Source organism: Schistocerca americana, chromosome 3 (genome assembly GCF_021461395.2).
Source record: "Schistocerca americana isolate TAMUIC-IGC-003095 chromosome 3, iqSchAmer2.1, whole genome shotgun sequence".
Classification (NCBI taxonomy): Eukaryota; Metazoa; Arthropoda; class Insecta; order Orthoptera; family Acrididae; genus Schistocerca; species Schistocerca americana.
The window spans coordinates 629,034,566-629,322,923 of NC_060121.1; the positions used below are offsets into that span (position 1 = coordinate 629,034,566).

General features: G+C 41.3%; 1 protein-coding gene across 3 annotated transcripts; it reads right to left on the bottom strand.

The window, feature by feature from the left end:
- Positions 1 to 3,417: 3,417 nt before the first annotated feature.
- On the bottom strand, positions 3,418 to 237,368 carry LOC124607030 (heparanase-like). Of its 3 annotated transcripts, none has more exons than XM_047139198.1 (8): positions 236,856 to 236,938; positions 150,517 to 150,737; positions 135,142 to 135,312; positions 109,115 to 109,346; positions 97,064 to 97,197; positions 53,243 to 53,424; positions 21,643 to 21,881; positions 3,418 to 4,714 (listed from the first exon to the last, which is right to left on the bottom strand). In XM_047139198.1, the coding sequence occupies exons 2-8, from the start codon at positions 150,683 to 150,685 to the stop codon at positions 4,519 to 4,521; spliced, it is 1,323 nt and encodes a 440-aa protein (XP_046995154.1). In that variant the 5' UTR covers positions 150,686 to 150,737; positions 236,856 to 236,938; the 3' UTR covers positions 3,418 to 4,518. The 3 variants fall into 3 exon arrangements, with proteins under 3 accessions (XP_046995154.1, XP_046995153.1, XP_046995155.1); XM_047139197.1 differs by having other exon boundaries at positions 3,419 to 4,714; positions 236,937 to 237,368; XM_047139199.1 differs by lacking the exon at positions 21,643 to 21,881 and having other exon boundaries at positions 4,565 to 4,714; positions 236,937 to 237,367.
- Positions 237,369 to 288,358: the final 50,990 nt, after the last annotated feature.

Below are 288,358 nucleotides of genomic sequence, written 5' to 3' on the forward strand. Positions count from 1 at the left end.
GAAGCTAATCTCGGTGATAAACCATACACAGCTGATACTATGTACAATACCATACTGATATGACAAGCCATACTTGAACAAATCTATATTTAATCCAATAGCATTCTATTGGATGTTATGAGTGATAAAGTCCAAGTAGTGGATATCAACTATCTTTTACAGAGGTATGATTACACAAAACATGGGTTACATCTCAATGCAAGAGGAAAACTTAATTTGTGCAGAAGCCTTGCTGTTTCAGTTAAATGCACATGGAATAGAACAGAGGTAATGAAAACAGTTCCCAGTTCAGAAAATGGGTTTAAATCGGACTTGAGGCAAAGTACTCAGTTGATGGAATGCAGTAGGACTACTACCCAGCCCCCTGGTACATTATAGAACTCCCAACAGAGGAGGATGTCTGCAAAAGCCAACACAGAACCTGCAAATGTTAACTGTGATACATCTTTATTCTCTGCTGAGGTGGTGCAAAAAGCAAGCAGCCAGACCATGTGTAGCATGAAACAAACTGCAGTACGGGTGTCCTCTAGGGCAAGAAAGCTACCAAAGAGAAGCAACGATTTTTTATGGTTAGCTCCAGTGAATCTGCATCACCAGCACCTGGATCCAGCACCAACAAGGAGTTAGCAGCATGTGTGAGTAAGCCAACTCCAAGTAACAGAAGACTTCACAAGGCAAGTTCACAAACTGATGTACAATTGCAGAACAATTTAGACCTACCATCATGTAACAATGAATCCATTTTATTCATGCATATAAATATCATGTCTTTAAGAAATAAAATTGATGACTTGAGTATTCTTTTAGGAAAGAACAAAACCACCATACTATGTGTTAATGAACATTGGCTAAGTGAAGGTCAGTTGGATTTGTATGTACCACCGGGCTTTGATTTAGTTACAGGATTCTGTAGAAAAACACAACAGTGTGGTGGAGTTTCAATTTATATTAGTAGTGATCTAGATTTGCAATATAGTGTCTTTAACATTGCTGAATACTGTATAGAGAATGTGCTTGAAGTTGCTGCAATACTACTTCCAACACTAAAACTCATAATAGTGCCAGTATACCATACTCCAGGTAGTGACAGTGAATTATTTACATAGGTCTTAGAAAAAATGATATTACCCTCTGAAAAGTTAAGCAAATATAGAATATTAATATTTGGAGACATAAACATTGATATAAGGCTAAAGACATCAAACCAGCTTTATGTACAGAATATGTTAAGATCACATGATCTATATTGCATTAATAACAATCCAACAAGGCAGTTATCCTGTCTTGATAATGTTATCACCAATGTTGAAAAAGATCTGTATGAGCTAGGGTTGTTCAGTACTTATTTTCTTTCAGACCATGAGGGGATATGGTTAAAATTAAAAATCAATAAACCTATATCTAACTGCCCCAAAGCAAAGCATATCAGGCTACTGTATGATGAAAATATTGACAACTACAGGACACAGTTGCAGATGGTTAGATGGAATGACATCCTACTTGATAGTGAAAGTGTCGAGGATGCGTTTACAGTTTTTATCAATATACTCGCAGACATTTTTAAGACCTGTTGTCCAAAAGTTCTGAAAAGAAATACGGCAACAACCAGAAAACGACTATACACCCAAGTGGTTCACACCCACTCTGCAGAGGCTTAGAGCATTGCTTATGATTTATTATGATAAATATAAAAATCATGATGCAGACAAAGCTAGTTATATTAAGTGAAAGAGTAAATACAGATCAGAAATCAGGTTAGCAAAGTGTGAGACAAATGACAATTGCGTTAATAATTCTGACAACAAATGTAAAGCTGCATGGAATGTTGTAAAGACTGAACTGGGGAGAAGTAAGAACTATAAAAGTGATGACTGTAATGTGAATATCACACCAGATGAATTCAATGCCTATTTTGTTAATGCTTGTGACATAAGTTCCTCTGCTGCAGCTGAGTCAAATAATAAACGTCAACAGGACCTAAAGGAAGCTGTATCTTTCCTACAACATTTGGAACACATTTTTCCTGCATGTGAATGGAAAGAGGTCCAGTTAAATGATGTCATGAGATCAATTGCAAAATTAAGAAGTTCAAGAGCAGAAGACATTTATGGTCTTTCTAATTTTGTAATTAAAAAAATAGGAGATATAATAGCATTTCCACTCTGTGTACTTGTAAATTGGATGTTTACTAGTGGTTGTTTCCCAACATGTTTAAAAATGACAGTGGTCACGCCACTACACAAAAAAGGAGACAAGCCATGTCCAAGTAATTATCAACCAATTTCTCTTATACCCATTCTATCGAAAGTAATAGAGCATTGCATGCAATTCCTAATCCATAAGCATCTATCTGCCAACGACCTCCTTAGTGATTCTCAATTTGGATTCAGACCTATGTTATTAACTGTGAAGGCAGTGGAAAATATTATTTCTTTCACTTTGTCTGCATTTGAATCCAAACTTTCTGTAAATCCCACACTTGTCGATCTAAATAAAGCTGTCGGTTCTGCCAACCACAGAATTCCTTAAAATAAGCTCTGCTCGTATGGTTTTGAAGGCAAAGTACTATCTCTGATTACGTATTATCTGAGTGAGGGAAAACAAATAGTACATTTTAACAGAAACATATCAAACACACTGGGTGTAACACGAGGTGTGCCACAAGGGTCCGTGCTTGGACCCTTGCTTTTCATAATTTATGTAAATGATTTGTCCAATATATGCAGACTATATGCATACTATATGCAGACGACACCACCTTTCTTACAGTAGATAGGGCCTTGGACATACTCAAGCACAAAAGAGCAGAACAGCTCAGAATATCCAGTGTATGGTTCGGAGCAAATGAATTACAAATTAACCACTCTAAAACTGTAAACATTATATTCAGCTTATGTAACAATGACAACTGTAGTTCCTCAGTTAAGCTTCTTGGCATTCATCTGGTCCAAAATTAACCTGGGAAACTCACACCAATTATGTATGCAAGAAGTTATCCCGACTCACCTATCTGCTAACTAACTCAGGACTTGTGTGACGGACGAGCTACTGCTAAATGTCTATTATGCCTTTTTTTTCATAGCCACCTCACGTATGCAGTACTTTTAAGGGGCAATGCCTCTGGGGCAAAAAGAATTTTTCCTTGGTAGAAAAAGGCCATTAGGTCTATTGCTGGAGTGAGAAACCATGTATCATGGAGAGACTATTTCAAAGAGTTAAAAATACTGACACTTACATCACTGTTTATTCTCAGTTGCTTAGTGCACATAAAGGAAAACCAAGAAAGCTATAAACTGCGCGAGTCTGTACATAGTCATTACACACACCAAAGGCAGATGATGGACATCCCACTTACTAGGCTTAAACAAACCCAAAACTGTTATACATACACAGGGATACAATTATTTAACAGCACACAGTGTATCACTGAATGTCTTCAAAAATATTACAAAAAGGTGGCTTGGACAAAAGGCATTCTATACAATAGAAGAATTTAAAGTATGTAATAAAAATGATCTAATCTATTAAAACTGCTGTATGACATGACCACCATATTACATGAGCACTTCTGAAAATGTTATTGTATCATGCGGTTGTGCTTTATTTACATAATGTATTTTTACTCAATAGTTAACTGCTGTATGACATGACCACCCTATTTCATAAGTTCTTCTGAAAATGTTATTGTACCATGCTGTTATGCTTTATTTACATAATGCATTTTCCCCAATGGTTAACATGTATTAAGCCTGTCTCATTTATATTCGTTAAAATGTTTTTTCTTAGTATGTATATTGTGTTACACATACAGTATCTCCTTTTGTCATTCTGCACAACAATTTATGTTTAATGACTACTAAACATGTGCATTATAAAACATATTTACTCATTCAGAATGTTAAAAATGTACGACTTATTTTGTAATTATATAATGTATGTAAAATGATGACATCAATTGCATGAAAAATGCTTAAACATGGATCAATAAATCAATTGATCAAATTCAGCAAGGCTACAAAGACACATAATTACTGTTTTATGGTAAATATATTGATAATACAGCAACTCACTAGGTGAATCAAATGTTTCTCAACATTTCAGAATATACATCGTATAATATCATTGTACAGCCATATGCTATACACTAATGTACATACGGTACACATCACTGATTAATTGCACTAATAAAGTTAACTGCTGGAACAGTTGTATTTTTTGGACTATAACTCCACTTGCAGTAAGTTAAGTATGAAAATAACATATGGTAGAATGATTTGCATTGAGATTACTGCTGTGAAACATCTGTTGGATACAGAAAGTGAAGAGCTTTGTCCAGGAAGGCAATTCAACAGTCTTCAAAGATGAAATATTTTTATACTGTACGTATGTTTAAAAAACTATTTTCCTAGAATCCTTTGCAGCATTTATATAACCATACTGCAAGTAATACATTTCATTGGAACTTTTATATGCAAGTAAATACAGTACTTAAGTATTTTCAGCACACATGCTGATATTCTAAAAAATGTAAGGTTCAGTATTTGAAAGGTACAGCATATAGCATTCTTGAACTTTGTAGACAGCAGTAACCCAGAAACCAAGAGAAAATCCTGGGATCAGTATTGCCTCGTCCAGACTTACGTTGAGTGGAATTACTGGTGGCAGGGTTCTGTCTTTATTGAGCTGAAGTGTCTTTCCATTAAGCAAAACTGACCTGGAAAAGAAAATTGTAAACTGTTTATCGTAATTGCAGGTCACAGAAGAAAAGTATTATATCACAGAATTACAAACAAATAACTCGGGAGCAGTGTTTAGAGATAAATTAAAAGGAAGAAAGCTGGGAAGAGATTTATAAAGCAGACAATGTCATTCTTTAAACTTATGCTCACAATACAATGATTCTTGTTTTCCTATGGAACAACAAGGGCAAAATAAAATAAATGCTGGGACCTGAGATGGATAGCTCCTGAGATTAAAGCATTCTATGTTAAGTAGATAGAGCCCTGTCTAGCTCAGAGGACAACCTGCAGTCAAGAGCATTGTAAAATGCTCAAGTCTGTTATTAAAAAAGCAAAACACTTGCATTATGGGCAATAAATAATCCATCCCAGAGCATAAAGCAAAAATAATTTGTCACAGTTTAAACAAGAACCTACTGCCGGCTGCAGTGGCCGAGCGGTTCTAGGCGCTTCAGTCCGGAACCGTGCGACTGCCTTGGGCATGGATGTGTGTGATGATGTCCTTAGGTTAGTTAGGTATAAGTAGTTCTAAGTTCTAGGGGACTGATGACCTCAGATGTTAAGTCCCATAGTGCTCAGAGCCATTTGAACCAAGACCCTATTAAAACAGGAATGTAAATAACATTGCATCTGCAAAAAAACAGCTGTGGTAGAAATGATGACACAATGAAATTCTTAGTCATCAAATTCAACGATCACATCACAGTAGCAGCAAATGATGCACCCATTAATAAACAACTAAATGCAGGTGGATTAGATTCACTCTTAAGATAGTACTGGATGAGGCATAAAAGATGGATGTTAAAATAAAAGAAAAAAAGAATGTAATAACTTGTGCTTAAAAAAAATTTATTTACCGGATAATACTCAAATGAGGTTGCTGTTTTACAAAATTAATTCTTGAAAACAACATCTTCTAGGTGACAGCTGTTTTCAGTGATGCACTTCTCAAGCCACTCTCGGAAGTTGGCTTCCACTCGCTTCAAAACTGTTCTGTCAATTTGAACGCCTTCAGTTCTTAAAGTGTACATGGTTTATGCTCATATACACATGAACTGAGGTAACTCCACAAATAGTAATTGCAAATGGACAGATCTGGGGAATGAGGAGGGCAACTAATGTCACCAAACCGGGAAATGACGCAACCACAAAAACAGTCCAAATAGCTTCCATTGAAATTCTTGTTGTGTGAGCAACCCTATTGAAACCAAACTGACCAGACAGGAATATGCTTTCTTCTTAGTTCAGGTAGGAAAAATTCAGTGATCATCTGTCTATGAGTTCTGAGGATACAGTTACAGTGTTCACATTAGTGTCTTGGAAAAAGTGTGGACCTATAACATCTGCACCGGTTACAGTACACCAGTCACCTTGGGACTACGTTATGGTCTCTCATGCATTAGTTTTGGATTTTCGATGGCCCAGTAACAACAGTTCTGTTGATTTACCATGCTGTTCAAATGAAAACAAGCTTCCTCACTCATAAACAAAATAATGTTGTCATTTTGCTCAAGTACGGCCTCCATTTCTCAAGCAAAATTTAGCCGCTTTACCTATGTACTAAGGTTAAATTGTTGCACAGTGGCCATTTTGCAAGGATGAAATACTATATCAATATGCAAAATACACCTTAAGGAATGATTACTGAGGTGCAGATCAGCAGAATGTCTCCGATTAGGACTACATAGTATGGCTAGCTGAACTCTTTCAACATTTTCTGCAGTGTGTACTGAGCAAGGAGCTCCTGGGGTTTTCTACTCATCACTGCTGCTCGTAAACAAAATGATTCAGCCCAACGTAAAATGGTGTTTCAAGTGGGAACATTATCATGTCTTGCAAGACTGAAATGCTGATGAAACTCATGCTACATTGCAGAGACTCATTATTACACAGAAAACTATCGTAAGCAAACACATGACCTCATCTAAACAAAATGGCAGGAGCTACCAAACATGTGACAACACCTGTTCCCCCACTCCTACTACCTGAGCCTGAATACTGTCTGTTCTAAAAACGTCCAACCTTTCTGCCTCGCTCTGCATTCATTTCCTCATCCAAGGATCAACCGATTACGACATAGGGTTTGTCATCATAATATAATGAAATCAAATAAATATATCAACATATATTCTACAGTACTGTTTTCACAAGGATAGGACATACAATGTATTTTCCAGTAATGTATTTGTTGCTAAACTTGTATGTGATAGTACATAGGTTAAATAAAAATAATGTGCAAGAAGCTTCTTTGAAGAAAGAGATGCAATATCAGTTAAATGTTGATTTTAATCTGTGAATTAGATTCAGTTTGTTATATTACAATAAACTCTTTTTGTACTTACATATAACTAAACTCAATGACTTCACCACAAGTGTAATGATAATTTCTGAAATATCTTTAATGCGTGTGTTAGTGGTAGGGTGATCTCAATAAGAATTCTGAAGCTGAATGTATATTAATTCCACAAGATTATTTATTAAATGATCTTGAGACAATACAATATAGCAGCAGTATGCCTGTTACACATACAATAATTGGGATAGTACCAGTCCAAATAAAAGACAAAAGTAGACTGAATAATAGCAATTCCTTTAATAATTTAAGCTAAAGTGAGAAAGTGGCGACAATATGCAGGGCTCCTGTAAAAGAATATGCATTTTATTAAAAAATATTCAAATGCTAAGTAGTTAGTCATTATCGGTGACTTCAGTGTCCTAACAGACAAAACTAGTAGAAAAACATTTGTTACAAAATGTTAACTTCTGTAAATGTAATAGCTGTGCAAGTCTTTTTGACAACATCTTTTTAGTTAAATGTAGGAGTATTAATAATGGTATGAAAAGGATAGTTACTACTCACCAAATAGTGGACATGCTGAACCCAACTCTCACATGCATACTGCAGTCTTTGGTTGCTGAGGCCATACTCAGTAAGTCAAATAACCACTGGACTTTCTGATCAGGATGGGCAACTGCTTACTCTTAATGGCACCAGTTTAATTGATAAACCTAAGCCTGTTTTTAGGTATTTTAGAACAACTGTGACATGTAAGTAAAAACTGGTCAAACCCCAAACAATGTACCACGAACAGTTGTGGCATGGTCACATGGTGAACTGTCATCTATAAAAATTCAATCGTCATTTTGGAACATGATGTCCATGAATGGGTGCAGATGATCTTCAGGTAACCAAACATCCAGAGGATCCAGTTCATTCCATGTAATTCTGGTGCCTTTTTGACAACTTGGGTCCATGGCTTTGTGGGGCCTGCACCACACTCGAACTTTACCGTCAGCTCTTATCAACTGAAGTTGGGAGTCAACTGACCAGGACATGGTTTTCCACATTCAACTGATATGGTCACGAGCCCAGGAGAGGTGCTGCAGGTGATGTGCTTTTAACAAAGTCACTCATGTTGGTTGTCAGCTGCCATAGTACTTATAAAAGAAAGCTTGACTATCATGCTTCAAAGGAAAAACTGACACACACAAACTGGTATCAGGCAGGCCTATATGCAACAGAAGACATTAATGAAAAGTGGGAAATATTTTATACAATATTAACCCAATGTCTAAATTAAGTATGCCCAAGGGGCAAAATACTAAAGAAAACTGACAGTTCCAGGAATCTTTAACTCCCCCCTAATGTGATGAAATTAAAGAATGACATGAATGACCTATATATTCTTTTTAAAGACACCAAACTGCAGTACTTTCAGTCTAAATACAAAGCCTGTAGAAAAACCTATAGGGAAGCACTTAAGACATTAAAGGCACAGAAGTATGCAGAACAGATGAGTCAATCCTGTAATGTTAGCAAAACGGCATGGAATATAGTAAAGAAGGAAAGTGGGGGGAATGACAAGGCACTGTGTAACAACATTATAATAAGGGGCAATGAAAAACTGGTTAGTGACCCAAAAGAAGTATGCGAGAGATTCATAGATCAATTTAGTAAGATGAGTAAGGAGAATGTGATCAACCCACTGCAGGTACTAAATCCCAGTAATGTCAATAATTTGTTCTTCCTGAGGTGTGTTACAGAACAGGAAATCCTGAGAACCATTTCCAACTTGAAATCAAGTACATCCAGTGGCTGGGATGACATCTCAGCCAAATTTCTGAAAGAATGCAGTAATGAGTTAATAAAGCCACTGCAACATTTAATAAACAGCTCTTTCAGACAGGGGTCTTTTCCTGACTTGTTAAAAGTCACTGAAATAAGACCAGTACATAAAAAGGGAAAAACTACTGATGTACAAAATTATAGGCCTATTTCATTGACATCAGAACTTAGTAAGTTGTTGGAAAACCTATTTCTTGCTCAAATGGAATCATTTTTCTCTAAGTACAATATATTAAAAAGTTCTCAACACGGTTTCAGCAAGGGCAAGTCTACAATAACAGCCATAGCCACATTTATTCAAGCAGTATTGAATAAACTTGATGATGGAAACAAAGTTATTGGCACCTTTCTAGACCTATCTAAGGCTTTTGATACTGTAAATCACTCCATTCTTCTACATAAGTTAGAAACTTATGGGGTCAGAGGAGTGGCATTACATTTGTTAAGATCGTACCTTGCTGACAAGAGACAATGTGTTAAGATGTATCATACAGCCGAGGGACTTATACAAACAGTAAAATCATCTTATAAAATTCTTAACTGTGCAGTCCCTCAGGGAAGTATTATTGGGCCTTTTCTGTTCATTGTGTACATCAATGATATAATAATTCCAAAAAATGCAGACCTTGTGAATTATGCCGACGACACCTCCTTCATAAGCTGGGGCCCTACAAAACAGCTAGCAGTGCAAAACAATATGAAGAACACTAGCCTCATCACAGAATATATGACTAAACATAAATTGGCATTAAATAAGGAAAAGACAATTCTAATGGAGTTTATGCTAAATTACAAATCAAGACAAGTGGATACTGAGCCAGAGTTATCAATTGAAACAATTGATAAACATAAATTCCTGGGTATTATAGTTGATGAACATCTTACATGGAAGGAGCACATCAGCTACATGTGTAAAAAAATCTCGTGTAATATCTACCTGCTAAAACGCCTTTCTAGCATAATAGCGTCACCAGTCTTAAGACAAATCTATTTTGGTATTATACACTCCCACCTACAATACGGTATTGAGATTTGGGGCGGGGCACCAACGGTATACATGGATAGGGCTTTTAGAGTCCAGAAGAGAGCAATTAGGATAATAGCGAATATTAGTAAATGTCAATCCTGTAGAGAATACTTCATTAAGTATAATATACTAACAGTGTATTCATTATATGTTCTAAGGACTATACTGTTTGTAAAAGAAAATATGGAGCACAGTGATATCCATAGTTATAATACAAGGAAGAAAGAGGATTACCACATAAAATTCAGAAATAAAAAAGCAACCGATCATAATCTATTTTCTGCTGGAAGATTTTTTTACAATAGACTGCCAAATACCATAAAAATGTTAAAAGGAAACATATTTAAAAGAAAATTAAAGCAGCTGTTAATTGCTAAATATTTGTACTCCATCAAGGATTTTTAATGTTGTATGTACTTTATTTCTACTACTAAACTATTATTATTGTTCATGTATGTACCGACTGACTATGTCCACGACTGTAAAAATTATTATGGACAAATAAACCATTATTATTATTATTATTATTATTAACACCAAATTTTGCCACACTGTCCTAATGGATACATTTGATGTACATCCCACATTGATATCTGCGGTTATTTCACATAGTACTGCTTGTCTGTTAGCAATGACAACTCTACATAAACGCTTCTGCTATCGGTGATTAAGTGAAGGACTTGAGCCACTGCGTTGTCCATGGTGAAAGGTAATGTCTGAAATATGGTATTCTCTACACACTCTTGACACATATTTTCTTATGTCTGCTTGTGTCTGTATATGTGTGGATGGATGTGTGTGTGTGTGTGTGTGTGTGTGTGTGTGTGTGTGCGAGTGTATACCCGTCCTTTTTTCCCCCCTAAGGTAAGTCTTTCTGCTCCCGGGATTGGAATGACTCCTTACCCTCTCCCTTAAAACCCACATCCTTTCGTCTTTCCCTCTCCTTCCCTCTTTCCTGATGAGGCAACAGTTTGTTGCGAAAGCTTGTATTTTGTGTGTATGTTTGTGTTTGTTTGTGTGTCTATCGACCAGCCAGCGCTTTCGTTTGGTAAGTCAACAACATTATATATATACACAAAAAACAAAGATGAGGTGACTTACCGAACGAAAGCGCTGGCAGGTCGATAGACACACAAACAAACACAAACATACACACAAAATTCCAGCTTTCGCAACAAACTGTTGCCTCATCAGGAAAGAGGGAAGGAGAGGGGAAGACGAAAGGAAGTGGGTTTTAAGGGAGAGGGTAAGGAGTCATTCCAATCCCGGGAGCGGAAAGACTTACCTTTGGGGGAAAAAAGGACAGGTATACACTCGCACACACGCACATATCCATCCACACATACAGACACAAGCAGACATATTTAAAGACAAAGAGTTTGGGCAGAGATGTCAGTCGAGGCAGAAGTGTAGAGGCAAAGAAGTTGTTGAAAGACAGGTGAGGTATGAGTGGCGGCAACTTGAAATTAGCGGAGATTGAGGCCTGGCGGATGACGAGAAGAGAGGATATACTGAAGGGCAAGTTCCCATCTCCGGAGTTCGGATAGGTTGGTGTTGGTGGGAAGTATCCAGATAACCCGGACAGTGTAACACTGTGCCAAGATGTGCTGGCTGTGCACCAAGGCATGTTTAGCCACAGGGTGATCCTCATTACCAACAAACACTGTCTGCCTGTGTCCATTCATGCGAATGGACAGTTTGTTGTTGGTCATTCCCACATAGAATGCATCACAGTGTAGGCAGGTCAGTCGGTAAATCACGTGGGTGCTTTCACACGTGGCTCTGCCTTTGATCGTGTACACCTTCTGGGTTACAGGACTGGAGTAGGTGGTGGTGGGAGGGTGCATGGGACAGGTTTTGCATCGGGGGCGGTTACAAGGATAGGAGCCAGAGGGTAGGGAAGGTGGTTTGGGGATTTCATAGGGATGAACTAACAGGTTACGAAGGTTAGGTGGACGGCGGAAAGACACTCTTGGCGGAGTGGGGAGGATTTCATGAAGGATGGATCTCATTTCAGGGCAGGATTTGAGGAAGTCGTATCCCTGCTGGAGAGCCACATTCAGAGTCTGGTCCAGTCCCGGAAAGTATCCTGTCACAAGTGGGGCACTTTTGTGGTTCTTCTGTGGGGGATTCTGGGTTCGAGGGGACGAGGAAGTGGCTCTGGTTATTTGCTTCTGTACCAGGTCGGGAGGGTAGTTGCGGGATGCGAAAGCTGTTTTCAGGTTGTTGGTGTAATGATTCAGGGATTCCGGACTGGAGCAAATTCGTTTGCCACGAAGACCTAGGCTGTAGGGAAGGGACCGTTTGATGTGGAATGGGTGGCAGCTGTCATAATGGAGGTACTGTTGCTTGTTGGTGGGTTTGATGTGGACGGACGTGTGAAGTTGGCCATTGGACAGGTGGAGGTCAACGTCAAGGAAAGTGGCATGGGATTTGGAGTAGGACCAGGTGAATCTGATGGAACCAAAGGAGTTGAGGTTGGAGAGGAAATTCTGGAGTTCTTCTTCACTGTGAGTCCAGATCATGAAGATGTCATCAATAAATCTGTACCAAACTTTGGGTTGGCAGACTTGGGTAACCAAGAAGGCTTCCTCTAAGCGACCCATGAATAGGTTGACGTACGAGGGGGCCATCCTGGTACCCATGGCTGTTCCCTTTAATTGTTGGTATGTCTGGCCTTCAAAAGTGAAGAAGTTGTGGGTCAGGATGAAGCTGGCTAAGGTAATGAGGAAAGAGGTTTTAGGTAGGGTGGCAGGTGATCGGCGTGAAAGGAAATGCTCCACCGCAGCGAGGCCCTGGACGTGCGGAATATTTGTGTATAAGGACGTGGCATCAATGGTTACAAGGATGGTTTCCGGGGGGTAACAGATTGGGTAAGGATTCCAGGCGTTCAAGGAAGTGGTTGGTGTCTTTGATGAAGGATGGGAGACAGAATGTAATGGGTTGAAGGTGTTGATCTACGTAGGCAGAGATATGTTCTGTGGGGGCTTGGTAACCAGCTACAATGGGGCGGCCGGGATGATTGGGTTTGTGGATTTTCGGAAGAAGGTAGAAGGTAGGGGTGCGGAGTGTCGGTGGGGTCAGGAGGTTGATGGAGTCAGGTGAAAGGTTTTGCAGGGGGCCTAAGGTTCTGAGGATTCCTTGAAGTTCCGCCTGGACATCGGGAATGGGGTTACCTTGGCAAACTTTGTATGTGGTGTTATCTGAAAGCTGACGCAGTCCCTCAGCCACATACTCCCGACGATCAAGTACCACGGTCGTGGAACCCTTGTCCGCCGGAAGAATGACGATGGATTGGTCAGCCTTCAGATCACGGATAGCCTGGGCTTCAGCAGGATTGAGATGCAAGGCTGGAAGTCAGAAATTCCTGGAAGGTTTGGAGAGGGTGATTTTGAGGAAGAGGAGGTGGGTCCCGCTGTGACGGAGGACGGAACTGTTCCAGGCAGGGTTCAATTTGGATGGTGTCTTGAGGAGTCGGATCATTAGGAGTAGGATTAGGATCATTTTTCTTTGTGGCAAAGTGATACTTCCAGCAGAGAGTACGAGTGTAGGACAGTAAATCTTTGACGAGGGCTGTTTGGTTGAATCTGGAAGTGGGGCTGAAGGTGAGGCCATTGGATAGGACAGAGGTTTCGGATTGGGAGAGAGGTTTGGAGGAAAGGTTAACTACTGAATTAGGGTGTTGTGGTTCCAGATTGTGTTGCTCAGAATTTTGAGGTTTTGGAGGGAGTGGAGCTGGAAGTGGGAGATTGAGTAGATGGGAGAGACTGGGTTTGTGTGCAATGAGAGGAGGTTGAGGTTTGCTGGAAAGGTTGTGAAGGGTGAGTGAGTTGCCTTTCCGGAGGTGGGAAACCAGGAGATTGGATAGTTTTTTGAGGTGGAGGGTGGCATACTGTTCTAATTTACGGTTGGTCTGTAGGAGGATGCTCTGAACAGCCGGTGTGGATGTGGGAGAGGAAAGATTAAGGACTTTTATTAAGGATAGGAGTTGACGGGTGTGTTCATTGGCTGAGTTGATGTGTAGGTGAAGGATTAGGTGGGTGAGGGCAATGGATTGTTCAGTTTGGAACTGGTATAGGGACTGGTGGAAGGAAGGGTTGCAGCCAGAGATGGGAACTTTATATATACAAAAGAATTCTTACGTACCGTCAAATGAGGTGATTTCGGATGGTTTTGTCGTTATCTTGATTGTAACTTTTGTGTATATTGTTAGATTAAATTGATTGTTATGGAAGTGGTAGGGTATATGAGTAACAAATAAAATATCACAGAACCAGAAAGTGTATGTGTAGGTATATTTATCTGAGGCAGTTAAATAAAGTGTCTGAAGTCACCCCATGGATTGGGGTGATTTCTGACGTGTTTTTTTAAATCTCTGTCTGAAGTTACAATATATCAGGGCTTAACAACTGGCCAGTTTTGAGCGCGAGTACTCGTGTCTGCTCAGGCACGTGCTCGCGAGCAGGTTCAAGGTCGCGGAGTAGGGAAGGAGGGGAGGGAGGGGAAATGCACGCGCACATTTGAATAGGGCCGCAGCATGCCTATTGAATTTGCACCGACTGTGTAACGTTTAAAGTACTACGATCAGCTCTAACAGTCACTTCGTTGGTTAAGAATCATGTCAAGTTGCCATTGTGTAACCCCAACCATGCTTTCGCAGTTCAACCCCCATTGGGAGTAATTGTATCTGTTTACAGAAAAAGATGGAGTTGCAAAATGTTTAGTATGTCACAAAATGCTGAATTCTTTTAGGAAATTTAATTTGCAGCGACATTATATGTCGTTCCACACGAAAGACTACGGAAGTGGAAAATGTGATGGACCAGATCGTGCACAGGAAGTTATTAAACTTAAAAGGAAGCTATCCGAAGAAGATCTGGATGACGAAGAAAAATCAACTGAGGCAGCTCTCAGAGTGAGTTACAAAATTGCTTTGCTTTTAGCAAAATCCCTGCACCCCTTCACTGATGGCGATTTAATAAAAGAATGTTTGGTAGCTGCAGCGGAACATTTGTGTCCATCTCAAGTTGAACAGTTTCTGATTGTGCCATTATCTAACATGACCATTATGCGTTGCATACAGGACATGGCAGACGACGTCCAGAGCCAGCTTGCAAATATCTGTAAAGGTTTTATGGCGTATTCTCTAGCTCTGGACAAAAGTGTTGAAAAAAGTGTTGGATTCATCGACCAGTAATCATTTATCCTTGCTTTTCTTACGGTTCCCCTAAGGATAGCAAGCCCAAATCATTTTCTAAGTTCAGGTCCCATAACGTCAACAAATTTGGCATTTTTTAAATCCAGTTTACTTCTATTGCAATTTTGACTGTAGTAATTTTTGGTTTTGTTGCTAATATATTCAAATAGATCGTTCCCAACATATAATTGTACAATATCTTTGATGCTCTGTGTATCTTTGGGAAATATGTTTGAACACGGGGATCCTTCAAATTTATTATTGGTCCTCAGTAAATCAAAGTCTGCCCACTGTGCACTGTCTTCTTCGCCTGATTCAGCCAAATCAGTTGACAACCGTAGCTTTCGCCGAATTCTTCTTGGACATATTTCACTATCTTCCTAAGATTCTGCTTCACTTTCATTTTTTTTTTTTTCATATCCAATGTCTTCTTCCCAATCGGCCAAGTCGTCTGGAACGTCAGACAAGATGTCTGCGCATTCTTCATAAATAATCCTATTGTCTCTCTCGTCCGCCATGATGAAAGGGCACAAGTACTTATAAAAACAAAACACTTGTTGATGTGTGTAACTTATTGTTACCTAAACAAAACACCAACAGAATGCAAAAGATACTAACGTGCTGTCGCCGGTCACTGACCGCTGTTTCGCGCACGACACCACTGTAGTGTCACCGGACGGCATAGTGTTAACCAACAGTACACAAGTAGCTAATGTATTTAACAACCATTTTTTAAGTTAGGTGAAAAAAATGATGAGAATAGTTCAAAAGAAAAGGCCAAGCAGTACATGGAAGTGTCAGTTTTGAGAAATCTTCATCAGATTAATTTTCACCTGACAACCTCTTGTGAAATAAGGAAAAAATCTTTGAAAAATAAATGTTTTGTTGGAGTAGATGACATCTCAAACAATATATTAAAACAGTGTGGAGATTTATTTATTTTTATTATTTATCATATGGCATACACTTTTTATGCTTAGGTTAATTAGAGATTGACATCAAGCCATTTAATATAATCAATTGCCTCCTCTGTTACAGCAAGGAAATTGTTTAAGGTTTCCTTGTAGGCTCGAACTGGGCATTCTTCCACTATTTGTCAGGACTGTTTGTTTTTCAGCGCCTCAGTCACAATTTGGTGTTGGTATCGTTCCCCATTTGTAGAGGGTGTCAGCCCATCTTCCGTGGAAAGAACGAATGCAATTTTGAGTTGTCCACACTTTGCATGACTGGTAGAAGCCAGGAAGTTTCTCAGCTATCATGAAACTTTGGCATTTTGGTGGGCACTCTTCTTGCCAGTGTTTTTTCCACAGATTGCCAACATCAAAGTTGGAGTTTGTCATCTCTTTAGCACAGAGTAATGGTGGTCTTCTTGATTTAAGTCTTCTGCACTCCAAGTCAGCTATGTCGCTGTGTATGGGCAGCTGTGGATTATTAGTTATCTTGTTGAACTCACTGAGAAGAGCATTTTTTCTCCGCATTTCTGCGGGTGGTAGTATGTGGCTCAGGGATGGCAGCCATACAGTGGGTGTAGATTTTATTGTACCACTGATAATGCGCATGGTGTCATTTAGTACCACATCAATCCTGCTTGTATGTAGGCTGTTAATCCACACAGGAGCACAGTATTCTTCCACTGAGTAGACAAGGCCAACTGCTAATGTGTGGAGTGTGCTTGCTGTGGAGCCCCAAGTGGTGGCGCACAGTTTATGGATGTTGTTGTTTCTTGTCCCCATTTTATCTGCAGTCTTTGTCAGGTGTTCCTTGTAAGAGAGCATCCTGTCCAATGTGACTCCTAGGTATTTGGGATAGTAGTTGTGGCTAAGGCGTTTCCCTTCAAAGATGACATTAAGCTCTGTTCTTGCTGAGTGGTTGCAAAGGTGGAAGCATGATACTTATGTCTTAGCCAGATTTGGCTGCAGTCTCCATTTGCAGAAATAGCCACTCAGCAGCTTCAAATTGGAGCACAAGGTGTCTTCGGTAGCCTCGAATGATTCATGTGGTGCAGCTATAGCCCAGTCATCTGCATAGCCAAACTTCTTAGACTGTGTGTTTGGGTTGTCGGAAGTATAAAGATTGAAGAACAATGGAGCAAGGACTGAGCCTTGTGGTAGCCCATAGTTGAGAATTTTGGTAGAGCTCATTTGTTCTCCAGTAATCACTTGTAAAGCTCTCCTGGCAAGCATGTTATCGACGAGTCTGATGATATTACTGCATGGGATTATGAGTTTTTTACTGCAAGCCTTGTCTCCAGACAGTGTCATAAGCTGCACTCAGGTCTACAAATGCAAATGATGTTTTTTGATTTTTCTGATAGCCTGCCTCTATATGTGTTGTCAGAGAAAGTACTTGATCAGTGCAGCTTCTATTAGTCCAAAATCCTGATTGTTTGTCTGGAACTGATTCCAGTATTTTTAGGCTCAGTCTGTTATACAGGAGTTTCCTGAGCAGCTTGTATATGACACTGAGCAATGCAATTGACCTATAACTCTTTGGCTCATTGTTTGGTTTCCTTGGTTTAAGCAGTGCAGTGATCTTGTGAGTTCTTCATTTTCTGTGGCGTGTTCCCTGTTGCCATTATATTTGAGTAAAACTCTGCAAACCATTTTTTGGCATATTCCCCACAATGAAGAAGGAATTTTGCATGTATTCTATCCAATCCAGGTGCCTTTTCCACCTTGACACTCTTCAGCACTTCTCTGACTTCATTAGGAGTAAATTTCGAAGAATACTGGTCCAAAAGTGTGCTGTTTTTCTTAAGTGCACTAAGCTCGCCGTGTATTATTCTTGTATGTTCCTTGTCCTTTGGCACTCTAGGTGTTGCCTGTATGTGAGCTGAAATCCTATTTGCAGAAATATCTGTTGACTTATGATGTAGTTTGTTAGCTCCACCTAGTTTTCAGAGGAGAGAACTGGCCTGTCTAGCCTGTCTACTAGACGCCTTGAAATCAAGAGACTCAATGGTTTCAATCCATTTCTCTTGCCATGCATTGTCTAGGCTATCTGCAATCTCAGGGTCTCCACTCTCCAGGAATCTCTGATACTTATTTTCACACTCTTTGCCCCATCCTGGTACATATTGTTTATGGAACCCTCTTGGGACAGCAGCTTTCGCTGCACTTTTAACTGCACCTATGAGTCTGTCCTGAGTCCATCCCAAGCACTTATCCAATTTTTCCTCGTAGATATCCCACTTTGCCTTTCTGAAATTCCACCTTGTGACCTTGTGCGTTGTACAGTTGTTATTAGTGGGATATTGATTCCAATTTCAATCAAGGTGGGCAGCATTGGCTATGAGGGAAGCCTGTTAATACACGTCTTGTAGTTCTTAGCGGTGTATGGTTATTGCCAGCCATCAAAAAGCATATATCTGGATTATATTCCTTTCTCCAAGCTGATGACCTAAATGTTCCTTGGGCCTTTGGGTTGAAAACTAAGAACAGGTTGCTACTGTCTGCCCAGTTAGTAAGAGCCTCACCATTTCCATCAGCTGTTCTACATTTTCGCAGAGAGTGGTTGCTATTAAAATCCCCCTCGTATATTGCTGTGTGTGGCAGGTATGGCAGGACATCTTGGGGCCAGGAAATGGTTGAAGGCTTGTACATATTGCTCGGATCTCCTGTCTTGACAACAACTCCATGTATGTCAACATGCACTGTTGCTGAGCACAAGTGGACATCTCCAATTGATGATCGCACATACGTAGCCACACAATAGGCACGATGATATATTGCGTCAACTAGGTTGCAGCCTGGAATCATACCTCTCTGTTTAAGTTAGTCTTCATCTTTAACATGAGTTTCCTGAACTGCAATGAGATAAATGTTGTCATCACATAAAATCTTGACAGTTTTCTTCCACGCTTAGTGATGAGGCAACATTCCATTTAATTTAAATAGAAAGGTGAACCATCATAATGTGAGAAAATGGGGTAAGGAACAACCACATGAAGTTGGGCAACATGAGTGGGACTCTCTAAAATGTTAATTAATTGAAACCCTCAGATGCCAAGAGGTGTTGTTGATATACGTCGATGAGGACAGCTGAAAATGTGTGCCCCAACTGGGACTCTAACCCGGGATCCCCTGCTTACATGGCAGACACTCTATCCATCTGAGCCACCAAGGACACAGATGAATAGCGAACTCTTGAAGCATGCAAGGGATAAGTCCCTGCAATCACGCTATTCATCTGTGTCCTTGGTGGCTCAGATGGATAGAGTGTCTACCATGTAAGCAGGAGATCCTGGGTTCGAGTCCCGGTTGGGGCACACATTTTCAGCTGTCCTCATCGACGTATATCAACAACACCTCTCAGCAGCTGAGGGTTTCAATTAATCATCATTTATCCTACATAACCTGCACGGTCATCAATGGTATCTGTTCTTTTGAGACCAGTTACTATCTTCATATATATCTCCAAAATGTAACTTGTTTTTTGCAGTTTCATGGGAAAACGTGTATGGTCCATTTTTCTTTGGCAAGAATACTGTTACACATATCTTGATATGCATGCAAACTTTCTTTTCCCACAACTGGAGATTGATTCGAATAGCTTAATTTACCAACAGGATGGGGCACTGCTGCACTGAAATCTGGACGTGCAGGAATTTTTAAATCAAAGGACTACTGAAGATGGATTGGTCGCACTGGACCAAATGATTCAGCCTTACATTACTGCCCTCCAAGGTCACCAGACCTGACTACATGTGATTATTTCTTGTGGAGGGTGCATGAAACACTCTTTTTATGTGACTCCATTACCAAGAACAATGAATGAATTGAGACAGCGCATAACACCAGCTGTGGAAGCTGTAACTCAAGACATGCTCACTGCAGTTTGGGAACAATTTGAATACCACGTTGACATATGCCGTGCATCTCATCTCAAGGGGTGCATACAGAAACACGTATGAAAAGGTGAGGAAAAACTTTCTTAGTTTCCCGCTCATCAAAAAACAAAATTCATTGTACATGTTTATTAGTTTCAGAAATATAGACATGTCAAATCGGTTGATTTTTTTTTTTTTTCCGATACTCCCAGTAGTCCAGAGACATAATTGTGACTGGGCAGAAATTACACATGGTGTTCCCCAAGGTTCAATCTTAGGTCTGTTACTGTTCCTCATATATGTAAACAATCTTCTGTATAGTATACAATAAGCAGAATTAGTTCTTTTTGCAGATAACACTAGTATTGTAGTCGATCCAAGAATATGTACAGAAACAGAAAAAATGGTAAACAAAGTTCTTAAAAGTATCACTGACTGGTTTCTGCAAATTGTCTCACTCCTCAATCTTAAAAAGAAACAACATACTTAGTTTGCACATATAACACATGGTGAGTAAATAATACACAGAGTGGAAACTTCAAAATTATTAAGGGTTCACATTGATGAGAATTTAAATTGGAAAAAAAACACATTTTGGAACTTCTAAAACAACGTAGTTCAGCACCATTTGCAGCTGGAATCATGGCAAGTCTTGGGAAGTGACAAATGAGTAAGGTGACCTATTTTGCAAATTTTCATTCAATAATATCACATGGAATAATTTTCTGGGGTAATCCATCTTTAAGAAAGGTAGTCTTCATTGCACAAAAATGTGCTGTAAGACTAATATGTGGTTCTCACCCACAATCATCTTTTAGACATCTGTTTAAAGAGTTGGGCATTCTGACTACTGCTTCACAATATACTTATTTCCTCATGAAGTTTGTTGTAAATAATCCACTTCAAAAGGAACAGTGAAGTACATAATTACAATACCAGAAGGAAAAACGGCATTCAGTACTCCACACTAAGGTTATCTTTAGTGCAAAAAGGGGTGCACAATGCTGCAACAAAAATTTTTGACCACTTCCCCAGTGATATAAAATGTCTGAAAGACAATGTAGTAAAATTTGATAACAACCTCAGAAAGTTTCTTCTTGACAACTCCTATTCTGCAGAATTTCTATTACTGTAATGTGTAAAAGGTGGTGGGTAGGAATTGTTAACTCACATCTGTATATCTTTTCCCTTTTTGGGATAAAAGGGGGGAGAGGGAGGGGATAGATAGATAGATAGATAGATAGATAGATAGAGAGAGAGAGAGAGAGAGAGAGAGAGAGAGAGAGAGATGTTCAGTATGTAACTGTATGTGCACATTAATTTGTGATGTGACTGCAAAATGGCTCATTCCACATCATTACAAACTCATCTAACATGTAGCCTGTAATAATTGTGAATTTGTCACACTAATACTCCATACTTTCCTTCAATTTTTGCTGCTGGCTACTCTGGTAGTTCCTGGATGCTTGTTTGACATAATCTACATTTATCCTCCCTAAACTATTGCTTTTGACATCACGCGTAACTGGACCTCCAGAAATGCCTTACTAGGTCCAGTAAAATAAGTATTACTTGATGAACTGCTACTAAAGCACAATAATGAAAGACAGTTCTCCAATTATTATTACTGTAATGTAGAACAATGAAGAATATATCTTTTTTCAGTGTACAAATGACAGTCATTGCAAAATAAATATTAACTCTAGAACATAAATAAAACCATACCTGGACCGAAGACCATTGTCACTGCTAAGTATATATGCATTTGCAGGTCCTTTTAAGCCTTTGATATTTAACCATACAGGTTCGTTCCCAGTATTAAGCCCATATAATGTTACTGATCCTTCACCAGCATCAGGATTTGCACAGTGAGCATACATTCTGACTGAGTCAGAAGCTGTTTGTTTTACAGAAAATACCTTCTGTCCAACAAGTTTCTTGAACAACACAGACAGCCACCAGTCCTAAAAATTGAAAGAATCTGATTCTAAATATATTTCTGCACATTTTTAAAAAAAAGGAATATTTATTTACACATTTATTTCAATTCATTCAGTCATACTGATACTCTTTTCTTCTTTTACACGTAAGCAATAATCATTATACCTAGTTTCCTTCTCACAGCATGCGTGCTTCATACAAATACATTCAAACTGTTGTGTCACAACAGTACAACTATGTTATGAATAGCAACTATTGGAATTAAAATAAGGACCTTTTCATTAGGCACATTTTGCTCAGCAGGTGCTGTGAGACAGAAAGGATTAAAAATTGGAAAATTATTTTTACCAACATTTTAAGAAGGTGAAGTAATATTGGTGAGTGTATGAAAGTTGAAGTTATGGCAAACATTTGAGAACAAAAGTGCTGAAAGTCAGGTTGATACATGAAAAATTAAAGTGATCTCACCTAATGTACCCGTTTCTATGATTGGGTCATATGGCAGTGTAGTCATTAGTGCCCATCACATAGTCCTATATAGAGTACAATTCCTGTGGCATATAGTGTGTGGGGCGGCTGGTGGAATAAATGGTTTTTATTTAAATGTAGAGTGTAATGTAGAAAAGATGCATTTCCCGGCTGATTAGCACCATATGTGGTACAGGGGGTGGAATTATTGTTATTTAAAATGTTTTGTTTTTCCCGGCCGATTAGCAACATATGTGGGGCGGTGGGTGGAATGATTGTTGTTAAATGTTCCTATTATCTATGCAGTCTTTTACCGTTCTCAACACTGGCTCTCTAACTACAATATTGGCAACCAGAAAGTGATTAGCAAAACGTGAAGCCTGTAATTAGAATTGCTAGTGCCCACTTCATCCGAGAAATACACTTATAGCTACAGCTTATAGCTCTGAGGAATTAGGAGATTGTCTGGGATTCATAATCAAAAACGATTCTCTAAAAATGTTCACTATATTCTGAAAGTCACAGACGAAAAAGAATCCACACAATCCAACTAACAGAGCAGTTCAGAGTCTAATGCGCTGATGCAACTATAACTGTTCAAATTAAATGTTTAAGTGAATGGTCGCCATAATTTGATGATAATGTTCATCAAACACCACGCTAAATAATGGTAGAATGTCTGTCCCACGTCGGCACGTGAAAATACGACATACGCAAACTGAAGATAGATCATTAAAGTCATCCCAGAATTAACACTTCACTCGAAAATGATTTCATGGTTACGCGTATCCATAGTAACTTATTACGGCATCCGAGGCTGTTTATAGCAATGATACCAACGCGACGCGACTCCCGACACAGGTGGTGCGCTAATCAGCGTCTGGAGAGAACTGGGGCCTTCATCTCTCATGCAGCGTTCTTATATATAAAGCCACGGTGCGGACGGCTAAGGGAACGCCTCATCAATTCTGCTCTCCCGACTAGCCGCTAGGCTAGTAATGCATCACTTTAAGTTATCGAATAAATCATTGCTTCCTTTGCTGATGGCCGATGAAGCTCTCAATTTATATGTGCATTCAGCACACAGGTAAATAATCATAATAAAAGTCTGATGTGGCTAAGTCAAATATTTTGGGCGAGAGAATTAATTTAATTACACTACACACAGTACACGAGCTCTGAACTTGCCCTTTGGAGATACGCTATCACTATAGTTTTATAGTTATTCAATTGAAACTTCTCACATCTTTATGATTATAGCGGATCTCCCTTCTACTTAAATTTAAACATCCTAGCCTTATTCATTCGCCTACTTAATCTATCTTGCTTCCTTAATTTTTAAGACAAAAACCAGAAAATCATGAATTTCAACTAAAATTTTAATTTGTGAGATCCAGAATACTCTTTCTACTACATTATTATGCAAAAGGAATCTAAATACAAATTTTTAAGTTTCTAGCTCTTTTCTGTTGCGCCAATGATTTTTACAGAAAAACGTCCAAATTTCGAAAATGGTTAAAGTTGTTGAACTGATATTCAACACATATTGATTTAGTATTACTCCTGACATGCTAGAAACATTTCAGTTTGTTTACTTGATTTTTAAAGTATTGCACAACATTTATGACATCAGAGCTAGTTACAGCGGACTGGCTGGCACACAATGGAAAGATTGATGTGAATTTTATACGGCGTGAGTAGGCTGCTTCCCTACAAGTGGCAGGATACAAAGTATGTTGTCCTCACTTTCTGTCAGGAGGAAAGTGAGCCAGCAGGCAATGAAATTATGTCAACTTTCACTAGTCAAATAAGTACTTTCATTAATATGCAGCATTCCATTCTATTGGACCTAAATACAATTGTATGAAGACAATTTTATTATTATGCTGACCAGGAAGAAATGTGTTCTCTTCAAATATCCCTCATGCAACTACGGTTTGTCATAAAGTGACGGCCATCAATTGCTCTTCTGAAAAAATTCTACAGTAGATAAAGACACACATCCAGTGAGAAAGTAATAGAAGCAGTTAATGATTAAAAAAATATCTGTAAGCAAGAATGAACACTGTGCTTTGCATTTGCTTTGTCTTTATTAATTTCGCCTTCCTTCTGTGACTAGAATTCTCATGCAAGTTTTGGTTGATGACAGCTCACTTATCTGAAACTGGTTTTCATGACTGGTGGATATGCGTGTAGGCGGGGCTGGTTTGAGAACATTTCTCCACACAAGTGACTTATCATTCAACATCCTCCCCATCCTTGCTTTTCCCTTGTACACTTTGAAAATCCACGTCAGTTTTTGCTGCTAATTGTTAAACACATTGTGCTAATTGTCAAACACATTGTATACAAATCTTGCACTTGGACACCTCTGGCACCCCCCCCCCCCCCACCTCCACCTCCTCCCCCCCCCCCCTCCTCCTCCTCCTCCCCCTCCGCCTCTTCGCATCTCAACTGTGATATGAAGCGTATTTAAATCTCAGAGTTATGGCACATCTGGTGTCCCTCTGCTGGCTTGTGTTACTTGTGCCCTAAACCGACCCTATGTATAGGTGTCAGTAGGCATTTAAATTCTTATAAGAATCATTGTGTATATGAATGTTTAATTTTGAAGCTGATCTTTTAAATTGTTGCTAGTGGCCAAACATATTGCTGGGTAAAATTTACATTTTGTGGAAGAGAAGAAGGATGTTAATTTATCCATTGCTGTAAAAGAGTTAACACAATGACAGAAAAGTATATCAAATATCAGCGTTTGGAATTGCCAGTTTCTTCATCGTTAAAAATCGTAGTTAAGAAAAAATGAAGATGTAAAGAGTAAAAAATGACTGTACAAGCAAAGCATATGAAGTTATTCCATATAGGATCTTGGAGACAAAAGATCTAAAACATGGAAAAGAAGTCAAAGTAATCCGAACTGAAATTTTTGCACTGCAGCAGAGTTCATATTCTAGTGAATGTTCATAAGACACTAATTTTGCTTTATTACAAGTAGACAGAATGGCTAGCCACTATTTACATCTGGGAGGAAAATTCCAAGTAAAGGTGGTAAATAGACTTTCAGCTAGGGGAAAAAAAATTCTGAACTTTTAGAGTTGACAATGTCTACCTCAGTGAAGAAAGAGAGATAGGTTTGGGCAAGGTTAGAAATGAGTGGCAGATTTGACTCTCGGATGAGAGGGACCTGTCTACTGACCTTTCTTCAGAACTGACTGACTGTGCTGGCCTCATCAAAACATTAAATATTTTTATGAAATCATTGCAACTCAACTTCATGCTATCTAAATGGGCTCCAGTCTGGGGTCTGAGCAACATGCTCCTCCTTTCCAGCCTTCTCTAACCTATCCCTCTTTCTTCCCATAGGAAACAGCTAACAGTTCCAAAGGCTAGGAATAGTTTCATTTACTTTTAAGTATTTCTACTGGTAGTGCTTGAAAGATCATCTAAAAATAAGTACTGGCCAGCTACTCTGTCACTTTGTAATTTAAGAGTGTTCTCAGTTGAATTATCCTTATGGTATAATTATGCTTTATAACATAAACCTTAAACAGTAAACAGCCTTCAGAAGCTAAAAAGCACAAATCATGTGGTTCCATAACAGCTTAAGAACTAGATCAATAGCACAAGCACCACACATTACTGACATGTACGGGGGATGGAGAAAAATATATAACACCAAAAACACAAAACACTATCATGACTGTGGTGTAAGAAAATGTTGCCATTTGATACAGCCTGCAGCCATCACAGAATGGACAAATACAGGTCTTGTATGGTTTCAAGAGAATCTTATATTATTCTCCCTGCAAATTAGTGGCAAAATCAAGTAATAATGATTGAGATGATTAGTGATCATACTCTTGTCTCTACAAAGAAGACCACAAAAGCTCAGTAATATTGAGATCTGGTGACTGTGGTGACCAGGAGAGATGTAACAATTCATCCCTGTGCTCACAAAACCAGTCCTGGATGATGAGAGCAGGATGAATAGGGGTCCTGTCATCTTGGAATACAGCATTTCCTTTGAAGATCAAACATTTTAACATGGGATGGACCTGATCAACCAAACTGATCACATGATCTTTGATAATAATGCAACCTGTCAGGATAACCACGGTGCCCTTGGAATACCACACTGTTGTTGTTGTTGTGGTCTTCAGTCCAAACTGGTTTGATGCAGCTCTCCATGCTACTCCATACTGTGCAAGCCTCTTCGAGTGACTCCTGCAACCTACATCCTTCTGAATCTGCACACTGTATTCATCTCTTGATTTCCCTCTATGATCCCCCCCCCCACACACACACATTTCCCTCCAGTACTAAATTGGTGATCCCTTGATGTCTCAGAATGTGTCCTACCAGCCAATCCCTTCTTCTAGTCAGGTTGTGCCATAAATTTCTTTTGCTCCCAGTTCTATTCAGTAACTCCACATTAGTTATGTCATCTACACATCTAATCTTCAGCATTCTTCTGTAGCACCACATTTGAAAACCATCTATTCTATTCTCTCATCTAAACTGTTTATTGTCCACATTTCACTTCCATACATGACTATAATCCATACAAATATTCTCTGAAAAGACTTCTTGACATTTAAATCCATACTTAACGTTAACAAAATTCTCCTCTTCAAAATACTTTTCTTACTATTATCAGTCTACATCTACTACTTTCAGTTTCTCATTTCATAATTTAATTCCCATAGCTTCAAGTGACGTAATTCAACTACATTCCATTACCCTTGTTTTGCTTTTGTTTATGCGCATCTTATTTCCTCCTTTCAAGATACTGTCCATTCCATTCAACTGCTCTTCCAATTTCTTTGCTGTCTCTGACAGAATTACAATGTCATTGGCAAACCTCAAGGTTTTTATTTCTTTTCACTGGACTTTAATTCCATCTCATTTTTTTTTTTTTTTTCCTTTACTGCTCGCACAACGTACAGATCGAATAACATCGGGGATAGGCTACAACCTTGTATCACTCCCTTCTCAACCACTGCTTCCCTTTCATGCCCCTTGACTCCTATAACTGCAATGTAGCTTCTGTACAAACTGTAAATAGACTTTCTCTCCCTGTATTTTACCCCCGTCACCTTTAGAACTTGAAAGAGAGTCTCTCAGTCAACCTTGTCAAAAGCTTTTTCTAAGTCTACAAATGCCATAGATGTAGGTTTGCATTTCCTTAACCTATCTTCTATGAGAAGTGGTAGCAACAGTGTTACCTTGTGTGTTCCTACATTTCTCCGGAATCCAAACTGATCTTCCCCAAGTTCGCCTTCTACCAGTTTTTCCATTCTTCTATAAAGAATCTGAGTTAGTGTTTTGCAACTGTGACTTATTAAACTGATAGTTTGGTAATTTTCACACCTGTCAGCACCTGCTTTCTTTGAAATTGGAATTATTATATTCTTCTTGAAGTCTATGGGTTTTCCACCTGTGTCACACATCTTGCTCACCAGATGGAAGAGTTTTGTCATGGTTGGTTCTCCCAAGGCTACGAGCAGTTCTAACACAATGTTGTCTATTCCAGAGGCCTTGTTTCGACTTTGGCCTTTCAGTGCTCTGTCAAATTCTTCACACTGTGTCGTATTTCCCCATCTCATTTTCATCTAGATTCTTTTCTAATTCCATAATATTGCCCTACAGGACATCTCCCTTGTGTAGACCCTCTATATACTTCTTTCAACTTTGTGCTTTCCCTTCTTCGCTTAGGACTGGTTTTCCATCTGAGCTCTTGATATTCATAAAGGTGGTTCTCTTTTTTCCACAGGTCTGTTTAATTTTCCCAGAGTCAGCATCTATATTATCATGATATATGTTTCTAAATCCTTACATTTGTTCTCTAGCCATTCCTGCTTCACCATTTTGCACTTCCTGCCAATCTCATTTTTAACATATTTGCTTTCCCTTTCATTTGCTTTATTTTTTGTTTTCTCCTTCCATCAATTAAATTCAATATCTTTTGTGTTACCCAACGATTTTTAATAGACATCATCTTTTTACATACTGGATCCTCTGCTGCCTTCATTATTTCATCTCTCAAAGCTATCCATCCTTCTTCTATTGTATTCCCTTCCCTTGTTCTTGTCAGTTGTTCCCCAATGCTTTTTCTGAAACTATCTACAACCTCTGGTTCTTTCAGTTTATCCAGGTCCTATCTCCTTAAATTCCTACCTTTTGTGCAGTTTTGTCTATTTTAATCTACAGTTCATAACCAATAAATTGTGGTCAGAGTCCACAGTTGCCTTCAGAAATATTTTCGCAATTTAAAATCTGGTTCCAAAATCTCTGTCTTACCATTATGTAATCAGTCTTGTCTTACCATTATGTAATCAATATGAAACCTTCTCGTGTCTCCAGCTATCGTCCACATATGCAGCATTCTTTCATGATTCTTCCATCAGGTGTTATCTATGATTAAATTATGCTTTGTGCAAAATTCTACCAAGTAGCTTCTTCTTTCATTCCTTTCCCTCAGTCCCTATTCACTACTATTTTTCCTTCTCTTCCTTTTCCCACTATCAAGTTCCAGTCCCTCATGACTATTAAATTTTCATCTCCCTTAACTATCTGAATAATTTCTTTTATCTCATCATACATTTCTTCAATATCATCATATGTGGAGCCAGTTGGCATATAAACTTGTTCTACTGTGGTGAGTGTGGGCTTCATGTCTATCTTGGCTACAACAATTTATTCACATTCCTGTTTTTTTATTCATTATTAAACCTATTCCTGCATTACCCCTATTTGATTCTGTACTTACAACCCTGTATTCACCCGACCAAAAGTGCTATTTCTCCTGCCACTGAACTTCACTAATTCCCACTATATTTAACTTTAGCATGTCAATTTCCCTTTTTAAATTTTCTAACCTACCTGCCTGATTAAGAGACCTGATATTCCATGCTCCGATCCATACCTCCGAAATATTTTACCCAAGAGGATGTTATTATCATTTAACCATACAAAAGAGCTGTAAGTCCTTGGGAAAAATTATGGCTGTACTTTCCCCTTGATTTCAGCTGTTGGCAGTACCAGCATAGCATAGCCATTTTGGGTGATGTTAACAAGGCCAGATCAGTCAATCATCCTGACTGTTGCCCCTGACTGAAAAGGCTGCTGCCTCTCTTCAGGAACCACAAGTTTGCCTGACCTCTCAACAGACAACACTCTGTTGTGGTGACAACTACAGTACAGTTACCTCTGTCACTGAGGCACACAAACCTCCCCACCAACAGCACGGTCCAAGGTTGGTAGGTTGGTTGGCTGGTTTAGAGGCGTGAGAAGGAACCAAACTATGAGGTCATCGGTTCCTTGTTCCTACTAAAACAATACCACAAGTATGAGAATAAAACAGACGAAACGTATAACACGAAACAGAAAGAAATGAACAGCCACAAGAATGAAGGGAAGGCAACAAACACTAAAAGAAACAAAAGAGGACAAGAAAACAACAGAGAGACACTAGAAACAGAAGAGAGTAAAACATGAAAGCAGATTACAGTGGCTGGCCAACCACGAGAATAAAACGGGAAAGCCAGCCACTCTGCAACACATTAAAACCTCCACCATTAAAGCACTAGGGTGGAGGACACAGAGGGAGAAAGGACATGCGCTGAAATCTACATAGAAGTATAAAATGCACTCTCATGGATAAAACGTAAAACTGAAGCTGCTGTGGAGGTATTGTTGCCCAACACTGAAGGCAGGGTGCTGGAAAAGTTAAAAGTCTGCTGCAGAGCGGCTAAAAGTGGGCAGTCCAGCAAGAGGTGGACGACTGTTATTTGGGAGCCACAGCAACACTGAGGTGGGTCCTTGCAACCAAGTAGGGTACCATGTGTTAGTCACATATGGCCAATGCAGAGCCGGCACAGGACAACTGATTCCCTGTGAGAGGTCTGCATGGAAGACTTCCACACATTCATAGTCTCCTTAATGACACACAGTTTGTTGTGCGTGCTGTTATGCCATTCCATCTCCCAAAGCCGGAAAACCCTGCAGTGTAAGACAGAACACAGGTCAGCTTCGAAGATGCCTATCTCCAGAAGCGGTTTCCGCATTGCCTGTTTGGTCAGCCTGTCGGCAAGTTCTTTGCGGGGGATTCCGATGTGTCCTGCGGTCCACACAAACACCACGGAACGACAGGACTATTCCAGGGCATAGATGGACCAATAAATGGGCACTACCAGAGGGTGGCAAGGGTAGCACTGGTCGATAGCTTGTAGGCTGCTCAATAAGTCAGTACACAGGAGAAATGACTCGCCGGGGCATGAGCGAATGTACTCAAGAGCACGATATATGGCTGCCAGCTCTGCATTGAAAACACTGCAGCCAGCTGGCAAGGAGTGCTGCTCAATATGTCCTCCATGAACATAATGCGAAGCCTATGTGACCATCAGCCATTGAGCCGTCGGAGTAAACCATTTCAGAGCCATGGAACACATCAAGAATCAAGAGGAAGTGACAGAGGAGAGCGGCGGGGTTAACGGAGTCCTTAGGGCCATGCAAAAGGTCCAGCCGAAGCCAGATTGGTGTTGCTCAGGCAATGGAGGGCATTGAGGTGGTGCCAGCACTTCTGCTTAAGCTGATGAAGATGAGGGAACCAAGTCAATCAAATGTCGAAAACCAGTCCTAGGAATTGATATGTCTCCACTACAGTGAGTGGATCGTCATTAAGGTAAAGTGCACGACACGATTTTGCAGTTGAAAACTGGAAGCCGTGGGCTAGAGCCCATGACTGCACCTTGTGGATGGCTCCCTGGAGGTGCCGCTCAGCAACAACAGTACTAGAGCAACAGTATGAAATGCAGAAGTCGTCTGCATACAGAGAAGGGCCCGACAGCTGCTGCTAGACCGTTAATGGCCACTAAAAATAGAGAGATGGTCAACACAGAGCCCTGTGGGACTCCATTCTCCATATATGTATGGAACTATGGAAGTCACCAACTTGGACACGGAAAGTACGGAGTGACCGGAAGTTTTGGATAAAAATCGGGAGTGGTCCCCCGAGAACCCACTCATACAATGTGGCAAGGATATGATGCCGCCAAGTCATGTCGTATGCTTTACATAAGTCAAAAAAGATGGCAGTCAGGTGTTGCCATCTGGAAAATGCTGTTTGGATGGCAGACATGATGGACACAAGATTGTCAGTGGTAGAGTGACCCTGGCGGAAGCCACCCTGACATGGAGCCAGCAAGCCACGTGACTCCAGGACCCAACACAACCGCCAACATACCTTACGTTCCAGCAGCTTACAAAGAATATTGGTGAGGCTGATGGGCTGATAGCTATCCACATCAACCGGGTTTTTACCAGGTTTGAGCACCGGAATGATGGTGCTCCCCCGCCACCGTGATGGAAAGACACCATCGCACCAGATCCAGTTGAAGATGACAAGATGATGTCACTTGTAGTCAGATGAGAGATGTTTAATCATCTGGCTGTGGATGCGATCAAGCCCAGGAGCTGTGTCAGGGCAATGTGCAAGGGCACTGAGGAGCTCCCACTCTGTAAATGTGGCGTTATAGGACTCACTACAGCCTGTAGTGAATGAGAGGACGTTCCCTTCCAGCCACCGTTTGAGTGTGCGAAAGGCTTGGGGGTAATTCTACAATGCAGAGGCTTGAGCAAAGTGCTCGGCAATCATGTTGGCGTTGGTACATAACTCGCCATTTATGATAACACTGGGGACAGCTGTTGGGGCCTGGTACCCAAAATACGTTTGATCTTTGGCCAGACTTGGGTAGGCGACGTGTGGCACCCAATGGTGGAGACGTATCTCTCCCAACACTCCTTCTTCCGTTGTTTGATAACGTAGTGAACACGGGCACGGACCCGTTTAAAGCCTATGAGGTACTCCAGGGAAGGGTGCCGGTTATGCTGCTGTAGAGCTCGCCGACACTCCTTAATTGCTTCAGCGACTTCCGGCGACCATCAAGGGACTGCCTTCTGCCTCGGGCACCCAAAAGAGCGAGGGATCGCGTTTTCTGCCACAGAAACAATTGTGCTAGTCACCTGCTCAACCATAACATTGATGTTTGTAGGGGAGATTCAACGGTGACAGCAGAGGTGAAAGTTCCCCAGTCCACCTTGTTCAAAGCCCATCTGAGCAGGTATCTGTGTGCCTGATGCTGGGGCAGCGACAGGAAGATGGGGAAGTGGTCATTAGCACACAGGTCGTCATGTGCTCTCCAGTGGATAGATGGGAGAAGTCCTGGGCTGCAAATTGATTAATCAATGGCCAAGTAACTACCACGAGCCACACTGAAATGTGTCGCAGCCCCAGTACGAGGTGCATTCAAGTTCTAAGGCCTCCGATTTTTTTTCTAATTAACTACTCACCCGAAATCGATGAAACTGGTGTTACTTCTCGACGTAATCACCCTGCAGACGTACACATTTTTCACAACGCTGACGCCATGATTCCATGGCAGCGGTGAAGGCTTCTTTAGGAGTCTGTTTTGACCACTGGAAAATCGCTGAGGCAATAGCAGCACGGCTGGTGAATGTGCGGCCACGGAGAGTGTTTTTCATTGTTGGAAAAAGCCAAAAGTCACTAGGAGCCAGGTCAGGTGAGTAGGGAGCATGAGGAATCACTTCAAAGTTGTTATCATGAAGAAACTGTTGCGTAACGTTATCTCGATGTGCGGGTGCGTTGTCTTGGTGAAACAGCACACGCGCAGCCCTTCCCGGACGTTTTTGTTGCAGTGCAGGAAGGAATTTGTTCTTCAAAACATTTTTGTAGGATGCACCTGTTACCATAGTGCCCTTTGGAACGCAATGGGTAAGGATTACGCCCTCGCTGTCCCAGAACATGGACACCATCATTTTTTCAGCACTGGCGGTTACCCGAAATTTTTTTGGTGGCGGTGAATTTGTATGCTTCCATTGAGCTGACTGGCGCTTCGTTTCTGGATTGAAAAATGGCATCCACGTCTCATCCATTGTCACAACCGACGAAAAGAAAGTCCCATTCATGCTGTCGTTGCGCGTCAACATTGCTTGGCAACATGCCACACGGGCAGCCATGTGGTCGTCAGTCAGCATTCGTGGCACCCACCTGGATGACACTTTTCACATTTTCAGGTCATCGTGCAGGATTGTGTGCACAGAACCCACAGAAATGCCAACTCTGGAGGCGATCTGTTCAACAGTCATTCGGCGATCCCCCAAAACAATTCTCTCCACTTTCTCGATCATGTCGTCAGACCGGCTTGCGCGAGCCCGAGGTTGTTTCGGTTTGTTGTCACACGATGTTCTGCCTTCATTAAACTGTCGCACCCACGAACGCAATTTCGACACATCCATAACTCCATCACCACATGTCTCCTTCAACTGTCAATGAATTTCAATTGGTTTCACATCACGCAAATTCAGAAAACGAATGATTGCATGCTGTTCAAGTAAGAAAAACGTCGCCATTTTAAGTATTTAAAACAGTTCTCATTCTCGCCGCTGGCAGTAAAATTCCATCTGCCGTACGGTGCTGCCATCTCTGGGACGTATTGACAATGAACGCAGCCTCATTTTAAAACAATGCGCATGTTTCTATCTCTTCCCAGTCCGGATAAAAAAAACCGGAGGCCTTAGAACTTGAATGCACCTTGTATTTAAGAGGCAGAGGTCGAACTGCGACAGTAAAGTTTCGACATCTCTGCATTGGCCAGTAAGCAAGATACCACCCCACAAGTGGTTATGGGCATTAAAATCCCCCAGAAGTAGGAAAGGTTTAGGGAGTTCATCAATCAGTGCAGCTAATATATTCAGGGGTACTGCACCATCTGGAGGAAGATATACATTGCAGATAGTTATTTTCTGCATCATTCTTATTCTGACAGCCACAGCTTCAAAAGGTGTTTGAAGGGGCACATGTTCACTACAGACCAAGTTTAGGACATAAACGCAAACTCCACCTGACACTCAATTATAGTCGCTACGGTTCCTGTAATACCCCTTACAGCCACGGAGGGCAGGGATCTGCATTGCTGGGAACCAGGATTCCTGGAGGGCAATGCAGATAGTAGGTGTAAAGCTTAATAGTTGCCATTGCTCAGCCAGGTGGTGGAAAAAAACCACCGTAATTCCACTGGAGGATGACGTCGTGAGACTGGGAAGGCATGGAACATTCAATGAGGCAGTCTACACCTCAGAGTTACCTGCTGCCACGGACTTATTGCCTGAGCAGTCTACATCCATTGTGGCTGAGGGTGTGGCAAGATCTAGGTTCACAGCGGATGCCAAAATTTCCACCCCATCCGCAGCAGCCGAGCTTGTTGGTAGAGATGGTGTGGGTGCCACTGCAATTTACCTGGTCTTAGGTGTTTTCTTTTTCGATTTCTCTCGCTGCTATTTGGGTTTCCCTGGCTGGGAGGATTTCACTGGCTCAATCTCCAGGACTGAGGATGAGTGTGAAGCCCTACAAGCAGCAGCTTTTAGGCTCTTCAGCCACTGGCAGAGGTCATCTTTCCCACTAGAAGAAACCTGGGAAGGGAGAGACCCAAGGGATCCATTCCTAGTGAGGGAAGCCGAAGAAGACTTATGCTTCTCCAGCTTAGAAGTGGGGACGGACATCCTCAATGGTTAGGGGGGTGAGGGGGTTGGGGGGTGGGGGGGGGGGGGTGTTGCTCCCAAAGTAGGTGGTGCAGGAGCAACAGAGAGGGAAATGCCCCCCCACCATCAAGGGGGCAGGTGTAGTCTTCCAGCTCTGAGAGGTGACCTGGGTTGGTGGAGCTGATGGTGCCAGAACTGTTGTAGCGGCGGTGTAAGATGATGTCATACACACAGGATGCAGGCATTCAAATTTTCTCTTAGCCTCAGTGTAGGTCAGTCTGTCCAGGATCTTCTACTCCATGATTTTCCTTTCTTTCTGGAGAATCCTGCAGTCAGGCGAGCATGGCAGATGGTGCTCTCCTCAGATGACACAGATGGGAGGCGCAGCACATGGAGGTCAGTCTGTCCAGGGTCTTCTACTCCATGATTTTCCTTTCTTTCTGGAGAATCCTGCAGTCAGATGAGCAAGGCAGATGGTGCTCTCCTCAGTTGACACAGATGGGAGGCGGAGCACATTGAGTATTGGGATGTGATGGGCGTCTGAAATCTCGGCATGTGTTGCTGGAAGTACAGTGGGAAGACATATGGCCAAACTTCCAGCACTTAAAGCACCGCATTGGGGGAGGGATATAGGGCTTTACATCACACCGGTAGACCATCACCTTGACCTTCTCGGGCAATGTATCACCCTAAAAGGCCAAGAGGAAGGCACTGGTGGCAACCTAATTATCCTTCAGACCCCAGGGGACACAGCAGATGAAAGTACATCTCGCTGCTCTGAATTGGCGCGCAGCTCATCGTCGGACTGCAAAAGAAGGTCTGTGTGAAATATGATGCCCTGGACCATATTTAAGCTCTTATGGGACGTGACGGTTACAGAAACATCCCCCAACATGTCACAAGTGATTAACTCTCGTGACTGGGCAGAGGATGCTGTTTTGATCAAGACTGACCCAGATCTCATTTTGGACAAGCCCTCCACCTCCCTGAACTTGTCCTTGTCCCTTCCCAACTGACACACTCTTTGGGAAAATTTTGTAGAATGGAGGTCAAACCCTACAGGGGACCATCACATAAAGGCCGAAATGTGTGAGACTCCTTTTAGTCACCTTGTACGACAGGCAGGAATACCTCGGGCCTATTCTAACCCCCGGACCCGCAGGGGGCCAAGGTCCAAGGTTCATTATGACTGCTCAAATCTTCACTGAACCCCCACCACGTTTCCCTCCTGGGACATAAACTTGAAAAAGTGTGAAGCAAGACACATCCAACCAAATTACTTTCTTCTGTTGTTCCATAGTCCAGGTTTTATAGCTTCGGCACCACATTTTCCTGTTACTGGCATTTGCATCAGTGATGAGTGGTTTCAGAATTCCAGCTCACTCTGCAATTCTCAGCTCATGGAGCTTTTGGTGTTGACAGGGTTTGCGAGTGTGGCATTCAAGTTCTAAGTGGCTTTTGCGGCTGTCCTCATCTGATTTTTCACAATAATCATCTTCTCATCTGTTACTATCACCCATCACACACTTTTGTCCACATTATGACTTAACAGATAATGTTTTTCTGCTTACTTTACATGTGGTATAGATCTTCAATACAATGCCTCTTGAAACACCAAATGCTCCGGTATCTTGGTTACCGAACATCCACCATATGAGCACCAATGATTCAGGCACATTGCAATTCATTTAATTCTAACATAACAAACTCACAACTACACAGAACACTGTTCTGACCATGAGTGACACTTGTAAAATATTGATGACACTACACAAGTGCCAGTCATGATCTGCACAACCTGCAGACTTGACTGGTACCTGTACTTACATCTCATCTGCACCTATACCTACACCTCCATCTACATGGTCACTCTGCAATTCATAATTAAGTCCTTGGTATCAACTAACCACCCTGAAACTACTTCTCTACCATTCAATTCTTGAATGGCACATTGAAAAAAATGAATACTTAAATATTTCCGTGCAAGCTCTGATTTCTCTTACTTTATTATGATAACAATTTCTCCCTATGCAGGTGGGCAACAACAAATAGCTGATTGAAATTTTATGAGTACATCTTGCCACAGTGAAAAATGCCTTGTTTAAGTTACTGTCAACCCAATCTGAGAGTCATATCAATGGCACTCTCTCTCCTATTTAGTGAAAATGCAAAATATGCTGCGCTACTTTCGACTTTTTCAATGTCCTTTATCAGTCTTAAATGATGCAGATTTCACACTGCACAGCAATACTCCCAAAGAGGATGGATAAGCATTGTGTAAGCTGTCTCTTTAGCAGCCCTGTTATATTTTCTAAGTGTTCTGTCAATAAATCACAGTCTTTGGTTTGCTTTCCCCACAACATTATCTATATGATCATTCCAATTTAAGTTATTCATAACTGTAATCCCTAAGTATTTAATTGGAATGATAACCTTTAGATTTGTGTGATCTATCACGTAACTGAAATTTAGTAGATTCCTTTTAGTGCTCACATGGATGACTCCACACTGTTTAGAGTCAACTGCCTCTTTTCTCACATTACAAATATCTTGTTTAAATCTTTTGCAATTGGGTTTGATCATTTGGCGACTTTACAAGATGGTCAATGACAGCATTGTCTGCAAACAACATAAGAGCACTGCTCAAATTGTCTCCTAAATTGCTTATGTAGATAGCAGAGAACCTATAACACTTCCTTGGGGAATGCCAGATATTACTTCCTTTTAAACGATGATTTTCTGTCACTTAAAATGACCTTTCTGACAGGAAATCATGAATCCAGGTGCACAACTGAGACACTACTCTGTAGGCATGCAGTGCAAGTTATTTGTGAAGAATGGTGCAAAAGTCCTCTGGAAATCTAAATGTAGCGAATCAATTTGACATCACCTGTCAAAACCTTTCATTACTTTGTGAGAATAAATATGTAGTTGTGTTTCACAAGAACAATATTTCTGAATCAGTGTTAGCTGTTTGTCAAATCATTTTCTTTGAGGTATCTCAATGTCATGTATATGTTACTGCAAATTGACTTTAGCGATACGAGTCTGTAATTAAATGGGTTTCTCCTATTTCCTTCGTGGGTATTGATGTGACTTGTGTAACTTTCCAGTCTTTAGGCACATATCTTTCAATAGTTGAGCAGTTCTATATAATCGGCTTGATTGTTAAGTATGGAGCTATAGTATCAGCATACTCTGAAAGGAATCTGACTCGTAAACAATCTGGACCAATCTGAATTAACTTGAGAGTTTTGCGTACTTTTAAATTAGGCATGCTTTTTTTCATTGCTTCTGTTTTTCTGTGCTGTTTTGAACACCAAGGGGGATCAGGACCACTTCTTGTTAATTTATTTGGTGTAGCTCTCAGTTGCCATTGATACTATTTCTTTGAACTTAAATCATGTTTTGTAGATGCTTACATAGTCAGATAGGAAAGAGTGGAAACTGTTATGTATATGTTACTGCAAATTGACTTTAGCGATACGAGTCTGTAATTAAATGGATTTCTCCTATTTCCTTCGTGGGTATTGATGTGACTTGTGTAACTTTCCAGTCTTTAGGCACATATCTTTCAATAGTTGAGCAGTTCTATATAATCGGCTTGATTGTTAAATATGGAGCTATAGTATCAGCATACTCTGAAAGGAATCTGACTCGTAAACAATCTGGACCAATCTGAATTAACTTGAGAGTTTTGCGTACTTTTAAATTAGGCATGCTTTTTTTCATTGCTTCTGCTTTTCTGTGCTATTTTGAACACCATGGGGGATCAGGACCACTTCTTGTTAATTTATTTGGTGTAGCTCTCAGTTGCCATTGATACTATGTCTTTGAACTTAAATCATGTTTTGTAGATGCTTACATAGTCAGATAGGAAAGAGTGGACACTGTCTCTTAGGAAGGCATCAAGCAAAATTTTATCTGTTTTTTTCAAACAGATGTATTTTGCAGTTGTAATTGGTGAATTTGGATGTTTCAGTATTCACTCTTGCTGCAACAAATTTGTGGTCACTAAAGCCTGTATCTGTTATGATGTTCCCCGTTGGCTCAGGATTGTTTGTTGCTAAGAGGTCAAGTATGCTTTTGCAACAATTTACACTTTGGGTACACTCCTGGACTAATTGTTCAAAATAATTTTCAGAGAACACATTAGGTACAATTTCAGATGACGTCTTACTATTACCCCTGACTTTAAACATGTATTTTCATCAACATTTTGAGGATAGATTGAAGTCACCACCAAGTATCCATTTGAAAAGAGATTCAAGTCTTCTTTCAGCTGTTTAGTAACTGTATCATCTGAGTTGTGGGGTCATTAAAAGGAATCAGTTATTGATCTACTCTGGTTAACAATATACCTCTGCCCATTCTAGCTCATAGGCACTATCTGCTTTGATCTCACTAGGTAAACTACTTCTGATAACAATAAACACACCATCACCAACTCTAATCTACCCTTTCTTAACACAGTTGTTGTTGTTGTGGTCTTCAGTCCTAGAATGGTTTGATGCAGCTCTCCATGCTACCCTGTCCTGTGCAAGCTTCTTCATCTCCCAGTACCTAGTGCAGCCTACATCCTTCTGAATCTGCTTAGTGTATTCATCTCTTGGTCTCACTCTATGATTTTTACCCTCCACACTGCCCTCCAGTGCTAAATTTGTGATCCCTTGATCCCCCCCCCCCCCCCCCCCCCCCCCCATGAACCATGGACCTTGCCGTTGGTGGGGAGGCTTGAGTGCCTCAGCGATACAGATAGCCGTACCGTAGGTGCAACCACAATGGAGGGATATCTGTTGAGAGGCCAGGCAAACGTGTGGTTCCTGAAGAGGGGCAGCAGCCTTTTCAGTAGTTGCAAGGGCAACAGTCTGGATGATTGACTGATCTGGCCTTGTAACAATAACCAAAACGGTCTTGCTGTGCTGGTACTGCGAACGGCTGAAAGCAAGGGGAAACTACAGCCGTAATTTTTCCCGAGGGCATGCAGCTTTACTGTATGATTAAATGATGATGGCGTCCTCTTGGGTAAAATATTCCGGAGGTAAAATAGTCCCCCATTCGGATCTCCGGGCGGGGACTACTCAAGAGGATGTCGTTATCAGGAGAAAGAAAACTGGCGTTCTACGGATCAGAGCGTGGAATGTCAGATCCCATAATCGGGCAGGTAGGTTAGAAAATTTAAAAAGGGAAATGGATAGGTTAAAGTTAGATATAGTGGGAATTAGTGAAGTTCGGTGGCAGGAGGAACAAGACTTCTGGTCAGGTGACTACAGGGTTATAAACACAAAATCAAATAGGGGTAAAGCAGGAGTAGGTTTAATAATGAATAGGAAAATAGGTATGCGGGTAAGCTACTACAAACAGCATAGTGAACGCATTATTGTGGCCAAGATAAATACGAAGCCCACACCTACTACAGTAGTACAAGTTTATATGCCAACTAGCTCTGCAGATGACGAAGAAATTGAAGAAATGTATGATGAAATAAAAGAAATTATTCAGACAGTGAAGGGAGACAAAAATTTAATAGTCATGGGTGACTGGAATTCGAGTGTAGGAAAAGGGAGAGAAGGAAACGTAGTAGGTGAATATGGATTGGGGCTAAGAAATGAAAGAGGAAGCCGCCTGGTAGAATTTTGCACAGAGCACTACATAATCATAGCTAACACTTGGTTTAAGAATCATGAAAGAAGGTTGTATACATGGAAGAACCCTGGAGATACTAAAAGGTATCAGATAGATTATATAATGGTAAAACAGAGATTTAGGAACCAGGTTTTAAATTGTAAGACATTTCCAGAGGCAGACGTGGACTCTGACCACAATCTATTGGTTATGACCTGTAGATTAAAACTGAAGAAACTGCAAAAAGGTGGGAATTTAAGGAGATGGGACCTGGATAAACTGAAAGAGCCAGAGGTTGTACAGAGTTTCAGGGAGAGCATAAGGGAACAATTGACAGGAATGGGGGAAAGAAATACAGTAGAAGAAGAATGGGTAGCTTGGAGGGATGAAGTAGTGAAGGCAGCAGAGGATATAGTAGCAAAATGGGGATAATGGAATGTAGTCGAATTAAGTCGGGTGATGCTGAGGGAATTAGATTAGGAAATGAGACACTTAAAGTAGTAAAGGAGTTTTGCTATTTGGGGAGCAAAATAACTGATGATGGTCAAAGTAGAGAGGATATAAAATGTAGACCGGCAATGGCAAGGAAAGCTATTCAATAATTCCTCATTACTTATGTGATCTACCCATCTAATCTTCAGCATTCTTCTGTAGCACCACATTTCGAAAGCTTCTATTCTCTTCTTGTCCAAACTGGTTATCGTCCATGTTTCACTTCCATACATGGCTACACTCCATACAAATACTTTCAGAAACGACTTCCTGACACTTAAATCTATACTCGATGCTAACAAATTTCTCTTCTTCCGAAATGATTTCCTTGCCATTGCCAGTCTACATTTTACATCCTCTCTACTTCGACCATCATCAGTTATTTTGCTCCCCAAATAGCAAAACTCCTTTACTTCTTTAAGTGTCTCATTTCCTAATCTAATTCCCTCTGCATCTCCCGACTTAATTCGACTACATTCCATTATCATCGTTTTGCTTTTGTTGATGTTCATCTTATACCCTCCTTTCAAGACACTGTCCATTCCATTCAACTGCTCTTCCAAGTCCTTTGCTGTCTCTGACAGAATCACAATGTCATCGGCATATCTCAAAGTTTTTATTTCTTCTCCATGGATTTTAATACCTACTCCGAACTTCTCTTTTGTTTTCTTTACTGCTTGCTCAATATACAGATTGAATAGCATCGGGGAGAGGCTACAACTCTGTCTCACTACCTTCCCAACCACTGCTTCCCTTTCATGTCCCTTGACTCTTATAACTGCCATCTTGTTTCTGTAGAAATTGTAAATAGCCTTTCGCTCCCTGTATTTCACCCCTGCCAAATTTAGAATTTGAAAGAGAGTATTCCAGTCAACACTGTCAAAAGCTTTCTCTAAGTCTACAAATGCTTGAAATGTAGGTTTGCCTTTCCTTAATCTTTCTTCTAAGGTAAGTCGTAGGGTCAGTATTGCCTCACGTGTTCCAACATTTCAACAGAATCCAAACTGATCTTCCCCGAGGTCAGCTTCTGCCAGTTTTTCCATTCGTCTGTAAAGAATTCATGTTAGTATCTTGCAGCTGTGTATTCACACCTGTCAACACCTGCTTTCTTTGGGATTGGAATTACTATATTCTTCTTGAAGTCTGAGGGAATTTCGCCTGTCTCATACATCTTGCTCACCAGTTGGTAGAGTTTTGTTAGGCCTGGCTCTCCCAAGGCTGTCAGTAGTTCTAATGGAATGTTGTCTACTCCCGGGGCCTTGTTTCGACTTAGGTCTTTCAGTGCTCTGTCAAACTCTTCATGCAGTATCATTTCTCCCATTTCATCTTCATCTACATCCTCTTCCATTTCCATAATATTGTCCTCAAGAACATTGCCCCTGTATAGAACCTCTATATACTCCTTCCACCTTTTTGCTTAGAACTGGGTTTCCATCTGAGCTCTTGATATTCATGCAAGTGGTTCTCTTTTCTCCAAAGGTCTCTTTAATTTTCCTGTAGGCAGTATCTATCTTGCCCCTCATGGGATAAGCCTCTACATCCTTACATTTGTCCTCTAGCCATCACTGCTTAGCCATTTTGCACTTCCTGTTGATCTCATTTTTGAGATGTTTGCATTCCTTTTTGCCTGTTTCACTTACTGCAGTTTTGTATTTTCTCCTTTTATCAATTAAATTCAGTATCTCTTCTGTTACCCAAGGATTTCTACTAGCCCTCGTCTTTTTACCTACTTGATCCTCTGCTGCCTTCACTATTTCATTCCTCAAAGCTACCCATTCTTCTTCTACTGTTTTTCTTTCCCCCATTCCTGTCAATTGTTCCCTTATGCTCTCCCTGAAACTCTGTACAACCTCTGGTTCTTTCAGTTTATCCAGGTCCCATCTCCTTAAATTCGCACCTTTTTGCAGTTTCTTCAGTTTTGATCTACAGTTCATAACCAATAGTTTGTGGTCAGAGTCCACATCTGCCCCTGGAAATGTCTTACAATTTAAAATCTGGTTCCTAAATCTCTGTCTTACCATTATATAATCTATCTGAAACCTTTTAGTATCTCCAGGGTTCTTCCATGTATACAACCTTCTTTCATGATCCTTGAACCAAGTGTTAGCTATGATTAAGTTATGCTCTGTGCAAAATTCTACCAGGCGGCTTCCTCTTTCATTTCTTAGCCCCAATCCATATTCACCTACTACGTTTCCTTCTCTTCCTTTACCTACTGTCGAATTCCAGTCCCCCATGACTATTAAATTTTCATCTCTCTTCACTACCTGAATAACTTCTTTTATCTCATCATACATTTCATCAATTCCTTCATAATCTGCAGAGCTAGTCGGCATATAAACTTGTACTACTGTAGTAGGCGTGGGCTTCGTGTCTATCTTGGCCACAATAATGCATTCACTATGCTGTTTGTAGTAGCTTACCTCCACTCCTACTTTTTTATTCATTATTAAACCTACTCCTGCTTTACCCCTATTTGATTTTGTATTTATAACCCTGTATTCACCTGACCAAAAGTCTTGTTCCTTGTAAGGGGTCCGTAGGCCCTTACTATAAGTTTTGCGACAGCACAGGTCGGCAGGACAAACAATCGATAGTGTGCGTCGGGTGGCGAGAGCGAGAGCGAGTGTTGAGATAGTAGTAGAGTGGGACCCAGGCTGCGGGCCGGGCCGTGGGGCGGCCGGTGGCCGTAATGCAAGGCCGTACCCACAAAGGGGGTGGCCATCGCCGAGGTTTAACCCCTTTTGTGTTAGAAATATACGGGAAAGTGAACAAGTACAATTACTAGTGTGATTCAGTGATACACTCCTGGAAATTGAAATAAGAACACCGTGAATTCATTGTCCCAGGAAGGGGAAACTTTATTGACACATTCCTGGGGTCAGATACATCACATGATCACACTGACAGAACCACAGGCACATAGACACAGGCAACAGAGCATGCACAATGTCGGCACTAGTACAGTGTATATCCACCTTTCACAGCAATGCAGGCTGCTATTCTCCCATGGAGACGATCGTAGAGATGCTGGATGTAGTCCTGTGGAACGGCTTGCCATGCCATTTCCACCTGGCACCTCAGTTGGACCAGCGATCGTGCTGGACGTGCAGACCGCGTGAGACGACGCTTCATCCAGTCCCAAACATGCTCAATGGGGGACAGATCCGGAGATCTTGCTGGCCAGGGTAGTTGACTTACACCTTCTAGAGCACGTTGGGTGGCACGGGATACATGCGGACGTGCATTGTCCTGTTGGAACAGCAAGTTCCCTTGCCGGTCTAGGAATGGTAGAACGATGGGTTTGATGACGGTTTGGATGTACTGTGCACTATTCAGTGTCCCCTCGACGATCACCAGTGGTGTATGGCCAGTGTAGGAGATCGCTCCCCACACCATGATGCCGGGTGTTGGCCCTGTGTGCCTCGGTCGTATGCAGTCCTGATTGTGGCGCTCACCTGCACGGCGCCAAACACGCATACGACCATCATTGGCACCAAGGCAGAATCGACTCTCATCGCTGAAGACGACACGTCTTCATTCGTCCCTCCATTCACGCCTGTCGCGACACCACTGGAGGCGGGCTGCACGATGTTGGGGCGTGAGCGGAAGACGGCCTAACGGTGTGCGGGACCGTAGCCCAGCTTCATGGAGACGGTTGCGAATGGTCCTCGCCGATACCCCAGGAGCAACAGTGTCCTTAATTTGCTGGGAAGTGGCGGCCCGGTCCCCTACGGCACTGCGTAGGATCCTACGGTCTTGGCGGGCATCCGTGCGTCGCTGCGGTCCGGTCCCAGGTCGACGGGCACGTGCACCTTCCGCCGACCACTGGCGACAACATCGATGTACTGTGGAGACCTCACGCCCCACGTGTTGAGCAATTCGGCAGTACGTCCACCCGGCCTCCCGCATGCCCACTATACGCCCTCGCTCAAAGTCCGTCAACTGCACATACGGTTCACGTCCACGCTGTCGCGGCATGCTACCAGTGTTAAAGACTGCGATGGAGCTACGTATGCCACGGCAAACTGGCTGACACTGACGGCGGCGGTGCACAAATACTGCGCAGCTAGCGCCATTCGACGGCCAACACCGTGGTTCCTGGTGTGTCCGCTGTGCCGTGCGTGTGATCATTGCTTGTACAGCCCTCTCGCAGTGTCCGGAGCAAGTATGGTGGGTCTGACACACCGGTGTCAATGTGTTCTTTTTTTCCATTTCCAGGAGTGTATTTCAGTGCCGATATTTGTATTTTCGCGTCTACCGCGCCGGCATTATTTGGATTGCAGTGTTGGATTGCAGTGTTGGATACAGTGATTAAAACTTGCGTGTGACGATAATGAATAACAAAGAGGCCTGTGCTGAGATTAGCCGTTATTAATTTTGTACGACGAAGGCAGTGGCTGTCTCCTTACTTGTGAGTTTGTGAAGAATATAGGTGGTTGATTGATGAAGCTGTATTGTCGTTCTTCTTGGCACCAGACATTTCTTTATTACAGTATTTGAGAAGGACAAAGATGGAATGTAACAACTCCGTAGCAGTCCAATCCGATTGGACCGTTAGGTCCTTTGTAAAATTTCTGGCTGAACTTATCACCATACCTTTACCAATGCTTTCTATTAGCACTTGGAGCTCTGCTAATTTGCCAATACCGCTACAAAATTTACAACTACAAAACCGATTGTTGCTGGGTCTACATTCCTGGTTTTGCCATGCAGCCTTTTAGACTGATGCCACATAGTCCCCGCTATCCGTGTACCACTTCCTGTGCATAGTGAACCCCTGACCTATTAAGCAGAGCCCGGAAACCCACCACTCTATGGCACAAGCCAAGGAATCTGCAGTGTACAAGGTCATAGAACCATCTGAGCCTCTGATTCAGACCCTCCACCTGACTCTACTGTGAAGGATCAAAGTCAGCTCTGTGAGCTCCACCTTCATCTCACATGTTCAAGCATTTCCATATTTTTATCCAACCCCTGTATATAGTGTACAGCTGCAGACTACATTGTACATTTAAATGCAGTACAAAAATAGTGTACCCTGTCTCACTAAATACAACAAATTTTTTTCAGCAGTTGTTTCCTCACAAATCAGTTATGCGAAATTGAAATTTTACTTATTTACAGTTAGTGAACAAGAAGCATGAGTACAAATATAATCCACCAGTATGTGATATGGCTCAGGATAGTTAGATATGACTACTACTATTTGGTCAATGCCAAAGACTTCCCAGAAATAATAACTGAAATGTAAAACAAAATGTTACCACAAGAAAACTATTAAGTGGAAGACTGATAAAGTAAACACTTGTACAATTGGTAGTAGCCATTCACCTGTGTAAATAGGTACAAGAAAGCATACTTCACAATATACAAAACTTTCAGTGTTCAAAGATTAGGGCTTACAGGTATTCAGACTCTTATGTGTAATACACAACACAGTACTGTCACATGCTATTCCTTATATTGTTGTTTCTTTCTTGCCTCTTTTTTTTTTTTTTACAAGGTACTAGATGATGAGAGTTAAAACTGACAATAATATAAATAAGTGCCTTTGCTTCATATTGATCATATGTTAGGAGTATGTTCGGGATGGCACAATATAACCAGGGGCAGTTATAAGATCCATCACGAAATTTAAGTTTACCCGCCATCACAGGCATAAAATATAAAGAAAAGAATAGATAATTCATTCAGAGGTAATTCATTCATTCATTCATATACACCATAATTAAGGGGAGCACAGAAGTGGTATGTGTTAAGGCACACAGCAAAACGAGAATCAACTGTTAAAAACGAATTATGTAACAGTTGAATATCACTAAGCCCCAATATAGTATTTTTGATTACACAGGTTGCTATTTGGAAAGGAAAACAACTGCAGCATCAGTAAGAATATGAAGCTGTTGTTTATATACTACTGTTCACTTCATATTTATGTAACAGCCATCATGTATGTGAAAGAATTGGTTATCTGTATTTTTATTTATTTATTTATTTATTTCTTACACCATGGATCCAACTGTGACAATTTCACATGGATGTAGTGTGTGTCAATTTTTACATTGTCAATGACAAGTACTTGTACACTATGTTTACAGGTAAAGAATATAAAGTTACTTAACCACTACAATGATCCATAACACAATATAATGGAATGAGAATCCTTAGACCTACAGATTACAGGTATAAAACAAAGTAAATTAAACCTGAAAAGGTCATATAACCCAGACTGTTAAACATAAGCAGTTAACACTAAAAGAGTTACATATGTGACAAGAATGTTCAGCTTAATGTTCAATTTATATGATAATACATCTTATTTTAAGGCCGTTTCTCACTGTGTTTCATAAACTCTTCCAAACTGTAAGATGACATGGCTAAAAGAAATTGCCTCAGAAGCTCTTTAAATGTAGATTTGTTGGCAATTTCACATTTGATTTCTGGAGGAAGAGCATTAAATATCTTTATACCAGAGGACTGTACACCCTTCTGCACAATCTTCAAATTTTTACCTTCAGTGTGGAAATCATGTTTCCTCCTTGTGTTATACTGATGGTATTCACTGTTACATTTGTATAAATCAGTGTTTTTACTTATGAAACACATAAGTGAGTATATATATTGAGAAGTAGTTGTAAGAATTCCCAGATTCCGGAATAGGCTTCTGCAGCTGCATCTAGGATCTACACCAGACATCACTCTTACAACACGCTTCTGAGCAATGAATATTTTCTTTGCAAGAGGTTGATTTCCCCAGAAAATAATTCCATATGCCATCAAAGAATGGAAGTAACCATAGTATGCAGCTTTTTTAATGCTTAAGTTTGCACTGACAGAGATGATTCGCATTGCAAAAACTGAAGAGCTGAGTCTCTTGTAAAGATCTAAAATGTGATGGGACCAGTTTACTCTACAGTCAATCTTCACTCCTAGAAACTTTGTTACTTCCACTCTTTCTATGACCTGTGTGGCATATTTAACAGTCATTTCTTCCTCAGTTTTGGCAGTTGGGGTGAACTGAATATAATTAGTCTTACTCAGGTTAAGTGAAAGACCATTTGCAGTAAACCATTTCATTAAATCTATAAGAATAGTATTAACAGACTCTTGAACATTTTCACATTTAAGACCATTAACCATTATGTTAGTATCATCTGCAAAGATGGTAAAATTGCACTGAATCATTGAAGAATAAGGTAAATCATTTATAAATAACAGGAACAGTAAAGGACCAAGAATAGAGCCCTGTGGAACTCCACAATTTATGTCTCTCCATTCCGATGAAATCATTCCACCACACAAATTGTCTGACTTATCTAAGACTACTTTCTGTTTCCTCTCTGTCAGGCATGACTGAAGCCAGTTATTTGCTACACCACTTATTCCTAGATGGTCTGCCTTCAGAAACAGTATTTGGTGGTTCACAGTGTCAAAGGCTTTACATAAATCACAAAATAACCCTGTTGTCACCATTTTCTCATTTAGAGATTCCAAAACCTTATCTATAAAAGCATATATTGCTTGTTCAGTTGACAGACCTTTCCGGAAACCAAACTGATGTTTGCTGAGAATATTGAATTTATGTAGGTGTTCTAAAATTCTAGAATACATGAGCTTTTCTAGTACCTTTGAAAACACAGTCAGGAGAGATATTGGTCTGAAATTTTTAACATCAGTTTTCTCCCCTTTCTTAAAGAGAGGCTTCACGATAGCATGCTTTAGTCTATCAGGAACAATTCCTTGCTGCAAAGAGGCATTGAAAATATGACACAGTATATTGCTTACAGAAGTACAACACTGCTTTAACAATTTGCTAGAAATATTGTCTACTCCACAGGAGTTCTTGGTTTTCATGGAGGCAATTGTCCTTTCAATTTCTGATACTGTAACAGGTTTAATATGCATTTGGATGATTTTGATAGGGAAAGCATTTCGCAAAAAGGTCAGGGCATCATTCACAGAACCCTTGCAGCCTATTTGCTCAGACACTGACAGGAAGTGTTTATTAAAGATTTCAGCTATGATCTCAGGATTTTGCACAAGATTCCCTTCATGTTTGATTATGAAGTTTTCTACAGCTCTTTTTTTATTGTTCCCTGTCTCCTTGTTAACTATTTGCCAGACAGTCTTCATTTTATTATTGGAGTTATCAATTTCTTTTACATAATACAGTGCTTTTGATGTCTGAATAACTTTCTTTAGGATTTTACAATACATGTTATAATGGCTGATTAATTCTCTGTCCCTTGACCCTCTGGTTGCAACATAAAGTTCTCTCTTATATTTACATGACACTCGAATACCTTTTGTGATCCATGGCTTCTTTAAGGACGAGGAAATATTGTTCCTAACAAACTTTTTAGGAAAAGCTTCTTCAAAGTGGGATAGGAATTCATTTATGAATATGTTGAACTTTGTATCAACATCATCTACTCTGCGAACTGAATTCCAATCTTCATGCTGCAGCTTATGGTTAAAAAATTCCAGGGTCTCTTTGTTCATAAGTCTGATTGCCTTCCAGGATGGGACTGCTTTCTTGACAGGTCTGTAGTCATGTAGAGTGAGGAGCTGTCCATCATGGTCTGATATGCCATTTACTACTGCAGTGACAGTGAAGTTCTGGTATAAATTTACATCTAAAAATATATTGTCTATCAGAGATTGACAGTCAGGTGTGATCCTAGTAGGAAAGTCAACCACTGATGTAAGATTGTAGGAACTCAGCAAATTCTGGAGCTCTACTTTGTTGTTGCATTCCATTGCGAAGTTGACATTAAAGTCCCCAAGTAAGATAATGTCATTATTTTTAGAAAATAAGGTTGATAGTAATGTTGTATGTCATAAGCATGTAGGTATGTTAACAAGGAACATTTTTACTTGTCATAATATTAACAGAAGTCTCCAGTCCTTGAATTTAGCAAATCAGATACCGATAATAATTTGTAGTATGGCTTGCTGAGAGGGCACGCTTACATTTCCTATCGATTTTTATAATGTTTCCCTATTTCTGGCTTATTTCTTCAGCGAACTTGTTGAGAAGTTTGCACCATAATACAGAACCTAACTTTGAACCTAAAACGATGTCTACATCACTGATTCCCAAAGTGGTCAACTGATCTATATCAACTCCCATAGGTAGATTCCAGCCTGCAAGGGTGTCCATGCCAGCAGAAAAAAACAGCTGAAGCTTGCTCCTTTGTACATTACTATTTGTCTCATGAGCTAAGAGAGAGGGTGGAGACACTACTTACTTTTGCTCTCCTGCTTGCAACACTCATCGACATTATTAATTATTTTTCTGGCTCAAGCCATTAAGGTTCTACCACCTGCCAGTCTCCAAGGAGTGGGCAGAGTATTTGGTATTGCCCATGATCGTCCAGCAACCACTTGTTCTGTCATCAAGAGATTATTAGTTTGTGACACAACACAACACAACAAACAATTTGCAGTGACTACCTATAAAAGGTTCAGTGTTACATTGCTGAGGTTGGCAGTACCTGGACACAAAACCCCACACAATAATGCAGGTCTAGAAATTTTCAGCGAGGCCATCACAGAATCAATTAAGCCTTTGGTCGAGACCTTCCACTTGGCTCCAAAACAAAATACCCCGATCAACTTTTGGAACGATGCTGCAAATTGTGAGCTCTGCTTGCACCCCACATGTGAGACCAGCAGTCTTTACCACCTTCACCAGCTGCCCACACGAACTGAAAATCACCTCTGAACCCATGCGGCAAATGTCATCAGTGCTGATGTGAGCCACAACATGCACATGACTGCACCCTGCAGGTTCGATATCCCCAGGCAAGGCTGCCTCCATGCCTTGGAAGAGGCCCCCTGGCATACATACCAAGTGTACATTGGTTTTCTTTCCAGCCTTGAATTCTATCTGCCTAAGGGGCTCCATAACACGCCTAGAACTGGAACTCACAATAACTACTAAACCCCTTCCCCTGTGTGCAGTGAAGGAGCAGCGACTAGTCCGCCTCGAGTGACATGAACGCATTACCATCTGCCAGTCACCCGGCTGTGAGGGTGGATCCACTGTGTCGGGTGCACTAGGAGGTGCCACGGAAGCAGATCCCAAGGGAAAAACAAGCGACACCTGACGTGTTCCAAGTGATGCACCAGATTCTCTTCCACCGCTGCACCCTGAGGCAGTAATCTGAAGGTGACTGACCATAGCCAAAAGTACATTCAGCTGTTTGCAACCTGCGGCCAGCTCCTTCTGCATCCGCAAAAAGCATGCACACATCCTAGGAATCCTAGCAAGATTCACTGAAGAAGCGAACTATAAAAGCTGACAGTTCTAGATATTCAACTTGCTACCCTTCAGATGTGTCACCAATGGACACTAATGTGTTAATGAGCTACATAGCTGCATGTTCAGTGAGCAACTATTTTGCTACAGACTGAATCAATTTACACTTACAAAAATGCGAGAAACTGCAGAAAACAGAGTAAACAGCAGGAAATTTAATAAATATACTAAGAGGAAAAAACAGAAAAATATGAACACTTGTTGCTCTGAAGTTGTACTTGTACTCATATATCAGCTGAGAGCCGGAGCCTGACTGATGGGCTCACTAAACAAACGCACGGTTGCTTTCAAAACAAAACTAATGAGCAACTACTGCACTAAAGACTGAATGAATTTACACTTACAAAAAAAAAGTCGGATTAAACCTTTTAAACCTCTTATGAGATGGTATCATCCTGATAGAACACATAAAGGTTTGAAATAGTTTCAAATACTTAAAAATAAATTTGAGAAGGGACCTACAGTTGATAGTATGTTTGCTCTGATGTCGCAAATAGATGATGATGGTTTGTGTGCATCTTACAATATCTAAGCTATTTACAGCAAAATATGAAGAAATGCAAACTATTGCAGAACAGTTATCTTGCAAGCTACTGAAGAGATATTAAAACCCGTGCTACACAAACCAGCTATGGTATACTCAAAAGAGTTCCTCTGAACAGCGACACAGTTCAGAGATGTATTGATGAAATGAGTTATGATATTGAAAGCATCTTATGTAATTAACTGTAAATGACCCATTTCTCCATACAATTGGATGAGTCAACTTTACCTGTTAATGAAGCATTATTATTGTCATGCGTTCATTTCACTATAGACAAAGAAATCTATGAAGTATTGCTATTTACAAGAACTGTGACAATAGACACTGAAAGTGAATTGATACCTGTTGTTTTAAAGGATTATTTCATGAGAAAAGCTATCCCTTTATCAAATACACAGGTATTCAAAAAGATCAACCCAATTTAATTGATTGATGAAGTATAAATTCTACATGAATAGTCCACCTACTAATGAAAGAATTAAGTTTAAAATATTTCTTTAACACAGGTTACAAACATTCAATGTGTCCCTCCTTCACTGCATGGTAAACATCTAAGTGGTAGCCAAACTCATCCCACACACAAAGAAGCATGTCTTTTGTGTAGGGCTTGTACAGCAAATTCCATCTCAAAACTTGCCACACAGTTAGTGGAGGTATTCCTGTTCAATACCAGCTCTATTGGTTGACTTATCTGGACTACAAAGAAAGCTGTCTTGTATTTGCCTGGCGTCATCCTCTGACACACCTGGTCAGCATGGGTTTTTTTTCCTTTGCAGAAAGACCGACTTTGTTGAAATTGCTTAAACCAATGGCTTATGATTTTCCTAGTTGGTATTTCAGTTCTTGATTGTAGATGAAATATCTGCTGCACTGCAACTGCTGAATCACTTCTTGCAAACTCAATAATGCAGAAAACCTTGTGCTGCATCATAGCCATCTTACTCATAACTGTCTACTGGTGTGAGTACCCTAACAGCTGTTTATGCAACTAGCATTGCCCTAGCATCCTTCAACACAGCTCCCTGTTGATCCACCATGGTTCAGAAAATAAAATTTTAGACCTTCCTCTTTCCTTTGGTGTGTAGACTGTTCATAGCCCATTTATGTGTCACGAAATGCAAATAATTAAACTGAGTCCATCTTTTTGAGTAACCCTATATACCTTTAGTGGCAGCAGATAGAGCATCTGTCGTGTTTTGGTGCTATCATGGACTTATAAGCCTCTATAAGATGTACAATTATATATTGCTTCATTACATTCTTCTTGTTTTTCATGAATAAATGCATTATTAACGTAAGCTCTGTATCTCTGAAAATAATTTCATATGATAACAGAGCGAAAACAAAGATGCTTACAATAATGTACTTACTGGATGGGGTTCAAATTTATCACAATCAATTAGAGAATAATGGCCACCACATAAGGTCTGCCGTATGACCAAACTGATTCCAAGTTTAGCTGCAAGTCCTAGTTTATCTAGCCACATGAAGCCTGCAGCATACGTGTCAGAAAGGCCTTTGGCACCACCACCCCATGCTGAACTCGTCTCTGCTGCAAATAATAAACAAACAATTGGTGTGTACATTAGTTCTATTGGTATATGACAAACTATTTGCATGTACTGTGACTGCGACATTTTGTGTTCGCTGAAATAAGCAAAATTAAAAATTTAGATACTGAACTACAAAGTAATGTTTTCTTAAGTCATGACATGCTGTCTATGGGGCAGAGTGATTAATGCACTTTACATTTATTTTAATTTTAGATTCACCAGGAAAGTACTTGGGCACGAACAAGCACAAATACACCAAAATTGTGTGAGAAATAATGTAAAGGTCTCTTACTGCACTAGTGATACTCCTGCATCTGCAAAACTCTGCAGTCGTCCGTTAGAGGCCTCTGCGTATGCCATGCCGCATTGCACACTGACCTGCCGGCACACCAGTCGGGACCAGTAGGGATGGTGCAGTGTGCCTCTAAAGTTGCGTTTTGTGCCATTATTTGTGTATTGAAGCGTCAGATGGCTCAGCGATTGGTAATCAATCCTGATAAGGTATTGTGATTGGTTGAGATGAAGTTACGAAGAACCCTTCTTCGTGAAGATGGTATTGGTGCAGAAGACGAATCATTCGCATGTTTTCTGGTATCTATTATAGTGCAGAAATATGAGCATAAGTTAGAAACAGATACTGTTGTAACACTAACACACAATGATGATGATAGGGATGATAATGATGAACAACTCATTGCAAACGGTAGTGCTACGGCAAGTGCGGGAAGAGGCGATGGAAGCAGTGACAGTGAATACCAACCGTCTCCCAAGAAGGAGGTTAAAGTTGCAAGTATCATCACGGCGTTTGATGACAACACACTGGAGAACATGTACGATGATCATTAAGTAAGATGTTTCGACACATACGACAAGCTTCTGAAAAGCTACCCTAAACTGAAGTCTAAAAGCAATATTAAAAACATACAGGATTATGTGGCAAAGAAAAGAGAAGGAAATACAGTTTTCAAAGAAAATCCTACACTGCTGTTCAAGACCATCAAGGAGCATGTAATGGCGAAATTCAATGAAGCGCGAGAATGCGGTTCCGCCGTACATTATTGGCATTTACAACATTGGGCCTTGGACATAGCCAGAAATCTCGGGTGTACAAACTTTACAGCTTCTCTAGGATTTATTACTAATTTGAAAAAGGAGTTTAGGATAACATCACGCTGTATCACTATGCTCCAAGCATGAAAAGATAAGGACGACGAAGAAGAGCTGATTGAAAGAGCTCAAACGTTTGTTGCTGACGTCAATGAGCATATCACGAGAGAAAACATCGATATTAGTTCTGTATGGAACTGTGATCAGAGTCAGTTCAACTATGAACTGTCTTGTGACAGAACACTATCCATGAAAGGGGAGAGAAACACTGTCGCGATGTTGCAATCATTTAACTGTGCAACACATAGTTACACGATCGATGTTGCTATATCAATGGACTGACGATTGGCAGACAAACTCTATATTTGCTTCCAAGAATCCAGTGCAAAGTTTGGACCCCGCGTGTCAAGGGAAATAGAAACGCGGTGCCCTCCAAATGTCATTGTCGATGCAAGTGTGAGAGGGAAGATGACAAAACAACATCTGAAGACATTTTTTCTGTCAGTTTTGAATCCACATTTATCGAGAAAGTCATTAGTACTTTGTGACTCCTGGTCTGGACATAAGGATGAACGAGTACTACTGGAAGCATCTGGCGGAAAACATGTAGATTTAAAAATCATTCCGCCTAAACGTACAAAATATGCACAACCTCTGGATGTGTATTTCTTCAGGCAATATAAAATATATGCCAAGAGAATAACAGACCTCATTAAACTACATTCCAGTAATATGCAGCCGACATTGCACGACAGATTCTTTATCATGAATATGCATTCTGTCATTTACAGTCAGTTATCTGCAGGAGTATACAGACCAATGATTCATTACGCGTGGCAGAACGCTGGCTTCAATATTGGTGAACCAGTGAACAACTTCAAAAGTGTCATTGACGTGGCGTTCAACACTGATATTATAGAATGTGCAAATACGCCATGCGATCAACTTGCATTTCTTCACTGTGCATTTTGCAGTCATTCATATTGCTCGGAGCATTTTATTGACATTCCATATTTACATTTATAGTTCAGATTGCTGCATTGCGTATGGCATCTACAATGACATCTACAGTGATATCTAGAGCACGACTGCAGAGTTTTGTAGAAAAATGACACCCACCAGCACATTCAGAGGTACATAATGGTCCTGTAACCAAACATTCATACAGATCTGTTTGTTCGAGCCCAAGTACTTTCCTGGTCAGTCACATAATTTTGGCTTCATCCACGCATTGACGTATTTAGGTTCTATATGTCATAGGTAGCATTTACAGAACAAACAATTGTCAAAAGAAATGTAAGGATGTCTCAAGAGAAATGTTCAATATTCCAGGCTATAAAAGGAACTATCATTTGAAGCAAAAAAAAACTTCATCTGGAGATATGCCCAATTATGAATGGTTACCAAGGTAGAACACATTTAACATACTTTATCTTGGGGCTAGTGTTGTGCACATGTGTATCTTACCCATTCAACCTCTTCCATTCTTCAGAAAACTTATTTGTTGGACAACATGAGCATGCTCCTTCGACCACACAGACTGCAACATAGTTTTAGCATTATCAAAACTCCTCCACATTTTACCAGACATGTGGGAACTGACATGTTGTGGCGTTCCACCTGTACAGCCGGCAACCCATCTGGCACAACATTATGGGTTGCCTATATGCCACACAACTGCTCCGCACCAAAACACAGTTTTGCAGCAGTTCCACTAGGTGGCCTTAGCAGCGCCAGCAGGGGCCATGAAATGGGGGACCTATTTGCAGTTTGTGACCAACATAACATGGGCAATGGGTCCACTACAACAATGCTACCCGCTGCTGACCCATTGTCTCCTCGATGGACACTGCCTGGCAGCTCTACTGCCAGCCGATCCCTCAACGGACACTGCCTGGCCTCTGCAGCTCCACTGCTGGCCCAGTCTCCCTCGTTGCTCTCGTAATCTCGTTCACAAATTTTGGTAGAACAATGACTATATTCTGTTTTTGCAACAAGCTATATCACCGTGCATCTACTAAAAGTAAACTTTTGTGGAACTTGGTTTCCGTGTGCAGTGGCACGACTTTGCAAATATTAGTTTGTGGAAACTTGTCCAAGTATGAGACTTAGGGTTGTTGAACAAAGGCCTTCTGCCTGTCAGGCATTTTTAATGTTAATTGTGTTTCGTTCGTCAGAGCAGACGAGCATATTACACACATCAAAAAAAGTTTTGCATCACCTCGGTTCCGAGAGTTCCGTAAGGTGTACAGAAAATTGGAAGAGAGATCAACATAAACTTCACTTCCACCTTTTTTATTGGTCATGAAAACTACACATTGCATGTTGTACCACCATACAGAGAGACCTGGAGGTGGTGCTCCAGATTGCTGTACACACTGGTACCTCTAATGCCCAGTAGCACGTCCTCTTGCATTGATGCATGCCTGTATTCGTCATGACATAAGTACTGCTGGTCCAGATTGTCCCACTCCTCAATGGCGATTCGGCGTAGATTCCTCAGAGTGACCGATGAGTCACGTCGTCCATAAACAGCCCTTTTCAATCTATCCCAGGCGTGTTTGATATGGTTCATGTCTGGAGAACATGCTGGCCACTCTAGTCGAGCGATGTCGTTATCCTGAAAGAACTGATTCACAAGATGTGCATGATGGGGGTGCAAATTGTCATCCATGAAAATGAATGCCTCACCAATATGCTGCAGATATGGTTGTACTATCAGTCAGAAGATGGCATCCATTTACAGTGACTTCCATGACCAACTGTGGCATACGTTGGTCCCACATAATGCCACCCCAAAACAGCAGAGAACCTCCACCTTGCTGCACTTACTGGACGATGTGTCTAAGGCGTTCAGACTGACCGGGTTGCCTCTAAACATGTCTCCGGCATATGCAACACTCATTGGTGAAGAGAATGTGATGTCTATCCTGAGCGGTCCATTCGGCAGGTTGTTGGGTCCATCTGTACCACGCTGCATGGTGTTGTGGTTGCAAAGATGGACCTCGCCATGGGTGTCGGGAGTGAAGTTGCGCATCATGCAGCCTATTGCACACAGTTTGTGTCATAACATGATGTCCTGCGTTGCTTTCAGGGTTCCTCCAAGCCATAATCCGCAGGTAGTGGTCATCCACTTCAGTAGTAGCCTTTGAGCGGCCTGAGCAAGACATGTCATCGACAGTTCCTGTCTCTCTGTATCTCCTCCATGTCCGAACAACATCGCTTTGGTTCACTCCGAGATGCCTGGAGACTTCCCTTGTTGAGAGCCCTTCCTGGCACAAAATAACAATGCGGATGCGATCGAACCACATTATTGACCGTTGAGGCATGGTTGAACTCCAGACAACATGAGCCATGTACCTCCTTTTTAGTGGAATGACTGGAACTGATCGGCTGTCGGACCCCCTCCGTCTAATAGGCACTGCTCATGCATGGTTGTTTACTCTTTGGGAGGGTTTAGTGACATCTCTCAGCAGTCAAAGGGACTGTGTCTGTGATACAATATCCGCAGTCAATGTCTATCTTCAGAAGTTTTGGGAATCAGGGTGAAGCAATACTTTCTTTGATGTGTGTATTTCTCCTCTCAATAAAGTAAATTTGTGAAAAATCAGTAACTTTAGTTCCCCCTACAGCAGATTCTTTAGGAACATGTCAACCAAACTTACCCAAATCTATGGATTGGTCATGGCAATAAAATTAACTGGCCACCAATATCACCAGATCTTATGCCATTAGATTTTTTTTATGGTGTTGTGTTGGATGAAGTCTGAGGTGATCAAAAGAAAGGTGAATATGTGAGATGAACTGCTTATTTGCATGCTGCTGCCCTCATTAAGGAATGTGCAGAGGTACTCAGACAAGAAAGGGTGCACTGATGCATTGAAGCTGATGGTGGTAACATATCAACAGAAATAATGAATTTTTGGAAATATAACTCGATATATCTACTCACCAGCTGGTGGCAGGAGAAGAAACACACAAAAGTTAAGGAAAAATGATCATTCCTGTCATATCCTTGAATACTGACCATCCCTCCTGGGACACCCTTTGTACTAGTGACCCAAATCTTATTCACATGGGTCTCACTAAGTACAGCCGGATGACTTTTCTGGTGTATATACACAAGCCTCTGTTGTGAACCAGTCTGCAATTAGTGAAAACCATATCAAAATCTTTACAGTAGTTCCTAAGACTAGCCTTCACATATAGGCTGATTAATGCAGGGAGGAGGACTTTAATTTAAATATATGTATAGATCCTAGTGCTTTGTTCTGCAAATGCCTGATATGACACACAGAATCTGAAGATGACCAATGTACTGCCAAAACTGATTATGATTGTTATTGCATTACAGGTATGCGATTATGTTACAGACTGGCCCTCTTTGATTTTCTTGTTACTTATAGGGTTTTAAGGCCATTGCCCAGACATCAATTAACTAAAGCAATATGGCACAATTTTCACAGTAACTCAAAAAAATTTCTGTTCAAGATTTGAAAATTTTTGAGTGCTGTTAAGTACAAAATATTTAAGATCAATTGACAGAACCATTGGTAACAGAACGTGTAGTGCCAAGGCACAGTAATCGTGAAGTCGCTGGTTTGAATCTAATAAGTGGCAAGCTGTATTTTTTTATTTATTTATTTAAAAAAATAAAAGTATTATTTTCTGTTTGATGTCTTGCATTTTTGCACCAAATTTTAGTTTACTGTGAATACCAGCATTTTAATGCAGTTGGTAATTAAAAATTAAAAACACGTTACTTTTGTATTTGTATTTATTTATTTATCCTGTGGATCACATATTGTACAAAGTACACATGATATGGGACAAGTCATTTTTCTTAACAAATATGTAGTTTGGAGAAAAAAAAATAGGCAATGGACTGCCATTTAAAAAAATGCACACAAAATTGTTCATTGATGAATATAGTAACTTTACATACAGAGAATACAAACAATTTACATGGTGAACCAAGAAACATGTAGGCAATGTAGTGCTACTTTAAATTTACACAATTAATCACTGAGATTACAGAATAGTGAAAATGTCAACTGGAAACACAACAGAAGGACAATGTCATTTAAAAACTACATTAAACATGAAATTAACATTGAGATTTCACAGACAATTAAGTTTTAATACTAATAGAATGTGTACTTGTACATTCAAAAAGCGAGTTAAAAAATTTGGGGAAGTGAAACTGAAACATAGTTGTGTATAGTAGAAATTAGGTTATTATTTTGCTTACAGAATGTTTTACTCTAATCACAGTATTTTACAAAGGAACTTTATAATTTTTCATTTCCAGGAATTCTTGTACTGAATAGAAACAGTGCTTTGTCAGAAATGCCTTTAGTTTATTTTTAACTATTGGATCTGGAGCAGTTTTTATTTGTTCTGGAATTTTATTGTGTAATACGACACCCAGATGAGTTATATAGGTTTTATTGCATATATTGACATTTAGAAGCAATTAGTAATAAAAAATAAAAGTTATGTTATTTTTATTAAAACAAATGACTCAATATTTGTTATTTAACATTTCTGTTTTTTAATAAGGCATTTCATTTATTGGAAGCCAGATTTGATGTCTGAGAACACAATGTATACAATAAAGTGCAAAAACAATCTTGAAATTAGACTGCTATTCATTTTATTTGGTATATAGATTATAAATATGTACGTCCAGTTGTGCTACCCTATAACCTGCTCACCTACACAAAGAGCAGTTTCTCATAGTCTAAAATAAGTGACTCAAGGTCACAGGAATTTGAAAGAATACTGTAGTCATTAACAATTTCCTAGGTGAATATGTGATAAGGAGAGAATTAATTCTGGAGGCAGATAGCCACTTCCAATAATTTCAGACACAGAAACTTACAAAGTTTCAAGAACCAGTGTCAAGTGAAGAATCAAGCCCCTGTCTATTGCTCACATAGGAACTGCCAAGTCAAGATTAGACTAATTACAGCATGCATAAAGACATTTAAACAGATATTCTTCCCATGCTCTACAAGCAAATAGAACAGGGAGAAACCCTACTACCCAGTACAATGGGAAGTGCCCCCTCACATTAACTTCAGGGTGGTCTGCAGAGTGTGGATATAAATATACCAAGAAAGATGTTGGCCATCTCTTAAAATTCTATATACAAATGTGAAGAACTAATTTTATGGATGAAATCTCCAAATGTTTCTGAGGCACATGTTACATACTGCCATAGATACCATGAAGATGAAACGAGATTAATGGCAGTTGCATGTAAGCAGTCAGTCTCCCCAAACTCTACGTATGAACTAAACGGAAAGAACCCCTACTATACAATAAAAATTACAAAGTTGCTTGTACTGTATAGTGATTTTCATAGTGTAGCTTTAGATGTCCAACAAATTAAAACCACTACCTTGTTCATAGTGTTCAATTTTGAAATTTACTTTACCAAGTAGCAATCCATACGGGACCATCTAAGGGCACTGAGTGAATCTGAAAACATCCTCTTACTGCTTTTGCAGTAGATATACTGTAAAATAATTATGTCAAATGTGAATCTCCTTCATAAATGGATACAAGAAATGAAAATGGTTTAATCTCTAGATGTCTACTTCTCTTCATTTAGTTGATATTTTGAATGGGTCATATTATTTCCTGGATAGTGTCACTGTGGTGCACTCTTCAAAATCTGTGATGTCTGCTGACACATATCCAGACCAGACATAACCACGATAAGAATGGAGGAGGCATGCAATTGGTTCACGCACAATGGATTAACTCTGAATCTTACAAAGATTCAAATTATGAAATTTCAAAAAATAAGAATGGCTTACAAGTACCAGAAGCAGAGGCCAATAGGTATACATTGGGTGAGGCTCATGTCTAAAGTTCTTAGGCATACAGACAAATAATAAATTCAGTTTGCACCACACATGGATAAGTTAAGCAAAACACACAGTCCTGTCTGCTTTGCACTTTGGGAAATTTACAACCATGATACTAGAAGTAAAAATAATGATTTTGAAAAGGATAGGTTGCTACTCACCATAAAGACATCATGTTGTGTTGCAGACAGATACAACGAAAAGACTGTTAACTACCGAGCTTTCAGCCAAAGCCTTCTTTTCTTTTTTTTAAAAAAAAGCAGGCACACCACACACACACACACTATCTCTAGTCCCTATAGTCTGGCCAGAGTGGCTGGAGTTAGCGGTCAAATGTGTGTGAGGCATGCCTGCTTGTGTGAATGTGTGTGTATATTTTCCTTTCTTTTCAGAAAAGGCTTCGGCTGATAGCTCATAACCTGAAATTTTGCATGACATAAACACAAAAAATTCTATACAAGTTTTCTTGATAGTGCAAAATTCATTTAAAAAAGTTTCTTCAGTGTCTATTGTCAAAATGAAAGTGTAATTAAATGTTTCTAAATTGTATTTAACTAACACATTTCGTATTGTTTACTAATTAGATAGATGCGGTCTAGGCCTAAATTTTCCGAGTTATAAACGTTCAAAAACCTGACCAAACACGCCTGATAACGTACATTCTCTAAAAGCAAATTAATTACAAATTCATTCTTCTGTCATTGTACCTCTAAATCAGTACAAAAAAACAACCACCACACATAAGACCTTTGTGTCGTTTTTCGTTTACACACAGCCAATCTCGCATCCTTGACAAATTTAAAACATTCTTTAAACTTAATTATTCCTTCAAAACTGACCATGAGTAAGAAATGTGGGAGCTGTTAGAGGGCAGTGTGTAGAGGTTTTTTTTTCTGCCAATCTTGTAGGGGGGGGGGGGGGGTGCAGTGGGGAGAATGTAGGGAGAACAGAACAGAAGAGGCTCTCTCCTAGAACTGCAGGGTATGCAGTAGGAACATTTTGATTGGGGAACAGGAAAGGAAAATCTGTGCCCTTCAAGCACCGCTGGAGGAAGCAAGGAAGGAACTCATAAGGATCATGGGAGATAGGGGGGAGGAGGGTGGTTGGGAACTGGCAGCTGGTAGGAGGATAGGAAGAAAGAGAACACGATCTGTCAGTTTTATCATCAACACCAAAAACAGGTATCTACCACTGCCAGAGTTAAGTGGAGAAGAGCCTCCAGGTAGAACGAGGAGCAGGAAATGTGCAGCACATTTCAACCGAGGTCAAGAAGCCTAGGAATGTACAAAGTGTTAGGAAGAAGAAAGTGCTGCTGCTAGGTAGTAGCCATGGGTGAGGTGTAGGCCCTCAGCTACAGGAAAATTCAGGGGCAGAGTACCAGGCCACCAGTATCTTCAAGCCAAATGCAGGGCTAAGTCATGTGATATAGGACCTAGGGTCTTTATGTAAGGACTTTACAAAAGAGGACCATGTAGTGATAGTGGGTGGGGTGGGAAACAGTTTGGACAGGGATGGGGCATATGACATAGGTGATGACCTGGACAAGGTAGCTTCCCTGACTCATGGCACCAACGTACACTTTGTTGAGCTGCTGTGGTGTCATGATCGACCACACCTTGATGGAACTGTGAGGCAAATCAATGTGGGTTTAGGGATGGCCCTGAGGACAGCCAACTCTGCTCACGTTTCTCTGGTGCCCGTCAGAACTATCAACAGATGGGGTTTCACTAGGCATGGCCTACACCTAACAGGACTGGGAAGGGAAGATTGGAACAGCTGATTCATGAAAGTATAGGAGGTGGAGCTCAGGCCACACATGGTCGAATACCTGTTGTCATAGGTAGGAAAAGTAGATCTTTTTAAGGATAAATCCAGACAACAGGTTCCCCTGCCTAAAGAGTATCTCCAGCACTGAATCACCCACAAGATAGATTTTAACACCTCAAATATCCCATATACCAGGTGTCACAAAGAAAAACAAAATATTGGAAAGACTAACATGGGGCATTTCACAGACTTAACAATCCTCCATCAAAACATGCAATCAGTAAAAAATAAAATACAACTATTAGAAGTTGAGAGCTCCAATCTTTGAACTGCACAGTAGTTTGTATTACTGATCACTGGTGTAGATACACACAAATACAACATGTAGTATTATCATTGTATGAAAAGGCAAACTCTTACTGCAGAACTACTTCAAGGGGTGGAGGATCATGCATTTATATCAGAAAAGGAACACAGTTCAAATCAACACATGACCTCACTACTGTAAGTGAAGACAAACACTTTGAAATATATGCTATTTAATTAACAGGGCTTGATATCACCAAGAAATTAATCATATTGTATGTGAATTTAATTGATGAAAGGAGAAAATATAAACATGCAGTAGATGAAGCAGGTAAAAAGGAACACAAACGTCTCAAAAATGAGATCGACCAGGAAGTGCAAAATGGCTAAGCAGGGATGGCTAGAGGACAAATGTAAGGATGTAGAGGATTATCTCACTAGGGGTAAGATAGATACTGCCTACAGGAAAATTAAAGAGACCTTTGGAGAAAAGAGAGCCACTTGTATGAATATCAAGAGCTCAGATGGAAACCCAGTTCTAAGCAAAAAGGTGGAAGGAGTATATAGAGGGTCTGTACAAGGGTGATGTGCTTGAGGACAATATTATGGAAATGGAAGAGGATGTAGATGAAGATGAAATGGGAGTTACGATACTGCGTGAAGAGTTTGACAGAGCACTGAAAGACCTGAGTCGAAACAAGGCCCCGAGAGTAGACAACATTCCATTAGAACTACTGATGGCCTTGGGAGAGCCAGTCCTGACAAAACTCTACCATCTGGTGAGCAAGATGTATGAGACAGGCAAAATACCCTCAGACTTCAAGAAGAATATAATAATTCCAATCCCAAAAAAAGCAGGTGTTGACAGATGTGAAAATTACCGAACTATCAGTTTAATAAGTCACAGCTGCAAAATACTAACACGAATTCTTGACAGACGAATGGAAAAACTGGTAGAAGCCAACCTCAGGGAAGATCAGTTTGGATTCCGTCGAAATATTGGAACACGTGAGGCAATACTGACCTTACGGCTTATCTTAGAAGAAGATTAAGGAAAGGCAAACGTACGTTTCTAGCATTTGTAGACTTAGAGAAAGCTTTTGACAATGTTGACTGGAATACTCTTTTTCAAATTCTAAAGGTGGCAGGGGTAAAATACAGGGAGCGAAAAGCTATTTACAATTTATACAGAAACCAGATGGCAGTTATAAGAGTCGAGGGGCATGAAAGGAAAGCAGTGGTTGGGAAGGGAGTTTAGCCTCTCCCCGATGTTATTCAATCTGTTTATTGAGCAAGCAGTAAAGGAAACAAAAGAAAAGTTCGGAGTAGGTATTAAAATCCATGGAGAAGAAATAAAAACTTTGAGGTTTGCCGATGACACTGTAATTCTATCAGAGACAGCAATGGACTTGGAAGAGCAGTTGAATGGAATGGACAGTATCTTGAAAGGAGGATATAAGATGAACATCGACAAAAGCAAAACAATGATAATGGAATGTAGTCGAATAAGTCGGGCGATGCTGAGGGAATTAGATTAGGAAATGAGACACTTAAAGAAGTAAAGGAGTTTTGCTATTTGGGGAGCAAAATAACTGATGATGGCTGAAGTAGAGAAGATATAAAATGTAGACTGGCAATGGCAAGGAAAGCGTTTCTGAAGAAGAGAAATTTGTTAACATCGAGTATTGATTTAAGTGTCAGGAAGTCGTTTCTGAAAGTATTTGTATGGAGCGTAGCCATGTATGGAAGTGAAACATGGATGATAACTAGTTTGGACAAGAAGAGAATAGAAGCTTTTGATATGTGGTGCTACAGAAGAATGCTGAAGATTAGATGGGTAGATCATATAACTAATGAGGAGGTATTGAATAGGATTGGGGAGAAGAGAAGTTTGTGGCACAACTTGACTAGAAGAAGGGATCAGTTGGTAGGACATGTTCTGAGGCATCAAGGGATCACCAATTTAGTATTGGAGGGCAGCGTGGAGGGTAAAAATTGTAGAGGGAGACCAAGAGATGAATACACTAAGCAGATTCAGAAGGATGTAGGTTGCAGTAAGTACTGGGAGATGAAGAAGCTTACATGAGATAGGGTAGCATGGATAGCTGCATCAAACCAGTCTCAGGACTGAAGACCACAACAAGAACAACAACAACAACAATGTGTATAGATCTCCCAGTGGTAGTGTGGACACTTTTTTCAATAAGTTAACAGAAGTTCTAGACAAAGTCTCAAGTACAAAGGTCAACATAATTCTGTGTGGGGACATTAACATCAACACTAACATCATAAGTGAATCCAGCAGCACCTTCATAAACATCCTTCAAAGTTCGGTATGTCCCTATTGGTCAATAGTGCAACAATGGTTACCACAACGACTTCATCAGTAATTGACCATGTGGCCACAAATATGGACAGGGAAAAATGTGATGTAACTGCAAAAGATATCAGACTATCTCTGACATATAACAACAGTAAAGTCAGGCATGGAATCATTCCCTAAACTACAAGCCTACAAATGAAATCTATCAGAAATCAAAAGAAAAGATTTTTCAAAGGAATTAGAAAAACAAAGCTGGGATGGAGCGTATAAGGAAACCAATGTGAATATGAAATTCACTAAATTCCCCACATTGTTTAAACTGAACTTTGAAACGGAATTTCCAAAAGTATGCATGTCTGTATCAACATCCCACAAAAACTGATGGATAACAGCAGGTATTAAGAAGTCCATTTAAACACTTCAGCTCCATGAAAAAGATTCGTAATGATCCAGAATTCTTAAACTTCTATCATAGATACAAAAAGATCTATAGGAAGGTGCTGATTGCTGCAAAAAAGTCATTTAATGACAAAATAATATATAAAACAGAGAATAAAAGCAAAGCAGTCTGGGATGTTATAAAAAAGGAAATGGGGAGAGGCAAACAAATGCAGAATAACATACTGCTAAGGGAAGGGGATAAAGTAATTAATGATCCACAGCACTTAGCAAACTATGTAAACGAGCATTTTTCAAGTATTGCAGATAAGTTATATCACAAATTCCCCAAAACAAATATAACACCCGTAAATAATGTTGCACTAAATACAATGATGTTACTTCCAACCACAGAGATTGAAGGCAGTAAAACAACTCAAAAACTAAAAAATTAAAAGTCAGTAGGCTTAGATGAAATACCAATGTGTGTACTGAAACAATACATAGGGATTATTCAACGCCCCTTAACAAATATAATAAATGAATCCTTCACATTTCCAGAGCAGTTAAAACAGGCAAGAGTTGTACCTTAGTTTAAGAAAGGTAATGCACAAAACACAGAAAATTACCAGCCCATTTCCCTGCTGTCAGCATTCTCAAAAATAATAGAAGCAATTATGAAAGACAGATTAATGAATTACCTGAATAAATACAATCTCTTAAGTGGGTACAAAAAAGACCCTTTTTTAGGGTGGGGAGAATAGGAAGAAATCAAATTTTAAGAGAAGTTAGGACTGGGACAAACCTTCAGTTTGAGAAAGAAACCAAAAAACATTATTCTAGCTTATTACATCAGCATAAACAGCTATTGGTTAATAATTTTCAACAGTCAGCAGATATTTCAACTCTACCCAATTTTAACTCAGTCAATGTGAAATGTCGGCTATGTTTATTGCAACAAAATATTCAAGGACTGAGAAATAAAATTAATGAATTAATTATCTGCATAGATGAATTCGAGCCTTCAAACCCAGCTGACATAATCTGCCTCTCTAAACATCATGTGACCACTGGTACAGAACTTTTAAGTGTTACAGTGTTTAGGTTAGCATCTCACTTTTGTAGAGCAGAAATGGAGAAAGGAGGCGTTGCCACATTCATCAGGAACTGTTATAAATTTAAGAACATAAACATTCATAAATTTTGCCTAGAACAGCATATGGAAGCATCTGCAACAGAAGTAGAATTTCACAAAAAATCCCTCATAATATTAAGTTTATATCAAGCACCAGCAGGTAACTTTAATCTGTTCATAAACCACTTTGAAGCTGTACTGGCCCATTTAACAACCAAAAACAAAGAAATAGTGGTTGCTGGTGATTTCAATGTTGATTTCCTTAAAGACTCTCCCAATAAGAACTTACTTGAGTTAGTAACACAATCATTCAACTTAATTCCCACTGTAAAGTTCCCCACTAGGGTAGCCAATTGCTCACAAGCAGCCATTGATACCGTAATATCTTTAGCGAAAAGTCCACAGAACAAAATTATGTTACAAAACCAATAGTCAATGGCCTCTCAGACCATGACATGCAGTTCCTTCTGTTAAATGTTAATATTGAACAATATATAAAATATGTTAAATCTGAGCTCAAGAGGGCAATCAATATGCCAAAAATTGATTATTTTAGGACACTCCTCAGACACATTCACTGGACTGATGTTTACAGTGTTCATGGCATTAATGAGAATTATAATACTTTTGCTAATAAAGTGCTTACCTTATTTGAACACTTTTTCACTGTTTTCCCCCAAAACTAACCAAGGTTAGAGAAAAGTCTACAAAGAAGCCATGGATTACTCAAGAAATAGGGGTATCTTGTAAAACAAAAATAAAACTGTATCTGTCAATCCGAAACAGTTCTGATGTTGATGCTATAGCACATTACAAGAAATACTGCAAAATATTAAAGACTGTGATACGGACATCAAAGAAAATATAATACAAGGAAAAGATAGTCATATCAGATAACAAAATAAAGACAATATGGGATATAGTGAAGGAGGAGATTGGTAGAACCAGACATGAAGAGGGACAAACAGCATTAAGAGTAAATGATACAGTGGTGACAGAAGTGTATAGTGTTGCAGAACTTTTTAACAAACATTTTATAACCATTACTGAAAAGATGGGGTTGTCAGATTCGGTAGATGCTGCTATGGAATACCTCAGATCAGACATTTCAAGTAACTTCCATAATATGAATTTGACCCTCACTACCCCAGCAGAAATAACGTCCATCACAAAATCTTTAAAATCAAAAACATCTAGTGGGTATGATGAAATATCAGCAAAGTTAATTAAAGAATGTAATTCTGAGTTAAGTAACATATTAAGCTATCTGTGTAACCAGTGGAATATGTCCTGAATGGTTGAAATATGCTAAAGTTAAGCCACTGTTTAAGAAGGGAGATGAAGAAATAGCATCAAATTTCCATCCAATTTCACTTTTGCCTGCATTCTCAAAAATATTAGTAAGAGTAATGTACAAGCAACTTTATAACCATCTTATCTCAAATAACATACTGTCAAAGTCACAGTTCGGATTTCTAAAGGGTTCTGATATTGAGAAGGCTATCTACACTTACAGTGAAAATGTGCTTAATTCATTAGACAAAAAATTGCAGGCAACTGATATATTTTGTGATCTGTCAAAGGCATTTGACTGTGTAAATCACAATATCCTTTTAAGTAAATTAGAATATTATAGTGTAACAGGAAATGCTGCAAAATGGTTCAAATCTTATATCTCTGGCAGGAAACAATGGGTGTTATTAGGAAAGAGACATGTATTAAGCTATCAGGCATCATACAGCTGGGAACTAATTACATGTGGGGGTCCCACAAGGTTCCATTTTAGGGCCCTTACTTTTTCTGGTGTATGTCAATGACCTTTCATCAGTAACATTACCAGACACCAAGTTTGTTTTGTTTGCTGATCATACAAAAAATCCAATAAATAGCAAATCAAGTGTAGTCTTAGAAAGATCGTCTAATAAAATATTTGTGGACATTAATCACTGGTTCCTACCCAATTCTTTGTCATTAAACATGCAGTTCAGAACTTGTAAGGGGTGTCCCACGGGTATATGCCTAACATACAATGACAAGCAGATAGAAGAAGAGGACAGTGTTAAGTTATTGGGATTACAGCTTGATAATAAATTAAACTGGGAGGAGCACACCACAGAACTGCTGAAGTGTCTTAACAAATCTCTATTTGCAATGCGAATTGTGTCAGACATAGGGAATATAAAAACTGCCCTACTATGTTTACTTTCATTCCATAATGTCATATGGGATTATTTTTTGGGGTAATTCATCAAGCCAAGCTAAAGTTTTCCGGGCACAAAATGTGCAGTAAGAGTTATATGTGGTGCGAACTCAAGAACATCGTGCAGAAGCCTGTTTAGGGAACTAGGGATACTAACTACTGCTTCCCAATATATTCCTTAATGAAATTTGTCATTAAAAATATATCACTTTTTCAAACAATGGAATCAATACTAGAAATAAGAATAATCTTCACAAGTATTTAAAGTCACTTACTCCTGTACAAAAAGCTGTACATTATTCAGGAACAAACATTTTCAATAACTTGCCAGTAGCCATAAAAAGCTTAACAACCAATGAAATTCAGTTTAAGAGAAGCCTAAGGGATTTATTGGTGGCCAACTTCTACTCTATTGATGAATTTCTCAGTAGAACCAACTGATTTGTGTGTGTGTGTGTGTGTGTGTGTGTGTGTGTGTGTGTGTGTGTGTGTGTGTGTGTGTGTGTGTGTTCAATCTAGCTTCTGCACCATTTCAGTGCAGTAATGTGTGTATTGTAAATAAGTATTATAGTAGTTATATTACATGTTTACTACGTTATAAATAAATAAACTTTTTAATTTTAAATTCAGTGCATTTGTGTTTGTAGAATGATTGATTCATATAGTGTTCATTAAAAAAAAAAATAATGACGATCATTCCACTTGGGACCTGTGGAATGGTACATTAGCTTATTTGTCTGAGTTGTAAATATTTATCATGTATTATTGTTTTTCTGACATGTTCTACATCTTGGAGGACCTCCCCACTACGGATCAATTGGGATGAAAGTAAATCTAATCTAATCACAGTTTGGTTTCCGAAGTGGCAAAAATACGGAGTCAGCCATAATATAATTCACAAAAGTTGTACTTGATTGCTCTTGATAAAGATGAGTGTGTCACAGGCATATTTTTGGATCTTTCTAAGGCCTTTGATACAGTCGACCACAAGATTCTATACAATAAATTAGAAGCATTACGAATAAGAGGGGTAGCTAATGACTGGTTTCGATCATACCAAACAGATAGGGTACAAAGAATAGAGATAACACATACATCAAATAGATCCAAACATTTAGTAAAACACGTATCAGAACCAAAACACATTAACATAGGGGTTCCGAAAGGTAGCATATTAGGACCAATACAGTTCCTGGTATACATCAATGACTTTCCCAGTAGCATTACTCATGGTGAAAAAATCCTCTTCACTGATGAAAGCAATATTATGGTCACTCAGAAAACAAGAGAAATCCTTGCCGACAAAGCAAATGAAACTCTCGAGGAAGTTTATTATTGGTCAATAAGTAATAAAGTGACACTGGACATAAAGAAAATTAATGCCATGAATTTCAGTTTGAAGAGGAAAAATGACAATGTTAAATTAAATGTAGATGGCACCTCTATATACTGTGTAACAAATGCAAAATTTCTAGGAATGAATATTGATTCTCAGTTGAAGTGTTGTGAAGACACAAAGGTACTTGCAAACAGAATGTCAACAGCATATCATGCCCTTAGAATCCTATCATCAGTGTGTAACTTGCAGTGTCTTTTAGTTACATATTATTCATATGTACACTCAATTCTTAGCGATGGCATTCTTTTTTGGGGAATAAATGCACAAAATATGAACACGATTTCCAAACTACAGAAAAGAGTCATAAGAATATAACCAAAAATACTAGGTGAGCTCATTGTAAAGATCTGTTCAGAACACTGGTGATTTTAACTGCTCCATGTGAATACATTTACCAGTCAGTTGTATACATCAAAAATAACATTGATAATTACTGCACAAACAGCTCTGTCCATGACCATGCAACGAGAGATAGCAAGAGATAGACTCAACTTACATTTACAAAGGAAAAATAAACATAAAACTCAAAACAGCATTTTTTACCAAGGAATAAAACTGTACAATAAATTACCAAAAGAGATTAAAGAAATTGCAAAAATACACTTATTTAAAGAGGCAGCTAAAAAGTACCTGTTATGCAATACATTGAAGGATTACTTAGCTAAAACAGAGTAGGGGTTTGATAAAAAATGTTATACAAATAAATAATAATAATGATGATTATAATATATCCAACATTCCACATAACACCTTCTCTTTGTGTCTTTTTCCTTTCTAGAAATACTTACCCCCCAAGCTATGCATGGCACAATACTAACACCTCTTCCTCTTTCTGAGCTCAACATGTCACTCATTATGGAAGGATGCTGACTCAGTTTTTCAGGATAGCAAATGGGAAGTTGCAGTACAGAAAATGGCCCAGAGATCACCAGTGTGTGTTTGTGTGTGTGAGTAGTATTATGAAACAATGTGTGTATAGTGTGTGCAGTGACTGATACTGAGGTATGAGTGAACAATGTGGCATTACATTATTTAATAAATTATTTGTAAAAAAAGTATTGTATACCAGGAGTAAATGAGTAAATCTAATGATTGTCTCTAACTAGAAGTATGTAAATATATGTGTATATGAATTAGCTTATTTTAAATTGATCTAAATTTGTAAATATATTAAAAACAAAGATTCCATGACTTACCAAACGGGAAAGCACTGGTAGATAGGCACAATAAAAAACACACAAACACACACACAAAATTTCAAGCTTTCGCAGCCCACAGTTGCTTCATCAGGAAAGAGGGAAGGAGAAGGAAAGACGAAAGGATGTGGGTTTTAAGGGATAGGGTAAGGAGTCATTCCAATCCCGGGAGCGGAGAGACTTACCTTTGGGGGGGGGGGGGGGGGGGGGGGGGGGGGGGGGGGGGGGAAGGACAGGTATACACTTGCGCACACACAAACACACACATATCCATCCACACATATACAGACACAAGCAGACATATTTAAAGGCAAAGAATTTGGACAGAGATGTCAGTCGAGGCGGAAGTGCAGAGGCAAAGATGTTGTTGAATGACAGGTGAGGTATGAGTGGCAGCAACTTGAAATTAGAGACTGAGGCCTGGTGGATAACAGGAAGAGAGGATATATTGAAGGGCAAGTTCCCATCTCCGGAGTTCGGATAGGTTGGTGTTAGTGGGAAATATCCAGATAACCCGGACGGTGTAACACTGTGCCAAGATGTGCTGGCCGTGCACCAAGGCATGTTTAGCTACAGGGTGCACAGCTAGCACATCTTGGCACAGTGTTACACCGTCCAGGTTTTCTGGATACTTCCCACTAACACCAACCTATCCGGACTCCGGAGATGGGAACTTGCCCTTCAATATATCCTCTCTTCCCGTTATTCACCAGGCCTCAATCTCCGCTAATTTCAAATTGCTGCCACTCATACCTCACCTGTCATTCAACATCTTTGCCTCTGCACTTCCGCCTCGACTGACATCTCTGCCCAAATTCTTTGACTTTAAATATGTCTGCTTGTGTCTGTAGTCTGTATATGTGTGGATGGATATGTGTGTGTGTGTGTGTGTGTGTGTGTGTGTGTGTGTGTGTGTGAGTGTGTGTGTGCGCGCAAGTGTAGTATACCTGTCCTTCCCCCCCCCCTCTCCCCCCCCCTAAGGTAAGTCCCTCCGCTCCCGGGATTGGAATGACTCCTTACCCTATCCCTTAAAACCCACATTCTTTCATCTTTCCTTCTCCTTCCCTCTTTCCTGATGAAGCAACTGTGGGCTGCGAAAGCTTGAAATTTTGTGTGTGTCTTTGTGTGTTTTTTATTGTGCCTATCTACCAGCGCTTTCCCGTTTGGTAAGTCATGGAGTCTTTGTTTTTAATATATTTTTCCCATGTGGAATGTTTCTTTCTATTTTACTTATATCATACATTTGTAAATACTTTGACATGTCCTATATCCTTGTAAAAAAGAGATCTACGGATGAATAAAGCTGCTGCTGTTGCTGCTACTGCTGCAAACTCAATGTGTCATCTTTATGGTGAGCAGTAATCTACCCTTTTCGTAATTGTTGATATTCCCAACTGGAATTTCCATTGTCAAAAGTAAAAATAATTCCCATATAGACTATGTATTCCTTTTTAGTGATCAGAAATGAATATTTTGCTGTGGTGTTTTACCAATTACTTCTAGAATTAATTAGAATAGTTGGTCTCAGTGATGAAAACACCACTTGACTGTCATTTTTATATTAAGTAAATCCCGATTTTGTCAGTACGCAGACAGCTGATAGTGGTCCATGTAAAACTTTGTTTAAAGTATTAGATAATAACAGCAGCTTAGTAGTATAAGAGGAGGAGAATATATATAAAATGCATCTATAACTTGGGGAAGTTTAAAGCAATGAACATGAATAATGAATGCTGTGTATGTTATGATCATAGTAATGCTGTAGAGAACTATTATCTACAAATAAGAAGTTGTAGGAAAGTGAGAAAGACCTTGGGGATAGATAATTGGGTCTAATAGTGTTGTGACATAATTTATTGTATGAAATGTAATAGAAGTCCAATGGCAGATTGGAGGCAGGACAATGTCAGACAGTTCGATAGCTTAAATGTTCAGGCTTCTACCATTCATAGACTTTGGTGGAAATTTCTAAGCATAGATTCAGCATCCAAAAAGTTCAACCAATAATGTTCATAAGTCGTAATGTGTACTAATGACCAATACTTACCGTTATGCAATCAAAGGGTCATGACTGTGATTCCATTCCATCTCCGTCTTACTCTGACTAAGTACAGAGAGTAGTATGTAAGTGAAGTTACCTGCATCATACACACAACACTCCACTCATCACAAGAAGGAGTACTTCTGGTACAGACACCTACATGAATAACAGTTTCCACATTAACAGTGAAACTTTCTCTTAGCAGTTGAAGTCAAACTTCTCTCTCAGAGCCACAGCAGAATTGGAAAAAAAGATGCTTTCGCATGAGAAGTGTTATTGTTATGGACGTTATAACTTGAAGTGAATGCACATGCTTCCACGTCTTCCACACGAAACTGCAAGTCTGTAGGACTATATGGATGATGTATTGAATGAGAGATGCTTCAACTGTGTAATTTTTATTTTGATATTTATTGTAACATCTCAGCTGCAATCAGTCACATTTGATAAGTAATTTCAATCACATTTATTCATCAGCTTCAGATCTAACAATAAAATAAAACATCAATAAATAAATATTAAAGTAGATAAAATAGACTGAAAATACTCAAAATTTAAATTTGTACATGAATAAGTATGTAACAATGTTGACAATATTTTATTTAAAATTCTTGAAATTGTATCTGATTAATCAAGAGTTGTGAAAAGTCCAATTTATTTAAAAAGAACACAGTCATAAGCTGTAAAATAAAGGAAAGAGTGCTACAGTACACTTATGATAAAATTCAACCGGTATCGAGAATTTCACTAAAACCACTTTGGGGAAAGGAAAGGCACTCTTGCTGTATTGTATTAAAATTTAACAATGATGCAATGCAATTAATTTAAAACTAAGAGCTAATTGGGATAATTCACCTAATATTGATACATGACACATCTTATTAAAATTCATAATTAAATTAAAACATTGCTCTAAAACACATAGTACAGAAAGTTTACACCACAGGGCACCTGAGATGAGTTTTCCTGCTTATGTACATTTGGCTCAGTCTGCTAACAGCCACACTGCTGTCTGCATGCTGCCTACAAGTGCGACAGGCTGCTAGGTAATCTTCCACTGAGTGGTACTGTAGCAAACCTGGAGAGTTTCTGCTGACAGGACATCTGTGTACATCACCAAAATTTTTGAAGTCACACAGGAGACTGAGTATTTTGTCTGGTTCTTTACATGAGGGAGAACTGGAAGCAGTTCCCTGTCATCATCTTTAAGTCTCTTCAATTTTACTTCTAGAACTAGTTATAAATTGTGTATTCAGTTATCATATTTGTAACATGAACATAATCATTATTTCACTATTATCTCACTATTCTTATATTGTCTGATTTCATATGATTAGTTCACACCCAATTTATCACTTTATTTCATTAATAACATCATCATCTCTCTGCTGCTTCTTCTGTTTTCATGTAAGATTGTTATTTCTTTCCTGTTTAAGTATAATTTAATGCACCTTCTCCTTCGTCTCACATTACCGCTTCAGTATAATCACTCTTTTATTGCCACTTTCTCATACTATTACACTCTGCTTGTTTTTTGGCCATGCTGTGCCATCCTGAGGTTAACCCTGCACCTTTGTGCGTCACGCTTCGTGTAAGACAAGTCTGCCCAACCCTGAGCCTCCCACTCTATTTCCGCAGCCTATCCACCTGTGCCCATTTCTGCACACACCTTCCCCCTCCCCCCCACCCCCCTCCACCTCTCAGCATTCTGCAAGGTCCTGGTCCATGTCTTTCTCTGGGGCAGCCACCCCTTACACTTCTATGCTAATAGCGGAAGCGACTCGGGACACCTCTAAGCTACAGATTGCCCACATGGATGTGCAGTCCTTAAAAGCCCACTTGACTGAGTTCTGCTGCATATTTCAGGACCTCAGATTTCACATCACACTCCTGTCAGAGACATGGCTGAAGCCTATCATCCCTTCCAGTTGTCTAAGTCTAGATGGCTACAATCTTATGTGACATGATAGATGCAACAGATGAGGGGGTAGTGTGGCAGTATATATTCGGGCAAATTTGTATCCTAAGCTTGTGCTCACATCTAATAATGAGGACAAACAGTCCGAATGCATGTTCTTTGAAATTAAACCTTTCAATAGAAAGTGTCTCATCTGTGTAATATGCAATCCACCTAAAGTTGGAGAGCTCTCCAATTTTCAGCCTGCACTGTCAGATCTTGAATCTTCATATGAACATGTAATTCTAGCCAGAGATATCAAAATAAATTTTCTGAGCAACTGTCCGTCCTTCCATATCAAAATTCACTTGCATACTTTTCTCCTCAAACCTCACACTCATTCCACTTGGACCTACTCACCATAGAGCAACCACTCATATGTTCATCAATATATTCACAACCAAATCACCAAACACAGTAATTCACACTGATCACATTTCTGCACCAGGCCTATATACTCATGATGTAACATTCATGAATTACTCACTGCACTGCCCAAAGAATAAACCACAAACTACAACCTTTAGAGATTTCAGTGCATAAATTTGTCTGAGCTTACAGTGGGCACTCAAGATATTTCTTGGCAGACAACAGCAAGAAATAATGTTGACATAAATAAAAAAGTCTCTAATTTGATTGAGAGACTCAATAACTTATATGATAAATGTGCTCCCCTATAAAAACAGTAAGAGTAAGCAGAAAACCTGTGCTATGGCTCACAGGTCGTCTCAGACACCTCACAAATGTTAGACATGCAACACACAGGAAATGCAAGTGGCACCCAACACCTGATAATCACATCACATACAAACAGCTATGCAACCAAGTAACTCAATCCATCAGGAACGCAGAACTCAGGTATGCCCACTCGCTAACTGAAGACATTTACAGACATGCCATACTGTGGAAAAATCTCCGAGGCCTATGAATAGGCAAACCCAAATCTGCTGCTGAATCTCTACTTCCTATTGAAGACCCAAAAGAGTATTTTGCAATGCTGACATGTATACTTGACCAACACACACGGCACAAACTATTGATTGCATTAATGCATCAGCAGTTAGTGGATACAAGAAATTGTCTTCGCAGACTGTAAGCCCTAACATGGTCACGAAATCAATTGTGTAAATTAATTCTGCAGCTGCAGGACACAATAATATTACAGTGCAAATGATCATTTTTATTGTCAGTCCACTGCTGCCTGTAATAACAGAAATTTTTAACAATTCTTTAACCTCTTGCACCTTCCCATTAGACTGGAAGCAGGGACTCATAAAAGCATTACCAAAGAAGGAATCTGCCAAAGAACTCTCCAACTACAGACATTTGCATTCTACAACTACTAGCCAAGGCTTTAGAATATATAGTTCATGGACAACTTACTTATTATTTGACATCACATAATCTATCAAATGAATACCAGTCAGGAATCTGGCAAAATCGCAGCACGATGACTGCTCTTATAAAAGTGACTAATGACTTAAAACAAGGTTTGGACAAACAGCAGATGACTATTATGTGCTTTTTAGATTTCAGCAAAGCATTCAAGACTGTGGATTTTGATAGTTTACTTGCTAAACTCAAAAGCCTAAACTTTTTTTAAAGAGCTGTAGAATGGTTCCATACATACCTTACATCGCACCACCAATGTGTATGATTGGAACAAAAAGATCACAATGGAAGAATGTAGTATGAGGAGTCCTTCAAAGATCAATACTGGGCCTGCTACTATTCTCATTGTATGTTAATGACGTCTCAACTGTTCTCTCTCACTGTAAATATCACTTATATGTTGATGATCTCCAGCTATACCTAAGTGCAAGCCCAAAAAACTCGTGCACAACCATCCAGCATGTAAATGCTGATTTACTTGTCTTGTCAGACTGGGTACAGAAATTAGATTTGAAACTTAACTCATCTAAATTAAGTAATTTTAGTCACTCATAAAAGACTCATTACCGTCAATACACAGAATTTCTTCCACCATTCATCCTAAACAACACAGAAATAACCTCTCCTTCTTCTGCAAATAACTTGGGAATAATTCTGGACCATCATCTATGCCGGATGAACACACAATTGCAGTCTGTAAGAAAGTATCAGTGTCACTTCACTTGCTACATTAATGTAAAAAAGTTCTTTCCTTTTAAGCTTAAAAAGAAGCTTGTAGAGTCACTTATACTTCCTATAGTCAATATGGTGATGGAATTCTCCAAGAAGTTTCATATCAAAGTTCGTGCAAGTTGGAACTGGCGATGAATGCTTGTGCACAATGCATTTGTGACAGTCACTTTTTCGACAGTATCACTTCCACCTACAAACAGTTATCGTGGCCAAGTGCCAATAAGCGCTAGAGACTATTGTTCCCTATTTTTGCTCTTTGTCAACTTTTACACTGCTATCTGAACAGCACTGCAGAAGCAACCACTCTCCTCCCTACACCAGCACATCACACTGCCAAAACCACTCTCCTCTCTACACCAGCACATCACACTGCCATATTCTCTAAATTATTCTCAGTGTCAGGAACCCAACTCTGGAAAATCGTCTACAAAATATCAAAGAAACTAAATCCCTTCCAAGCTTCAAAAGACAGCTAATGGCCAGCCTTCTATTACGATAGCCATCTACCCCATACTGAGATCTGCAGCTTAGTCTCGCAAACCACCTCTGTCCCACAACTGCTCCCCAGCCTCCCCCTCTTCAGTAGAGTTCTCTATTTGTATTTTATTGTTTCCTATCTTCTAACATCACTGTCACTTCAATCTTCTCCTTCATCTATATTATCTCCTGATAACTCTAATCATAGACTCAAATGTACTACAATAATTTATATAATTAATTATGCCATTCACTATTATTATTATTATATTATTATTATTAGTGTCAACTATTACTATTATCATTGTTAATATTATTATGACTATTATTACTGTGACCTTTTTTGTGAAATCTGTGGAGTGTGTTGTTCCTGGTCAGATGTAAGAGAAGGCCCTTAGGCCCTAATCTAATCAGGCTAAATAAGCAATAAATAAATATATCCAAGTTCTTCCAAGATGTTCAGAAAAGCTCCAAGGTGCAGTGTGTAAAAAAACCAGGTACAATTTTAAACAATGTACATTGTAGGTACAATTATAAGAATTTTACATTATAAGTACTATCAGTCTCTGTTATCTACTTAAATAGTTATTTATTATTGTTTTGTTTTATTTTTAAATCTGAAGACAATCATTCAAATGTGATTGGAACAAGTTATCACATTTGACTAAATGCAACTGAGACTGTTACAATAAATATGCTTATGTATATCTTTATAATTGTATGATAATTGGTCACATTGTGGCAATTCCTTTTCCCCACGGCAAATTGTGACCACACAATTGTATGTGCAAATGAAGCATTCTATTAACATAAACACCATACAATAATAGAAGCAAACTCATACAATGGCTGGTGATACTTGGACTGTCGAAGATCATAAAATATATCCACAATAGTTCTTGTCAAAGTCGATAATCACATAGGGTTTCTCTTGTCGATGAATATATTCAGTAGTGTACAATTCAGTGTAGGAAGTGATAGCTCATGAATCCCATGTTATATGGCCCTTATAGCCTGGTGTGTGTGTGTGTGTGTGTGTGTGTGTGTGTGTGTGTGTGTGTGCGCGTGCGTCCAAGGGAGGGGGGGGGGGGGGGCAAACTGAAAATGTGTTACCTTCAACACACTGTTACATAAAAATTTGATGGAGTGGGGTCTAACAATGCATAGGGATTGCATGAAATAACAATTTGTCTGTACACAATATGCTGATTCAGACAGACAGCACAGTGCAGTGTTTTTGTGTGAGATCCTAAATCTGTTTTTACCCCAACTTGATCATCCATACTTTTTTTCTTTTCGGTGATATGATATGTTTCCAATGGGTCAACTGGTGCTTTGTTTCTAGACATATGATGGCATCTGGCAGCAAACCTGTTGCCTTTGTTAATCATTCCATGTTGTCAGAGCAGCTGTTCTTCTTCTTCTTCTTCTTTTTTCTGTTTTTATCCCACGTAAAGTTTTTCAGGAAGATTCTTACACCCATTTTATCATGTTCAATTCACCATTCAGTATTAGTCACAGTGTCTCTGTTGCTTTCCACCACATCTGAGACCCCTATAGGTACACGTATCAGTCTTTCACACAATTTCATAAATTCTCAAATTGCTTCTCATGTATTGCAGTCAAAGGAGGTCATCTCCAACCTCTTCTTCAGTGACAAACACATGCAAACCTCTTATTAAGTGAAAACATACAATCTAATATTTTTTTGTTTTATAAGGAATTTGAGATAAATGTCCACCAACATCCACACTTCATTACACAATGTATACTTAATAAACAAAGCTCTAGAAGTCTTCAGAACAAAACAGACTAACTTGAAATAAATCTAGATTAGATTAGTACTTGTTCCATAGATCATGAATATGACACTTTGTAATGATATGGAATGTGTCAGGTTAATAAAAGTTGTCTCTACGAGATATTACATTACACAAAATATTACATGACACTTAATATTTTTATTTTATTTATTTATTTATTTTTTTTTTTTGAGGGGGGGGGGGGGGGTTGGGAAAATTACCCACTTACTATATCCAAAAATTCATCTCATGAGTAAAAAGGAGTAACCATTAGGAAATTCTTTTAATTTCCTTTTAAATGCTATATGGCTATCTGTCAGACTTTTGATGCTATTAGGTAAGTGACCAAAGACGTTTGTGGCAGCATAATTTACCCCCTTCTGAGCCAAGGTTAGATATAACCTTGAGTAGTGAAGATCATCCTTTCTCCTAGTGTTGTAGCCATGTACATTGCTATTACTTTTGAATTCATTTGGATTGTTAATAACGAATTTCATAAGTGAATATATATATTGTGAGGCTACAGTGAAGATCTCTAGCTCTTTAAATAAGTGTCTGCAGGATGATCTTGGATGAGCTCCAGCAATTATTCTATTACACGCTTTTGTGCAATGAACACTCTTTTACTCAATGATGAGTTACCCCAGAATATGATACCATACGAAAGCAGAGAATGAAAATAGGTGTGGTAAGCTAATTTAATCAGATGTATATCGCCAAAATTTGCAATGACCCTAATAGCATTAGTAGCTGAACTCAAATGTTTCAGCAGATCCTCAGTGCGTTTTTTCCAGTTCAACCCCTCATCAATGCATACACCCAGAAATTTTGAATATTCTACCTTAGCTACCAATTTCTGGTAAAAGTCTATATTTATTAATAATGTCATTCCATTTACTGTGTGGAACTGTACTGTGTTTTGTCAGAGTATAATGAGAGCCCATTTGCAGAGAACCATGAAATGATTTTCTGAAAAACATCATTTACAATGTCACCAGTTAATTCTTGTCTGTTGGGTGTGATAGCTATACTTGTATCATCGACAAAAAGTAGCAGCTTTGCATCTTTGTGTATATAGAATGGCAAGTCACTAATATATATTAAGAACAGCAGAGGACCCAAGATCGAACCTTGCGGCACCCCATTCTTGAATGTTCCCCAGTTTGAGAAATCACCAGTTTTTTTTGCATATTATGCGAACTGCTTATTTCAACTTTCTACACTCTTCCAATTAGGTATGATTTAAACCATTTGAGCACTGTCCCATTTACACCACAGTACTTGAGCTTATCTAGAATTATTCCATGATTTACACAATACACCTTTGATAGATCACAAAAAATCCCAACGGGTGACTTAAGGTTACTCAGAGCATTTAATATTTCATTAGTGAAAGTATATATAGCATTTTCCATTGAAAAATCCTTCTGGAAACCAAACTGACATTTTGCTAAAACTTTATTTTTACAAAGGTGTGAAGCTACTCTACAATACATTACTTTTTCAAGAATTTTGGATAAGGCAGTCAGAAGAGAGATTGGGCGGTAGTTGTTGACATCAGACATATCCCCTTTTTTATGCAATGATTTAACAGTGGCATACTTCAGTCTATCTGGGAAGACACCCTGCTTCAGAGAGCTATTACATATGTGGCTAAGAATCCCACTTATCTCTTGGGAACAAGCTTTTATTATCCTGCTAGAAATGCCATCAACTCCATGTGAGCTTTTATTCTTGAGAGAGTTTATTATTATCTTTCTAATTTCAGAAGGAGAGGTGGATGGAATTTCAATCGTATCACAAGGTGTGGGTAAGGCCTCTTCCATTAACTGCCTTGCTTCTTCTAATGAACATTTAGAGTCTATTTTCTCTACAACATTTAAAAAATGATTATTCAAAATGTTTTTGACTTCCGGCTTGTTGTTTACCAAGTTTCCATTCACTTTGATGGTGATGCTGTCGTCCTGTACTCTTGGTTGCCCTGTCTCCCTTGTAATAATATTCGAAATTGTTTTGATTTTGTTATCAGAGGTATTAATCTCAGACATGATGCACTTGCTTCTGGACTTTTTAATAACCTTTCTTAATGTAGCACAGTAGTTTTTATAATATTTTGCTGTATCTGGGTCATTACTCATTCTTGTTGTTAGATACAGTTCCCTTTTGTGGTTACAAGATTTTTTATTCCTTTAGTAAGCCAAGGTTTTTTGCATGGTTTCTTGTAATTAGATTTAACTACTTTCTTGGGGAAACAGTTTTCAAATTCTCTTATAAGTATATCACAAAATAAGTTATATTTTAAATTAGCATCGGGTTCCTTGTACATCTCATCCCAGTCTCACTGCTGAAGATTTTCTCTGAAATTTCTAATTGTTGAGTCATTAATTGAACGCACAACTTTGGAATGTAGTTTTGAATTACTGAATGGAGCTATGTCACATACTGTAACTAGCTGAGCATCATGATCAGAAAGGCCATTCACAACAGGACAAGAATTTATGTTTTTAAACCTATCTTGGTCTATAAAAGTGTTATTTATCAATGTGCTGCTGTCCTTTACTACCTGAGTAGGAAAATTAATGACAGATGTCAAATTGAAAGAACCGAGCAAGACTTCCAGGTCATTCTTTCTATTACACTCTTTCAGTGAATCAACATTGAAGTCCTCACAAATAATAATTTGCCCTGCCCTATCTGACAGATAGCACAACAAGGCATCCAAGTTTTCCAGGAATAAATGAAAGTTTCCTGAATGGGACCTATATACTGTTACAATTATAAAAGAGCCCTCCTTCAGTTTAAGTTGACAGGCACATGCTTCTATATGTTGCTCTAGACAAAACTTTTTTGTATCTAATCTTTCTACACAGTGATAACTTTTGACACATATGGCAACTCCTCCTCTCACCTTATTCTCTCTACTCATATGTGCTGCTAGTTTATAACCACTGATATTTACCTTTTCCATATCAGACACAACGTGATGCTCAGACAGGCATAGTATATCTATTACATTATCAGATTCAATGTCATCTAAACAAACCAGGAGCTCATCTACTTTATTCTTCAATCCTGGAATATTTTGTTGAAAAATGGTAACATTACTTTTGTGAGAATCTACTTTTTTCTTTAATCCACCAATATTTTAGTTAAATATGGTAACATCATTATTTACTTTCCTGTTGTGAGAATTTTGAGAGTTTTGGACCTCTTTAGCATCTGCCTGTCTGAACTTCTCATTTGACACTGATATTAGTCTAAAAAAGAGGTACACCTATGAGTACTAGTGTCCCTCCTTACGGATTTCGCTAACAACCCTGCCAGTTTATCCTTCCCTTTCCTATTGAGGTGTAGGCCACGCCTTGTGAAATCCCCCCTATCAATAGCCTAGACAGGAACCAATCCAATGCCTGACAGAGTGGCCGCCCTACGCAACTGATCCAACTCTATATTTACCCTCTTGACAGAGCGGTTCAACTGGGGCTGATCATGCCGCACGAAAGCAAGCACCAGCCCAACATTGGTACAGGTCGTTGCTGAGGCTATTTTCACCAGGTCACACTAAATACTGTAGCTCTGATCCCTATCGATACTGTTTCCCATTTCACCCACTATCATCATATGATCTTGCTATGTGAAACCCTTGCACAAGGAACCTATATCCTCTACCACCTGGCTAAGACTTGCACTTGGCTTGAAAAAGATTGTGACCTGGTACCTGTCACCTAATTTTTCCTGCAAAATCTGGCCCAGACCTCTTCCATGGCTGCTACCTAGCAACGGAACTTTCCTCTTACCTTCTACTTTTTTTGAAACAGTTGGTTTCCTAGTGAGATTCTGTTGCATCTTAACTACATCTACTTCTACTGGAGACTCTTCCTTACTTAACTGTGGTAGCAAGGCAAATCTATTGGTTGTGCCAATTGGGAAACTGTCAAACACTGTCCTCTTTCTGTGGCCCCTGTTCCCAGCTACCACTCCCAGCGCTGTTTACCCTCCTCCACCCTTAACCTCTTCAGTTCCTCCCTCGCTCTGTCCAAATCAGCCTGAAGGGCTCTAATTTTCTCCTCCTGTTCAACTATAATCCTACCTCTTGAGCAAACCCTGCAAAAGAATGGAAGAGTCTCGTTTGCTTCCCCAATTCCCACACCGCTACAATTTCCCGAATGAAACTACCTGTCACAGCAGCTGCACAAAACCCATGAACTAATTTCTTACTGCAGTTCTCACACACTCTAAAATATGAAGAATATGTAAGTGAACCTGATAAACTGGTTTTCTGTGAACATCACATTACAAATGGAGTGCAGGTGTCACATATCGAAAACTTTTGTTTAGCTGCTCTTTATTGCAGCTCTAGTAAGCAGAAAAGTTGAAGTTGCAATTTTTGTTATAAATAATGTAGTGTATAAATCTCTATATTTAAGCAAATTCTGTGCTGAACAGCATTTCGAGGTTAATGATATCAAGATAACAGCAGACAGCACTAAAGTTGTGCTGTCAATTTAAAGGCCACCTGCTGAAAATCTGAGTTTTTTCTGAGACACACTGAATCACTTATGTCACATCTGTCTAGAAAAACCAATTCATTCATTGTAATCAATAACGTCAATGCTAACTTCTTAACACACAATGGAAACAGGACAGAACTTCAACACCTGATATGCTTTTTCAGCTTAGAACCAGTGGTACCCTCTCCAGCTAGAGTATCAGGTTCCAGTACTTCAGTAAATACATATTGATAGATAAGAATAGTTACAATAACTGAATTCCAAAAAGTGTTATAAATGGGCTCTCTGACTCTTCACTATTTGGTGAAGAAATGTCTGACTCTCTCTAAGGATGAGTTCAATATCAACGAAAGTGTCACGGGATTCGGCATATGACTGTGTGAAATTTAATTGGGATAATATATTTACAGATTCTGAAAATTTTAACACGTTGTCTTCACCAAGAGTCCATATTCTAAAGGTATCATCACTGTACAAGGTATATCCAGAAAGTAAGATCACAAGATTATTTTACACCAACATAAAAGCATATATTTCAGTTAAATATATAGGAACAGTAGCATAGGTATTAACTAGTTTTTAGGGTTCTAGGTTCTGTACCTCAAAATCAAAAATGGAACTCTTATAAGCTTGCTTTATTGGCCATCTATCCGTTTGTCCAGGTGTTAAGACCCTTTTCTCTCTGAAATGAGTAGACGTATCAAGTCAACATTGATGTTACATACTAAGGTCTATGGTTCCTTGGCCATGTAAAACATTTAAGCTTCTAAGTCAATGCAATCAAATGATATGGCCATTTATATCACATATTTTAATACTCACAGACTCACTCATCAAAACCTATAATGTACTTCCTCTTGACCTAGAATCATGAAATTTGACAAGAAGCAAAGTTGCATAGTGCCAGTAAAGGAAAAAATCTAAAATTGTTAAATTGTAATTATATTACATAAAAAAATTCTGTCTGTCATGAATCACAGGCAAAAATTCTCGAGATTTTTAATACTTGTGTCACAAATGCCTACCGCCGACTCCTTAAACCCCTTTTTCTCTTCGATTTTCACCCCCTCATTGTGAAAAATGCGTTTTCCACTCTCATACTCCTTCAATTTAGGAAATAAATTACAGTCGCGAGGTATGAGATCAGGACTGTGAGAAGGGTGGCTTATAATATAAATAACACCCACAAAATGAGGTCAACAACTCTTGTGTCTCAAGTGCAGTGCGGCCTAGTGTTGTCATGCAGGAAGCAGACTCCCTTCACCAGCATTCAATGTTGTTTTTTTCATATGATTCTGCGGAATTTCTTGAGGTTCTCACAGTATCGTGCAGGGTTGAGCATTTTACCACTTGGCAATAGCTTGACAAGTAGAGCCCCTTTTTTGTCCCAAAGAACAGTTGGTATGGATTTTTGCGCTGATTGCTGGGTTTTGAATTCTTTTGTTGGATGTGAACAAGTGTGGTGCCACTGCTCTTTTCAATGTTTTTTTTTCGGAGGTATGGTCGTAAACCAATGTTTCATTGCCCAAAAGTCCCTCCATCATTGCAAATTGATCAACAAAATTATCATGCGGCCTTGACTCTGCTGATTTTGTGTCCTGCTGTGAGCACCATCAGAACTCTGCATGCACACAACTTGCGATATTGTAGTTGACCACTCACAATTTCATGATTAATTGTTTGGCATACTTCAGGACACAGTTCGTGCAGGTCATCAGTAGTCACACAGTAATCAGAATAAAAATGCTCTTCAAGTTTTTGCATCAATTCATTTGTCACCACAGATAGATGTCAACTTCTTTCTTCATCATGAATTTCCGTTCTTCCGAAAGTGAAATACTGTACTCATATTGTCATGTTATAACCTCCTCTACATACACTGACACAATTTCATGACAAATTGTGATGTTGTTCATGCCATTTGCGTTCAGGTAACATACCATAGCATGCTCTTGACACTTGGTGGAAGACGGAATGGGAGCACCCTCTTTAACCAATATGATAATGAGAGTTGGACTGCTGCTGATAACTGTTACCACTCATTCAGTTCTGTGTGTGCTATCATACCCAATAGTGGTACCAACTATGAAAACCTCAATTCCCTGGTAGCATTATGGGCCTTGTAACCTTAGTTTCTGGATATCACTTGTTCTTCAAACAACCAAGGGCTCAAGGCTTATGGATCCCAGGAAAGCTCCCTCCAAGTGACCCATGAAAAGATCGGCATAGGAAGGAGACTTCTGGTTCCCATGGCCATACCACTGATCTGTTTACATATCTGCCCCTCACAGATAAAGAAGTTATTCATAAGTTTAAAATTGATTATGGTGAGCAGGAAGGACGTCATAGGTTTTTTGAATAAAGTGGGCACTGACTGAGGTAAGGTTTTGCAGCAGACAGACGATGTACATGTGGAATGTTGGTGTAGAGGGAGGCAGCTTCAATGGTGATAGGTAAAGAGTATGGTAGGAGTTTAATGGTCACAGCTTTGAGAGGATATAGGGAATGGTTGGGGTCTTTAATGTAGGAAGGGAGTGCAGGTGCTGATCAACTAGGGTATAGATATGTTCACTTGGTGCTTTGAGGCCAGCAACTATGGGATGGACAGGATGATTGGATTTGGGGATCTTAGGAAGAAGGTAAAAGGCGAGAGTGTGTGGTTTGGGTGGGGTAAGAATTTCTATGGCTTCAGGTGTTTCTCTTTGTGAGGGGCTTAAGATTTTAAGGAGGGACTGTAGGTCAGTTTGTAACAGAGGGATGGGACTTGATGGCACATGCTGTATGTAATAGTGTCAGAAAGGTCACACAGACCCTCACTTACATACTCCCATCAGTCAAGTACCACAGTGATAGATCCCTTTTCTGCCAGGAGGATAACGAAAGAGTCATCAGTTTTTAGGGAACAAAGAGCCCGGAATTAGGCAGAGGACAGGTTATGGTCATATTGTAGAGACCTGAGAAAGGATGGTTAAGCAATGCTGGATATTAGAAATTTTTGGAATGCTTCTAACGGGTGATTTTGAGGTAATAGTGGGGGTCAAGTTGGGATTGTGGTCAGAACTTTTGAGGTAGTAATGGTGGATCAAGTTGGGATCATGGTCAGAACTTTCAAGGCAGAGGAGTTCTTTGTCTGGTTTGCTGTAGGAAAGGTTTTGAGATTGAACTGCAAAGGGATACTTCCAGTTGACATTATGTGTGAAGGAAAGTATGTCCTTAACCAAAGCAGCATGATTAAATGAAGGCTTAGGGATAATACAGATAATTCAGTTGAAGAGAGGGCCTTAGATGAGAGATTGGGAACACTGTACTGATGTGGCTGGTTCTTGATCATGAGTTGATATCACTCTGGGAAGCAGTGGTGGAGGCTGTGGGACGTTAAGAAGGTTGGTCAAACTCAGTTTGTAGGAGGGTAGTTGTCATTGATGATGTGACTGTTTATGGAGCGGGAGTGGGACACTGATGGAAACACCAATGTTTTAGGAGAAGGTAGGATAGCTTTTTAAGGTGGGGTATGAACTGTTGTTGCAGTTTATAGTTTGCTTGATGGATGATAACCATCCAAGGAAACATGAGGAACAGATAACTGCAGAATTTTGTAGAAGGAAAGAAGTGCGGTGCTTTGGAGGTTGGCAGACAACGTACATAGGCCATCATTCCTCCTTATGTAGCCACTCTTTCAGTCTGAATTTTCATCTACCTCGCCCAAGATGCTGTCTGTTTTCAACATTTTGTGCTGGTTTGTTTGTTAATTTAGCTATATCACCTATTATTAATGAACATCTTGAACCTATATATTTTCTAGTACAACTTTTTGTGCACGTACATAGGTCCACAGTTATTTATGATTTTTTGTGTACCACTTTGTTTACAGTTCACTATACACCACAGGATCTTCTCCTGATCATCTTTCACTGATTTATCTGTGAATCTGATGCCACTTTTGTGCCCTTCTCAAAACTTACCTTGCTTCTACATGATTTGCTGACTTTTTGCACATTTGTTTTTTGGCAAAACACACTGATTGAAAGTTACTGCCATTTCTTGTAATATTTAATTTCCCAAATACAGAAGATTTCATTTTCTCCAGTGGTTTCCCCTTTCTGTTTTCATACCTTTTTCTCAAAACTTCCTTATTTTTTGTTGTAATTGTTTCCTATTGTATAGCCCAGTTTTCTAAAAACAAACTCCTCCCTCTTCTCCCCCATTCACAATATATTCTTAGCTCTTGTCTGTTCTTATACTTTTAATTCGAATTTTTCCATAATTTTCTGAGCTTTTCCTTGCTTGGCTTCCTTTTTCTACCTTGACCACTGGCCTAGTTCAATAGCAGGTTTCCCAGGCCATCACATCCAGTCCTGGTGCTGCTGATTCCTCCATAAAACAACACGGGAGTACACATCTTATCACTCAGTGCTATCCTGTTCCTGAATGTATTAATCAGCCACTCTGATGGGGCTTCATGCTCTGCAACAAGGCCCATTCTGTCTAATATTCTGCCCATCACTCCTAGAATAGCTTTCTATGACCTCCTCCTACCTAAATCTGCTCAATGACCTGGTCAGGCCCTATGTTCCTCTCACACTCATTTCTGTACCTTATGGCTCCTACCCCTGTGAATGTCTCTGCAGTAAGACTTGTCCGATGCACCCTCCTACCACCGCTTATACCAACACTAACTGGCAAAACACATATTTTCAAGGAGAGAGAGCAACATGTGAAATGATGCATGTCATGCGCCACCTCTTTGCAAACAATGCTCGACCTCCTGTATTGCTACCACAAAGTTATCAATTACGATGAATTGGCATAAGACAATATTCTGTTGCACAGCATGCTCTACATCATCATGACCTCGGTGCCTGTTCCCCCACACATGCCATCTGGATTCTCCCTCCTGGTGCCTGTTTGTCAGATCTCCTATGGTGGAAACTGTGTTACAACATATGACTGTTTTTTGCCTACCACCAGGCCTAAATTTATATTAATTTCTGTTGTCTCAGCAATTGTTTTCACTAACTATTCCTTTTCTTCACTCCCCTTTTATTTTTCTATATCTTTTGTTTTCCAATTGTGACGAAGCAAGCTGGGGTATTTTTACTTCCCCTCTTGTTTTGCCACCTGCCGTCTCAAAATTCACTTTTTCATTTCTGACTAATTACCATAAACATATGTGAGTATAATTTGCATTTTCATAAAAAAAGAAAGGTTGGCCCTCAGTTTTAATGAATATAACACCAGATCTAATTTTGTGCTTAGTTTATGTATGTAATTGATTTTATAATTTATTTTGACTATTCCTAGTTAATACTTCACTATAGGATGAAATCAGTAATTGTTTCGTAACTTAAATTCTGTTGTTGACTTATAAACAAATATAAATTCTGTACTAATTATAAACATTTGGAAGATGAAACACCAGTAATTTTAAAGGATCTGTTTGGCTCTATTCAAAAATGTGTTAGCAAAGCCCCTCAATTAATTCCAAGGTAATTTTCAGTTTCATCAAAAGCATTGTTTGTGCAATTATATTTGTTACCTTCATGATTCAAACAAATAATACGGCTTAACCCATGTAGTAGAAGAAACTGTTAGAAAGAAGGAAGTTTTCTATGTTCTCAGTTAACTGAACAAAGTAAGTTTTAATTGTAATTACTGTAAATTAAACATCAAACAATGTGCAGTTTCAGCACCTATTATTGTGAGGATATATAAGGGCCTGATTTTTGCTCCCAAGACTGTCAGTCCACAGCTGAGTTTCAGACAAGAAATATCTGTTGATTAGGACATCAACAATGCATCAAATTAACTGTGAAATAAGTGGAACACAATTAGGCTATCATATTAAAACAATGATAGGGTCTGTTCAATACATACTGTATCATTTTACAATAACTGAACTGTGTGGTTAGGCTTTTACTGTTCGTAGATGTTCAACAGTAACCTATTGTAGCAGTATGTGGATGTTTGCCTGTAAACTATTAATGAGGCTTATTGAAAGTTAACCAATAGTGCACTGGCCATATAACTGTGTAATATTGGGGGGTTGTGAACAGTGAAAGCAAAAAACTATGAAATGCAACTGTGCACCTGTTGACTACATCATTCACAGTAGTCAGGACTGCACTTGCACCCCCTATTTTTTCAGCCAGTATCACAGTGCAGTACCTCGACACCAAGGACCATCAACGGAGAAATAAAGCACACAAGCGTCACACGATGTGGCTATTCTTCACACCCCTGTCTACCTTGTAAAATTCACATTCTTTAATACTTTTATTAAATCATGCATGATGTTCTATCAGTAACCTCTGTCTTGTTTATTATCCCATCTTTCACCTTTAAAAAGTTCTCAGGTTTTCACACCTCATCCAGTGCAGGCACCAACAGTCTTTCCTTCTCATCTCATCTGGTAAATCTCCCATGATCTGGGGCTCTGGGTGATTTTTCCAGAACTCTCCCCATTTCCTAACCCATGCCAGTCTTTCTCCTTCAACCCTCTTCCTTTCCCTTCAAGCCTTCTGGCAGAAGATGGACCCACTGGCTATGAGAACTCACACATTTCCATGACCTTTATATGTATTTTCTCTGGCTGTCACTTGGCGAGTAGATTTTTTATTTATCCAATTACGTTAAACTTTCTAACAGTAACAAAACCAACAGTATTACAAGATACAATAACTCAAGCCATGAATTGTCTGAAACCCGGTGTACCTAACAGTACAACAGATCAAAGTAACAACAGTTACTAAACAGGAAATGGGAAGCATCATTAACTCTCTGAAAAGTAAAAGCTCTTCTAAAGTTGGCAAAATATATAGTACAATATTAAAATACTGCTGCAGCCCTATAAGTTAAATTTTTCTCCATATTTTCAGTGAATCTCTTAAGCAGGGAATAGTTCCCAAAAGGTTTAAGTATACAGTTGCAAAACCACAGTGCAAGAAGGAAAATAAGGCAGATACTGCTACCAGCCAATCTCACTACTCAAGTTTTTCCAAGATATTAGAGAAACAGCATCACGCCAGGATTGTTAAGCACCTTAGTGACCATAACAACAACAGCAAAAGTCAGTTTATGAAATATTTGTATCTGGAGTTTTTTCTGACCTAAAAATGTATTTGTTTGTGTCAGTCACCAAATACTATTACACATAACAGATGTAAGTGATGCAACAGGGAAGTGACTTGATTCATATCTTTCTAACAGAAAGCTGTATTGACAACATAAGGAAAAGATAGACTGCTTCTTACTGTAAAGATAACACTAAGTTGCAGACAGGCACAATAAAAAGACACTCGCACATGAGCTTTTGGCAAAAGTCTTCATCAGAAAAGGAAACACACAGACTTTCATTCACACAAGTGAGCACACTTCAGGCACATATGACCATCATCTCCAGCAGCTCAGACTGGAAGAAAACTGTATTGAATAGTCGCAAAGGTGTCTCAGCATCATTATAGTGGGATACCATCACATGCGTAGTCCCTCAGGGCTCAGTTCTGGGATCCCTACTTTTTTAAATGTTTTTATTAATGCTCCACCTCTTCATCTAAAATATTGTAAATTTACCATCTTTGCTGATGGCACTATGGTACTTATTGCTAATTCACAAGAAAAACTTGTGGTGGCAGCTAATGAGGATTCCAATGGTATAGTGAATTTCTTCTTCTTCTTGTTTCGAATAGGCCTACTTTGGACCCCCCTTGTTCAACTGTTGGGCTCTGATCTTTGCCCAGTACTGTTACATCCTCTGCAGATGTAACTCCTTCCTTTCTTCTGTCCAGGGGTACCTTTCCTTCAGGGCTTTTCCTGAAATCCTCAGACTTCCTTAAGGGTACATCTCACAGACTGTCTGCTCTGAAGATCAGTTATTCTCGGTTCTTTAATGTCCTTTTCAGTTTCTGTCAGCCAAGTGGTGTGAATCTTCTTGTTTTGCCATAAGGTGAACAGACAGTTGGTCAATCTGTTTGATGGCAATCTTGCAGCATGGCTATAGAAAGCTACCCTTCTTTACCTTGCACAGTCAAAGTGCCTCTCTATATGTTCGTAGAGCTCTGAGTAAAGTCGACTTCTGAATTCCCCATCTTCTTCTTCCAGGCCTAGGATCTTCCTGAGGATTCTCCTCTGTCTGACTTCCAATTTCTCCGTCAGACCTCTCCTGTTCATGGAAGACAATCCATGGTATACAGGGCTTCTGGCTGTATGATTGATGTGTAGTACTTAAGTTTCAGGTTGTGTGACAGGCATTTTTTGTTGTAGGGGTTCATAGTGAGTCAACAGGCTAGTTCCAACTCTGACTCTCATGGATAATGATGCTTCTTCTGATAAGTTGGGTTCAATCCACTTGGCAAGATACTTCAACTTCTCAGTCCTTTTGGTGTTTCCCTGGTCTAGTAACATCTCTCTGAGAGCTTCTTTGATGTTGGTGAAGAACTCTGTTTTCTCCAGTGGCACTTGAAGACTCACTTTGGCTGCCTGTTTTCTGAGGCATTTTACCTGCATTGTTGCCATTTCAAGAGAATCAGCAATCAGTGGCATGCCATCTGCAAAAGCCAGGCAATCTACAATCAGCCCTTTGTTCTTGCGGCCCAGGTAGACACCACTTTGAACACCTAAACTGGCCAGTTCCTTGTGCACCATTCTCTTACCACCTTTTCAAGGACACAGTTGAAGAGAAGTGGGGAGAGTCCATCCCCTTGTCTCACTCCAGTTTTTATCTCGAAGCTTTCTAAGATCTCACCTCTAAATTTGACCTTGGAATGGGTGTTGGTCCAGGTTTCTAGAATGAGTCTGTGGGTTTCGTTGTCTAGTCCTAGTTCTTGGAGTATTTTGTTAAGTATTTCTCTATCAGCAGAGTTGTAGGCCTTTCTGAAATCAACAAAGGTGATGACCACTTTGCAGTTTTTCATCTTGGAATATGCCAGTACAGTTTTAAGGTAGAGGTTCTGTTCAGCATAGGATCAGGTCTTCCTGAAACCTCCCTGATATTCTCCCAGTTGACTAACCAGTGATCTTCTGCCCTTGTTAGCAATGCCCTGGAGAGGATCTTTTATGTTACCGGAACAAGAGAACTTCCACGGTAGTTGTTCAGATCAGTAAAAACTCCCTGTTTGTGAAGCTGATGGATCAGAGCCATGTTCCAATCAGGTGGTAATTTCTCTGTTTCCCAGATGTTCTAGATCATCTCAGTGAGCTTGTCATGGCATCGTTTCCAGCACATTTCCAAAGTTCAGCAACGATAGAGTCCTCTCCAGCTGCCTTATTATTCTTTAGAAGTTGAATGATTTGTCCAGGAAGGAAGCAGAGAGTCCTGGTTTGGTGTGGTTTGTCTGTAGTCAAAGTGTTCGCTGGGTGGATCACAGTTGAGTAGGTTTTTAAAGTACTGAGCTAAGAGGTGCAATTATCCTTGTCATCAAAAACCAGTTTGCCCTGCGAGTCTCTGAAGTGGTGGCTTGGCAGACTGTATTTTCTGAGTGTCTGCTTGGAGGTTCTGTTGGAATCTCTGGAGTTATTCTTAGCAAAGCTCTCTTCAATTTGGGTTAGTTGGTTTTGTGTGAAGGTCCACTTGGTTCCTCGAATTATCTTAGCTGTAAGCCTTCTTTGTTCCAAAAAGTTCTTCCAATTTTTCTTGGTTTTCTTATAATTGCACTTCCCTCAGAGTGAGTGTCTTTGGGCGATTGCATTGTCACAGTCTTCACTCCACCATGGATGCTTCCATCCTGTCGTGAGGAGGGTGGGTTCATTGGCAGTCTTCACACGAGTCTCCTTCAGTTGGTCCTAGCTGTTGAAATCTGTTCTGTTCAGTCACTGGCTTACTTATTGTCTGTTATTAAGTCACTCTACGTCAAATCTTACCATCTTGGAGGTTCTATGTACTCTAGTGTTTCTAGGCTGGAGTATCATTTTGATCTTTGAGAGGTAGTTTTCTGAGTCCAGACTGGTACTTCTTAATACATTCAGATTTTGTATTTCTTTTTGCTGTTTTCTTGAAATGGCCACATGCTCTATCTGGAATTCATCCAAGTTGTTGTTAGGTGAAATGCAAGTCTTCTGCTTCCTTGGCAGGTGTTTAAAGGCTGTAGACTTCATGACCAACCCAAAAGTCCTACACAGATCTACCAAACATTCCCCATTGAATTTGGTATAGTGAAATGGTACAACATAAATAGTCTTTCTGCTAATGACTGTAAAACAAGCTTTATTCAGTTTCACACAACCTCGAAAGATGACCAACCTGGATTGCCACTGCTTCCGGGATTCAGGAGGTGCAGCTGACCCAAATCAAATCGGCCCAGTTGATTAACAATGAAGGCTGGTGTGCTGGCCAGACTGGTTGTGTTTTTTATACCATTTCCGACATCTGACAACGTAAATACTGGGCTGGCAGCCATGCACAAACATTTTGAAAATGTTCTCACACTTTTACATGGAATAATACTAGTTGCAGGCAGCAGGGATACACATATTTCATTCCATGGAGGGCGGTGGTGATAGGAAGGCCATTCAGCCATCTTCTGGCCTTAACACTACCACATACAGATTAAGATGCTGACCTCATGAAGTTATGAGATAAGGCCAGGAAGAAAAGATGAACAAGAAGAAAAGCAGACAACCTGTAAATATGAAGAAATAGTGAAGAACTAGGTGACAAGCAGATAGATATGGTGGATACTTCAAAATACCTGCGCTTAATACTGATACAGACTAGACTGGTCAAATGATATCCTGGATCTGTGCAAAAGATTGTGTTCTGCACCTTTGGTTTTATGCATTGTTAGCTCTTATAGAAACATGGTAATTATTAAATAAATTTAGGGTGATTATTCTCATGCCAGTATGGCACATGGAACCACATTTTGAGACAACCAACCACTGGCTAGAAAAGTATTATATGTACAGAAAAGAGCCATGAATTTTTTTAATGAACTTAAAATCCTCCTCATCCACTGTACAAGATATATTCTCCCCTGTGTGTTTCACAAAGGGAAAAGGCCCCTTTCAGACCTAATAGTCTGTATCATAGTCATGACACTAGAAGAAAAGATGACATCTACTGAGAGCATACAAACCTTAGTACGACACAGAAGAGGGTCCATTTGAGTGATAAAGATTTTTATCAACCTCCATTCACAAATTAATGTTTAGTGGATGGTGAGCTCTTCAAGTTAATGCAGTTCCTATTGCAAAGATCACTTTACACTATAGAAGAGTTCGAGGAACACAATATATAACATCCACGTACCTGTAACACTCAGATACATTCCCCAATTCATATGTGGGTGACTGTTTATTTACTGTTGTAAATATTTTAAATATTTTTCTTTTTCTACAACAGAAACTATGCTGTAGGTACCTTAATATGAAATTGATAACTACTGTTTACACAATACTGCAGAATGTAACCACAATAAACTCGTAAAATAGACACTTATTAGTGACGAAGTCACAACGTGGATCACCAAACAAAAAACTAAATAAAACAAAACCAGTAATAAAAGGTGAATTAAACCACATAATGACAATGTCATGGTAAAGTGTATAATTAATTCCAGTAACCCTTTCCAACCCTGAAAGTCTCAAGGCTATAGAGCATATGGTTTCATTTTTAATTGCCACACTTGTACATTTGATTGTATTAAAATCTCCTGTACTTCTCTGATGGTACTGGAGAGCTATAATACTATTCTCAAAAATAGGATATTTTAAAGCTCCCACTTTTTAAGTGGCTCGTCTGAGTTTATTATTTTAGTATCACATTTGTCTTCAGTACCTACCTAATTAATTGATTATTTTTGTGCTGTATCTCAGTTATCTGAAAGTTATTTGTCTTAGATGCTTAGAAAGAGAGATTAAGTTCCAGAAATCCCTGTAACAAAACACTGTTATAGTACACCTGTGATCTCTGGTGACAGACTGCATTTTCTCCTGCCAAGTGAAAAGTGTTTATTTCCCCTTTAGACTTACAGCAGCAGCAAACTTTTTTATCCAATGTATTAATATAACTAATTTGTAAAAGTATGCTGTCTGGTTTACTTACTTAACCATAGTGGTAAACTATTGTCCACAGTATGTACAGCCAATTTCATTACATTGATTTCATCCTCAAGTTGATCTAGCACACTTGTGTTAAGAAAGTCGCTCAGCTTTGCAGTTCTACCATTCACATAATACCTAAATGATGAAACATACAATTACAAATATGTATGCCTCATTAACATAACTAATTTATTTTGAAGATGATAAAAAAAAGACAATAAATGACTCTTCAAAAATAATCATTCACTGTTATACTTATTTAAGGGAGAGAGGGCTACATGACTATAATTACAACTTTTTAAAAGAAATTCAGTTAGATATGTGTGGTACTCTTCCATTTTCCTGTTTGCACTTGAGGAACATGATTACTGAAGTTTTGTGTACTGCCCAGCTCTTTTACTGCTCATTTCCCAAGAGCAGTATTTAAATTATTTCTGTTAACCTGTTATTTTAAGGTACTACTATCCTCTGAAGATCCTTTTATATGTAACATGCAGACAAGCCCACAAAAGTTTTATCTTTCCATATAAAAAGTCACATGAAACCCTCTGGCAGGCAGTTTGTGCAATGTTACTATAACTACAGTTGTTTTCTTAGAATGATCAACTGTCTGGATGTTGTCAGTTGTGTGTTTATATCCTTTTGCATTCCAAAAGGAAGAAAGGAAAGTAAGTCAGGGCTTAATGTCCAGATCACAAAGAGATTGATGCAGATGGAGCACAAGTTCGTATTGGAGGTCATTTTCTTCGAAATACCTCATTAAGTGAGCTCAGAATATGTTCTAAGATTCTACAACAAATCCATGTCAATGATATTGGACAGTAGTTTTGTGGATCACTTCTACTATCCCCTCTTGTAAATGGGAGTGACCTTTACTTTCTTCCAACTACAGGGAACGGTTTTCTGTTCCAAGGATCTATGATAGATTATAGTTACAAGGGGGCTAACTCAACCACAAACACAATATAGAATCTGACATATATTCCATTGGGCCCTAGAGCTTTTTTCAATTTCAGTCGTTTCTCAATGCCAATGACACAAATATCTATTACATTCATCTTTTCAGTGGTATGATGATTAAACTGGGGCAATTCTCCTGTTTTCCTTTGTAAAGGAACATTTGAGAATGAAGTTAAGCATTTCAGCTTTATCTTCGAACTCTTTCATTTGGTCCATGTTTGCATAGAAAAACAACAACATCAGAAATTGGGATCGCCTTGATGCAAAACACCTTGTTATTTGTTTGCTTATTTATTTTCCCAAACTAGTTTCGCAACTGCAACCCCAAGTATATATTGCTGACATACTAAGTTCACCTTTTAGTATCTGTTTACTATCAGGTGCTCACACAGTTGCAGATGACATGATGTACGCTGAGAAAAAATGGCAACAGAAAAAAGCACAGGAAATATGCCACAAACAGCGAGAATAATTGTTAGAAATGTGCCATAACATATAATAAATAAAGCAGTGTGAAAGTATCCATAGAAAACTATATTTCAAAAAATGAACTGTAAATATGTAATAATATGTTACTGTGTTTGTATAACTATGCTATTTTTCTGCATGTTTTGGATTAAAAAAAGAAAAAAGAAAAGAAAAACCACTGACAATGGTGATATTTGGTTACTGAAACTAGTTTGGGAAATATAATAAACAAACAAATAACAAGGTGTTTTGCATCAAGGTAGACTCAATTTCAGATATTGTTGTATTTCAGCTTTTGCTTTGCAACATTCAGCTTTAGTTCCTGTCTCATTCACAGATGATGGGACAGCAACTCTGGTGCCACCAACAGCCTTTACCAGAATTTATTTGCATTTTGTGAAAGATCATTTGACAATATTCTGCTAAAACAGTTATTCAGGGCTGTACACATTGCTCTGTTGATGGCCTAAAGTGTTTCATTTAACATCTCTCTATCTATATCGCTATGCTTTGTTTACTCCTGTTATGCAGTAGTCTCTGTTTCTCCTTTCCACTATGAGCTGTTCTACTGGATACATAATTATTTACTGGGCACATAATTATTCAGTGCATATTCAACTATTGCTTTAAACTCTATCCATAGTTCCTCTACATGCTCCTCTCTACGCTAAAAGTTTCAAGTTCCTCATTGAGATATGACACTACTGCATCTATATCTAGTTTACTGAATGTATATATCTTTCTAATTGTTTTAGTTTTCTGTTATACTTGGGTAATCATTGTTGCCATAACTGTGTCTGTAGGTCAACTCGTAGTTTGTAGTAGCGAATATCTCATGTACCACTGTCACTTCTCCCATTTTCTGTTCCAATCAGTAATAGTGTGTCAGAATAATACCTGTTGAAAGCCTCCATGTGAGTTCGAATCTGTCTAATTTAACCATTTTTTCCTCAGATATATGTAGCAGGACGCAATAAGTTGGTTGACACTTCCAGGGACACACAAATTTGTAATTTTAACAGCTTGCAGCATATGCCACAAGAGTTGTATGAGCCTCTCTTTCATGCTTTTGATCTTACTAACCAGACCTGTTCTGTGAAATGTTCTGATCTTCTCTACCAGTTCTGCTTCATAATGGTCCCAGACAGAGGGACATTACTCTATTATTGGACTAATGATGGTTCTGTATGGTCCAAGTGGACTACACTTCTTGAGGATACTTTCAACTAATCTCACTCTGACAGGTGCCTTTCCTATGGTTAGTTGTATATGGTTGTTTCACTTTAAATTGCTCTGTACACATACTTCCATATATTTAATACATGTGACTTTTTCCAGTTATAGTTTGGCAAATGTGAAATCTAACAGTAACAGGAATGTCTCCCTATTTTTGCACAATGCATTGCATTTGTTTATGTTTAGAGTCAGCTGCTAATTCCTGCACCAAGTAATGATCTTCTGATGTATTCCTGCTTCTCTATGCACAACTGATTATCTGTCAACAATCTCCAATCTCAAGGAGCTTTGACAATATCCACTAGGTCATGTATATCATTTCCTGCCGCTATGTGATGTTCAGTTGAGTGAGAATCAATCTTTATCCTCCTTTCAAATGTCAGTCCAGTGTCTTATCTACTGTACACAATCACCCAGCTTGTGTGTAGAGAATGATTAAAGAGCTCAGTTGTTGGACCTGACAGCTCAGTTTACTGATTGGATTCCTATCTTCAACAAGGAAAATACTACAGTTCCAACAGCTAAAAATCACATAACTAGGATGTTCACAAGTGATGCAAAGTGATGTACTATTTGGCAAAAGCCATAACTTTTGTTTGAAACAAAATATGTTAACACATACAATACTTAAAAGACACATGTGCCCCAATGTATAAGTTAATGCATTATGTGAGCACTTCCTTTATTTCTCCCTCTACACTACAAGCTATTCCATTATGCTGCGTTTAAATCTCTTAAACGACACTCAACATTTTCACTTCGATGTGAATAAGAGAAGAATGTATGAACAGACAACTACTATTTGGAAAATATGACTGTGTAATAGGTGAGTTAACATAGGCGATATGGTTTCAAGCACATGCTTAGCCAGATGACTCTTGTGAATCTGCTAGTCATAACTATCTGTTACACAGCATTGTTTCATCAGTGACTTGTACTTCTGTACATTAGTTAACCTTCAAACATTAATTGCATGCAAATGAAGTGTCTTAAGATAAATGACCTAGAGAGACAGTAGAACAGGCATCTTTGTACATTAAAATTATTTTTGTTCAGTTTTAGCCATCCTAGCTGGGCTACTTTACTTGTCAGAATTCACGTGACTTTCCCTGTATGGAAGAGGAGGAGGTGGTGGTTAAGACACCATGTAATTGTAAGATAAAACCAGAGGAACTATGCCAACACATGTTTGATGCGTGATTTGTATATAAAGTAATCAAGATGATAGCATAATGTTGCTATCCATGAATGTAATAGGTTTGTACTTGGCTGTAGTAACAAGTTAACATTCTAGAAACTTTCAATGCGACTATCAATCCACTTGCATAAAATGATGATATTTACTGCTAATAAATAACAAAAGGAATAAAGGTAACCATTCACTATATAGTCAAAGCATTAAATGGTCAGCAAGTGCATAAATGAGACTGAAAATACTGCTGAGCTTACGGAAATGTCCTCCTTCAGAATCTATTAACACAAAATAATCACAAGTACAGTGTCCCAACTGAAATTTTTATGAGCCATGTGTTTCTAGCACAAGCTGAAGTTAGTGATAACTATTCCAAACTATGAAGATTTGTTTCTAATTCAGGCATGCCATGGGAAAAAAAAGAGAGAAAGAAAGAAAGAATGTCATGAAACTCCAGCAAAATAAGCATAACAGTAAGAATGATCAGAAAACAGTTGATCTTGATTAACACCAATGTGGCATCGATAGGTCATGTAAAGCATGATCTTTGAACTCTAACTGCTCGGACGAGCTGCCATGTTAATGTTCCACTCAGCCTTTGTACCTTGTACAGTGTACACGTGTATCTTTCTTTCTGCTGAAATATATGTATGTATAGACATTATGGGAACAGTTTCTTGCATATACATTTATCCGTATTCCTGTTCCCCATATTGGTGACCCCGAAGTTTCTATGTTTTCTGCAACTTCCGCGCCAGTCATGTGGAATCAATAGGTTTTACGTTCGATGCCATGGCTGCCTCAGCCAACATTCTATAAGAGGATTTGGAGGCTCAGCTACTACTACCAGGTCACTCCAATCCCCTGCCAATGGTTGTTTCGCTGCAAACGGACAGTGATTCATGATCTCCAATGAAGTTAACTTCAAACTTTGCAGCTCTACAACGGCTGAGTAGTACACCATTACCTCAAACAATGGACTCAGTTTTCGTGTCGCCGGACTGTGCACGCCACCATGTGAAAGGTGAAGTGGACGATTTCCAGAATCTTGTAACGATTAATTGCTTGTGTAGTGTTCAAAAGGACCCAATATCGCACACGTGCTTTGATCTTCTACGCACCGCAATGTCGGTTACAGTAGTGCTCTGTGCAACGCCGCCCTTCGTGCAAAATGTACATGCGGTCGACTGCTATCGAGCTATGCCAGTTTTGCCTTCTTCACAATTTAATAACGGACATTTTTATACATCAAGTTCGATAGGCTCAACCACCAGGTCTGTCACCCAGTTTCTCGACCATGTGGGTTCGAGAACACCCGACGGTGCTTCGCGATCCAGGAACCTTGTACCACGACAATGTGACTGCCAGCAGGTTTCACCAGTGATTTATGGTCCTACGACATGGAGTGCATCTCTGATTTGTACAGAAAACTCTCACTGTTGCCACACCAAGTACCAAACACCCCTCCCCCCCCACTCGCTCCTTCCGCAGTACCGTCTGCACCTATTGTGCCGGCCTTCCGCATCATTTCTGAGGTGGAAAAGTTAAGTACTGTGCCTATAACCTCCGGTCCAATTTATGGGCCTACCTCAGGTGGCACTTACGCATTCGTTCCCACGGTACCGACCATGCCAGCTGCGTCTCGCTTCCGTGACTCATCAGGGACATTGCATACCAGCTGTTGTTTGGGATGTGTTTGCTAGTAACACGCCTACGCCAGTAGTGCCGGGTTACAGGACAGCCTATCCTACCACGGGACAGCAGCACTTCCACCAAGATACACCGAAGCCAGCCTTGTCCCCGGCCCCCCGATCGTCTGCCAAAGGAAGCTACCTCCTTTATACGAGGACAACCCCATTTCATGGTTCGCACTTGTGGAGCACCTTTTCAAGTTACATCAGGTGACTGACGACAACTCTAAATTTCTATGTCTCGTCATGCACCTCCATGATCACTCAGATTTAATTTGTGACCTCCTCTTTTCTCCACCGCCGCTGCCAAAATAAGAGTTTGCCAAGAACACCATATTGGACTGACTCGCCAGCTCGCCACAGGAATTAATAATCAAGATCCAGTACGAGGAACAAATGGGGGCCGCACTCCGTCACAACTCTGGTGCCGCCTTTGGCTACTTGTGAGTGAACACACAATGCCGGACATTACCCTGTGGGCGGTATGGTCTGCCAAGTTACCTACCGATCTGCAGACACACCTGCTACCACACTCCTTCGATTCTATCGGCTCTTGCCTTCGCATCGCAGATCAGCTGCATGCACTACTGCGATGAAAACGACTAGCACACCTCTCACCGCTGGTTGGCACTACGCTGCCTGTTTACCGGCCGTCTGCGGGCAGAGGCAGGGCTCGTTCTGCCTCCACACCATCTACACCACTGGGCAGTACTCATTCGCTCTCTCCTCTTTCCGAGCACTCCAGAATCACACACGCACCATATGTCCCAGTTTACATTCTGGAACAGATCAATGAGGACAAACCACCTACATTGTCACAATCACCACCACCGCCACATCCAGCTCATCCATACTGTTGGTACCACTAGATTTTCGGGGATGAGGCCAAGAAGTGCAGATTACCTTGCCAGCACCCAAGCGCCAACCACAGGATCTAAAAGACATTGAGTCCTGCTGGGAACTTCACAGGTGTCCCCAAACATTGCACTCCGGCCACTCGTCCTCTCAGCTGAGTGGTCATTTATATGTGACCGACATTTTGTTGCGGCTTGTTGTCCTAGTCAACACAGGCACTGACGTATCTATCATACCCACATCAGTGGCTCCTCATGTTTTTTTACTGACGAAATCGCTTCTACGCGTTCTCAATGAATCAACATTACAAACTGTCGCTCTGCTAAAGTTATGGTGCATCTATCTCCTTCTCTACGTTTCCTGTAGACTTTTTACATCACCGACATTGATGGACCAATCGCCGACGTTGATGAAGCAATTCTCGGTATGGGTTTCTTGTCCCATTACAAACTCTCCCTGAACATAGTCCAAGGTTCAGTGCTACACCACCCTTCTAACACTCAGATACTGTGCTCAGGCATTTATGCTCATCATTCTGTTTCTGTCGCGACATGTGATTTGATTCAAGAGTGCTCCACTCTCACAGACAAAATTATGACCAGCGTCACTAATCTACTGTCAGAGACTGACACAGCAGCGCAAATCCGTCGGCAAAACGACGAGTTGCAACAACACATTGCTGACACTTTCGACGAGCTCACCGCGGCTCGTACCTCGCTGCCGCAACTGCAATCCACAATTCCTTGACCTGATCAAACTTCATCAGCAGACACCAGCATGGACACTTATCAGGTTAGTTCAAAAACATTCACTACATGTGACAATTCGTGTTCAGTGATCTCTGCACCTGCCACACACCCGGTACGTGCAGTGCCATGTGATTTAAACAGTGCTTCTAATGACAGTAGCGCATGCGAAGTGAACACGCCCACCATGCAGACAGCCGCTCCAAGTGTTGGTTAACATTCCCCTCCCTCGTGCACCAACCACGTGATTCGGTGGCCATCACCATTTCCCGCGCGATGCCAATGCCTCTCTTGCCCGCGCTGGTTACTCAAGGCAAAGCTAACAACAGACATCACTGCACGCCCCAATCCGCTCCGTGCTGCGCGCGCAGCCGACCTCTCCAAGTAAGCGTACGCTGCCCTCACATAATAGGCATATGACTTTCATGCTGCCTTTTCCCACTCGCGCTAACAGCTACGCCTCATTGCGTCCCACTTGTCCCAAAACTTCAAGTCAGGACATTACTCAGCATTGTGTGCAGTTCTCAGTCTCTTTTGTCACTGACAGAACGACACACAAGATAATTACCACTGCCGATCCTCCTATTAGGCACAAGGCTAGATGCCTCACCCATTAAGTTGCATGCGGCATGGCTGCAAATTAATGAACTTCTGGAGGCAGGCATTCTACAGCCATCGGACAGCAATTGGTCTTCACCAATTCACCTTGTCACCAAACACGATGGTTCTTTTTTAATGTGTGGTAATTACAGATGCTTAAATGCTCTTACCGTCATGGACAACTACCCAGTGCCGAACAAAAATGATTTCATCCATATGTTATCGGGTGCCACAATCTTCAGTGTGATTCACTGTAAACATGTCTCTCACCAGATTCCCGTAGCGTCGGAAGACATTCCAAAGACTGCTATCATTACACCACTTGGTTTGTTCCAATACAGCTTCATGCCATTCAGTTTAAAGAATGTGGCACAAACGTGGCAATGTTTCATTGACTCAATCTTAAGACAGTTAGAGTTCTGCTTTGCGTACCTGGATGACATCTTCATTCTCAGCAAGTCAACTGAGGACCATGAAGATAATTTATCCCAGGTCTTCCAGACCTGGAACTCCGGTGGTGTCAAGATCAACAAAGATAAATTCCAATTATGCCAGTCTTCTGTGACATTTTTGGGTTACACCGTCTCCGCAGACATTGTGGCATTGATAGGTCACATTGACATGTAAAGCATGATCTTTGAACTGTAACTGCTCTGACAAGCCGCCATGTAATTGTTGCAGTCAGCCTTTGTACCTTGTATAGTGTACACGTGTATCTCTCTTTGTGCTGAAATATATGTATGTATAGACATTATGGGAACAGTTTGTTGCGTATACAGTTATCTGTATTCCCGTTTCCCATACCACCATTCATTTGATTTTTGTAATTGGATTTGAGACTAGGAAAGTTTACACAAATATGATGTCAAAACACCTTTCTCATAATTAATAGAAAAACATGAAAAAAGTGGGTTTTAGCCTTATGGGACAGATTGAAAAGAGCTCTCATTTTCTGGAATATTTCATTTCTGATGATAAATCATGAGTTGCCTAGTAAAACTCAAAAACTTACATCTTGGTCAGGAATAGTCATGACAGACATCAGCTTAGAAATTTAGCTATCACAAAAATCAAATGCTGGCTTGAGTGGTTTTATGGCCAGAGAATTAGCTACAAGGAATTCACATTTCAAGGTCATATGGTAAACTAGCATTTTTACCAGAATGTACTCTAGTTTTTGAAAAATGGCCATTCAAACAAACTGAAGCATTGAAACTTCCTGGCAGATTAGAACTGCATGCCAGACCGAGACTCGAACTCGGGACCTTTGCCTTACATGGGCAAGTGCTCTACTGGAAACTGAAGCATTGTGCATAAGTGGTTGCTTCAGCATAACACTGTACCTCATCACACTACGCTCTTTTGTGAGAAAAACATTGTCTTGGTACTGCAGCTCAGTTAGCTACAGACCTTAGGTTTTGCGACTTTCTTCTGTTCCCAAAACTGAAAACTCACCTGACAGAAAATGACTTATTTCATTTATTTACATTTCTTCCACTGGTTCTCTTTGTTAATGATGCAATGTTATATACACTCCTGGAAATTGAAATAAGAACACCGTGAATTCATTGTCCCAGGAAGGGGAAACTTTATTGACACATTCCTGGGGTCAGATACATCACATGATCACACTGACAGAACCACAGGCACATAGACACAGGCAACAGAGCATGCACAATGTCGGCACTAGTACAGTGTATATCCACCTTTCGCAGCAATGCAGGCTGCTATTCTCCCATGGAGACGATCGTAGAGATGCTGGATGTAGTCCTGTGGAACGGCTTGCCATGCCATTTCCACCTGGCGCCTCAGTTGGACCAGCGTTCGTGCTGGACGTGCAGACCGCATGAGACGACGCTTCATCCAGTCCCAAACATGCTCAATGGGGGACAGATCCGGAGATCTTGCTGGCCAGGGTAGTTGACTTACACCTTCTAGAGCACATTGGGTGGCACGGGATACATGCGGACGTGCATTGTCCTGTTGGAACAGCAAGTTCCCTTGCCGGTCTAGGAATGGTAGAACGATGGGTTCGATGACGGTTTGGATGTACCGTGCACTATTCAGTGTCCCCTCGACGATCACCAGTGGTGTACGGCCAGTGTAGGAGATCGCTCCCCACACCATGATGCCGGGTGTTGGCCCTGTGTGCCTCGGTCGTATGCAGTCCTGATTGTGGCGCTCACCTGCACGGCGCCAAACACGCATACGACCATCATTGGCACCAAGGCAGAAGCGACTCTCATCGCTGAAGACGACACGTCTCCATTCGTCCCTCCATTCACGCCTGTCGCGACACCACTGGAGGCGGGCTGCACGATGTTGGGGCGTGAGCGGAAGACGGCCTAACGGTGTGCGGGACCGTAGCCCAGCTTCATGGAGACGGTTGCGAATGGTCCTCGCCGATGCCCCAGGAGCAACAGTGTCCCTAATTTGCTGGGAAGTGGCGGTGCGCTCCCCTACGGCACTGCGTAGGATCCTACGGTCTTGGCGTGCATCCGTGCGTCGCTGCGGTCCGGTCCCAGGTCGACGGGCACGTGCACCTTCCGCCGACCACTGGCGACAACATCGATGTACTGTGGAGACCTCACGCCCCACATGTTGAGCAATTCGGCGGTACGTCCACCCGGCCTCCCGCATGCCCACTATACGCCCTCGCTCAAAGTCCGTCAACTGCACATACGGTTCACGTCCACGCTGTCGCGGCATGCTACCAGTGTTAAAGACTGCGATGGAGCTCCGTATGCCACGGCAAACTGGCTGACACTGACGGCGGCGGTGCACAAATGCTGCGCAGCTAACGCCATTCGACGGCCAACACCGCGGTTCCTGGTGTGTCCGCTGTGCCGTGCGTGTGATCATTGCTTGTACAGCCCTCTCGCAGTGTCCGGAGCAAGTATGGTGGGTCTGACACACCGGTGTCAATGTGTTCTTTTTTCCATTTCCAGGAGTGTAATATGGCATAGTTTATTCAGAGGATCATAAAGGGAAAAAAATCAAAATGAAAATAATGCACAGTGAAATGCCTAAATGGGAAAAAAATGTAAATGCTATTATTAACTTTTATACAGACGCAACATGCAGTTTTTTGTTGATACCCATAATAAGTAATTGGTGTGATACATTCTACTGAAATGGTTACAGGAATATATCATGCAAAAATAAAACACTTTTATTTAAAAAAGTAAATTGTGGCCTAGGCACATGTGGGCTATTCACCAGCACTCAGGACCATTTATTAATGGACAAATTAATTTGAATATTGTTGTATGGGTGCCTAATTAAGAGTTATTCTGAAGAAGTAATTGATGAAATTCATGCTATAATGATAGGAGACTATGCCATTAAGATTTATGTGATTGTTGAGATGATAAATATCTCATATGAATGGAACATGATATCAAGAATAAAGGTCAGCACACAAAGAAGCGGAGTGCACTAAACAAGGTGCAATTATAAACTGCAGATGAAAAATATAACAATAAATTGTGTAGAGACAAGTAATAATATGGAAGACAGTAGGTGCTGTTAATCGAATGCAGACAAAACTGCAGTCGCAACAGTGGGTTGGCAATGATAAAAGTGTATGATGTAGGCAAAAACAATTTTGGTTGGAGGGAAAGTGACAGCAACTGTATTTTGGCCTCACAAGGTACCATCATGGTTCTCTATGGATAGTGTATCTGTGTGATAAAGTATGAAGGCAAGAAGTTGGTATACTGTTACTGTTTTCCAGTTTAAATCCTATCTTCCTCCTTGATTTGTATGTCACACTCTGCCTCCTCAATTTCATTACATCTAATAATCCACCATTACATTGCTATCATCAAGAACCAGCTGTCACCCTATCTGCAAATCATTCTAATAAAGACATAGCATACAAATATATGTGATTTTACAAAGCACAAGGAAAGAAAAAATGTCCATCATGGTCTGTTACTAAGAACTGCAGGAAACTCAAATCACAGTGGCTAAATTAGGCTGAATCTTCTATACATGAACATTCTTTTCTACTTCTCAATTCATCTAGGCAATAAGTTACAAATTTTGGAAGAATAAATAACAATAAGTAGCCTTGTAAACAAACATTTCTGTTGTGTCTTACAGTACATTCAACCAAAGTAACTGCAGGAACAATTTGCTTGAAGTGCTTGAACAATTAATCTGCCAGGAAGTTTCAATGTGACCTAAGCTAATGAGATATGTGAAAGTTAATAAGGATTGATTTTGTTTACTCTGTAAGTGAAAACAAAATAACAGTTACCAAATCAAATATGATTTTCAGTTATTGAGATTAAACATACTGGTGAAATGTAGCAGCACGGACAGTACCATTAGCAGCCTTCAAGAACTTGTGCATAAAACTAGCAGATGGCAACTGAAGTAGTTTAGGTCTAGTCACATCTGGTCCCACTAAATTAGAGTTCTTGTAGCAGGAAGGAAATTCATCCAGCAATCGACGAAGTTCTTTAAAGTCCTTCCCAAGCTGTTTCGCTGATATGTTGACACCAAAAACATGTTTGAATGAATTTGGTTCTGTAAAATGAAATAAATAAAGTTATTGTAAACTTTCCATATAAATGTATAACAGATAATTCTACACAAACTTATAAACTCCTCATGAGGGGCACTTTAAATTACTGTGGGGCACACTTATCATCATGATAGTCAAAATATGTACTGAATTATGTTGTATAGTGTCTCTTTTATTTTTGGAAAAATTAATTTTAACAGCTGTATCGAAACTTCTCAGATTTACTACAGCCACATGAAGAACAACACTATCATTTGATCCACTGTTACCAGAAGAACATAATTGATGCATGCCCTGGAAATGATATTTGCCATTTTAAAATGAGAGCACAGAATCACTTGTTATTGTATTTGTAGAATTTCTTGTCAACCAAGTTAATAAGCTGACATCTGTTTAAAAAGTTGAGCATTCTGACTAGTGTTTCACAGTTTATTTATTCTCTTGTCACGTTTGTTGTAAATAATCTACTTCAGTTCAAAAGGAACAATACTGTGCACAATTACAATACCACAAGGAAAAATGATAATCATTACCCCACACTATGGTTGTCTTTAGCGCAAAATGGGGTGTACAATGCTGCAATGACATTTTTGATCACATATCCAGTGATATAAAATGTCTGTCAGCCAGAAAAATAAAATTTGACAACAAACTGAAGAAGTTTCTCCTCGACAACTCCGTTAGTATGATGGTACCCTATCAAGACAAGGACCCAACTCATGTAAAATATAAGACAAAAAATTTTGTGAATATATTATTTTATTCTATAGGATCAACTCTGTAAGTACTAAATGTACAGAAATATTGGTATAAATAATTGACAGTGCTGGGACTTCAGATCTTAAAAGGGGACTGCCCTTTTGCCATTACCGATTACATCCAAATTTATGGTGTATGACAGGCTTGTCCAGAAAAAAAGTGACAGAAGTGGGAGCTCCAGATGACCAACTGTTTACAAAAATATAGAATTTTTGACATGGGTTAGGAGAGGCATGAGCCATTTTTGTTCAAATAGTTTCCAGGCAGTGACTGCCGCAGGGAAAAAAGAGTACACAACGGTAACCCGAGGGACATGGGGTTGAGCCCCTCTGGGGAAAGTTTTATTTTATTTTCAGTTTTGACATTTTTTAACTGGCAGATAAACTGAAATAATGATCAACATACTGTATTTATTGATATTTTCATAAACGACATGAAAAGAAAAGGCAATGGATGATTTTGGATTGCAAATACATTTCCAATAAAGAACTATACTTGCAGTATCCACAAGGGCTCTGCAAATAACTCTCCAAGAAGGGATTTTAATTAAAGCATCCAATCAAACAAGTTAATCAAGAATTCTCACTTGCTGGCGGCAAACTAAATACTCTTTAACATCATGTATAACAAAATATCTCCATTCGTATGTTCTCTTCCCAGGTAGCCAGTACCAATCGACTAATAACTGAACACTGGACCATTGAGGGACAAAAGTAGTTCTTGTAAAATGAGAAGATATAAACAAAGTAACCCACTCGTATACAGTGCTCTATGCTACACCCTTTCTGGAAAATTATTGCCAACATTTACATATGCCTGCAAGAGAGTAGTGGCTCTTTTGGACTGAGGATTCAAAATACCAATGCCGTGTACATGGCAAAACACAAATTTATTATAAATGATTGAAGCAATTTCATAAATTCACTATAGCTACATTAATTGATACACTGTCATAAAACCCAACAATCAGATAGAAAAACTCGAGAAGTTTTGTACTGTACACTTCAGATTTCTGCCACAAGAGCACAGCAGTGAGCAGTTAGATAAGATGGTGACAGTTGCCAAGGAAACATGTTGTGCTTGAAATGCCTCCACATCAGTCTGTCGCAACAGTGCAATGACGCTTCAGAATGAAGTTCAACAAAGATCCACTATCTGTCAACTCCATTCAGGATGCGTCTGCAAGTGTAAATCAACAAGTTGGCTTGCAGTGAGTGAAGGAACGGCTGACCACATGTTTTGCACATAGCCCACAGAAGTCAACGAAAACATCAAGCAGAGTGCTGAACACACCGCAAATGACCATTTGGAAGATCTTAGGGGTACGTCTGAAGCCTTGCCAATTGCAACAACTACAGGCTCTGACTACCAATGACAAAGTCATATACTTTGACTTCTCAGCACAGTTGCAAAAGCTTATGGAAAAGGATGGATTTTATGAGAAACTCATCTTCAGTGATGAAGCAACATTTCTTGTTAATGCCATAGTGAACACACCACATTTGGTTTTCACTAAAAAATGAATGCTTTGTGGAATCTTAATGTTTTGTGGAATCTTACAATTTAAAGTTTATGTTCCCTTTATTTTCTGCGAAGAGCATTACAGGACACACATATCTGGACACTTTGGAAAACTGGCTCATGCCATAACTGGAGGCTGACAGTGTGGACTTCATCTACCAAAAGGATGGGGCTCCACCTCAGTCCATTATGATGTTTATGAATTCTTAAACAGGAAACTGAGAAATTTATGCATTGGTCTTGGTGGGGTTGATCTCCAGTAATTCATGTCGAGGCCTCCATGCTCTCCCGACCTGACATGCAACTTTTTTGTGTGGGGTTATGTGAATGAGTCAGTGTTTGTGTGTGCTCTACCAACAAACCTACAAGAACTGTGAGCTTGCATCAAACTGGTTTTAAATAGATTGATAGGGATAGGGACATGCTGCACCTAACATGGGAAGAATTTGATTATTGACTTGATATCTGTAGAATCAGTAGGGGACACACAGGCAGCACTTGTAATTGATATAGCAAAAAAAAATTTAAGTTTTTCTATGTGTGTGCAAAGCTCTGTGACAATGTGCCAACTAACGCAGCTACAGCAAATCTGTTAGATTGTTTCAGTCATTTATAATAACCTTGTATAGGAATTTGTCATTACTTCATTACATCTACATCCACACGACTGCTCCACAATTCACAATTAAGTGCCTGGCAGAGGGTTAATTGAACCATCTTCAAGTTATTACTGTACTGTTTCACTCTCGAACAGCATGCTGGAAAAATGAACACTTAAATCTTTCTGTGTGACCTCTGATTTATTTTATTATGATGATCATTTCTCATTATGTAGGCGGGCAGCAACAAAATATTTTCATACTTTGAGGAAAAAGTTCATTCTTGAAATATCATGAGAAGATCCTGCCATAATGAAAAATGCCTTTATTTTAAAACTGCCACCCCAACTTGTCTATCATATCCATGGCACTCTCTCCCTTATTTAGTGATAATACAAAACGTGCTGTTCTCCTTTTGACTTTTTCGATGTCCTCTGTCAGTCGTAACTGATCCAGATCCCACACTGAACACAGTAAAGAGTAGACCTGTTGCATTTTCTAGGTGTTTTGCCAATAAATCACAGTCTTCGGTCTATGTGATCATTCCAGTTTAAGTTAGTCATAGCTGTAATCCCTAAGTATTTAGCTAAATTAACAGCCTTTAGATTTGTGTGATCTATCATGTAACCAAAATTTAGTGGATTCCTTTTCGTACTCATGTGGATGACTTCACACTTTTCACTATTTAGAATCAATTGCTACTTTTTGCACCATACAGATATCTTTTATAAATCATTTTGCAATTGATTTTGATCATCTGATGAATTTACAAAATGATTAATGACAGTATCATTTGCAAAAAAAACAAAGCAGGCTGCTCAGATCGGCTCCTAAATCTTTTATGTAGGTCAGGAACAGCACAGTGCCTTTAACACTTCCTTGGAGCATACCAAATATTGCTTCTCTTTTTTTCTATGACTTTCTGGCAATTACTACGAACTGTGACCATTCTGACATGAAATTATGAATCCAGTCACGCAACTGAGACGATCCTCCATAGGGATGCAATTTCATTAGAAATCACTTGTAAGGAATAGTGTCAAAAGCATTCTGGAATCCTAAAAATATGGAATCAATTTGACTGTCAACAGTACTCATTACTTCGCAAAAATAAAGAGCTAATTGTGTATGACAGAATGACATTTTCTGAATCCATGTTGGCCATTTGTCAATAAGTCATCATCTTCAAGGTAATTCATAATGTTCGAGCACAGTATATGTTTCAAAATCCTACAGCAAATCGACGTTACCGATACAGGTCTGTAATTCAGTGGATTAATCCTACTCTTTTTCTTTGATATTGGTATGACTTGTGTAACTTTCCAGTCTTTAGATATGGATCTTTCGATGGGCAAGCAGTTGTATATCATTGCTAAGTAGGGAACTATTGTATCAGCATACTCTGAAATGAACCTGACTGGTATACAATCTAGGAAACTTACAATATCCTTATTCAAAAATTTTTTCACTCGTGTTATAAAGTGTACATGCAAGAGAAGAAATTCTTTCCGTTAATTGATTCATGAGGAGGACAATCAAGCCCAAAACTATGCAATGAGATTTTATAAGATGAAGACGAATTGCCATCATTATATCCAAAAGCACTCCATTAGTGCAACTCTGAAATGTCTGTTTTCATGGTAAGGTAAGGAATTTGATTAAAAAGTTTCAAAACTGCTCTTATCTCATCAGGAGAGAAAAAGAAATAACATCCAAAGAAGACTGCATCAAAATATAGTCCACTGTTCATCACCAACTATCCTTGCCAATATTTGGCAACTTGATGCATTATGCATGGTTTGATGCAAAACTGTGCAATGAGACAGAACCTTTTATGAATGTAAACCAAGTTTGGTTTCCTACAGAAACCTTAAAACAATCATGTAACTATAAAAATGTGTTGTCTGTAATGTGTACAAGATGCGAAGAAATTTACTGCTTCCCCTATTTTTATAATGGATATCACACAAGTATGTGTAAATCATCAACTACAAAATAAGAAAAGCACTTCATTTTATATATAAACTTCTCATGTACACCTTAAATTCCCTCCTGTAAATTTATCTTTAATCCCAAATTTTCCTCTGCCCTTCCTTATCATGCATTTTATTTAGATATTAAATACTAAAATATATTGTGCATTAGTTTGGTTTATTTGCAGTGTTCATTTGGATTGTTTACTGAGAGGGACATGACCCCATGACCCTCGGATTACCATTCTTACTCTTTCCTCTGCTTCATTGTTGCCTGGAAGCAAAACTAACATAAATGGCTCATGCCTCACCTGACCTGTGCCACAAATGTTATATTTTTCTAAATGCTTGGCCACCTGGAGCTCCCACTTCTGTTACTTCGTTTCCGACCAAGACTTGAATCAGTGGTTATGAGTAGATGCGGTCCCCTAGTTAGCTATTTGATGAAGGCAATCATTCATCATACAGTGTCACAATATAGTGGAGGCACAGAGCAGTAGACGGGCACTCAAGCAAGAACTGCAACATGGCAACTGAGTTTGTGAATTTGTCACACATACGCACCCCCCCCCCCCCTCCCACCCCCACACACAGTAACATTGTCATTGCACCATAGTACAAGTGTAATTGCGTTGAAAGGTTGCAGTGTGTGGAGTGAATGAGATAAAAAAGAAGCTATAAGCTGGAAGGAGTGGTGAAAGGATGGGATGGCTAAGGTTAAACAAGGGAGGGACAGCAAGAGAAGGTTATAGAAATAAGGAATTAGGTTAATATTATCACTAATACAGGCTGGGGTGGAAACATATTGCATTTAGTAATACACAGGTAGGACTAGAAGTGGGCTGGATAGAATACAAGGAGACAACTGTGAGAACAGTATGGATATACATTCACAAACTCTTAGACCTGTAAGTTGAAAGTTGGAGGTGAAGGTGGAGGGGGTGCAAGAAAGAAAATGGAAAGTAACAAACAATGCTGAAGATGGTGTACGAGGACCACTGGAGAGAAACACCAGGAGGATTAGGATCATGGATTTTAGGAAGTAAGTCTTCTGCCAGCTACACACTGCACCTTATCATGACACACATTAAATGTTTGTCTTCAGAAACAAAGAAGAAGTTGCGCTTGTTTTAAGGCTGTAAATGGCATGTCATTCCATTTTCAAGAGGTTTGTATCATTTGGCAGACATGTGTAAAAGGAAACTGAGCAGAGACTGAAGACGAGGAATTCATGTAAGATTGCTGGGGAGTAGTTTGGTTCCTGTGGGGAAGCATTGTGACTGCACTGAAGTATGAAGTAGGAGAGGCAGGTTCAACATGAGCTTTAGGTCAATTTTTGCCACAAGTGTTGGAGGCGACAAAAATTTCTAAATAAAGGAGAACAGATCTTTGACTATATAAGCAAAGTTGAATTTGTGTTTAGAGCTAAAGGTAAAGTCACTAGAAATGAATGATACTTCTGTAGGCTTAAAGTTCATGCAGAATTGGTTGAGAACAATGTTGTGGGTTTGCTTGGATTCATTAGTCTGTGTCACTATGAGAGTTTTTGAGGATGTGGTATAGGTTGACAGAGCAGGGTCTGTATGCTATTATGGGCTGAGTAGGGGGGGGGCAGGTCTAACAGATGGAAAAACAGCAAGAGAAGATGTGAGTATGAGACCAGAAAACGCTTGCCCAGGTGCAAGCAAGGAAGATTCACTTTGCATATGGTAGCACATGAGGCAGGGACTGGAAAAGGTGGGGGAGGAGAAGGAAGGGTAAGAGCAGGAGGAGGAAGATAGGACAGAATAAAATAGAGAGAGGGGGAAACCACTGTATGATGCAAATGAAGGAGGATAGATCTTTGACAGATCAATTTGAATGGATGGCTGCAGGTGAAGTCAGCACCTAAAAAAATTACTATATATACACACACACATGTATTACTCATGTTCTCACAAACATAAACAACACACAGCCACCTTATAAACTATGCATCTGACCACAGAGCCCTTATTATAGAAACTGATGTAGGGAATGTATATGTAATAAATAACATTTTTGTATATAAATTAATTATGATAAATTTAAGATGGCTTCAGAGAATGAAAAATAGGAACCAGGACACAATGCAACTGATGTGAATGATTAATGGAATAAGCTTCATCATCTGTTCAATAAAACCTTAAATGAAGCATATCCTGTAGTAATAGAACTCAAAAAAAGCTGAGAAGCCACCTCCTGAAATAACTAAAGTGAGAGAGAGTATGCTTTAGACCAAAAGCTGAAATGCTTAACTCTGTTTTCAAATATTCCTTTACAGAGCAAAACTCAGGAGAACTGCCCCAATTTAATCCTCATACCAATGAAAAGATGAATGAAATAAGTATTTGTGTCAGTGGTGCTGAGAAACAGCTGAAATCATTAAAATTGAACAAAACTCCATGACCCGATGGAACCTTTGTCAGGTTCTGTACTGAATTTGTGGCTGAATTAGTCCCTCTTCTAACTATGATCTATTGTAGATCCCTCGAACAAAAAGTCATGCCCAGTTCTTGGAAAAAGGCATAGGTCACGCCAGACTACAAGAAGAGTAGTAGACGTGATCCACAAAACTACCATCCAATACCTTTGACATCAATTTGTTGTAGACTCTTAAAACATCTTCTATACTCAAACATAATGAAGTATTTTGAACAGAATGACCTCCTCAATGCCAACCAGCATGGATATCAAAAACATCGACCATGTGAAACCCAACTCGTACTTTTCTCACATGGCATAGTGAAAGCTTTGGATCAAGGCATTGAGGTAGATATAGTGTTTCTTGATTTCTGAAAAGCATTTCTCTCAGTACCACACTGTAACATCCACGAGATAAATTTTAACTATAGTGCGACGAGAGGAAATTATACCTCTAACAGTTATAAACATTATCTATCCGACATATGGAAAAACAGTGAAATAAAACAAAATTATGATGAATATTAATTATTTATATAATATTTTATTATGTAATTGGACATACCGATGTGTATCATACAAAGACAATGATAATTGTAAATTCCTTTTATGACCTGCATTTGCCTTCCTTTGTTTTTACCTTTTATGGTTGGTTTTTGTAGGTTGAGGATGCAAGATGCATATCAAACTGACGTCTGTTAAGAAATTGCAATTATTTGTTATTTATCATTTGAGAATAGAGTTCTTTATTATTATAAATATGTGTGAATAATTATTTGTAACTTTAATTCCTCTCCCAACAAACATTATCTGTGTTAATTATTTCTTTCCACTGCAAGGAGTGCAGCCATTGACGATAGCGATTTGTATCACATTTTTATCTGTGTTTCTTACGAAAGTATCAAAGGTTTGCTCGACGAAAATTAGTCTAAGTAGTGCACAATAGAAAAGTCAAGTTTGATCGGCATTAGTTCAGATACTTATCCTGTTAAAAGGAAATTTGCTCTAACAATAGAAAGTCTCTGTCAATTGTCTGCCGCCATCTTAACAATTATCTCAGTGGTAAATTCAAATTATGCAACTCTGCAGACATAAATGCCAAAGGTAATTAAAATGTGTAAAAATAAATGTGCACCGGTGGTCCCAAACTCATTTTAATGAAAATAATTTGAATCAGATTGGTTCTTTAAAATCAGTGCACAAAGCATGATCCCTATAACAAACTTTTTCTTGCTGATGTATGGAGCCGAAATTAATTACACACGCGAAGGATATTGTTTCAGGTAACATACATCAGTGTTGTGCACGGCTGATATTCGGTGGTTTTAATGATCATTTTGCTGAAGATAACTGTCTCCATCACAATCAATAGTTGTATAGAATCTGTTGTATGAATTGTGATTTAGTGACACTTACACAACTTACAGACAACACTTTAACACAACATTAACTTTGAGTTCTTTAGCAACTTGACCAAATCTTTAGCCAGGAGAAAAAATTATTTTGTGATTACTCACTGTAATAAAATAACATTATCATTTTCATTTACAAATTAGTTAAATACCAAACCACTGAATAACACAGCGAACACCACACTGGTGCCCAACGTTGGGCCACCAATGCACATTTATTCATTTTAATATTTGAAATTGTGATCTATTACAGGTACGGGGTACCAAAACAAACTATTAATCATTGTACACTCCTGGAAATGGAAAAAAGAACACATTAACACCGGTGTGTCAGACCCACCATACTTGCTCCGGACACTGCGAGAGGGCTGTACAAGCAATGATCACACGCACGGCACAGCGGACACACCAGGAACCGCGGTGTTGGCCGTCGAATGGCGCTAGCTGCGCAGTATTTGTGCACCGCCGCCGTCAGTGTCAGCCAGTTTGCCGTGGCATACGGAGCTCCATCGCAGTCTTTAACACTGGTAGCATGCCGCGACAGCGTGGACGTGAACCGTATGTGCAGTTGACGGACTTTGAGCGAGGGCGTATAGTGGGCATGCGGGAGGCCGGGTGGACGTACCGCCGAATTGCTCAACACGTGGGGCGTGAGGTCTCCACAGTACATCGATGTTGTCGCCAGTGGTCGGCGGAAGGTGCACGTGCCCGTCGACCTGGGACCGGACAGCAGCGACGCACGGATGCATGCCAAGACCGTAGGATCCTACGCAGTGCCGTAGGGGAGCGCACCGCCACTTCCCAGCAAATTAGGGACACTGTTGCTCCTGGGGTATCGGCGAGGACCATTCGCAACCGTCTCCATGAAGCTGGGCTACGGTCCCGCACACCGTTAGGCCGTCTTCCGCTCACGCCCCAACATCGTGCAGCCTGCCTCCAGTGGTGTCGCGACAGGCGTGAATGGAGGGACGAATGGAGACGTGTCGTCTTCAGCGATGAGAGTCGCTTCTGCCTTGGTGCCAATGATGGTCGTATGCGTGTTTGGCGCCGTGCAGGTGAGCGCCACAATCAGGACTGCATACGACCGAGGCACACAGGGCCAACACCCGGCATCATGGTGTGGGGAGCGACCTCCTACACTGGCCGTACACCACTGGTGATCGTCGAGGGGACACTGAATAGTGCACGGTACATCCAAACCGTCATCGAACCCATCGTTCTACCATTCCTAGACCGGCAAGGGAACTTGCTGTTCCAACAGGACAATGCACGTCCGCATGTATCCCGTGCCACCCAACGTGCTCTAGAAGGTGTAAGTCAACTACCCTGGCCAGCAAGATCTCCGGACCTGTCCCCCATTGAGCATGTTTGGGACTGGATGAAGCGTCGTCTCACGCGGTCTGCACGTCCAGCACGAACGCTGGTCCAACTGAGGCGCCAGGTGGAAATGGCATGGCAAGCCGTTCCACAGGACTACATCCAGCATCTCTACGATCGTCTCCATGGGAGAATAGCAGCCTGCATTGCTGCGAAAGGTGGATATACACTGTACTAGTGCCGACATTGTGCATGCTCTGTTGCCTGTGTCTATGTGCCTGTGGTTCTGTCAGTGTGATCATGTGATGTATCTGACCCCAGGAATGTGTCAATAAAGTTTCCCCTTCCTGGGACAATGAATTCACGGTGTTCTTATTTCAATTTCCAGGAGTGTATATTTACTTGTTTCATGAGCATTGACATCTTCCTACCAAAGTGCTGGACAAATCTGTATCTGCACTGGTGCGAGAGATACGAGTAACTTCATATAAGCAGTGCTGTCCACCACTCACAATCAACAAAGGCAGGAACAGATGTTCGTGTTCAGTAATTACACAGCAGCACACGAATCAACAACCATTGCATGTGACATTTAAAGTAGAAACCAGTACCTGCAGTCATAAGTAGTAATCATTGAATATTCTGGCTGCAAGAAAAATATTTTCAAGTGTAGCAACTCTACAAAAGATTTTGTACACAGAGTGAATTATTTAGATAGTGTTATTTGTGTATATGTGTTAGTTATGAGACTATTTTGTGTCAATTGGTGCTTGTCAGTGATTTATATATTTGTTGTGCTATAATGGTGATACAATGGTTAAGCAAAAGAAACAGATTAAACCGAATGAGCATACTGATGCAGAAATGACATCAGAGTCTCAGGTAGAACAATCTACCCATACTTTTGTCGAATTATTAGAAAATTTAATTATGTATGATAATTTAGTAACTGATGTCCTGACTGATAGTAAAACTGAGGAGTTGCCAAAACAAACTGACACTCCTGTAGTCAACCAGTTAGGAATTAATGACAATATTTCTTCTGGGCAAGGGGCAGAAGTTAGCAATGGCTCAAGCTATGCCGATACAAGATATACTAACAGCATTATTTGAAAAGTTTACTATTAAAGAGCAGGAGCATGAAAGACAACGCCAGCAGGAAAAGGAAAAATGTAGACAGGAAAAGCTTATACAAAAACAGCAACAGGAGCTCAGGGACCAACAAAAGGAAAAGAAATTTACGGAAAAGTTAAACAATATTTTTCTGGAAAGAGATAAAGAAATTGTACATAGGATAAATCAAGTGTTGGTCGATCGTGATAATGCTATTACTACCCATTTTAAGCAGGAGATCAACGCAGTAAAAACCACTATTGAACCGTTAACAAACATTCCAGTTCAGGTCAATAGCCTTCAAACTGAAGTAGACAGACTAGAGAACCAATTCAAAGCTTTGGCTACTGCTGTGGAAACAATGCAGGAGGACATTCCCTCAGAAATCCGAAAGCAAGTCTGAACAGAAGTAGCCAGGGTGCTGAACTCAGAAAATCAGTACTTTGAAAATGTGACAGTATGCAGTAATAACAACACTGGTACTGACAGGCAAAAGATTGCAGATAATCTAACGGTGAATTTTAATGCACCACAAGGAAGACCACATTTTGGTAATCAACCGATATTACCAGAGCAATATGTGACACCAAGGAACAATAATAGTGAAATAAAATGTACTTGTAATAAAGTAACCACACCACCTGCGAATGATAGCAATTCCATGCGCTTAACTACTTTGATGCATGACGAAAGCCTGATTAAGCATAGACAGTTTCAAATATTTACCGAAGAAAGCAAGAAAAACATACATCCAGTAGTTTTCATTCGAAACTTCAAAAGTGTTCATCCAAAATCATGGTTGGAAGAACAGAAAATACAGTTAGCGGTTTCACATATTTCTGGTGATGCACTGCTCTGGGCATTAAATGCAGCAGAAACTTGCAAGACTTTCCACAACTTTGAGAAGGCATTCCTTGATCAATTCTGGTCAGCATCTGCCCAAGAGTGTCCTACGACAAAATCAATGAGTCACTGTTGGAACTGGCCAACTCATACAAATACCTGGGTGTAGCACTTTGTAGGGATATGTAATGGAATGATCACACAGGTTCAGTCGTAGGTGAAGGAGGTGGTAGACTTTGGTTTATTGGAACAATTCTGTGGAAATGCAATCAATCTACAAAGGAGATTACTTACAAATCCCTTGTGCAACTGGTTCTAGATATTGCTCAAGTGTGTGGGATCCAAACCAGATAGGACTAACAGGAGAAGGGCAGCATGAATGGTCACAGGTTTGTTTAATCCATTGGAGAGTGTCACAGAGATACTAAAGGAACTGTACTGGAAGAGTCTTGAAGTTCGATGTGAGCTATCCTGGGAAAGTCTGTTAACAAAGTTTCAAGAATGGGCTTTAAATGATTATTCTAGAAGCATACTACAACCCCGTACATATCGCTCACATAAGGATTGTGAGGATAAGATTACATTAATTACTGCACACACAGAGGCATTGAATAATCATGCTTCCAGCACTCCATATGTGAATGGAACAGGAAGAAACCCTAATCACTGGTACAATGGTACATATCCTCTGTCATGCACCTCATGGTGGTTTGCAGAGTATAGTTGTAGATGTAGAGATGCTAATTTACAGTGTTTTGGGAGTAAAGGAGACCACTCACCATACAGCAGAAGCATTGAGTTAATGACAGGCACACAAAAAAATGAAAATTTTGCATTTTCCAGAAGAATGCTCTAATGAGCTGGAGCATGCGAAAGTGCCCCCCCCCCCCCTTTTTCCCAAACCCACGCACACGTACACATGGAGCTACATTGTGCCTGTCAAACGCACAAATAGGAATGCAACACAAGGGCACCAGAGCTGGTGAGTTTGTGCTGTGCATAATGACAATTACATGGAGTTGCAGACTGGGAGGGGATGACAGGACAGGGAAAGAGGAGACTTTTGTACAGGATGTGGGCACTGTGGGTTAGCAGAGATCGAGGCCAGGAGGACTACGGGAGTGAAGGAAATGTTGCAACGATGACTCCTATCAGTATAGTTCAGAAAAGCTGATGTTTGGGAGTAAGGATAGAGATGGCATGGTCAGCAAAGCAACCGCTGAAGGAAGAGAACTGTGTTCAGCAGAGTGTTCTGCACTTGTTGATCAACTCTGCTATTGACCACATTTGGCAGTGGTCATTCATTCTGGTGGACAGCTGATTCATGGTCATGCTCACATACAATTCTGTGCAGAAATTGCAGCAGAGCTGGTATATGAGATGGCTGCTTTTACAGGTGTCCCTGAATCTGATGGGATAGGATAAGCCTATGACAGGATTAGTCTATGATATTAACAAAGAGATAGAGGGGCTGGCCAGTACATACCTCAGCTCAGTACAGCCTATAGATACACAAAAAAACAGAACCGAAAATTTACATTCCTAGCTTTCGGAACAAATGTTCCTTCATCAGGGAGGAGAGAGGGGAAAGAAAGGGAAGAAGGGAAAGTGGATTCAGTTACTCACAACCCACGTTATGAAGCAACAGGGAAAGGAAAATAGGGAGGGTAGCAAGGATGGAGGCATGGTTGTCAGAGGGAAGCCAAACATATTCTACTGTGAGTTCTGTGCCAGCTTCAAACCAAAGAGGATGCATACAGAAGTAAAGAGGTATATAGTATAAAGAGAAACACAACTATGAAGGATGAAAAGATGCGTGAATGGCTAAAGAGGAAAGGGAAAGAGGAGAAGACTGAAGAGTAAATGGGAGTGAGGTTGTTTAACGTAGGTTCAGACCAGGGGGATGGCGGGATGAAAGGATGTGTTGGAGTGCAAGTTCCCATCTCTGCAGATCAGAGGGACTGGTGTTGGGTGGGAGAAGCCAAATGGCACATACGGTATAGCAGGTTCCTAGGTCCCTAGAATTATGCTGGAGGGCATGCTCCGCTACTGGGTATTGGACATCTCCTAGGCGGACAGTTCGTCTGTGTCCGTTCATGCGCTCAGCCAGTTTAGTTGTTGTCATATCGATGTAAAAGGCTGTGCAGTGCAGGCATGTCAGCTGATAAATGACATGTGTAGTTTCACACGTGGCCCTGCCTTGAATTGTGTATGTTTTACCAGTAGCGGGGCTGGAGTAGGTGGTTATGGGGGGATGCATGGGGCAGGTTTTGCAGTGGGGTCAGTTACAGGGGTAGGAACTGCTGGGTAGAGAAGGTAGTCTGAGAATATTGTAGGGTTTAACAAGGATGCTACGGAGGTTAGGGGGGCGACGAAAGGCAACTCTGGGTGGTGTGCACAATATGCACATTCTGCAGGCAATCATGTTTGTGAAACTTAATTCAGTACATAATACAATGAACAATAATGAACATAAGTACAATATATAGGGAAGGAAAAGCTTTCACATATGTACAAATCATAAAAAGACTGCGGGTCATAGAACACACACAATAAAAACTTTTTTTTTTTCAATAGACTGCCATCTAATTTTCCTCTTTACTAGTTCCACTGCTTCTATCTGGGCTCTCTCGAGATCATTTTTAATATGTTGAATCCATGACATATTCTTTGATTTTCCTATATATGACACCATTTTATGTGTATGCCTCAGTGATGGGAACCTTCGAACATGTTCATAAAATTTCAGTCTTTATTTTCCAATGTTGGTTTGACAATTTCTCTATTGCTTTATGGGATTTCAGTCTGCATCTGTCTTTCAATTTTTCTGGGCCTAGAGTTGTCCTCACAATTCTTCATTCTACCTTCAGGACGTTTTCCAGATCACCTTTTACATTGAGAACTGAAGTTCTGCTTGCATAAAGAGCTTCAGGTTTAACCATTGTCTCATGTCTAACCTTTATATGTGTGGATATGCAACACTTCTTGTTAAATATGTCATGCCTTCTCCCATATGTTCCATGGACCTTTTGTGATCAAACTCTGTGTTTCCTTTTCTAATCCTGTTGGTCCTGCTATCTCACCAACACACTTGAAGTGTCTGACCATACTTCATGTTTAATTTCTGAACGCTAAATCTGATGCAAATGAAAACAGTCTTTTCAAAAGATACCTGTACACCAGCTTTTTCAGTATGTTCTGTCAGGACTTCTATATGCTTACCTGCTGTTATTTCACTTGCCATTAGTATTTATAAATCATCTGTGAAAGCCAAACAAGTGATCTTGATGTCATATTTAGCTTGACCAAGTTGAGTAGGCTTCCAGAGATTCCAGTTTTCCTAACTAACGTTTTACCCATGGATTCACCTGTACCATGTACGTCACATATATAAGGGGTGTTCAAAAAGAAATGAGCCAGAGACATAATTACAGAAACCAGTACCTGTATGTTGGAAGTATTGACCCTGGCTGTTGAAGACATTTGTCCCACTGTGACACATGGTGGTGAATGGCTGTCTCATAAAATTCCCGGGGCTGCAATGTTAACCAGTTCCGCACCTACAGCTGGACGTCATCGTCCACATGAGTGCAGGAAAGGTTATGCTGATGTTCTTCTATTATCAAGATGGCCCCCATCCGATTCACTTCCTGCAGCACTGGACAACAGTGAATGCACAGCATTACTCGCAAACTTTGACCACCCTTTGCCAAGCGATCAAATCAAAACGACCAGGCAATCTCACATGTGGGGTCATTCTGCTCCACGACAACGGAAAGCCTCATACGGCCAACACAGTCGCCCCTTATATTACACAAATCTGTCCATTCTTCCTCTCTCTGTTCATTGTCTCCTCCCCACTCTCCATTGACCCTCTATTCCCCCTCTCATTATACATCTCCTCCTCCCCTTTCTCACTCTCTGCCCATCTTCTACTCTTCTCTCTCTCTCTCTCTCTCTCTCTCTCTCTCTCTCTCTCTGTCTCTCTCTCTCTGTCTGCCCTTCTCCAACTCTCCTCTCATTCTGTTTGCTTGTTGCTTGCCTCCTCTCTCTCTGTCTGAACATCTCCTCCTCTCTCTCTCTCTCTCTCTCTCTCTCTCTCTCTCTCTCACACACACACACACACACGCACACACACAGGTGTTGCCAACCCTTTTCACCCTCTCCTCAATCTTGGAGGAGCTAGGTGGTTCTTAATGCACAGTAGTTATTTCTAGACAGTAAGTGTTATGTGTACCAAGTCTGACTGAAATTGGTCCAATGGTTTAGGAGAAGATGTGGAATAAACATACATACATACATCCATTTTTATAATGTACTAGCTTTTTACCTGCAGCTTCAACCATGTACATGTGTATCGCCTGTATTTCCTACATGTGTGTCGGATTCTCTGCTGTTTTACACCATGTGATTCCAGAGAAGATACTAAATTTATCTGTGGTATTCAGCAGAGTGACATGATTTTCAGTCCCTTAACATGCCAGCAAAAATGTTGGCTCATTCTCATGACCTGCAAGCAGCACAAATAATAGATAACTTACACTTCATACTTTCAAAATATTCCCAGTCATCCAAATACAGGAAAGAAAAACCAAAAGGTAGTTTTAGAACATTTTTCTGTGTCATGCCACTCTCATCCCCATCCCCATACCTAGGGGAAGTAAGGGTGTCTTACAGCCACAGTACATCCACCTGTTTCCTCACATAGACTTCCTTTCCATATTCCACCGGCTTCTATCACCTCCCCCTCTCTGCGAACATCTCCTCCTTCCCATTCTTTCTGTCTTCTGCACTTCCTCCATCTCATTATCCATTTCCTCCTCCCCTCTCCCCTACTCAGCCGTCCATGTCTGCACATACAACACCTAGAACAAATTCTGGGGCATCCAAGATGTCAGGTGTTACCAATCCTTTTGGCCCATACCACCACCTCTATGGAAGAAGACTAGTGGTTCTTATCCTGCATGACTTCTTTCCAGCAAATAAGTGGTATGTGTACTGAATTTGGTTGAAAAGGAGCCATTTGTTTAAGAGGAGATGCAGAACACATGGACACACATGCGCAAAACAGAAATCCATCTTTATATATGTACCAGATTTTTACCCACAGCTTTATCTGTGTACGTATATGTCACATATATTGCATATACTGTCCTTTTGCCCCCCCCCCCCCCCAAAAAAAACCCTTTTCTCTCTCTCTCTCTCTCTCTCTCTGTCCATCTCCTGCTCCCCACTTTTCTGTCCTTATCATTCTCTCATCTCTCTGTCCATGCCATGTTCTGCCCCCTCCCCCCCCCCCCTGCCCCCCTCCCCTGTCTAAACATGTCCTCCCCCCTCTCTCTGTCCCTCTCCAACATCAAATCATTTTCACTTCCAACCCCACCTAAATGGGAGGTGGTTCTCAACCACATAGCACTTTTTTTTTCAGATAATACATATTATGTCCACCTAGATTTGTAACAATATTATGAGAAGGATAGTTGCTACTCACCATACAGCAGAGATGCTGAGCCACTGATACTCACAACGAAAAGACTTTCACAATTAAAGATTTCGGCCATGGGCTTTTGTCAACAATATACACACACATGCACAGACACACACACACAAACGCAACTCACACACATGACTGCATTCTCAGGCAACAAATCACATTGCGAGCAGCAGCACCAGAGCATGATGGGAGTGGCGACTGGGTGGGGGTAAGGAGGAGGCCAGAGTGGGGAGGGGGAGGGATAGTATGGTGGGGCTGGCGCGGAGAGTGAAGTGCTGCAGGTTAGACAGAGGGCAGTGAAGGGGGGGGGGGGGGGAGGGGGGTAGCGGAAAAGGAGAGAAATAAAAAGACTGGGTCTGGTGGTGGAGTGACAGCTATGGAATGGGAACAGGGTAGAGGCTGGATGGCTGAGGACAGTGACTAACGAAGGTTGAGGACAGGAGGGTTACAGGAATGTAGGATGTATTGCAGTTCACAACTGTGCAATTCAGAGAAGCTGGTGTTGGTGGGAATGATCCACATGGCACAGGCTGTGAATCAGTCATTGAAATGAAGGATGTCATGTTTGGCAGCGTGTTCAGCAACAGTGTGGTCCACCTGTTTCTTGGCCACAGTGTTCCGTGGCCATTCATGCCGACGGACAGCTTGTTGGTTGTCATGCCCACATAGAATGCAGCACAGTGGTTGCAGCTTAGCTTGTAGACCACATAACTGGTTCCACAGGTAGCCCTGCCTTTGATGGGATAGATGATTTTAGTAACCAGACTGGAGTAGGTGGTGGTGGTGGTGGTGGTGGTGGTGGTGGTGGTGGTGGTGGCGGTGGTGGTGGTGGTGGGAGGATGTATGGGACAGGTCTTGCATCTAGGTCTATTACAGGGGTATGAGCCATGAGGTAAGGGATTGGGAGCAGGGGTTGTATAAGGATGGATGAGAATGTTGTATAGGTTCAATGGATGGTGGAATACCACTGTGGGAGGGGTGGGAAGGATAGTGGGCAGGACATTTCTCATTTCAGGGCACAATGAGAGGTAATCGCAAAACCACAGGATCTAAATAGTCCAAAACTTTGTAATTCTTACAAGTTTCAGATTACAACTGTGCTAAACACTGTCACTGAAGCTGCTATCCTCACAGATCCAACAGCAGGAGAGGTGTCTCTCTTATCCCATACACCAATGATCCCAACCGATTTACTCATTCATTCATTTTAAGTGACTTCAGTTCTCAACCGATATTTCATTTGCAATAATAATAAACAAAGCTCTGGGTCAGAGAGAGGGCTAAGAGGACAAAGAGGTGAGAGGGAGAAGGTGAGGATATGGACACAGAGGAGAGAAGAGGGGATGGATACAGAGAGGAGGGTGAAGGAGATGGACAGAGAGGGAGGGGTGGGGGGAGAAGGTGGTGATGCACAGACAGAGGGCTGAGTAGGAGAGGATGAACAAAGAAATGGGGGAGGAGAAGGTGGAAAGAGTGAAAGGCAGGTAAGGAGTTTAGGATGTACATCAAATTCCCATACATAATTAGCAGTTGTATAGGGTGCACTTGTCCCCCTCCCCACCCCCTCCACACACCCACCCACACCCTGACCTTCTAGGATGTCAAAAACCGACTGTCAGTCAGTTGCGTCATATGTGTAGGGAAATACTAGTATTCAATAGAAGATTTCAAATTGTAGCGATCCCTTGTGATATTCTTAGTAGGTATAGCCACTAGTTTATTTTTGTAACAGAAACTGGTAATTTCTGATCATCACTAACTACAGCAATGTATGCGTTCATCTTTTACTGGTAAAAGAAGTACAATCAGTACAACATTGTATCTCTTCATACAGATAAACTAAAGCTATAACAATCTCATTACATGGAGAGTAAATAAATAAATAAGGACAATGTGGATCAAGATCCACAGACCTGCAGGCCTAAAAGGTGAGCTAAAGTGAGAGAGTAAACTGAAATGTCTGAAGATGGCCTTGTAAGCCGAAAACCGGTTAGCAATAAAAGTAATATTGTAGAATCAAAGCAAACTGGTGCTTTTTATTTATTGAAATAATGAGAAGTAAAATAATGAAAGAAGAGAGATGAAAGGAAATGAAAAAGGAATTGGCAGGGAGAATGGCAGAAGTGGGTCAGTCTGTATAACATAGACTAGCTCAGAACATTGCACAGATATTGGGGAACTGAAAGAAATATTGTAGTGACAATTCCCACCTACGAAATTCAAAACAGCTCACACTGTAATAAGATACAAATGACATGAATTATAAAGGAGCCACTGAAATTGACCAAATTGTGTTTAGTGGTACACTGTGTTACTGAGGAGTCAATCTTGCCTCTGGCCACAATTTGACTGTGACCATTAGCCCTCGAGCGGGCGTACCTGTGTATAAAGTGCGCCAACCAAAAATAAAATGGTTTTGTGAGGTTCCATTTCTGTTTCACAACTGCAAACCTATACCTATTCCTTCTGTATTGTTTCAGGTAACACAGCAATAAATTGTGTTGTCATACGTCCAAGGGAGCAGCAGTTATATAAAACACAAAGCAATCTTGGCGAGAAAAAATTTACAATCAGTTCAAAAAAATGACCCCACTTATGAACTAGCAACATAATCCCACATTGAGGCAGTTGTCTACAAGATAATTAGTGATCAAAGAAGCAGCTGACCAAGATCTGATGCAACTGCACTGCTTAGTGCTTCGAATGCATCATTACTGTCTCTTTAACACCTGTCCTTGGCAACAGAGAGTTATAGTGAAAATTTATTTCATTATTGCTTAATAAAACAGCAGTTTAGCTCATATTATGTAAGTTTATTTTCTCCTTGTTGAAATAAACTAAGATTAAACTGTGATTTTGATCATACATTTTTACCTTGGTAACATAAAGACAGCTATTCTGTTCGTGTGTACAAAGTGCACCACGCGCCTGCGGGTGTTACGAAAAACAGCGCACCTGCTCAAGGGTTAATCTAAGTGGTTATGAGCAATCAAAGTATTTTACTGTAATTGCAAGGAGTCTGCATCTGATGCAACTGGTTTCAAAAGGGCATTTGATAAAACAGGACATATCTGTGACAGAACTGGCACAACATGTGCCAGGTGAATGCATGGAATAGGTATTGCAACTAGGTTTCACCACACAGATATGAGCCATGTGATGTGAATTACTGGGCATAATAAAATTGAAGAGACAGACTATGAGACACAGAACATAAAGGGAGACAGGACTTAGGTTGCAAAATTACAAGACCGGATACCTACACCCTTGCCATCATCTTGTATCACACCAACACACAGTCCAAAACTACTTGTTATCTGTACCATAGATGGGTTCTTGAATCTATAGGTTTTATATATGCATTTTGTGCCATTTAAGGGAATGGGGCAGGTAATAAAAATTATAGGCTTCAAAAAAAAAAAAAGCCTTGATTCAAGTGTGCATTTCTTATGCACTTGACACTTTCCACATCGTAACAGTTACTGTGAGATAGGTCAATGGAAAATGTAACCAACTAACAATTGTTAATGTTTACCCTTTTCCGAATTAGAGAACCACGATTGTACCTTGTGGTCCCAAAATACAGTTGGTGGCACTTTTACCACCAATAAAATTGTTTTTCCTTATTTCATACACTGTCATCTTTGTCAACCCATTGCTTTGACTGTAGTTTTGTATGCACTTGCACCTTGATTCATGCATGCATTTCTTATGCACGTGACATGTTCCACATCATAACAGGTACTGTGAGATAGATCAATGGAACATGTAACTAACTAACTAACTAACTAACTAAGGACTGCTAATGTTTAACCTTTTCCAAATTAGGACATCACGATTGTATCTTGTAGTCCCGAAATACAGTTGGTGACACTTTTATCACCAACACAATAGTTTTTCCTTATTTCACACACTGTCATCTTTGTCAACCTACTGCTTTGCTACAGTTTTGTATGTATTTGCTTGGCAGCACCAGACATCTTTCATATTATGCTTAACTTTTCTCTGTGAAATTTATTGCAATTTTCTTCATCTGGAGTTCATAAATGCACCATCCACAGTGCAGTCTTCTTCATGTGCTTGACTTCATTCAGGATATTGTGTACCAGTCACATGAGATGAATATCATTTCGGCAATCTCATTAATCTCAATGAGGCAGTCTTCTATCATTACTTTTTCACAAGAATCTTAAATAGACTCCCAAAACATACCAAATACCCAGTGCCCATAAAACACAAGCAAATTCATATATCTGAAAACAGATGCGCCTGAGTGCTGGGTAAAAGTCACCATTTATCTGAGGCACAGTTCACTTTTTTAAATAAAAATCACTGAATGACAATTCTCTTCAACCATTTCAATAAAATGTGTTAGACCAATTACTTATTATGGGTATCAACAAATAACTGCATATTGCGCATCTGAGTATAGCTCAGTATTAGCATTTTCATTATTACTTCCAATCAGGCATTTCACAATTCAATACTTTCATTTTGATTTTTTCTTTTATTAAATTATGTCATATTGTACACGGTGTCCTTAAGAATCTGATGTCATTTCAATAAACTATAACTTGGAATTTACAAGAATCATGGTTTGTTGCAAAATGTTTAGAAGCTCTCATAGTTTTTCCCTGTATCCTTTATCACAGATTTGACTAACTGCATCAACATGGTGACAGACCAATAGCAGGTGCAGGCTGTCATCTCATCTGCAGTATCCAAATATATGACAACAGTACTGCAGAATTATTGAAGCCAGTATGGGAGGGCACCACTAGCAAAAAAACAAGCATAATGAGGTGGTTCAAAACTTTAAAGCAACCAGAAGTGTCAAAGACCTTCTTCGAAGTGTCTCCCCCTCTGTGCCCCAAGCACTTGTTGGGCAACTGCATGCCACTTTTTAATGCAGCCGCCAGAAGTTAATTAGCCGTGCACCATGCAAATTGCAGGAAATAACATCAACTGTCTATAAAGTGAATGGGTTGTGATGGTTCCATCACACAGGATGAGCCCTGCCCCTATGTTATGCCATTAGACTTCTTTCTATGGGATTACATCATGGATAGTGTGTACACAACACCAGTCAATGATATTGCCTCCCTTCATGCATGAAGCAGTCTGAACTTGTGATGATGCAATGCTGACCTTCACACAGGCAGAAATATAATATCACCTTGATGTTCGACAAGTAATGAGCAAGACACACACTGAAATTCTTGTGTGTCAGGAAAAAGGAAGAGTTGCTAAATGCCATACAACAAACCATGATGCTCTCTCTCTATTAGTTTCCAAGTTATGATTTTCTGAAATAAAGTGAGATCTGATGGACATCCTATTTAGCGGTGTGTCACAGATGATTCTTTATTATATGAGGTGTGTTAAATAAGTAATGCAAAACATTATCTTTTTGAAAGCAGGTTGGTTTTATTCAGGATTCCAACTCACCATCTTACTCCCCACTCTTTTCACTGCAAAATTCTATTTTTTAACATAATTTCTGCTCAGTGCATCAGCCTTATGCCACCTTACTGGGAGGGCTTGTATGCTTGCATGATACCACTCTACTGGTTTGAGGTGATGAACCCATGTTTCATCACCTGTGATGATATTTGATAAAAAATTGTCACTATCAGCCTCATAATGCACAAGCAATTCTGCATGGATGGTCCTTCATTGCTTTTTATGGTATTCTGTTAGGGGGCAAGGAACCCAGGGGGCACACACCTTTGAGTACTCCAACTGGTGAACGAGTGAGTCAGGCCCAACAGAGCTGTCCAGTTGTGTACTGAAACATTTGATTTTGATCTGTCAATCACCTCGAATGAGGGTGTCCTTACATTCCAACATTCCAGGAGTCACAGCTGTGTGCAGCCATTCGGCACGTGGGAGATAGGACAGGTTTGCATGACCTTGTTATGACAACAACAGATGCCTTTCCCAATGCCTCACTGTGCTTGTGTTCACTGCCAGGTCTCTGTAGACATTCTGCAAGTGCCTATGAATATCTGTGATGCTCTGGTTTTCTGCCAAAAGAAACTCAATAACAGCACTCTGCTTGGAATGCATGTCCATTATATGTGACATTTTCAAGGCTATGTGTAGTGTTGTCACCTGTCGGAACTTATGAAACTATAGGAGCTGACGTGGGAATGTTCCACAAAGTCACATAGCAAATTCCACTTGTTTTTTCATCTGAAATTGGCTGAGAAAAAAAAGTGTGTTGCATTATTTATTGACTGCCCCTTACAGATGTCAATACACAGCTGCATGTGGGTCTTATGTACATCAAATATAGGAAATCTATAAGCTGGTGAGCTAATCACAGGAGGTGAGTGCAGAGGGCAGACTGGCACAGTATTCCTGCAAGAACTCAGCATGAGAGATCTGTTTACACCTCCAGAGGAGGAGTGAATGTTTCATGTGGAAAAGGAGAACATTAAAGTGTAAGTACTTCTTTGAAGGAGGACATTATTCCACCACACTGTATTTTAAATTACTTTATTTGCACTACTAGTTTCAGGCACAGCCCATTCTCAAGCGTATCTGTAGCATTAGATGTGGGTACATCATCCTCCTCCTGCCAAAATATGCGTGCCATGTGTATTCATGCATAGCATCTTTGTCAATTTGCATCATCTTGTAATGCACAGGTATAAAACACACTTCTTCCTGGAAGTGACAACATGTATGGCTGTGTGTGGACCAAGCATCCACATCTGTTGCTATAGATGCACTCAAGAATGGGTTGTGCTCAAAACTAGTAGTGCAAATAAAATAATCTGAAAAACAGCCTGGTGGAATAATGTTCTTTTTCAAATTTATTGAGGCTGTAGAGCCCAACCAGAAGAAAATGAGTTAAGTATTGCTGTATGTTGGTTAGCTAGATGTGTACTGATATGTGTGTGGTTTACATTGAGGTTGATGTCAATACCAAGAAAAATGGCATGAACTTTAGAAATGAATCCTGTGAAAATGATATGAGATATTCAAAGAATTTCAAAAGCTCATCTCACCATAGGTCCATGTGATAAAAAATATCAATAATGTATTGAAACCATTCAAAGCGATATGAGGATTCCAAGAAAACCTCCTTCAAGCAGAACATGCAAAGGGTTGACACAGTGAGGAGCTACCCTGGATCCCATTGTCATGCTATTAATCTGCTTTTATGTTATGAAATACTTTCCAGTAAGTACAAAGCTCATAAAAGAAAGCAGAAAGGATGTTATTAGTCTGTTATCAGGAAGGCACTGGTTGATACTGTCTTCAGCAAATGACAAGCTAAGTACATACAAAAGTTCAGTGTGGAAGGAGATAGCACTAATGGTGACTAGTAAGTTGTGTGGTGGGAGGGGTACAGGTGTCAATTTCAAGCAATTCAGCAAATGCCTTTAGTATAAGAGAGGATTTTTAGTGCAGTAGGTTGCAGATATTGATCCACTAAAGCAGCAACATATTCAGTGCGCACTTTGGAGCTATGGGATAACATGGGTGGCCTGAGTTTGAGAATTATTGGAAGAAGGTAGAAGATGGGAGTATATGATTTGGGTGGAATGTGAAGATAGAAGAGGAGAATGTTTGGTTTCAGTGGAATAAAATGATCAGTGGATTCAGATGAGTGTCACTTGGAGACTTTTGAGTTTTAAGATGAGATTCTAGATCAGTTTGAACCAGAATGGTGGGACCCTGACAGTATAAGGAGCAGTCAAATGAAAACGAGACAGATGGAAAAAAGTAAGTAAATTGTTTATTAATTCAAAAATAACCACAATAACTGTTAATACATTTATCCCACTGTGAGACAAGACAGTTAGTGCCTTAATGGCTATTGACTTGCTTCAGATGAAAAGGTGCGTGCCTAGGTAAAAATCAAGGTTCTGTAGGCACCTGCAAACATTTTTTCCATGAACGTACTGACTGTCTTGTATCACAGTGAGATAAATTTATTAACAGTTGCAGCAATTACTTTTGAAATAACAATTTACTTGCTTTTTCCATTTGCCTTATTTTTATTCGACCAAATAAAATTACTTCTGAGATCACAGACATAAGAAAAGGAATTGGTGTTCAAAGGTTTATGCCTTACTAGTGCCATTCTGGGGCATAAGAAGTAGTGATGTAGTAATGAAACACAAATGACAACTGAATACTTTCACTCAGCCTTTGTTACAGTCAATCAGTTTTACTTGTTTCAAGAGTTGCTAATACTGTAATGTACACAGCTGTTCACTTTTTTATTCCTACATTGGCAGTTAGCTATTGCTGTACTCAATATACACTACAATGTGCAGTAATAAGTTAAATGATATAAGAAGAGATACCATTTCCAAGTTGCCATGAAACATTGCAAGCAAAACCTGTTGATACAGTTAACAACTTCTTTGCATTTGTACTGTCCCACGTGTTGTTATGCCTCAACAACACATTCAAGTCAAACAACAGCCGCAGATCAGTTTCTTTAACAAAACGATTCATTGTCAACCAGTCTTCCACTGTAACAGAAAGAAAGTTCATAAACATATATAAATATATGCTATCATTTACAGAATTTTTCTATTTCTACTCATTATGTAGAAATGAGAAAGAGGATACATTATGCAAAGTGTGCACTCTCCTCCTTACTTGCCACAGACTCACGCATAAACAGCTTTTGAATTAGAGATAGTTGCAATATTGTAAATAAGGCACTTCTGTTACATTGGTGGACAGCATAATACTTGCGGCTTCCATTAATGCCAACAGATCTAATACCAGATGCATTAAGATAGGAAACTTCTGTGCGAAATACAATAAGCATATCAGCATATTTTATAGCTTACAGATTACTGATATCTGAAACACAGGACTATCCTTTTTGAAAGTTGTGCAGACAGTTGGCACTCATGGGCTAGTGTATATATAAAAAAAAAAAAAAAAAAAAAAAAAAAAAAAAAAAAAAAAAAAAAAAAAAAAAAAAGAGAGAGAGAGAGAGAGAGAGAGAGAGAGAGAGAGAGAGAGAGAGAGAGACAAAAACTGCAGACTTAATCAAATAAGTGGATAGAAACAGTAGGTTAGTGAATAATATCATGAAAAGGATGAAAGATAAAAGCATAAAAGTTCCTGAAAAGATAAGTAAATGATGGAAATATATCTCCAAAGTCCATGCAATACGAAATTAAATGAAAGAGTGAGGGGTGGGGGTGGGGGTGGGGGCAGCAGAGGTTCATCTGATTCTTACTAATGCTCAAAATCCTACTGAATATTGTTACACATGGTTATGAGACAAGTCACAATTACAATTTTTATGAATATTCTAATTAACTCATAATACATAAAACAATAGTTATACTTATAGAATAAACTAAATCGACAATAAACTTACAGTACATAATAAAATATTCAACTTGTTATTTTGACATTCATAAATTCTTTTACTGTAAAAAAGCAGCTCTTCTGACTCTCTCCCACTTTGGCAATGGGAAAGGCCAAAAATATAAATGAGGTTACAAGAACAATCAAGGACAACATTTTAACTGATCAGTCTATACTGATCAGAGAGGGTACAGCCAGCAGGTGCACAATACACTGCAAACTGGTGGCAATAACCAGTGCAGAAATTGGCAAAGACAAAACACAGACAGACAAGCAAACAGTCCACCAACAGATGATTATAGTCTACACAACCACAGTTATGTTTCAAATATGGCCATCGAGATTTTGAATCAAGAGCTGCACAAGACAGCAATTGGAAGAACCAAATCCACAACATACACTTAGTTGACATCTTTTCAAATGAAGTGATCAATATCCCAGTTAGCCAGGAAAACTTAACCAAGTCTCAATCCCATCTGATGACCAATAAAGGGGGTGGGGGCATAAAGCTAATTAAAAACTGTTTTATTAGATATGATCAAAGTGGAGATATCAAAGACGAATTGTGCCAGAAATATACCACTAACCACGAAAGGGAAGGTGAGGAAACAGTGCAAGCAATAGTTAACGCTCAAAAATTCAACTTAAATGTACCTATGGTACTAGATACCAGTGCCACAACTAATGCGATATCTCAGGGACTATTCGATAAATTGCGAAAGTGAGGCTGCATATCAACACTTCCAGTTCAGAACCACAAAATACAGACAGCAGTAAAAAGCAAGTCTAAGGGAGTCAAACTGCATGCATTAATCCCTGTTAAAATTGTTTGTTTTCTTTTTTTTCAAATTGCCTTATTGGTATGGACACTTTTCGAAAATATCAGGCACAAATTGATACACGAAAAGAGAAATGCCATTACAATAAACAACCCAACAATGTCAGTAGATTTGGTTAAAACAAACACCAATGAAAATAGACAAGGGCACACCTCAAATATCCACATGCAATTATTTTATTCAACGGTCATGTTTTTAAAAGTATAAGAGATTGTACAGCTACAAGAAGAGGACATAAATCCTAACTTCGTACACAACAAGGCAAGCCAATCTGCGTGTTGGACCCAAGACCAAAAAGAGAAGCTTCAGAATCTGATAGTCAGATATGAACGTGTTTTTGGGAGATGCCCTGGTGTAATAACAGGATATAAATATAAAATGGAGATGTACCTCCACAAAACTTTCTGTTTCTCTCCACACCCCATGACACATTCAGGTGCTTATAGATTAGCCAATGTGAACAGTGGAAAGGACAAAGGATTCTATCCACATAAAGATCTGTGGGAACTTGTGCACTAGGCAATGTCAGCATAGGTTAAAAAGACAAGTAAGATTTTGATTAAATGTCCATGAGCCATAGAAAGCTCTGAAGACCCTTCCATCACTGAGTGCAAGATTTATTTTGAACTTTGTACTCTATAAACGTAGTGGAGTAATACACCTGAGACATAAAACATGTGATGTAGTGAAGAGAGGGAGACACTGTGCATGTGCAGTGAGGCTAGCTTACAAGATAACAGCGAGACTAGCTTACAAGATAACAGCCACTGCACACATGCACAGAAAAGCATAGTCCAATGCTTTGCACAGCCAGCTGACTGAAGCAGCTTAGTAAATGAAAGCCAACCAAACTGTATTTTTTAAAACTTTATAATATAAGTTAACAACTCTAGAAATGAAGAGTCTATACTACAAGCTAAAACTAAAAGGAGAGAATAATTAGTCTCAGGAATACTTACAGAGCACAAAATAAAAAAATAAAAACTGTGTAGGAAAAAATAACTACACACTGTATTAGTATGCACAGTACACATACATTTACAAGTGACTATATACAAGCTACACTAAACGCTATATGAGGCTCTTAAAGTCTAATTTAATATGAAATGGCCCTAGAACAATTTTGTAGTAAATTATATTTTTGTTAAACAGTAGACAGTAAAAACTATGTACCTGTAGGTGCGTGAAATGAAAATATATCTTGATCCATACAATGTACTTTGTCACAGGAAGATAAATAAATAAATAAATAAATGAACAATGAAGGAAGGATTGCATGTAAAGCTTTGAATAAGTGATGAAAGATAATGAGACTGTGCCCCATCTATGAACACTTTTAATTTCACGTGCAAAAGGTACATCAAAACGACAGCTGCACTATAAACACTTGTGCTCTTGTAACACAAGATGATCGACAAATACAGCTCTGTACTAATGGAAAAAGTGTATGTGTGTATTGAAAAGGTGATGCATTAGTAGGCATCAAGCAACTATACACCTAGTTTTAAGTCAGTATCAAGTTTCCTTCCAGTGAACGTTGCAAGGACGTGTCCTGAAATAAATTAGGAACACAATGGTTAAGAGTTAGGTACCAAAGCAAAAGGGCGGCGCTGTAATACAAATAATTATAAGTCTAAAAGTATGTGTGAGAATGTGTGCATATGAAAAGCTTACAGTACATCAGATGTTATAAAAGTTAAATTGAGGTCTCGTACTACCAAATCACAGGGGGTCAGACCAGATACTATACGTTGCTGATAAGACTGTAAAGCACTTGTGTTCTTGGTGCGTTTGCACACTATATACAGAACAGGTAGAGTTACACAATCCTCCCCATCTCCTGCAGATAGCATGATAATAGAAACGTCAGGGTGGCATCGCCACTGCATACACCAATCACTGCCACTGCCTTCGAGGACGAACGACAGTCATATCGATTCACGACAATTAACATCAATACCATGTGGTCACACGAGAAACTGTCACTGTTACGCATCACACTTTATGCGGCCAATATCGACATGGCCTTATTGCAGGAGGTATACGTTCTTGGCTTCCAGAACATCACCGGATACATGACATGCATATCACACGCATCGGATATGGGCAGTGTTATCGCAATACTTCTCAAAGAAGGGTTAATAGCCACTGATATACATTACCTACCAAACATCAGGGGTATGGCACTTACGGTACAGGGGATACACCTCATCAATGTTTATGCACTGTCCGGTACAAGCAAGAGGCTTGGACATCCGTTGTTCTTTGCTGAGGAATTAACACAATTATGCCACGTCAGGCTAGATGATATGGTGATTGGAGGTGATTTGAGTTGTACACAGCCTCCAAAGGACCAAATTCCTCAGCATTCAACATGCCCAGCACTCGGTGCAGTAATTCACGAACGCGGTTTGGTAGGCACTTGGAACATCATTTATGCTGATGGACAGGGTTTCATGCACTTTATGGAACATTCGTCTAGCAGAATTGATAGGATATATACCTCCAACTCTCTCAGCGATGCGATCACAGCACCGAACTGTGGCCAGCTGCATTTACGCACCACACTGCTTAAAATTTATACCATCAAGCTTCGATGCCAACAAGTTTGGCACAGCCGCAGCCTGTGGAAATTTAACACTGCTCACCTGGCTTTACTGGAATGTCAAGTGGCATTAGGAGACTGTGCCTATGATTACAAGGCGCATATACATCTGCTTTACAGTGGAGGCTGGACTGTGCCAAGCTGAGCCTTCAACGTACTTTGAAGACTTTTAGTAGGGAAGCTGCAGCATGCAGGTGCAGCACTACAGAGTTCTACTACACCAGCCTCAGGGAGTGTTCTGTTATGCCCCATCACTGGGCCACCAGATGATTGTCAACTGAGCAAAAGTGAAGATTTTGAAGTTGACACATCAACAGCTGGAAGGAACCATCTTTTGTACATGACAAACAGTTGGAATCGCCCACGAATGGTCCTCTGTGTACCATATAGCCATGGAAAGAAAGTGTAGATGCAGGACATTGATCCACGAGGTGGGGACAGATGGCGGCATTCATCACGTCATGCAAAGAGACTCCTTTACCCATTATTCTCACCTGTAAGCAGAGAAGAGATCTGATCCAGAGATCATTACTGCTGTCGCTGGTTTGATGCATGCAACGGTTACTCCGAGATCCAACAGGAACTGCTAGAACTGGTAACTGAAGTAGAAGTGTTGGATTCCATAGGAAAAGGAGCACCCAATAAGTCACCAGGATCGGTCGGGTTACCTCTGGAGTTTTATAGGATGTTCCAGAGACTATTGGTGCCCTATTGGACTACTATATGGCAAGAGCCCGTGACACCAGAAGCACAACTTCTGGCTGAATTTGTCAGAGGTGCAACTTCTGGCTGCATTTGTGAAAGGTATCGTCATCCCAATCCATAAACCTTGCAGAGGTTCACGTATTACAGACTAATGACCATTAATTTTGTTAAACTGTGATACGAAAATCTTCACACATCAACTGGCAGCTCAAATTAGACATAAGACATCTTGTGTCCTATCAGTGGATCAGACATCAATGGGTGGGACACATCATATCCGCTCCACGCTGTGCCACTACAGGGACCTGATTGCCTTTGCTAAGGGGCATCACATACCAGGAGCTCTGGCTGTGATAGACTACAGTCAAGCATTTGATCATGTCAGTCATATGTACTTAACTGCTGTTCTTCAGAATATGCATTACCCGGGCACTTTTGTAGAGGTAGCTCTCTGTCTCCTACGTGGCAAAACATTGAAAGTGCTTGTCAATGGTAGATTGTCGAACACCTTGCAAAATCCTCACACTGTTAGACAGGGATGCCCATTATCAACAATACTGTACGCTTTAGCATTAGAACATTTGTTGTGTGGGCTGCGACACTGCCTCATGGGTTTGTCTCTTGGTGGCTTCGTTTTTAGGTGCACTCTGTATGCAGATGATCTAATGTTAACTCTTTGTGATGAACATGATGTTCGCAGAGCCTTGGATTGGTTAACCACTTATGGTGAAGCTTGGAGGAGCCTTAAAATGTACAAAAATCAATGGCTTTGAATACTGGCACTGGGATGACACCTGAAAGTGTCACCCCACTCAGACTGTGTGATAAAATCTGCTGTCTTCATATTGACTCCACAGATGGCATCTCACACACGACGACCATTAATTATCAAAGCCTCTTGCAACACATCCATGCTGGACTTGTGTATCGTCATCTTTGTGCATTGGACCTCCAACAATGGACCAAATTTGTTGATGACTATCAAGTGACCACAAATTCCGCATGGAGCGCAAACAAAACTGATGCCTAAACACATAGCTCGGATCATCATAGTGGCATTTGGTTCCTCTGTCAGTGCTGGAATGATATTTAAGGTCTGATACAACTCCCTCACTCTTCCTAAAGAACAGGGCGGACTTGGCCTTGTCAATGTTCACAATCGAGCAGTTTGTCTATATGTTAGTATGCACCTCAAGCTTTGGTGACAATGCCCGACCAGCCTCAGGGGCCTACTGATGGAGGCTCAGCACCATATTCCCTTGATCCTCCAGTGGCGCTTACTGACATACCGGTGCTCTTTTCCTACTTTGGGAGGTTTTATCTGGAGTATAGCTACTTACAGGACATTCTCCCCATCTCTCAGCTACCGATAGCCAGTGATATCTACCACACAATAACTCGCCGCCAGTCGCCTGATGTCGCCGAACTGACATGTCCTACCATGCATTGGAATGTAGTATGGCACTCTGTCAACGTGGTAATGCTCAGTTCAGCTGTACGTTGAACCTGGTACTTGACGGTGAACAGAAAACAAATTACTCAAGACAGACTTCATAGGATCCATCTTGCAGATTCACCTGTATATGTGAACTGCAATGTCCAGGATACAAATGAACACCAGCTCCATTGTGGGCCGACAGAAGAGATCTGGCATTCTGTGCATAAAATTTTGGCTCTCTTTTTATGAATGTCACCCTCTTATGCCGATTCCCACACTCTCCTCTACCCGGACGCTGTTCTTTACCCAAGGAAAAAACACTATGCTGCCATGTGGTCAGAAGTCATGCAATTCATTATTTACTTGGAGGTGGTGTTATAGATCTCGTGCATTTTTGGAACTGTTTAAAGGATCATCACTGAGCTATTGTGAAGAACCTTAAGTACAGGTAATACTTTTTGAACTTCTTGTGGAGCATCTTCCACAATCCACCACACAGCTGGGTTACTCATCTCAGGAGATAAATTTGATACATTCACACAAGGAGAAGAACAGATGACAGTACCGACATAACATTACAAGAAGGCATGCCTTGAAAACGGGGCAGCATCAGCATCCATGAAGTATCGACACTGCACGTGCACATTACATATAGCTTTTTGTTTATTTTTCTTTCTTTCACAAACAAGTCATGGAAAAGACGGATGTATTTTTTGTCAATAAATAAATGAATATTCTCCTATGGCCATTTTCCCCTTCCATATGTTCCTGTTTGGTGATGGAGACATCTTGGCCAAGCCTCGTACAATAACCCCTGCCCACTTTGCCCTCGAGACCATTCCTTCTAAAAAGGGGTAGCGTCTTTGATTAGTAATCAAAATGTCATCGGTCCTGGGTTCGTAACCCACCACTGCTTAAATTTTGATTAATAATCAGCAATGGCGGCCAAAGACTTCTGGTATAAGAAGTCACTCTCATTCTACCGACAGCCTTGTCAAAGAGGGTAGATGAGTGGACAGAAGTTCAGGGAACTCTCTCATCCTTGCAGTGGGAAACTGCCCCAAAAAGGAAGAAGATACAGCAATGATCAATGGCATGGGGATGCAGAAGGCAATGGAAACCACGGCATTAAAGACACACAACATGTGTCCACAGGACATGTGGCCTGTAAATGAAGAAGTGTCATGATGGTCTCTGCAATGGCAAAAGATTCCAGAATAGTCCTCCATTCGGATCTCTGTAAGGGGACTGCCAAAGAGGAGGTGACCATGTGAAAAAGATTCAATAAGCAACGAAAGGATAACATTCTATGAGTCAGGGTGCAGAATGTCAGAAGCTTGAACATGGTAGACAAATCAGAAAATCTGAAAAGGGAAATGCAAAGGCTCAATCTATATGTAGTGGGGGCCAGTGAAGTGAAATGGAAAAAAGATAAGGATTTCTGGTCAGATGAGTATAGGGTAATATCAACAGCAGCAGAAAGCAGTATAATGGGAATAGGACTTGTTATGAATAGAAATGTAGGGCAGAGAGTGTTTTACTATGAACAGTTCAGTGATAGGGTTGTTCCTATCAGATCTGACAGCAAACCGGCACTGACATCGATAGTTCAGGTGTGCGTGCTGATGCTGCAAGCAGAAGATGAAGAGGTAGAGAAAGTACATCAGGATATTGAAAGGGTAATACAGTATGTGAAGGAAGATGAAAATTTAATACTCAAGGGGGGCTGTAATGCAGTTGTAGAGGAAGGAGTGGAAAAAAAGGTTAGAGGAGAATATGGGCTTGGGAAAAGGAATGAGAGAGGAGAAAAACTAATTGAGTTCTGCAATAAATTTCATCTAGTAACAGTGAATACTCTGTTCAAGAATCACAAAGGGAGGAGGTATACTTGGAAAAAGGCAGGTGATACGGGAAGATTTTAGTTAGATTACATAATGGTCAGACACAGATTGAGAAATCGGATACTGGATTGTAAGGGGTACCCAGGAGCAGATATAGATTCAGATCACAATGTAGTAGTGATGAAGAATAGGGTGAAGTTTAAGAGAGAGTCAGGAAGAGTCAATATGCAAAGAAGTGGATATGAAAGTACTAAGGAATGAAAGTTCTCTAAGGCTTTAGGTAGAGCAATAAGGAATAGCTCAGAAGGCAGTGCAGTTGACGAGGAATGGACATCTCTAAAAAGAACAATCACAGAGTTGGGAAAAAAAACATAGGTACAAAGAAGGTAACTATGAAGAAACCACAGTTAACAAAAGAAATACTTCTGCTGATCAATGAAAGATGGAAATACAAAAATGTTTAGTGAAATTCAGAAATACCAGTCACTGGGAGGTGAAACAATTATAAAGTGCACAGAAGCTAAGACAAAATGCTGCATGAAAATTGTGAAGAAATCAAAAAAGAAATGATTGTAGGAAGAACTGACTGAGCATATAGGAAAGTCAAAATAACCTTCAGTCAGATTAAAAGCAAGGGTGGTAACATTAGGAGTGGAACAGGAATTCCACTGTTAAATACAGAGGAGAGAGTGGATTGGTGGAAAGAGTACACTGAAGGCCTCTATGAGGGAGAAGATTTAACAGAAGTGATAGATGAAGAAACAGGAATCAATTTAAAAGAGATAGGGGACCCAGTATTAGGATCAGAACTTAAGAGACTTTGGTTAAATGATGATGGTGTTCTCTTGGGTAAAATATTCTGGAGGTAAAATAGTCCCCCATTCGGATCTCCCAGTGGGGACTACTCAAGAGGACATCGTTATCAGAAGAAAGAAAACTGGCATTCTACGGATCAGTGTGTGGAATGTCAGATCCCTTAATCGGGCAGGTAGGTTAGAAAATTTAAAAAGGGAAATGGATAGATTAAAGTTAGATATAGTGGGAATTAGTGAAGTTCGGTGGCAGGAGGAACAAGACTTCTGGTCAGGTGAACACAGGGTTATAAATACAAAATCAAATTGGGGTAATGCAGGAGTAGGTATAATAATGAATTAAAAAAATAGGAGTGCAGGTAAGCTACTACAAACAGCATAGTGAACACATTATTGTGGCCAAGATAGACACAAAGCCCATGCCTACCACAGTAGCACAAGTTTATATGCCAACTAGCTCTGCAGATGATGAAGAAATTGAAGAAATGTATGATGAAATAAAAGAAATTATTTAGATAGTGAAGGGAGATGAAAATTTAATAGTCACGGGTGACTGGAAATTGACACTAGGAGAAGGGAGAGAAGAAAATATAGTAGGTGAATATGGACTGGAGGTAAGAAATGAAAGAGGTAGCCGCCTGATAGAATTTTGCACAGAGCATAACTCAATCATAGCTAACACTTGCTTCAAGAATCATAAAAGAAGGTTGTATACATGGAAGAAGCCTGGAGATACTGACAGGTTTCAGATAGATTATATAATGGTAAGACGGAGATTTAGTAACCAGGTTTTAAATTATAAGACATTTCCAGGGGCAGATGTGGACTCTGACCACAATCTATTGGTTACGAAATGTCGATTAAAACTGAAGAAACTGCAAAAAGGTGGGAATTTAAGGAGATGGGATCTGGATAAACTGACAGAACCAGAGGTTATAGAGAGTTTCAGGGAGAGCATTAGGGAATGATTGAGAGGAATGGGGGAAAGAAATACAGTAGAAGAAGAATGGGTAGCTTTGAGGGATGAAATAGTGAAGGTAGCAGAGGATCAAGTAGGTAAAAAGACGAGGGCTAGTAGAAGTCCTTGGGTAACAGAAGATGTATTGAATTTAATTGATGAAAGGAGAAAATATAAAAATGCAGTAAATGAAGCAGGCAAAAAGGAATACAAATGTCTCAAAAATGAGATCAACAGGAAGTGCAAAATGGCTAAGCAGGAATGTCTAGAGGACAAATGTAAGGATGTAGAGGCATATCTCACTAGGGGTAAGATAGATAGTGCCTACAGGAAAATTAAAGAGACTTTTGGAGAAAAGAGAACCACTTGTATGAATATCAAGAGCTCAGATGGAAACCCAGTTCTAAGCAAAGAAGAGAAAGTAGAAAGGTGGAAGGAGTATATAGAGGGTCTGGACAAGGGTGATGTACTTGAGGACAATATTGTGGAAATGGAAGAGGATGTAGATGAAGATGAAATGGGAGATATGATACTGTGTGAAGAGTTTGACAGAGCACTGAAAGACCTAAGTCCAAACAAGACCCCGGGAGTAGACAATGTTGTGTTGGCAGAAGAGCCAACACCGTCTTATGAATGGAGGCCGAAATGCACGCGTTTTAGCTCATGCAGGCTGGCGTGAAGAGGGAAGAACAATACTGACGTGAGGTCTGGAACATGACAAGGAATTAGAATTCAGAAAGCAGACGTGATTAGTTTGATACTTAACTTTAATCCATTAATGATTAACGTCACTCTTGACAGTACATGATTCAAAATTTTATCTGTTCAGAATTAATTCTAATTACTGAATATGGCGCCTTGCTAGGTCGTAGCGAATGACATAGCAGAAGGCTATGTTAAACTGTCGTCTCTGCAAATGAGAGCATATGTAGCCAGTGAATCAGCGCTAGTAAAGTCAGCTGTACAACTGGGGTGAGTGCTAGGGAGTCTCTCTAGACTAGGCCTGCCGTGTGGCGGTGCTCGGTCTGCAATCACTGACATGGTGACATGCCGGTCCGACGTATACTAACGGACCGCGGCCGATTTAAAGGCTACCACCTAGCAAGTGTGGTGTCTGTCGGTGACACCACAGACAACATTCCATTAGTACTGATAGCCCTGGGAGAGCCAGCCCTGACAAAACTCTACCATCTGGTGAGCAAGATATACGAGACAGGTGAAATACCCTCAGACTTCAAGAAGAATATAATAATTCGAATCCCAAAGAAAGCAGGTGTTGACAAATGTGAAAATTACCAAACTATCAGTTTAATAAGCCATGGCTGCAAAATACTAACACGAATTCTTTACAGACGAATGGAAAAACTGGTAGAAGCTGATCTTGGGGAAGATCAGTTTGGATTCCGTAGAAATGATGGAACACGTGAGGCAATACTAACCCTACGACTTATCTTAGAAAATAGATTAAGGAAAGGCAAACCTACATTTCTAGCATTTGTAGACTTAGATAAAGTTTTTGACAATGTTGACTGGAATACTCTCATTCAAATTCTGAAGGTGGCGGGGGTAAATTACAGGGAGCGAAAGGCTATTTACAATTTGTACAGAAACCAGATGGCAATTATAAGAGTCGTGGGGCATGAAAGGGAAGCAGTGGTTTGGAAGGGAGTGAGACAGGGTTGTAGACTATCCCCAATGTTATTCAAACTGTATATTGAGCAAGCAGTAAAGGAAACAAAAGAAAAATTTGGAGTAGGAATTAAAATCCATGGAGAAGAAATAAAAACTTTGAGGTTCGCCAACGACATTGTAATTCTGTCAGAGACAGCAAAGGACATGGAAGAGCAGCTGAATGGAATGGACAGTGTCTTGAAAGGAGGATATAAGATGAACATCAACAAAAGCGAAACGAGGATAATGAAATGTAGTCGAATTAAATCGGGTGATGCTGAGGGCATTAGATTAGGAAATGAGACACTTAAAGTAGTCAATGAGTTTTGCTATTTGGGGAGCAAAATAACTGATGATGGTCGAAGTAGAGAGGATATAAAATGTAGACTGGCAATGGCAAGGAAAGCGTTTCTGAAGAAGAGAAATTTGTTAACATCGAGTATAGATTTAAGGGTCAGGAAGTTGTTTCTGAAAGTATTTGTATGGAGTGTAGCCATGTATGGAAGTGAAATGTGGACGATAAATAGTTTGGACAAGAAGAGAGTAGAAGCTTTTGAAATGTGGTGCTACACAAGAATGCTGAAGATTAGATGGGTAGATCACATAACTAATGAGGAGGTATTGAATAGAATTAGGGAGAAGAGAAATTTGTGGCACACCTTGACTAGAAGAAGGGATCGGTTGGTAGGACATGTTCTGAGGCATCAAGGGATCACCAATTTAGTATTGGATGGCAGCGTGGAGGGTAAAAATTGTAGAGGGAGACCAAGAGATGAATACACTAAGCAGATTCAGAAGGTTGTAGGTTGCAGTAGGTACTGGGAGATGAAGAAGCTTACACAGGATATAGTAGCATGGAGAGCTGCATCAAACCAGTCTCTGGACTGGAGACAACAACAACAACAACAGGCAACAAAATAACCAATGACGGATGGAGCCAGGAGGACATCAAAAGCAGACTAGCACTGGCAATAAGGGCACCCTTGGAGAAGAAAAGCCTACTAGTATCAAACATAGACCTTAATTTGAGAAAGAAAATTGTGAAAATGTACATTTGGAGCACAGCATTATATGACAGAGAAACACAGACTGTGGGAAAACTGGAAAAGAAGAGAATTAAAGCATTTGAGATGTGGTGCTACAAATGAATGTTGAAAATTAGGTAGGCTCGTAAGGTAAGCAGTGAGGAGGTTCAGCGCAGAATTGGAGAGAAATGAAATACATGGAAAACTCTGACAAGGAGAAGGGACCACAATGATAGGACTTCTGTTAAGACATCAGGGAATGACTTCCATGGTATCAGAGGAAGCTTAAAAACTGCCGAGGAAAAGAGAGATTGGAATACATCCAGCAAATAATTAAGGATGCCTGTTGCAAGTGCTACTCTGAGATGAGGAGGTTGGCACAGGAGAGGAATTTGTGGTGGGCCGCATCAAACCAGTCAGAAGACCGCTGACTCGAGAGAGAGAGAGAGAGAGAGAGAGAGAGAGAGAGAGAGGGGGGGGGGGGGGGGGGGAGAAAAAAAATTAACTTCAGGTGCGCCCCAGGGAAGTGTGTTGGGACCTTTGCTGTTTTTTTTGTATATTAATGACCTTTCAGACAATATTAATAGTAATAGAATTTTTGCAGATTTGTCTATAATGAAGTACTATCTAACAAAAGCTGCATAAACATTCAATCAGAGCTTGATGAAATTTTAAAATGGTGCAATGATTGGCAGCTTGCTTTAAATGTTCAGAACTGTAAAATTGTGCACTTCACAAAATGAAAGTACTACCCTATGACTATAATATCAATGAGTCACTGCTGGAAATGGCAACTCGTAGAAATACATGAGTGTAGCACTTCTTAGGGATGTGAAATGGAATGGTCACATAGGCTCTGTCATGAGTAAAGCAGGTGGTAAATTTTGGTCTACTGGTAAAATACTGGGGAAATGCAATCAGTTTACAAAGCAGATTGATTAGAAATCACTCGTGCGACTGGTTCTAGAACTTGATTCAAGTGTGTGGGACTAACAGGGGATAATGTATGTATACAGAGAAAGCAACACGAATGGCCATAGGTTAGTTTGATCCATGGGAGAGTGTCACAAAGATACTCAGGAACTGAACTGGAAGACTCTTGAAGACAAACATAAACTATCTCGAGAAAGTCTACTAACAAAGGTTCAAGAACTGGCTTTAAATTATAACTCTAGGAATATACTACAATCCCCTATGTGTCACTCTCATGTGGATTCTGAGAATATGGTTAGAATAGCTACTGCATGCACAGTGGCATTCAAACAATCATTCTTCCCACGCACCATATGTGAACGGAATGGGAAGAAACCCTAATAGCTGGTACAATGGGACGTACCCTCTGACATGCACCTCATGGTGGTTTGCAGAGGCTAGTTGTAAATGTAGACATGCCCTATGTTAACAGCACATGATGGCAACGGTTAGAATGAAGAAAAATGAAGACAACCTGCTCTAAGATTCAGCCTTAAACAAACAGAACTACTAGCTTGCAAGTACACAATGGACTTAGTCTGCAGCCACAGCTACTTGAGATGAAGCATTTTATGATCAGCTCCTAGGAAGCCATGGTGGGCACCTCTGTTATAGAATACAAAGTACACTTTTGATTACTTGTTGTTAAAACTAAGGTGAAATTGCTACTGAAAAAATAAGACAGAATCTGAATTCTTGCCTTTCATAGTGAATGCTCTTAGCAACTGAGATATCCAACCCTTTAGGAAGTTAAATAACAGTGTATACACTACTGTAGAGTAAAAGAGCCATTCTGGCTGGATATAAGTCCAAAGTTGTGGCTAAGGCCTTCTGCACCAAATCCTCTCTCTCAGGAATGCTAGTCCAGCAAGATATACAGGATATCTTTGGCAGAACGAATAAAGCAGGAGATGGGTACTGGCAGTTAAGTTTTGATGTGTGCTGTAAGATGTGTCTGAGTAGCTAACTCGGTGAGAAAAATGTCCACAAAAGACAGTGGTCTAATTTTGAGTTCTTGTGAACTTTGGTACATAACTTAAAAATAATTAACACAGATGAAAATAAACCAAATAAATACTAAACACTAAAGCTTTTTAGATGGGAAGTTTTTGTTTCCTCCTTTAAGCAGCAGAAAATGCGTGAGGATGCATTCACTATCCTAGGGACTCGCTCATTCTGTACTACTTAAATATAAGCAACATCATGACAGCAATGGACTTGTAATGGTAAGTATCATTTAGATGGATGTAGTGTTGAAAGAGCAACTAGGTAGACAGAAGCTCCATTTTGTTATTGCAGAGGTCTATTCACAGTAGAGCCTACAAAGAAAAGGCATAAAAGAGACTGCAAAGTTTATTTCAATACAATGGCTAGCTTGCAAAAAACATTTATATATTATTGTGAACTCATAATTTCGATCTAGATTATTAATAATAATTACACCAAAACTAGCACATCCTATCATACAGCTTTCATTACCTGTCATATTGAATGTATCCGAGATATTACGGTTACAATGGTAGCCATAATCACAATAATCCACATGTTCTGCTTTAGCATCCACCAAAGGCTTCAATAACAATAAATCTTCTTGATTCGTTTCCTCATTTGGTACAAAAATAAGCTGATCTGCTGCAGTTCCTCCCATTCGGAGATATGCTGGTGCAAGTGGCCTTGTGAGAGCAATTAATTCCCTGGAACTAAAAGACAAAATCTCAGTTATGAAAGAGAATGACTATAATTTGGTCTTTCAATCAACATCTGCGGGAGCAATAGATGACAGTGATGACAAGAAAACAAGGGGGGGAAATCAGAATGTTCACTAGCCTAGCATACTAAGATATTTACTGCTACACAGAACTTTAAATAGCTTTTTGGGGAATTTTCTTTGAAACATTCACTCAATAATGAAGTAATGAACTCATCATTTATTTAGATGTAATAGAATTTAACTAGATAAAACAACAAAAGATATTTGTCTCAGATACTAAGTGTCATCAAGTATGTTCATAACTCTTATAACTTAGTTCTTAAATTTTTGTTTAATTAATTTTACTGTCATAATATTACTGTAAACTTGATGCTGTCTGTCCAGCCATGGCTGGTGAATGATGATGAACTGGTAATAAATAATAATAATAATAATAATAATAATAATAATAATAAAAGTAAAAGATCGGGGCTACCCAGGAAGCACATGCTGTTACAATTAACAGAAATTTCACAAATATTAGGACCACATTACAGAAGATGTCTTCATCACTCCTTGATTATGGAGAATAAGTAATTGATCATAACACTAAAAAGTGGCTTAAATAGTAAACGTTCAGAGTCATAACAGTTGATAATTGCAGTAGTAAGGTTAAGTACAGGGTGTATCAATGGACTGTGTCCAAACTAGAGATAGAAAAACTATTCTTTTTGGATATATTGTATCAGAACCACTCACTCACTGAAAAGAAAAACCTTCTTTTCATGACTCACAACTCAACATTCGCTTACTAAAATAAATAAAAGGAATGTGTCTTGCCTTTCTAATTCAAGGTCACTTTACGCGTATTTTTACTTTACTTTAATCCATTTTGAAAGAACATAGAAAGAGGATCAACAATTTTCTGATACACCCCTTGTAGCTTTAATATTTACAAAATGGCCAACATTTCATCTTCAGGAAAAATTAAAAAATTCACAACTAAATCAGGGAATTATAAAAATTCTTGTTACTTTTTCATAATTTTATTGAAAACAAAATACAATATAAAAACAACTGAAATTAATTTTCTTCTTCCTGAAATTATCTACAATTGTCATTCACAATCAAACTGACAATATGTGTGTCTAAGAATAAGGAACTAATGCAGGTTACAATTTATGAGCAAAATTTGACCAATTTTATTCGAAGTGAGTTGGTTTCTGTACTTGGTGCATCTCTGTCTGTTTGAAAAGATATACTCCCAGGGCACTGACATACCTGGGATACATATTTTCATAACCACCTGGCAAAGTGTTCGGTGTAGCAGTTATCTGAATTCCCGCAATTTAAGGAGTCATTACTTCTATGAGAACACACCTCAGATCAATATTTGTCAAGTTTGACAATTTCCACAGCCTCTGATGCCATGGCTTCCTAGGAGCTGATTGATGGTATCATAAATCCCAAATAATTTCCACCTGAGATGGTGATCTGTTGCACTTTTCTTTCAATTTTCTTGTATTTCAGCAAGTTTGCTTAATGAGAATTGAGTCTTTTTCAAAAGTGTAAGTGCCTTTTGACCTTATCAACAGTTTCTGTAATGCCTTTTTTTATATTGCAAGTCACACAATGAGATTTAAAGAATGTGGAAAACACGAAACATGTGGAAGGTTCAAAAGCATGGAAGCTGTTTTCATGTTTGAGGAACTGTCAATAATAATTATTATTATTCTAGCAGTGATTTTACACTTGATATCATTTTTGTGATAATAGCCTTTACCCAGACTGAAATGTTTCTTCTGTGTGTGTTTCTCCAGACTGACAGCTCTCTAGAACATATGACAATGAGTCTTATTACCTATACAAACTAATATTATTTACAGTTGTTCAATCACCACTGTCTTTGCAGCAGTTAGATCATTTTTATTTTTTTCAAATAATAGGGCATTAGACAGTAGATAACAATGTTCAAATTTGTAACTTATAATTTGGGTGAAGCATATTTAAATGAAGTGTATTGCACTGTTCATCTTCACTCAATGTAGGTTAATTAATATATATTCTTTGTTACTTTTTATTCTTTTTGACCTTGCCTTCTAGGAAGGCTACGACTTCTTCACCAATCGCCTCACAATTGCTGTTTGGAAAAACTCAACACTACATTTCTAATTACTCTTGAATAACATACTGTCTCATTTCACATCAATGAACTGTATATTAACAATAACTAATTACATCATAAAATGTATTACATCAAACTTCTCGCAATATCAATGTGCAACTCAAAGTCTCTAGATAGAATGAATCAATCTATCTGAATGTAAGATTTCATTGGTTATTTTGCAGAACATCATTTGCATTATCAAAATCACATATCTTCTTAGGGTTTCTGTGCCTCTTCAAAGCAGGCTGACTATCCTTGGCACTTATATATTCATGCCCCCATACAGTATTTCCTTTTGCAAAGTCTCTTCCCTCGGCATGTCTCATGAAAATAAAATGACAGTCCCATAAAATATCTGTGCTCTCACTACAGTACCTTTTTGTATAGTTTTGATTCACCTTCATCAGTAAGGGGAAATAGGAATACACATCACTTCACTAGAATGGTATTTAACACTAACACTGAAAATGCAAATAAAATACCTTCTGCACCATACAAAATTTTTTTCAGTGTTTAATATACATTGATAACTTTTACGGTACTTCTAATTCTGAATCTGTAGTCCTTGTTACAGATACTATATTTAATATGTAATGGATGTAATATTCCATTTATTTCCGAATGTATATAATTTATTGTAATTATAATCTAAATATTGTAAATTGCTGGGTAATAGCCAAGAGAAATTTATTTAAGTGTATCGATAGAAACAATGAGATGGCACTAGCTGGGCCAGTGTTTATTTTTGCATATGGAGAATCTCTGTCATGCTGCAAGCTGAGAGGAAGCAAAGCAGCTTGAGTCTTGAAAGAATGCAGAAGTGTTTGTTGGGTGCAACTATGACCACGCCAGTGTAGGCACACCTAATTTGTTAAGCCATGAGTATTGAGAGCACGGTAGGAGTGGACAGGTGGAGGAAGCTGCAATTCTAACTATTGCCTCCCCATAATTATCCATGGCTCTGGAGATGACTCATGGTTTTCAACCAACACAGCCACTTTCTCAATGTGCATTCGAGAAACTTACAGAGAATGTCAGTAAGGCTGAATGGGTGATAACTGTCCATCTCGAGGGGACTCTCAGCTGGTTTCGGTACCAAAACGATTGTGCTTTCTTGTCACTGGGATGGGAACTCATCCTCGTTTTAGTTCCAATTAAGGAGGGCAAGGATGTGACACTGGCAATTCACTGAGAATTGTTTCAGCATTTGGTTGTGGATGCAGTCTGGCCCTGGTGCTGTATCAGGGCAGTGAGCTAGAGCACTGGGGCACTGTAGGGTTCCCATTCACTGAACAGAGCATTATATGGCTCCAGGTGGCAGGTCGTAAAAGATAAACACATTTGCTCCACCTGCTGTTTTATGTGCCAGCTCTTAGATGTAGATGCACAAGTGTAATGCTCAGTAAAATTTTTTGATGATAGTGTCTGGATCAGTATAAATGGCACCATCTAAGGAAACATTTGGTACACCTGCAGGAGACTGAAAGCCGTACAGTAGTCTGATCTTTACCCATACCTGTGATGGAGAGGTACGTGATCCAATGGTACAAATTTTCCATTCCTAGGATCCTTTCTTTCATCATTTTATGAGGTTGTGGACACGCGTGTCGTACTAGAAAGCTCATGTACAATCTTTAATGGTCACAGTGATCTCTGGAGTCTACCACGTTACCGTCTTCCAATGGGAGGGAGTGGGGGTGGTGGGGGGAGGCACGTCCACTGAGACCTCATTTCTCAACAAGAGCATAAGAGGAGATGTAATGCCCTTGCCTGACATCCACCTTATTGACTCCAAAACTTGCACAGTGGAAGTGGACCGATTAATGGAAGATATGAATTCCTTCCAGAAATCCTTCATCTCTTCTTTTATCACTCGTCTCACATGTGATCCCGCAGAACTGAAGGAATGAAGGTTTTCTGTAGTTCAAAGGTGTTTTAAGTTAAGCAGAGATGTTTGTCTGGCCTGATTGCCAAGCGACAGTCGTCATTGTGGCAAGGTACAGGGCGTCATCTGAGATGAATGCTAGACCGGGGGTGGACTCTGCGGCAGCCTGTCGGATTTCACAAGTGATATGGGTCACCATCACCTGTGCACAATACTATTATTCAAAAATATCCTGTAGACTGTATAGCAACCAATTTGTCATTTGAATTACCCATCTCCATGGCTTCCTGTCGATCACTGCCCAAGTCAGCACATGGATCCACACTGGGAAGTGGTCACTAGAATGTAAATCTGTAGCCACTTCCTACTGACCAGAATCTGTAATAGCTGGAGAGCAGAAACAAAGATCAATGGCTCAAAAAACCCTACAGCTGTGGGAAAATGTTCCATCTGACTAGAGTTCAAAACACAGATATTCTCAGAGTGGATGAGTTGCTCAATAATTCGACCTCTGGAGCAAGTGATAGCTGAGCCCCACAGCACATTGTGTGCAGTGATGTCCCCCACAAGGAGGAATGGGAGTGGGAGTGCCTGGAAAATTCTGTCAGTGCACCTGCATCCAAAGCATCATGAGGTGGAAGATATAAAGAACACATTGTGATGTTAAATGGTACTAGGATTTTCACAGCAACTGCCTGTATGGCCATGTTAAGAGGGACATGAGAGGAATGGCATCTGTTATCAATGAAACCAGACACTCCTGTTTTAGCACTGACTACGGTAATGTCATCCTTCCTGTAGAGGTGGGAACCCCTTAATGCAGGTGTGTCGGTGACTTTCAAATGAGTTTCTTGCATGCAGACACAGAACAGTGTCTCCTGGACCAGGAGCTGTAGTTCTGCCAAATGTGATTGGTACCCATTTAAATTCCACTTCCGTTGATTGGAAATGGTTAGTCCTGTCTTTCTCCTTCAGAGACAGTGATTTACCCACGAGGTCAGGGGAACATTACCTGGTGCCCAGCTCTCTAGTTCCTCCAATTGGAAATCCATATCCTCAAAAGTAAAATCCCCACCTGAGAGAGAGAGAGAGAGAGAGAGAGAGAGAGAGAGAGAGAGCTCACCAATCCGAAGGTGTAACTGCCACTATCTTTGACTTTGAACTACTTTCTGAGGGACTTTTTCCTTACTTATGGGAGGAGTTGGTTGCTTGGGTTTCGGGGATGACTTAATAGGCTTCTGGTGGTGGGGCAGTGGTATATGGTTTGGGTTATATGCTCATCACAAACAGCTTCTGAATGATTTCTGGTGCAAGTGTAGAGTTTTTCCCACAGGTACACCAACAAGTACATGTGTTCATTCTTGAATCTGTGATCTGAGTCTGTGTAGAGGCATCACACTTGGCAATTGGTTCCTTAAGGGCTGATGCAAAAGAAGTAGCAAAAACTTGAGGTTGCATAGCTTTGAAAGCTTTTCTAACTTCACCATAGGTTATGCGTCTCGTGACTTTCAACTCCTGAATTTTCCTTCCCTCATTGCAAACTTTACACTTTCAGTTCCATACTGGAACCAGATAACTATCACGTAACTAATGAGTAGGTATTGAATAGAACTGGGGAGAAGAGAAGTTTGTGGCACAACTTGACTAGAAGAAGGGATCGGTTGGTAGGACATGTCCTGAGGCATCAAGGGATCACAAATTTAGCATTGGAGGGCAGCGTGGAGGGTAAAAATCGTAGAGGGAGACCAAGAGATGAATACACTAAGCAGATTCAGAAGGATGTAGGTTGCAGTAGGTACTGGGAGATGAAGGAGCTTGCACAGGATAGATTAGCATGGAGAGCTGCATCAAACCAGTCTCAGGACTGAAGACCACAACAACAACTGGAACCAGTTTATACAGTTCAGAGGAAGTTTACAAGAATTGCCTGCCATGTGAGCTGAGCCTCCACAAGTTCCACACATAGCCCTCCCATTACATCCCACGGAGGTAGGCCAACATTTGAAGCATTGCATTGGCTTTGGAACAAACACCCGAACCTTAAAACGGATACAGCCTGCAAGGATGTGTTCAGGTAATTCTGGAGCGCTAAACGTGAGAACAAATGTTGCAGATTTTTGCATGTGTTTGGATCTGATTGGTCATCAGCATCCTTACACTTATAAAAACAAACAAATGTGGAGATGAACTAAACGTGTTGTACACACATGCACTCGAAACAACCACACAGTCACTCTGTATCACAAGCACTAAAACCAATTAGGAGGGAAGAGAGCTAATCACGATAACAAAACACAGAGAAAACAGAACACAGAAGAACTAAAAGAAAAGCAAAGGGGTAATGTTACTGGCTGACCACTTACAAAAAACTAGGGTGCGCCAGCCACCCTTTGACACATTAAGAACATATCACTAAATTTTGTTAAAAATGTTGGACAATTCAAAAAACTTTAAAACCCCAACCACACTTGTTTGATCATTAGATAAAATAGATGGCAGATCCACTGGCAAATCCACCGCAGTCCGCTGGTCGGCAAATAAAATGCAATCCAATAAAATGTGGCACACCATGATCTGCACACCACAAGCACCACACATTGTAGGGTCCTCTTGCTGGAGTAAGAATCCATATGTCATAGGGCTGTGGCCTATGCGAAGACAAGTAAGAAGGACCTAGTCCCACCAATGTGGCTAGAAGGAAGTACTCCAGGACCGAGTTGCAGGCTTGATGACAAGGAGTTTGTTATCGGTCACTGATAGCCATTCGTATTCCCATTGACACATGACTTTGTACCTCAACAGTAAGGTGATAGCATGTAGGGGGATAGCACACCGAAATACCAATGGATCACGACACGCCTCCTTGGCTGCTCAATCTGCCCTTTCATCCCCGCAATTCCAATGCGCCCAGGTACCCAGCAGAAAGACACCTCCTTCCCCAGTCATCGTAGTAGTAATAGATGGACATCCTGGATATTCTGGGTTACTGTATCTGCTGTGTACAAACGATGAAGAGAGTAAAGGGTGCTCAGAGAATCTGGGCAGACAAGAAATCTAACACCAAGAGAATGTCTCACCTGCTCCAGTGATTGCAAGATCACATACAGTTCTGCGTCAAAGATGATAAATTCTGGAGGCAGTCTGACGGTGAGGACGCGATCTGGGAAAACGACAGAGCAACCGACAGAGTCCCCCTGCTTAGACCCATCCTTAAAAACAGCTACAAGGTCGTGGTACTCAGATAAAATATCAGAGAATATCGCATTAAAAATAGAAGCAGGAGTGTTATCTCTTCGGTACCACACCAAATCTAAAATCACTCTGGGCCTCTCCAGTAACCAGGGTGGCAGATGGTTGAAACCCTGGATTTGAGGTCGCACTGGCTCCACACTGAGCGACTCCAGCACACACTGCACGCAGATCCAAAATGGCATTGTGGCTCATGGATGGTTGGAAAAAAGGCATTCCAGAGGTGGGCAAGCAACAGTATGTTGTGCGGGTGAAGTTGGAGCTGCAAAGAACTTGCAAGCCTGACGCACCATGAGGAGCTGAAAAGTACATATGGCCAGCCAAATCCCCTCATGATCGACAGCATCAATGGTCTGCAAGTAAGAGGGCCTCACTGACCCATACACCATGCAACCATAGTCCAGCCACGAACGCATAAAAGCCAGATAAAACTGAAGGAGACGCGCCTTGTCCGTTCCCCAAGACCTGTGGCTAAGGCACTTTATGATGTTCAGTGCCTTCAGGGCTCTGGCTTTCAGGTATGGTAAACACGATAATCTGGAGTCAAAAGTGAGGCTCAGAAACCGCACTGTGTCTGTAAAATGTAGGATGGTGTCCCCCATATTCAAGGCAGGCAAATTAAAAAGATGATGAGAACAATTAAAAGGAACACACACACACACACACACACACACACACACACACACACACACACACACACTTATCTGCAGGAAAATGGAAACAGATCTTTGCAGCCTACTCCTCTAACCTCCGCACTGTAAGTTGCAACGGACGGCTCATCATTGCAACACTGTAGGAGGAACAGAAAAGAACAAAATCAAATACAAATAAGGAGTACAGGACTCCTTACCTTAGATGTGATACTGTTGATGGCTATAACAAAGAGGGTAACACTTAAAACACTGCCCTGAGGAACACCGAGAATGGTAGAATCAAATCGATCAGACAGCATGTCATCAACTCGGGTTCTACGAAACCGCTGAAACAGGAAGATGGGGAGGTGGCCACAAAAGCCCCCATTGATGCAGTTTTGCAAGAATACAATGTCTCCAAGTAGTATTGTGTGCCTTACTTATATTGAAGAATATGCCTATAGTGATGCTTACGGAGGAAAGCCTTCTGAATAGCCACCTCTAGGAGGGTCAGATTGTTGATAGTGGACAGAAATCTTCAGAATCCACACTGAAAGTAGCTAAGAAGTTCCTGGTCTCTAACAACCAGACCAGACGATGGTTAACCATTTACTCCAGGGTCTTTCCTACACAGCTCGTTAAGGCGATACTCCAACAACTGCTGGGACATGTGCAGTCCTTTCCTGGTTTGAGGAGAGGGATCAGAATTGCCTCCCTCCACGAGTTGGGGGAGTTGCCTGTCTACCATATTAGATTAAAACATTAGAGGAGGACTTCCTTTGAAGCATGTGGTACCAGATTTGATTGTGACTGGGTGCAGTGTCACAAATCTCAGGCAGCGCCGATTTGAGCTCCCACATAGGGATAGGGGAGTTGTAGGCCTCAGAACTGTTGGACCTGAAGTTAAACTTTTCCCTATCTACAGTCGCCGATAGCGATGAAATGCCAGAACCTGGCTTGCATTGGCAGTAGTTTGTGCAAAATGTTCGGCCAGCATCCGAGCAATGTCTCTGGGTGTCGTTTCGAGGCACCCCTGTTTCAGCATTGATGCTATCGGTAAATGGCTGTATTTACTAGAAATCCTCCGGATGGTTTCCCATACTTTTATAGAAGAAGTGGAACGACTGATGGAGCCCAGAAATGCTTACCATGACCTTTTCGTACTCTCCCCAATGACGTGTCGAGCCTTGGCCCTTGCGACTCGAAAGGCCCTAAGGTTGTCTGCTGTTGGTTGGCATTAAAAATGTCAAAGAACCACACGCCTTTGCCGGATTGTGGAACAGCACTCATCTGTCCACTAAGGTACTGATCGCCTCCTAAGATGACCTGAGGACTGTGGGTGGAGAGCTCAGCGGCACGATGGATCACTCTTGTGATGTGGTCCACCCATCCTTGGACACTGTCACAGTGTTCGAACACAGCCAGCTGGCTGAAACACATCCAGTTAGCCCTGCTGACCATCCATCTTGGGGGCTTAACTTCAGGTCATGAGCCATTTAGTAGGTGAAGGCAGATTGGGACATGGTCACTGGAATGAAGGTTGTCAATGGCCTCCCACTGAACAGAGTCAGTAAGGGTGGGAGAACATAAAGAGAGGTCAACAGCTGAGAATGACCCAGTAGCATTAGAGAAATGTGTGCTAGTACCCACGTTGGGCATCCACATCTCATGAGACATCGTGAGGCCCTCCAAAACCCGACCCCGAGGACAAGTATTGGTTGAGTCCCATAGGACATGATGGGCATTGAAGTCTCCCAGGAGGAATGGTCGTGGGAGCTGTGCAATAAGATCTGTGAGAGCCTCAGGGAGTAGTGCATCTTGTGGAGGTAAATACAGTGAGAAAACAGTGATCCTTTGACACACATGAATCTGAACTGCAACCGCTTGCAGGTCAGTAGCAAGGGGAGAGGAGAGGATTGCTGTGCATTAGTGACAAACACTGCGACACCTTCCTTGGCCATTTCACCCGATAGGTCACTTTTGCAGTATAGCATATATCCCCTGTAGCACAGGGACATCTGTATCTTTAAAATGTGTTTCTTGTAAACAAAAGCACAAGGAACATGCCTGTGATAAGAGTTTCAGTTCCTCCACATGAGTCCTGAACCCATTCATTTTCCACTGTAGTACGGAAGCCATGTTATTGGTGCGGGTTTAATTTACCCCTATCTTTGCACCAGAGAGGTGAAGCACTTGAAGAGAGGGGGAGTGGAGGGGCTGCTTGGATCCAAGGCATCTAATTCCATGATATCCTCCTCATCAGTCAGATGGGAAAGAATGACATCTGATGGCGCTCAGGACAGCTTTTGACTTGAAAATCGTGAGCCTTTCCCTGCACCATGTCCCTTCGAGGATGAGGGGAAAAGGGGGCGTTGAGAGATACTCTGCTTTTCTAGTACCTTCTGGATGCTCGCTGTGGGACTCGTGTTGGTCTTTCCTGGTGCAGCTGCCTGGATTGCTTTATCCTTACTCTTTTTCCCTTGACTTGTACATGTGCAAGTACTGGTGCTTGTGGTGGATACAGGCACACTAGGGATCGTCTGTGTCGAAGAATCTGCCTTGGGAATAGGATTCTGCACCATGGAAGAATATGAGGTGGCAAAGACAGGGGGCTTCATTGCCTTTTATTCTCTTTTGGCTTCAGCATAAGGGTTCCTCTGGGTCACTTTTATCTCCTGTATTTTACGTTCTTCAGCAAAAACAGGGCAGTCTCGGCTCCAGACCGGGTGGATCCCAGAGCAGTTCATGCAGATCGCCAGAGACAGGCAGTCCGTCCCAGTGTCATGAGCAGCTTTTCTGCAGTTCCCACAGTCGCTTCACCTCCACAGCTCATGGCTGAATGGCCGAAACGCTGACATTTATAGCACTGCATAGCATTTGGAATGTAAGGCTGAACATTAAGTTGAAGGAACCCCACCATAGGATGTTCAACCAGTGTCCGAGAATTGAATGTGACAATGAAAGTGGCAGTCTTTTCAGTTGCTCCATTATTCCTGTGTGTTCGTTGCTCCACATCAACTGTTCCCTGGGATGCCCATTCTTGCTTCAGTTCTGCTATGTCCATATCCACGATATCTTGGCATGTGACAACATCATTACTGGAGTTGAGAGAGGTGTGTATTCAACAATGATATTATAGTCACCCAGTTCCAGAAATTTTTTAAGAAGGTCTACCTGCTTTGACCTGTTAGTTTCGACCAACAATGAGCCATTATTCAATCATTTTATAGATTTTAATGTTCCAGCAGGGCTTCCAAACCCTTATGGATATAAAATGGGGACACTTTTTCAAATATCCCCTCCTTCCTCTTTATCACCAGAAACATATTATTATTCACGACTCATGAGCCCTGTTACTGCAGTCCAAAGTATTCTTATTATCAGGAGGTCTAGCTTCTCTCATTCTATTGGATGAATGGATGCGAATACTCCCAGCCGGTACCCCCTTCCAGCTGGGAGGAGAAGATAGGTGGGAGGAGAAGATGATTTCGAGCATTCCATCTCGTTTCCATGAGCAGCTAGGCAAATAAGGGTCCACTCAGACAGAGCCCCGTGTGCCTAAGTAAGCCTTATACAACTGAGGTGTGGCAGGTTCCCCAGAGGTTGCCTGCTAACGACTGTTCCACCTCAATAGCCATGCATCCCATCAGCATGCAGCACACGTTGAGACTGAGGGGATTTTATAGAGGTTTATCCCGTCCTCGTTATTCGGGCAGTCAAGCCAAGATCCCTGTTCCCTGAGACACACAACGTTGCACCGCTGCACTGCACGGTGGTCGCTGAAGCATGCCCAAAGCTTATGGTGATGAGGGATTGGTGGCGCTTACCAGTCCCCATCTCAGGAACCCCGGGCTCACCAAGCTCATATCCAGCAAATCAATGTTGAGTCTCTGAGAGCTGCAGATTTTTCCAATGAGACATTGGCTCTCCTCATATAGTTCTGCACTTCAGTGTTGCCCATATTTTTCCATACTTCACGTAACTACACAGGGGCCATCTCCATTACATCAGAGCAGGTAACCGCGCCTTTGCAAAAGTTAAGGGTGTTACAAAACTCAATCTCGACTGGGGAATCACTCAAGGCCTTACATTCCAGATGCTTAGATACTTGGTTTGAATGAGCAGTTTCAAATACAAGTGTTCCATTACAAAGTCTTTTGACACTTTTTAGGGATCCAGCAACACCCTCCAATGCCTTGTGAATATAGAAAGGTGAGACCTTCTCAAAGGTTCCCCCCCAGTTCTCTTCACTACAATGAAAGTGTTATGGCACACTAACACCCTATTTCTATGATTCTGAGACTACTTCTCAGGAGGATTGAGCAACCGAGCTCTCTTTGATGATTGGGTGTAGGTACTAACTAACAGTACATCCATTCCGTCAGGAGTAACAGATTGACAGCTCAATTAATTGAGAGGAGTTGTGGGGCCAAACAGCAAGGTCATCAGTCCCACAATTCCGGAGTTAGTCCCTGAAGAAAGACAGTCTGCTAAAAGTGGACGGATCCAGTAAGGGGAGTCAAATTATAAAGTAATAAACATTAAACAAACACAGTAAAATGCATAAAATGTGAAACCAAATCTAAAAACTGGAAGAAATGGGGTGGTCATGAGGTCACAGACTGTAAAGACTGGGAAAGAGGTCCCAACCACAACCAACCCGCCCCTGCTCCACGACTAAAGTAGAACCTTATACCTGGAAATAAAAACCACTTTCGTGGAGGAAACTGAGGACCAGTTCAACCGTCTGTGAATCATCAGCTAATATTAAACTTAAGGAATTGAGAAGACAATACTTAGCATGAAGGGCCAGAAGAAAGGGACACATCACCAATATGTGGGATACCGTCAGTCTGGCTCCACAACCACATTGTGGGGGTAGGTAGTTATGTAGGAGGAACGATGGGTGAGCCTGGTATGACCAATTCATGGACAGCATAAAACAGTGGACTCTTTCTGAGAGGAGCAGAAGAAAGTGCCAAACTGCTGTAGGCTCCTTGATTGTGCGGAGTTTATTACTGTGAGGAGTAGCGCACCTGATATCATTCCATTTTTGTGCAAAGAGGGATTTGACGTAGATACGCATATGCACAGCTGGAATCATGAAAGGAAATTGGGGGTAAGTATCTGCTCCTCTAGCCAAATGGTCAGCCGGTTCATTACCTGGGATGTCCACATGACTTGGGACCCAGAGAAGGACAACAGAACAGGCAGTACGGGCAAGAACAGAAAGAAGGTCGAGATGGGTGACGAGAGTAACATCGGTCGATAGCTGCTGTCAGGCTGCTCACTGACCATGAACAAATTAAAACACTGTGGAGGGAGACCTGAGAAACAAAAAGGAGGGCTCTGTGAATGGCTAGAAGCTCCACTGTGAACACACTGCATGATCCCAGCAATAACTGGTGTTCTAAGTCAGTAGGAGACATGAAAGTGTATCTCACCTTATTAATTGTCTTAGAACAGTAAATGTAGAAGATGGTGGCACCCTGGTACTCTGCAAGGATGACACATACAAGACACTAGAAAACTATAGGAGCAACATAAATCTTAAGACCCTGCAATAGATGGGTCCTAATCCGCGGTCCAGGCACCATTCGAGAGGGGGTGGGGGGGCAGGGTATGGGAGGAAAGACACGGAGTGCATTCCAGTGAGTGGAGATGAAGATCCCGAGACAGAGGGAAGTGAGACACATGCCAACCAGCAATGCCACCTGTGGGCGGATGTCAGGAGGGAGACATCCCTCATTGGCAAAGAGCACAGTGTACACGGGATGGTCAGGGAATTGGTGAATGGCGATTCCATAAGAAACCAGGAGTTGGCTCCATCGTACGTGCAGAGGGGGAATCCCCACTTCTGTGAAGAGACTATCAACGGTACTAGTGCGAAAGGCACCAATAGCAAGATGCACCCCGCAATGGTGAACAGAGTCAAGCAGTTTCAAAGTGGAAGGAGCTGCTGAGCCATAAACCCGACTACAATAATCTCGTTTGGACAATGCCATAGCATGGTAAAGATGGAGAAGAGTGGAACGGTCTGCACCCCAAGATGTGTGGGCCTAGAGGCGGAGAGCATTAAGCTTCCGCATACATGTAGTCTATAGGCAGCGAAAGTGGGGCAGTCATGTCATCTTGCTATCAAAAATAAGACCCAAGAAACGGGACTGTGCTACAACACCAAGGAGCTGATCACCTAAATAAAGTTCTGCATCAGGATGCACTGGGGGTCAACGACAAAAATTCATAACTCGTGTTTTCAAGGGAGAAAACTGGTAGCCACGGGAGGTGGCCCATGCAGAGGCCCAGTGGGTGGTGCCTCGGACCTGGCGCTCAGCAGATGCTACCAAGTGGGGGCTGCACCAGATGCAAAAATCGTCGACATACAGTGCCAGAATAACCAGAGGCCCAATAGTGGTCACAAGCCCATTGATGGCAATGAGGAAGAGAGTGACACTTAACACAGAACCCTGTGGGATACCATTCTCCTGAATCTGAAGGGCACTGAGTGAAGTGCCAACTCAAACCTGGAAGAGCAGGTGAGATAAAAACTTGCACATAAAAATCAGAAGGGGACCACAGAAGCCCCAGTCATGGAGGGTAACTAAAACGTGATGGCCTCAAGTTATGTCGTACACCTTATGTAGGTCAAAGAAGACCACGAAAAGGTGCCAGGGGTGAGTAAAAGACTATTGGATAGCTGATTCCAATCGGAGTAAATGATCAGTTGGAGGTTTTCCTGCCCAGAATCCACACTGAAATGGGGACAAAAGGCCCAAGATTCAAGTACCCAACATCATCTGAAAATGACCATCCTTTTGAGCAGTTTACAAGGTACGTTCATCATTCTAATTGGGTGATAGCTGTATAGAGATATTGGGTTCTTCCTGGGCTTAAGGACAGGGGTAACTATACTGTCTCGACATTGTGACGGAAAAGCACCCATGAGGGAAATGTGGTTGAAGAGCCTGAGGAGATGTTCCCTATGGGGAACGTCCAAGTGTTGGATCATCTGGTTGTGGATGGAATCTGGGCCTAGGGCTAAGAGCCTGCAACAATTCCCATTCAGTGAGGGTTCATTATAGGGCTCAGTGCGGTGTGGGATGAAACAGAGGGGGGTCTGTTCAACTCTGTGTTTATGCCGGAGAAAGATAGTAGGGTAGGAAGAGGACGCCAATGCCATTGCAAAGTGTGTGCAAGGACCAATTGATCAGCGCACAGAGCACCTTGGAGTTTAAGACACTTGACAATTGACTGTTGCTGGCAGCCCAGAGAGCTGTGGAGCTTGGACCAAACCTGCAATGAAGAGGCATAAATCGAGGCTTAAATCGAGGCAGCACCTGTTGGCGGCCCTGGACAGTGACTGTGACATCCTTGGTCTACCACAGTACCGGTCAACAAAGAGAGGGACCTGTGGATAGAGGGACAGCAGTGCCAGCAGCATGAAGGATAGTGGCAGAGACGCCTTGCATGACTAGATCAATGGAATTTGAGAGAGAGGTGTCCAACTGCACAGCAGACGTATATAAAGGCCAATTGGCCCTGTGGAATGCCCAACGTGGGGGCCTTTTTGCCTAGTGGCAGCAGTGGAACAATAGAACCACCAGAAAGTGGTCAAGTGTCCAACTGCACAGCAGACGTATATAAAGGCCAATTGGCCCTGTGGAATGCCCAACGTGGGGGCCTTTTTGCCTAGTGGCAGCAGTGGAACAATAGAACCACCAGAAAGTGGTCAAGTGTCCAACTGCACAGCAGACGTATATAAAGGCCAATTGGCCCTGTGGAATGCCCAACGTGGGGGCCTTTTTGCCTAGTGGCAGCAGTGGAACAATAGAACCACCAGAAAGTGGTCACTGTCACAGAGGTCATCATGGGATGACCAATGTAAGGAGGCCATGAAGGCAGGGGAGGAGATTGTGAGATCAATAGCGGAAGGTGCCTTGGGCGGCATCCCTACCTGCTGAAGTGACATTCCACCACAGTGGGTAGTGTGCCTTTAAGTCCCTATGGAGGAGAAACGGGGGCGGGAGTTGCTGGATTACGGTAGACAGTGCAACGTAAACAAGTGGCCTACCTGCAGGGAGGTAGACATTGCAAATAGTGATTGCCGGAGTAGTTTGCACTCTAACCACTCTTGCTTCCAAGTTGGTACATAGGGGGATCCAGGCACTAAATACATTGGAGCAAACCAAAGTGCAGACCCCTCCAGATGCTACTCCGGGACCAGCACGGTTCTGACATAATGCCCGATAGCTACGAAATGTTGGAGAGTGATCATCATGGAAATACCTTTCTTGAAGAACAAGACAGAATGCAGAATAGGAGGAAACAAGACGTTGCATTTCTGGTAGGTGACAATATTATCCGTTATAATAACATTGGATGATTGTGCGGCGAGAGTACAGGTTAGACATAAAGAAGCCGAAAGGAGGTCATGTCACTAGGTCACAAGGATGGGGTGAGATCCATAAATAATATGTCAGACTCAGGTTGTGAGCAGGGAGATGACACCTCTGGGTGCACCAGAGGGGGCTTTGTCTTGGGATTTATGTTTCTTCTTCTTCTTCTTCTTCTTCTTCTTCTCTTTCAGAGAAAGAGGAGCACAGGGCACAGGGGGAGTACAGGCTTCTGCAAGATCTGGAACTGAAAGAGAGTGGGCAACCTTGGGGTGCACAGACGGTGCATCTCGTGGCCGAGTGCTGGAAAGAGTCTTCCAGCCTGAGAGGTGCCAGGGAGAAGGGTCCAGGGAGGGAGCCTGATCACTAGCAGGTGCCGAAGAAAGGGGGGGGGGGGGCAATTCTTCGTCCGGGGAGGGGGAGTGTCTCCCAGAAGGGAGGATGTGGGAAATGCAAGAGGGGGGGAGGGGAGAGGGGTTTGGGGCTGGGGTAAAGAAGTGGTAGGGGGAGGAAATGAAGTAACAAAGGCAAATGTTGAAGATAGTGACACCGGATGGAGTCTCTCAAACTTTTGGCGAGCCTCAGAATAAGACAGGTGATCCAGGGACTTGTATTCTTGGATCTTCTTTTCTCTCTTGTAAGCTGTGCAATCCGGCAAGCGAGAGGAGTGGCAGTCAGCACAACTGACACACACAGGTGGCATAGCACAGAGGCTTTCCACACGGAGTGGGTGGCCATGGTCACCACACACAGGGTCTGCCATACAGAGGGAAGACATATGCCCAAAACACAAGCACCGGAAGCACTGAATAGGTGGAGGGACGTACGGTTTCACGTCACATCTGTAGCACGTAACCTTGACCTCCTTCAGGAGGGTATCCCACTCAAAAGCCAGAATGAAGGCGCCAGTATCAGTGCAGTTGTCTTTGTGACCCTTCTGCATGTGTCGAACAAAATGAACTCCATGCCTCTCCAGATTAGCCCAGAGTTCCTCATCTGTTTGCAGGATGAGGTTCCGATGAAAAATCATTCCCTGGACAAATTCAGAGATTGGTGAGGCGTAATAAACACTGGGACATTGCCAAGGCGATCACAGGCATGAAGAGCTGCAGATTGGGTGGCAGAAGCTTGATCAACAGGGAGCCCAAACGCATCTTACTAAGAGACCCCACTTCACCAAAATTGACATCAATATTCTCCACAAAAAACAATGGCTTTGTGGCAATGAATGTGTCCCCATCCATCCTAGCACAGACAAGGTAACAAAGAAAGTGTTTCATCCTAAGATGGCGAGCCTGGCCCTCCTCACATGGTGTAGCCAGGGAAGGGAAGGTTGCCGGGTCATACGAAGCAGTATTCAGTCATTCTTCACCATTCGAAGAGACGGCCGTTTGATAATGGCCAGATTTTTGCAGCTTGATAGGCTTCATGCGCCAAGCGTCCACCCTGATACCACCCACTCAGACCATGTTCTTTCCCCGTGGGAGTGGGTGGCCATTGCCAGGGAACAGCTCAGGTATCAGTAGTGTGATACCTCTGCTGTCAGGGGGCTCAGCCACATGGGTACATAACAGCTGCACCACATGGAATGACCTAGCAGGAGTGAAGGGGTGAAAGGGGGCTACAATGGGGAAGGGAGAGGAGAAGGAAGGGTGGGACAGGAATCCACACCGTAGATGCTAGAGAGGAAGTTCTTCCTGAAATGGTTCACACTAAAAACAGGAAATTTCGAAGTGGAGGTCAAACCTCAAGTGGGGACCTAAACACCAAAAAAGAATGACAGAACAGGCAAAAGGAACAAAGTTGCACCCAATACAGGAAACGAGGTGGATAGCCAGGTCGACATAAATCAGAATGCCGAGAGAGGGAAAGGAGGGGACAACAGGGAAGGAGTGAGGAGAGGTAGGAAGGGCTGGGTGAGGGTTTGCAGCCTGGAAAGGAAGCACTGGCTGCACTAGTTCGGGGCCACGTACGAACTCGCGAAAGAACTGTGAGCCTCCTGCAGTGGAGTAATAGTTTGATGAGACCGTTCCATAGGGATCCCAGTAATTGCTATGGAAACAATCTTCAACCCCGGTAGAGCCCTGATGTCCTAGCAAGCTTTATACAACTGGAGGGGGGAAGGAGGGGGGGGGGGGGGGGGAGGTGGCAGGTGCCCCCAAAGGTTACCTGCTATAAACTGTTTTACTTCACGGGCCATTCACCTCATCAGCATGTAGCAAACTTCGAGGTTGTGGGTTCTTTTTTATAGAGGTGTGAATGTCTCTCACAGTCCAGGAGTGAAGCTAAGGTCCCTCTTCTCAGAAAAACACACAACATTCCATGACCGCATAGCACGGTGGTCACTGAAGCATGCATGGAGCTTTTGGTAACAAAGGACTGGTGGTGCTTACTAGTCACCAACTCAGGAATCTAGCGTCACCAAGCTCATACCCAGCAAATGGATGCTGAGTCCCTGGGGGCAACTTTCCTTGAGGGCAGTAAATTTGGGACCTTTGGTACAAATACTTTGACAATTTACTGATTAAATTTTTACAGTCAAACCGTCTTTACTCTGAATGCAGTCTGATTTCCCTATGCACATATCGACTGGTGAGTGTACATGAGAATACCTCAAACTACCGCCTACACTAAGAAACCCTCCAATGCACTCCACAAGTACTTAACTACAAGAGTAGCTGCTCCTTTTGTGTAATGCAACCCTGACTTACAAAGGGGAGTCCTACAAGCCCCACCCGATAATCCAAGTCCAGAAATGTGCAGTAAAGACCGTCACAGAGACAACCAAGCCTTTTGTTGAGACCTTCCACTCAACTCCAAACCAAAGAACCCTGATCAACTCTGGGAACTATGCTGAAAATTGCAAGTTCTGCTTGCAACCCATGTACGTGGCCAGCAGTCTCCACCACCTCCGCCAGCCACCTGTAAGAACTGGGGATGGCCTTGGAACCCATGCAACAGCCATTGTTAGTGCCAACACGCGCCACAACTTGCAGGCAACTCCACCCTGTATGCTCGATGGTCGCAGACAAGGCCGCCTTCACATTTTGGATGAGGTCCCCCAGCACACATATTGAGTGCACATTGGCTTTCTTCCCAGTTCTGAAAGCTATTTTCCTAAGGGGCTCCATAACACGCCTAACATTGGAGCTCCCAGTAACTAGCAAACCCCTGCCCACATGTTCCTGCTTGGACTCTGCTGAAGAAACGGACGTTTGTTCACCCACAGGATGAATAGGCAAGGCCATATAGCCAGCCTCCAGATTGGCCCTCTGTCTCGAGCAACTTGAATGCATTAACACCCTGCAGATCCACCACGTCAGGTATATCAGAAGGTGCCTCAGCAGTAGAGCCCTTTGCGTGAAACAAATGACACCTGAGGTGTCCCATGCTTCAGAATCTCCGCCACTGCTACACCCCAAGGCGGTAGCCTGAAGACGACTGATCACAGCCAAAACCACATTCAACTGGTCCCGAACTGTGGCCAGTTCCTCCTGTGTCCGCACACAGCAGGCGCACAATCTACCCATCCTAGCAAGACTAACTGAAAAGTAAACAGTAAAACTGGCAGAAACCTAGGTAAGCAACTTTTTATCCTCCTGACGTGAAACCCAGGGTCACTAATACCTCAATGAACTAGGTACCTGGCTGTTCAGAGGAAATGACAACTATGCTACAGACTGCCTGAATTTACACTTACAGTTAACAAAAAAGTGAGACTAAACTTCTTAAATACCAAAATGCGCAAGCAGTTAAACAAATATATACTACTAAGAAAACACAGAAAAGTCTAAATACATAACCTGATGCCCTAGAAATGTGTCACAGGCGATAGGTAGCAATGGTAACTAGTCTCAAAACAAACAGCTGAGAAACTACTGCACTACTGACTAACTGAATATACACTTACGAAACACGAGATTAAACTCTGAGATTCTGAGGCTGGAGGTCTACTGAATATTTACTATTCGCGAGGATCATGGAATCAAGTAAATAAAGCAGCACTAGCAACTTCTGCAGCAGAAAACTATGTTAGAAAGTAAACTCACTCAAGACAAAAGATCAAAAAATACACAAAGTCCAGAAACACAAATATATAGCACTATTAAAAACAGTTCAATAATCCACTATCATTTGCTTCTGCTCAGAAGTAAGTTAGAAAAGCACTAAACTATATTATGTAAACAAATTGTGTACAACCGATAAGCTGCTGCTGCACTTGCGCAGCACTCACGTACCTAATCGAATTGGTAAACAAGTTTTCCAACACTATAATATTATGATGATCCCATGGACCTTTTTGAGTTATGTTCATAAATAAGAGAGATCATCAACACACCACATACGAGTGTGCCACACAAATTAATGTTAATGAAAATTATACTTGTTGATCGTATGCTATCAGGTATTTTCACAGGACAACAAACTTAGGGTTTCACATCACACTGGTAGACCATCACCTTGTCCTTCTCAGGCGATTTATCACCCTCAAAGGCCGAGATAAAAGACCCAGTAGCAACTATTTTTTTCCCTTGGTCCCCTATGGACACAACGGATGAAGTGCACAACCAGTCGCTCTAAACTGGCCTGCAGCTCACTGTCAATCTGTAAAAAAGATCATGGTGAAACATGATGCCCTGGACCATACTGAGACTCTTGTGAGGAGTGACAATCATGGGAATGTCATCCAACTTTTCACAAGAGAGCAGCACCTGTGACTGGGCAGGAGATGATGTTTTAATCAGGAGTGATGCACTCTTCATCTTAGAGATGGCTGCAACTTCCCCGTATTTGCCCTCAATATGTTAAAAAAAAAAAAATAATAATAATAATAATAAAAGCTCTGTGGAGTAAAAGATGTGTCCCGTCGGTCCTGATAGAGATACTGGGGGAGGATTTTGCTCCTTGTTGCCCAGCCCTGCATTCCTCCCATAGCGTAGCCAGGTTAGGGAACTCCTCAGGATCGTACTTGGTCCTTTCCTTGTGAAGAGACTGCTGGGGTCATGGGACCACCAGTGTGAGAACGTTTAAGTCGCTTCATTTGTGAACTATCTGCATAGTGCCACTCATCTGTGATGAAACAAGTGCTGTATCATTTGAGAGGTACAGAGCCAAGCGACTGTGCCAGGAGTTACCCCAGTTCACTGCTAGTAGTGCCACATCACCATAACACATCTGTCCATAGCACACAAGTATTGCACCATAATTTAAGAATGAAATAAAAAGTTAAAGTTGCTTTTCCAAACGTTGTCAGCTTGTGCTTTAATATATTAAATTGTCAAATCTCAGAGTGATCTGATGAATATCTTCCCCTAGATATATGTTTTTAAGAAAAAATAAGTGGTGCTAAATAGTAAAGCTAGGAAACCAAAATTTGGTCATAATGTGCAGATGTACGTCAAAATTAACTGGTACAGGTCTCAACATGATTAAAGCGATACTTTGGTCAGAATCCACGTTTTTAAGAGAAATTGAAGGTGCTAAATATTAGACTTAGAAATATGAAAATTTGCATGAAGCTTCAGATCATCATAAAAATACTAACTACATAACCCCATTGAGCTGCCTCTAACAGTTTTCGAGTAATTTACTGAAAACTAAATTTGGAACAAAAACGTCCTTATTTGTAGCAGATTAAGTATCTGTTATATTAATGCTAGAAAGTTCTGATTACAGCACATGATGAAACCGATTAAATAATAGATCTGTAGTAAATTTCAAGGCCTGGATGTAAATAACAACACATAACAGGGCTCTAAAGTTGTAGATCAGATGTCATGTTCTACTGTCAGTTCTGTTCGAAAAATTCAAGACAGCAGAGTTTAAATGCAGCTGAGCTAAAACTTTTTCTGTTATTTTAACTAACTTAACTACATTTACACAAAAATTATGAAGATTCTAAATTGATTCATGACATTGTTATAAAATATTGTGTGTCTGTGTGTCCGAAAAAGTGGCCATTCAGAGGCTACTACTGGGGGCATAGAGCGGATGACAGCAGGCATTCCCTTAGCCATCTGCTGTGCCTGTATATATATATACGTTGGGAGAGGCAGTGACTTCACTTCACTTCACTTCACTTCACACCCAGCTACCGCATCAGTCAAACGCCGGAGTACGTGCTGCCTCGGATGACGTCACAAACAGACTGCAACTAAACTAATGTTTTCGGTTCTACATCTACATCGATACTCTGCATATCACATTTAAGTGCCTGGCAGAGGGAGTTCAAATAGGAAGTGAACTCACAAGGACTGTACACTGTCCTGGATCATTTAGATTTCTGGAAAAAGACTTCACTTCGCACCCAGCTAAAATACAATCCACGTCAGTCAAACGGTGGAAAACGTGATGCCGTGGATGACGTCTCAGCCAGACCACAACTAGACTCATGTTTTCGTTACAAATAAGAACTGAACTCGTGACGAGACGACTGTACACCGCCCTGGATCACTTAGATTTCACAAAAGTAACTGTTAGTGTGCCACCTTCAATATTAACAAATCCACGGGGCATGTGGTGATACTTATTTTCCACTTTTGTGGCAAGCAATCATTTTGATTATCGAAGGTCAGGGTGAGAGACCATTTAATGGGAACTTGCTGTAGAGGTCACCTCTGAACTGCTCATAGTGCTGTTTAGATTAGAGAGATTTATTATTAGTATTAACATCAAGAATATTACGATGCTGTGCATGTGAAAGGTGATCAAATATATCTACCAATTAGAACTCAAAATATTCATTTATAATCATAGTTCCTAATCCTGCTGAGTAAACAGAGAAGAGAAACATTTCTTTCAGTGGGCTCGACAAGAATGTGGACTTGCAGCATGGAAATTATGGCCAGTATGTTCTCCATCACTTTCTAGCTGATCACAAAAATAGTTATCAGGCTCTCATAAAAGAAGGCGAACAATATTCTAATTTTTTCTATTACTTATGAAATATGAATTATTATTAACCTGTCGCCCCACACACCCCAAAATGAGGGCTCTCCCCAAAGGGCACCACCCAGCCACAGCAATGGCTACCTGGCAGGCAAATCATTGCTGGGAGTCCCCATGTCTGTCATGACAGACACATACTCCATATATGAGGAGTACGCAGTGCAGGCACCTAAACTGCGATTCCTTCAGGGTCAGAGGGCTACCGCCATCCAGGTACTTGACTTGACTTGACGATCCCCCCACCCCCACCCACAGCAAGATGGCTACTGTGTTGCATTTTGAGTCTACAGCATGGTGAAGGAAAGGTGTCAGGCAGGAAGTGCACAGAGGCGGAATGTACACCACAGTGGGCAACCTTCCCAGCAGACAGGTACTTCTGTAAAATTTGAAAAAGATGGTATGTCAGACCCAACAATGGGCACCCTGCAATCATTAATAGAAGATGGAGATAGTGCTGGGAGTGAAACTAGAAAACAAGGTCAAAATCACAAATCAAGTCCAGGCAGGGATTGCACCAAAAGGACCATCTGACAAAGTCAGATGAGGTAAGAGGTAGTCAAAGTGTAGGGTTGGAAAACAGAAAGAGAAGGTAGGGCTGCAAAGGCTGGGGCCACTTTGTAGCCAAGCACATACTAAAGAACAGTGAGCCCCTTGAGGGATCAGCAGAAGCAGCACCTAGTTGGTTTAAATTGTTCAATTTAGTAGTTCCTTTCTGTGCACTTGAGAAGTAGCATACTGTAACTGTTTATTTATCAGTTTTTAGTAGTTTCACTAACTTTTTTTTTAAGACTTTGCCGTCTTTTTTGATTATAAGTGTTGTGCAAACTGAGTTTGTAGAGTAGATTGTCATGTTGTTTGTTGTTGTTGTGGTCTTCAGTCCTGAGACTGGTTTGATGCAGCTCTCCATGCTACTCTATCCTGTGCAAGCTTCTTCATCTTCCAGTACCTACTGCAGCCTACATCATTCTGAATCTGCTTAGTGTATTCATCTCTTGGTCTCTCTCTACGATTTTTACCCTCCACGCTGCCCTCCAATACTAAATTGGTGATCCCTCGATGTCTCGTCCTACCAACCGATCCCTTCTTCTCATCAAGTTGTGCCACAAGCTCCTCTTCTCCCCAATTCTATTCAATACCCCCTCATTGGTTATGTGATCTACCCATCTAATCTTCAGCATTCTTCTGTAGCACCACATTTCAATAGCTTCTATTCTCTTCTTGTCCAAACTATCTATAGTCCACGTTTCGCTTCCATACATGGCTACACTCCATACAAATACTTCCAGAAACGACTTCCTGACATTTAAATCAATACTCGTTGTTAACAAATTTTTCTTCTTCAGAAACGCTTTCCTTGCCATTGCCAGTCTACATTTCATATGCTCTCTACTTCGACCATCATCAGTTATTTTGCTCCCCAAATAGCAAAACTCCTTTACTACTTTAAGTGTCTCATTTCCTAACCTAATTTCCTCAGCATCACCTGACTTAATTCGACTACATTCCATTATCCTCGTTTTGCTTTTGTTGATGTTCATCTTATACCCTCCTTTCAAGACACTGTCCATTCCGTTCAACTGCTCTTCCAAGTCCGTTGCTGTCTCTGACAGAATTACAATGTCACTGGCAAACCTCAAAGTTTTTATTTCTTCTCCATGGATTTTAATACCTACTCTGAATTTTTATTTTGTTTCTTTTACTGCTTGCTCAATATACAGATTGAATAACATTGGGGAGAGGCTACAACCCTGTCTCACTCCCTTCCAAACCACTGCTTCCATTTCCTACCCCTCGACTCTTATAACTGCCATCTGGTTTCTGTACAAATTGTAAATAGCTTTTTGCTCCCTGTATTTTACCCCTGACACCTTCAGAATTTGAAAGAGAGTATTCCAATCAACATTGTCAAAAGCTTTCTCTAAGTCTACAAATGCTAGAAACATAGGTTTGCCTTTCCTTACTCTTTCTTCTAAGATAAGTTGTAGGGTCAGTATTGCCTCACATGTTCCAACATTTCTATGGAATCCAAACTGATCTTCCCCGAGGTCGGCTTCAACCAGTTTTTCCATACGCCTAAACTGATAGTTCGGTAATTTTCACATCTGTCAACACCTGCTTTCTTTGGGATTGGAATTATTATATTCTTCTGGAAGTCTGAGGGTATTTCGCCTGTCTCATACATCTTGCTCACCAGGACTGGCTCTCCCAAGGCTGTCAGTTGTTCTAATGGAATGTTGTCTACTCCGGGGTCCTTGCTTCGACTCAGGTCTTTCAGTGCTCTGTCAAACTCTTCACGCAGTACCATATCTCCCATTTTATCTTCATCTGCATCCTCTTCCATTTCCATAATATTGACAAGTACATCGCCCTTGTATAGACCCTCTATATACTCCTTCCACCTTTCTGCTTTCCCTTCTTTGCTTAGAACTGGGTTTCCATCAAAGCTCTTGATGTTCATGCAAGTGGTTCTCCTTTCCCCAAAGGTCTCTTTAATTTTCCTGTAGGCAGTATCTATCTTACCCCTAGTCATATATGCCTCTACTACCTTACATTTGTCCTCTAGCCATCCCTGCTTAGCCATTTTGCACTTCCTGTCAATTTCATTTTTGAGACATTTGTATTCCCTTTTGCCTGCTTCATTTACGGCATTTTTATATTTTCTCCTTTCATCAATTAAATTCAATATTTCTTCTGTTACCCAAGGGTTTCTACTAGCCCTCATCTTTTTACCTATTTGATCCTCTGCTGCCTTCACTATTTCATCCCTCAAGGGATTTCTTTCCCCCATTCCTGTCAATTGTTCCCTTATGCTCTACCTGAAACTCTGTACAACCTCTGGTTCTTTCAGTTTATCCAGGCCCCATCTCCTTAAATTCCCACCTTTTTCCAGTTTCTTCATTTTTAATCTACAGTTCATAACCAATTCATAACCAATAGGTTGTGGTCAGAGTCCACATCTGCCCCTGGATATGTCTTACAATTTAAAACCTGGTTCCTAAATCTCTGTCTTACCATTATATAATCTATCTGATACCTTTTGAGTATCTCCAGGGTTCTTCCATGTATACCACCTTCTTTCATGATTCTTGAACCAAGTGTTAGCTATGATTAAATTATGCTCTGCACAAAATTCTACCAGGCGGCTTCTCTTTTGCAAACCACTTATTGTTTCTTAATTAGTGCCCAACCAAGTAATTTTTTTGTGATTTCATATAGTTTTTACATATAAGGAAACAAATAAGGACTGTTGTGTATGAACACAAAGTTAATTGAACACTGTCAAGAAATAGCTGGAAGCTCCATAGCCATACTTCATAGGCTTCAGGCCACTGCCCTAAGACACAGCAACATTGAGGCTCCATGACGAAAGCTGGAACGCCTCTGGGGTCACTGGAATACCCTGGAAACTCCAACGTCACTTCATCTTCAGATCCACATCACATACACAATTTGTCCTCATGTGCAGGTGAGAAGTGGACAGTGGTGGTTTTGTGTATCTCTGTATGGAAGGTGAATTTGACACCTGACCACACAACCATCACCTTTCATCTTAACAAACAGTGCTGGTAACATATCTGAACTGGAAAGAGATGCCTCATCTATTGGGCCAGTGGTCAATTTTCCTGATAGTCCAGACAAGAACAGATGATGGATATTTTGATCACTGGGACATTATATAGGCAATCGAGTCCCTCAGGGAAATAATGGACAGATAAGATAAGAAGGCCAGTGAGCACTCAGTATACTTTCATGAGAGGTTGTGTCAGATGTTGAGGAGACTCTGCTGGCAGCAACTGAAATGGGTGCAATGAACTGCACATAATAGCTCACGTTGGCATGAATGGTGCTTGGTTCCTAGGTTCTGACATCAGCATCTGTTCCTTTATACAGATAGCTGAAATAGTGAAAACAGCTAACCCTGGACAGGAGGCACAAGCATGGCTTGCTATTTGCAGCATGGTGCCCAGAATTGATCACTGTCCTCTTGTTTGTGGCTACATGGAAGGTCTAAACCAGAGGGTGATCCTACTTAAGTAGCAAAGTACTTGTGGCACACACTTTGAAGCAAGTTCATTCACATTACTCTCCGATGACAACTTACATCCTTGCAGATCAAATGGAGTAAATAATAATGTGATATTAGTAAACTGCAGGAACATTCATGGGTAAGTCCACAAATTAGTCTTGATTATCAAAGATAATAGTACCTGTATAGTATTAAGAACAGAAAGCTGACAGAAAACTGAAATGAATAGTAGCAAAATCCAAAATTCAGACTGGAATATATAGCACAAGGAAAGACTCTACATCAATTGTGTCACAGCATATTTACTGTAGCAAGGACCCGATATCTAGTGGCGCTGCTCACAAATACAAATTTGAAGTAACCTGTGTGAAAGTATGCATAAAAAGTGTGTCAAACAAAGTTAAGTGATGCTTTCATAGACCAATGGCCTAAGGAGCTGTAGTGATAAGGTGCTTCAGAGAATATTGGAAGAAAATTGCAAGTAAATGTCCTGATCATTGTTGCATGTGGAGATTTCAGTTTGCCAGCTACAAAGAGGGAGGGTTAGTTGCACTTGTGTGTTGACAGATGTATCTGATTTTTATGGAAACTTGAAGTTATAGAAGAGCAAAAGATGAGTTGAGAGCAGATAAAAGAAAACAAACTGAAAAACTGACGGGCAAAGAATTGGGGTACCTGGCGAATTATAACAAAGACTATTTTAGAATGTGTTTTGAGATTTTTAATGGTAAACTGCTAACAGGAAAACAATGAAATGCCTAATTTTGCTGCTTGACAATGAACCATTGCTTTGTGTTGGTGAAAGCAAAACTGCCAAAGATATTTGGGGCAAGTGACATAAGATTCATGATATTCCTCAATCAAAAACATTGATTTGCTTCAACACAAATTTCATAATATCATGTGGGAAGCATCTGGTGATGTGCAAGGTAATATAGCCACATTTAATGAAATATAAACTCAAATTTCTTTGTTAGACAAGTCCTTTAACACAATTTCTGCAAACTTTATCCAAAATGTTCGTTTATGTCACATGGAATGATTTATTTGATGAAGATAAAACCTGGAGTAAGTTACAAAAATGGTGTTTAAGTTACGAGTTGAGAATAACAGATCATGATAAAAATGCTACAAAAATGGCAAAAAAGGCACAGTCAAACTATATCTGAAGCACATGTATCAAACATGTCTCATTACAAAAGAATGAAGATCAAAAATACTTTTCATGTAACTAAGTAGGTCACACATCAAAACAATGTAACACACATTTGGTTTGTTTTACAAGCAACAAAAAAGGCCATTGATCAAATGAGTGCCCTAGGATCAATAAAAGAGAAGACAGTGCTGTACTGTCAACTTGTCTGACATCAATAGGAAGTTTAAGACATTATAGCCACACAGACAATTCAAAACTGAGAAGAAAGTTTCAGTGGTGAGATGCAACAATTTTTCTGCAAATGTAAACAAGTTGGACAGTGATGGGTGGTACATTAACAGAGATGTAATAAATCATGGTGTAAAATTGAAGTGTGGTATGGGTGAATTTAATGTACAAGCATTTAATTGGCCGAATGATATTTCAAAGGTTTTTTGTTTTTGTCCAGATGGATCTTGTAACTTCTTTTCTATTAAAAAAGTTTCACAAAAAAGAATGAATTAAGTAGCTGAAAATGATGGCAAACCATTGGCATATTCCAAACACTTGCTCCACCCAATGGTCAAAATGGGCTTTATTTTTTGTTATTGTGAAGGGTGATCATCAAGACAAGTCTTGTGGTATTGCTGAAGTTGATGACACTTTAAGAGATAGCTTGATAACCTAGATTTTGAAGGATCATGGTACAGACACAATGACTGTAAGCAGCTTTCCTGAGATGTGTGTCAATGGTAAACATCACCAGCTGGTGTTTGGTGAAAAAGAGGAGAAACCCACTAAACTCTGAGAATTAGTTTATGCAGATGTTTGCAGATCAATGGAAGAAAATGATTTGCAAGGTCACCAATGCTATGGTGATTTTAGGATGATTTTTTCAAATTTCAGGGTAAAGTACCTATTGTGACACAAAGATTACAGTAAAGAAATGTTACCGCTGTTCATTAAAATAATTAACACTCAAGCCAAAGGAACTGTGAAAGAATTATATACATATGGTGCCAAGGAGTTCCTTAATAAAGATGTACATTGGTACGCTGACTGAACTGGACTGAAACATTCAATTACTGCACCATATACTCCTCAGCAGACTGGAGTTACTGAGTGGAAAAACAGAATCCTATTTAAGGTGACACATTCTTGGCTCTGCTCTGCCAAACAGCTACTGGAAGCACTACAGGATGAGGCAATTTTGGCTGCAACATACACTCTGAATGGAACTGGTCCCACAAAAAAATGTAGAACTCCAATTAAGATATCCTTGAAGAATCACACTCATTTTGATAATTTGGTGATATCTGGGACAAAATGCTATGCATGGATTCCCACACAAAAATAGAACTAGTTTGATGCTAAATCTTCAAAAGGATATGTGGTTGGCTATCATGATTGTGGGTATCATTTTTATTTGTAAAATGTAAACTTTCACGGCTGGAAATGTCACAGGTAATACAGGCTATTGTGCTGTGGTTGGATGGATTTCACAATAAAACCCAACGTTTCATCCTGCACTGGTCCTATTGAGCCAGCGTGTGTATCAGATACACAAAGAAGCTACGATCCCCCTTGAAAATTTCCTCCCCAGATTGGGGGGGGGGGGGGGTGAAATGTTGGGTTTTAATGTGAAATCCATCCAACAATTGCTACAAAATTAAATGCAAATAATGAAGTGGTTTGATATAAGGTTCAGTTGGTGGCAAAAGGATATACTCAACAATTTTGAATAGATTATGTTAACACATTTAGCTCTGTAGTAAGATCTGAGAGTTTGAGGCCCATGTTGAGTGTTGCAGTTCAACACAATTGGTGTATAAGGCAATTTGATGCAAGGAAAGCATTTCTCAATGATATTTTGAAGGAAGAAATTTGCACGTAACAACCACAGGGCTATGATGATGGTACAAGCCATGTATGTAACTTGCTAAAGAGACTGGATAGTTTAAAGCAAGCTTCAAAATGCTGGTAAGAATGTCTTGTTAAATTTCTTAGTGTATGTAATTTACAAAAGAGCTGTCCAGATGCACATGTGTTCTGTGATGAAAACCTGATACCACTGTTTTATGTTGATGATGGGCTCGCTGTTGGCCCTCTTGATGCAACAGTTTATTGAACAGTTGGGTACATGATTTTAATACCACTGTAGAAAATGCTCATTACTTCTTGGGTTTACAAATCAAAGAATTTGATGACTGTATTCAAGTAAACCGGTGTGCAAATATGAAGAGAACTGTAGAGACATAATGGCGTCATGGATCTAAAAACCGTCATCTTTACCAATTGAATCAGCATGGGTACTGGCGTCATCTCCTTTCAACCCTCCAGCTGCAGATGATGCACATGCATGCACTCAGCTCTTTCCATACAATCCCTTTGGGTACACTGTTGTCGTGTCATATACAGTTTCTGGGCTACTTGTCTGTACATTCATATTTTCCCTTAAAATCCTTTTCTGTTGCTCTGGAACATCGGGACTCTCAGTTTACATGTTCTCAAGTCACATGGCCAATGGAAAAGGGGAAATTATAACCTGTTTGATCGCGTCATACAATATATACAAGGCACCACATACCCATAAGCAACAAACCGTTGTTAACAGTTTACAGTAATACCATGAAATTTGTATCTAAGCAGCAAGAGAAATGCGTAAACAGGATTTTTCACTAAACTACGATCAATCGTCTTGTTAGAAAAATCATATTTCCACTTTAAATTCTATCAGACTTATTACACTACTTCACTCGCTGTGTAGTTAACATTGTTTTCAACTACTGGATGTCATTCAAAAATTGCTAAGGACAATAAAGTAATGTGGTACAATATTGTGTTCCCAGTATTGTTTAGAAGTACAAAGCAAAGTTACTTTGGACATGCATGCATGTGCGAAGGAACAGGCAATGTGGCGACTACAGCAGTTACGAAATACATGAAATATATTCGTAGTTGCAAATATGGAAAAACATAAGCTGTATAACGGAATGCTGACAATGAAAATTTCTGCTGAAACATGACTCAAACCTGGATTTCCTGCCTATCGCTAGCACTCACCTTCCCATTTGGCTACCTGAGCACAGCGCACAGCCAGATCCCAACTTCCATATTGCTTGGGTAGCCAAATGGTAAGGCGACCACTCACGATAACCAGAAAATCCAGGTTCGATTCCCGGTCCGCCATAAATTTTCATTGTCATCATTCCCTTATACAGCTGATGGTTGTCCATATTTGCTAATGCGAATACATTTCATGTATAAAACAATACACTTGTGTTGAAATTATTTCTTCAGTTGTCACTCAAGAGCTGTGGAATCTCAGCAATGGAAAGGGCTGCACAGTAACAATTTACATTCAACTGTGCAGCAGCAGAGTTGACAGTGAGCCTATATTCTACATATGTTGAAATGTGTAATACATTCTGGTGGCAAGACCGATGATACTGAATACAGTCAATCTAGCAAAGATTCCGCGAATTTGGGAAGCAACAACAGCACTTCCAAAGATATCTTCACTGACAGTGCTGGAGATACAGATAAAGATGATGGATTTATAAGTTACTTCAAAGGAAGGTTTGGCTGGAACTAGTATACACCGACGAAAAATCTCGCTTTGTTGTAAAATCATTTGTTCAGTGTGAATCACAATCAGGTTGCATATGGATAGTGTGACATCACTGACACCAAGGCCGGGCGGAAGTAGGGGTGATGCACCATTGTTAAGTGGAATGTGGCTGGCAGTTGGAGCAGACAGAAAAGCAGCAAACTTCAGCTCCACAGTTATGGCATAATTAGCTTCGTTTCTACACACATTAAATCAACATGACAAAGGAACTGAATCTGTTTGGTATTGCCAAAGGTATATTTGGATTTGTGACAACTTCTGCGGACTCAGACAATGTGCAAAGCTTATGCCTGGAATGATACCTTCAGCACAGTTCATGTTGGTAATATGCTGTAAGTTGAAACCTCCCGCAAAGTTTGGTACTTTTCAACTTTGTGCCTCTCCGATGGAATCACTGCTTGTGGAGAACCTTTTTGCCAGAGAGGCTTGTGGTGCAAATGTGGTCCAGGAAGTGGCGTGGGAGGGAGTTTTGAGTTAGCAGTGGCATGAGGAAGGTGGCGAGTTGGGCCCTGTGCTGGGAGCAGCCCATGTACATACTGGAAAACGACTTGGCCACACCTGGAGTGATAGCGCGGCCTAGTGGTAGTTCACAGTCATTGTTTGGGAAGCTGTAATTTGGAAAGGAGCTCCCTTTTCACATGCAAGAGGGTTTCGGTTGCACAATACTGGTGTTGCCCAAAGGAGATCGGCAGTCAGAGCAATGGCTGGAGACCTGTACAGCCGTCACTATACTGTCGCAACGCTCTGATTTCATTGACACACAAGTACTGGATAACTCCACATGAAAGTGAATCACCTCATTATTGAGTACTTGCCCCATCTGTGTGTTTTAGTTGTTCATCTTGCAAAATTGTGTTTAATGTATTGCCACGAAATGTGCACAACACTGACGTGTGAAATAAAATAAGTTGCAAGATTATGGCTCTGTAAACAAACTGAGGTTACAGCGGATGAATTCTATGCTTTCTATGCTGCAGGTTTGTTCTTGAGTCAAGTAATTACCTTTTGTAATTGAACTATTCACATCTTTTAATTTGGTTTTCATCTGAAGAAGTTTGCCACTAAATTTGTTTGAAATTGTCTGATACTCCTATACAGAAGATGAGCACATTTTAAATTGGGGCACAAGAACAACTGGCATGTGCAAAACTCGTGATAAGGTGGTCTCATTGTAATTTGTAGTGTGTTTCAAGTGCTTTGTTAAACTGAATTTATCTGAATACTGTTTTTAGGTTTGAATTGCTGTCAGTTTGTTTTCATAAATTTGTTTAAATGTTACTACAGGCACTTTCGAAATAGCCTTGGACATTTTAAACTCTTTATCACAAACAGTTATCGAGCTTCAGTTGAAACTTTTAATTGGAGTTATAATTGCTTTGGGCTCAAATTGGCGCTACTGTATCACCAGTATTTTACCCTTGATGTTGGATCAGTGAAAATATTATTAATTAAGAGTAATCCTTGTATTGGATATCCTGTAATAAAAAAATTTAAAAAGTAAGGGACTCTGACAGTATGTTTTCTAATAACTGTTGAATAAGAATTGTTTGTTAATAAATTTGTTTCAAAGGGTATCTGAATTCATGTTAGCCCAGAACCTTACCACTCCTTAATAGTTCCTACCATACCAATGGTAGCAGAGTGCAATAAGAAGGTGGTGGGGTTCTGAGAATGTCGTGTGGTAGGATTTGTTCCCATTTTAAGTGCTTGGCACCAACTGTGATTGCCTTAATGTAGTCATTCTTACATTGCAGGTTACACCGGATGTACTATGGAAGCCAGAAACATGCTGGGGACATCATATTTAACAAAAAGTCAACTTGAATATGAGCTTGCAATTCGTCAAGAAAAAGTTGATGGAAGCGTAACTGAATTAGCGCGGTGGATGCACAGAGTGCTGGGATGCTGTCTTGTTGTCAACACGGCAACTGTGGGTCACGTAAGTGAAGCCTGCATTGTTGTCATTGCCTCCTAGAAACTGTGCTGGCTAGTATAGAGTTATTGCAGAGTAAGGTTCCTAGCTGTGATCAAATTTTCCGAATACAAGAGCAAAACCATCATCTGCCCAATTGTGTGGAAGATCTTTAAAATTTACTGGCTGATTCCAAACAGAAAGCGCTTATTCAGGATTTACATAGTAAAGTAATAAAAGTACAGTTACAAAGTAGTTACCTAACCTGGCAACAAAATGAGGCCAAGGAAGGCATGCATGTTGTGAAATGGTCAGTGATTGCAATAGAGTGGGCGTTGGTATAAGGGGAAAGGGGGGGGGGGTGAGAAATATACAATAAACTACCCAATCCTTTTTTCGACCTGTTTGCTATTGCATTAGAGTTTGCAATACATACTATGAACAAATCGTGCAATTACTACAGTTCACAGTGTGACTACAAAATTTGAGTCAAGCTTTGCAGACACCTGACATAGTAGGGTTACAGATGGTGTTTCCTCATGCTGTAGGGAAACTTAAAAAGAGTGATTACTGAAGCTATTAATGAAAAATCTATCATTAAGTAATTTTAGGAGGAGATTTTTCCAAAATAAGCTCTCACAAAGAGCACAAAGTGAACTTACTAATTCTGGTTTATATCGTGTACAAAGGAATTCAGAAAATTTGACTCAATATATTGAGGGAATCAGAGCAGCATTGTCAGTGCTGTGTGTAGAAATCTCAGAGAGTGATGCGGTAAGAAGTATATTGAGGGCCTTCTGGTAGGAGACAGTTCTAGGGCAATATTTTGCACTAAAACGCAGACATTTATTGAATTAGATCAATTAATCTTGCGCATTGAGCAAGAATGGGTAAATAAATCGCTGTGACAACCAAGTACAGTATCCCGCAAGTGAACAAACTCAGCCTATGGTTGAATTTAGAAATGATATCGTGCGAGTCCAATGTAATAAAAAAGGACATTTTGCACATGATTGCACCACAGCTCAAACAAAGAAACAAGCCTTCCTGAGAAACAGTTACAGGTGTTTCTGTTGTAATGAACAAGATCATTTTGCACGTGACTGCAATAAAAATCAGGGAAGAGGGAGAACTAGTAGACACCATGAGAAGGTGCAATGGAATTATATCAATGAACTGATTAGGAAGACGCACAATTATTTATGGAGAACCTGTTTGTCCGCTACTAGACCCAGGCAGTAAATTCTCTCTCATAGACAAACAGTGGTATCAACATATTGTGCGTCTTTCCGTGGGTTCGAAGGTACAGAAGTCGGATTTACATTGCTTTAGTGTCAATGGACAGCCTCTTCATATAATAGGCAGTGTTTTCTTGTGTGTAAAAATTCAGGAGCTGAGATGGCCTATTCAATTTATTATTGCTAAGCAATTGGCTATGTGTGTTGTATTGGGATGTGATTTCTTTTTACGAAAAACAGTTGTGTTTTAGATTATATGCATTCCACCAGTCAATTTAAATTTAGGCCGGGTGTAAAGTAACGTGGGTGTCAGCATCAGTGTTGACCTAATACATGTACCATCCAATCTAGTGTTTCCAAATTTGATACATCACATTTGAGTACTGAACAGAGGGCGGCCTTGTTAGAGGTGTTAGGGCGATTCCCTGAAGTGCTGGCGGACCGTTTGGGCATCACAAATAAAACTGAGTACACCATTCAGTTGACTGATAAGGTACCAGTTCACCAGTCGTCCTTTCATTTATCCCCTCCTAAGATGAAGGAGTTGTGGCAGTTGGTAGATCAAATGCTGGCAGAGGTAGTAATCAGACCATCTGTGTCTCCCTACGCCTTGCCTATGTTCTTAATGATTAAGCCTCCAGGGCAAGGTTGCCGACCAGTAGTGGATTATAGAGTGCTCAATTTAAAAAAAAGTGGTTTAGGAATCCGTCCCATTGCTCGATTTGCATAATTATTTTGCTTGGATATTTTTCCACCTTGCACTTAAGCCAGTCCTATCATCAAATTCCTTTGGCTGAGAAATTTAAAGCGGTGATTGCACTTGGCACCAACTGGAATTAGCAATGTCATGCTTGAGGAAATTAGTGCAGAAAGGAAGCCTATAGCTTACACCTCCAGAACATTAACTGAGGCAGAAAAGAAATATTCTGTTTAGGAACTGGAAGGTTTGGCTGTGTAGTTTGGACTTCAAAGGTTCAAATTCTATCTTGAACATAGGCAGTTTTTATTGGAAACCAACAACCAGTGTTTAATACCTTTTTATTTTTCTCATATTGTCAATTTATATGAATGTTTTCTTTTCCTCATTAGTAATACGAAATTGGTACATCACCACAGTAGAGAGCAAAGGTAGGATTTTAAAATAATCTTTGTAACAATAGAGATATGCAAAGAGAATATTCAATTTTTTTAACAACTTGTGTTTCAAATCTCACTTGAGAGAGCTTATGTTTTAGATCTCATACAAGGACATGTAATTTTCACTCCTGTGTCAACAACGAGTGTTGTGAATACTATGTGTGATAAAAATGCAAGTGGAAAAAATATACAGGGTGAGCATAAAGTCTTGCCCTAATTATAAAAATTTATAACAGAATAACTGTTTGACATAATAAGTTACATTTTGATGCCTTTAAATAGGTTTGTGTTATTAGTTTTTAAGACCACTTACATTAGTAAACTTCAACGTGTGCTCCCTTGGTAGCTCGGAGAATGTCGAGGCAGTATTCCAGTTCCTGCCAGCTGTTTCGTAACACGTGTTCTGTCACAGTACCCACAGCAGGTAGTATCCTAGCTTTCAGTTCATTTATGTCAGCAACTGGTGTGATGAAGACTCTGTCCTTCATATAGCCCCAGAAAAAAAAGTCAAGGGGCATAATGTCTGGAGAGAGGGGTGGCCAGGGTGTTGGACCGTTCCTTCCAATCCAACGATCCGGACAAAACTCCCCACTCCAGACATTACGCCCCTTGACCTTTTTTTCTGGGGCTATATCAGGGACAGAGTCTGCATCACACCAGTTGCTGACGTTGACGAACTGAAGGCTAGGATACAAACTGCTGTGGGTACTGTGACAGAACAAATGTTAAGAAACACCTGGCGCCGCCTCAACATTCTCCAAGCTACCAAGGAAGCACACACTGAGAGTTACTAACATAAGTGCTCTTAAAAAAAAAACTAATAACACTAACCTATGTAATGGCATCAAATGTAAATTACTATGTCAAACGGTTATCTGTAATAAATTGTTATAATCAGGGCTAGATTTTTTGCTCACAAAGGGATTCAGAAAATTTGACTCAATATATTGAGGGAATCAGAGCAGCATTGTCAGTGCTGTATGAGTTATACAAGAGGCAAGATTTTTTTTTATTTCTACATATGACTTTAAACTGCAATCGGAAAAAGAAGCAGTAATTTCTCCCATCTGGCAAAATGTCTGCTAATCATCAAGATTTAATGGATGGACTATATTATTGGCAACCACAGAACAACATTAGAGGTAACATCAGCGTAACTTAACAGTGACTTCTATTATACCTGTGTGTGTGTGTGTGTGTGTGTGTGTGTGTGTGTGTGTGTGAGGGGGGGGCATGTGCTCCTGCGCGCTGTTCATGGCACCAAATTTAGTTTCAACATGCTTTAATTCCAGTACTGCAAGTATTAATTACCTCTCATTAGGTGAATTTCATTTCGATTTTTACACTTTGTGTTAGCTGCTGGGCTGCCTCCAAGCACGGTCATTCCAAAATCGACCAACAGAACTAACACACCAAGCATTGTCCTGGGTGCTGGCTTGTCTGCACACAATGGGAAGACTTGCAAGGTGTGTGTTTTGCTTGGAGGTCTGACATGTTCGGGGAGCTGATAACCAAGTAGCTGATTCCCTGAGCCGGATGTCTCAACCTGATGACGAAACAGCAGAGTTGGGAACTGAAGGAATTAATGAAATGTGTGTGTGTACTATACTTAGGGAAGTAAATCAACTATTTGGTGATCTGGGTCCTAGGCAAGACAGTGATGCTATGTGCAATTAAGGGCCAATTAAAAGTGGGGGAGGAGGTTCCATGGTACTGGTTGAATAAGGGGATTTTGTGTTTTACTACCCATCAGGATGGAAAGCTTAAGATTTGCTTGCCCAAGGAATTGGTGCCGACCGTATTTAAGAATGTTCATGAATCCCCTTTTCACTTAGGTATCTTAAAGACGCTTTTGAAAATTAAAGAGAGCTTAATGTGGCTGAACCCATGTAAGGAGATGAGGTGGTTGGTTAGCATGAGTATCTTACACCTAAACCTAACCTGAATTCCAAGAAAGTTGAATTAAGTTCTGATAGTGCAGAACATCCCATGAAAAAACTTTTATTGATTATCCAGGTCCTTTCCCACGCACTCAGCAGGGAAACTAATATTTATTGGTTGTAGTAGATGCATTCTCTCACTTTGTTGGTTGTTTCTGAGTAGGGTGAATACTGCTGGGGCCACTACTCAACATTTGCCTAAGGTTTTCTCCATCTCTGGGGCACCTAGGGCACTGGTAAGTGATAATGCTCAAGTCTTTTTGTCAAGGGAATTTAGGAAGTTTCGTTTTGGATATCTATCCGTATCCACCATATGACTACTACTTGTTACCACCCGCAACCGTCATTTGCAGAGCAAGTGAATCGGAACCTGAAATCTGCCCTTATTATACTTCATCCACAGGCTCAGACCTGGTGGAACCAGTCAATAGGGTGGCTGACATTTGTTTTAAATACTGCACACCATGAGACTCATCGGACTACACCTGCTAGTCTCATATTTGCCTTCCCTTTTCATTCAGCGCTGCCTAATGTCTGGTCAATCAACAACATATTGCCCACAGATGGAGATGGTAGTCCAGAGACTACAAGAAAAAATTGGCGGGCCACTAGGAACAACATTCTGCATACGCACAAGAGGGAGGCTGCGCATTACAACAAGGGCAGGCTCCCATCACTCTGAGTGTTGGCAGTTAGGTTTATATAAGAAATTCTGAGCGCAGAGTAAAGGCGCTGACAAAAGCACATCTAAGATGATGCCTCGGCTGTTGGGTCTGTATGAAGTGAGCAAGGTTATTTCCCCGGTTATGTTCCTGGTATGTGAAAAACCTGGTGGTAAACCAATAAGGGCACACATTTCTCAATTAAAGGTGGTAAGCATCCAGGGTGTCATAACCATCTCCCCAGAGTTTTGACTAAAGGAGTGGGAGAACTGTGCCATGTGTCAAAACCTTCTGCAAAGTTCAGTATTTTTTAACTTTTTGCCTCTGGTGGAGTCACTAGATGTGTAGAAACTCTTTGCCAGAGAGGCTTGTGGTGCGAATGTGGTCCGCGAGGTGGTATGGCTCAGGCAGAGAGGGAGTTTTGAGTTAGCAACAGCACGAGGAGCGTGGCGAGCTGGGCCCTGTGCTGGAAGCAGACCATGTATGTGCTGGAAAATGACTTGGCCACACCTGGAGTGATAGTGCGGCCTAGTTGTAGTTGGGAGCTGTTGTTTGGGAAGCTGTACCGGATAACTCCATCTGAAGCTGAATAACCTTACTATTGAGTACTTTCCCATCTGTGTGTTTTACATGTTCATCTTGCAAAATTGTAATTGAGTCTGCTTTTGTGGGACACCATTAGTTCCACTATTTTGTGATTGGTCATTTGTTCATTTTAACTGTTCATCTTACAAGGCTGTCACTGAGTTTGCACTAGTGGGGCCCATTATTTGTATACATGAGTGGGACCAGTGGTAACTGATTTATGTTTCAGGTCTTATCCCACCTACTTAATGATGTGTGTAATGTATTGCCGGGAAGTGTGCACAAGACTGATGTGTAAAAGAAAATAAGGTGGCAAGATTACGGCTCTGTATAACCACTGAGGTAGCAGCGGATGAATTCTAATGCTGCAGATTTGTTCTTGAGTTAAGTAATTACCTTTTGTAATTAAACTATTCACTCCTTTTAATTTGGTGTTCATCTGAAGGAGTTTGCAGTTAAACTTGTTTGGCACTCCTGTACAGCAAATGAGCAAATTTTAAACTGTGGCACGAGAAAAACTGGTGTGGCTCCATTGTACTCGTAATTTGTTGTGTGTTTCAAGTACTTTGTAAAATTGGATTTATCTGAATACTGTTTTTAGGTTTTAACTGCTGCCAGTTTGTTACTATAAATTTGATTACAGGTTACTACATGCACTTTGAAATAGCCTTGTGCATTTTAAACTTTTTATCGCAAACAGTTATCAAGCTTGAGTTCAAACTTTTAATTGGAGTTATAATTGCTTTGGGCTCAAATTTTGTACTACTGTATCACCAGTATTTTATCCTTGATGTTGTATAAGTGTAAATACTGTTGATACTGTTGATTAAGAGTAACCCTTGCAATTGGTATCCTTTAACAAAAAAAAAAAAAAAATAAAAATAAAGGGGCAGAACAAAATGTTTTCTAACAACTGTTGAGTAATAATTGTTTGTTAATAAATCTGTTTCAAAGGGTGTCTGAATTCATATTAGCCCAGCACCTTACCACTCCTTAATAGCTTCTACCATATCAAGTAAGTTGGATGTTTCAACTACTTAAGTGTCCACTGCCTTGATGTTGAGAATTTACCATCACTGATGACAACTTGGCTGCAACAGTGAGATTATTTTGTAATTTTGTGTCTGGAGAATATCAGGTTATTAAGTGCCGACCGTTTCTAAACTATCCTGGTATTACAGTTAGAAGTCTCATGTGGCCTGTAGCAACAGTCATACGCTGCAAATCACAGTAGACTTGTGGCACCTTAGCTGTGTAAATACATGTATGATCAACTTTTTCTTGAGTAAGGATTTACAGTTGTGTAAGCTCCGTTTAGTCTGATAAAAGCATTTGTTGCTTCGTGCAATTCCTGTAACAAATGTACACATATAAAATTGGAGGACACTGGGTTTTGACAACATATTAAGCTTTTATCAGATTTGTCTGTTATTTTTTACAGGTGTACCATCGTCCAACAGCACTTTGTTGTCATAGCATAATTCTGTTATCAGAGGTCACATGGTGGTGTGCAATGCATAGGCACCTGCACTGTAGCTAAGACCAAGTGAGTTTAACAGATGTTCTGTTAGACTTTGAAGGTACAGGACCAACAGGTACGTCTTGCTATTCACTAGCCACAAACCCCATTAGAGCCCCACTTCCTGATACAGGCAACTTGTCTATGGTACACCGTTGATCAGGTGTTGTACATCAGTTATTTTCTCTTATTGTCAACCGATGTATTTTGTTTCATAAAGTATGAGAGGAAGTAGTGGAGAATGTTTCGAACTATTCTGATTATTGAATAAAATTGGCTGCGATTCTACATACAAAAATCATTAAAATGCATGTGTTTTGAAGGTGCACATATATGATATGCTGTTAATGTAGCATAAAGAGTTCAAAACTCACCAAGCTAAGTGCATTTTGTAATGCTCAAACAAATACTCAGATATCTTAAATCAACAATTACAGATGGCATTAAGTTTTAGAAGAATGAAGATTGTAGTACTGAAGCTTATAGTGATGCTGGTCATTACGTGGACAAAAGCACAAGACGATCAACAAGGTGCATTCTACTCAGCTGTGTTGAAAGTACACTACAGCAGTGTGTTGCTTTTTCTTCAATGGAGGCAGAATATGCAGCTGCAAGTGAAGCTTCCAAATCACTTACATGATCAAACTGACTCTGAAAGAAACTGCAGTTGTTAATGAGTCCTCAGTTCCTATTTTGCAAGTAGATCAACAGAGCACTATCAAATTAATTCATGGTTTAGGACTTTACAAAAGATCAAAACACACAGAGACAAAGTATTATTACATTCAACAACTAGTTAATGCTTTGCTTTGCTTTGCTAGTGCTTTGGACATTTGATGGGCATTTCAGTAATTTTGTTCTTTTGAGGTTAGAAATAGATGCTTTATTTTAAAAATCAAGAAATAGATGCTTTATTTTAAAAATCCCCCCCATGAACCATGGACCTTGCCGTTGGTGGGAAGGCTTGCGTGCCTCAGGGATACAGATGGCCACACCGTAGGTGCAACCACAACGGAGGGGTATCTGTTGAGAGGCCAGACAAACATGTGGTTCCTGAAGAGGGGCAGCAGCCTTTTCAGTAGTTGCAGGGGCAACAGTCTGGATGATTGACTGATCTGGCATTGTAACATTAACCAAAACGGCCTTGCTGTGCTGGTACTGCGAACGGCTGTAAGCAAGGGGAAACTACAGCCGTAATTTTTCCCGATGACATGCAGCTTTACTGTATGATTAAATGATGATGGCGTCCTCTTGGGTAAAATATTCCGGAGGTAAAATAGTCCCCCATTCGGATCTCCGGGCAGGGACTACTCAAGAGGACGTCGTTATCAGGAGAAAGAAAACTGGCGTTCTACAGATCGGAGCGTGGAATGTCAGATCCCTTAATCGGGCAGGTAGGTTAGAAAATTTAAAAAGGGAAATGGATAGATTAAAGTTAGATATAGTGGGAATTAGTGAAGTTCGGTGGCAGGAGGAACAAGAGTTTTGGTCAGGTGATTACAGGGTTATAAATACAAAATCAAATAGAGGTAATGCAGGAGTAGGTTTAATAATGAATAAAAAAATAGGAGTGCGGGTAGCTACTACAAACAGCATAGTGAACACATTATTGTGGCCAAGATAGACACAAAGCCTATGCCTACTACAGTAGTACAAGTTTATATGCCAACTAGCTCTGCAGATGATGAAGAAATTGATGAAATGTATGACGAGATAAAAGAAATTATTCAGGTAGTGAAAGGAGACGAAAATTTAATAGTCATGGGTGACTGGAATTCGTCAGTAGGAAAAGGGAGAGAAGGAAACATAGTAGGTGAATATGGATTGGGGGGAAGAAATGAAAGAGGAAGCCACCTTGTAGTATTTTGCACAGAGCATAACTCAATCATAGCTAACACTTGGTTCAAGAGTCATAAAAGAAGGTTGTATACCTGGAAGAATCCTGGAGATACTAAAAGATATCAGATAGATTATATAATGGTAAGACAGAGATTTAGGAACCAGGTTTTAAATTGTAAGACATTTCCAGGGGCAGATATGGATTCTGACCACAATCTCTTGGTTATGAACTGCAGATTGAAACTGAAGAAACTGCAAAAAGGTGGGAATTTAAGGAGATGGGACCTGGATAAACTGAAAGAACAAGAGGTTGTAGAGAGTTTCAGGGAGAGCATAAGGGAACAATTGACAGGAATGGGGGAAAGAAATACAGTAGAAGAAGAATGGGTAGCTCTGAGGGATGAAATAGTGAAATCGGCAGACGATCAAGTAGGTATAAAGACGAGGGCTAGTAGAAATTCTTGGGTAACAGAAGAAATATTGAATTTAATTGATGAAAGGAGAAAATATAAAAATGCAGTAAATGAAGCAGGCAAAAAGGAATACAAACGTCTCAAAAATGAGATCGACAGGAAGTGCAAAATGGCTAAGCAGGGATGGTTAGAGGACAAATGTAAGGATGTAGAGGCTTGTCTCACTAGGGGTAAGATAGATACTGCCTACAGGAAAATTAAAGAGACCTTTGGAGAGAAGAGAACCACGTGTATGAATATCAAGAGCTCAGATGGCAACCCAGTTCTAAGCAAGGAAGGGAAGGCAGAAAGGTGGAAGGAGTATATAGAGGGTTTATACAAGGGCGATGTACTTGAGGACAATATTATGGAAATGGAAGAGCATGTAGATGAAGATGAAATGGGAGATACGATACTGGGTGAAGAGTTTGACAAAGCACAGAAAGACCTGAGTCGAAACAAGGCCCCGGGAGTAGACAACATTCCATTAGAACTACTAACGGCCTTGGGAGAGCCAGTCCTGACAAAACTCTACCATCTGGTGAGCAAGATGTATGAGACAGGTGAAATACCCTCAGACTTCAAGAAGAATATAATAATTCCAATCCCAAAGAAAGCAGGTGTTGACAGATGTGAAAATTACCGAACTATCAGTTAATAAGTCACAGCTGCAAAATACTAATGCGAATTCTTTACAGACGAGTGAAAAAACTGGTAGAAGTGGACCTCGGCGAAGATCAGTTTGGATTCCGTAGAAATGTTGGAACACGTGAGGCAATACTAACCTTACGACTTATCTTAGAAGAAAGATTAAGAAAAGGCAAACCTACGTTTCAAGCATTTGTAGACTTAGAGAAAGCTTTTGACAATGTTGACTGGAATACTCTCTTTCACATTCTAAAGGTGGCAGGGGTAAAATACAGGGAGCGAAAGGCTATTTACAATTTGTACAGAAACCAGATGACAGTTATAAGAGTCGAGGGGCATGAAAGGGAAGTAGCGGTTGGGAAGGGAGTGAGACAGGGTTGTAGCCTCTCCCCGATGTTATACAATCTGTATATTGAGCAAGCAGTAAAGGAAACAAAAGAAAAATTCGGAGTAGGTATTACAATTCATGGAGAAGACGTAAAAACTTTGAGGTTCGCCGATGACATTGTAATTCTGTCAGAGACAGCAAAGGACTTGGAAGAGCAGTTGAACGGAATGGACAGTGTCTTGAAAGGAGGATATGAGATTAACATCAACAAAAGCAAGACGAGAGTAATGGAATGTAGTCAAATTAAATCGGGTGATGCTGAGGGCATTAGATTAGGAAATGAGACACTTAAAGTAGTAAAGGAGTTTTGCTATTTGGGGAGCAAAATAAATGATGATGGTCGAAGTAGAGAGGATATAAAATGTAGACTGGCAATGGCAAGGAAAGCGTTTCTGAAGAAGAGAAATTTGTTAACATCGAGTATAGATTTAAGTGTCAGGAAGTCGTTTCTGAAAGTATTTGTATGGAGTGTAGCCATGTATGGAAGTGAAACATGGACGATAAATAGTTTGGACAAGAAGAGAATAGAAGCTTTCGAAATGTGGTGCTACAGAAGAATGCTGAAGATTAGATGGGTAGATCACGTAACTAATGATGAAGTATTGAATAGAATTGGGGAGGAGTTTGTGGCACAACTTGAGAAAAAGAAGGGACCACTTAGTAGGACGTGTTTTGAGGCATCAAGGGATCACAAATTTAGCATTAGAGGGCAGCGTGGAGGGTAAAAATCGTAGAGGGAGACCAAGAGATGAATACACTAAGCAGATTCAGAAGGATGTAGGTTGCAGTAGGTACTGGGAGATGAAGAAGCTTGCACAGGATAGAGTAGCATGGAGAGCTGCATCAAACCAGTCTCATGACTGAAGACCACAACAACAACAACAACAACAACAACATTTTAAAAATGGTCTATCATATTTTATTAACACCATGCAAGATAGAGGTATTGGAGAGAGCCATTGTGGTTCAATAGCTACATTAGAAAGTTGCTATGAAAGCAAACAGAGCTTCATCACAGATTTCAGTGAAGTCATCATTATCTAGTTACAAAAACTGCATGAAGTCAAAAATAATGACAAGGAGATCAATGTAAAAGGTGTTCAATGAATTCGAAAGAAAAAATTTTGTCAACTGATCTGTTAGAAGTATGAAGATATTTTGGTTCTGTAAAAGCCATGTAGTGTAACATGGGATTCTTTGAAATAATATACAGAGTGAGATGGTGCAGTGGTTAGCACACTGGACTCGCATTCGGGAGGACAACAGTTCAAACCTGCATCCAACCATCCAGATTTAGGTTTCCCATGATTTCCCTACATCGCTCCAAACACCAAGACAGTTCCTTTGAAAGGGCATGGCCAATTTCCTTCCCAATCCTTAACACAATCCAAGCTTGTGCTCCATCTCTAATGACCTCTATGTCAGCAGGCTATCAAACCCAATCTTCTTTCCTCTTTTCGTCCTTGGGATAACATGTTCCACTCTTATCTTTTTAGGCTAACGACAGACATTTGTGACATAAAATGTAGTTTAGGTAGTTGGTAATGGCAATATTTGATTTACTTAAGATAATTATGGTAATTAGTTATATAGCTACTGACATTTAGTTCACTAGCCTATTACTGTTGTCAAGTCTAACTCAATGAAGTTCATTAAATGCTGACTAAGATTAATAAACTGCAGTTCATTAAAGTCTATTGTATTGATCTGTTCAAGTTCCTACAGTGAACTGAGAAAAAAAGAATTAAAGAAATAGATCTTGTTTGACAGCCGTTTGTGTTTGTTACACACACTACTTGGTATCTCTTAGAGGTGAAAATATTAACAAGATGGTCACCGTAGAATTCTGTATGCTCCTCACTGCTGCAGCTGCTATTTCTTATGGTGCTGCTTTGAAGAAGGATTTAGCAGAGCACTTCACGCAGATTGGAGATGGCCATGCAATTTAATGGTGTCCATGGAGGAAATGATCACTTGTCTGCACAAGGAAAAAAATTATATTTGATGCTACAACTTTAACGGAGAAATTTCTTCCATATATAAACCCAGACCGCAAGCAGGCTCAAACTCACAACCGTTCCTCATGAATTCTAACTGTCTGAGTGCTGTCTGTCTGTAGTGGTAATTATCTCAGTAGGTTCTGTCAAAGAAAAGTACTTTACCTCGTTAAATATCTTTGACTTATTCACAGAAAACCTTTTGCTAGCTAACTGAACACTTTTACACTTATAGAATGCTGTAGCCCAATCCAGAACAAAAGTAAGATCATAAGTAATTTTTCTCATTACATACAATGAATCAGAGATAACAGCATCCCTGAGTAAGGAGCACTCTTAACATTCTTAAGAGTTTATACATTATTATGTGTGCTTGGGACACACTTACAGTTGGAAAAAACATTCATTTAAAACTGTTGCGCGAAAGATGCTGTAAATCACATTCAAATAAACTGTCCCTTAGGTCTGCATCCTTTATTAACACTAGTTCACATCAATAGGTTTTAACCTATGACAAATTAATACATGTACATCACATAATTAAATCTGATCCATTATATGGGCTTTCCAATATTGTTATACTTTTGAGGTTTAAAAAAAATGCTTTATTTTTAAAATGGCCTATGGTATTTTATCAACACCAAGCACAATAGAGGGATGGGAAAGACCTGTTATGGTTCAACAGCTGCATTAGAAAATTGCAACAAAAGCAAATAATGCTTCATCACATATTTCAGTGAAATTGTTGTAGTCTAGTTACAAAAACTGAATGAAATCAAAATAAGGATAAGGAGAGCAATGAGAGAAGTGATAAATGAATTCGCACATTAAATTTTGTCAACTGATCTGCTAAAAATATTACGATATTTTGATTTTATAATAAAGCCACGTAGTGTAACACGGGATTCTTTGGAATAATATGATCCACTCTTAGCGTCTTAGACCAACAAAAGATGTTTGTGACAACTGAAGATTAGTTTAGGTAGTTGGTAAGGGTAAAACATCCCACTGTGCATACTTTTGTTTATATGTCTGTGCATATAAAGTGTCAGTTGCATCAGCTCCAGACATCCACAAGGTGTGACAGCAAATAAACCTCTCAACTTGCTGTGGTGGAGTGCTTGTTCTTTTGACATCAAGATCAAGAAACAGACAGGCATGCCCAAGAATATAAATGAGCAGAAACAAACGAAAAATTGTTTTAAGAGCTGTTACAGTTTGGTTCTACTGCTAATGTCCAAATAAGACAAATGTATGAGATGGATCCAGAAAGTAAATTCTGATGACCGATAAAGAAAACAGAAACACCACTAAGTAAATTTATTGGAATATTTATATAGTTTTCATTGGCTAATTTTCAACATAGTCACCACCATTGCTGAGGCATTTATTGTAATGGTGCACCATCAAGTATGCCCATGTCATACGAGTCTGCTGCAAATGTCCAGAGCCACGAAGTCACTTCAGTCTGCACCTCAGTGTCATTGAGGAAATGTTTTCCTGCCAGCAAATGTTTCATGAGATGGAAGAACCGAAAGTCAATTGGGGCAAGGGTGGGGCTGTAGGGTGGATGGTCAAATATCTCCCATCCAAGCTGATTCAAAACATTTTATGTGGCGTTGGCTGTACAGGGTCTTGCATTGTCATGCACAAGTGGAATGTCTCTTCTCAACATCACACATCACATTCTGCATCCCCCTCCTCAGATTTTTATTGTCTGGTGATACCAATCAGCATTTACAGTCTCCCCTCGAGCTGAAAACTCACACATGAGGACACCACATCAATACCAGAAGACAGTGCTTATGATTTTTCTGACATGCTGTCTGCCCAAACTTGGTATTCACAGGTGAAACACTATGCCGCCAATGTATGAATTATTCTTTTGTTTCTGGTGTGGCATGCAACACCCACATTTCGTCAATTTCCTTGGCAACCATCTCGCACACACTTTTTTTAACAGCAAGTGTGACATCTGGGGGAATTGTCGAGAGAATTCTAAAATTGTGCAGTGTGGGTTCTATAAAATTACTTGCCGCATTTTCCATCAGTTCTGGCATCACCATGGACGGTCGGTCACTATGGCATCCACTCAGAACATTGGTTTGTCCTTCAGCAAATTGCTGCACCATCATCTGACCATACTGTCAGTCATAATGTTGTGTCCATACACAAAGCACAGGTGGCAATGGATCTCTGTTAGAAATTGCTTCTGAGTGTGCAAATATCAGATAACTGCATGAACCTCACAGTTGGCGGAAGACAGTATCAGAGTAGCCATTTTATCCCAGCACCAATGCTGTGACCATACAAGCTGCACTGTATTGTTCCCACTTACCTCCTCTACACCTGAGCATTCCTATCCGACTACTCTGAATGCAATCTGAACTTACTTTCTATATGCATCTAATATGTTGTAATAGGTTATCATCTGCTATGAGAACTGTTCACCCATCATTGTAATTGAAGCTGCATACCAAAAACAGTGGCCATATGCACAAAAGAGTTACCACTAAACTGTTTACTGCCTTTAGAAGCTTCGACTGATTGAAGCTCTCCTCCAGCACCAGCACATCGCAACGAGGAGGATAAGTCCATCAGCAAGGCACAGTCGAACTGCATAGCAGGACCACAAAGGTAATTAACTTCCAAAAAAGGGACTGGAAATTATTTATAAGGTAAAATTGACATATATACATACATCAGGGTGCAGCCCGCACATAGAGTGTAGCCATGAATCCAATGCACAATGAAAAAACATTTCATTTGGATCCCCAGTCCAGCATCAAATTAGTAGTGCAAAAAGGAGAGAGCATACATAAACTTTCAAAAATTTTACAAGAATAATAGAAGAAAATAAGACATTTCCAAGAGCAACTGAAGTTGACAACAAAGACTGCTACTGACTAAAGTTATTAGATTAATCAAGTATAGATAAGTTTATTTAGTTTTAACTAACATTAATATTTGTGAAAAACCAACTGTTGACCACAGCGACGAGAGCAACAGTAATACACATTTGCATGCTTAAGCAATTTTGGGCATGGCATTAAAAAGAAATTTGTCGACAATTCGGAAGAATTCCAAATGGGGACTATGAGACTACAGTTTCAGCAGCGATCCCAGGCAGCATCCCTCAGGCAGGAGGCACTGCACAGCTTCACAGTGCACCAGCCAACCAGCAGACCATGCAATGCGTATGCAGCAACTCATCTCTACATCGCTTTGCCCACTTGCCAAGTGTTGGCAGATCAGGCCAGCTTACTATGCAACTAATTAGGTGAGATGTAAGCAATACAGACTTTAATTTTCTTTTTTTAATTTGTCCTGTGATGAACTGTAGTGAACCATTTTACCACGTGTGTACAGTGGTGCTTAAACTTAGTCACCACAGTGAGGATACAATTATTTACTTATTTTTAGTTTGGGCCTATCACCACTCACAAAATGGTTAGCAGTATGTCAGCAAATGTAAAGAAACTAGAAGAACTGGTTAGTTGGTTGGTTGGTTTGGGGTTATAAAAGGACCAAACTACAGGTTCATCAGTCTCTTTTTCCTGACGCAAGCAAGACTCAAGGTACAAAAATACAGAAAGTACGTTTGAGAAAGTAAGAGGGGGGGGGGGGGAAGGAATGGGCAAACACTCCTACAAAGAAAATGAATGGATTTAATAACAAAATGGGTGAAACATATACCACAAGGAAAAGTAGAAAAAAGTATTAAAACCATAGAGCATATGTACTGGGCTGGTTGATCACAATAATAAAAGAGGACGAGTCGGCCACTCTGCAATACATTAAAATCTCCACCCCAAAACGACAAGTCGAGATAAACATGTAGGGAAAAGACAACCACCAAGACAAACACATGCAAAGAAAGTGCAACAGAGTTCAAATGGAGCAAGGATGGCGGCCTCGAAGAGAAGGCTAAATGTCCACCCTCAGATGGTACGATAAAAAAAAAATCCTCATGAATAAAACGTACAACTAAATCTGCTGTTGGGGCATTGTCACCCAACACCGAAGGTAGGGTGCTGAGAAGGTTAAAAGTCCGCTGCGGAGGGGCTAAAACTGGGCAGTCCAGCAAGATGTCGACGACAATCATATATGAGCCACAGTAACACCGAGGTGGGTCCTCGCGACAGAGCTGGTAGCCATGTGTTAGCCACATATGGCAAATGCGAAGCCGGCAGAGAACCACAGAGTCCCTGCGGGAGGCCTGCGTGGATGTCTTCCACACATTCATAGTCTCCTTAATGGCATGCAGTTTGTTGTGCATATTGAGATTATGCCATCCTGTCTCCCAAAACTGAAAAACCTTGAGGCATAATAATGACCGCAGGTCAATTACGGGGATGCCGACCTCGACAAGCGTTTTCTGTGTACCCTGTTTGGCCTGCCTGTCGGCAAGTTCATTTCCTGGGATTCCGACGTGGCCTGGGGTCCACACAAACACCACAGAATGACTGGATCATTCGAGGGCATAGGTGGACTCCTGGATGGTCACTACCACAGAACGGCAGGGGTAGCACTGGTCGATAGCTTGTAGGCTGCTCAAGGAGTCAGTACACACAAGAAATGACTCCCCAGGGCACGAGAAATGGCCAACAGCTCTGCAGTGAACACTGCAGTCACCTGGCATGGGGTGCTGTTCAATATGTCCTCCATGAACAGATGTGAAGCCAGTATGACCATCAGCCATCAAGCTGTCGGTGTAAACCACTTCCTGGTCCCGGTACTTGACAAGAATCAAGAGGAAGTGACAGCGGAGAGCCGTGGGGTCAACTGAATACTTAGGACCATGTGAAAGGTCCAGGCGAAGCTTCAGCCTAGGTGTACACCATGGAAGTGTACGTGAATGGACCTTGAGTATAGGTGTTTAAGGCAAGACTCCACTTCAGACAAAAGAGATTGGATGTGAACCGCAATCGGAAGACCTGACCTGGGCCTCCGATGCAGATGAACCACGGTGGGTGGGAAAAGGAGACAGTAATTCAGATGCTCAGGAGAACAAAGAATGTGTGCAACGTAACTGGCGAGCATTTGTGCACGCCTAACCTTCAATGGAGGGACGCCGGCCTCCACCAGGACGCTGGTCACGGGACTCGTCGTAAAAGCTCCCGTTGCCAGTCAAAAGCCACAGTGGTGCACTGGACCGAGTACATACAACGCTGAGGGTGCCGCCGAATCATAAACACGACTCCCAGTTATGGCGGAATTGAACAAGGGCTGTGTAGAGCTGCAGCAGCATAAAGCAATCTGTACCCCAGTTGGTGTTGCTCAGGCACCGGAGGGCATTGAGGTGCTGCCAGCACTTCCGCTTCAGCTAACGAAGGTGAGGAAGCCAAGTCAATCAGGTGTCGAAAACCAGTCCTAAGAATCAGTATGTCTCCACTACAGTGAGTGGATCGCCATTAAGGTAAAGTTCTGGTTCCGGATGAACGGCGCAATGCCGACAGAAGTACATGACACATGACTTCGTGGCTGAAAACTGGAAGCTGTGGGCTAGAGCCCATGACTGCGCCTTGTGGATGGCTCCCTTTAGGTGTAGGTGCCGCTCAGCAATATCAGTACTGGAGGAGCAGTACGAAATGCAGAAGTCACCTGCATACAGAGAAGGTGAGACAGACAGCCCAACAGCTGCTGGTAGACCATTAATGGCCACTAAAAATAGAGATACACTCAATACAAAGTGCTGCGGGACCCCATTCTCCTGGATGTGGGGGGAACTATGGGAGGCACCAACTTGTACACGGAAAGTAAGGAGCGATAGGAAATTCTGGATGAAAATCGGGAGTGCGCCCCAGAGATCCCACTCACATAAAGTGGCAAGGATATGATGTCACCAGGTTGTGTCGTAAGCTTTTCGTAAATCAAAAAAGATGGCAACCAGGTGTTGGCATCTGGAAAAGGCTGTTCAGATGTCAGACTCAAGGGAAACTAGATTATCAGTGGTAGAGCACCCCAGGCAGAAACTGTTCTGGCATGGAGCCAGTAGTCCATGTGAGTCCAGGACCCAACACAACCGCCGACTTATCATACATTCTAACAGCTTACAAAGAACGTTGGTGAGGCTGATGGGCTGACAGCTATCCACATCAAGCAGGTATTTGCCGGGTTTGAGCACTGGAATGCTGGTGCTGTCTTGCCACTGTGATGGAAAGACACCATCGCACCAGATACGGTTGAAGATGATGAGGACATGTTGCTTGTAGCCGGACGACAGATGTTTGATCATCTGACTGTGGGTCTGATCTGGCCCAGGAGCTGTATCGGGGCAATGTACAAGGACGCTGATGAGCTCCCACTCTGTAAATTGAGCGTTATAGGGTTCACTGTGATGTTCAGTGAACAAGAGGGCTTTCTTTTCCATCCACCATTTGAGGGTGTGAAATGCTGGGGGATAGTTCTCCGACGTGGAGGCTCGAGTATAGTGCTCAGCAAAGTGCTTGGCAATTGTGGTTGCATCGGTAGATAACAAACCATTGACGTTAATGCCACTGACACCTGTCTGGGTCTGCTACCCAAAAACACATCTGACCTTCGTCCAGACTTGGGAAGGTGACGTACAGCACCCAATGGTTGAGACTACCTCTCCCAACATTCCTGTTTCCGTCTTTTTATAAGTTGGCAAATGTGGGCACAGAGCCATTTGAAAGCTATTAGGTGCTCTAGGGAAGGTTGCCACTTATGTCGCTGTAGAACTCACCAATGCTCTTTAAGGGCCTCAGCGATTTCCGGCAACCACCAAGGTACTGACTTTCGCTGGGGGCGAACAAGGGATTGTGTTTTCCACCACAGAAACGATTGTTCTAGTAACCCGCTCAACTACTGTATCAACGGTACCATGTGGGGGAAATTCAACGGTGACAGCAGAGGTGAAAACTTCCCAGTCTGCCTTGTTTAAAGGCCATCTTGGTAGACGTCCAGGGAATGGTGCTGAGGGAATGAGAGAACATAGGAAAGTGGACACTACCACACAAGTCATCGTGGGCTCTCCGGTGGACAGATGGGAGAAATCCTTGGCTGCAGAGGGATAAATAAATGGCCGAGTAAGTGCCATGAGCCACACCAAAATGTTTGGGGGCCTCAGTATTTACGAGGCAGAGGTTGAGTTGAGACAGGAAAGTTTCAACATCTCTACCTCAGCCAATAAGCACTTTGCCAACCCACTAGGGATTTTTGGCGTTCAAATCTTCCAAAAGTAGGAAAGGTTTACGGAGTTGATGAATCAGTGCAGCCATTGCATTCAGGGGTACTGCACCATCTGGAGGAAGATATACGTTGCAGACAATTATTTCCTGAATTGTCCTTATCCTGACAGCCACAGCTTCAAGAGGGGTTTGAAGGGACACAGGTTCACTGCATACTGAGTTCAAGACAGACACAAACTCCACCTGTCACTCTATTATAGTCACTAAGGTTCTTGTAATCCCCTATAGCTGTGGAGGGCAGGGGTCCGCATTGTCAGGAACCAAGTTTTCTGGAGGGCAATGCAGAAAGCAGGTGTAAACCTTAACAGTTGCCGTAGCTCAGCCAGGTGGTGGAAAAAACCACAGCAATTTCACTGGAGGATGACGTTATCGTGTGGCTGGGAAGGTATGAAGCACGCAAGGAGGCAGGTTACACCTCAGGGTCACTTGCTGCCACCGATTGAGTATTTGTATCCACTCCTATTGTGGATGAGGCATCAGTGACATCCAGGTCTCACCCACAGGTGCAGAATTGGTAGGAGGTGGTGGTTTTGGGCCACCGGAGGGTCCTTTTTCTTAGCAGACTTCTTTATTTGCTTGCCCTCTCATTTCTCTTTAGAGGCCTGCTGGGAGGACTTCTACGAAGTATCTTCAGGCACAGGGGTAGACCGTGAAGCTCTTCGTCCAGCAGCTTTTGGCTCCTTTAGCCACTGGCGAGTGTCTGTTGTGGCATTAGTGGAGAGCTTGGGAGAGAGGGTCCCAAGGGACCCCTTCCACATGAGAGGAGTTGGAGGAGGCTGTTGCTTCTCTGGCTGGGGGGGGAGGGGACTTATGTTGCCTGCATTTCGGGGGGGGGGGGGGGGGCTTTTTCCCGAAGTAGGTACTTTGGTAGCAACAGAAGGAGATCTTCCTCCCTACCACCAAGGGGGCGGATGTATTCTGGAGGCCCAGAGGGCCCACTGTTCATGCCACATAGTGTGGTATGACTGGTTCTTGTGACAGCGATGGTAATGTAGCTGCAGCATATGTGGACATCAACTGAACTGGGTGTAATCGTTCAAATTTGTGTTTAGCATCTTGGTAAGTCAACCAGTCCCGGGTCTTGTACTCCATGATTTTCCGCTCCTTTTGGAGAACTGTGCAGTCTGGCGAGCAGGGGGAGTACTGCTCTCTGTAGGTAATACAAGTGGGAGGAGGTGCACATCGTGTATCTGGATGCAGTGGATGTCCGCAGTCTCGACATGTGGTGCTGGAAGAACAGCGGGAAGACATGTGCCTGAATTTCCAGCACTTAAAGCACCGCATAGGAGGAGGGACGTACGGTTTAACATCACACCAGTAAACCATAACCCGTCACAGCAGTAAACCATAACCCTGACCTTTTCAGACAATGAATCACCCTCAAAGGCCAAGATGAAGGCACCGGTAACAACGCTGTCATCTTTGGGTTCCCTGTGAAAGCTCCGGATGAAATGAACACTCCGCCGTTCTAGATCGGCGAGGAGCTCATCGTCAGACTGCAAGAGGAAATTGCGATGGAAAATAATCCCCTGGACCATGTTGAGGCTTTTATGAGGAGTGTCGGAAACAGGAATATCACCCAGTCGGTCACAAGCGAGTAATGCCCCATATTGGGCTGGGGATGCTGTCTGAATTAAGACTGCACCGCTTCTCATCTTGGACAGTGCTGTCACTTCCCCAAACTTATCCTAAAGATGTTCAACAAAAAACTGAGGCTTCATAGGTAGAAAGGAGTCCCCATTCATTCTGCTACAGAGTTATTACCGAGGCGAATATGGCTCTCTTCTTTCCCATGGTGTGGCAAGGGAGGAAAATGATTTACGGTAATATCTGTCAGCATTGTACTCTATCTTGCCCTTCTTAGAGACTGCTGGCACCATACAGTCACCAGCAAGAGATGACTTAGTCCGCTTCATCATGCGTCATCCACCCTGATGCCACCCACTCCGATCAGGGGCCCTCCCCACGGGTGCCACCCAGCCGCAGCAAAGGCCACCTGGCAGGATGGCCATTGCTGGGAGCAGCGATGCCCCAGAGTGATGGGTATCTACTCCTTGGCATACATGGGGAGTTAACAGCACAGGCATCAGCAGAGTGATCCCTGTGTTGTCAGTGGGCTACCACCAAATGAGTACATGACAGCCCCACCACAATGGACTGGCTACCGTGCTGGATATTGGGCACAGAGAAATCCAATGTTGTCATGTGGGCGAAAGAGGACAGGCAACAACGGAAGATGAGGACATACCCCAGAAAGTGTTCTCACCCAAATAGTTGAATTGCAGGTGGAGATGCAAAGCCATGACAAGAGGTTCAGGAGATCGAATCTAAGGGCACTATGGATAACTCATGCACCATGTAAGGTGTCCTTCCCCATATTGCCTGCACTTCTGTAGAATTTGGAAAGTGATGGGTCAAACCATAAAATGGGACCTGAACTTACAGGGCCGAAAAGAGTGAGACCCCTTTTAGTTGCCTCTTATGACAGGCAGGGACGCCTCGCAGCATTCTAACCACCAGACCCCCACGGGTGAGGAAAGAACTGTCGAACACTGGTACAAACCTTAAAACTAAAGGAGATAAATTAAATAGTAGTATCAAAACCACCAAAGATGAATTAGTTAATACTTTTAAAGAATTAAAATACTAACTTCTCAAAATTAAAAATACAAAGGGAAGATATAGCTAAAACGTAGATAAACACTCTAATGTAGAAACATTAACAGCACATTTACCTAACGAGTTATGTACTGAACTAGAGACCTTCAGCTTTTGAAGCTGAAAATATAAATAACAAAACCTAAGATGTGCAGGTATTTAAAGATGTTAAAACAAAATAGAAATGTCAATGAAGTAAGTAGTGCCCAAATACTGTGACTAGTTTGGAGAAGCACCTACACGAACTAGATGAACCAAAGAAACAAGAAAATGTAGATTTTACTAACATAATCACCAACGCCTTGGATGTTATTGTAGAGCACCAGATGGAATTTATTAAGTTCAAGCTAAATGGTTCTATAAACCGAGTGACTTTTTTTAATTGATTTAAGAAAGTGTTACCAAAGGGTCAGACAGATACGACTAAAATTAGCTTTATTCTTTAACATTTACAATACAAAGAGGTACATTAGAGTCCAAATACCAGTACATCTTTAAGACTTCTGTGTCAATTTGAAACGACATTTAAAAGAGAGCTTTTGCATCATAATAAGCTTACTGAAATTTATGACACGAGAAAACCTAACTACAAAAAATATTTAAGATATAAAGAACACATTACTGACAGTTTGAGCTTTGGAAGCAGTTTATCTGGAGGCAGTGCATATTTTTGTGTGTGTGTGTGTGTGTGTGTGTGTGTTTTTAAGACTTATGGCCATATTCCTGTGTACTTATGGATTACTCAAGAGAAGTATTACATTATAAGTAAGCTGACATCTTGTTTATTGTTGATGAGAGGAGGAAAGCTTATTAGTATCAAACCATGTGCTGTATCACGCATCCTCTATTACATAGATGCACAGTACGTTCTAGTAAGAATTGTACCAATTAATGGAAAGATAGAGAATAAAGATTTACAGCGCATTTTCTCTCCTGATCTCGGTGGAGGTCAGAATAGTTGGCACCAAAATATAATTAGGGATGAGGTGTGCCTCACATTACCAACCAAGGAGCTGGGAAAAGCGATCATTCATTTATTTATTTCAGATTTATTTACAAAAAGTTATACAGCAATAGCTATTTTAATTACCTGAGACAAACTGAGCCTTAGTTTTTTCTCCTCATTTATTGGTTTTGTAAATGAAAAGGATGTACTGGAAGACTTTACGGTTTTACATATGATAACGAATGTTGTTATGTATTCATCTATTTTTGCAATCTAAGACAGAAAGCCTAGTATTAAATGCAACCGCTGACTCAACGATGGAATATAAGGTTAACACTCATCAAATTACATGTGGGCACTAAGGCACTGCTGCATATTAAACCTAGTATTCACTTCATTAGAATTGTAAGTGTTGGTACTAATGAAAACCCCACAGCAAAAACAGCGAAGTCCATTTACGAAGAGAATGAGTTTACGGCACATTCTGATGGCCAGCCGTCAGTACTACAAGGCAGTTAAAATGACTTTCAAATAACATGGAAAGGTATTACAAGTTTAGATAGTGTCAAAGTAGTATTTCCAATAAGAGGGCACTCTTGATAAGAAAGTTGTTGGAGCGGTACCAAAAGACTGGGATTAATGCTTTTGAAACTGCAAGAGTGAATCCAAGGCCCTACAAAGCCATTGCTGCCCAACAACAGAGTATATGAGGTTGAACAACCTTTTCCAGAGCAGGTTACAAACCGAGGTGTTCTTTCAAGATACGACAACTCAGAGAATCTCTGGCTGAGAACAAAGGTAAGTTGTTCAAATACAGGATTACTTACAATGGAGTTTGAGCATCAGTATGTTTGGAACACATTATTAGTCTACAAGTGTAGAGGTCAAGCCTGTGTATCAGCTGTAGGGACATGACAAATTTTTACGGCCTCAACGAGCACATAACGGTAAGTATTTTGTAATATGAAACTTTTTGAAAGGTAAATCATGACTATTTTGCAGATAACTAATTTTGTGGGCATATTTTCAGAGCTTCTGCCAATACCTTATGAAAAATTTGCACACTTTCAAGAACTTAAACAGCTGTGTGGTCAACAAGCAAGAAATATCTATTCCAGACTACCACATAAAGAACCAAAATCCAAGACTAACAAAAAGTAACTTCCAGTGCTACACAACACAACAAAGCTACAAAAGCTTATCAAAAAGTGGTGGACTTAACACATACTTTTTGTGGTAAAGATGTACTTCCCTTGCATTTACTGTATTTTTTTATCACATAACTTCAATTGTCACTTTTTTGTATCAAACATCCTCTGCAATCATCAAATTTGGCATCATAATTATATTACTTCAACCTGATTGAAGTGTTTTATGTAGTTTTTTTTCTAATTTTGAAAGTTTAAATCTCCTCTCCTGAGCAATGTACAAAATATGACTCACGGTTCCAATTTTTTTTTCTGTGGGCTCTTCAAATATGTTTAATTATACATTTTATTTATTGTATTATTAATTTAATTTAGTTCTACATTACACAAAAAAGGAATCATGCATTCAATTGTTATGGATTAGCTGAAATAAACTAGTTGAAGATTATTGCTGGAGCAGGGGAGGCAACACTGTATTGTTGCCTAGTATCTGTTGGAAACAGTACAACAGGCCATCAAGTTATTACACAATGTTATACAACACTGATATGATAAAGAAATTACATCCTCAGGAGAATCTGCCACCTTTGCAGATTAGGGAGACTGACAGCTGCCAGGTTCCCAGTTACCTGCTTCAAACTTCCATATTTTGTTTCCCTGGGGCAATTTCTTCTACTCTTACCATTCTATGATCTTCTGCTTGTATGTATCTCTCTCTGTACTATCCTCATTTTAGTCATAGAACAACATTAAAATTACCACTGTCCTATTACATAGGGATTTAACATAATTCTCTATTAAATGAAAGAAATGAAAAGATGATACAAACATAATCTATTACAGTTATAGTATATAACATTTTAGAATGAACAACATGTATTATTTAACTTACGTATAATGAGACCTTTATGCTTCCTCTATAGCTGACGTGTTATGGTTGGATTCCTATGAATTTTTGTACGGGAGTTTACATACCATAAACCAATAACAAAAGGTTGTGGGGATGAGGACAATCGAGTGATTCACTTGTAATGATGACAATTTGATAAATTAAGAATGTGTTGTTATTCCACACCATCAGGCTTACAATAGGGGTACATTATGACTAATTTTCAGGGTCTGTACAAGTGAAGCCAAGACAAGTCTATTATGTGCAGTATGCCAACTACACTTCATCCTCCAGTGTTTCGGTGACGAACCCATTACAGAATGGGTCCTGAGGTAGCTGATGGTACAGGATTTTGTCATTGGGGCTTCTCTCTCCATTCTTCCTCCATGCCTAACACACACATTCTTATTTCTTTTTCTTAGTTCTCTGACTGGAGAACCTATTCTGCCAGCACTCTTTCCACATTCATACATTTCTATCAGAGACCCTTCCCTTCTTCAGACCACACTGTGGTACCTACAACCCAGCACGTAGGACAACATGGGGGCAGTAACACATGTACGGCAACACGAAACACATACAGTTAATTGGCACAGATGATGTATTTGGAAGTAATACATGCAGTAACCACATCACAAAAACAGAGAGAAGCATGGGAATGGAAATCATTCTCTAAGTGAAGATAGATGTGACAGAGTAACGTGTAATTAAAAGTAAATCATTAGCTCATAGAGAAAATAGTCCAGAACCTGTATTTGAGCATGTAATTATCTCTATAGACATGCAGGAATGTTATCAATAAGAAATAAATTAATAAACACAGGAAGAATACCATACGAGCAGGCTTTTAGTAGATATTTTCATATTCAGGACGATTCAGCCATCCCTACCGATGTTGTTTTATGAACCCACAATGCTATATCTGGTCTTAAAAAACCATGTGCAAGAAATTCATATTCTCTCAATCACCAAGAACAAACTATTAATCCTACAGAAAAAATGAACAGAACCCTTTTGTAGGAAATGTAATGTAGTTAAATTTCACACTGGGATATGTTTCCACTAGAGACTGTAGTTTTTGAGTTAAAAAAAAAAAAAAAAAAAAAAAATATACAAAAGTTTTCTTCAAACGTAACCCCACTCAGCCCCCATCAGTCAGGATTTCTAGTGTGTTGTTCATGACACTCCCTCCTACTATTATACAAAAATTTATGACTGCATGAATTATTTCCCCACATTCAACCTTTTTGCTCTTCACTGACTGACCTTATTACGCCACCAGCTTAGTCAAACACTTTAAAATCGTAAAATTGACAATTGTGTAAACTTTACCTAATAATTTTATGAATTTTAAGAGCATAAAATAAACAGTCATATTTAATTATTGTATTCCTCAAGCCTTCTGACTACAAAACTACTGTGCTTGTAAGGATTAAGTTTGGATTGAAATGTCAACGTAATTAGTTTTAGTATAACATTTACAAATCATTACCTCAACAGGCACATTTAAAAAAATAATGTTAACGAAATAGGCGACTATGCTGGTGGCCTAGTAGTCCACTTCAGCGAAGTGTGCCACAAAATATTCGACAAGTACTACAAGATCAGTGCAGATGTTACCATTAACAAGGATGCCAGGAACTGCCACGGGTGGTGGATGGCCCATACTTGGGATGATGGGGTGTGGGATTGCATAGTTGAGACATATTGCTCTCAACACTCCTGCTTCCTCTCCTTCATTAAGACCCATGCTTTTGCTCATGGTCTCTTGAATGGTACTAAATTATCCATAGAGGGATGGTGCTTGTGCCATTGAAGCACCCTGTGGCATTCCCTGATAGCTGTGGCTATATCTTCAGACCATCATGGCACTGGTGGTCATCAAGATGAGCTAGAGGAGTAGGGTATCATTCCTACTGTAGCATGAGTAATAGTATGCGTAGTACCCTGTACCAATTTGCCAATATCTGTCACGCAACTGGCTGCAAAATTGGCTGTAGGGGACAAGCTTGCCAATCAGCTTTCCAAAGCAACCAACGTGGAGCAGGTTCTAGATGTCTGCGAGTAGAGAGGGAGAGAACAACAGGAAAATGGCCGCTGTCACAAAGATCGCCATGGACACGTCACCAGATCAGAGGTAAGATACTCAGGCTACAAACTGCAAGATCAATAGCTGAAAACGTTTCTTGGGTCACAATGAAATAAGTTGCAGCTTCAGTTTTGAGTCAGAAGACGTCCAATTCTGAAAGGAGGTGTTCTAGTACTCGGCCAAACTGCAAGATCAATAGCTGAAAACGTTTCTTGGGTCACAATGAAATAAGTTGCAGCTTCAGTTTTGAGTCAGAAGACGTCCAATTCTGAAAGGAGGTGTTCTAGTACTCGGCCTCTGTGAGACAGTGTTGCAACCATGAAGAGGATTACGATCATTAAAGTCCCCCAATAAGAGAAAGGGGGCAGGGGATAGATAAACATTACATATTGTCATTTGAACTGACAGGTAGACACTAATGGCCATCCCCTCTAGTGCAGTGGTAAGGGGCACCTGCTCACCGAAAATATCAGAGCATACGAGGGTACAGACCGCACTGCAACATTAACGTCATTGGTACAGTAGGGATGGTAGTTTTTCAGATCATGGAGGTGTGTTGCCGTAAACCATGTTTCCTGAAGCACTATGCCAATTACTGAGAAACTAGCCATTAAATGCTGGAGTTCAGCCAAATACCAACAGCAGTCATTACAGTTCTGTTGAAGGTGCATTAGAGTCAGGTCTGAGAAAGTGGTGAATGGAAAAGATGAATGTGATTACTTAGTTACCATGTCGTGGTCCACTTGGTTGCGTGATCCATAGTCCATGTGCATAGACTTGACTGCAGCAGGGCTGCGGAACAGAACATCCGATGCCTCAGAGAGTAGCTTATCTTTATGCTTATCCTTCTGAGACTTTGATTTCTGCAAAGATTTCCCCATTTTCTCTTCCATAAGAGAAGTGGACTTTACTTTTCTTCAGCTTTCAGCCTGTGGCTGCTGGTCCTTGTCTTGAGAGGGAGCCACCTTGACAGGTGCCCTCATCTCTGATGCCAGAGTATGACTAGGATTCTCTGGTAGCACCAATGGTTTGCGAATCACTGGTGTTGTAGGTATAGGAGATGAGGAAGATGTCGTTCCCTCCCCCAACTGTGGGGCAAGCCCTGGAATATGACAATAAGGGCCATGAGGTATCGTGCCAGACCTTGTCATCATGTGAGGTGTGGAATGTGACACAACAGTTGCAAAATTGGAGGTCATATTAGTCAGATAAAGTCTTTCAAACTTTTTCCTTGCACCTTGGTAAGACAGGCATTCAAGTATTTTATACCTTCGAATTTTCTTCTCCCTCTTGAAAGCTGAGAATTGCAGTGATTGAGGAGGTTGTGGTTCTTGACAGTACACACACTGAGTGGTTTGGTCACAAGGGCTGTCCTCATGGGATGCCCATCCACATGCCCTACAGACAGCCTCATTAGAATGGCGGGAGGGCAGGTGTCTGAACCTTTGGCACTTAAAACATCTCATTGGAGAAGGAAAGTAAGGCCTGACATCACACCTACAAACAATGACCTTAACCTTCTCATGTAAAATGTTGCCACTGGGGGCTAGGATAAAGCTCCAGTGTCCACTCTATCTTTGGGTCACTTCCGGATGCAGCAAACAAAATAGACTCCAAGCCGCACCAGATTAGTACACAGCTCTTCATCAGTTTGTAGCATTGGATCCCGATGAAAGACAACTCCTTGAATACTGCTGAGCTTTTTATGAGGAGAAAAGGTGATTGGTATGTCTCCTAATTTGACATGGACTTGAAGTGCTCTTGATTGGTTAGTATGTGATGTTTTGATCAGAAAAGATCCACTTCTCATCTTCTCTATTGCTGCAACCTTCCCGAACTGATCTTCAATATTTTCAATGAAAAACAATGGCTTCCTTGAAGCAAAAGAGCCGCTGTCAGTGCAGAAACAAACCAAGAAGTCTGATTTAGTTGGGGGGGGGGGGGGGGGGGCGTGCTCAACTGCGTGGTCATCAGTGCCCGTACAAAGTCCCAATTTTTACACAGTCCAATTTTTAACTCAATCCAATCTAGCAACTGTCACGAATTCTGAAGAAGAAGAAATTATGAGGACAACACAAACACCCAGTCCCCAGGCAGAGAAAATCCCCAACCCGGCCGGGAATCTAACAGTGGACTCCGCGATCCAGAGGCAGCAACGCTAGCCACTAGCTTCTGCATTAGAATCAACTGTTCCTGACTGATGGGATGGCTGTACTGGCACGGCCACCATTAAGTTTGATTCACTTCACTGCACACCATCCACCCCGATGCCACTCACTCCGATCAGACTCTCCCTGTGGGCGCCACCCGACCAAGGCAAAAGCCACCTAGCACACAAGCCATCGCCCAGAGTCCTGGTACCTCAAAGTGGACAGGCACCTAGGCCTTGGCAGACACGGGGAGGTCGCAGCTCAGGCATTGGCAGCACAATCAGGGGGCTACCAATGAGAGAGTACATGACCATATCACGACGGACTAGCTATTGCACTGGATTTCGGGTGCAGAGGTAGATCCACTTGATTGGTAGGCACATGAGATAACAGCTCATAGTGGAAAGGTAATGCACCACAGTAAGGGGCCCTTCCCCAATTGGCCCACACTTCGGTAACATTTGGAAAGAGGAGGCCAAACTCAAAAATGGGATCAGAATTTAAAAAGCCAAAAATCATGAGGGGGGAAAAAGTATTTAAAAAAGGTGAAAAGAGCGAAAACCTCCAAAAGTCCAAAGAATAGTCACAATATCTAGGTAAAAAATCTGACACAATAAAAAAGACCCATATTAGTCGCCTCTTACAAGAGGCAAGGAAGAGCTGCAGGTCTATTCTAGCCCCTGACACTGTAGGGGGGACTTCACTCTGGCCAGCATTAAAGTCTGATGTTAGTTCCACAACTGTTCACCGCCTATCCTGTTTTACTAGTCTGCCCAGGCTACAATGTCCAACATCTGTAATGATGTCCAACCACATGATGTCTGTACGTTGTCTCGCCTTGGTTTCGCCACACGTTGAAGACACTCACACAGTGCTCCGCAAACACCCGAAAAGTAGTACAGTTTCCGAAATGCCCATGCCGAGCCTGGGCCATCATAATCTGACCTCGGTCAAATTCAGATACATCAAACACCTTCCCCATTCTACACACTGACAGCACACCCACTGATACTACATGCACCATGCATCTGTCTGATTAGCAGTCATTCCTAGCTACGTGACGCTGCTATCGTCTGGATGGGTTGATATTGACAGTAGGTCACTGGTCATAAGGTTCTGGATGATCAGTGTTGTTGGTAAGATTCGATCCTTTGCCGAATTGAATTAGATTAATAGATGGAGCTTCATTTTCAGAAATAAAAAATGGATTCTGCCTTAAAAGTCTTTAACTGTGGAAAAATCATGATAATAGAAATAAAAATAAACCTATCATTATTTAAAGCTTATTCTGTTGTTAAGCAGTGTTGCACATCTTTTTTCTAAGCGGGGGAATCTGTAGTACAACATGGGATTCTTCAGAATAACATCTTCCACTCTTATGCTCTTAGGCTGACAACAGATGTTTGTGACAGTTGAAAACTTAGTTTACGTAGCTGGTAAGTGTAAAACGTCCCACTGTGCACACACTCATTTTTATGTCTGTGAGATAAAGTGTTAGTCACGTCAGCTCTGGGAAATCAGCGAGGCCCAACAGTGAATAAGCCTCTTCACTTGCTGTGGCCTGCATTTGTTCATTAGACATCATAGTTTGGTGGTGCCTTGGAGGTTAAGGGTCAAATGGACAAGCTCAAGAATGTAAATGAGCATAAACAAATGGAAAAACTGTTCAAGACCTATCACGGTTTGCTCTACTTCAGCTGGAAACCTATATCCAGCAGCTGGTCCATGTGGTAGCATAAAGTTCACTACAATTTCATTTAACTCATAACTGGTGTCTATAATCTCTGCAATCCACCAGTCACAGTCATACACACATGCCACAAACACCCCTCTTCTCAGGTAGCGAATCTGAATTTTATCCTGCTGTTTCTAAGGTGTTGGTCGAACAAATGAATTTTTTTCTTTCTTGCTCTTTAAAGTGCGTGCAGTATGAGTTTGCCCATCACTTTGAGTGCAAAAATGTGTCTTTTGAGTTCCTTTCACAGGAGTAGTTTGTTTGGACCATTCTTCTTTTTCCTTCCCATGGAATTCTTCGATTTCCTCTTTGGACAAAAGAATGAGGGCTGAGGATGTGTAAGATTTCATGACTCTTGTAAAATCCTCAAGCATTCTGAATGGCACCTGTATTTGGTCTGGAAAGATCATGATTTGTAGCATGGTGCTTCAGCAGGCCTCCTACACCATCACAAGGCCCCTTCCCGTGACGAGTATCACTGTATACCTAGTCAGTTGTCACAAGCGACTTACTCAATTCAAACAGCTGATAACGATTTTTAAAATGACTAGGAGCACCATCAGAAATAATGATAATCTTTTCTGTCCCAGTTTACAGCTGAAGAATTTTGCACATTTCTAGCAAAGCATGTGCTGAGTCATGTCCTGTGTCATCACTTATAACTGCAACACTTGTGGTCTTGTTTTTAAAATATGTCACGCCTGTAAAAATTGAAGCATGGTCATTACTCCAATGATACCCTTGTACTTCTTGTGGGAGAATTACAGACCAGTTCTCAGTAAAATCGCAGTGAAGCACTAAACATAGTTCTTCAGCCTGTACACACTCTTTCACTTCTGCAGAGTGTTGTTGCAATTTCTTCAGATACTGGTGTGTTACTGCTTCCACTGACCATTTACCAAGTTCATCAATGAAACTGTCAAAGGCTACAGTTTTCTCAATTAGTTTATTTTCCTCCTATGTCGCTCGTGTAATTTCTGCAGAGTTACCTGCTGTGTCTTCCAGGCCAAGTGTCTGTAAAGACAGTCCTCCCTTTCCAGGGCAGTCACCACATTCTTGAAACAAACAAGTCTCTCGCTTTACGTCACTGACTACTAATGACTTCATATGTCTAACCAATGTGTCACATGCTCTAGAACGTTCTTCAAAGTTACCACACAATGTTCAAAATTCACACGGTACACACACAAACAGACATCTCTAGGTGGGTGTGGAACTACCCAAATAGGTCGTTGTGCATAAAGTTTTGATCTTCCAATATGTGAAGTTGTATAGTTGCTCTTATAAATTACAAAACTTTCTTTTAATACTGCGAGTCATGTACTTCTTCACTTTCACAACTTTTTGTCCTTCTACTGTTACAGTTATAGTTTCTTTTCCGTTGGCACCCTGGTGAGAACAGCCCCATGTATCTTCCAGATTAAATGACTACACTATTTGAACTTGAGCTGCTTCTACATGATGACCATAATATGGATCTGGTCTTCTAAATACTCCTTTTACAGACCTCACATTTCTTGATTTGTCTACCATGTACTTTGATACTGATGGAACATGGTTCAAAATTGTTTTCTTTGAAAATGTCTATGGAATAATAGTTAAAACTTGCACCTTTTCACTCTAGGATGCACAATGTGTGGAAACTCCTGGCAAGAGGAAGATGGGATTCTACTTTGAAGAGTTTAGTCAGTTTTGCTGTAGTGTATTCATCCATAGCTTTAGTAATTTCTCTGCACTTTCTTGATGAATAGAGCTTGACTTGACTCCACTGACCACAGTTTCTTAACAGGACTAACAGCTACCTCTGTAGTTGACTGATTCAGGGTATTTAATTCTTCCTCTATTGCTGCAAAATATGCATCATCTGCACCATGGGAAGCTTCACCTTGTTCAGATACTATCATTGTTGTTATTCTGTCAAAACATTTAGAGCACAAAAAGTCGTCCCTGGAAACATCTTCACTTTGAAACAGAGTCTTCAAATGAGAAAATGAGAACACTTATTCCAAACCTGAACAAAGTCTGTTTTTTTTTCTTCCCCCCCCCCCCCCCTCCCCCCTTATATATTTGGTAAATTTGGAGAGGATATGGAGGCCAACAGGAACGGAACACAACTCTTGGATTTCTATACCAGTATGGGCTTAGTAATCACAAACTCCTTTTTTAAACATGAGAACATTCACCGGTATACTTGGGAAGGCAGGGGAAGAAACAGATCTGTCATTGACTATATAATAACAGATCAGGAATTCAGGAAGGCTGTGAGGGACACACGTGTATTCAGGGGATTCTTTGGTGACACTGATCACTATTTAATCTGCAGTGAAATTGGTATTGTGGGGCCAAAAGTGCCAGAGGTCAGGTCCATATGTAGAAGGATAAGAGTGGAGAAACTTCAGGATAAGGAAATCAGGCACAAGTGCATAACAGCGATCTCTGAAAGGTACCAGTTAGTTGAATGTAGTCAATTACAGTCATTGGAAAAGGAATGGACAAGGTACAGGGACACAGTACTAGAAGTGATTAAAGAATGTCTTGGAACAGTAGTGTGTAAAGGTAGGAGGAAGCAAACAGCTTGGTGGAATGACACAGTCAAGGCAGCCTGTAAAAGGAAAAAGAAGGCTTATCAAAAATGGCTATATACTAGAACTCAGGTAGACAGAGAAAGTTACGTGAAGAAAGAAACAAAGCCAAACAGATAATTGCAGCATCCAAGAAGAAATCTTGGGAAGACTTTAGAAACAGGTTGGAGACTTTGGGTCAAGCTGCTGGAAAGCCATTCTGGAGTGTAATTAGCAGTCTTCGAAAGGGAGGTAGGAAGGAAATGACAAGTATTTTGGACAGGTCAGGAAAACTGCTGGTGAATCCTGTTGATGGCTTGGGCAGATGGAGGGAATATTTTGAAGAGTTGCTCAATGTAGGTGAAAATACAATCAGTAATGTTTCTGATTTCGATGTACAGTGGGCTAGGAATGATGATGGACATAGGATCACATTTGAGGAAGTGGAGAAAATGGTCAATAGATTGCAGTGCAATAAAGCTGCCGGGGCGGATGAAATTAAGTCGGAAATCATCAAATACAGTGGAACGTCAGGTCTTAAATGGCTACACAGGATAACGGAAATGGCGTGAGAGTCAGGACAGGTTCCATTAGACTGGACGAAAGCAGTAATCACACCAATCTTTAAACATGGAAACAGAAAAGATTGTAACAACTACAAAGGTATCTCTTTAATCAGCATTGTGGGTAAAATCTTCTCAGGTATTGTTGAAAGGAAAGTGTGAGTATTAGTTGAGGACAAATTGGATGAAAATCAGTGAGGGTTTGGGCCTCTTAGAGGTTGTCAGGACCAGATCTTTAGCTTAAGGCAAATAATGGAGAAGTGTTACAAGTGGAACAGGGAATTGTATCTATGCATTATAGATCTAGAAAAGGCATATGACCCGGTTCCTAGGAGGAAGTTATTGTCTGTTCTACGAGATTATGGAATAGGAGGCAAACTTTTGCAAGCAATTAAAGGTCTTTACGTAGATAGTCAGGCAGCAGTTAGAGTTGACGGTAAATTGAATTCATGGTTCAGAGTAGTTTCAGGGGTAAGACATGGCTGCAACCTGTCTCCACTGTTGTTCATATTACTTACGGATCATATGTTGAAAACAATAGACTGGCTGGGTGAGATTAAGATATGTGAACCCAAAATTAGCAGTCTCGATTATGCGGATGACTTAGTTGTGATGGCAGATTCGATTGAAAGTTTGCAAAGTAATATTTCAGAGCTAGATCAGAAATGTAAGGACTAAGGTATGAATATTAGCATCTCCAAAATGAAAGTAATGTCAGTGGGAAAGAAATATAAACGGATTGAGTGCCAAATAGGAGGAACAAAGTTAGAACAGGTGGACGGATTCAAGTACTTGGGATGCATATTCTCACAGGATGGCAACATAGTGAAAGAACTGGAAGCGAGGTGTAGCAAAGCTAATGCAGTGAGCGCTCAGCTACGATCTACTCTCTTCTGCAAGAAGAAAGTCAGTACCAAGACTAAGTTATCTGTCCACCGTTCAATCTTTCGACCAACTTTGTTGTATGGGAGCAACAGCTGGGTTGATTCAGGTTACCTTATCAGTAAGGTTGAGGTTACGGATATGAAAGTAGCTAGGATGACTGCAGGTACTAGTAGATGGGAACAATGCCAGGAGGGTGTCCACAATGAGAAAATCGAAGAAAAACTGGGAATGAACTCTATAGATGTAGCAGTCAGGGCGAACAGGCTTAGATGGTGGGGCCATGTTACACGCATGGGAGAAGCAAGGTTACCCAAGAGACTCATGGGTTCAGCAGTAGAGGGTAGGAGGAGTTGGGGTAGACCGGTGAGAAGGTACCTGGATTCGGTTAAGAATGATTTTGAAGTAATAGGCTTCACATCAGAAAAGGTACCAGTGTTAGCATTGAATAGGGGATCATGGAGGAATTTTATAAGGGGGACTATGCTCCAGACTGAACGCTGAAGGGCATAATCAGTCTTAAATGATGATGATGATGATGATGATGATGATGTCTTATATATCACTCTTATGGATATGCAAATATTCAGCACACTTCACTCTCCTGTGGCCCCAGTCAGAAGACATTTCAAACAGCCCTTTTCATAAAACACACAGCAACTGTGTCAACTGGCAAATTCCTCACGAAAACACAAAATTCACTGGATGGTCTCAGATTTCTTAGAAGCCTCTTCAGTAAACAAATTAGCTATGAACAACTACAATACAGGAACCTGCAACGAACAACCACAACAAAGAGACTGACAAGAAACTACAACAAAGCGTAAGAAATATCTGCAACAATGAAAGTAAAAAGAAATAACTGCAACAAAGAAAGTGATAAGAAATAACTGCAACAAAGACAATAGAAATAAACATTGTAACAAAGAAATTAGTAAGAAACTTCAGTGAAGACACATTACCCTCGAAAGTTAGAAAAATGATTTTTTTAAAAAAACCTGTTCAACTTAAAACTGGAAGCTCTCCTTTACATAGAATATAGTACTACATGGTACTAGCCAACAGGGAAAATATCTAACTTTTCTGGATTGGAATTTTTTTAAAAAAATTTCTTTTTTTGTAAATTATAAAAAGAATTCAAAAGATGACAGTAAAGGAATTTTGACAGGTATGTCCAAATGGAGGGTACCATTGTAATTATAAAGCAATTATGTTTCAAATAAAAAAAACTCTAACAAAATATCTAGAACTGTTACAGAGATACAGCATTTTTTTTAAAAATTCCGAAATTCGCATCTTCAAAATGGCGTTCACAGTATCATCTTTGGATGCCTGTAGCTCGTAGCAAGAATTTTTTTGGAGAAAACAAAAAAATATGTGTTTCTTACTTACTCCTGAATTTTAACATATGCTAAATTCAATAACATCCAAGACTATGAAGGTAGCCCCCCTACCTGAAGTGATACGGATTATGCCATCTTCTATTTTGCTGTATAAAAGTAGCAAGTTTTTTCCTTGTGACACATGACATTACTTTAAATATTATGCCAATAAAACTACAATTTAAATATTGAAGGACTCAATTAATATTTAATTAAATGTATTGCAGTGGCACCACCGTTTAGGATAGGTAAAGTTAGTTTTGTGTGATATTCTGAGCACAAGTTACAGCCAGGAGCGTGCCAGATTACAGTGAGTTACACATACCAATGGTTGCGAAGTAGAATGGACGCCACAGGGCTGTCGAACTGCTGAAAAGAGTAAACGCAGCGGTATGCATGGCGCAAGTTACAGGCAGAAGGGGCCCACTGCCTCAACCTAGGTGTTCTATGTATGTGACTCAGAGCAGTGCGTTAGCAAAACAGTGGCGCACAGCCGATTATAAATAGGTGCCGTTTTCTAACGAGATTCATTCAAGTGTGGCAGCTCTCCTGGACAGCGAGGCATGTCACACCACTGGGCGACACACAGCAACAGATGGGGCTCCAGTGTCCCAGTCCACGGCGGGTCGTTGGTTCGACCCTTTGGCGCTCACGCAGGGTCCGCAGCCAGCCAGCGGCGGGCCACTCTTTGGCTCGCTACCGCGGGCAGTTGTCTCGGCTCCTGACACACGCCGGAGACATCCTGAGGCGAGGGCCACAGATTCGGATGGCAGATCACAAGCGCTTGTTCGTCGCCACGATCTCAGCCACACTGGTGAGGAGAAGAACGCAGCTGGCTGCCCAGACCACTGAGCCAACTCCTGGCCTCCTGACGCACAAGGCCGACATACAGCACGTTGCACTGGGTCGCTGGGGCGGTGGCCTCAGCATTACGTGACTTAGACCAAGGTGAATGGCGTGCAGCAGTGGAAACAAATAAATCACTTGGAAAGTTCTTGACGAATTTTAATATGGCATCTCCTGGCTCCCAACCACTACATTTGGTGTCTTCCCACTACATTTGGTCATCCCGATACATTTGGTGGCAGAAGTCGCCTCAACATTTGGTGTCAGAATAGTGAAAGTCATCTGTACAGTACTACGTTCGAGCCCATTGCCTGCAGTACAGTCACAAGATGTGGTGAGTGCTGGCAAAATTGTTCTTTTTGAGTGTTGGATGTTTTCTTTCTTGTTTGTGTTTTGAGTATGGCCTGCCAGAAGCCACATTTTTAGATGTTTTGCTTGGGTATATTATTTTTTGTCAGAGTTAGTGTTAGTATATACGAGGCAGTACGATTTATTATTTTTTTCGTGGGATTTAATTACTTTTGTATTGGTTTATGGTGATACTGTCTATGACGATATAGAGCTGTAGGAAGTCAGGTTATTCTTGTACCTAATTGTTTTGTTTCAGGACTAACTGGGAATGAAAGCAAACACAATGGCAGAGTCAAGAACACAAGGTGTGTCGGAACCAGAAGCGGTGCGGATTTTGATGGAAAAGATAGCACAATTGACAGCGGACAATACGGAGTTAATAAATGAATTAACATCTGGAAGAGAGCGTGAAACCGCATCTGATCAGTTGTTGTTGCTTAGGGTGCAGGAGATAGATCCAGCTGCCGCAAGTTTGATTATTCCATTTTCTGGCAAGGCATCTGACTGAGGATGTGCGTTCGTCTGTGGAGGACTTGGAAACTCGGTGGTGAACGGTTGGTCCAATGAGCAGTTGTTACATATAGCCAAGATTAGATTAACGAGTGAAGCGAAAACATATGTAAGGTGTTCTGAGACCTTAAGGAAGGCAGGACAGTTTAAGCAGTTAAAGGAAGGGCTTTTGCAAGCAAGAAACAGAATAGTGCTTGGTACTTTAGGGAGAGGTTGAGTACAATGTCAAAGAGACAGAGGGAGACGGTAGAGAAATTTGTGGACAGGATAAGGGAAATTAATGAGTATACTTATGAGTTGGGTCAGAGCGATGAAGCAAATAATGTTCTGTTGCAGGAGGCCAAGCAAAGGGCACTTGATGTATTTTTGAGAGGGTTACCAGTGCATATGTCACGGAAAGTGCATGAAGGGACTCCGAAAGATTTGTATTTGGCCATTCAGCTGGCAATTCAATGCGAGGAAATAGGCGTTGCAACAGGGGTACGTGATAGTCAAACAGTGTTCACAGCGGGTATAAAATGTTGTTAGTGTGGTCGTACGAGACATGTGCAGAGGCAATGTACCCAGTCACCAAGGAAGGGGTGGAAATTGGCAGCAGGAAGAATGGAGAAGTGGAGATAGGAGAGGTGGACAATTGTGAAACGGCAGAGGGGGGCCAGCCCAAGACCCACGTAAGGGAGCTCCCGTTTAATTTCAATGCTACGAGTATGTATGCAGAGATGGAATATTCAGTGGTATGATCCATATGACCTAATAAGTTTAAGATTTTGTTGGACACAGGGGCGCAAGTGTCAGTGGCTACTAAGAATATACTGGGACGAAGGAAGTTAGACCCACCACATTATAGGCTGCGTGGAGTGGGGGATAAGGAAGTCACGACTTTGAGGTCGGTGACAGTTGACTTTCGAATAGAGAAAGTCCGATTTAATTCATGCATGGAGGTAGTACCATGGGTAAGTGAGGGCTACGACATGATCCTCGGAGTAGATTTCTTGCATCAACATCATGCCAACATTGACCTTGGACAATGAACTGTGGAACTTGGTGGAATGTTATTTCAGCTAGGGGAAACTGTTGTCAATGCAGAGCAGTCGCGAGGGGCATTCAACGTAATGAACAAACCAATTGAACCGCATACATTAGCATTAAGGCTTAATTCACATGAGTGTGTGTGTGTTTGTGTGTGTGTGTGTGTAGTGGCACCGGGAAGTTGCTTTGGGTAAGTGTGGAGTCGAATCTACCTGTGGGTACGGTATGTGTTATTGAACCATTGGAGGATAATGAAGTTTTGGGTTCACTGGGGGTGCTTTGTGAAACGTAGTGTTGTACGCTACAGGAGGGGAACGATGGGCGAGTAGTTCCCATGAACATGGATAATTTTAGCGCTGTAGACGTGAATTTGAGAAAAGGAGTTTTAGTAGCAAATCTGGATGTGCCAGATGACGAAGACTGGTGTTCGAGAGGTAGGCGAAGCAATCAACCACTAACTGTCGATAGAACTGCACTGCGTGACAAAATTAAGCATTTGAAAGGAGGAGAAAAAGAGCATATGGAAGAATTATTGTAGGAATTTAAGGATTAGTTTTTTTCCACAAGGGCCGTTACCAGCAACTCCATTAGTTCAACATAGGATACCAACAGGGAATGAAGCACCAGTTTACCATAAACCATACAGTATACCAAGGTATTTGCAGCCAACTGTGGAAGATTTCATTGATCAGCAGCTTGCGGATCGTATTATAGAGCATAGTGATAGTTGCTGGGGAGCAGGCATTGTCGTTGTACCTAAAAAATCTGCAGATGGAACTAAGAAATACAGGTTCTGTTGTTACTACCGATACCTCAATAATAAGACAGTAATGGACGCATACCCCATTCCAAACATATCGGAGACTTTGCATCACTTAGGACAGTGCCAGTACTTTTCGACAATGGAATTGACAAGTGGTTATCATCAATTACAGATGGCTCCAGAGGATCGTCCAAAAACTGCTTTCTCCACACCTGGAGGCCATTATCAGTACATTAGAATGCCATTCGGTTTGAAAAATGCTCCGGCAACATTTCAGAGGTTGCTAGACAGTGTCTTGAGGGGTTTGAAACCACGGCAGAGTTTGGTCTATTTGGATGCCATTATAGTGTTTTCAAGTAGTATGGAGCAACATAAACAGTGGTTAAGGGAAGTCTTTATGAGGTTAAGAGCAGCTCGTTTGACATTGAGCCTGAAGAAATGTCAGTTTGTATTAGAAGAAGTAAAATATCTGGGTCATATTATCAGTAATGACGGAGTTCGTGAAGAGTTTTGCAAATTTAAGACAGCTGTTGACACGATTGTTATGGGAGGGTGTGAAATTTGAGTGGACAGAAGAGTGTCAGAAAGCATTTAACAAACTGAAAGAAGTGTTAACATCAAGTCCGGTTCTTGTGTTTCCAGATTTTGAAAAGGAGTTTATATTAGCTTGCAATGCATCGACTCAAGCATAAGGGTGTGTTCTTAGTCAGGAAATTGATGGGAAAGAACATCCTGCAGCCTACACGTCTAGGCAGTTAAATGCAGCAGAGAGGAATTACTCAACAACTGAGAGGGAGATGCGTAGCGTAATCTTTGGAATCACATATTTTAAATGTTATTTGTATGGGAGAAGATTTCAGATAGTGACAGATCATGCTGCATTGAAGTGGTTGTTCAGGCTGAAGGATCCGTCCACTAGACTCGCTCGATGGGCTGTGAGGCTTAGTGAATTCGACTATGAGGTGGTGCACAAGCCTGGGAAGAAGCACGGTAACGCGGATGCAGTAAGTAGGAAAGTGGCAAAAGTAGAAGTCGTAGGTTATGACCTAGCAGTATGGCAAGAATCACAGGATGCGGATGGTTGTAAATTGTATAAGACACAGCCACTATTTAATATGTACAATGGTCTTCTGTGCAGGGAAACAAAGTTAGGACCAAGGATAGTAGTGCCAGCAAAGTTGAGGGATGAGATTTTAAAGGAAGAACGTGATCACGTGTTATCCAGTCACGGAGGGTGGAGAGCGATGAATAGGAGAGTGGCGGAGAGGTATTGGTGGAGAGGTAGGAAAGTAGATGTGGATCAGTATGTCAAGAATTGTGTGTGCGCAGGGAGCAGATTTGAGTCAGAAACAGATACTGCTACAACAATTACCGGAAGCGACATGTCCATTTTCTTTGTTAGGGACTGATGTCTTAGGACCTTTTAGGCGAACAACATAAGGTAACAAATTCATTCTGACAATAATAGACCATTTTTCAAGGTATGTGGATATGGTGATGAGGGTGAAATTAGTAAAACATGTTGAGCACTTCGAGTGTGGCACAAATAGTAAACACAGCTACGGGGGTTCAAAAACTTCAGCCTCAGTTTTAGACCATGTACTTGCGGACAATGACAGAGAAGGCTGTAAAGTATTTATAAGAGATTTTGGCATTTTGAATCATTATTGTCAGATAATAAAGCTAAAGACAGGTTCAATGGAACCTGCAAAATTACAGGCCTGCAAAAGGATTTTTTCAGAACATACAACACATACTTTTTCTGGGGCATTGCCAAATCAAATCTGGGATGAAGTGTATATGGAAAGCAGTGTAGATGTTATGTTCTCAGAGTTTTGCACATTGTTTAAATTCATTTTTGAGGTGACATTTCCAAAAGTAGCCATTTCTACTGCTGCAGATAAGAAAATTGAATAGATACCTGTGGGTATTAGAAAGTCATCACAGACACTTAAATTTACGAGTTTACTGCAAAACTGCTGCACTGATCAATAGTTCGTTGAGTAGTGTCTCAGGTATAAAAAAGGATACAGGAGGGTACTGTTCGCAACAAAAAATCGTTTAATTATAAATTGATATACAATGCAGAAAATAAAAGCAAAGCAGTATGGGAAGTATTAAAACAAGAGACTAGAAAAGGCAGAACAGGCATTGTAACATACAAATTAAAGATGGAGATAAAATAATAGGAAGTTCTCAGAAATTAACTAATTTTGTAAATAATTATTTCTCTGGTACTGCGGAGAAGCTGCAGCAAAATCTTCCCAAAACACCTGAAGCATCCACAATGACTTACACAGCAAGCACAGTGATGTTTCTCATAACACAGCTTGAAGTTAAAGACAGTAAAATAAGAAGACAACAGGCATAAATAAGGTTTCTGTTTTTCTCCTAAAGGCATGCACAATAACATACATGCTCCATTAACAAAAATAATAAATGAATCTTTTAGTTCAGGTGTTTCCCCCAGAATACCTAAAGCAGGAAAGTACAGGCAATTTCATTGCTATCTTCATCGTCAAAAATAACTGTGGTAATCATACAAGAGAGACTGATAAGTTACATCCAAAAATACAACGTCTTTAACAAAGCACATTTTGGTTTCAGAAGTGGAAGACGTACAATGTTGGCCACAGCAGAGTTTATGAAAGTGGTACCTGAAGCTCTTAATAGGAATGATGGGGTTACATGCATTTTATTGGACTTGTCCATGGTTTTTGACAATGTTGATCATACAATACTATTGAGCAACCTCAAAGTGCTAGGAAAAAGGGGAACAGTGAATGAGTGGTCTCAGTCTTATGTGGAAACAGAGTGCAAAACATGGAGATTGTTCACAGATCTGCTGCAGATAAATTTTTAGTAAAACAACTGTCAGCTAAGCAATATATAAACACAAGTATTCCTCAGAGTGATGTATTGTGTCCAATTCTCTCCTTAGCACATATCACTTTCTAGGCAGTGGAAGACATGGAGGAAAAATTCTCTTTGCCTGCATCGATGATTTCAGCCATAAATAGAAATATTAAAAAAGGTAGGAAGATTTTTCTGTTTAGCAAAAGTGACAAAAAGCAGATTTCAGAGTATTTGATGGCTCAACACAAAAGTTTTGTCTCAAGTACAGATAGTGTTGAGGATCAGTGGACAAAGTTCAAAACCATTGTACAATATGCATTAGATAAGTATGTGCCAAGCAAAATCGTAAGAGATGGAAAAGGGCCACTGTAGTACAACAACCAAGTTAGAAAACTGCTGCGGAAGCAAAGGGAACTTCACAGCAAACATAAATATAGCCAAAGCCTTGCAGACAAACGAAAATTACGCGAAGCGAAATGTAGTGTGAGGAGGGCTATGTGCTGACTTGGCAGAAAATCCTAAGAAATTTTGGTCTTATGTCAAAGCGGTAGGTGGATCAAAACAAAATGCCCAGACACTCTGTGACCAAAATGGTACTGAAACAGAGGATGACAGACTAAAGTCCAAAATACTAAATGTCTTTTTCCTAATCTGTTTCACAGAGGAAGACTGCACTGTAGCTCCTTCTCTAGATTGTCGCACAGATGACAAAATGGTAGATATTGAAATAGACGACAGAGGGATGGAGAAACAATTAAAATGGCTCAAAAGAAGAAAGGCCGCTGGACCTGATGGGATACCGATTTGATTTTACACAGAGTACACTAAGGAACTTGCCCCCTTCTTGCAGCGGTGTATTGTAGGTCTCTAGATGAGGGTAGCGTTCCAAAGGATTGGAAAAGGGCACAGGTCATCCCCATTTTCAAGAAGGGACATCAAACAGATGTGCAGAACTATAGACCTATATATCTAACATCGATCAGTTGTAGAATTTTGAAACACGTATTGTCTGAGTATAATGACTTTTCTGGAGACTAGAAATCTGCTCTGTAGGAATCAGCATGGGTTTCGAAAAAGACAATCGTGTGAAACCCAGCTCGCGCTATTCGTCCACGAGACTCAGAGGGCCTCAAACCAATTGTGTGACTGGATTGAAGAGTTCCTAGATAACAGAAAGTAGCATGTCATTCTCAATGGAGAGAAGTCTTCCAAGTAAGAGTGATTTCAGGTGTGCCGCAGGGAAGTGTCGTAGGACCGTTGCTATTCACAATATATATAAATGACCTTGTGGATAACATCGGAAGTCCACTGAGGCTTTCTGCAGATGATGCTGTAGTATATTGAGAGATTGTAACAATGGAAAATTGTACTGAAATGCAGGAGGATCTGCAACAAATTGACGCATGGTGCAGGGAATGGCAATTGAATGTCAATGTAGACAAGTGTAATGTGCTGCAAATACATAGCAAGAAATATCCTTTATCATTTAGCTACAATATAGCAGGTCAGCAGCTGGAAGCAGTTAATTCCATAAATTATCTGGGAGTACGCATTTGGAGTGATTTAAAATGGAATGATCATATAAAGTTGACCATCGGTAAAGCAGATGCCAGACTGAGATTCAATGGAAGAATCCTAAGGAAATGCAATCCGAAAATACACTTGTTCGCTCACTGCTTTTTTGTTTTTGTTTTGGTTTTAGGGCGCAAAACTGCTATGGTCATTAGCGCCCGGTCCGTGACGTAGGAAACAGTAAAAAACCGAAAATGGAAACCAGCAGCAACGGGAACGAAACTCAAAAATGATGTCATTTCACTGGCACTAATAAACTCGAGAACGCGATCGGCCGAGCGCGTGTCATCTGCTAAAATTGACGATATATCAGGCGACAGCTGTAGACGGGCGCGTAACGGAGTAAAATAGGGGCACTCAATTAAAAGGTGTCTTACCGTCCACAGCTGAGAGCAGTGGGGACAGAGTGGGGGAGGATCGCCGCTTAAAAGATGTCGAAGGCTAAAAAGACAGTGCCCTATCCGGAGTCTAGTTAAAATTACTTCCTCCCGACGACGCGTTCGGGAGGAAGAGGTCCAAGCACAAGGAAGAGCTTTCACGTCCCACAATTTATTATGGGGAAGTGTCAACCAATGTGCGTGCCATAAAAGAACAACACGACGACAGAAAACGCTCCGTAGATCGGCGAAGGGAATCGATTGAATAGCTGGCCGAAGACGAGAGACTGCAGCCTTGGCCGCTATATCGGCCGCCTCATTTCCACAGATACCAACGTGTCCCGGGAGCCAGAGGAACGCCACCAAGACGCCCCCCAGGTGGATGAAGCGCAGACAGTCCTGAATCCGGTGGACCAGAGGGTGGACAGGGTAAAGAGCTTGGAGACTGAGGAGAGAGCTGAGAGAATCTGAACAGATAACATACTGTAACCGCTGATGGCGGTGGATGTAGTGGACAGCCTGGAGAACAGTGTAAAGCTCCGCAGTATAAACCGAACACTGGTCGGGAAGCCAAAATTGATTTGAGGTGTCGCCAACAATATAGGCACTCCCTACACCAAACGATGTTTTTGAACCATCAGTGTAAATAAATGTGGATTCCTTCATTTGTGCACATAGAGCAGAAAATGCCCGACGATAAACAAGTGAAGGGGTATCATCCTTGGGAAACTGACAAAGGTCACGGAGCAGACAGATCCGGGGACGGAGCCAAGGCGGTGCTGTACCCCAAGTTGTCAAGAAGGTTTTAGGAAAGCGGAAGGAAAGAGAATGGAGCAGTTTACGGAAGCGGACTCCCGGTGGTAGTAGGGAGGAAGGGCGGCCTGCATACCCTACATCAAAGGAGGCGTCGGAAAAAATGTCATGGACTGGATTAGCAGGCATGGAAGACAGGTGGCTAGCATAACGACTCAGAAAGACTGCTCGCCGATTGGACAGCGGAGGTTCAGCAGTCTCAGCATGAAGGCTTTCCACAGGGCTGGTGTAAAAAGCTCCAGCCACCAAACGTAATCCACGGTGGTGGATAGAGTCGAGATGCCGAAGAATAGACGGCCGAGCAGAGGAGTAGACTTTGCTTCCATAGTCCAATTTCGAGCGCACTAAAGCGCGATAGAGGCGGAGAAGGACCACTCGGTCCGCTCCCCAGGAGGTACCATTTAGGACACGGAGGGTGTTGAGGGATCACAGACAGCGAGCCGAAAGATAGGAAACGTGGGAGGACCAGCACAGTTTTCTGTCAAACATAAGACCCAAGAATTTAGCGACGTCCGAAAACGGAAGGTTGACAGGTCCTAGATGTAAGGAGGGTGGATGAAACTCCTTTGGCTACGTAAGGAGTTTCATCCACCCTCCTTACATCGCCAAAAATTAACACAAACGGTCTTACTGGGAGAAAAACGGAAGCCGGTTTCGATGCTCCAAGAGTGGAGGCGATCGAGACATCCTTGAAGACGTCGTTCAAGAAGGCTGGTCCGTTGAGAGCAGTAGTAGATTGCAAAATCGTCCACAAAGAGGGAGCCCGAGACATCAGGAAGGAGACAATCCATAATTGGATTTATGGCAATGGCAAACAGTACAACACTCAGCACGGAGCCCAGGGGTACCCCGTTTTCTTGGGAGAAAGTAGTGTTCACCCGCACTCTAAATGTGCGTTCTGCCATAAATTCGCGAAGAAAAAGGGGCAGCCGACCTCAAAAGCCCCAAGAGAACAGTGTGCGGAGGATGCCTGTCCTCTAACAGGTATCGTATGCTCTCTCCAGATCAAAAAATATTGCTACTGTTTGGCGTTTCAAGATAAAAATGGTTCATGATATAAGTGGAGAGAGCAACAAGATGGTCAACTGCAGAACGATGCTTTCGGAATCCGCATTGGGCAGGTGTTAAAAGACTGTGTGACTCCAGCCACCAAGCTAAACAGCAATTCACCATACGCTCCAAACCTTACATACACTACTCGAGAGAGAAATGGGGTGATAGCTAGAGGGGAGATGTTTGTCCTTTCCAGGTTTCGGAACAGGAACGACAATAGCTTCCCACCATCGTCTGGGAAAAGTACTGTCGGTCCAAATTCGATTATAAAGGCGAAGGTGGTAACGCAGACTATGGGTTGATAAATGCAGCAACATTTGGACGTGGATACCATCCGGTCCTGGGGCGGAGGAGCGAGAAGAAGAGAGTGCATGTTGGAGTTCCCGCATGGAGAAAACAGTATTGTAGCTTTCGCGATTTTGAGAGGAGAAAGCAAGAGGTCGCACTTCCGCTGCACATTTCTTCGGGAGAAACGCTGGCGAGTAATTTGAAGAGCTCGAAATCTCAGCAAAGTGCTGACCCAATGAGTTAGAAATTGCAATGGGGTCCACTAATGTATCATGCACGACAGTGAGCCCAGAGACCGGGGAGAAACTAGGCACGCCTGAGAACCGTCGAAGCCGACTCCAAACTTCCGAGGAGGGAGTGAAGGTGTTAAATGAGCTAATAAAGAATTTCCAGCTTGCCTTCTTGCTATCGCGGATGACGCAACGGCATCGCGCACGGAACTGCTTATAGCGGATACAGTTGGCCAAAGTAGGATGGTGGTGGAAAACGCGAAGAGCATGTCGCCACTCACGTATTGCGTCACTGCACGCCTCGTTCCACCAAGGAACTGGGGGGCGCCGGGGCAATTCGGAGGTGCGTGGTATTGAATGTTCCGCAGCTGTAAGAATAACGTCGGTAATATGTGTGACCTCATTGTCGACGCTGGGAAAGTGACGGTCATCGAATGTCGCTAGAGATGAAAAAAGTGTCCAATCGGCTTGGACAAACTTCCAGCGTCGCGGGCGCATATATGGCAGTTGAGGCTGCAGTCTAAGGACACATGGAAAGTGGTCACTGGAGTGTGTATCATCAAGGGTGAACCATTCGAAGCGCCAAGCTAGCGGAACAGTACCGACCGAAAGGTCCAAATGAGAGAAATTTGTCGTGGAGGCAGACAAAAATGTAGGGACCCCAATGTTGAGGCAAACTAGATCCGCTTGGAGGAAGACGTCTAGCAATAGTGAGCCACGTGGACAAGGATGTGGAGATCCCCAAAACGGGTGATGGGCATTGAAGTCCCCAACCAGCAAATAGGGGGGTGGAAGCTGACCAAGAAGATGAAGGAGATCAGCTCGTGCCATTGGTGTGGACGATGGAATGTATACAGTACAAAGAGAAAAGGTATATCCAGAAAGGGAAAGACGGACAGCGACAGCTTGGAAGGAAGTGTTTAAGTGGATTGGGTGATAATGGAGAGTATCATGGAGAAGAATCATGAGTCCTCCATGGGCTAGAGTGCCTTCAACAGAGGGGAGATCAAATCGGACAGACTGAAAATGGGGGAGAACAAAGCGGTCATGGGGACACAGCTTTGTTTCCTGAAGACAGAAGATGACCGGCGAGTAGGATCGTAAGAGGATCGACAATTCATCCCGGTTGGCTCGAATGCCGCAGATATTCCAGTGGATAATGGACATAGGGTGAACAGAAAATGGAGGAATGTGACGAAGGTTGCCGTCAACTCAACGACTGCTCAGAGCTTGCGACCGACAGCATGGAATGGCATTCAGTCGAAGGCAGAAGATCTTGATCCACAGGTTGTTCAGCAGCAGCTCCTGCCACCAGCGATCGGCCGGTTGATCGGCCGCCAGCAGTGCGCCTCGGTGACACAGAAGACGGCCGAGGGCGATTTCCGCCAGGTGGTGCTGTAGATGGGACACGCCTTGGCGGAGAAGGAGATGAACTGGGTTTCTTAGTAGCCTTCTTGGAAATATGATGTTTAGATGAAGGAGGAACCGATGGTTGTGAAGTTGGGGTACGTAAAAAATCTTCACGAGTATGCTCTTTTTTCGAAGTCTTCGTGTCTGACTTTTGGGCTCGAGATTTAGCAGAACCCGATGAAGGGCGAGCCATAGAGTGGGCAGGCGAAAGTGGTAAGGTTGAACGGGCGATCTTTGCGCTGGACGATCTGACGACCGTGGCACTAAAGGTGAGGTCGCAAGTCTGCGTGGCCGCCTCCTTTGTTGGCCGAGGAGAAGCAAGGACAGTGCTGTATTTTCCTGTCTGAGGCACGGTGGGCTGTCGACTGGCGAATAATTTTCGAGCAGCAAAGGTCGACACCTTTTCCTTCATTCTGATTTCCTGGATGAGCTTTTCGTCTTTAGAAACGGGGCAATCTCGAGAGGAAGCAGCGTGGTCACCCATACAGTTGATGCAGTGAGGGGATGGAGGTGGACAAGCACCCTCATGGGCATCCTTGCCACACGTAACACATTTGGCCGGATTGGAACAGGACTGGCTGGTGTGATTGAACCGCTGACACCGACAGCAATGTGTAGGGTTTGGGACGTAAGGGTGAACGGAAATTATCTCATAGCCTGCTTTGATTTTCTATGGGAGTTGAACTTTGTCAAATGTCAAGAAGACAGTGCAGGTTGGAATGATGTTCGTGTCAACCCTTTTCATAACTCTGAACAGCCGTTACGCCCTGGTCAGACAGGTAGTGTCACAAATTGGTGCTGTGACCCCCGAGCGCCATGGTGAATGTTATATATATTTGATAACTTAGTGACTTTTTATGATCTCATAACATGTTTTGTAGGCTACAAATTGCACTTCAAGCATGCCTCTAGAGATCATGAATGAATTTGTTTTCTAAAGTTATTATGTGAATTTCTTTTGTTAGTAAACCTCAGTTCCTCTTAGAAATCTTATAGACAAAATAAAATTTGGTTTGAATAATGAATAAATTGTTTTATTTACCACAATAAAGTCTCTCCGTAAAAGGGATCAAGTGTCCCACATATGGTGAGACTTGATCCATTCTGCATGGCTTTAGTTTTTAATTTTTTATGGTGATAGTAAATAGCAAAGGATTGAATTAAAAATAGGGACAGAAAGAGTTAAAAACTGACTATTTATTATACATTTTAGTTCTTTCCTTATGTTTATACCAACCGCTTTAAAAAATAAAATGTAAAAAAGGGATCAAGTCTCACCACTCTCCCCTAACATGTATGAAAAGTCTAATTTATCTTTTTGTGTTCATTATAAGGAATTTAGTGATTTTGAAGAATATGGTAATGCGCACCCTGTTGATTTTATTAACCAATTCAACAATCTACCAGAAAATATGAATGGTAAAAAAAAAAAAAGTATTTTGTGAGGGAATATTTAGGAGGATGCTTCTATTACTGCCCTGCTGCTATTGCTGAATCTTATAGTGCATGGCAGTGTTTGATTTGGAGAGAAAAAAAAACTATAAAATGCATGTTTGACCATAAGCTACTTTTATTTTAAACCCAAATATCGACCAGTTTCAGTCATGGACCACTTTCACGGATAAGGGTTAAAACGGTTTAAGCCAGCAACGATTACATATGTCATTACTTAAATAACGTGGAGAGCATGTCATGAATATCAATAGATGATACAGGACTTTTAGAAGTCAAAAATACTAATACCACGTGCACGCAGAGCGATACTCCGTACTTAGTATATTACAGGCAATAAAATACTGTTCTCTGACTTATTAGTTTACAGGCTTTTCCAGGTGCTCTTATTTATTGTCTTTATCATTAAAAATAAACTACATAGTTCATTTGAACTAGTTCAATAAGAACTATCTCAAAACGAATGGTTCCGCAAAAAGAATAACTTTGCCCATACATATTAATCATGACATCATAAAACTGTTAGGTTGGTTGGTTGGTTTGGGGGATTAAAGGGACCAGACTGCCATGGTCATCGGTCCCAAAACTGTTAGGTTAACTGTATGAGTATCAGAATGAAAATAGTGATGGTGAATAAAATTTGCTGCGAGCAAAACAAAAAAACATTTAAAGATTATGTAACAGAAATTTTTACAATGCTTGTGATATGGACGTTGTTATGGGGGCTGGATATGAAAACAATATAGTGTTTTGTAACCAGAGACCATGAGGCAGAGGTCTACTTTACAACATATGGTGTGTGTGGTTTGTACGCTTGGAGCAAAGAACATGTTAAGTACGTTGCACAATTTGCATTGCAGAGCCTTCTTGTAAGTCATCATGAGAAAACAAAGTGTCTGAAGGTAATTTGTATAATTTCTACTTATGGCAAGTGGTAAGCATCGTTACAGAATGTAGCCATATCCTAAGTGACGAGTATTCACAGCACTGTTGAGGAACAACTTTCAAGACTCCCTTATGACAGATACTTTGTGTTGTAGATGATGAAGGTTACGACAGTGTCCAAGATTGGCTTCTTAGTTAAGACGTCACAAGGGGTTCTGCATACCGATGATCTACAGCTTCCATATCACAATATTACTGTGTTTTCTATTACAGAGCACACACTGTGATTTCGTGGTTACATGTCGATGATAACAATCCTCCACTCTGACAAACACATTGAACATGACTATCAAACACTGACATACAGTTTGGTTTAAAATAGATAGGAAGATAATGGCTTACCGCCCCATGAAGATTTTTTTATTTAGCAGATTCACAGAAAAGCTAATACAAATGGCCGGAAGACGAATTTAAACTCACTCCTCCCAAATGCCAAGCCAGCTTTTTAAAAACTTATCTGAAAGAAATTCAGTTGTGGACAGTAAACTGTCACCAAAATGGAGGGCTAGTCCAGATCTATGAGCAAAAAAGCATGTAAGCTTATCTCATCTATCTTTCATTTTTGATAATGACATCAATCTCTTGATAGTTAAAGAAACCAGAGACCACGGTGTCGTGTTTCCTGTTGATCCCTTACCATTATGAAGGAGTTGCATCTCATTATGCTCTTTCATACAAATCACCATAAATACAATGACTTATAATTCTGGTTTCCAGTCACATCAGTACCACGACATCCACAACTGCTGGGTGAACTATTGAAATCTTATATCCCTTCCAGCCACAAGTGCTCCATAATATCACATGCTGAATCAGTTATAAGAAATAAAAAGGTTGTATACTAAAAGGGAGATGATATTGCCACAAACTAAGTTGCGTACGATAATCTTTTTGTGCTAGTACATCTCATACGAACTATAATATGGGATTGTAAAGAAAAATACCTATGGCCATTTTATTAATTAAACCCTAGGTACCGAATTTATTCAGGCAACAAATTTCTTTTGTGAATGATAAAAGGTTAAAAATTACCCCAGCACTAGAACTTAACTACATATTGTCAAATTCTGTAAAGATAAATAGATCGAGAAATAAGTACTTCGAAGCACTAACCAAAGATTTCGTCGCACCCATCCGTTGCGTATAAGGGCAGTGTCTATGGCAATACTGAGGTATTCCCTGTCGGTAATAAAAATGACGTTCGATGTGTTTACAAAAATCTGTTCACGCTGTGACTGTTTAGGCAAAACAGTCGTTGTAATCCAGTAGATATAGAGCAAACTAAGGCTTGCCATAAACATATGCATGGTCGATGTTCTCTTGCGCAAGGTAGTAACATGCGAACAAAAACTCGTGCCACACCGATTTGAGCAAATAGCTGGGCTGCCACTTTTCACAGTATTTGCATTTATCTAACGCACTGTATAGGAGGTAGTCGGCACACAATAATCTCTTCTACTTTCCTGCCTTTAAAACCGAAAATTTTTGATGTGTACTAGTCACTATCATTCAAATTTCCGCCTTACACGCTATGGTATACGTCCAGCCAAAGTTTATACAACCCGTTCTAAAGGCAGTTGCTGGGTGTTGAAGCATTCCTTTCAAAACGAGGAGTATATTTAGGGTAATGCTCTTTGCTGTACTCGTACCTTCGATAACTTGGAAGGCGCTGTATTTAATTGCGTGTTGTGCCAGTATACTATTTCAAGGCAACTTCACATTGAAGATTTATCACAAACACGTCACCATGGTACATTAAATTCAATTAATGGTGAATGTAAGCTAATAATGCAATGAGCAATGCGTGATGCATTGAGTGACTACCGTAACAGAATATTATCAAATGACATTTCACGAATTCCAAAGAAATTCTGGTTCTATGTTCAGGGTGTTAATGGCACAAAACACAGTGTCTAGTCTCTAGTGAATGAGACAGAAACTGAAATTGAGGTCAGCAAAGCAAAAGTTGAAATGCTTTACTCCGTTTTCAAATGTTCCAGGATCGATGACCTCGCTGTTTGGTCTCCTCCTCCAAATCAACCGACCAACCAAATGTTCCTTTACAAAGCAAACACCAGGAGAATTGCCCCAATTTAATCCTCGTACCACTGAAAAGAGGGAAAAATAAGTACTAGTAACAGTGACGTTGATGAACAGCTGAAATTGTTAAAATTGAACAAAGCTCCAGGTTCCAATGGAATCCCCGTCAAATGCTATACCGAATTTGCGGCTGAGTTAGCCACTCTTCTCACTGTAATCTATCATAGATCCATCGAACAAAAAATTGTGCCCAGTTTTTGGAAAAAAGGTGTAGGTCATACCCATCTGCAAGAAGAGTAGTAGAACTAACCCACAAAACTACCGTCCAATATTGTTGACATCGATTTGTTGTAGAATCTTAGTACATATTCTGAGCTCAAACACAATGAGGTATCTTGAACATAATGACCATCTCAATGATAACCAGCTTGGATTTCGAAAACATCGATCATGTGAAACACAACTCGCACTTCTCTGAACGATCTGGATCAAGGCAACTAGGAAGATACAGTGTTTCTTGATATCTGAAAAGCATTTGACTCGGTACTGCGCCTATGCTCATTGCAAAAATTCGATCATATGGGGTATCAAGAGAAATTTGTGACTGTATTGAGGACTTTTTGGTAGGGAGAACAAAACAAGTTATCTTGGATGGAGAGTAACCATCTGATGTAAAAGTAACTTCAGGTGTGCCCCAGGGAAGTGTGTTGGGACCCTTGCTGTTTGTGTTGTATACTAATGACCTTGCAAACAATATTAATAGCAACATCAGGATTTTTTGCAGTTGATGCAGTTACCTAGAATGAAGTACGATCTGAAAGATGCTGCATAAATATTCAGTCAGATCTTAATAAGGTTTCAATATGGCGCAGAGTTGGCTACTTACTCTAAATGTTCAGAAATGTAAAATTTTGCACTTCACAAAACGAAAAAACGTAGTACCCTATGACTATAATATCAGTGAGTCACTGTTGAAATCGAACAACTCATACAAAAACCTGGGAGTAGGACCATGTACCGATATGAAATGAAATATTCACATAGGTTCAGTCATAGGTAAAGCAGGTGGTAGACTTTGGTTTATTGGTAGAATACTGGGGAAGTGCACTCGCTGAGTGGCAGTGAAGGGTTGAGCATCGCTCCTCTTACTAGCTCACCTTCAGCCATAGTCCCCTGCTTGCATGGGTGACAAACCAGAAGTATCCTTGGCTTTACTTTTATCAAAGCATCGGCGGGAACTCAATTGAGGTCTGAAGTAAGCAATTACGGTGGGCAGGATAATTTTTGGTGACGCCCGACAGCAGAGTTGCCGTGTTCTTTTTTGATTTCCATGATGTCTAGCTCCAGTGGTGCCATGGGGTCGAAGCTGTCGACAAGAGGTCCCAAGGTTGGGGAAAATGTGGGCCAGGACCTGGAAGCCGACTGTGGAACTGCAGAGGTTTCCGCCGCCGCCATCCAGACCTCCATGTCCACCAGAAAAATAGGGCCAGCAATACAGCCGAGCCACCTAACGGAGACAACGATGGCTGTAACTGACACTCCCTTGGCAGCAGCCCCCTTTTCCGCTCCCGACATGGCGAGAAATACACCAAATGCTGTTATACACAATACTCCAACATCAAGATACATCGTCAGTACTTGCGATCCCACCCCTCCTAGCATCGTCCTAAGTCCGTTCCTGCTTGCCAACGCCACCAACAACCTACCAAACTACATTGCATCCCTGAGTAAAGGCAAGCAGACAACCCGTCTGCCAATCGAAATCCTCCCCAAACCCATCACCTCAACCCAACCCTCTACCCGATCCAAATACCTTAAATCCCCACCACACAAGTCCACCTCATCCAAACAGCGGCGTGTAAAGAAGGACCACAAGGACAAGCACCCTAAGAGCAAGAAACGCTCCAGTACCACAACCACACCCTCACCCTCTGAGGAGCCTGCGTCCCCGACAGCACCTGTAGTCGCCCTGGGAGGGAACCAGGAAATTGTCGCCCTGGAAGGGAACCACATAACCGGGCAGGATTCGGACGGTTTCGTGCTGACGAACAAAACCTTTCGCCAGCCGAGGCTTCCGGCGGCCAGGGGAGTGGAACCCACCCAGAACATGTTTCAGGCGGTGGCTGATGAGCCAGAGACAACACAAAACAACACAACAGAAGCACAAACACAGAAAAAGGTCATCCACCAACTCCCACCGATTGTCGCAGAGTTTCCTTGGAATTATGAGGAACTCTTCGAGCTGTTAGAATCGGAAATCGGGGGATACAGTTTTAAGGCAAAACCTGCTGGTGGTGACAAAATAAAAATAACACTTAACACATTGGAACACTACAACACAATCAAAACACTTCTCACAAACAAAAACATACCCCACTACACGTTCCCCACAACAGAAACACGGAACAAGAACATAGTAATCAGAGACCTCCCAAGACGACTTCCCCCCCCCCCCCCCCCAGGCAATCAAAACAGACTTGACTGCCCAGGGGTACGTAGTCAAGGCTGTCCAGCAGATGGGCAAAGTTGAAAGTAAGTGGCCCCTATGCCAGGTAACGCTTCCAGATATCCCCCAAAACAAGAGGGAAATAAAAATGGTCTTGGCGGTGCCTGTCACCACTGAGCCACTGCACCATAAAAACAAGACGGTGCAGTGCTTTAGGTGCCAAGGCCTAAACCATATCGCCGCACATTGCACCATGGCGATAAGATGCAGGAAGAGCGCCGATGCACATGACACAAGGTCCTGCACACTAAAACACATGGACCCACAAAAAAGGATCACGCCGTGTGGCAAAAACCGCACAGCAGGTTACCAAGATTGCAAGGTCCACAAACGCACAGCAGGTAAAGGGCGCAAAGGCTGCCCACCACACATGCAGACAAGACAACACCACCCAAAACTGTCACACAAAGAAACAATACACGGCAACACAAGCGGACAAGACTTGGGTAAAACCAAGACTGGATCTACCAAGGGCAACATACGTGGAAGTAGTTTCTCCTTCGAGATGCCATGAAAACGTAGTCCTATCACCACAACACCAAACACAGTCACAAGAACAACACCAGGAAACACACTACAACAACAACCAAGCCCACCAAGACAGAGGAAACCTTAGGGAACCCCAAACACATTCCACCCCCTCGCATCAGGTGCTAAACATTATGATTGATGAAGGAATTCAGGGAGGCCCAGAAGCAGAACACCCAGATCCTCGTTGCAATTCAGGCAGCAGTCCAGCAGCCGTTACCCTCTGCGACACCTTCAGTAGTTTCAAAAGCCCATCATGGATAGATGACCAAATATCCAAGGCCTGACAATGTGCGTCTTTAACGCAGATGGCATTGTTAATCAAGAGGTCGAGTTCAGAGAACTCATAAAGGAGTTCTTCATCGACATATGCATGATGGGGGAAACCCACTTAAAACAGGGAATACAAGCGACAGTCCCCAACTACGTTAGCTACCGCAAGGACAGGCCAACCCAAGGCGGAGGAGTGCCCATTTACATAGAAAGAGGGATCCCCCACCACCAGGTATTCTTACCAGCTACCAATAAAATCGAAGCTATGGCATGTGGTGGTAGAAGTAACCACTGCTGCTGGACCCCTAACAATCGTTGCAATCTACAGACCCTCACGAGACTAGATAGATGAGGGAGACATAGCTGCTCTAGGGCAAATTGAAGGCAAACTCGTAATAGGAAGTGACTTCAGTGGCAAACACCCAGATTCGAACTCTAGAGTAACCTCCAGAGCAGGCGCCAAACTGCAACGATTAGTGCGCTTCCACCACTTCGAAACATGGGGCCCAGTCGAGCCCACACACTTTCCAAAAAATGGAGGTAGGCCCGACGTGTTAGACATAACCCTCACTAGGAGGATCGCAGGGTTTGTGGCCGCAAGGACAGTCAACAAAATGTCCTCTGACCACAACCCAGTAATTCTAGAGATCGATGTGGGAGAATGGGTAGCACTCCCACTGTACCAGACGTCTTACAAACGTACAGACTGGGAGCGATATCGAGAAACTGTCGCCTCTGATATCGCTCGCGCTCCGCCACCTACTGCCGAACAGTATGGGGTACATTCAAGTTCTAAGGCCTCCAATTTTTTTCTCTGGACTGGAAAGGGATAGAAACATGTCCATTGTTTTAAAATGAGGCCGCGTTCATTGTCAATACGTCCCACAGATGGCAGCACCGTACAGCAGATGGAATTTTACCGCCAGCGGCGAGAATGAGAACTGTTTTGAATACATAAAATGGCGACGTGTTCCTTAGTTGAACAGCGTGCAATCATTCGTTTTCTGAATTTGTGTGGTGTGAAACCAATTGAAATTCATCGACAGTTGAAGGAGACATGTGGTGATGGAGTTATGGATGTGTCGAAAGTGCGTTCATGGGTGCAACAGTTTAATGAAGGCAGAACATCATGTGACAACAAACCGAAACAACCTTGGGCTCGCACAAGCCGGTCTGACGACATGATCGAGAAAGTGGAGAGAATTGTTTTGGGGGATCGCCAAATGACTGTTGAACAGATCGCCTCCAGAGTTGGCATTTCTGTGGGTTCTGTGCACACAATCCTGCATGACGACCTGAAAATGCGAAAAGTGTCATCCAGGTGGGTGTCACGAATGCTGACGGACGACCACATGGCTGCCCGTGTGGCATGTTGCCAAGCAATGTTGACGCGCAACGACAGCATGAATGGGACTTTCTTTTCGTCGGTTGTGACAATGGATGAGACGTGGATGCCATTTTTCAATCCAGAAACAAAGCGCCAGTCAGCTCAATGGAAGCACATAGATTCACCGCCACCAAAAAAATTTCGGGTAACCGCCAGTGCTGAAAAAATGATGGTGTCCATGTTCTGGGACAGCGAGGGCGTAATCCTTACCCATTGCGTTCCAAAGGGCACTACGGTAACAGGTGCATCCTACGAAAATGTTTTGAAGAACAAATTCCTTCCTGCACTGCAACAAAAACGTCCGGGAAGGGCTGCGCGTGTGCTGTTTCACCAAGACAACGCACCCGCACATCGAGCTAACGTTACGCAACAGTTTCTCCGTGATAACAACTTTGAAGTGATTCCTCATGCTCCCTACTCACCTGACCTGGCTCCTAGTGAATTTTGGCTTTTTCCAACAATGTAAGACACTCTCCGTGGCCTCACATTCACCAGCCGTGCTGCTATTGCCTCAGCGATTTTCCAGTGGTCAAAACAGACTCCTAAAGAAGCCTTCGGCGCTGCCATGGAATCACGGCGTCAGCGTTGTGAAAAATGTGTACGTCTGCAGGGCGATTACGTCGAGAAGTAACACCAGTTTCATCGATTTCGGGTGAGTAGTTAATCAGAAAAAAATCGGAGGCCTTAGAACTTGAATGCACCTCGTAGAACAAGCACTACAATATCTAACAGGCTTCATCTTGCAAGCAGCGGAAGAGGCCACGCCCCCGGAATGGGATCGGCCGCCCCCAAAAATACAGCTCCCAGAACATTTGCTAGCTCAAATTCGACATAATAACAGAGTGGAAAACGAGTGGAAGATCATCAGAGATCAGGCTACCAGGTGGCTGCTCAATCGTCTACAGAGAGAGCTGAAGGTCCCGCTCAATGAGCACAGAAACCAGCAATGGCAAAACCGCCTCACAGCTCTCAAAGTATACGATCACACACTTTGGCAAGCAACCAAGCAATTCACCAAAAGACGCGCTAGGATGCCGCCACTGCATGGCGAGCGGGGTCTGGCGTACAGTCACGCTGAAAGGGCCAACGCCCTCGCCGACTCCTTCGAGAAGCAGTTTCAAGCGGCAGAACCCCAGGATGAAGAGCATGAAGAGGTGGTCCATCATCAACTGGCCATCTTCCTCAATGCTGAGGAGGACCCAGAGGACGAACCCACACTTTTTGCCCCAGAGGACGTGGCAAAAGTAATTAGGTCTCCCCCCGCAAATAAGGCCCCAGGACACGACAGTGTTACCAATCAGTTAGTTAAAAACCTCCCGCCCTCGGCAATCACACACCTCGCGAACGTCTTCAACGAGATTACTCGTACCCGCGAGTTCCCAGCTTGCTGGAAACACGCGGAAGTGGATGCGATACACAAACCAGGAAAGACCCTCTATTCCTGCAGCACTACAGGCCGATTAGCCTCTTGCCAGCTCTTAGCAAGATCTATGAGCGCCTCCTGCTAAAACCCATGCAGGAACATATTACCAGATAGCAACTTCTGCTGGACTTCCAATTCGGATTCCAGCAGAACCACTCTGACCCTCAACATATCATGAGAGTGGTTGAAGCAGCCACTGAGGGCTTCAACCACAGACGCTACTGTGGGATAGTGCTACTATATGTAGCCAAAGCCTTCACTCCGTATGGCATAGAGGGCTACTCTACGAGTTATACACACAGGGGTTCCCCGGGAGTATAGTTAAGCAGATCAAAAGCTATCTCACAAATAGGACTTTCTCTGTCAAAGTAGAAACCGCCACCTCCACCAAAAGGCGTATTCGTGCTGGGGTGCCACAGGGATTGGTCCTGGGGCCAGTTTTGTACAGTCTGTACAATGCAGGCACCCCAACAACCCCAACAGCTCCCCTGGTGCACACAGTGTAGTATGCAGACGACACAGCCTTCTACACACGAAATACGATAAAGGACCTGGTCATCCGTAGGCTACAAAGGGTTTTAGATGACACAGAAACTTGGGCCTGTCGCTGGAGCATTACCATCAACTCTGAAAAGATGCAGGCAATGCTGATCACCTGGAGGCTCGGAAGGCGCAGACCTCCTCAAACCCCCCCCCCCCGCCCCCCTCCACCTTCACCTAAACAGAACCCAACTCCCCTGGCGCAGAACCGCCAAGTATCTTGGCGTAACCTTGGACTCTAATCTTATGTGGAAACCCCACATAAATGAGGTCCACAGGAAGGTCTGTGCCAGAATCTCCATCCTATACCCAATCCTCAACTCAACCAGTTCGCTTCCCTGCTCTGTGGATGTGAACGTATATCAGGCCTTGATACAGCCAGTAATGGAGTATGCATGCCCTGTCTGAGGATACGCGGCGAAGCAGCACCTGGACGAACTCCAGCGGTTGCAGAACTGCGCCCTCAGGAGGGCACTGCATCTACCCCTCGGATTCCCTATTGACGATCTGAACGCCGCTGCTGAAATCCCACTCTTAAAAGAGCACTTCCAAGATCTGGCAAGGGCCTTCTATGAAAGCTCTTCCAGGTCAGGAAACGTCCTCATCCACTCCCTTGGTCGGTATGGCATGTCCCGTGACAAGGGGATATTGAACATATACAGAGAAGGGCAGCATGAATGGTCACAGGTATGTTAAATGCATCTGTACAGAGATAATGAAGGAACAGAAATGGCAGTCTCTTGAAGACAGATATAAACTATTCTGAGAATGTCTATTAACAAAGTTTCAAGAACCGGCTTTAAATGGTTACTCTAAGGATAGACTACAACACCCTACATATTGCTCAGAGAAAGATCATGATGATAACATTGGAATAATTATTGCATGCAGAGAGGCATTCAAATAATCATTCTTCCCACACTCCATATATGAATGGAACAGGAAGAAACCCTAATAACAAGTTCAATGGGACCCTCTGCCATGCACCTCACAGTTGTTTGCACAGTATAAATGTAGATGTAGGAGGTGAAAGCCCTCAGGAAATTAACAGTTGGAGTTGCGTATAATCACTGTGGTCTTGGGGTTCAACCAGGTTCACATATGGAACAAAGTGTCACCACAACTAGTGGCATACTGCAATATCAATGCAGTTGCATGTGCAAACTACCAGTTATCATTAGCAAAACTTAAGAGACGCTACTGTTGCCAAGCTACAAAAAGTTTCACTCGATTCTAACTGTTACACCTCCTTCCTGCACAGCCCCCTAATGGCGGTATGTCGAAACATGAACATTCTGTCACAGTTATAGTGGATTAATTTCTGCTGTACGCCATTCTATCTCAGTGTGTTTGTTTTTTGTTAGTGAAAAGGGTCAAAACAATGGTTGGTAGGTACCACTCCCACAGCTTAAAACAAGCTATAACTAATTTTCTGTAGTACTGTATGTGTTTGTAAAATACAAGGAGATTAGAACCTCCCTGACACAATATTTGCAAAACCGATGATGTAGGCCTATCCTAAAAGCTTCAAAGACTTTTGTATGAATAAATAAATAAGATGTAACCAAAAAAGCTGGCAAAGGCCTTGCCGCAGTGGAAACACCGGTTCCCATGAGATCACCGAAGTTAAGCGCTGTCAGACGTGGGCGGCACTTGGATGGGTGACCATCCAGTCCGCCATGTGCTGTTGCCATTTTTCGGGGTGCACTCAGCCTCGTAATGCCAATTGAGGAGCTACTCGACTGATTAGTAGCGGCTTCGGTCAAGAATACCATCATAACGACTGGGAGAGTGGTGAGCTGGCCCTCCACTGAGGATGACACGGCAGTCGGATAGTCCCGGTAGGCCACTCGTGGCCTGAAGACGGAGTGTGCTTAACAAAAAAAGCGAGTCATATAACTTCATGATTTGTGAGACCAAGCACTGCATAAATTGTTGATCATATGTGGTGAATAGCCTCCGAGTGTGACTTGGCAACTGTTAAACTAAAAATTAGTTCCAGAATGAGAAAAAAATTAGTTATTTGAAATGCCTGGGTAAACGAATACAATAAAGTCTGAAACCCTGAAAGAATGACATGTCTGCAGATGATATTTAATGATATTTACATTCCAGCTGTTGCCACAGCAGCCAGCATTTTCGTCTTTGAGTTTTTTTTCTTTTTAAATGTGTTTGTGGCACCTGATTTATCCCTGTGCGAAATCTATTTTCGAATCTAAGATTTACGTTTCACCTTCCTTGTCATAGCTCTAAGGCGATAACCTGCACTGTAACATTAATATGATTTCAGCTGATTTTATGTTGAAAGCTGTGCAACTACATAGAATTTGCGGCGTTCTGTGTGAACATTAGCTCACGGTGTCACTACAGAAAGCCACAAGCTGTGGCGTCATATTATAGTTGAATCCATGAAAGATGGCAGGCAGGTTTCTGCAATGTAGAGGCACAGACAGGCATTGCCAGTTGCAAAAGGCGGATGCCGTATGCGCATAGAGATGTGGACGCCAAATGGTGCGTAAGCATGTGCACTTGCTTGCTAAAATATAGATCAGCCAAGACAATCGTTGAGCATGATCTTACCACCTCAGCAATGTACAAAACTACTAGTAATCATGTGGCTCTGCAGTTTGGAAGTTCACTGAAGATGCTTCAAAGTAAATCAAAACGCATCTGGTATTAAAAAAATGGCTTCTATTACAGCAGCAAAAGACAGAATATATCCCAATATTACTTGTAAAATTGCGGATGCGGAAGAGAAGCTTTAAGAAAGAGACAATATGAATATTATATGTGTGCCTCACCTTTTCTTGTTTCCCATTGCTGCGATCATTCTTATCTACATCACTGCAGTCCGTGACTATGTCTGACTCATCTGGTCTTAGAGTGATGATGGTGGGATCATGCAGAGTGTCCATTTTAAAGTTTCCCTCTCCATATCTTGCTCCTATAGTTGTTCTGCACACCAAAAACATTTTGTGCAAAAGCCTTTCTGTGTCAGAAATTTTAAATGTCATGTTTCGTTCTGTGACATACCTTTTTACTTGACTCATATGAGCTCTATCGGATTGTTTGGTATGGTGGCAAACACAAAATAGTATGTCCACGTTCCTGAGGAATACTGTTGATTTCATAAACTTTTACATGAGGCTTACAAAGCCCTACAGGATTCAATGATTCGGTCTGAGTTTGATTGGTAGTATGTGGTATCTTTTTACTTGTAAACCACATCACCATATCAGCTTTTTTGTACTTATTATGGGAGCCTTGTCAACAACAAGTGAATGATAACTCGCATTCTCATAACAATCACTGAATTTGCAGGCATGTCACGGAGAAACTGTTTCCTAAACCATAATGTAAATACCTCTGACTTCGTTTCAAAATGATGATCCCCTGCATTTCTTTTCTTTTTTTTGTTGTGAACAATAATTTGCTTTATGGAATGGAGTCAGACACAGAACCAGCTGAAGCACATTTTTTTGTCCACCTTTACCAACTGGTACTTAAAGCTACCAAAATCATCACTCAGTTTCCAACATGCTTTCCTTGTATTATTCTGGTTTACCAAAGTTTCGTCCAAATAAAAAAAATTGTTATTGTCAGATTTTCTTATTTCAACAATATTTCTTAAGAATTGTGCCCTTTTAGGTGCGATATCACAATGTTACAATAAAAATTTTCTTCTGTCTCATTTATTTACATATTTTAACCCAATGTTTTTAAAGTACTTATCGCACTGAGGTAACACTGCCCTTAAAATTTATAGTTTCACTCATTTTAAACGTACATTTTAGACAGTAGGGAATTTTGTCTGTCACATGGAGCACAACTCGTCTTAGAACATCTTTGTCGAAATCGTCTAAATTCGTGACAGGCCTACACGACTGTGGTGTTTCCCTGGCAATCTGAAAACTGAGCTTCCACTGATCGGTAGAAACAAATTACCTTCACTGGTAATCCACTGAATAGTTCTTAAGCTGACACAACTTGCTTCTGCATGACGTTTCTGACATCTGGCAACATCTGTGATAGGTCCAATGTTTCCTGCTCCACCCTTGAAGATAGTGTGTATCCTGTAAATTTTGTCTCTCGCTGGTTTGTGGAGAATTCTTCGCTTAGCACCACTGGTAGCAACGATAAATCGCAAGAAACATTAAAAATTCACCAAATAATTACCACAATCTAACTTAACACTCACACTGGACTGAGTTCATAGCAGAGCAGTGAGAAAACTAACGACGTTCACTGGCTGTTGGAGGATGACTTCACGACAGATGCACAGAACGAGCCTCTCAGCTCGACCACCATTGTTTGTGGTTCCAACTATAGTTGCGTGTGTTATGAGTTTAGAATTATTGGGTTCTAAAACAGAAGAAAGTAAGAAGTAAGTCGTGCTGCGTGCTAGCACCACAATACAGCCACAACACTCTCTCTGAGAAATTAGTGAGAATTTGCAAGTGCCTTTGTTTACGTAAACGTTATGACAGGTAATGTAGCTGCACTCTTTCAAAGATACCTTTGACTGAGGCATCCACGTGAGACCACATAGGATTTCGTCAAGCTCATATTTGGTGTGTTCTATACCATAACCACATTACAACATATGTCCTATAGATAAACCTTGTTCCAAAACACTATGACATTGAGGATCCCTCAAAAAGATACAACTGATTGATATGAAGTCTAAGATAATGAGCTATCGGCGTTTAAAGGTTTCAGAAGATTTGTGACGAAGAACTAAGTTATAAGTTGTACATCATCACTGTGGTATACATTGAAGTGACAAAAGTCATGGAATAGCGACATGCATATATACAAATGGCGGCAGTATCGCGTACACAAGGTATAAAACGGCATTAAACTGGTAGAGCTGTCATTTCTACGCAGGTGATTCACAGGAAAAGGTTTCCAACGTGATTATGGCCTCCCAGTAAGAATTAACAGACTTTGAACGTGTAATGATAGTTGGAGCTAGATGCATGAGGCACTCTGTTTTGGAAATCGTTTGGGAACTCGATCTACAATGTCAAGATTGTGCCAAGAATACCAAATTTCAGGTATTAGCTCTCACCACAGACAACACAGTGGTCGACGGCCTTCACTTAACGATCGAGAGCAGCGGCGTTTGTGTAGTGTTGTCAATACTAACACACAAGCAACAGTGCGTGAAATAACTGCAGGAATCAATGTGGGATTTACGCGAACGTATTTTTTAGAACAGTGCAGCGAAATTTGGAGTTAATGGGCTAGGGCAGCAGACAATCGATGCGAGTGTTTTTGCTAACATTATGTGGGTGCATTTTCATGGAATGGACTGGGTCCTCTGATACAACTGAATCGATTTTTGATTAGAAATGGTTATATCTGGATACTGGTGACTAGTTGTAGTCAATTTTTATAGATGACAATGAGCCTTGTCACAGGGCCACAATTTTTCACAATGGGTTGGAGAACATTCCGAACAATTCGAGCAAGTGAACAGGTCACCCAGATCACGCAACATGAATCCAATCGAACATTTATGCGACGTAATTGAGAGGTCAGATCGTGAACAAAATACTGCACCAGGAACACTTTCGCAATTATGAATGGCTATAGAGGCAGCATGGCTAAATATTTATGCAGGGGACAACCAACTACTTGTTGAGTTCATGACACATCAAGTTGCTGCATTGAGCCAGGCAAAAGGATGTCCGACGCGCTATTAGGAGGTATCCTATGGCTTTTGTCACCTCAGTGTAGTAAGTAACGTAATCAATAGTGAATGAAGAGGTGGAACTGTTAATGCGATAATTCGGGTCACATCCTGCCATCGGAAAAAATTAAATATTCTCTTCAATTTCCTGTGAGCTTCAATATTTTACAAATTAAGCATGAACCACGAAAATGAAAGTGAATATTCAAAACAGGTTGATTATCTGGTAAAAACAAACTACCTCTCACTGTCAGAACAAAAAAACATAAAAAATACTGAATTAAAAAAGGTAACTTAGTCTGTCAGCTGCCTACAGACTATAAAAGAAGAATTACAAGCTTGTTGTTTTAACACAAGAATGTCTTCATACGAAGTACCTATGCAAACGAAATATATTCTGGTACTGTTACATGTATAATCCTGCTGGTATTTTCTCTCGTTTTTTCAGTTACATACAGGAGCAGAGGAAGAAGTTTATTTTCTTGGCAAAAATTGGAACATACTTCACATAACCAACACATTTATTTAACAGTTGGGAGCTTCTCCTTAATTACTTTTTATATTACATAGCACTATGTAAATAATGAGAAGTATGTGACAGGTTCTCACTTTCAAAGAAATGAAATACAGCAATAGTAATTTTTTCCTCAAATCAGAACACACTTCATGCAACCAGCACATTTATTTAGCAATGGAGGAGCTTCTTAATTACCTTTCGAACTACAGCACATGTAAATAACGAGTATATAGTGCACAGTTTCTCACTTTTAAAGAAAGAAAAGACAGCAATAGTTTCCAAATTTACATTGAATCAACCAGCTGAGCATATAAAGGCCTTCTGCTTAATACGTCTACTAGAATGGCTGCCGCAGTCACGAGGAGGGTAACCAACAATTTACAAGACTTTGCGTAAACATGACGTGATTTTGACGTCGCGCACACTTATCGAAGCCCACTGGAACTGCTACCGACTTTCATTAACATTTGATGCTGGGTGGTTGGGAAACACCATAGTAGATTCCAAATTTTGCACCGTAACTTACGATTTATAAAAGCATGCTATTTCATGCTAATGACACATTGAAGCTTCATAAAAACATGTGATTCTTGGTACAATTTGTTATAATTAAACGTCACATAATTACGTATTTGGCGGATAAACCTGTGTGTTTTATGTAGCATTGAACCGTAATAACATACTTTTAGGATCGAAACGACATTTATTTCGTCACAAAATCAACGAAAGCATCCTTCCTCCCGCCAGAGCAGCGGGCGGAGGTGGCGTCCCCGGCGCGCGAAGTGTGCGGCTTAGGCGCGTCGTCGTCCGGGTCATACGCGCTGGACAGCTGCCCAAGCAGTGGCGAGTCGAAGGGCGCCGCGGCGGCGGCGGGTGAGGCGGCGGCAGAGGCAGGTTGGCAGGGAGCAGCCGGAAGTGGCTCCGCGTGTCACCACACAGGCTTTATTCGTTGAACAGAAACCATACTCGCTGGTAGCAATTTCGAAGCGATAAGACATCGAGTTTTGTGACATATGGGTGGGCCATCTGTGGTGCGGATTCGGTGACCAGTGACCTATTGACAATCACCTCCACCCAACAACTCCCTCTGCCTACCACCCATAGCTCAAGACATCACCTGCTTTATGACCAAAGTTCTTCAAAACATCCAGCCATTCTTGTCTTCCACCTCAACACACAAGCCATCTACTCCTGCAAGCAACTCCACTTTTTCTCACCCTTCTCGACACCCAAGTTTAAACCCACCCCAGCTGCCCATCCATACCAAATGTTCTCTCCCTAAATCGTGGTGCGACAGCAGAATAATATCCTATTTCACAATATCTCTTCCTTATAAGCCAACAAGTACCTCTTTATGCACACCTTGTCCTAACACCAAACTGATGGTGTCATCCTGAATGAAACCTTCCTTCAACCTCATCACACCATCTGCACTTTGCATAATCCTCCACACAACAGATAACGTGCTCCCCATGGGTAGAGGTAGAATTGCTATTGGCCACCACAAGAATATACCTGTTTGGCTACAACCCCTGTACAATACTCTTGCTGAACTCCTCATTCTCAATCCCTTCCTCAAAATCAAGTAGATACTGGTTTAGTCAACAAAAGCAGCATTAACGAAAATTTGACTAAATACCTACCACGCAAAGGCCACATAACTCCAGTATATGGGAATCAGCTGAAAGTTAGTTAAACTATCGAGCGTTCGGAATTCTTGCATGAGTCATCTGAAAAAAATGTAAAATTTCCTTTAAGTTGGTTTATTCTCTTTAAAACAAGGAAAATGGCTATCAACTCCGTATTTAACATCCCAATACCGATTATGCAATGTTACTGACTGTCTATATCACAAGTTCACACCCAAAAGCAGAAAGAAAAGATTTAGTCCGACCCGATATTTTGAATGTCCTGAACAGTCACTGACCAACGACTACTTGCGAGTTAACGCACTCAGTCGTTCAGGAGACTTCCTGTAAAGAACTGCTCGCCATAATGTCTCGTAATCTGCACAAAACACGCCACACGGGATTTATGCACGTCATGAAATGTTCACTCGTAAATATCTCCTAAAATGAACTGCTCACAATGCTCAAACTTTCACAAAATACTCAACACTTTATTCGCTTTTCGTCAACTACATAAGAACCGATCAAACGCGCGAATTTCTTCATTTTGGTAGAAACTTGACCACGTGCTTACCAGAAGACGGCTCCCGAGAGACCCTCTCGACTTATAGATCTGAGGCACAACACACGGGAAATACTGAATTCCTATTGGCTAGTATGTTAAGCAGCCAATCAGATCATCTCGACCACTTCTATACTCGCGGTATTTCTAATGTCAGCCAATCAGATTACCACAAATAATTTAGACTAGCAATTTCGTAATTCTGAAACTAAATAAAATTTAATGAAAACAAAGTATGATTCCTTTCCACAACATAAAATACTAATAAATTTAATACTCAACGACCCTTCTGGCTGCTTTTTACCAAATGAAGCTGACTTGGACATACATCAGAATTTCCCCTATTGCATAACAACATTCTCATGCATACATATACATTGTTTTAACAAAATATTACATTCTCACTTTATGTATGTCCTCCATTTACTCTCTCAGTCTCTCCAACACTCACACAAGCAAAACGTGATGAAATAACAATTTTAAAAAGAATTTTTAATTACGCCAGAAATCTGTAGTAATGAAACTAAAGAAAACTCCAGAAAATTGGATTACATGAACCTGTCCTCTTGGTTGTAGTTCCAGTTGATTATATAGATGAATACATTATAGTCCCTAACTCAGTTTCACAACGCCACCACGGTTATTATGTATTTTAGGTAAAAATGTATATCTCTGTAAGTACTGAAGTAATTGATTTGAGATTTTAATAGTATGGTTATGTTATCCATAGAATTTGGTGTACTAAGTGTGAAAAAGATTGATTAATATTTCATAGTACTTCTTCAGATTCATAATGTGTATCTGTAACTTATTGCATGCAGCATTAAGCAAGCCCACAGCTCACTTGGCCCAGTAGTCACCGTCAGCTGCGCTAGTGTAAGAACCAAAATCTGCTCTCTCCCTGACTCCATGGCCAGCTACACTTTCAATGCAAGAAAACAAGTCGTAATAATTTGCTACATTACACCGTGACACTATACATATATCCAACCACATCATCCCATCCCTTACGACTTTGTCACACACATGGACCATACATTTTCTACATATATTATTGTCACTGGCCTTGACATCTGTCGGTACTGCCATACTGAACTCCAGCAGTGGTTACTGCTTGCTCCATGGCGATATAGTCCCTCTTCCACTGCATACACATCTTGCAAGCAATTTCACTCCTGATGTCATCCTCACCTCTCCTAACCTCCTTGGCCACTCTACTGTAGGAGTCCTCAACCCCACTGGAAGCGACCATCTCCTGTCATCAGCACCATACCTGTGCCAATGCTCTTCCTGCCTCTCCCAAACAAATCCAAGATTACTCTCATACCAACTGAGGGGGAGGATATTAGTGTTTAACGTCCCGTCGACAACGAGGTCATTAGAGACGGAGCGCAAGCTCGGGTGAGTGAAGGATGGGGAAGGAAAGCGGCCGTGCCCTTTCAAAGGAACCATCCCGGTATTTGCCTGAAGCGATTTAGGGAAATCACGGAAAACCTAAATCAGGATGGCCGGAGACGGGATTGAACCGTCGTCCTCCCGAATGCGAGTCCAGTGTGCTAACCACTGCGCCACCTCGCTCAGTGTCTCATACCAACTGGGATACCTACAGGAATACATTGCTACTCAACTCGGAAGCCATCCCTGATCTTTCCAACACCCCAATGACATCCACCATGCTGCTATCCGCCAACAACAGACGTTGTCAAACGCCGCAATTCACCATATTCCAATTAAGCTCATCTATTCACACTCCCTCCATGTGCTCTCCTACTCCTTGTGAATCCCGTCGCCTTTACTGATCCTTCCTGCAGATCCATGAGCAAGACACATTTACATGCCACTGAAAACTTCAGCGACACATCCAAAACCTGCTGAACGAAAGAATCGCCTAATCTGGCGCTAAACATGTACAAATATCAATGGCACACTGCTCATAAACTCTTACCAATACTGGACAGCATTTCACTGTCTTTCTGGGAACAACATTGCTCCCTCCTACCTACCTTCTGCACAATGTTTACCCCCTCCCCAACAACCTAAGCAAAGCCAAATACTTTGAATTCCATATCTCTGACACCTTCACCATCCGAGACGAACCCCACTTTGATTTCTCTTTCTTCCCGACAGTCTATGAGCGTACCAATACTTCCCTCTCACCCCTCACTTGTAGCTTCCAGTACTTTGACAACATCGCACAGAGAGAACTCTATATTCCAGTAATAACACAAGACATTCAGCAGATACACCATAACAAACGCAACACTTCTCTCAGTCATGACTGCGTAGCCTACAGACATCTATGTCCCTCCTAGAAATACTCGCAACCCTTTAAAACATAATCCTTTACATAGGTTCCTGTCCTCAGCTGTGGAAAACCACTCGAATCCTTCTCTTCCTCAAACCTGTTAAACTCAGCACTGACACCTCTGTGTTTAGCAAGGTTTTTGAGTCCATCATGTCCCAATGTACCTGTAGGTATCTATTAACTGTACACTTCACTTTAAGGCACTGATACTTTATTGCCTCGATCGTCTTCAATACAAGCTGATCGACAACAGTATTAACACGGTTACTACAGGTAGCACGCTTCCGACAACGGCACACACTCCGATGCTCGCACCACGGTAGGTAGAGGCCGACTAGCCACTAGAGAGCGCGGTCTTCTGGCGTTCGCCGTTCGAAACGTTGCCGACTGGTTAGTGTGGAGCGACTAGCGAGCTGAGGTCGCTACACCACACCGCCACAAGGGAGAAAAAAGCCAGGAGAAAAGAAAAAATGTTGTTTCTGACTTGAACTGTGAATGTCCACTGGGTCGAAACGGAACCGCACTTTTCTTCCGTATCGGGTTTCTGTTGTGGCTGGACATTGGTCTGTCGGCTGTTGTTGCTGAGTAACTGCTGCGTCTGGGTGGCCGGTAGCTGGTTGGTTTCCTGGCGGGCAGGGCTGCTCAGTGTGACGTTGCTGTGTTGTCCGCTGTGGTTTGACAGGTGCCCTGTGACTGGTGGTGGCCTGCATTTCGGAGGCGTCTTCTACACTTAGGTAGACTGGCTTGCACGGATCGATGGATATGACTTTGTCTACCCCTTTAATGCGGAGAGTAAGGGTTCTGTCATTCCGTCCTGTGACTGCATACAGGCCTTGGTAGGGCAGTTCCAGTGCCCTGTGCAGTGGGCCACATCGGAGGAAAACATGCTTCGTCGTTGCCAAATCTTTGAACACGAAGGTAGCCTGTTTTCCATGCCTTGAAGTTTCACTTGGTCACACGGCCTCAATTTGCCTGCGGAATTCTGTGAGGAAGTCGTGAGTAGAGGGCACGGGTCCAGTTTGTTGTATGAAAAACTCTCCTGGTATACGCAGGGGTTCGCCATACACTAGTTCCACTGGAAATGTCTGTAGGTCTTCTTTTAGTGAACTGCGCAGTCCCAATAGCACTACCAGGAGGGCGTCAATCCACGAATCTGTCGTGTGGTACCTTATGGCAGCCTTCAAGGAACAGTGCAGACGCTCCACAACGCCATTTGAGGCTGCGTGGTATCGTGAAGTCCTTGTCAGGTGTATCCCATACATCGAGCCATTGCACCGAAGGTGTCCACTACCCACTGCCGACCCTGTCGGATGTCACTTGTCGGGGACAGCCAAAACGTGAAATCCAACCACCAGTGAAGGCACGCGTCACGTTCTCGGCTGTCTGTGTTTCCAGTGGGAATACTTCTGGCCACCAGTCGATTGATGTGAGGCAGTACCAGTAGTTACAGGCGACTAGGAGTGGTCCTACCATGTGTAGGTGGACATGTGAGAACGAAGCCTCTGGGATGTCAAATCTTCCTAGCGGAGCTCGTATGTGCTGTGTCACTTTGCACTTTTAGCAGGGAACACAGGTCAGAGTCCATGTACGGCAGTCCCTCTGTATACCAGGCCACACAAAACACTGTGTTTCTAGTGCCATCGTAGTGTGGATTCCTGGGTGGCAGAAGTCCATGTAGAGAATCGGAAACCCTTCATCGTAGAGAGGCAGGTACGTATGACCGCTGTCGGCCTGTTGACTCATCACAATATAGCAGCTCCTCAGTACCTGGCAGCGGTACACGATGCAAGTGCAAAGCCGTCTTGACTTTGAGCAATTTCTTTAACTCTTCGTCGCCATTTTGTGCTGCAGCTAGTTCGGCGAAATTCATGGGTGCGGAAATGCTTTCCATTCTAGACAAGGCGTCAGCAGTGACGTTTTTCGAACCACTTATATGCCGTATGTCTGTTGTGAACTGCGAAATAAAATTTAGTTGGTTCATTTGCACTCGGGGCATAGTTATTTCTTGGTTGTGGAAACGCGAAAGTCAATGGCTGGTGATCTCTGTACATAGTGAAACCATGCCCTTTCACCATGAATCTGAAGTATCTGACTGCCTCATAGGCTGCTAACAGTTCAGTGTTAAATGGTGCCCAAGAGCGCTGTTTCTCCATTATCTTCTTGGAGGAGAAACCCAATGGTTGCCAGCATGCATTTACCTTCTGTTGTAAGACAGCGCCGACAGCACAGGATAAGGTGCCTGAGAAAATGGCTAACAGGACATCGGCGATTGGGTGCGCAAGGAGAGTGGCCTGCTTGAGGCTTGTCTGGCATGCTTAAAATGCTGTCTGCAATTCATCAGTCCGCATGACAGGTGTGGAGCCACGCACTCTGGAGCCAGTGAGGGTGGCATGGAGTGGTGCCTGCACTTCAGCAGCTCATGGTAAGAAACAACAGTAGAAGTTGATCATCCCCAGGTAACGACGCAACTCACGCACTGTTTTTGGAGCTGGATAAGTTGTGAGTGCGGTGATGCGCTCAGCTGGTGGGTACGTACTGGCCGCAGAAACCCGAAATCTGAGGAATATCACTTCCTTAGCCCCAATAACGCATTTGGCCGGATTTATGAGTATTCTGTAGTCATCAAATCTTTGGAAAACCATGCATAGATGTCTTTCATGTTCTTCTGTCGATGATGATGCCACCAACATGTCGTCGATGTATGCGAAGCAGAAGTCCAATCCATGCAAAACTTCATCGATAAAACGCTGAAAGGTCTGTGCTGCATTTCGGAGGCCATATGACATGTATGGGAATTCAAACAGTCCAAAGGGCGTGGTTATTGCAGTTTTATAGACATTCTCTGTTGCCACTGGTATTTGGTTGTAGGATTTTACTGATTTTACTAGGTCTAAAATCGAGAAAACGCTGCACCCCACCAATTGGCAAGTGAAATCTCCGATGTGGCGCACCATGGGGTATCGGTCGGCAATTGTACGGGCGTTAAGTCCTCTATAGTCGCCACAGGAACGCCAGCCTTCTGGTTTCTATGATACCAGGTGTAGAGCAGACACCCAGTTGCTTTCAGATGGTCATACCATGCCTGCTTGGATCATTGCGTCGAAGTCTGCTTTTGCGATGCGCAGTTTGTTGGGGGCTGATTCCCTCCCTATGCAACAACTGTCTTAAGTGCTGCATGTTAGAGAAGGAGAGACGTCGAATGAGCTCGCCTTTCAAAATTTCGTACGTCCTAGAAACCGGCAGGTTGGCGATCACATCGCTGACCTCGCAGGCAGAGCGGCTGTCCACTACTGCCACCACATGTGCATATTTTGTGGCGTCTTGCGTTATCCTGGCAGTGACGAAATAGCTTTCGATGTGCGTGAACAAAAGGGACGGACACTCCGCCCAGAGGGCTGGTGCTTTGAAAGCCACGCAGTTCACTTGAGCAGCTGGGGCTGTCCCGAGGGGTGGTGGCAGGTAGAAGGACTCGACGACCTTGGGGCTGCAGGCAGGTAACGGGACAGTCCCACGTGCGTCTCGCGGGCCCCGAGGAATCGCTTCATGACGTCATCAGTAAGGCTGAAAGCGTGACAGCGCTGCCTGGTGACTAGACCTGTAAACAGCTCTGTTGACATAAGTGACGTCACACGTTGGCCACAGCGTTTGTACAGACTTGCCATCAGCTATTGTTTTGGAACGTCAAATCAATCCAGATTGTTTGAATGAAGCTTCCATTAACAGAATTAAATGTAGAAAGAAGGTTTGAATGCGAATAATCTGGATTATGGTGGCATAATAATCCGCAGCGTAGTCAAAGTTACACATTAGAGTCTTACGTGATTGATTGAAGCCAAGTGATAACAAATTATTGGTCGAAAGGCAGAGTGATTTATAGCATAACACATATTACGCATTGAGGACAATGTGTATAAATGTTTTTAACGCATTAACTGCAGCTTACCAATGTAGGCTAACTACCACTGAGACGTTTGTAGCACGAATTTGTCTTTGAACCCATACCAGCAGTAGCAAATGCGGAAAAACAAATCAAGTATGGGAAAGGATACGTAGTGGAACGCCCATTGCATTTTTCCAGTTTGTGTACGATATCTGTAAATAATATGCATCAAAACACGTCGGATGATTGTTCATTTTCTAATATATGTTTTTTGGGATGACCCAGTAGTTTTATTTTTTTATTATGAGAAATGCATTAAATGTGGGAAAGTGCATTTAAATACGCCGCAAACAAATATTAGGCAAAGCCACACGTCTGTCTGTTATCACAACCGTTATTTCTCATTCGCTGTGTTCCACAACTGTCGACGAAATTATTGCTGTTCAACCTAATGTAGACCTCAGACTATGCTACAAATAGTTATTACTCCAGCCAAGGTTTCTAGGGAAAGGGGGCGAAATCCAGTATAGTGCTCTAGCCCAGATATGTGCTCTTGCCCAGTGTGTGTTACCGATATGCGTAAATTTTGATCGCTGTTTTTCTGTAAACAAACAGCTATATGCCAATCACATCTCCCTGTATGTAGTTTCTCAAAAATCCAGTTTATGTGATCTTAAGATAAAAAGAGCTCAATGAGGCAATATTAATATATCCAAGCAGTAAGCCTACTGACATCTCCAAATTGTAAGACTGCTATAGATGCAAGTCACTGATTGTCAGAGTGTATCAGTGGGACAAAACATTTGAAGTAAATCACAAAGCTTAGGTTAGTTCAACTATTACTTCTTAATGTAGTAGGCAGTCACAATTTTCTTCCGTATTTTGATGTACATACATACTACACAAGCAACCAAATGGTACCTGGTGGAGGGCACCTTGTACCACTACAAATCATTTTCTTTCCTGTTCCACTCACAAACAGAGAGAGGGAAGAAAGGCTATCTACCAACCGAGCCCAGATTTCTCATGCCTTCTAAATTTTCTCAATAGTGTCGTACAAAAAGAACATTATTTTCCCTCCAGGGATTCTCATTATACTCCCACATAGTTTGAAACTACTGGTAACCTATATAGCAACCAGACTCTGAGTTGCTTCAATGTGTTGCTTAAATCTGACCTGGATCTCAAACATTGGAGCAGTACTCATGAGTGTGTCACATAATTGTTCTATACGGGTGGTGTATGTGATCTTCCCCTCATTTCCAGTCACAAACTATATTCATCTTCCCAGAGGAAGGAAGTAACAACCCTGAAAGCTAGAAAGGTTTTTTTTTAAGTGCTGTTTTTCTCTCATACTTTGTACAAGTCATTTCATAATTTTACAATGAGTACTGTCAGCTGTACATATAATGGTAACATTAAAATCCTGTTAATTTGAACCTTAGTGTTAACATTAACTAGCAATTGCATTCGTGAGTCGAAAATATTATGTTTAATTATAATTATAGAAGGAGAAGCTAATAAAATATTTTTTTTTACTTTGGAATTTTTTATTACCTTCGGATTTTCAGTTTTCTGTCTGATGTCTAGCAGCAACCTGTTAAAGACTTTCAATCAGAATGTGATATTCCATTCTGAATCGTAGGCAGGGATGTATAGTCTACATGGACATCGTTTTTACTTCCAGTATTTTGCAAGTTCATTTCACTGAACAGAGTAAAATTACCCCTATTATGAACAACAAATACTATTAGGGAGTAAATATGATGACATGTAAGTGAAAGACTCCGAAGGGCTCTAAAAAGACTTCTGTAAGAAGCTGCGCCATCAATTTTACACAATAATTTTACTCACATGGATAAAAAGTTTTGTTAACTTGCCACATCAGATTTGAATAAAATCGCAAGCTTTTCATAGCAGCCTCCATCACCGTCACCAGTAATGGTACTGGTGTGGTGTACTGTAGCAGCACATTAAAAGTGAAACTTCCTGGCAGATTAAAACTGTGTGCCTGACCGAGACTCGAACTCGGGACCTTTGCCTTTCGCGAGCAAGTGCTCTACCATCTGAGCTACCGAAGAACGACTCACGCTCGGTACTCACAATTTTTCTTCTGCCAGTATCTCGTCTCCTACCTTCCAAACTTTACAAAAGCTCTCCTGCGAACCTTGCAGAACTAGCACTCCTGAAAGAAAGGATATAGCGGAGACATGGCTTAGCCACAGCCTGGGGGATGTTTCTCATTCTGGAAACATTAAAAGTGTTTCAATTGAACTGATTCTGCATTATTTCTCTTGCTCATGTCCTTGACATTAATGCTACCAAGTTCTGTTCTTGTACAGTAATTAGTTTCCATGTTATAACATGTTAAATATAGAACGTTTAACTGTAACCAAGCAGTAGTTTTCTTTGATGACAATATCAGTTCCAGTGCACAACTGAATTTCAAAATCTGTCTTGTGGGGTGAAAATCCATTACTGCTGCTATCTTGTGCTGACAATGAGATGACTTTCATAGAAATACTGAATTATTTCATTTGTAATACAGTTTCATAGTTTTTGTAGTTGCTCATGACCTTTACACTTGCATAGATGTAGCATCAGCATACAGAACTATCCTTGAATTTGGGGAGCAGTATTTTGTCATTTACATAAATCGACAAAAGAAAGTATCCCAGTACTAAGTCCTGGGTACGCTGTATTACATATCAGTAATTTTAGATCAGTGTGTGCCACTCGCCATTCTGAAGAGTGAAAACTGATTTGTGTTAGATAAGGTTTTATTAAACTGTGAACAATTATCAGCATTATTACCCAGCCGTTTTCCCAGAGTATTTACTATCTCTCTCTACAAGCAATTGATAGAGATTAGCTTTCCCATCTATAGCTTATCGCAGGAAGTTCAGTAACACCTTCAACATGTAAGGAATTGAGCACAAACTATTGGCACTTTTGTAACATCACCATAAGGTTTGATATCCCTACTGAAAGACGAGCAGAAATTTTTTGTTAATTGGTGCATAATAAGGTTCTTTTTTGGTATACCAGTGCTCAGTAATAACTGAAACATCTGGTTTATTAAAACATGCTATTATGTCCAAATCATTGTGCTTACTTCCTAGGCTCGTAAAGTTTTGGAAGATGATCTTTGTTCGCAGGTTGCATTGTCACCACATGTTCTTTCTTTTTTTTGTTTGTAACCATAAATATCCTCATTAAGTAAATCAGATGTACTTGTCAAACTGGGAAGAGGGCACAAAAAGGTCACACATGTACAAAATAATAATAAAAGGAAAGATTCAAAACGAGTTTCTTACAGCAAAATGTGAAACTTAATTATTTTTGGATATATTACTTACTTATATCCTTCATTCAAAAACTTAAGAAGGCTGTTAGTTTAGTGTCTTCAAGGCATAATGCTGTTTCACTGAGCATCGCAACAATCAAGCCTGAGATAGTAGTGTACTATGATACTACCTATGAAGAAATTGATGCACTGGATGTGAAGTGCACTGTTTAGTCTACCCAGCAGGTGTTCCAGAAGATGGCCCTGCACTATTCTATAGCATCATGAATATTTGTGTGGTATATACATTAGTGATATATTCATCACTGACAGAAAATTTAATAATCACATTTTTCCTTCAAGTTTCTGAAATGGCAGTTGATGAGATCATATCTGAAGAGACAGCTATCAGCCCACACTTTCAGCATAAAGTAGGACTACAATTACCAGAATTCTGAAATGTGGATCTAGTAAACCTAGAGTTGCTCTAGGAAAATAAGTAAGATGTGACATGTGTCCCAGATCAAAAATGAGAAAATGAAAGGTTGCTGTATTAGTTATAGCACACAAATATGCAGTGACTAAGAAGTGTGAAATGACTGTGTTCAAAGCTATGTAGACTTGTTTAATTCCTGGTTTAAGTCATTCACATTACTTCATTGCTGTGTTTCCTGCTGCCATCCATTAATACCAGAATGTCAACAACTACTTTGTTACTTTAAAATCTTCAACATGTTCACTGTGGCTGACACAAAGGTCAATAAGAGCTACTAGCCACGAGCTTTTAAGTGTCAGCTGCAGTGAATGTGCAAAACAAGAAAATTTTTGCAATTTAATTTAAAGTCCTATTCAGCTTCCTTTTTCAGGCGTGTTTATTTTTAAGTATTAAAACTGATGAGAGTTTCATTACAAGACCCCTAATTTTGAAATCTGGATGACATCATCCCAGCACTGCAACAAAATATGCACCATACACAACAGGTTCAATGCAATCTCTCCTCTCCACAAATTTGCACCTCAGATGTGTTATATGTCATATATATGTTATACATCATATAATACTACAGTTAATTTTCCATATATCTGAGCAAAACGAGTTATTGTGTGTCCATGTTTATCTCATCTAGGCATTGCATCTTTCCCTTAACTTCAGTGTGCTTTACAATAAAATTTGTGCGAAAAGTTTTCTGTGTAAATTACCTATTCTACAGCTAATGCTTGTGTAACCCAGTGTGCCATTCAGGTGGGTTTACTGGTGTGTCAATATAATTGTCAGGTTTGGTTTGAAAGAGGTTCTTGAAATATCTTCCCACATAAATTTAATCTATTCTCAGTTGCAAAATATATTACACAGTCAGTGCCATTTCAATGCAAAGATTATAAATCATGCTGGGGAATATACCAATAATACAGTTGCAGCATACCTCAGAAATTTAATTTTAGTTGCTTCGACCAATGACAATTACGGGCCAAGTCTTGCACTGCCCTGTTTTGTGTATTAACCCGTTGGCTGGCATGAAGGTGCCGGTGGTTACAGCAGATTGCTCTGCTGGGGCCAGCACTGATCTCATGGTAACAACCAGGCATCAGCAATTTTACACTTTAATCTTACCGAGGAAAAATATTTACTTATATTTGATATCCCTTACCATTTCAAGACAATTTTTCGGTTTGCGGTATTTTTATTTAAATGACTACAAAGTTATTCATGAATTCAGTTTTAGATACATATTTAACATAATATATTTAACTGTGTAAAGGATAATTCCTGAAACAGTAATTAGCATTCTAGCTGTATCTTTTTAGCCAAGGCTGTACAGATGCATATACTTCACACTAGTTCCTAAACGACTGCTTAACACATTGACTACCATGCCGCTGACAGCAGAGCAGCACACTTAATGCTGTATTCCAGACCTAATCCTGTCAGGGCCAAGAAATGCAGAAGATAATCTCTCAGGGAGTACTATAATCTAATAATGTAAAATTATAACTACAAAGGCCATTTCCAATTATGTCTACCAAGCAAATTATGCTTTGAGTCAGTGATTTCTTTTGCCATAACTGAATAGTGAACACGCATACCAGAGGATGGTGAATATTTATACTTTGCCTGTGAGAAGCAGCTATGCACATAGTCCAATTTATGTTGAAATTATCACCTGGGTATTTTAATTAAATTCGGTCTACAATAAGCAACATGATAAAGGAATCAAAAGAAAGACACACACAGAATTAATTTCTTTATTAACAATGCTCGGATTTCCACATCACCATAGAGGTACCAAGCTGGATGCGTTACTCGTTTTTTTTTTTACATGGCGAGTTTCCCCAGTAGGCCTATAAACCATGAAACAGACAAAAAAGCTACTTCTCGTTGTCTTCTCTTCCTTGGACTTTCACTTCAGAAACTCTGAAACATCCATTACAAAAACACATTACACCACTCACAAACCTGGATTCAGTCACTGCAATTCATACCTATTTTACTGTCAAAAATACTGACTACGATCAATGATTAATTGTGAACATTCAAAAGTTTTCAAATGTGGAGGTTACTGTTAGAATACAGTTACTACACAATTTTCGATCAGGAAAAAGTTACGATGATTGCAACTTAAATACCGAAGCCATTTGCTATGAGAATACGCCGTTATCACAAATAATCCACATAGATGCATTGAAAGAAACTTTACTGAGTAACATAATGCATCAGAATACTATAGGCACAAAGAATGAAATTTCTGTAGATTTACCATACATTTTACTTTTCTTGCGCATAAGATTACTAACGGAAGTTACTTACCGTCCATTGTCTGGAATATAAACTATCCTTTCTCGTCTGCAAACACGTGCTTTTGCAGCAAGTATTATCAATTTTTTTCCGTGATTGAAATTCTTTAACGCACACAAATCCCGCCATCATACACAAATCCACAAGGCATCAGCATGCCATGTTCAAAGAATATCCGCGTTTCGAAAACTACCAGCGATATTGGCCTGCAAGAGAGACGACGTCATGCCATGATATGACGTCATGATTCCTCGGGGCCCGCGAGACGCTTCTGGACAGTCCCACCCGACGTGCAGATAGAACTGCCGTTCGCCGTAGTAAGGGGGGCGGCAGGGGATGACAGGGAGGCCAGACACGCGCTTTCCTGGCAGCACGCCTCCGCCCGCTCTTGTTGTTCTGCGGTAGGCGGTCCCCTTTCTTCCAGCCGCGTTCGAAGCTGCTCCTCCTGTCGCTGTTTTGCGCGGCCATCTCTTCCACGTGTTTACGCTGCTGATCGTGCAGTAGCTGCTGCTGTTGTTGTATAAGTTGTTCCTGGTGGCGTAATTGTTTGCTGCAAGTGCTTCATCTCTTCTTGTTGCTGTCCTAACTGTTGTTGTAACTGCTCCATGATACTTTCGTTGGGGTCACCACTTTGTAGATATTTATTAACTGTACACTTCACTTTAAGGCACTGATACTTTATTTCCTCGATCGTCTACAAAACAAGCTGATCGACAACAGTATTAACACGGTTACCACAGGTAGCACGCTTCTGACAACCGCACACACTCCGATGATCGTGCCGCGATAGGTAGAGGCCGACTGGCGAGTGAAGGGGGCGGTCTTCTGGCATTGGCCGTTCGCGACGTTGCTGACTGGTTAGTGTGAAGCGACTAGCGAGAAGAGGTCGCTACATACCCATAAACACCTGCAACAACACCTACCCATTTCTGTCCATCCACATGGCTTCTGTCCCAATTTCTCTTCTGATGACTAACTCCTGTACGTTACTCATCTCCTCTCCCACCAAAACAACAAATGAAAATCTATTTTTGTCTCCCTTTAACTCAAAAAAGCATATGACCATGCATGGCATTCTGGCCTCCTCATGAAGCTCCAGACCCATCCACTACCGATAAATAACATCCATCTCATTGCATTCTTTCTCACAAACTGCTGTAGTGGGGCGTTGAATTTCGCCGCGCTACACTCGTTTCCCTCAGATAAAAATATCCCGTCGCAGCGGTATGAGCGCTCGACGGCAGAGAAAATACCAAAATTGTAACCTTTTTTGTTTTCTATCCGTTTTCAATTGTCTCTTGATAGCCGTAGCTTAAGGCAGGCGTGATCGGATGCTGACGTAAAAACTTAATGGCTAATCTTGATCTGATTGTAATGTGTAAACATTGTGGAAGTTATTAAGAAATTCGGTGGATGGAAGTAGCAAAGTGAATTAAATTGCATACAGTATCAAGATGATTTTAATTGGTATAAATTAGTGATCCCTGGACTATTGCAAGATTTCGGAGCAGATTTTTTCACGCTGAAATGAAGGAGAAGATAAGTTAATCTGGTAAAGGATGATCTCTCGTCTACGCCACTTCCCCCTGTCAGTTACATTCTGTTATTCTCTGTTTCTTTTCAATAACTTTTGTAGTGGAAATTGGTTTAACTTTAGCTCTCTCTTCTCCCATTTTTTTTTATTAACCACTACAACTGGCTCCCGCGACAGGACGCAATTTTCGGATGTGTCGTTTTTGAGCAAATTTGAAACTTTAATTTGTATTTTTTCCGAACAGAGAATAACCAAAAATCCTGAAGTTTAAAGGGTAACGAAAACATTGAGCTAAATTACTAACCAAAATCAGCACCCACCCCAAAGGACGAGTTCACAGATCAATGCAATGATTTTGCCTCAAACTCGCAACATTTGTGATAATACACAGATGGCGACTTTAAATGACGAAATGTGGAATGGACGCGAGACTAGACCGTCAGCGCCATTGTTAACATCAATGTCAGAACCGAATATGAGACAAATTCAGCAATGTGACACAAATCGGACACAGGAAACTGACAAACTGGACCGACTATTAGAGTTATTTGCAGACATGAAACGAGACGTTAGTAAAAAAATTGACATATTAAACCATACTATGACCGAAAATTTTGAACGGACGACAAAACAGATGACAAAATTAAATAACACCACTCAACAGCTCAGCTAGCGATTTGAGACATTGTCCGATCGAGTCACTAAACAGGAAGAAACTTTGGTTACATTCACACACGAAACAAAAAACAATATCACCCGATGTGAGAATCAGTTAACTCAAATAGTTAATGTGCAGCAGGAAGTGAACACCCGTGTGGAAGAGTTAGCTCAGGCCCACACTTCAGCTAGCTCCACCCAAGAAAAGCTGACTGAAGAAGTGGGAAATATTACCCAACAACTCACAATGGTAGTTCTTGAACAGACCCACCTCAAAGAAAAGATAGAAAAATTAGATGACCGAGCGGACCTCGCGTCACTAAACAACGACACCAACATGGCCGAAAGAATTGTACATGAATGTAAATTGTGTGACGACTATCTGGACAAAAACTTGAAACAATTACACAGCACATACTTTCAAAAGCAAAGACACATGTTAAAGACGAGACAAAACACACAGAAGACGAAGTGACAAAATTACGAGACAATGTTGTGCCGTGTTTGGCGATTGGTGCAAACGCATCGCTAGGAAACGACAAAACAGCTAAAACCATGGCTAATGACACAGACAGAACACCACCTATTGTGGAATCACCTATTTCCAATCAAAATTACAATGTGCCGCTTTCTTTTCCACCGAACGATCAATATTACGGTACCACACCTAGAGTAGCAAGTGACCTAAATCACCTCACTACAGTTATGCCAACCGGCATGGCCGATGACACGTTTGTAAGACATGGGTATTTCCAGACATTTTCCAGTGAGGACAAGCACAAAGTCCACCCTATTGTGTTTATTAGATCATTTGACGGTGTTTTTCCACGTAATTGGTCAGAAGTCGATAAAATCAGATACGTCACCAATCTCATGAGAGGACGAGCAGCTAAGTGGGGTGGCGCTATGAAGCGGCGGTGCCTTACGTTTGAACAGTTCGAACAAGCCTTCTTGGACGAATTCTGGTCCGAGAATGAGCAACAGAGTCTAAGGAGAGAAGTGTGCAACCCCGAGACCTATGACCCTAAAAAAGAGACATTAAGACAATACTTTGAGAGGTACCTAGACAAGACACTGTACTGGTCCAAACCAGCCGACTTGCCAGCGATAATTGACACTTTAAAGAGCCACTTACCCTTTCCATACCGAGACAGATTAATAGGAGTACCGGAGAATGACATTAAGAGTTTTTTAAACTTCTTAGATCAAATGGACGTAGTTTACAGAGGCGATTCATGCCATTCAAATTTTACTCGTATTACTAACCAAAATCAGCACCCACCCCAAAGGAACCGTAGTGACGGTGGTTGGTGGAACCATTAGTCCGCGCCGCGACACAATACGATGCCTGCGCGCGAAACATATTCAAATGGAAACGTGTATGACAGTAGGAACAACCGCAGAAATTCGTGGAATAATAATAACAGCAATAATTATCACCCATATCAAAATGGTAACTACAAGCAAAATGAAAATTACAGACAGTACAACAACAACAACAATAGGAGACGTGAGAATAACCGGTACAACCCGGGCTACTGTGACAGGAACATGACATATAACAGACATAATTACCACCAAAACAATAACAATCCCAACAATCACCGACAGAATATGTGGAACACACAAAATTCAAGCATGACAAATCATAAACCTCCACGGAATCCACCGCCGTTCCCCAGTACAGTTATGCACTCCCCGCCACGAAGTAGCAATAACAATTGCGGCGCGCCATCAGCTGACGCGTGGGCGCCAACCGGCCGGAATGTAAACATAGTGGAGCTGGTCAATGAACCCGGCCAAACACAGCAGACGACGGAAAACAGTCGACGACCGAGCTAAGCGCTCGTGCTACGGTCGTGAGGTGTTGTAAGAGCGCAACGGCTGAGACGGTTTGTTTCCTCAGGTACGATGACAAAATGACAGCAGAACAGGAATTAACCAACGAGATAAACATTAAATCAGGCAGTTAGGTAAAAGAATTCATACAAGCTACGGCATGGGTTAAGTTTAACGATTATGATGTACAAATTTTATTCGATACTGGTGCTGCTGCAAGTGTGATGTCAACCGCATTCTATAAGGAATTGAAACAAATTATAAACATACCCACATTACCTGTACAGAATTGCCACGTGGTTAGTGCCACAGGTACTAAATCTAAGAACATACGCATGCAAGCCCTTGTTAACTTCACATTTTCCAATACACAGTTCAAGTGTAATTTTCTGATTGTAGACAAGCTTATCGTACAATGCATCCTAGGGATGGATTTTTTGAATGAACACAAAGCAATCATAGATTTAAGTAATGGCATATGTCAATTATCCGTAGGAGAACAACTAATTAATGTTGAACTTAACAAGACGATTGAACCACGACAAAAACATTACGAAGTAAGTCAATTTCAATTGGTATATCCTACCATAGTTAGTGTATGTAATTTAACACCTGAAGATTCAGACTATCAGGAAATTGAGCAGGATTTATTGTATCAGAAATGTGTCGAATCTGACTACTTAACGAAACCACAGCAAGAAGAATTGTACAAATTATTATGTGATTATGCACAAGTTTTCAGTGAGAGGCCTGGTGTAATCAGAGGTTATAGCTACAAAATGGATGTTAAGCCACATTAGACTTACTGTAGGACACATTATAATATTCCATGGGCGAAGAAACCTGCAGTTTTACGTGAAATCGAGCGTATGTTGATCTGGGGTGTTATAGAAAAATCACATTCCCCTTATTGCAGTCCTATCCTGGCGGTAGGCAAGCAAGATGGAAATGTCAGATTGGTGCTAGACGCACGTGAAATCAACAAAATTATTATACCCGTTAATACAAGACCTGTCAACTTGGATGAACAGTTGCTAAAATTTTATAATGTACAATACCTAACTAATATTGACCTCCGGTCATCGTACTGGCAGATGTCCCTTCACAATGACAGGCGTAAATACACTGCTTTCCTTTGTGAAGGACGCAGTTATCAGTTTTGTGTGTTGCCTTTTGGCTTGCGCGTAAGCGCGGGCGTGTTCATCGAGGCACTTGACGCCGTTCTCGGCCCGTGTTTGTTGTCACGCGTCACGGCATACGTCGATGACATTGTCGTGGCAACAAATACGTGGGAGGAACATATTGATCTGTTACTGCAAATTTTATTTAAATTTTCACAATTTGTATAGAAAAAATTTTTTTACACAAGACAGAAAACCCTGAGGAAGCAAAAGATAGAGTTATTATGGCCGTTTTGCGATTCGTACAACTCCTCCACTTAAGCGAACAGATGACAAAATTACATCTACGTTGAAGACATTTGACTTTTTAGGTTATGCAAGGTAAGTGCAAAGGAGCAGTGCAGCCGACGTCGAGCAACGGGCAATGAGAAAGAGACATTTTACTGTCAATTATAATAATATGTTCTTTATTTGTAATTTATAAATAGAAATGATATATATATACTACATACATGATGTTTAACCTTCACTAAAGTAGAAGAAAGTTCATGGTTGAACTCTTGAGAGGAAATTTGATATGTTATCATATAATACACATTATGAGAGAGACAATCTCTGAGATACATTTTCCATTTGTATAGACGGTATCCACAAGAAGTGGAGATATTAAGGAAGTACTGAGCAGATATGCGATTCACTCATGCAAGGATTTGTTAAGGTATAATACACTAAGTCATATGAACAATCACAACACAAACAGAGAATCTGTCATGATGTTACACTACACAGACTTGACGTAAGGACACTTACATTTACCCATGATTTGGTAAATTGTAAGCACCCCCTTTCACACACCCCTTGAAGGTGATGCAAACGTTATAATGTATTGTGTTCACTTTTTTTTGTATTAGCAGTAGGATTTGGCAGTTTTTAGGGAGTGAATAGTTTCTTCCAGTCTATCTTTCTTTCTTTCTCCATTATCCTACCACATACTGCAGCTGGGTATTGTTTGTTTATGGAATGTAAGAATATAATGTGTGACAGTAAACTTTCAGGTATGAATAAAAAGACATGAATATTAATGGCATTACAAGCCTGGTTAACCACTAGCCAGCCAAGATATGGAATCAAAAGAAAGAAAGAATTAATAAATAAAGGAAAGCTCGTGCTTTAAACATTAAGTCTTATATCCCTTGGCACGTCAAAACCTTAATAAAGAAAATCAAAATGACCATAAACCCCAATAAAAGAAAGCCAATGGGACTTAGTATAATTTTTTTTAGTGTAAATATTTCACATGCATATTCTTGTAAATTTATATGTATTTGTATATGTGTTAAAACTTTGCATATTGTTAACATATTTTGAAACGTGACCACGAAATGTAAGCTTTCATAATTAACGATGTAAACATGCTTGAACAAAGTGAACTGTTAAAATGTAAATGTGGCAAAAAGTGTTGCAAACTGTGTTAAACAGTGAACGTTATAAACGACGAATTTTGTGTTGTTTGTGAAACTTATGGCGTATAAACCAAATAACTGTTTGTAAATCGATATAAACTGCAATTTACTTCGACGATAATGAGGATTTTCACGCTGCAAATGAACGTTTGTTGGCAAGTGTAAACAACATGGTGAAACACCTACCTTTGCGAACATCGACGCCGTTGTTCCTGGCCGGCCTTCAGATGCTTGGAGACAATAAACTCAGCACCTGTGGTAGGCGATGTGGAGGCTAAAAACTACATCGACCATATATGCCCCGGGAACAATAGTCATGAAACCGCACAAGGACCTGGAGTGTTGTGTCGTAACAGAAGACAGACATTGCTTCAGATCACGCAAACGCTCAATCTTATGGTGTCACCGGACTTAACACGCCATTTATGCTGGAATAACAACTTGTAATGAACACTATGTGAGAGTGAATACTGTTGAAGACTGTCATAACACAGCGATTTTGAAACTGCCGCACGCGAAATTCAGTGATACTACTGCGCATGCGCAAAGACTACGTGCTGCCAGAGGTGCATTGTGAAACCAACGCTGGGAGCACACAACATTAACTGCTCTGGCGAACAGCTTGTTCACACAAACTGTATGTACATATATATTAATTGGGTAAAAAGGATCCAAACTGTAATAATTGTATTTAGTATATAGGTTTAGACAGTAAGTGTTGGTTAAGATTATCCCCTATGGATGCAAGTGGCCTTTCCAATGAAAATATACATGTATTGACTTTTAGGTTTGCTAGCCTGCCACACTAAATGTTTTAGCGTGACAGTCGAGGGGGCGATGTACCGGGGCGTTGAATTTCGCCGCGCTACACTCGTTCCCTCAGATAAAAATATCCCGTCGCAGCGATATGAGCGCTCGACGGCAGAGAAAATACCAAAATTGTAACCTTTTTTGTTTTCTATCCGTTTTCAATTGTCTCTTGATAGCCGTAGCTTAAGGCAGGCGTGATCGGATGCTGACGTAAAAACTTAATGGCTAATCTTGATCTGATTGTAATGTGTAGACATTGTGGAAGTTATTAAGAAATTCGGTGGATGGAAGTAGCAAAGTGGGGACTAGTGCAGCAGGGGATACAACCCGTCGGCTTTGAGCAATGACGTCACAAGTCGCCAGAGAGCATGTATTACAGAGATGAAAGAGCTGAGGAGAATGTTGAGAAACAAAGGAATGCGAGAGAGATAAACATTGATTTTGTCAAAAGCATAAGTGTTTTTTGACTTTAAAAAAAAAAAAATCTCACGAGATAGAATAAACTGATCCTACTTTATCAAGCAATATCTTGTCAAAAGCCGAGAAGCGATTGTTCTTTATGTTCTAGCTCCCTTCAGTACGTAATAAGTGTTTTTTGACTTTAAAAAAAAAATCTTACGAGATAGAATAAACTGATCCTACTTTATTAAGCAGCTCCCTTCAGTACCTAATAAGTGTTTTTTGGCTTTAAAAAAAAATCTCACGAGATAGAATAAACTGATCCTACTTTATTAAGCAATAGTGTTTTTTTGGCTTTTTTTAAAAAAAATCTCACGAGATAGAATAAACTGATCCTACTTTATTAAGCAATAGAGTTTTTTTGGCTTTTTTAAAAAAAATCTCACGAGATAGAATAAACTGATCCTACTTTATTAAGCAATATTTTGTCAAAAACCGAGAAGCGATTCTTCTTAGTGTTGTAGCTCCCTTCAGTAGCTAATAAATGTTTTTTGGCTTTTTAAAAAAAAATTTCACGAGATAGAATAAACTGATCCTACTTTATTAAGCAATCATTTTTTTTTTTTTTGGATTTAAAAAAAAAATCTCACGAGATAGAATAAACTGATCCTACTTTATTAAGCAATTTTTTTTTTTATTTTTAAAAAAAAATCTCACGAGATAGAATAAACTGATCCTACTTTATTAAGCAATATCTTGTCAAAAGCCGAGAAGCGATTCTTCTAGTGTTGTAGCTGCCTTCAGTAGCTGATAAGTGTCTTTTGGCTTTAAAAAAAAAATCTCACGAGATAGAATAAACTGATCCTACTTTATTAAGCAATCAGTAAAAAAACGAAATTGAAACATCACAGCAAAAGCTTATTAGAACACAGAACTGCTTTATTATCTATGCCTCGAAGTGAAGACATTAAGATCTATGACTAAGGAATGACGTCATTGTTCAAAGCCGACGGGTTGTATCCCCTGCTGCACTAGACCCGCAAAGTGAATTAAATTGCATACAGTATCAAGATGATTTTAATTGGTATAAATTAGTGATCCCTGGACTATTGCAAGATTTCGGAGCAGATTTTTTCACGCTGAAATGAAGGAGATTTTTGAAGACGTGGACGCCGCCCGAAAGAAGATAAGTTAATCTGGTAAAGGATGATCTCTCGTCTACGCCACTTCCCCCTGTCAGTTACATTCTGTTATTCTCTGTTTCCTTTCAATAACTTTTGTAGTGAAAATTGGTTTAACTTTTGCTCAAAAATGCCACAAGGACCACCCCAACAATAGCTTTTCCGAATAACGAAGTCCGATAGCTTTTCTGTAATACAAAGTCCAATTTGCTTTTCATTCTTTCCCTTTTTCACGGTCTATCTTCTCCCATTTTTTTTTATTAACCACTACACTGCCCATCTTATGTCACCATCAGCAACGCCAACTCCCGTATCTTCCATACCACTGCAGGTGTGCCCCAAGGTTCTGCACTCTATCCTCTCCTATATGTCCTCTGCATGGCCAATATGCCAGACTCCTTCCTGTCCATGTTCTCGAGTACGTCAATGACACTGTCTTCCTCATGCTATACCCTTCCTGCCAGAATAAATTCCCAAAGATCCTTCCAGCTGCATCTCAATCAATTCACCTCTTGATGCAACCAGTGGCTCCTCTTAATCAACACCAATCAAAACCCAGGCAATAATTATAGGCCAAACCACCTGCAGCTTCTGCCTCCATGATTTTCACCTTATTATTTATGACACTCCTACAAAGTTAACTAACACACTAAAATATCAAGGACTAACACTTGATTGCGAACTCAAAAGAACCATCTTCTGCTATAGAAACGTGGCAGGGATTCCCATTCCTCCTTCCTCTTATCATGCCCTACAGATCCTCATACACCAAGCACCCTGCCAAACTATCTGGGTCCGCTTACCCTTCCCCACCCTACTCTTCCAACTTGAATATCTCGAAATGTCCTACAGTATCCGTAAACTCGACACTACCGATCCCCTTGTATTCTGCGGCACCTCTACCATCACATTCCACGAACATAACACTTCCACACTCTCCACATCCTCTCCCAAAGAAACGTTTGTCGCCTCCCCTTACCCAATGAAAAAATTCGCCCTGATATGTACAATTCTACTAGATCTGAGAGAACCCATCCTCAATCAGAGCTCCATTCCTCTCCACTCCTCTCCACCCATATCCTAAGGCTTGGACCAGAACGACATTCCTCTTCATTCTCCCAAATCCCTCCTCCAAACATCTGTCCACACAGACCCTCTTACACACTACCCCAACTTTTACATTCTCATGATATCCCTCTCCCTGGCAGTCTACAGCCACTTGTCACTTCCCTCGTCTATGTCTCGATCTTAATCAGTCAACACACTGGCCTTTTAATTTTTAACAATCTATCTGTCTTTTATATTTTTATGAAGCAGTCATTTACGTTTTCATTGGGGTCAAGATTTAAAATCAACAAATCCATATTTTATGTTTTAAATTATGCAGCTGACAATCTGTCTTCCTATTGTGTCAAACATTCATTTTATTAACCACCATATCCAGTTTTATAATATGTTTGAAAATCTTTACTCTCAGATAGCTGAAGAGTGGCGACTGACAGCCCATCGCCTGGCCATATGGGACGAGGGGAAGGGAATTACAATAATGGGAAAAAAGGAGTCTCAGTACCTCTTAAGACTCCTACAAGCTGAACTATCCGCCATGTCTTCAGCAAAGTATAGCGTTGGCTTGATTTGGGGGAAGAGACCATACGGCAAGGTCATTGGTCTCAACGGATTAGGGAAGGATGGGGAAGGAAGGTGGCCATGCCCTGTCAAAGGTACCATACCAGCATTTGCCTGAAGCGAATTAGGAAAATCACAGGAAACCTAAATCAGGAGGGCCGGATGTGGAACTGAACCGACATCCACCTGAAAGCGAATCTAGTGTGCTAACCACTGCACCACCTCACTCGGTCCAAAGTACAGGCTACTTATACTTGTTTACCTATGAGTCATGATGCAAGTGGAGATTCCTAATTAAATGTGTGGAAGAATTCGTCGTAAATATGGGTGGCTGCTCAGCTGTAAACTGAAATAACCATTGCAAAAATGTTTTTCACATGTTTAGATTTCTATATGATCCTGAACAAAGAAAAAGATGGGCCATAAATTGCCACAGAGACTATTGGGAACCAAGACCTAGCGCCCAAATGTGTATTGCAAGTATATGTTAATAAAAGGATTTATTATTATTATTATTTTCGTACCCAGGATACTACAATAAAATTATTTACAAAATCAAACATATCTACAATATATACACAGGATTGTATATGAGCCAAATTGGTTTTGAGGCCCAGAAATTGGCAGTCATGACTGCTGGAACATTTGCTGTGACCAGGTCATCAAGTGTGCACGATTCAGGCAACTTCGGGCAGACCAAGAGGTATGAATCATCTTGAGATTCTCCACATTTGCAGGCTGCATCTCTAGAAATGTATCCCCGTCATTTCAAGTTTCGTTTGCTCCAGTCCGCAGTCTGTTCAGAGTCTTCTACATCTGATATGGTTGTTGGAAACCAGCAGCAGGCTCTTTCTTTCGGTTTTGGCTATTGTTTCCAATTATTTTGTCCCACCACAGCCCAATTTGGATAATGGAAGGTTAAGATGTAATTGCTTCAGTTGTTTGCAGGAGACTCTTTCTGGACTTCAGATTTGAACACGGTGCAGCACTTCCAAACATGGGGTGCCTGGGATCGTTTTCATGTTTTTTCTTTTCAACTTCTGCCACTGTCCTTCGTCTTATCTCTGGGGGTGCTATGCCTGCCAGTGGGTAGATTTTGTCAACTGGAGTTGGTCATAGACAACCTGTTATGATGTGGCCTGTCTCGTTGAGAGCAGTATCAACATGCTAGGTGTGTGCAGAGTTCTTCCAGACCGGTGCTACATATTCAACAAAAATAAAAGTAGTTGTAAATGTGAAACCAGTTGTATACAATTGTGTTCCATCCCACACTCAAAAACTATAGTGAAGCAGATCATCTCAAAATTTTTAGATTGCTGAGATATTTTCGCAATTGGCAAAGTGGAGAAGAATGTTTATTGTGATGTATTTATATGTCATTGTCATAAATATACATACAAAAACTGCATAAGACTTGACGCCATTTATTATGTAAGTATTGTAGGACGAGTGATAATTACGATATGTTTATAGTGGGTTGGTCATTATGAGGGATCTTGCACAAGTAACATAACCTTCTAAAAATAAAGTCAAAAACCAAGCTCAATAAGCAACGAAGTTTCTATCTTATTCTTGTGTTAATAATGAGGCCATTTCATTAAACTGAGAACTAATTTAATACAATGAGCACAAAATAAGATAAAACGTTATTTGTTGGGTATTTGGCCCATATTAATATGCTTGTAGGATTGAGTTCATGGCGAATACAATTCCCCTTCTGTGCTATAAAACTGCCACAGTTCTTAAAGTACCTACTTATGATTAAAAATAAGCACCACTTTTGCAAGTGCCTATATATGGGCGAAAACTAGTAAACAAGTAAATGTTGTTACTGTATAACACCCTTATTTAAAGAATTGTTACCGAGTTCTCAATTCATTGCATTTAATATTTACAAACGACCACACAAATTTCACACATACTTTCCTATAGCCATGTAATATTACATTTCGATATTTCTATTACATATCAAGGTCATTCTAAGTATCTCTATAGACATCAATTATTATTCAGTACACTCCATACATGCAATATCACATATTTTATAATAAATATCGTAAAAAGTTGCTTGAGTGTGTTAACAACCCACAAGGTAAACATCGCTTAATCCTCGAGTTGGGGAAACATGGTGAACGATTCAGCCTATTATACATGAGCGCTAGTACCTCTTGTGATGTAAACAGAAACAGAGGCACATCTCTCCACTGTTTCATCGGCATGAGAGCCTAAGTAGAGAGAACGCGAACTTCCTTTGATGATTCGCTCCAGCATGATAAAAACGATGGATCACATGTGAACACTTGTGGTTTAGAAACGTACACTGCTCGCCCACAGACATATATAAATGTGATCTCTGAAGTCTGGTTTCTGAATATAGAATTGTAGTGTGTCTGCAGATTCATGTGCTTTGCATCGTCCGCCATGTTGAGGATTGGCAAATAAATTTTGTCCCAGGTCTGAGGCTGTCAGGAACGTCAGCACCCGATCGTGTCCCCTATAATACGGCCTTGAGCGACTCAACAGCTAACGCGGAAGTCGGCAACTCCATTACAAGTGATCACCTCCCCATCGTTTTCTCTACAGATGCTATAGCCCCACCTAACCCAATGCCAACCAGACACACCTCATGACGGTACTCCAACGCAGAATGGGACAAGTAAAAGACGTGATCACGCAAGAGCTATCGATCCCAATGACCGTGACGGACTCGCACGACCTCGGACTTGTAAAGACCAAACTCGACTCCACTTTCAAACACTCTATAGAAGAAGCCATACCCCAAATCACCGTTGAAAATTGGAAACCCACAATCTCCTGCGAAGCTCTTGACCTCATACAACGAACATAACGATTCCAAAGGGAGATGGGACGCACCAATAACCCTAACTTTCGACTGATATGGAACAGATGTAACAATCGTATAAAACAAATCATCTCGACACATAAACAAAAACAATGGGACAAAACTTACTCGAGACTCAACTATAGAAACGGAGGCCAATTCTGGAAACAGTTTAAAACACTAAATGGACAAAGAGGGACAACCACAAATACCTTAATCGCAAACAACGAACCAACATCAGACCCACAACAATAGGCCAACATATGCAAAGACATGTTGCAAAACGTATTCTTGTTTCTACAAGACAACTTTGATGAGTTTTCAGACGAACAGTAGAACTCCTACGCTCACGACTACTTTTCACACAAACAGCAGAGAGAGAAAGCAAACACTCCCTAACCAAACCAATAACTGACAACGAAATTGTAGATAAGATACAAAAGGGCCGCAATTCCGCCCCAGTACAGTACGACATACGACGAATACACCTACAAATGACACAATTCCCCATCCTCATCCCCGTCCTGTCCCAAATCTTCAACTTCTGTATCAGCACGGAAACCATCCAGACTGCCTGGAAGATGAGCAAGACGATCATGATTCTGAAGCCGGACAAACCAAGAACAAACCCACGATCTTACAGACCCATCTCTCTCTTAGGTGTGCTAGGGAAAACTTGTGGAAGAATACTTTCAGAAAGACTCAAGACATACGTGGAAAACAAAGAACTCCTTCCCATAATCCAAACAAGCTTCTGCAGGAAACACTCCACCAATGACCCACTGTTCAAGTTTATAAACGGAGTCGCCCAAGGGTTCAATAATGGACATGAACACTCTCGGTGTTCTTGGATATTGAGCCAGCGTTTGACAAATTATTACATGACGGCCTCCTCTTCAAGCTGTGCAAAATAGGGGTTCCTACCAAAATGGTCTGGCTGATCCACACATACCTAACCAACCGCACATTCAAAATAAGTGTTACCAACGCCAGCTCACAACCATCTATCCCACAAGCAAGCGTGCCACAGGGTGGCGTCTTGTCCCTGTTACTGTACGTGCTGTACACAGCAGATACGCCCACCACGCAGTCCCCATACGAAACAATCCCCCACTAGGCAGAAGACACTGCACATTGGTGCACATCACATCGACGTCAGGCAATAAAACACATACACACAACATAGTATCCAACATCCAACTATCAAACACACATGCATATGCCCGCACATGTGAGCGCTCACACACACACACACACACACCCACACACACACACACACACACACACACAAGCCGGCTCACTCTATAGTCACTCAATCCTGTTCTACAATGAATCTATAATTGTATATTACTACCTAATAAATTAGCAGCCTTCTTTCTATAGCTGCAACAACTCTTACACCCTACCACCTGTAACTACAACCCCAAAACCGCATTAATTAAAAGACTTACTACCTGTCTCTGTTCTTTACCATACCACAACAATATGTTTCATACAAACAGGTAACCCATCTTCCCAGTCTCTACTAAACCCCAACATAATACAACCTATTTCATTAGTATACAGAAATTAATTTGAAAATGACTAGTTGGACCATGAGAAAAATCATGTAATTTAATAGAAAAAATTATATATTTAATACTTTTATTTTTATTCTTTTTATTTTGACCTTTTATTTTTAATCTTATATGAAAAATTATGCACATAATATGGGAGAAAAATTCTGTAGTGTAATCATCAAATGTCCTGATTATGTATGATGAGCCCAAACGTGTTCAAAATGTAATTAGCACCTTTCATGCAAGCTCATTAAAATCGTAATAAACAAGTAAATAAAATTGTAAACAACCATCTATGGCTAAAAAGTGCAGTGCAAGTAATAGAATAGCTCACCCTCCCACCAAAGGGGAGAGAATGAAATGTGCTAAAAAGAAAAGAAAATAAAAGAGGCTGTCGCTAACCTTTCCTATTTTCCATCGGTCTGTACGTGAAAAAGAATTGCAGATTGATTTCCTGTTCTGAACTTTATATCAACATGTGATGTAATATACTGCTGTGGGAGCGGAATTGAAAAGTATTTTCTTTTCGTGTTCTTGTGGCATTTCCTAGCAAGCATGCTGTAGTTTGGCAAGAAAACAGATATGAGCATCTATGGCTGGCAGGGTCAGATACCTGAAGTTCAACATCCGGTTACTATATAGACCACTGGTCTGTACGCTCGTCCATCTCCGGCGGTACTCCGAAAGGATACCGCCCTTCGATTGTGCCATTCCAGCACTAATGGAAGCGCTAGGATTTCAGGTGCCAGCCAGCCAGCCAGCCAGCCAGCCAGCCAGCCAGCCAGCCAGCCAAGCAGCAGCAGTCCAGCCGAGCAGCAGCAGTCCAGCCGAGCAGCAGCGGTCCAGCCGAGCAGCAGCGGTCCAGACGAGCAGCAGCGGTCCAGCCGAGCAGAAGCGGTCCCGGCCAGCAGCAGCGGTCCAGCTGGCAACAGCGGTCCAGCCAGCCAGGCAGCCCTCCAGCAGCAGCAGTCCGGCCAGCCAGCCCTTCAGCAGCAGCAGTCCAGCCAGCCAGCCAGCCCTCCAGCAGCAGCAGTAGCAGCAGCAGCAGCGGCAGCAGCAGCAGCAGCAGCAGCAGCGGCCCTGGCCCCGTCCGCGGCAGCAGCAGCTGCCAGCCGTCGCCAGTGCCAGCGCCAGCAGCGTGGGACTCTGGTCTTCATTCATCTTCGTCTTCATCTGTCCACAGTTTTTTCCTTTCCCTTTCGTCCTGTGCATTTTTCTTTATCCCTGTCGTCATGTCAGCCCCCACCATCACTACCACCACAGCCATAGTTTATACTTCCCCCTCCGCCACCACCACCACCATTACATGGTGTGCCCAGTCACACCCCCCTCTTCCCATTCCTCCTCTTCTCACTCTCCCTTCGCCCTCGCTCTTTGTCGCCCCCTCTCCAGCTTCTTCCTCCCGCTCCTCTCCCTCTGATCATTTCCCCCCACTCCCCCAGCCTGTCATTGCAGCTCCAGCTAGGGTGGTGCCCCGTCAGGCCACTGCCCATGCCCAACTCTCCCCATCGCCTTCGCCATCACCGCCACCACCGTCGCCGTCGCCGTCGCCTTCACTGTCACCATCTCCGGCGCCAACTGCTGCGTCCACGCCGGGACCTGCCCCTTCCCGCCACCTCCCTATAGCTCCCGTCCCTCATGCCACCACCCACCCTTCTGCCGCCGTTAAACGCCCTAGTGGCACCACTACCTCTTCCGCTCCCAAAAAGGCCCCGCCCCGTCCTCCTTCCCCCCCCCCCCCCCAGGATGCCATGGATGTCTCCCCACCTGGCTCTGCTCCCTCCGCCTCCTCCTCCTCCTCCCCCCCCTCTTTATACAAATATCTCCTCTCCCATCCTGATCCTTCCCTTCTCGAGGCCCGGAATCTCTCCCTCCTCCTCTGCCAACACTTCCCTGGTGCCCCCATCTCTCTCCTCACTCCCAGACGGGATTCCGTTCTCATCTCCTCCCCCAGCCCAACCCTCCATACTGACATCCTCTCCCACCTCCCCATCACCTGTTTTGGCCCCAACGCCTCCCTCACCCCTGCTCCTTCTCCATCTCCTACCCACCAACCCCAACCCCCGCGTCGCCTGCCAACCCTCACTACCGTGATCACTCGGCTCAGTCCTTTGATAATGGAGGAGGAGGTGTTGGCGGAGCTCAAGGCGCATCCCACGCTGGAGGTGCGGGCGGTCCGCCGCATTTTCAACTCGGCCGGCCCCACCCACCTTATGCGGGTTTTCTCCGAAGACGCCCCCTCCATTGACCGTCTCCTGAAGGAGGGTGCCCTCCTCTTCAACCAGCACTATAAGGTCGACCCCTCCCGTTCCCCTCCTCAATCCCTGTGCTGCCAGAGGTGTCTCCACTATAATGCACACCCAATAGCCGAATGCTGCGAGGCCCCCACCTGCCCGCATTGTAGGCAAGTGCACTTCCTCTGGTAGTGCCCTAACCTTCAATCCCCTCCCTCCTGTAATACCTGCAATCTCCCCCATCCCACCTACTCCCAAAAGTGTAAAGCCCGACCCCCTCCGACCACTCCTGAACTCACCGTCCCTGTCCGTCCTCTGGACGCCCTCACCCCTCCTGGCAATTCCCTTCGCCTCCCCCCCACTGCTGAGAACATCATCAGGTTCCTCACCATTGTCCTACAAAACGTCCACACTTTCTAGCGCCCTCACACCCTCCAACAGGTCTCCCTCGCCGCCCGTTCCATTTTCCACTTAAAAATGTATGGCACCTACTCCAACAACCAGGCCCATTTCACCTTCTCCCGTCTTGACACCCTTGTCTAATTCCCTGTCATGGCGCGACAGCACTGTATCCTTTTCAACAACATCCACTCCATTCCCACCAATAAGAACCTCTTCCCACACACCCTTGCCACCCACCGCGTGGATGCCTTTCTCCTCAATGAAACTTTCCTCCAACCCCACCACACCATCCAAACGTCGCCCTACCTCCTTCACCGCTTCGATTATCCCCTCCCGATTGCGCGTGGCGGAGTTGCCATTGGTCACCACCGTCAGATCCCAGTTCGGCTCCTTCCCGACCCCACCGAACACCTGATCCTTAGTCTCTTCTTCCCCGGCCTTATCGTCACCTGCGCCACCATCTATGTCCGCCCTAACGTCCCTATTCCCTTCGACTTCCTCTCCCACGTTGACCGTACCTTCTCCTCCTACGTGATCGCCGCCGACCTCAACATCCATAGTCGTTCCGCCGCCCAGTTACGGCGGTGGCATCGGTTCCTCTCCTCCCTTCAAGGCGACCTCATCCCCATCCCCCAGCACACCCGTCCCGAATCCAACTCCACTCCCGATGTTATCCTTTCCTCCCCTAACCTCCTTGGCCGCATGGCGGTGGATGTCCTGGAGCCTATTGGTTGCGACCATCTCCCTGTCCTCCTCACCGTTTCAGACGGTCGTCGCCCCCACTCCGACCCTCGTAATGACCCTCCCCCAAAGTACGTCAATGACTATTCCCATGCCAACTGGAATGCCTACCGGGCTACCCTCTCCATCCAGGTCGATAGCCACCCCTTCACCTACCACCACCCTGACGATGTAACCCATGCCGCCTCCTTTCTCAAGCAGACCTTGTCTGACGCCGTGGAGGCCCACGTCCCTACTGTCGCCATCCACCCCCACTGTCCTACCTTACCCCCACAGGCCGTCCTCCTCCTCCATGAATCCCGCCGTCTCTACCATGCCTTCCTCCACACGTGTGACCCGGACACACTCCGACGCCACCGGCAACTCCAGTGACACATTCGAAATTTGCTTACGGCTAAGAAACGCCGGGATTGGCGACAGACATGCACCCGTTTAAATGCTACCCTCCCTATAAACACGTCAAAGTTCTGGTCAGCCTTCCGTAGCCTTACCGGAACTAAACCCTCCCCCTACTATCCTCTTCTCCATGATGATCACCCCTTCCCTGACACCCTTAGTAAGGCCAATCACTTTGCTTCTTACCTCTCTGATGTCTTTTCCATCCCCGATGATCCCCAGTTCGATTACTCCCTCTTCCCGGATGTCGGCGATCGAACTGACACCTCTGTCCCTCCACTCGCACCTGGTTCCCAGTACTTGGACAACATTGCACACACGGAACTCAATGCCCCTATCACTACACAGGATCTCATTGCTACACTCCGCACGAAACGCAACACCGCTCCTGGTCACGATCGTGTCACCTACCGTCACCTTCGTGAAGCTCCTGTCTCTTTCCTCTCCACCCTGGCCAGGCTCTACAATGTAGTCCTCTCCACCGGTTACTACCCCGGCCTGTGGAAAACCTCCCGTATCCTGATGTTCCTTAAACCTGGTAAACCGCCGTCCGCCGTCTCCTCCTACCGTCCCATCAGCCTTTCCTCGGTCTTCAGCAAGGTCCTGGACTCTATCCTCACCAGCCGCATCCACCAGCATCTCTGCCAGCACCGCCTCCTTCCCGTTACCCAGTGTGGCTTTCGGCCGTCCTTCTCTTCCGACGACCTTCTCCTTCACCTCACTCATCTCCTTTCCGAACAGCTTAATTCCCGTCGCTCCGCAATCTTCCTCTCCCTGGACCTCGAACGTGCTTATGACCATGTCTGGCATTCCGGTCTCCTCTTCAAGCTCCAAACCTTCGCCCTTCCCATTAACTACGTCCGTCTGATTGGCTCCTTTCTCTCCCACCGTCCTTCCTACGTCACCATCCATAATACGGATTCCTACACCTTTTTTCCCCTCTGTCGGTGTGCCCCAAGGCTCCGTCCTCTCTCCCCTTCTGTACCTTTTATATACGGCGGACATGCCGCCGCCGTCACCCCCCGTCCACCATCCCCAGTTTGCCGATGACACCGCCTTCCTTGCCCTTGCCACCACCCTGCAGCGCTCCCAACACCTTCTCCAATCCCATCTTGACGGGTTCACCGCTTGGTGCAACCAGTGGTTGCTAAAGGTCAATCCCTCCAAAACCCAGGCGATCATTGTAGGCAAAACCACCCCTTCCTTCCGCCTCCTTGATTTCTATCTCACCATCAATGGCCGTCCTATCGCCCTCACCCCCACCCTTAAGTACCTTGGCATCACCCTTGACCATCGCCTCTCCTGGACCCCCCATCTCTGGACAATCCAAGCCAAGGCACGCTCCCAACTCCGTCTCCTCAAGCTGTTTTCCGACCGTACGTGGGGTCTGGACCCGTCCACCATACTCCACACCTATAAATCCCTCATCCGCCCTATCCTTTGTTATGCCCATCCGGCCTGGATCTCCGCCCCGCCCCACCTTTTGTAAATCCCTTCAAATCCTTGAACGCCATGCTCTCCATCTCACCTATCGCATCCGTCTCCCCTCCCCCATGCGGATCCTGTACGATCTCATTGCGTTCCCCCACCTCCTCCTTTTCTTTGAAAGGATATGGATCCTGTACACCTCCCGCAAACTCGATCCTCCTCACCCACTTGTCGCGCCCATCCTCTCCCGCCTCCGCCCATCCTCTCCCGCCTCCGCCCGCTGCTGCGCCTGTATTCCCACGTCCCACCCGGTGTCCATCTCTCCACCCTCCTTAACCTCTCCCAAGGTGGCTTCCACCAGCTCCTTCTCCCTGGTGATGCCCTCCTCCCCTCCATCTACCCCTCCTACCAACTTTGATCCTCCCTCCCTCTTCCTGTGTTTGCTCCTATGGGCACCCTCCCACGCTTCTCTCCCTCTTCCCTCCCTCCTCCATTTCTCCCCACACCTCCCCCGGGCTTCCCCTCCCCTGTCCCTCTCCTCCTCCCCCCATCTCCTCAGCCACTGGTATCCTTGTTCTCCCCTCTCCCCCACCTCACCCTTCTTCCCCTCTTCGCAGGTTTCCGGACTCGCACACGCTAAGTGGACATTCGCGCGCCGGAAATCATCGCCATCAGTGTCTCGTGTGTCCCGTTGTGTTTAGTGTTCAGTGTTCACCGTCACACTCCATCGTTCACCAGTGCCATCGACATCTTCAGTGTTTGTGCTTCGTGTCAACAGTTTGTAGTGTGGATTTTCATCGAGTGTGAACGGCTTCATGGTTTTTATGTTCATGTTTCCACTGTTTTTCCCCGCCGTTTTGTTCCAACCCATGTGTCTTCTCTGTTTTATCATTGTACTATCTTTGGCTGAAGAGCGGCGTATTGTGCTGCTGCCAGCCTACCTGTTCTGCTGGTATTAAAATCACAATAAAGGAAAAAAAATACGCTCGTCGCCCATTTACAGCAAAGTATGCTCTTTTCACTGTTATTCATTTACTCCGTTCGCTCCGATGTGCAGGCACCTTAAGAGATTCATGCATCTACGGTCCCGAGTTTCTTATAACTACAACCGAATCGATCAATTTCAGCGGAACGTCGGTTGTACCGTACACGTTTTAGCGATTCGTTTTCTTGAATACACGCCACAGCGTCAGATCGTAATCAATAGTTGAATTAAGATTTCTTCACATTAATACCGTTTGCACCGCAGGAATATTAGTTGTCAGTGTTTTGTGGCAGCTTAGGTGACAGTTCGAAGCGTAGCTGGACGTTTCATTACGAATAATTTAACGTGCAGGTTACTTTGCGCCATTTATTAGAGGGCAAGTTTTGAATGAATTTGGATGTCTTTCGCAAGAATGTATGTATTCTTTGGAGGTAGCAGACTGCAGTACTGCACAATGATTTGAAACATGTGGGCGGTTTGTAGATGTTTTGTATAGGTGGAGTGGGTGTAGTTGTGAGTCAAAATATTCGGCCGTAGATATCGATATGTGTTTATTGTAGGGGTGAAGTGGTGCAGCAAGTAATTCCTATACGTATATACAAGATTAATGTGGATAAGATTAAACATTAAGTTTAGAAAAGTGCGTAACGTTTATCAGTTTTATCTGTCAGTGAATTAAATAAATTTGAAACTTAAAAAAATTGCCATGGTTAAACCGTTAAATCGTTAACGCTTTCAATTCATAGGTTCTATTTATGACTTGTTTGTCAGTAGACATACATTACTGATGTCAACACTGTACGTTCGTCTTATACGTAGTCTGTACCCCCATACGTGATAAATACAGATTAGTGTCAATGATACACTGTGTAAATTGCAAGTTATGAACTCAGTTTTGGTGATACGTCTTCTATACCCGATTTGGCAAAAGGTTTTTAATATATAGTCCAAAAAGCGATCGTCAGCATCGTCTTCACTTTGTACCAGCGTGCCGGGTAGTATGTTCATTAACAATTTACCCAAATTTTGCCCAGTCTCGATATCTTTTGCCTTTAGATTCTGTGCCAGTTTTTACCTCTAGGCTTCAGATCATCATTAATCTGATCCAGCCGTTTTTTTTCTGGGTCATTCAATTATCTTTTCCTCAGCACATATCTGTCCAAGTATTTTTTTGGCATGTGGTTATCCTTCATCCTCTTTACATATCCAAACAATTTGTATTGTGCAATCCTCGATCTCTGACATTGACATATTCACATGCATCTCTCAGCAGATGTCTTCATTCCTAATTTTATATCTTCTAGTCTTCTGCAAGGCTGATGACGGAAGCTTTGTTTCGCATTCTTGTAAAGTGCTCAGTCTTGTTAATTACACAGCACTCCAAGCTGATTTGGCAGGAGTTACATTTAAAACATGGTCTGGTTGGCTCTTACAGGGATTTCCATGTCCCACACCAGCTTCCACATTAATTAGATATCTTTCTTGCTCGGTTCTGTACTTCTAGATTGGCATTTCCATTCCTTGACATTGTATTTCCCAGGTAATTTATGCTTCGACACATTCCACTTCCTTTCTGTCTCGCATTAGGTTGCCCTGGGTGGATGTCCTGTTCATAATCTTTGTTACTATTTGCTGGTACTCTTTAAACTTGGAGTTCAGTTCATCTTATCCTACCTATTTCCTTCGCAGTCACATCCGCAAGTGCAATAGGTGGAACTAGGGAAAGTATAATACCCTATTGCATATCTTTTTGTGTCCTGAACCAGTCTGATTGGCCATTACCCATTTATACAACTTTTGCATTCTTCAATATCATTTGGAACCATCGTTTTTTTTTTTTTTTTTTTTAGATGTGACACCTGCATACCGAGTGAGGTGGCATGATGGTTAGTACGCTGGACTCATATCTGGGAGTTAGGTGGTTCCTACCCACCCGTGTCTGTCCATCCTGATT

Excerpts from the sequence above, each read along its gene's own strand:
- LOC124607030 (XM_047139197.1), bottom strand. The coding sequence starts at position 237,130 with ATGCATATGTTTATGGCAAGCCTTAGTTTGCTCTATATCTACTGGATT. Across the intron at positions 135,313-150,516 it reads GGATACATTCAATATGACAG|TGGAAGACTGGTTGACAATG; the intron begins GTAATGAAAGCT and ends TTTCTGTTACAG. Across the intron at positions 4,715-21,642 it reads GACAATGGTCTTCGGTCCAG|GTCAGTTTTGCTTAATGGAA; the intron begins GTATGGTTTTAT and ends TTTCTTTTCCAG.